This window comes from Silurus aristotelis, assembly GCF_946808225.1.
Source record: "Silurus aristotelis genome assembly, chromosome: 18".
Taxonomy (NCBI): Eukaryota; Metazoa; Chordata; class Actinopteri; order Siluriformes; family Siluridae; genus Silurus; species Silurus aristotelis.
This window is the reverse complement of record NC_139591.1, coordinates 10,092,166-10,380,523: the sequence shown is the minus strand read 5'-3', so window position 1 is coordinate 10,380,523 and position 288,358 is coordinate 10,092,166. Positions and strand designations below refer to the sequence as shown.

Sequence of the window (288,358 nt, the reverse complement as noted above, 5' to 3'; positions counted from 1 at the left end):
CATCTCAATCTCGCCTCCCTCACCTTGTCTCCAAAATGTCTCACATGCGTTGTCCTTCTAATAAACTCATTTCTAATCCTGTCCATTCTTGTCACTCCCAATAAAAATCTCAGCATCTTCGGCTCTGCTACCTCCAGCTCCGCCTCCTGTCTTTTACTCAATGCCACTGTCTCTAATCCATACAACATCGCAGGTCTTACCACAGTCCTATAAACTTGCAGATACCCTTTATCACAAATCACTCCTTTTACTCTTCTCCACCCACTCCACCTGGCCTGCAATCTTTTCTTTACTTCTCTAACACACTCTATTACTTTGCACTGTTGACCCCAGGTACCTTAACTCCTCCACCTTCTCCACCTCTTTTTCCTGCAACCGCACCACTCCACTGCCCTCCCTCTCATTCACACACATGTACTTTGTCTTACTCCTACTGACTTTCATTCCCCTTCTCTCCAGCACGTACGTCACCTCTCCAAGCTCTTCTCAACCTACTCCATACTCTCACCACAAATCACAATATCATCCGCAAACATCATAGTCCAGGTCCAACCTTCACCTTGAACCAGTCTGTCATTCCTACTGCACAATTCACTGCTGTCACACTGCCCTCATACATGTCCTGCACCAACCTGACATACATCTCCAACACACCTGACTTCCTCATACAATACCACAACTCCTCTCTCGCCACCATGTCGTACGCTTTCACTTAATTCACAAACACACAATGCAACTCCTTTTTAACTTCTCTATACTTCTCCATCAACATTCTCATAACAAATAATGCATCTGTGGTGCTCTTCCTCTGCATTAAACCATACTGTTGCTCAAAGATGGTCACCTCTTCTCTCAGCCTGGCTTCCACTACTCATTCCCATAACTTCATGGTGTGACTGATCAACTTTATTCCCCTGTAGTTACTGCAGGTCTGCACATCACCCTTATTCTTAAAGATCGGTACCAGCACACTCCTTCTCCATTCCTCAGGCATCCTCTCACCTTCCAGAATCTTGTTAAACAATCTGGGTAAAAACTCCACTGCCATCTCTCCTAAACATCTCCATGCTTCTACCGGTATTTCATCTGGTCCAACCGACTTTCTATCTTCATCCTCTTCATCGCTGCTCTCACTTCCTCCTTACTAATCCTATCCACTTTCTGCTTCACTATCTTCACACCATCCAACCTTCTCTCTTTCTCATTTTCCTCATTCAGCAGCAGCTCAAAATATTCCCTTCATCTTCTCAACACACTCTTCTCACTAGTCAACTCATTAACATCTTTATTCTTTATTGCTCTAACTTGCAGCACATTCTTCCCAGCTCGGTCCCTCTGCCTGGCCAATCGGTATAAATCCTTTTCTCCTTCCTTAGTGTCCAACTTCACATACAGCTCATCATATGCCTTTTCCTTGGCTTTCGCTACATCCCTCTTTACCTGCTGTGGCATCTCCTTGAACTCCTGCCTACTTTTCTCATCACTCTGTCAATCCCAATTCTGTTTTGCCAACCTCTTTTTCCTTATGCTTTCCTGAACTTTCTCATTTTACCACCACGTCTCTTTGTCTTCCTTTCTATTTCCAGATGTCACACCAAGTACCTTTCTAGCTGCCTTCCTTATCACTCCTGCAGTAGTTGCCCAATCATCCAGCATCTCTTCACCACCACCGAGCCCCTGTCTGACCTCTTCCCTGAATCTCACACTACAGTCCATTACTTCCTCCATCTCACAGCCGACTTGTGGAGCATAAGCACTGATGGCAATTTTCATCACCCCTTCAACTTTCAGCTTCACGTTCATCACCCTATCAGAAACTCTCTTCACCTCCACTACACTCTTACTGTACTCTTTCTTCAGAATCACCCCTACACCATTTCTCTTTCCATCCACACCATGATAGAACAGTTTAAAGCCACCTCTAATGTTCCTGGACTAACTTCCTTTCCACTTGGTCTCCTAAACACACAACATGTCTACCTTTCTCCTGTCCATCATATCAGCTACCGCTTCCCCTTTACCAGTCATAGTACCCACATTCAAAGTACCAACACTAACCTCCACTCTCCTACACTTTTGCTTTTCCTGCCATCCCTGTAGATGTCTTCCTCCTCTCCTTCTCCACCTTCGGCCAACAGTAGCCCAATTTCCACCGGTACCCTGTTGGCTAACAATACCTATGGCTGTCATTGATAACCCAGGCTTCGACCGATCTGGTATGAAATTCTTATTCATGATCTACATATTCGATTTGGCACAAGTTTTTTATGCTGGATGCCCTTTCCTAAGGGCCCATTTATCCGGGCTTGGGACCGACACTAAGAGTGCACTGGCTTGTGCAACCCAAATGGCTGGGTTTATGTTCTATTGTATCAGATTGTTTATCAGATTTCAAATCATTGCATTTTGTTTTTATTTACATACTCTCAATTCTCTTTTTAGAATTAGGGTTGTATTACATTCATGCCAATAAAGTTGAATGATAAAAAAAAAAAAAAACTAAATTAAATAGAATTGAATTTGGGGTAGCAGCGTGGTAGTTACTGTTTTTTCCGCATCATTCATTAATGTATGCGAGAACAGGAAATTACTTTTTTCTCTGATATTCCATAATTCCATCTAAACCTTTAATACGCAGCTTCGTTCATTAATAAAGGGATTAAATGTTGCATTGGCCAAATGTATAACACGGTCCGTTATCTTTCTTACATAAAACTGCCTTAAGGGAGTTTTATAGTTACATAGATATTCAAGATGTTATACATAAAAACATTAGGAGCTACTGTAAAAGAGGTTTAACACTGATTTCCGACTATAGATTTATATAGATTTTTAATGTTCAAATGTAAATGTAAATTTAGGATTAAGTTGTTTTGTATTGGAAAATGATAGGAAATTTACTTTGTATTTGTTTAGCTATTAGTGACAATCAAACTAATTATTTAAGTGATGAAGCGGTTTACTTTGTCGCTGCAAAAACCAATTAAAGTCCCGGTAGTTTGTTGAAACTTTAGAAGGTGCAGAACGCTAAGTTCTCTCTCTCTCTCTCTCTCTCTCTCTCTCTCTCTCTCTCTCTCTCTCTCTTGAGAGAGAGAGAGAGAGAGAGAGAGAGAGAAACGTTTTCTGATTGGCTGAGAGGAATTCCGGAAGTATTTTTGAAAATCCACCGGTACACAGCTGCCTGAAATGGCTGTCTTCGGGGTATGCATACTGTATTGTTTATTTATATATTTTTTAAAGGTATATGGATTTTATATATTAACCGTGATAGTAATATTTTTATTTAAAATTAAATCAGTTTTATGTCATGTAACTCGCTTTTGCAATGTTAAAAACTCCATAGCTCGTTGCAGTGTCGCTAAAAGTAACAACTGTATGTTAACTGTTTTTAGTGTTTAATCTATTTCTATTTCTTAGCGACTAGGCAGACACTTTCAAAAGCGTAGAAGAAAGAATGGCAGCAGTCGACGTTTCGCCATGAAGGCCAAGCAGTCAGCTCCAGTATCAGACAGTCAAATAAACGTGTGAGTATAGATGCCTCCCTATGAGTAATAATAGTAAAGTCAATGTAATTGGACCTCTAGTGTAATGTTGAACCTGACGTACATAGGGTTTAATTTTAGTAAAATGTAGATCTTAATAATGCACAATCACTAAATGCTAGTCATGGTTATTATTGTCATGGTTAAATGATAGAGAGGCTGCAAACCCATTTATTTCACTTCGCAACTCCCATGTATTATGCCGACCAGAGCTCTTTTTCTGGAGAGGTCTATTTCAGTGGTCATGGTTCTTTTGTCAGGGGTAAACCATTTCCGGGATAAATATTGGGTATTTCAGGAAGTCTGTCTTTTTTAATTTTCCTTCCTGTCCTTTGCTAGGCGGTTGTGTCTATTGGAGGTCGACGGATGGATCGGGCCGATTTTGGGCATTTCTTTATTAATCGGCATTGGCAGATTAATAAAGAACTGAGTTCACTAAGGGGAATCCACAGTGCAGCTTAAAAGGCTCGTTTAAAAGACATACTGTATACGGATATAGATGTTGTATGTATCTTATGGCTTCAACAAGCCAAGGGGTTGTTCGTATCATGATTCGAGAGTTTGTAAAATCTTGCACAATGACGAGTTTAATTGTGCAATAAATGCATTTAGGGTGATAATTTACCTCTAGTGTCTACTGTAGGTAAGGAAAGTCTGTGCTACATTTAGTTTTTCTGTAATGCACTATTTATAATTTAAAATGATGAACCTTGAATATATCTTTGTTTTGGGGTTGCAGGAAAGACACAATACCACTTCTTGTGCCTAATAATTTTCCAGCCACATCAGGTGTAACCAAACACATACAATTTACTGGTGGAAAAACATTTTTAGAACAGTTCCTTAATAAAGAAAAAGAAGAAAAAAGGGTGACCATGGTTAAGTCCAGTTGCACTGACTACTTCACATTTAAAATAGCACAGATCTTTCACAGATAGCTGTATATGCTTTATATGCAAATATTGGATGTACATATTGATATACTCCTTTGTCATTTATATTTATTTCTGTTTTTATTAGTAAAAGGAATCCAGTTGACAGAACACAGTTGGAGATCGTTGTAGAGGCCTGTAATAGCAACATTGATAGTTTATCCTTCTCTCAGAAAAGTGAAAGGTTTTTGAATGCAGTCAGAAAATGTATGCAGCAATGTCAACATATAACCAGCCAGGTAAGTGTCAGTAATGGTCACAGTGTAAACAAATGCCCTTAGGTTCATAGCGATTTAATAATTTCGTAAATCCAAATTATATTTTTATTATATCCTTATCTTATTTTGTTTGTTTGTTTTTTAAAGATCTGGATTGGATTTTGTGGTGCTTTAAGTTTCTGGAGGGTTTTTGACCAGAGAATGGAAATTCTTCATCAGAAGGTGGAGGAGCTTCAGAAGGAATTACACCTACTGCGTAATAATTCTCTGGTTAGTAGAACTTGTGGTTTTATATAAAAAAAAATGCCATGTTAGGACAACATGTACATGAAAAATATAGTTAAAAAGCATGCAATTCCTAACAATAATCAAGGGGAATTTTATAAAAATATTTCAAAAATATGGAGAAATATCTGCGCACAAGGGACAAGGGCAAAAATCTGTTTTAGATGTCCATGATCTTTGGGCCCTCTGGCAGCACTGCATTAAAACCAGACATGATTCTCGAATGGAAATCACTACATGGATTCAGAAACCTGAATTTTTTAAATTAATTTGTATTTTTGCGTTGTTGTGTGTGGTGGGTTTTTTTTAGTTACATCCTGAGCCAAGATGTTCTGGCTGCCATTGTACAACTTCCATGCAACACCATCAACACAGCCCTGTTGCTCAACCTACTGCTCTTCTTCCCTTCCCACCACCTCCTCCCCCACCACCACCTCCACCACCACCTAGTCAAGTGCCTCAGAGACTGCCTTTGGTACCTAAATGTAGGACCAGTCACTCAGCTTTGCAGGTACTATCCCATAAAATATTAAAAGTAATAGTTCATTGTTTGTTTTGTTTATGTAATTACAAATTATTGCCCAGCAGCAGTTTACAGAGACCTTGAAAATGGACCCTAAATCCAGTGTGGGTTTTACTGATTTTGGTCACAATGTCTTTTTAGGCAAAGGTTGATCAACGAGTTGCAATAACTCTTAAGGACCTGCAGGCTGTACAACTGAGAAAAGTAACTGCTACTAATAAAATTTTGGTAAGGAAGCATGGCTTATTTTGTCACCAAATTAGATATTTGTTAAAACAATATCATAAAAGTACAGGTTTTCTGCAGAAATCTCCGTATGGAAAAAGGGCCCCTCTGGTGACTCTCGTAGACCTTCAGAAGGTCAGTTTAAGACGTGTTCGCTGCAGCCTCCCATCACCAAAGAGGCTTAGCCCTGGCAGGTGAGTCCAATTTGACAATAATTTCATGGTTAAGAAGTCATAAACATTTTTGCACTTTAGTTCGAGTCCAGAATTTTGGTCACTTTTAGTGTTGCTGAGAGAAAGAGATGCACAGAAGAGAAAAAATAAATAAAAAAACTGAATATATTGGCAAGAATTGTAATATATTTTAGTACAGTTTTTATTTTTGCTGCTTTTTGATCGTAATTTTGTCAGGTTCAGAAACTAACATGGGCAAGGACGCATCTGCTGGCATTAAATAGATGAAGTATGTAATGATAAAAATATGCTAGTAAAAAGCCAATTTTATGCTAATGGACTTGCACCTGGGTTCAAATGTTATTTGAAAATGATCAACTATGATTTTATGTTGACATCTTTCAAAAATATTGTTATTTTTTCTTTTTCAATAGGTCACCAAGAAAAAGTCCCATAAAACTACATGTAAACCTGCAAAAACTTAAAATAAGGTGGTAATTAATTTGCATTTGAGATGAACTGTTTGTTTTTTATTACAGAGTTTCTAACATTTTCAAACCTAAACATCCTCTTTGGTAATCACTCACTCCATAAGTTACCCCTATGTCATAAAAATGGATGAATTGATTTATTATTCAATTATTATTGCACAAATATACAGGTGTACATGTGTTTCAAATAATGTAAGTTTGGTGTCCCATTTAATGTAATACCACTTGTTTTAACATGATTTTTAATTGTTTATTTTTCTCAAAATATTAAACTTTTTTAATTGTTTTTACAGATTATTGGTCAGGGGAAAAAAAAAGAAAAGATTAAGCAATTTACTATAGGATAGCTAAGATAATGCAGAATCCCAAACAATATACAGTCCGTGACAAAAGTCTTGTCGCTTGTGTACAAATTGTGCTGCTGAAATATATTTCTAATCAAGATTTTTTTTTTTTACAAGAAATTGCTCATTTTAATCCCAACAGCTTTTGTAATAATGTTTCAGTGCAAAACGAAACTGTCAAAAAGTATTCTAATATTCACAGCTTGGTAAAGCCCATTGAGTCAGTTTTTGCAAAGACATAAGTGTTGTCGCATTGTCATATGAGCTTCACCTGTGACTAATAATGGATCAATTAGGTCTCAGGTGTGTATAAAAAGAACCCCAGTACACTAGACCTTCACATCAACTGCAACTAGACCTCTGCAAACATGCCTAAGATTCAGCCTGAGACTAAAGTTTTGATTATCAAGAGGCTGATCCAGATTCTAAAAAAGATCCACTGCTGATGAGGCAGACACATTCAATGTGTCTTAGTGTCAAGTACAGATAAAAAAAAAAAGATTTGAAGAGACTGGAGAAGTTTTTGATAAGCCCAGGTCAGACAGACCCCGCAAGACAACTGCTCGAGAGGACCGTTTGTTGACTCAAAAATCCAATCCACGAGACCTGGTCACCTGAAGTCCCTGTGTCGACCAGAACAGTTTGTCTCGAAATGGCCTCCATGGTCGAATCGGTGCCCAGAAGCCAGCACTAAACAAAAGACAATTGAAAAACGTGTGGCATTTGCCAAGGCCCACAGCCTGTTAAAAGGATGGACGCTGGAAAAGTGGCAGAAGGTGGATATTTTTGGATGAATCTTGTGTTGAATTACACCACAGTTGCCGCAAATATTGCAGGAGACCTACTGGAGCCCGCATGGATCCGAGATTCACCCAGAAAACAGTGAAGTTTGCTGGCGGAAAAATCATGGTCTGAGGTTACATCCAGTATGGGGGTGTGCGAGAGATCTGCAGGGTGGAAGGCAACATCAATAGTCTAAAATACCAAGAAATCTTAGCTACCTTTTATATTCCCAACCATAAAAGAGGCCAAATTCTGCAGCAGTATGGTGCTCCATCGCATACCTCCATCTCCACATCAAAGTTCCTCAAGGCGAAGAAGATCAAGATGCTCCAGGATTGGCCAGCCCAGTCACCAGACATGAACATAATTGAGCATATGTGGGGTAGGATGAAAGAGGAAGCATGAAAGACGGAACCAAAGAATATTGATTAACTGCTTTCTTTGCTTTTCCTGATGACTTCATCAATAAATTGTATGAATCCTTGCCAAACCGCATAGATGCAGTCCTTCAAGCTCATGGAAGTCATACAAGATATTAAATTTGGATCTCACAGCACCACTATTCAATTTGCTGACACATTTTTGTATTTAAAGTAAATTTGTTTAATTTCTGTATAGGTGACAAAACTTTTGTCTTGCCAAAATTTTACCTGTCTGTCTTGATTAAATGATAAATCTTTTTTTAAGTGAAACTAATTTATTTCAGTGCATTAAACATCATTTGGGAGGGTTTTAGCTTTTCATATGAGCTATTTCTAACACCAATTGATTAATTAAAAGTCAGGTTAATAGCAGGTGTTTCTACAAAATAGATAAACGACAAGACTTTTGTCAGGGACTGTAATGTTTGCAGTTGCTGATCCAAAATGTAATCTGCATTTGACTGTAAGTTTAATTAACACACATTATATGCAATTTTTAGATGAAGTAATATTTTATTTTTCAGCACTCCAACTAATAAACCACTGTGTAATAAAGAAAATGTTGAGAGAAGTGTTCGCACATTAGTGCAATAATGAATGAAGTTCTGTAAAACAATTGACAGGTAAGGCTTTTTAAACTACAACAGATATGCACATAATAAAAGCTAATTAAATACAAAGAATAATTTTATCAAGGGCTGTTTTATTTTTATTATCACTTGTACAGGTTGCCTTTCCTGTGGGATCATAACCACTGAATGCCATCAGCTGACACAGGAACATCAAGAAATCAGATTTTTTTTTTTGTTTTTTTGTTTGTTTGTTTATTACTGTTTATTGTCTCGGTTTTTTAAGACATTTTTGCAACATTTGGGCCAATACACTATATACTAATTCACAATAGGGATTTATGTCTGAGATCAATAGCTGGAAATAAAATGATAGATCAGATTTTAATTAATGATCTTCATTTCTAAATGTGTTAAAGAATATGCACTAGCATGGTATTTTTGGTGGTACACCACATTTTTCACATCACTTTTTAGGTGAGTAAAAGTACTCAAACAGATTAGAACAGTTAATATTTGGTCACATATCACTTGCTTGCAATTGCTATCAGGCTGGCAACCCAATGGCATCACCAAGGGTATTTTCCGGGCTTTAAATTTAGCTTCTATCAGCTTCTATGTAACTATTTGTTTTTATGAGTTTGTCACTTTAGCCTTCTTTAGGGTACGGTCTGGTATGTGACTTTATTAGCGTAAAATCTTCCACTTGATTAAGTTCCTCTGTTTGGCAGTGTGATTAGTTTATTGTCTTTCTACATGATGAAGCTCCTCCCACTTTGATTAGATGCATTTCTCTGTCACAAGGTAGACAGAATATTTTTTGTTGACTTTGGAATTATTTTTGCTGCAATTATAATTAGATACAGAAGCAGCCTTGCAAGCCCAAGCCATGACCATACCTTTAACGTGCTTGACCATTCAGTTTGTTTTTGGAAAAAAAAAAGTGCATCAATGTTGTTTTGTTTACATATGGACCTAAATATGATTTTTTTTTTTTTTTTTTAAGTATATGTATGTTATTCTTAAAGTAAAGGCATTTTTTTTTAACTCTGGTCTATTTTTATCATTTCAACTGGATGTGGGAAACTAATCAAAGTGATGATAGATAACATCATCTTCATGCTTCAAGTATCATATTCAATGATAATGGTTAACCTACCTTTTGTGGTGCATGTTTGTGGCACACTTTCAACAAACTAATACCTCACAAATTTTTTTTGTCCACGTGCATTACTTTTGTCAAAAATCTTCTGTGGACAGGAGACATTCCATAATGAGTGGGTGCATCACTTCCCAATGATGCAATGATTGTTGAATCACTTCTCTACTCACCCTGACACGCTCATTACTCTATATCAGACCACATGGCCTTTAAAATCACGCCACATTCCAATCTTTCTGCTTCCCAGCTATTTGTTTTTTTTCCTCAGTTTATAAGTGGTAGTACAGGGATTAACGCTTTGGGTTACTGATTGGAAGGTTGGAGGTTCAGGCCCCAGTATAACCAGGCTGCCACTGCCATTGAGCAAGGCCCTTGACTCTCTTTGCTCCAGGGGTGCTCTTTTAAGGCTGACTGCTCTCAGATCCCTGCTTCCCAATTTCACTGTGCTGTAGAGAACATGTAAAAAGCCATTTTCTCTTTTTCTTGTGTACAGTCCCAGCCCTGTTAATTCTTGTTGCATTGTGCATTTTCTTACTTTACACAGCTCATTTCTCACTATATATATCTCCTAATCACATCAGTCAGTGTTTTTTTATTATTATTATCATCCGTATTATTGTTCTAATAACACGTAGGGCGATTCTTAATTCCAGTGATTTCAGCTTTTTTTTTTTTTCTTTTTTTTTTTTACATGCAGGTAGTTGGTTTGAAAGAGGCAGATCTAGAGGACAGGGGGTATGAAGAGTGATAATCCGCTGTGGCGACCCCTAATGGGAGCAGCCGGAGGAAGGAGAAGAAGATTTTTTTATCGCCTCTTCTGGAACACAAAACAAGACCACGTAATAGATTACCGAAATGGTAGTTTTTAGAACTCATACACTGCATCAGTTCGGTTTAAAGAATTGCTGCCAGCTAAAATATATTAATCACTGCAATAATCTTCCAATATCTTAAGTATATACTTAATTAAATACTTATTCTACTTAATCTGGCCAGGAAGTGTGCATGTTATGTGTCTGGGAGCACGAAACCCAGCGCACGTTGTTTCCGCACGGTTACTTTTATTTGACGGTAGCGGAAGTCCGCCTATTCTAGTGTATCAACCTGAGCCTGGCAGTAATGGCGCTGCCTGTGAATATCAGCGTACTTCTGCAGTCAGACGTAATAGAAGATTCTCTCTACAAAGATGAAGGCGTATGTATATTGGGCATATTTGGGAAAAGTGCCGTGCAAACAGGATGTGTCAAGGAGTCTCTTATAAACATCTTGTCAGACAAGCATGTCTTTACCCTATATGGGACAGGGCAATCGGATAATCTTGAAGAACGGAGCTTGATCAAGGCATATTATAACCAGGAGAATCGTGTATTGTATTTGGTACTGACATCCATTTTCGATAACCGCCAACTTCTCCGGGCATGTGAGTCTTTAACTTCGGCTATAGGTCACGCCGAAGCGCATGAATTTTGGAAAGGAGCAGAGAAGGATCACTGCTTTCAGCTGCTCTATCTTTTCTCATTATGCCACATTTTGCTGTTGGTTCATCCTACCTGCTCGTTCGACGTGACATATGATCGGCTGTTCCGCGCCTTGGACGCACTTCGCCAGAAAACTTTACCTTTACTTCGTGGTGCCATAAAGGATTGCCCCGTGTCAAAGGAATGGAAGTTGAACTGCCGGCCCAGTCCTCCTCGTCTTCTGTTTGTGTTCCAGATGAACGGAGCACTGAGGGTCAGTGCATCTGGACTTGCTGCAAATGGCAATGATGGCACAGGAGTAGACAAGCCTAAGAAACACTCTCCGAGGAGGCGTCTACAACATGCATTAGAAGATCAGATCTACCGAATATTCCGCAAGAGCAGAGTTCTCACCAACCAAAGCAGCAACTGTTTGTTCACCGTGCCTGCAAATCAAGCATTTGTGTATGTTGTTTCTGGACCAGAAGAAGACCTGATTGGTTCCCTGCTTGAGCAGTTGCGGGCAAACTGTGTGCTTCGTGAGTGTGACCCTGGTACAACTGCTCCTGGGCAAAGGCGATACCAACAGATGCGCTACTCGAACAGGCATCCCTCATCTAATATGGAGAATAGTGGTCTCACTTCCTCAGTAGGTCAGTTAGTGGACTGTACTCTGAAGGAGTTTCTTTGGCAGCATGTAGAACTTGTGCTGAGCAAGAAAGGTTTTGATGACAGCGTGGGCCGTAACCCACAGCCATCTCACTTCGAGTTACCCACCTACTCCAAGTGGACTTGTGTCGCATCCAAGTTGTATCAAGTATTGATAGAGAACAGCGAAGACGACTTAGCAGAACTTTTCCTTAAAGTCCAGAGTCAGCTCAAGGTTCTCGAAAGTGTCCTGGATGCAGATGCAAAATTCTCAGAAAACAGGTGTCAAAAAGCATTGCCACTAGCTCACAGTGCATATCAATCCAACCTGCCACACAACTACACCACTACAGTGCATAAGAACCAGCTAGCTCAGGCGCTGCGGGTCTACAGTCAGCATGCCAGGGGAGTAGCCTTCCAGCGCTATGCCTTACAACTCCATGAGGATTGTTACAAATTCTGGAGTAATGGACACCAACTGTGTGAGGAGCGAAGCCTCACTGATCAGCACTGTGTGCACAAGTTTCACTTATTGCCTAAACCAGGTAAACACCCCTACTGGGGTCACGATAACGGTTTAATACACTTTTAAATAAAGCTCACACATTATTTTTAAACTATAATGCTTATGTCCAGAATATCTACATGGCTATTAAAGCTATAGAATAACAAGACAATAACTAATTTCAAGTAGTAAACTTTTTATTGCCAGAAGGTGCACTTTAAATTAACTAATTATTTTATGATTCTAACTTATCCAATTTTGTATTTTGAATTAAAATTTTGTATGGCTGCAACTAACGATTATTTTTATAATCAAGTAATCAGACAATTTTTTCTATAGATTTCTTTTAGATGTTTTGCTTATTATAACTATATAAAAACCCATAATTCAAGGTATTTATTTATAAAAGTGTACTTAAAATTTTAAAAAAAAAGCCACATTGAGTTTAACTAGCTTTAATTTAGACATTTTAAGGCAGGTGAAGCAATTTGTGTAAATCAACATTTGTACAGTTTTTAATAATTGCTGATGGCAAGTTGACAACCATGCTTAAAAAACTCAGTATAAAACATAAGATTTTTTTGACCAAAAAAAAGACATTTTGTTTAGTTGTGAAGATATAATCATCTAAAATATCATTCATTTCATTTTGTATAATACCCAAATGATATATGCATAAATTAAACATGCAAACATTAATAACAAGCATTTGAACGTAGTAAAGTTGCAGTAAATCACGTATGAAAACAGAAGTTAAATGAATCCATCACTATGTTGTGAGCGAGCTGATTGCGCAACCTGAGGGTGCCGAGTCACGACAGAACAGATCCAGTTACAAACAAACTGTTTACACAATAGCACTTTGTTAATTAATACAGTGAAACCCCGTTGTACGAGCAAACTCGCTCGCAAAATTACCCTGTTTCACGAGCAAACCCACGCTGCCGGTTCCCCGTTTTCGGCGCAGGGTCGCATCAGTCGCTTAGTTGATGACGTATCACTCGGTCGCTCTCATTGTTCAGTGCAGCAAAAACGTAACTGTGGCAGCGGGGGCGTGGCCGAGCGGCGGTTTGTGAATGGAGGGCGGGTCCGGAAGCAGATAGGCAGGGGATTGCCTCACCCGAAGTTAATGTGACCTAATGATTGTTCTCTCTTTTCAAGTGATCGGAGGGTGCATTTAAGGAGGAGAGAGTGTGTGTGTGTGTGTGTGTGTGTGTGTGTGTGTGTGTGTGTGTGTGTGTCCAGAGACGTGCTGCGTGGGGCACTAAGTAGACCGACACAAAAAAACAAAACAAATAAAAGTGGCTCCCGTATTCATACGCTCTCCCACAGTAACTTTTTTTAGTTTTATATTTTTATTTCACTAGAAATCTTGAAAAATATCTCCCAAGAAAATCAGTGATGGTGCTGTGAAAACGAAAGTAAATAGAATTACCTTGGAAACCGAGGAGGTTATGAGTGTGGTGCGCGTCTCACACTCGCAATCTACCACTATCACACGAGTAAGTGTTAAATTATGTTTACATTACGGTAATTTGCGGTGTATTTGTTTTTTAAAATAGGCTACAAATACTTTTTAAGTGCAGAAATAAGCGATCGGATGAGATCTCGGAACGGATTAAATCACTTTTACATTCATTCCTATGGGGAAAATTAGTTCGAACATACGAGCAAATGGACACACGAGCAATTTTCAAGAACGAATTATGCCCGTACAACGGGGTTCCACTGTACGATTTTCACATGATGCATTCATTATCAGATTTGCTTAAAGTGCTGATGTTTCACTTTCATCCGTGACACCAGTGTGTTTCCTTTTAATGAGCTTGTGCATCACTGTGATACTTTCATGCCACACAAGCTCAGCTTTGCATAAGTTGCAGGTCTTTGTTGCCTTGGATGACTTGGGACACACTTTTTTTGTGTCGCTGGTTGATCTGTACTTTCCACTGTTATCTTGCCGTCATGCAGCCCAACTCATTGAAAACGATTCACTACAATTTTATTATTGATTTATCGATTGGTTGTTGCAGCCCCAAAATTTTGACAACTGAACAATAGTTTTTTTATTATTATTATTATCATTATATAAAATTCTGGACTCTTTCAGACTGTATAAAGAAACATCAAGCTTTGTGCACACGAGTGTTTGAACCACTTGCATCCTGAAATGACTATAAATGTCAAGTCGATGCCTTTACTGACAGAAGAAATTTAGCTTTGGTTGCAAAATGTTCCTTCAGCTGTTTCTTTTAAGTAACACTTACTTTTCCAGCCTTTTTTTTTCACCATAAATATTTTAACACATGTTGTGGCCAGCAAATTTCAAATTACCTTATCTTTTACTTAAAATTGTACATTTCCTCAGTTTAAACATTTGATATGTTTTCTATGTTTTATTCTGAATCAAATATGGGTTATGAGATTTGCAAATCATTGTTTTTATTTACATATCACACAGTGTCCCAACTTTTATGGAATTGGGTTTCAATCTTTGTTAATTGAATATATGGTTTCCATTTTAATATCTACCCAGAGCACCAGGGTTTTGTACATTTATAAATGCTATTTTTATAGTATAAAAAGACCTTAAAATACCTATAATTATAATTTGTTAATTATAAATAAGTATGCATGTATTAATTGTTTTATTAATCATCATCATTTAAATGTCTAGTAAATGTAAGTAAATTGCAAATTGGTAAAGGTAAAATGTGGCCGAAATTCTTTCATTTACAATTTATTTTTAAAATTACATGCCATAACAAAAATTGTATTGTCTTCGTGCAGGAGAGAAACCTGAGGTGGATCACAACCCCCCTATTCTTTATCACAACAGCAGAGGGCGCTCAACAAGTTCCTGTAATTGCGGCAGAAAGCAAGCACCTCGAGAAGACCCATTTGACATCCAGACTGCTAACTACGACTTCTATTTAGTCTGTAGAAATTATTTAAGAATACATTGACCATATAAATTTATTAAATATAATTAGTTTAGGTTAGTTGTGCCGACTAGTTCAGATTGTTCAATTACTTATTGATTATTTAGTAACAGCTTTTAGTAACAGAGTTTAGTGGGCTTCCTGATCTTTACATTATTGTAATCATCATTATGTTGTAGCTTTTTGTGTAAAAATCTTCATATAATATGCATGAAAGGAGTCTAAAATAAAATTTTATTGCAATTGTAAGTGTTCTTTCAGAGTAAAATCTTAGAGAGCGAAGTTTGAGGTTTTTACATTTATTTAGAACATGGGGAAAATATTTTGTTGGAAGTGAGGAAGAAAACTCTAAAATGTGCAGGATTAAAATCTGCGATCTAAACTTAGATCTAAATAACTAATGTTCCACATTAGCTGTGAATACAATTTGTTAAAACTGTGTTAACAAAATTGCTAACTTTTGCAAATTGCTGTGGTATAAAAGAGACATAACACTTAAGAGAATGCTGATATTTTGCCTCTTTGTATTTTACTTTCAGATGCTTGAGGAAAAGTGTTGTAGCAAAGTGGAGAGAATAAACTTTCCAGTATTCCAGGCAAGCACTTCAGACCCAGCACCAGCCTGTGACGATGCAACCAGACCACAAGAAGTGTCAGCATCTGATGCTGAACATATCAAGGAAAAAGAGAATGTGACACACACGCCTGGGGATAGCACAAGTCTAAGCCTTGCTCTAAGCCTTGGCCAATCCACTGACAGCCTGGGCGCTTATGCTGATGGAGCAGAAGGCCATGAGAAGAGGCAGAGTGTTGACAGGCAGGCTTCCACTGTGGAGTATCTACCTGGCATGCTCCACTCTGGGTGTCCTAAAGGGCTTCTTCCTAAATTCTCCAGTTGGTCACTGGTCAAACTTGGGCCAGCTAAGTCTTATAACACCCTTGCGGGTTTAGAGCAGCCAGGCTTCCTGCCTGGCTCAGCATTTCTGCTGCCATGGGACTTGGTGGTCAAAAGTCGCTCAGAGGATGATGCTAGCTCCACGGAACTTGATGTTGGAGCCTCGTCATGGCCAGCTCCCAATAAAGTGCCTGCAGGGAAACGTGGCTCTATAGGAATCGGACGTGGCCGAAGGCGTGACGATGTCTCGCGTGTGTATGTGGGCTTTGAGTATGAGGACAGCAGGGGTCGCCGTTTTCTCAGCTCTGGTCCAGACAAAGTAGTAAAGGTTCTTGGGCAGGGAGGGCCTAAAGAGCCAGCAACTCGAGCCCTGAACTCAGACATGCCCTTGTACATTCCATCTCCTGCCCAGGGCAGAGGAATCAAGCCTCACTATGCTCAGCTGGCTCGCCTCTTTGTTGTGGTTCCTGATGGGCCTATTGAGATTGTGCTAAACCCACAGGTAAATAGTAAAGTTTCGTGAATCCACTTATGTAATATTGGCTGTGTTAATAAAACTGCCCAGCAACCAATTTCTCTATTAGGATGAAATAGGGCTGGGTGATATGGCCTTAAAAAAAAATCCCCAATTTTTTCACAAAAAATTTGAGATTTAAATCGATTTTTTTTCCCCCTGCTTAAAATCAGTCTGCAAATGACAAAGAAAATGTAAAAAAAAAAGTATTAACTTTATTTAATAAAGTTTATTTACCCTTCTGGGATTATAACCCACTTTGGGTTAAAGTGCAATCAGAAACAACAAGCCAAAAATACAAGATGGCAGGCCCTGCCATTGCAAATTGTGAAAATAGAACGTAACTTAACATAAAATGAGCAAACCTACAAAGAAAAATGTTTTATGAGTGTTTAAATGTGGAACATGATTGAAAATGCACCTGAGGTTTTAAGTGATTTTTGCCTTTACTTTTCTCCAAAACTCCACAGTAAAATTAGATAAAATAAGTAATAGACAGGGACAATGTAAATATTGTAAATATTGGAAATTATTTGAAAGATTGAGCAAAGAACTATAAAGAAAAATGTTTTATGAGTGTTTGAATGTGGAACATGGTTAAAAATGCAGTGATGCTTGGAGTTATTTTGCCTTTACTTTTCTTAAAAACTCCACAGTAAAATGAGTTGAAATTTGAAATAAGAATATAATAGACAGGGAGATTCTAAATAAGAATTATTTGAAAGATTGAGCAAACCTCAAAAAAAATGTTGACTGTTTGATTGTGGTGATTCAAATGCTCTGATTTTTCTGTTTCTTAACGGAAACGCTGTTCTGAAGCGTCTTTACATGTATTTTGACCACTCCCACCACCCATACCGTAAGTGTATGATTAGACGCGCAACACTTAACAAAGTGTGGCTGCTTAAACGTGTATTTTCAAGATGCGGCTGGCTTAACCGCAGTCTTGTGCTGCCGCTGTAGTGAGACAGCAGGGAAAGGAGAAGTTTCGGGAAGTGGAGGTTCGGGTTGGTACTTTAAATGTTGGTATTATGACTAGTAAAGGGGTAGCTTATAAGAAGGGGTAGCTTATAAGAAAGGTAGATCTGTTGTGTGTTCATGAGACCAAGTGGAAAGGGAGTAAGGCCAGGAAATTTGGAGGGGGGTTTAAACTGTTCTTTCATGTTGTGGATAGAAGGAGAAATTGTGTATGGGTGATTCTGTAGTAAATACAGTAAGGAGGTAAAGAAAATGTCTGATAAGAGTGATCAACATGGAAGTTGTAGGGGTGATGCTCCACGAGTGGGTTGTGAGATGGAGGAGAATGAAAAAATTCTGAAGTGAGTTAGATGAATTGGTAGAAGGTATACCTATGAAAGAAAGGTTAGTGAATGAGGCAGATTTTAATGGAAATGTTGGTGAAGGAAACAGAGGTGAGAAGGAGGTGATGGGTAGGTATGGCTTTAAGGAGAGGAAGGTGGAAGGGCAGATGGTGGTAGATTTTGCTAAAAGGATGGAAATGGCAGTGGTGAACACGTATTTTAAGAAGAAGGAGGATCATAGGGTGACAAAAATGGAGGATGGTGCACACAGGTGGATTATATTTTATGCGGGAGATGCAACCTGAAAGAGATTGTAGACTGTAAGGTGATGGCAGGGGACAGTGTAGCTAGACAGTATCGAATGGTGGTCTGTATGGTAGTTTTCGAGGTGAAGAAAAAGAAGAGGAGAGTGAGGACTATAAAAAGAATAAGATGGTGGAAACTGAAGGAGGAAGACTGTAGTGTGAAATTCAGTGAAGAGGTCAGACAGTGGCTGGTGGTGGTGAGGAGGTGCTGGATGATTGGGTGATTGAACTACTTTCGAAGTGATAAGGGAGACAGCTAGAATGGTACTTGGTGTGACTTCTGAAAATAAAAAGGAAGAAAAAAGTTGTGGTGGTGGAATGAGGAAGTGTTAGCATAAGGAGGAAGAGGTTGGTGTAACAGAATTGAGATGAAGAGGGATGTGGCTAAAGCAAAGGAAAAGGCATATGAGGAGCTGTTTGAGAAGTTGGAAACTAAGAAAGGAAAAATTATTTTTCTGAGTTTGGAAGGATGTGCTGCAAGTTAAAGCAACGATGGAGATGAAAATGTATTGACTAGTGAGGAGAGTGTGTTGAGAAGATGGGGGAGAAGGATAGGATTAGTAAGGAGAAAATGAGAGCAACTATTAAAAGGAAGAAGAGTGGGAATGACATACCGGTAGGATCATGGAGATGTTCAGGAAAGATGGCAGTGGAGTTTTTAACAAGATTGTTTAACAAGATTTTGGAAGGTGAGAAGATGCCTGAGGAATGGAGAAGGAGTGTGCTGGTACCTGTTTTTAAGAATAAGGGAGATGTGCAGACCTGCAGTAACTACAGGGGAATTAAGTTGATCAGTCACACCATGAAGTTATGGGAAAGAGTAGTGGAAGCCAGGCTGAGAGAGGAGGTGACCATCTGTGAGCAACAGTATGGTTTCATGCCGAGGAAGAGCACCACAGATGCCTTATTTGCTTTGAGAATGTTGATTGAGAAGTATAGAGAAGGTCAGAATGAGTTGCATTGCGTGTTTTGATCTAGAGAAAGCATACAACAGGGTGCTGAGAGAGAAGTTGTGGTATTGTATGAGTTACGTGTGTCGTAGAAGTATTTGAGGGTGGTGCAGCATATGTATAGTACCTGGGGTCAACAGTGCAAAGTAATGAGTGTGTGTTAGAGAAGTGAAGAAAAGAGTGCAGGCAGGGTGGAGTGGGTAGAGAAGAGTGACAGGAGTGATTTGTGATAGAAGGGTATATGCAGGAGTGAAAGGGAAAGTTCATAGGACTGTGGTGAGACCTGCGATGTTGTATGGTTTAAAAACAGTGGTATTGACTAAAAGAGAGGAGGTGGAGCTGGAGGTAGCAGAGTTGAATATGTTAAGGTTTTTGTTGGGAGTGATGAGGATGGACAGAATTAGAACTGGGGGACAGCGCATGTAGAACGTTTTGAAGACAAGGTGAGGGAGGGGCGATTGAGATGGTTTGGACATGTGCAGATGAGGGACATGGCGTATATCGGTAGAAGAATGCTGAGGATGGAGCCAGCAGGAAGGAGGAAAAGAGGAAGACCAAGGAGGAGTTTTATGGATATGGTGAGGAAAGACATGCAGGCAGATTAAATGGTCTTTTTAAACCAACTGCCTGCATGTCTTCCCTCACCACATAATATGGAGACTGATAGTCTGCTGTAGCAACCCCTAATAGGAGCAGCCAAAAGAAGAAGACAGAAAGAAAGACTTAAGACTATTAATTAAGACTATGCAAGAGCATTATTTTAATGTTTCAACAGTCATATTTGGTCATAGAATGTCATGTTTGCCTACATATGAAGGGTCCTTTCTATTTGTTTGCACAAAATGTTATAAATGTAGATTTTATATTTTATTTATTTTATTTAATTCAGTAGAAATATCGAGTTAGGTTGTCAGAAAGATACTACAGCAAGCAAATTAACACTTCTGATTGCATTCTCTTTAGCTTGATATGGAGTGGTTTCCTCGTGGTGTTACTCCTCTGTCAAACTCATTCGAAAACTCAAGCGTTTTATGTATTTTACATATTGTGTTTTTTTTTTTCTTTTCGGAACAGGTTCAACCAGGCCCCCCTCCTTGTCCCATTTTCCATCCTGAACAGCCTGAGGTTGTGCTGCCCCCTGATGGACTGTGGGTGCTACGATTTCCCTATGCCTACGTGACAGACAGTGGACCATGCTATCCTCCAAAAGAGAATCAACCACTGGCTAGCTTTCGGGTCCTGAAGGGCATTTTGCGTGCTAATACTGCTTGTTCTACAGCTCAGTGATAGCGTTTAAATGTGAGATTGGTTTCATAGCAAGGCTGTAAAGCTTTTTCTTAATGTTCTGGCATTTTAAACTGCTTTTGGCACTGTCTAAGAGCTGTTTCATGCTCCGTTGTAGGAATTTGTTCATAAAAAGCAGTTTTAGAAATGTGTCTGTAATGCCAGCTGTTCAGAATAAAAGTAGTAATTGTTTCAATAAATGTAAACTCTCTTATGAACTGTTTTACACAGTGTGTGTGTGTGTGTGTGTGTGTGTGTGTGTGTATTATGCTATGCTGTAAAAAGCTGCAAACACTGGGTGGTGAGGTTTGTTTATGTAGTTTATTCGAACTCAGTGTTAGGGGCGGAAACAAAAACAGTATTTTGTTCCAAAATCTACCGTTTAATGAATTATGAATCAGGACGGTGCTATATGTAAGCCTTAATTTCCCTCCTGCATTGGCTGGCTTGCGCTCTTGATTGACCAATCAGGATATTGTTGCTAGGCCTCTTTCTTGTATTGGTTGGTTATCATGTATGCCATTCAAACTGGAGGCGGTCTGCTGAGCCAATGCGCCACCATTCTGTATGTATTTACAGTATGTTTATAGCCATGCAGGAGAATGGACGATTTAATGAAAGTTTATTTAATATACTGATAGCAACGTTTTGTTCCTGAATCAGGACTTTAATGAGGGCAGAGGCGGTGCGACTGAAACAGTTGTCCATCCTGAGGTACGCATAGTCAAATTCGTTTTAATACTTAAATAGCATTTTGTACATCATTTTTGTGAAGTCATAAAGTTTGTTTTCATTAATAAAACGGTTGTTTTTGGTCAACTAGTCATCTGATTAAAGTTTGCCAGTAGTAGACGTGTATGTCGCGAATCAGTATGAACGCAGTGTCCGTTCCAGTTACTCAAGACTGTGCTTAAAATAGCACCTGCGTCAATTAATAAAGTAGAAGGTAAAAGTAAAAAAAAAATAAAAACAGTCGGGTAAAAATGCCTGGACTTAGACGCGTTTCCCGAAGGCCACATGCAGTAGAGACCAAGAATTACGGTCACGGTGAAGTGCGCTTATACCACGTAGTTAATTTTCTCGCCTGTGAATCCACAATGAAGATACATTTAAGTGCAGTGTATTCGCTCTAATTTGTGCAAGCCAATCTGATCTGTAAACATATTAGAGTTGTTTCCGTTTCTACAATATTCTATTGCTTACAACATTGGAAATACCTGTTTCTGTTTGTAAAATACTCTTTTCTCAAAAAATAGGTTTAAAATTACAATTAAAGCATTACAAATGTTTTTACAATTTGTGCAACAAACTCCAGCAGATTGTTTTCTACAAATCTGTAAACATTGTTGTGTCAAAATATATTTGTTCTGTTCAAGTTGTAGAATTTACTCAATACTGTCAATTATAATAAAATTAAGCATACAAAATATTCATAGAAATGTAAAGTAAATTATATTTACAGTTATATGTACAAACGTGGACAAAATTATTGGTACCCTTCGGTCAATGAAAGAAAAACTCACAATGCACACAGAAAAAACTTTAATCTGACAAAAGTAATAATAAATAAAAATTCTATGAATGTTAACCAATGAAAGTCAGACATTGCTTTTCAACCATGCTTCAACGGAATTATAAAAAAAAAAAAAAATGAACTGGACAAAATGGCCTGGACAAAAATGATGGTACCCCTAACTTAATATTTTGTTGCACAACCTTTTGAGGCAATCACTGCAATCAGACAATTCCTGTAACTGTCAATGAGACTTCTGCACCTCTCAGCAGGTATTTTGGCTCCTCATGAGCAAACTGCTCCAGTTGTTTCCGGTTTGAAGGGTGTCTTTTCCAGACGGCATGTTTCAGCTCCTTCCAAAGATGCTCAATAGGATTGATGTCAGGGCTCATAGAAGGCCACTTTAGAATAGTCCAATGTTTTCCTCTTAGCCATTCTTGGGTGTTTAAGCTGTGTGTTTTGGGTCATTGTCCTGTTGCAAGACCCATGACCTGCAACTGAGACACTGGCCAGCACATTTCTCTCTAGAATCCCTTAATAGTCTTCAGATTTCATTGTACCCTGCACAGATTGTAGTCACCCTGTGCCAGATGCAGCAAAGCAGCCCCAGAACATAACAGAGCCTCCTCCATGTTTCACAGTAGGGACAGTGTTCTTTTCTTGCTTCATTTTTCCGTCTGTGAACATAGAGCTGATGTGCCTTGGCAAAAAGTTGAATTTTTGTCTCATCTGTCCATAGGACATTCTCCCAGAAGCTTTGTGGCTTGTCAACATGTAGTTTGGCATATTCCAGTCTAGCTTTTTTATGATTTGTTTTTAACAATGGTGTCCTCCTTGGTCGTCTCCCATGTAGTTCACTTTGGCTCAAACAACGACGGATGGTGCGATCTGACACTGATGTTCCTTGAGCATGAAGATCACCTTGGAACTTGAGTCCCATTGATCTTAAATTTCTGAATAATATGTGCAACTGTAGTCACAGAAACATCTAGCTGCTTGGAGATGGTCTTATAGCCTTTTTCTTTATCATGCTTGTCTATAATTTTCTTTCTAATCTCCTGATACAACTCTTTCCTTCGCTTTCTCTGGTCCATTTTGAGTGTGGTACACACCATGTCACCTGACAACACAGTGACTACCTGGAGCCCTATATATATATATATATAGGCCCACTGACTGATTACAAGATTGTAGACACCTGTGATGCGAAGGACACACCTTGAATTAACATGTCCCTTTGGTCACATTATTTTCAGTCTTTTCTAGGGGTACCATCATTTTTGTCTAGGCCTGTTTCATGAGTTTATTATTTTAAATAATTCATTTGAAGCATGGTTTAAAACCAATGTCTGACTTTCATTGGTTAACATTCATAGAATTTATATTTATTATTACTTTTGTCAGATAAAATTTTTTTCTGTGATCATTGTTGAGTTTTTCTTTAATTGACCGAAGGGTACCAACAATTTTGTCCACGTGTGTATATCTGAATTAAGAACAGTATTAAGTGTGTGTATATACACTTACCAGCCACTTTATTAGGTTTACACCTTACTAGTACTGGGTTGGACCCCCTTTTGCCTTCAGAACTGCCTTAATCCTTCGTGGCATAGATTCAACAAGGTACTGGAAACATTCCTCAGAGATTTTGGTCCATATTGACATGATAGCATCAAGCAGTTGCTGCAGATTTGTCGGCTGCACATACATTATGCGACTCTCCCGTTCCACCACATCCCAAAGGTGCTCTATTAGATTGAGATCTGGTGACTGTGGAGGCCATTTGGGTACAGTGAACTCATTGTCATGTTCAGGGAACCAGTCTGAGATGATTCGCGCTCTATTAAATGGCGCGTTATCCTGCTGGAAGTCGGGAACACTGTGGTCATAAAGGGATGGACATGGTCAGCAACAATACTCAGGTAGGCTGTGGCATTAACACGATGCTCAAATGGTACTAATGGGCCCAAAGTGTGCCAAGAAAATATCCCCCACACCATTACACCACCACCACCAGCCTGAACCGTTGATACAAGGCAGGATGGATACATGCTTCCATGTTGTTGACGCCAAATTCTGACCCTACCATCCGAATGTCGCAGCAGAAATCGAGACTCATCAGACCAGGCAACGTTTTTCCAATCTTTTATTGTCCAATTTTGGTGAGCCTGTGCGAACTGTAGCCTCAGTTTCCTGTTCTTAGCTGTCCGGTGTGGTCTTCTGCTGCTGTAGCCCATCCGCCTCAAGGTTCAACATGTTGTGCGTTCAGAGATGCTCGTCTGCATACCTTGGTTGTAACGAGTGGTTATTTGAGTTACTGTTGCCTTTCTATCAGCTCAAACCAGTCTGGCCATTCTCCTCTGACCTCTGGCATCAACAAGGCATTTGCGCCGCTCACTGGATATTTTCTCATTTTCGGACTATTCTCTGTAAACCCTAGAGATGGTTGTGCGTGAAAATCCCAGTAAATCAGCAGTTTCTGAAATACTCAGACCAGCCCGTCTGGCACCAACAACCATGCCACGTTTAAAGTCACTTAAATCACCTTTCTTTCCCATTCTGACGCTCGGTTTGAACTGCAGCAAATTGTCTTCACCATGTCTACATGCCTAAATGCATTAATTTACTGCTATGTGATTGGCTGATTAGAAATTTGCGTTAACGTGCAGTTGGACAAGTGTACCTAATAAAGTGGCCGGTGAGTGTATATACTTTAAAGTTTGTGTATGCCACACTTTATTGTTTCAGATCATCAAACTAAATATTTGTAAAAGATAACACAAGTGAACACAACATGCAGTTTTTAAATGAAGGTTTTTATTATTGTGGGAAAACACAATCCAAAACTACATGGCTCTGTGTGGAAAAAGTGCACCCTAAAACTAATAACTGGTTTGGCAACGCTTAGCAGCAACAACTGCAATCAAGCGTTTGTGATAACTTGCAATTGTTACAGCGCTGTGGAGGGATTTTGGTCCACTCATCTATGCAGAATTGTTGTAATTCAGCCACATTGGAGGGTTTTCGAATAATGAACTGCCCTTTTAAGGTCATGCCACACCATCTCAATAGGATTTAGGTCAGGACTTTGACTAGGCCACTACAAAGTCTTAATTTTGTTATTCTTCAGCCATTCAGAGGTGGACTTGCTGGTGTGTTTTGAAACATTGTACCGCTGCAGATAAGTTCGCTTTAGCTTGAGGTCACAAACAGATGGCTGGACATTCTCCTTTAGGATTTTTTTGTAAACAGCAGAATTCATGTTTCCATTTATCACAGAAAGTCTTCCAGGTCCTGAAGCAGCAAAACAGCCCCAGACCATCCCACTATCACCACCATATTTTACTGTTGGTATAATGTTTGTCTGAATTTTTTCTGCAGTTCTTCGGATGTTGTTGTAAAGTCTTTTGTCTTGGTTGAGTCGTGGCTGTGCTCTTGGGGTAATTTTGGTTGGCTGGCCACTCCTGGGTTCTCCACTGTTCCATGTTTATGCCATTTGTGAATAATGGCTCTCACTGTGGTTCGCTGGAGTCCCAAAGCTTTAAAAATGGCTTTATAACCTTTTCCAGACTGATAGATTTTGATTACTTTGTTTCTCATTTGTTTCTGAATTTCTTTGGATCTCGGCATGACGTCTAACTTTTGAGGATCTTTTGGTTTACTTCACTTTGTCAGGCAGGTCCTATTTAAGAGATGTCTTGATTGCGAAAAGGTGTGGCAGTAATCAGGCCTGGGTGTGACAAATTTAACTCAGGTGTGATAAACCACAGTTTTAACAACAGGGTAAACACTTTTTCACACATGTAGTTTTGGATGGTGTTTTTCCTCAATAATAAGAAAACCTTTATATAAAAATTGCATGTTGTGTTCACTTGTGTTATCTTTTACTAATATTTAAATTAGTTTGATGATATATATATATATATATATATATATATATATATATATATATATATATATATATATATATATATATATATATATATATATATACGGTGTATGGTATATGTTGTGTGTACAGGTAAAAAGGTCTGTGAGGAGGATTGTTGGCCAGGGAAATAACGTGAAAGCAAAATGTGAATATATTTACCTTCAAGTGTGTCAGGAAATGTTATGGATCTGAGATTTTCTAGGATGGCAATCAGTCAGCATACTTTTTTGTAAAATTGACTTTAAACTTTAATGTTTTATTCTTCATCAACAAGCTTGCACAACTCATCTTCCCTCCTAAAATATAATTAAAACATCCATATCCTATAGTGGCCACAATGAAATGGTTTTACAGGGAAGTACAAACCACTCAAACATTAAAGGCTTTTAATTAGGGGTTCAAGCACGTAGAGCTAAAACCGTATTGTAATTGTAGGGATTTTTATTAGGGGTTCAAGCACATAGAGAGGAAACGCTTTTAATTATGTAGGGATTCTCATTATTATGGGATTGAGCATGTAGTTCTGAAACCGATTGTTTTACTAGAGATTATAATAATAATAATAATAATAATAATTATTATTATTATTATTATTATTATTATTATTTGTTAATCCACCCTAAAACTGTTCATGCAGACCAAACCATAAGACCTAGAGACTTGAAACTTGGCCAGATGGTAGAGCACCAGTACAGACATGTTTGCTGGAGAGTGACTATCAATAATTTGAAAAAAAAAAAAGTTCAAACGTCCTACATGTGCAGTCCCTCTAATAAATTTGTTTCAATCTTGTCCATCCTCATCACTACCAATGAAAATCTCGACATCTTCAGCTCTGCTAGCTCCAGCTCCACCTTCTGTTTTTTAATCAAATCAAATCAAATTTTATTTGTCACATACATACAGGGTATGACATGCAGTGAAATGCTTTTTACGACGGTCCGGCATGAGGGAATAAAATGGGGTGAAAAGGAGAATAAAAATAAAAAATATAATAGCAAAATATAAAAAATATATAATAACAAGAAAAAGAAGGCAGATAAATAAGGATATATATATATATATATATATATATATATATATATATATATATATATATATATAAATAAAATAAAATTAAAATAAAATGTCACTCTCTCTAAACCATTCAACATTGCAGGTCTCACCACAGTAGTATTTCACTCTTGAACATACCCTTCTATCATAAATCCCTCCTGCCAGTCTTCTTCACCCACTCCACCCTGTCGCACTCTTTTTTTCACTTCTCTAACACACTCTCCATTACTTTGCACTGTTGACCCCAGGTACCTAAACTCATCCACATTCATAACCTTTTCTCCCTGCAACTGCACCACTCCACTGCCCTCCCTCTCATTCATACACATGTACTCTGTCTTACTCCTTCTGACTTTCATTCCCCTTCTCTCCAGCGCGTACCTCCACCTCTCCAGGCTCTTCACCACCTGCTCCCTACTCTCACCACAAATCACAATATCATCCGCAAACATCATAGTCCATGGAGATTCCTGTCTGTCCTCGTCCATCAACCTGCAAACAGGATAGGGCTCAGAGCCGATCCTTGATGCAATCCAATCTCCAACTTGAACTAGTCTGTTGTTCTAACTGCACACTTCATTGCTGTCACACTGTCCTCATACATGTCCTGCACCACCCTCACATACTTCTCTGACACACCTGACATTCACCTTCACTACACTCTTATTGTTCTCTTCCTTAAGTATCACACCTACACCATTTCTCTTACCATCCACACTGTGATAGAACAGTTTAAACCCCCCTCCAATGTTCCTGGCATTACTCCCTTTCAACTTGGTCTCCTGAACACACAACATATATACTTTTCTACACTCCATCAGCTACCTCTCTCATAGTCATAGTGCCTACATTTAAAGTATCCACCCTAACCTCCCCTTTCCTACACTTCTTCTTTCCCTACTGTCTCTGTAGACATCTTACCTCTCTCCTTCTCCTCCTTTGGCCAACAGTAGCCCAATTTCCACCGGTACCCTGTTGGCGAACAATACTTGTGGCGGTCATTGGTAACCCGGGCCACGACCAATCCGGTATGGAATAATTGTTTGTGATCTGTATATTTGAATTGGCACATGTTTTATATTGAATGCCCTTCCTAAAGCAACCTTTACAATTTATCCAGGCTTGGGGACTGACACTAACAAAGTGCACTGGCTTGTGCAACCCTAATGGCTGTGTTCCCTAAAGGTCTGTCCCAATTTTTCAAACATACACTCAATCTTGATAGATCTCCTCATGCTGGGCAACTTTGCGTCAATGACAACTGCTGTCAATCAAATCCTTCATTAATTATTAAAAACATACTTTTGTGAACTAGTCCTAGGTTTTTTCGCCCGATTGGAGCCAAACAAATACAGAAATGTTCCCTGGAGAGTCACAATCAATAATTATCAAAATTATTATTATTAAAATTATTTTTTTAAAAACCTTCGCAGGTGAGTCATTCTTAGTTAATATTTTAAGATTGTGGCGCTTGACCACTTGTACGCATTCTCAGAAACTCTTCTAACTAATCATGTTAGCCTTTCTTGATTGTTAAATTAAGTTGTTTGGGATGGAAGCTAAGTCGTGTGAGCTTAACTACCTTGCCTAGGCTTGCATTCTGCACAGCAAAATAAGAAAAAAGAATCATTTTCTGAGCACACTGCAAACTGCATGACATGAATCAGACAATGATTGTGTTGTGTAAATTAAAAACAGAATACAAAGATTAAAATAAATAAAGTTCACAGTAAACAATGACTTTCTTGGTAGGCTACTGTTTAGATAGAAGTCGTTGTAACGCGTTAAGTCAGGGTCATGGGATAGCTCGCTAACTCCAGTTGCAACAGAAATCATATAAGCACAGACAAGTTTTCAAAACTTGTGCTTTTTTATTTTTTTTGGCAATAGCGTTACGGGTTAGTCAAAGAAACTTAGAAATGAGCATCAGAAAAAATAAGGACATATTCCTCGGTCTTGCACACATGCAGTATTACCGGAAAAATCCCACTATGCTCTTAAAGGAGCCACAACATATTTCACCCGTTACACCGTGTAACAGACACTGTCTTTCGTTAAAGCCTGTGTAAAGTTCATTAGTTTCAGTGTAGACACCTGCAGCTTATAGACAGGTGCGGCTTACCGTAATTTCCAGGCTATAAAGCGCACCCATATATAAGCCGCACCCTTATATGACACACCAGCTGTTTATAAAAAACAGCTGAGAGAAAAAAAGCTATTTTGTCTCTGAACAGAATGAGAGAATCTTTCACAACAAGAATCTGAGACTATCATAGGCACAGGATCACTGAGACTAGATAGATGAGGACTAGATCTGTATTGTTTGGGTTCACCTGTCCCTCTGACAGGTGACATCCACGTCAAGGTTCAATGTTTTGTGCATGCTTTTCTTCGTAACCAGGTTGTTAATACTGATTATTTGAGTCCGCCGTGTCCTTCCTGACAGCCTGAACATATCTGGTCACTTTACTTTGACTTCTATTATCAACAACTGTTATCTGTTATCAACTGTGTGCAACTGTAGTGTCTGTTTTGTATGTAAATACCAAAGGTTTAGCAGTTCGATAATAATCAAATAAGTGTTTCTGGTACCAAGATAGCGATAATGGAAGTCACATTTTTATATTCTGATGATTAAAGTGAAACTTAACTGAAGCTCTTAGCTTGTGTCTGCTACCTCTGCTTTACAGCATACCTGTCTTCCATCAATCTTGCTTAGTCTATTGTATGCCATTGCCTCTCTCGTTGCATAATCTCTATGCAATATACCACCAAGTGTCTTCGGTTGTTATTGAGTACAAAACATTGAGAGTCATAATATGTTGTGTGTGTATGTGCTCATGAATGAGCAGTGGTGAAAAAAAGCAAGTCAGAGACACACAATCAATATGTATATTTATGCAAGTGTTTCTTGGGAAAGACTGCTAATAACTGTTATTTGGCTTGTTGTTCATTGTAATTCAAAGAGGATTAGGACTAGTCAATGGAGCTGGTGGCTAAGAGGACCTAACATGATGTCCTGGTGGCTAAAGAAGCTTCAATTTTTCTTTATGTAAGACTGAGAATGTTTGGACTACTGGGCTACTACTGACCAACCATTCCATTGCAATCTGTCCTGGGCTGAATTCCCACGGTGCTCCCGTGCTGCCTCACCTGCTACTGTTGCCATGACGCGGTCTAAGACCTTTCAGGCCTACTTACCAAACTGCCATCGCACATACAGCTGTATCCACTGCAGGGCTCATTTAGCCAACCACGACGAACTCATTTCCAAGGTCAGTACAAACCCTTTTATGATGTTTTATCCTATAAATACAGAACATAAGATTAACATTTAAGTGTGGTATGAGATATTTATTTGTATTGTAATGAACAAAACCCTGTCTATACACGTTCACAAAAAAAGCAGAGACCTCATTCATAGAGACATTTTTTGTCCACCATTATTTTTAAACAGAACAAACTCACAACACTCTTTTAAGGAGATTTTTTATGTGCAGAATGAAGCCGGCTTTATATAGCAACTATTGTCACAATTAAAAACATTTATACTTGTCAGTTTTTAATTGTGACAAAAGTTGCTATATAAAGCTGGCTTTATTCTTAGCCATTCTCAAAGAGTAGTGACCAGCAGCACTCTGCACATAAAAAATCTTCACATAACACAAGCACTTTCTTTCAGGAAAAAAGCACGATGGGCGATTTGGGGTCATTGGATTGGGGGGTCATCAGATTGTCATAGCTATTGGGCTTTTAACTTATTGTGCCAGAATGAGCTGCCTATGACCAGTATTAAAAAGCCAGACAAAAGTTTGCATGTGATTGTTCATTTAGAGGAATGTTCTTAGGAGAGATGACATACAAATGGAGAAAAAAGGTTTTCACTCTAAAGAATACCATGCCAACTCTAAAGCATGGATAGAAACAACATGAAACCATGTTGTGGTGGCGTTTTGCTAAAAAAAAAAGCAATGGTGCACTTCAGAAAACAGATGGTATGAGGACAAAGGATTGTTTAAAAATAGCACATTAAGACATTAAGCAGAAAGTTAACCAATTGGATCTTTCAGTATGGTAATCATTCTCAGCATCTCCAAAGTTAAAAGAAATGGCTTAAAGTAAAAGTACTGAAGCCCAAATGAATTGTGACCTGAACTGAAAAAAATGTTTGAGGACAAAAAATGTATGAACATGAAATGCATTGGGTAGCCAAGGCCTGCGGGCCTCAAATGAATACTTTTTAATTATTATAATCTGGATTATATAACTTTAGTTATTACATAAATCGGTTTAGTTAAACATGCTCCTGAGGTTCCAGTGACCAGCGTTCCTTGCCCATCTCCTATCCTTGGATCGACCCGCTCCGTCTCTGCCTGCCTCTGGATGGTGATCTCTTCAATTGTAGGCCACTCTGTGCAGCTGGGGATGGTTTCTCATCAACAGTCTGGAGATCCGTTAAATTACAGAGTAAGATAGGAGCTTTAAGAACCCAGCCATTAGGGAGGCACAAGCCAGTGCATTCTTAGTGCCGGTCCCAAGCCCGAATAAATGGGAAGGGTTGCGTTAGGAAGGGCATCCAGCTTAAAACGTGCCAAATAAATTATGCGGATCACGAATCATAAATTAATACCTGATTGGTCGAGGCCCGGGTTATCAACGAACGCCACAGGTAATGTCAGCCAACAGGGTACCGGTGGAAATTGGGCTACTGTTTTATATATATATATATATATATATATATATATATATATATATATATATATATATATATATAAAATCGAGATGTAAGGTAGATATGTTGTGTCATGGTGTGTGGATGGAAAGAGAAATGGTGTAGGGGTTATCCTGTAGGAAGAGTACAGTAAGAGTGTAGTGGAGGTGAAAAAAGGTGCTGATAGAGTGCCGATTGTGAAGCTGGAAGTTGAGGGGTTGATAAATGTCATCAGTGCTTATGCTCCATAAGTGGATTGGAGGGGAAGGAAAATAGGACCAGATGACATACCAGTAGAAGCATGGAGATGTTTAGGAGAGATGACAGTGGAGCTTTTATTCAGATTGTTCAGCAAAATTGTGGAAGGTGAGAGGATGTCTGAGGAATGGAGGAGGAGTGCGCTGGTACCAATTTTTTAGAATAAGGGAGATGTGCAGACCTGCAGTAACTACAGGGGAATAAAGTTGATCAGTCACACCATGAAGTTATGGGAAAGAGTAGTGGAATCCAGGCTGAGAGAAGAGGTGACCATCTGTGAGCAACAGTATGGTTTCATGCCGAAAAAGAGCACTATGGGCGCATTATTTTCTTTGAGATTGTTGATTGAGAAGGAATGAAAGTCAGTAGGAGTAAGACAGAATACATGTGTGTGAATGTGAGGGAGGGCAGTGGAGTGGTGCGGTTGCAGGGGGAAGAGGTGGTGAAGGTGGAGGAGTTCAGGTACCTGGGGTCAACTGTGCAAAGTAATAGAGAGTGTGCTAGAGAAGTGAAGAAAAGAGTGCAGGCAGAGTGGAGTGAGTGGAGAAGAGTGGCAGGAGTGATTTGTATCTGCAAGCGTGAAGAGGGTGGGTTCCCCCTTTTCCGTATGCCATCTCAGGAAGTTTTTTCTTTGCCACAGTTGCCACCAGCTCGCTCATAAGGGAACAAACTTACACATAAAGAACAATCTTATTCATTCTTTATCACTGCATTATCTGTGTAAATTTGCTTTGAGACAATGTTCATTGTTAAAAGTGCTATATAAATAAAAATGAATTGAATTGAATAAATCAACATGTAGGTAATGTATAGCTCTCCATGTTGCAACCCCAATTAGTTTAAATAAACCAATTGGGGGATATTGGGGATATTATTTATGAGCAGATCCTGAATTTTTTTAGGGTTAAAAATATTTTTTAATTCAGTGCACATGATGTGTGCATGTGTGTGTGTGTGCGCATTTGTGATGCATCAGAGCGGCTTGTGCAAAGAATGTGGGTCAGTGTGACACATTTTTAGCACAGGGAGGCATTATGGAAAGCCATAATGGGGGAGGGGGGGATTATTATGTTTTATACATTAGCACCCTTGTTAAATATGTTTACAGAACATTTTGTTTAATGTTCTGGGTTGTTTTTTTTGTTAATAAAAGTCACAAAAATACACATTTGCGCCTGATGCCATATATCCTTACAAAATGTTTAGGTCCTCTGGCAGAAAAACATCCTCACAACATAAAAAAGCCACCACCATATTTAACCATGGTCGTAAGGAAACTTTTTATATGGCTGCCTTGTTATTTGTGCGAAACCCTTTTCTTGTGTGGAAATAAAAAAAAAATAATGTCCCTATGTGAGAAAAGAAATAAAGATTTGCTGAAGCACATTTACTACTACCGTATTTTTCGGACTATAAGCCGCTACTTTTTTCCCATGTTTTGAACCCCGCGGCTTAAACAACGAAGCGGCTTATTTATGAATTTTTCCTGGGTTTTTCCCAGTTTCACAAACTTCAAGCCAAAAAACTGAGCGACATAACATTAGACCAATTAAATTTCCGAACGGAAACGAAACCTCACCTGTGTTCTGAGCTGCACGGCATCGGGAGAAAAATTATTTTTTTTAAACGCACGATGATGCCAAAAGATAAACTCCCGAGAGAAATTGTTGTGAAAGGAAGGAGGAAAACAGTGAACAATGACTTTCTTTGTAGACTACTGTTTAGATACAAGCCGTTGTAGCGTGTTGAGTCAGGGTCATGGGATAGCTCGCTAACTTCCAGTTGCAACAGAAATCATATAAGCACAGACAGGTTTCCAAAACTCGTGCTTTTTTATTTTTCTTGGCAACAGTGTACGGGTTAGTCAAAGAAACTTAGAAATAAGCATGAGAAAATAATAAGGACATATTTCTCGGTCTCCACACATGCAGTAATACCGGAAAAAATGCAGCGCCATGCTACTTCCAAAATACCGCTATGCTCCTAAAGGAAGTGCAACATATTTCACCCGTTACACCGTGTAACAGACACTGTATTTCATTAAAGCCTGTGTAAAGTTCATTAGTTTCAATGTAGACAATGCGGCTTATTTATGTTTAAAATAAAAATCTTTGTCAAATTCAGCGGCTTATATATGGGTGCGCTTTATAGTCCGGAAATTACGGTATTTCCTTTAATAAAACAGTTAACCCAGGCATTCGAATTTTTTATTTTTTTTTGCAGTCTTTCCAAGGTAGTCAAGGAAGAGCCTATCTGTTCAACTCAGTGTAAGTGTCAATCTCTGGTTTCATTTTGTAAGTCAAAGCGATTAGAGCAATTTTGAATGTAAACTAATGATTCACATGATTTATTAGCTTTATCATTGCTTCATATTTTTATGTTTTTTGTCTTTCTCTCCCATACGTTAAGGGTAAATATTGGTTGTGGGCCAGCAGAGGAGAGGGTGCTGCTGACAGGTCTCCATGCTGTGGCTGACATCTATTGTGAAAATTGCAAAACCACACTGGGTTGGAAATATGTAAGTATTTAATAATATGCTCTCTTTGAACAATTATGCACAGCAAGTCTACTTGAGACTTTTACTACTTTGTTCAGGACGCAAACCCTTTAAATACACATACTTATTTGATAATCGCCGCCTTTTCACTTACCTAAATACGGTTGCATTCGTGCAGCACTCGTGAAGAAAGCAACTTATGCTGGAGATTTGATGAAACATGTTTGAGAGTAATAATATTTTATCTGTAAGGTTTAACATCTTTATTTAGAAACCTTAACTAAAATAAATAATTTGTGTTGTTTTGTCCAAGAAACTCACAGAAAAGTGCTGAAAAACAATTAGCTTACCTGTTTACCCACCCTTATCCAACATATTGCCAGTGTAGTATTATAGCCATAATTGTAATCTATAGCATTCTAATTTGCCAGGAAAGCAAAAAAAATATATGTATATGAAAAATATTAAATAAATGTTTGTTATATCTAGTCCATACTGATGGTGACAGAAATGAGGGAACACAAAATTTAATGTGTAAGGAATAAAATACAACAGGGTCGAGCTGGCAGGGTTTCTGTAATGATAATGTAGTACATGGGAACTTTAGATGCACCACAGTAGAGGGAAGGGGAAAAACTAAAGTGTTGTGAACATGTATATATAAATTAATACTAATTACTAATACTAATTAATAATAATCAATATAGTTAATGATATTCTCCTAGAACAGAAAATCAGATTTTCCTGGGGCCCAACACAAAGCAGAATTCCTGGGCCCAACACAACGCAGAGTATTCTATCCACCTTAACTTTCTTTCGGCTTCTCCAATTAGGGATCATCCGCATGTTTGATTTGGCACATGTTTTTACGCTGGATGTCCATCCTAACGCAACCATCCCCATTTATCCGGGCTTGGGACCGGCACTAAGAGTGGCTGGGGTTGGGTCCCTGACCTGGGATCAAACCCGGGCCGCAGCGGTGAGAGCGCCGCATTCTAACCACTAGACCACCAGGGACCATTCTATTCACCTTAAGTTTTTCTATTTTGTGAAAACAACACATTCTGATGTGTTTATCTTTCTTGTATGCCAATGAAAATTGGACATTTTTTTTGACAGACATACTTTTTAGTATTTATAGTTACAGTAAATATTGTAGTGTGTCAATAAGAGAAGTTAATTAGTTAACTGCTATAGATCTTCACCAGCTTGCTCACATAAATGTTGAATATAGTACACATCTCCACGAAAAGCTTTACCATATCAACAGTTAAAATATTTTTTGTTAAATAAAACACATTTGAATCTGTTAATTATTTGTCTTAGATTTAAATGTGGTACCTCCATGTGAATAAGCTGATAGTATTAAAATGATAAGCATCAGAACAAGCGCATTTATATGAGCCTGTGGTTTGTATTACAGGCGGTTGAATTGTAATGTATGTTGGGTGGTAGGGGCCACAGGTATACAGGGAGTGAGTGAACAGAAAACAGGTGACATCCAATTATTTTTAGCATCTTTTAACTCAAACAAAGGAATCAGTGTTACCATACAAGAGACCATCAGACTTTGTCAGGCTGCTTTGGATAATTACAAGTTTATTGCTCAGCTGCTAATGTTGTTTAGGCTAAAAGTTAACTTTGTAAACACAGTGAGCCAAAACATTCCGTGCATTATAGAAATCTTCTTCTTCTTCTTTTTTCGGCTGCTGGGGTTTACCACAGCGGATCATCCGTCTCCATACTACTCTGTTCTCTACATCTGCCTCTTTCAAACCAACTACCTGCATGTCTCCTTCACCACATCCATAAAACTCCTCATTGGTCTTCCTCTTTTCCACCTTCCTGGTGGCTCCATCCTCAGCATTCTCCTATCGATTTACCCCATGTTCCTCCTCTGCACATGTCCAAACCGTCTCAATCAGGCCTCTCTCACTTTGTTTCCAAAATGTCCTACATGCACTGTCCATCTAATAAACTTGTTTCTAATACTGTCTAACCTCGTCACTCCAATGAAAACCTCAACATCTTCAGCTCTGCTACCTCCAGCTCCACCTCCTGTCTTTTAGTCAATGCCACTGTCTATAATCCATACAACATCGCAGGTCTCACCACAGTCCTATACACTTTCCCTTTCACTCTTGCAGATACCCTTCTATCACAAATCACTCCTGCCACTTTTCTAAACCCATCCACCCTTCCTGCACTCTTTTCTTCACTTCTCTAACACACTCTCCATTACTTTCACTGTTGACCCCAGGTAAACTCATCCACCTTCCCCACCTCTTCTCCCTGCAACCACACCACTCCACAGCCCTCCCTCTTATTCACACACATGTACTCTGTCTTACTCCTTCTGACTTTCATTCCCCTTCTCTCCAGCGCGTACCTCCAGCTCTCCAGGCTCTTCTCAACCTGCTCACTACTCTCACCACAAATTACAATATCATCCGCAAACATCATAGTCCACGGAGACTCCTGTCTGACCTCGTTCGTCAACCTGTCCATCACCACTGCAAACAGAAAAGGGCTCAGAGCCGATCCTTGATGCAGTCCCACCTCCACCTTAAACAGTCTGTCGTTCCTGCTGCACACTTCACTGCTGTCACACTGTCCTCATACATTTGTACATTATAGAAATAGTTAACAGAAATAAAATATTTATATACATATAAAATAATTTTAATACATTTATTGCATATGCTGCATGATATATAATGCATGCTATTTGTTTTTTTTCCTCTCATTTGTGTCCTATCTCTGTTGGGATATTAATATAGAGTCTGATTTTGTCACTGTCACCAGTATTATGCTTCACCAGAGCTACAGTATAAATTAAATGTCTAATTTGTCCAGTTTATGGCCAGGTCTAATATAAGCTTCTCTAAAGATTACACAATATTTTTTTAAGGTGTTATGATAATTTAAATCTGTACAGTCTAATGTTGCTTATCAGCAACCCTTTATTTAATTATGGGTTTATTTATTAAAGGCATAATGCAGCCAGATGACTTGATGAGCTCTCTCTTTTCCTCATTAGGAACATGCCTTTGAGAGCAGTCAGAAGTACAAAGAGGGCAAGTTCATCATTGAACTTGCTCACATGATCAAGGACAATGGGTGGGAATGACACCCTCACCATTTCATGGGATTGATGACATGAATGAATAGCTTGCTCCTGGAAATTAACCCACGTTACGTACATCTTGAGGATGTGATATATATAACCGGTGCTGTGCCTCTTCTTTGTGCACGTGTGTGTTTCTCAGCATCACACTGCGGATTTGCATTTTAACAGAGTTAATTGCAAATTAAGTTGATTGAAAGTTGATTGAGAAAATGCAGTGCATATACAGTGAGGAAAGTAAGTATTTGAACACCCTGCTATTTTGCAAGTTCTCCCACTTAGAAATCATGAAGGGGTCTGAAATCGTCATCGTAGGTGCATGTCCACTGTGAGAGACATAATCTAACAAAAAAATTCAGAAATCACTATATATGATTTTTAAACTATTTATTTGTATGATACAGCTGCAAATACGTATTTGAACACCTGTCTATCAGCTAGAATTCTGACCCTCAAAGACCTGTTAGTCTGCCTTTAAAATGTCCACCTCCACTACATTTATTATCCTAAATTAGATGCACCTGTTTGAGGTCATTAGCTGCATAAAGACACCTGTCCACCCCATACAATCAGTAAGAATCCAACTACTAACATGGCCAAGACCAAAGAGCTGTCCAAAGACACTAGAGACAAAATTGTACACCTCCACAAGGCTGGAAAGGGCTACGGGGAAATTGCCAAGCAGCTTGGTGAAAAAAGGTCCACTGTTGGAGCAATCATTAGAAAATGGAAGAAGCTAAACATGACTGTTAATCGCCCTCGGACTGGGGGTCCATGCAAGATCTCACTTGCAAGATCGTGGGGTCTCAATGATCCTAAGGAAGGTGAGAAATCAGCCCAGAACTACACGGGAGGAGCTGGTCAATGACCTGAAAAGAGCTGGGACCACCGTTTCCAAGGTTACTGTTGGTAATACACTAAGACGTCATGGTTTGAAATCATGCATGGCACGGAAGGTTCCCCTGCTTAAACCAGCACATGTCCAGGCACGTCTTAAGTTTGCCAATGACCATTTGGATGATCCAGAGGAGTCATGGGAGAAAGTCATGTGGTCAGATGAGACCAAAATAGAACTTTTGGGTCATAATTCCACTAAACGTGTTTGGAGGAAGAAGAATGATGAGTACCATCCCAAGAACACCATCCCTACTGTGAAGCATGGGGGTGGTAGCATCATGCTTTGGGGTGTTTTTCTGCACATGGGACAGGGCGACTGCACTGTATTAAGGAAAGGTTGACCGGGGCCATGTATTGCCAGATTTTGGGGAACAACCTCCTTCCCTCAGTTAGAGCATTGAAGATGGGTCGAGGCTGGGTCTTCCAACATGACAATGACCCGAAGCACACAGCCAGGATAACCAAGGAGTGGCTCTGTAAGAAGCATATCAAGGTTCTGCCGTGGCCTAGCCAGTCTCCAGACCTAAACCCAATAGAGAATCTTTGGAGGGAGCTCAAACTCCGTGTTTCTCAGTGACAGGCCAGAAACCTGACTGATCTAGAGAAGATCTGTGTGGAGGAGTGGGCCAAAATCCCTCCTGCAGTGTGTGCAAACCTGGTGAAAAACTAGAGGAAACGTTTGACCTCTGTAATTGCAAACAAAGGCTACTGTACCAAATATTAACATTGACTTTCTCAGGTGTTCAAATACTTATTTGCAGCTGTATCATACAAATAAATAGTTAAAAAATCATACATTGTGATTTCTGAATTTTTTTTTTTTTGATTATGTCTCTCACAGTGGACATGCACCTACTATGACAATTTCAGACCCCTCCATGATTTCTATGTGGGAGAACTTGCAAAATAGCAGGGTGTTCAAATACTTATTTTCCTCACTGTATATAGCACTAAATCATAAAGACAAAACAAAGTGAAAACAGGTAGCTGGATAAAATTACTTTTACAGACTAAACTTCAGTCCCATTTGCAGGCTTCCCAAATGGCTGTATCAACAGAGATAAATGTAGTGCAGCACCTTACAAATGTGATTGCTGGTCATTTTACTTAAGACAAGTAGACACTTCAAACCGACTATCAGTAGAACACTTGCTTTTTCTAGTTCCCTTTTGTTTAATGGTTTACACATGATTTATTTATACTCATATTTATTGATCTTAAATTGATTATTTGGTTCAGGGACAATTATTCTCATTTTGATCCTGTAGCAGCCCTTAGATTTTTTTAGTAGTAGTCTTTTTTTTTTAATGTTTCAAATGTTTAACCTTTTTTTCATGTATGTGGAGATTGTCATATACAGTCATGTGTAAATAAAAGTACACCTTTTTTGTATTCTGTGATTTTATATATCAGGACATAATAAAATCTTCTGGTCCCTAGCAGGTCACAAAATTTTAAAGTCGAAATATGAACAACACCACATGACCTATTACACAGTGTCGTTATATATAAAAGACAATAACACCAAAATATATGTACATTTAAGATGTAAAATAGCTGCCAAGTGCTGTTAATCAAAAGCCCTTGTCATTATCATGCATTTTGACCACATCAATTAAAGAACAAGTTTTAGTACTTTGCTGGTCAAAGGGCGAAAGACATTAGCTTTTTTGAGAAGCAATTGTTGCTGCTCATCCATCTGGAAAAGGTTTACAAGGCCATTTTCAAAATGTTATGTCTCTCATTCTACAGGGCAGAAAATTTTTCACAAGTGAAAAACAACACATTTACCAGTCGTCCCAGGAGTGGACGTCCCAGCAAATTCACCCAAGATTCAGATCATACAATGCTTAGAGAAATTGCAAAAAGTTAACTGTTACATATCAGACGCTACAGGCCTCAGTTAGCTTACTAACAGAAGTACTCATTTAGTACTTCTGTTCCACAAGACCTCTGGACCTCTTGGTTGAATAATATATATATATATATATATATATATATATATATATATATATATATATATATATATATATATATATATATATATATATAAAGTCATACCTGTACACTAATTTTAAAAGTGCTAGGACACTGTAAAATTTAAATAAAAACAGAAAACAATGATTTGCAAATCTAATAAGTCCATAATTGAATCATACTATTACAAATAAACTTTCTTTCGGCTTCTCCTGTTAGGGGTCGCCACAGCGGATCCTCCGCATGTTTGATTTGGCACATTTTTACGCTGGATGCCCTTCCTAACGCAACCCTCCCCAAATACATAACATAAATCAAATGTTTAAACTGAAGATGCCATTTTGTTGTAATACTTCACACTTTGTTGCAGCCATCACATTCAAATTACATATTCCTTTCAGTAAATGTTCTTTAAAACATTTCATATGTTTTCTATGTTCAATTATGAATAAAATATTAGGGATGCCGAAACAGTTTGTTGTGATGACGCAAACAGAAACCGCGGCCTGCACGTGCTTGTCTGAAGCAACATGTCTGCGGTGTGGACGTATTTCAGTATATCTGAGAAAGACCCACGGATAGCGATTTGCAAAACATGTAATGCCGAAATTTCAAGAGGGGGTGCGTCTGCAAAGACTTTCTCCACGTCGGGTTTAATTTATCACCTGAAATCCAAACATCCCGATCGCTATGCTGAATATGAGAGGAACGCGGCACAGAAAAGAAAAACCCCTCCGAGCACAAGCACTCCGTCTGTGGTGTTTCCCAGTGATATTGTTGTATTATTGTATCTTTAAGCAGTAGCACTTGTTCTGAATGCACTTTGTTTTTATGAAAGAACATATTTAATTTTACAACCTTTCAGCAGGCCAGAGGGCCTGTACATTATTATTTAATGTACACATGAGTGCATTTAAGTTAAACATTTAAGTTTGAATTTTAATTTATTTTATCCTGTGCATTGTTGCAATGTGCTATACATAAATATTTTCATAATTTGTAATTGATTTATTCTTTGAAACAAAAATTTAAATGCCTTGATTTTAGTAAGGTTAGTACACAGTCATAGCCATAAATGCAATAGTAATAATAATTGGCATAATTTCTTTTGGTGTTTCGGTTTTCGGCCTTGCTTTCCTCTTTTTGGTTTTCGGTTTCGGCCAAGAATTTTCATTTCAGTGCATCCCTATAAAATATGGGTTTATAAGTTTTGCTAATTATTGCATTCGGTTTTATATACAGTTTGCATTTTTCTCAACTTTTCAACTTTTTTGGAATTGAGTCGTATGAAGTCATGCTTCCAACATTGTACATGATAGCATAAATAAAGGGGAGAACCAGAAGTTATGAGTCATCAGAGCACCCTGCCACATTAAGCAGCTAGCCATTTTGCTAGGGGGTGGAGTCCAAAGATCCCAGTTCCCCCAAATACAAGATTTGCTTTTTTTTTTTTTTTTTTTTACCAAAGGAAAAAAAGAATAAAGGACTGGACTAATGGACTGGACTAAACACTGAGACTGTATGCGTGCAGAAAACTAATTGGATATTTGTTCCATGTCTGTGGTGCTTTGTATGAGAAAGCACTGCCCCCTGCCTCAGACTATATACACTGTATGGCCAAAGGTTTGTGTACACTTGACCGTCACTCACATATGTTGTACAGCAAACCTATCTGGAATGGTACATGTGTAAAAAAAAAGAATAAAATACATCGGTGTGATGGTAAAGATTGTATTATATCATTTAATATAATTTATTCAAAAAGGAGTAAATATTTCATCCTCATGTTGCCAATGACCTCAATTCAAAAAGACATAACACATTCAATTTATGGAATACTGTAAGCAGGTTTGATAACCTGTTAAAGATACCTAGAGTACATTAAAATATAAGTCAATTTCTTGTTCATTAGTACATTGTCAACACCTACATGAGTTAGAATCTCAGGCTTTTTTATGTTGGTCTAAAAAATATATGTATAATCACATAAATGTTTATGTAAATGTAAAAGTGTGCCATAGAACAATTAATGTAGTGTTAATCCCTTTTATACAGGCCACAGGTTCCTAACCCTGGTCCTGTAAGGGCTATTTTGGTGTAAGTCTAGAAAACATATCACAGGGGTTGGAATATAGTTTAAAAGGGATTATAAAAGGAACCAATCGGACTATATTATTCCAAATGAGCTAAAGGGGAAAAAAACGGTTGGACACAAACATTTTGGGCAAAAGATATATAGTTTTAATGCTCATAATTTTTACCCATTTTGTAGGTTTTCAAAATATCAGGATGATGTTTATTTAAAATGTATTTGATCTCAAGAGAAGATGTAAATTTCTATTGCATTATGTATAACTAAATTCTCAGTGGTGGGCCATTAGGGCCAGCAAGGCCTTCTCTGTTAGCCATAACTCCGAATGACAGACTTACATTTTAATAAATTATTTCAAGGAAAATGTGTTAAATTATGCCCAGTAGAGTTTTCTCTTCATTTTAAAGCTTTTCTCTCAGGTGCACTGCTTCAAGTAGTGTCTGTTTACATTAGAGTAGGGCTGCAGCTATCGATTATTTAAGTAATCGAGTATTCTACCGATTATTCCATCGATTAATTGAGTAATCAGATAAGAAATACTTTTTCTTTATTAAAGAGCAATACTAAATTACAAGAGAAAATAAGACATCTTTCAAAATGAAAAAGTAATTTGTTTTATTTTTTAGAAAGATTTACATTTTATTGCTGAAATTGTATACAAGAATATCTGTGAAAACTAAACCAATTTAGTACATTTAATTTAATTGCCATATTACATTAAAATGCAAATACATATATATATAATCAAATAATCATAAATACAAATTTAAAAATAAATGTCGGATTATTTCACATTTTAAATGATCCTAAATTTTGTAAACGTATTGTCATTTTCTTTTGCCTAAATCTATGAAAGCCCGTGGCCACCTTTGCTTCATCTGTTCTGTCTCTTTTAAAATCTGATTGTTAGACAGAGCTTTAGACAAGTCAAAATTAAAACTGGAACCATGTTTTTCGGTGGTTGCATCCTCTTTCAGACCATGCATCTTCTTGTTTATTCATGACCCTTCACAGAGGGAGCATTTAAATACTCTCACACACTCTGTTTCACCGCAACAAGAATTACTGAAATAATTATGTATGGAATAATCCACGATGGAACACAACAGTAATTTTTTTTAACGCGCGTGGTGTTATACGCATGCTTCAATCTTCTTTCCCTGCAAAGGTTCGTGGCTTCTTGGTTTTGTTCTGCCGATCGGTTTATCACCACTGAAATTATTATTATTTTTATAATCTTCTTTTTCTTCTTCTTCTTTCGGCTGCTCCCATTAGGGGTCGCCACAGCGGATCATCCGTCTCCATACCACCCTGTCCTCTATATCTGCCTCTTTTACACCAACTACCTGCATGTCTTCCCTCACCACATCCATGAACCTCCTCCTTGGCCTTCCTCTTTTCCTCCTACCTGGTGGCTCCATCTTCAGCATTTTTCTACCAATATAATTCATGTCCCTTCTCTGCACATGTCCAAACCATCTCAATCTCGCCTCCCTCACCTTGTCACCACAACATCCTACATGTGCTGTCCCTCTAATAAACTCATTTCTAATCTTGTCCATCCTCGTCACTCCCAACGAAAACCTCAACATCTTCAGCTCTGCTACCTCCAGCTCCACCTCCTGTCTTTTACTCAATGCCACTGTCTCTAATCCATACAACATCGCAGGTCTCACCACAGTCCTATAAACTTTCCCTTTCATTCTTGCAGATACTCTTCTATCACAAATCACTCCTGTCACTCTTCTCCACCCACTCCACCCTGCCTGCACTCTTTTCTTTACTTCCCTAACACACTCTCCATTACTTTGCACTGTTGACCCCAGGTACCTGAACTCCTCCACCTTCTTCACCTCTTCACCCTGCAACCGCATCACTCCACTGCCCTCCCTCTCATTCACACACATGTACTCTGTCTTACTCCTACTGACTTTCATTCCCCTTCTCTCCAGCGCATATCTCCACCTCTCCAGGCTCTTCTCAACCTGCTCTCTACTCTCACCACAAATCACAATATCATCTGCAAACATCATAGTCCAGGGAGACTCCTGTCTGACCTCGTCCGTCAACCTGTCCATCACCACTGCAAACAGGAAAGGGCTCAGGGCCGATCCTTGATGTAGTCCAACCTTCACCCTGAACCAGTCTGTCGTACCTACTGCACACTTTACTGCCGTCACACTGTCCTCATACATGTCCTGCACCACCCTCAAATACTTCTCTGACACACCTGACTTCCTCATACAATACCACAACTCCTCTCTCGGCACCCTGTCGTACGCTTTCTCTAAATCCACAAATACACAATGCAGCTCCTTCTGTCCTTCTCTATACTTCTCCATCAACATCCTCAAAGCAAATAAGGCATCTGTGGTGCTCTTCCTCGGCATGAAACCATACTGTTGCTCACAGATGGTCACCTCTTCTCTCAGCCTGGCTTCCACTACTCTTTCCCATAACTTCATGGTGTGACTGATCAACTTAATTCCCCTGTAGTTACTGCAGGTTTGCACATCTCCCTTATGCTTAAAGATCGGTACCAGCACACTCCTTCTCCATTCCTCAGGCATCCTCTCCCCTTCCAGAATCCTGTTAAACAATCTGGTTAAAAACTCCACTGCCATCTCTCCTAAACATCTCCACGCTTCTACCGGTATGTCATCTGGTCCAACCGACTTTCCATTCTTCATCCTCTTAATCGCTGCTCTCACTTCCTCCTTACTAATCCTATCTACATCCTGCTTCACCAACTCCACATCCTCCAACCTTCTCTCTCTCTGATTTTCCTCATTCATCAGCTGCTCAAAATACTCCCTCCATCTTCTCAACACACTCTCCTCACTAGTCAACACATTTCCCTCTCCATCCTTTATTGCTCTAATATGCAGTACATCCTTCCCAGCTCGGTCCCTCTGCTTGGCCAATCGGTATAAATCCTTTTCTCCTTCCTTAGTGTCCAACCTCTTATACAGTTCCTCATATGCCTTTTCCTTGGCTTTCGCCACATCCCTTTTAACCTGCTGCCGCATCTCCTTGTACTCCTGCCTACTTTTCTCATCACTCTGTCGATCCCACTTCTGTTTTGCCAATCTCTTTCCCCTAATGCTCTCCTGCACTTCCTCATTCCACCACCACGTCTCCTTGTCTTGCTTTCTATTTCCAGATGTCACACCAAGTACTTTTCTAGCTGCCTCCCTCATCACTCCTGCAGTAGTTGCCCAATCATCCGGCACCTCTTCACCACCACCAAGCCCCTGTCTGACCTCTTCCCTGAACCTCACACTACACTCTTCCTCCTTCAGTTTCCACCATCTTATTCTTCTTTCAAACCTTACTTTCCTCCTCTTCTTCTTCGCCTCCAAAACCATCCTACAGACCACCATTCGATGCTGTCTAGCTACACTGTCCCCCGCCAACACCTTACAGTCTCCAATCTCCTTCAGGTTGCATCTCCTACACAGAAGATAATCCACCTGTGTGCACCTTCCTCCACTCTTATACGTCACCCTATGATCCTCCTTCTTCTTAAAATACGTGTTCACCACTGCCATTTCCATCCTTTTAGCAAAATCTACCACCATCTGCCCTTCCACATTCCTCTCCTTAAAACCATACCTACCCATCACCTCCTCATCACCTCTGTTCCCTTCACCTACATGCCCATTAAAGTCTGCCCCAATCACCAATCGTTCTTTCCTAGGTACACCATCTACCACTTCATCTAATTCACTCCAGAATCTTTCCTTCTCCTCCATCTCACAGCCAACTTGTGGAGCATAGGCACTGATGACATTTATCATCATCCCTTCAACTTCCACCTTCACGATCATCACCCTATCAGAAACTCTCTTCACCTCCACTACACTCTTACTGTACTCTTCCTTCAGAATCACCCCTACACCATTTCTCTTCCCATCCACACCATGATAAAACAGTTTAAACCCACCTCCAATGTTCCTGGCCTTACTCCCTTTCCACTTGGTCTCCTGAACACACAACACATCTACCTTTCTCCTCTCCATCATATCAGCTATCTCTCTCCCCTTACCCGTCATAGTACCAACATTTAAAGTACCAACCCGAACCTCTACTCTCCTACACTGCTCCTTTTCCTGCCGTCTCTGTAGACGCCTTCCTCCTCTCCTTCTCCTCCTTCGGCCAACAGTAGCCCAATTTCCACCGGTACCCTGTCGGCTAACGATACCTGTGGCGGTCGTTGTTAACCCGGGCCTCGACCGATCCGGTATGAAATTCTCATTTGTGATCCGCATATTTGATTTGGCACATGTTTTACGCTGGATGCCCTTCCTAACGCAACCCTCCCCATTTACCCGGGCTTGGGACCGGCACTAAGAGTACACTGGCTTGTGCCCCCCTAATGGCTGGGTTATTATTATTTTTATAATAATAACAATAATAATTAGTTATATGTGTATGTATGTATGTACGTACGTATGTGTATGTGTCTAAATAATTTATTTGAGGGGTGCATATTTTATTACTAAATTCATGTTTATCTTTTGTTCTTGAATGGTAATTTTTATATATAAAACTACATTACCCAGAATCCACTACATACCGTCAACGGTGCATGCTAAAGGACGGAATTATGGGATATTGTCCCTTGGCGGCGCGTTACCGCCATGTTTCCTGCAGATAAACGGCGGCTAGCTTTTATCTCTGTACTCGCTATTGTCTTGTTTTTTCTAGTGTTGACTTGCATACCAACATATCTGTACGTGCTTTTCTTTTTTGCCATAACTTGTGCCGTTTGTTATTACAGAGCAGAGGGGTCTCAGCTTTTTGAGAGGTTGGGCCTAAATCCCCGCTGTGGACTGACAGATCCTACCGCGCTTCACCGCTGGTTGCCGGCCACGATTTTCACGGGCTCTCCGGCGACTAGAAGAGACAAGACTCTGAGTAATAAAAATAAAAGTGATGCTAGATATTCGTTAGCGTCTCCCAGCGATAGGAGTTTTACCAGCGGTTCCGTTTATAGGCGAGCCGCGGCGTTCAGTGACTCGTTATTCAGTCCACGGAACATCCTCATGGGCAGTTACCTCGGTAAAGCAGAAAGTTCCCCCAGCACGGGGCAGCCCGCTGGAAGCTCGGGCTCTGGCGTCAACCCCAGAGAACATCTCCGGGAGAGACTTGTCCGACCTAATTATGGAGTCCCCACTCCAAACAGAAGATTATCGTTCGGGTAACAACATTTTTTTGTCCTAACTTAAGATCGTCTTATTGCTGCTGTTGCGTGTGTTTGTTCACTGTTTTTGATTCAGAATTGCATGAAAATGTAAACACAAGTCGGATTGCTGGTCCAATTCATCATCCACTGCATGCAACAGTGTTCCGTGATCATTCTTCCCTCCAAGATTTTAAAATGTGGGAGTTCCTTCTGGCACATGGAGCACTCTGACAGCCCTCGCTTTGCTTCCTCCTCAGATAATGAAGACAGTTCTGGCATTTTAGTATTAGATTGTATGGTAGTTTTCGAAGGTATTGAGTAACAATGTTTCATTTTTAATGATAAACGTTCACGTGAATGGATTACATGGAAAAAGCAGGTCCTAAAAAAAACAACCAGCAGAGAACCCCATGACTCCAGCATATAACCCTGTACATTTAGTTAAATAGATAGAAACACCAAGCCATCGACTACTTTTAGTTTGTATAATTATGGTCAGCCTAAGGTCCTGGTGTACAGACCTATCATGTATTACCTCTGTTTCTCATTGTCATATGTATGCAGTGATCCTATAGGTGCTGCAGGGAGGTTCACCATTTCCCCTCAGAGACATTACCCGCTGCAGCAGTTAGGAACCTCTCCGGTTGGTGTACTTCCCCCAGCTCAGTGGGACGGCTTCCGCAAGAAGAACATCCTCACACAGCGCAATACATCAATACACAGTCCTGTGACGGTGAAGATTGCAAGACCAGACAACACAACACGCACATCCTTGTAAGTTACATTGTCATAATGTTGGTGTTGCTTGTTGAATACGATCTAAATGTAATATATATTTTTGCTGCAAACAGGCTTACTATGTTAAATCAAGGCTGGAATAATTCACGTCACAGATTTTTGTGTAACTAAATGTGTAATATGTTTTCCCACAGTTTGGATCAGTTGAATTCTCCTGGAGCAGTCACATCCCCAGGGTTTGAAGTTCAAGCTGACCCCTGTTCTAGAGAGACAGTACTGAATGTGCTCAGAGCGAACCGTAAACGAGATGTTTGTGATGAGGAGGAAAGAACCCATGAAGCTGGGCAGAAAAGCAAAAGGAGGTATCAGTTATAGGCTTTACACTGTTTGTGTGTGCTGGGATAATGAGCACTGACTGAAGCTCAGTGAGTATTAAGTGCATTTTCCAGTTGGCTCTATCTTGTAACTGCTGTGCATAGCTTTGCACTGAGCTGACCCAGTCAGTAATGCACAGAGACATTTTCACAGTAAAATATTTGTTGGTGGGTTGTAGCATTCTTTCCTTTGTGTCATGTAGATACAAAGAAGAATGGCATTGAAAGTGATGGGAATCTCTTCCTTTTCCTCATCAGGCGGAATGACAGCAGTGAAAGTTCTCAGTCAGTTTTCGAGAAACTGCTAGCTAATGGTGCTCCATCCCAGCTTGTACCAAAGTAGGTTTTGCTTCACTCTCTTAATGTAGACTAACATCTGAACTAGTCATCTAGTTTTAAACCAGTGTGTGGAATCTGCAACAGTTGTAAATATTAAATGTGTTCAGCAATTATATATAATTTTTCCACATTGGATTTCTTTAATAGTTTTTACAGTTAAAATAGAGATGTGTTTTCCAGGGGTTAATGGCAATTGTATAGGATAATTTACTGCAAAGCTAATCAAAGAAAAATCATAGCAAAGTACATTTTCAGTGTTTTACTTTGAGTCTGACAATGCATTGGTGCAGGGGTGCCTAATACGTCGATCGAGATCTACCGGTCGATCAGAAAGGTATTGTGAGTAGATCGCATGACATATTTAAAAAAAATTTATTTGTTTTTGCATTTTTATAGTAGGTAGATCATTTTGACTTGGTAATTTTATAAGTAGCTCGCATGCTGAAAAAGTCAGTGCACCCCTGCATTAGGGTTAAAGCAATAATAGAAATCATTACTGATCCAAAGATAATGCTGCTTTTTTTTCTTCACTAGACCTGGAGGTTTGAAGAGAGGAATGAACGTCTCTGTGTTGGAGGAGTCCGTGGTAAAGAGATCTCGGACTTCTTCCCTCAACTCCGTTAGTGGCTGTCCCATTTCCTATGGTGTGCCTGGATCAGCTCGCAACCCTATTCGGAGCTCTTACAGTTCTTCACAGGGGTACCCTCAGGTAGCCTATATCATTATGTATTTACATGACCTTTTTTAGATTTTCTTTCTCATATCAGTGTTGCTATTTCATTCATTTTATTTTCCAGTTTATTCTACATAATGCTGTCATTCCAGCTTTTAATCAATATTTAAAAAAAATACTATAATGTCCTTGAGTCTTTGTTCAGAAATTCAAAAAGATTCTATTTCTAAGATTTTTTTTTTTTTTTTATTAGCTGTTTCCATTTTTATGTGAAGTTGTAACTTTTTAATATCTTTTCTCTGTTATTTGCAAGTAAATTTTTGTGTTTTATATGTGCATCTATAGAGGAGATTAGCATCTAATCTAAATTCATCACCTCTTGTGAGCCCTGGATCATCACAATCTCAGACTCCTGAGCGGGTATCCAAAAAGCCCAGGTATGGATTGCAACAATTAAAAAAAAAAAAAAAAAAAAAAAAAAAACACATTAATAGAAATATACTGTACCAGCAAATAACTATTTTATGTCGTTTTCCATAGGAAAGATGACTCCTTTTCACCAAATTCTGATTCAGCTATTAACTCCGATAGGACATCCACTGAGGCTGCGCCTGGCTCTGGTAGGGTGGTGTTTTTTGTTTAGTGCATCAGTAGTATTTTTCCCATTGTTATTTGCACATGACAAACTCTTTAGCATTACTGTATTGTGCCTTTGTTTATGCAAATATATACTAGAGATGTGCATCTCCATAACAGGTGATTCACATCTCAATGGATAGCATGATGCAATAAGATACAAATGAAGCAGCTACCAGCATTACTTCTTTTGTTCAGACAAACAGGCCTCTGTAGTGCGAAAAAAAAATGGAATAAATAAAAAAGACGTTCTGTTCTTTTCCTTTTCTGTCTCCAGGAAGATGCAGCTGTACCTCTGCATTGTTAATTTATATTCTATGTGACATCTCAGGACATGCCTCGGTTTCTGTAGTGTTGTAATCTGTCATATTCACGGAGCTTTAGTGGTGCTGATAGAACGCGCTTGAGAATAAATTTAGTGAGGGGAAAATAATCTACATATAAAATATTGGTCACAAATTATTGCTAATTTTCTCAATAGTAAAAATAATCGCACATATTAATAAATATATATAAATTAATTATTTTTTACCAATGCAAATATGTTGACTTTTTTTTTTTTTTTTTTTATCGATGCATCACATCGTTAACTTTTATGCCGATGCACAGTTGCGAATCAGTAAATCTTACATCTCTTAAAGATGCATAGTAGGCCTATCCTAGATTTTATGTTTACTACGCTAACATTTTCAACATTTCAACGTTCTCAGCAAAGTGCTAGGCTGAATATGGTCATACTGAAAAATGCTGGTACTCTTCTTTTGATATTTTGCTTTTTGAAATTGTTAGCTGGAAGTTAATAATATTAATAATAATAATGATGATGATTTTTTGATATCCACTACTTAATAATCCACACTTAATTGTGTTTAAAAATAGTTCTCTGAGATTACTCATCAAAACTATTCTATAACTATAATTTTGTTTCTCATCCAGGTAAATGCTCCCCTAGGCCTGATCCACCTGTTACATCACAAGCAGCCTCTGGAGGAAGCAGTAGCAAACGTAAACGTAAAATCCAGCTGGTGTCCACCTACAGAGGCGACCAGATATCTTTGGTGTGGAAGGAAATGTTTTTTGTTACATTACAGTTTAAACTATAAAACACTGACTGTTGTTTAAAAATACACAAATTAACCACTGTAGATGACAATTATATTTCATTGTGCATAATTAAGATGGATATTTTATTTATTATTATTATTATTTTTTTTAAGCCCCCACCTCCTGAATTGGGTTACACAATCACTGTGAAGGACCTGGATATGGAGAAAAAAGCTACTCTTACCCAAATCCAGAAAGTCCTTCAGGAGCCAGGTAAGGCCTTGTGTTATCTTATGGGTTGAAATTTCTAGATGTTGATTCAACTCATGCAAAATTGATCATGAGTCAGTCTTGTGGTGTGAACACCCCATGAACTGGCAAAATAACCTTTTCTTGGGTAACATTTTAATCAGGTGTACACAAAAAAGTTAAATCATGTTTATTCCGAATGGAAACCATATTAATGTACAAAACAACATGTTGGTATTAATGCTGTTGTAATAGATACAGTATGCGGTTTCGCATTGTCCTGCTAAAATATGCAAGGCCTTCCCTGAAAAGATGTAACTTTTAATAGAAGCATATATTACACTAAAACCAGTGTATACTTTTCAACATTGACGGTGCTGTTAAATGTGCCAGCTACCCATCCCAAATCGAATTTCAAATTTGAATTTGTCTGAACACAACAGCTTTCCAATTTGCCTTAGTCAATTTTAAAGGCGCTTTGGCCAGAGAAGATCATGTTCATATATGGTGGCATGGCATATTATTTTAAATTTGTTCCACAATTTGAAGATTGGTAAACATCTGCCCAGCTATACTTCTGAGAGACTCTGCTTCTCTAAAATACTCTTATTATACCCAATCATGTTACTAACTGTTTGCCAATTAATCTAATTAGTTGCTAAATGTTCCTCCAGCTCTTTGTTTTTAGTAACAATTTTTTGAGATTTTGCTGTAATCTTGCTATCGATAATGTCATGTTAACAATATCTACGAAAGAGTACATCCTATGTGACTTGGTTAGCGTGTCGATGTTGCAATGTAAATGAATAATTGTCTTAGCTGCAGACAATTTGGGGATAAGCAGGATTTTTTTCAGTCAGTGAATACTCAAAAGGTAATTCATCATTAGGAACAAAAGGCACATCAATCTGAAGTATGTTCTGTAAAATTTAAGACCCCTGTATTGAGAACCTATTTAATTCAGAGTAATCATATATCATGTTTGTCTATGAAGCCCAGGAACATTAGGATTAGATGTTTGCTGAGGGTAAAATACATACGAAACATTTTGTCATGAATTAGTTGGTGGTCAGAGTTTTTTGTTACGTGTATTGGATTAGCCAACAAATATTAACCTAATGAACACGTACCACATATCTCTAGATAATAGTGTATAATGTTGGTTGTTTTCTATAGGAAGCTTCCAAAAACTAGTATAAAAATGTCATGCCCTTTGTACATCTATTTGCTGTTAGCACATCAAAATCCATATGCTTTGCAGGTCAGAGCTCAGGCTTAAATGAAAGAAAACCTGTATGCCTGGCAAATTGTTAGTGTACACTGACCCACACTGGTTAAACCAGGAGTGTCCAAACTACAGCCCACGGACCAACTGCGGCCCAAAATCAATTTTTAATTGGCCCGTATCAAAGTCTAAAAATGCTCAGGGTCACCAGAAATGGCGGAACCAAAGAGACGTGCCAGTCTGAGGCACTGAGTGAATTACCTGCCAACCTTTTTGTAAAAAATAAAATGAAAATCTACTTAAGGAGAGCTGTGATGGAGGCTTTTTTCTTCAAACGTTCAATTATTAAAAGTAATTTATCTGCATTTGATTGATGTTACTAATATAAGTACAATAAAAGTGAGGCAGTGTACCTCACGTCTAGCAAGTGGCCCAGTCCTTTGTATATTTTTTTTTATATGTGGCCCTCAGGAAAATAGTTTGGACACCCCTGGGTTAAACAAATGTGTCCGTCCCCCACATCTACTAAAACATATATTGCTCCACTCTTTCAGAACAAAAAAACAAAGGGTGATTATTTTCCTGAAGATAATTATGAATTGTAGATTAATGATAACAAAAATCCTATTTGAGGTAATTGGAAGAGAACAAAATATTATAATATATTAAATAATATATTAAATTCTGCTGACTGTCAAGAAACAAGAGATTCAGGATTAAACCATACCATGTGCGATTGCAAAATATATGCTCAATGATAAAAATGTATGATGCAGAGTCTCCATCATTCATGCTTCATGCTATGTTGTTGAAAATGTTTATAAAAGGTTTCCTATTTCATACAAACTTAGAAGCTAATACAGTGCCTATAAAAAAATAATCATACCCCTTTAAAAGTGGTGCTTTTTGTTGCACAGCTTTTCCAGTTTTTGTATGTTTTTATTTTAGGTTTTACCTTACAACATCAAATGAATGAAAGAAAAATGCAACTGAAAATTCTGAAAAAATAATTTAAAACTGAAAAACTAGAATAACAGGGTTGGGAAAAGTCATCAGTCCCTGTAATACTTTGTAGAGCCATCTTTTGCTTTAATTATAGTTATTAATCTTTTTGGATATGTCTGTACTAGCTTTGCACACTTTGGGGAGTATTTGCCCATTTGTCCTTACACAATTGCCCAAGTTTAGTCAAATTCTGTGGTGAGCAGCAGCCGTGGTATTATTTTGGCGGTATGTTTACGATCATTGTCATGTTTAAAAGTGAATGATAGGATGCAGGTTTTCCCCAAGAATTTAGGTGTACTTGGCAGCATCCATTTTCTATTCAATCCTGATGAATGGCCCACTCCCCTGAAGAGAAATATCTCCACAACATAATGCTGCCACCACCATGCTTCACATTGAGTGTGTTTTGAGTGGTGTGCTTTGTTTGCTTTTCGCCAAACATCGCACTTGTAGTTTATCTGTGTAAAGCTGCTTTGAGACAATATTAATTCTTAAAAGCGCTACACAACTAAAAAATTTTTGAATTCCGTCCAGAAAGGTTTATTTTGCCAGACAGTCTTCTAGGTGTTATTGCAAAGCCCAAACGAGATTGAGTATGACACTTTATCAGGAAAGCCTTCTTTGTTGCCAACATGCCATACAGGCCAGCTGTGTATAAGCTTGTGAGTTGTTACATGCACAGATTGATCAGTCCCAGCCAAAGTTCAAAGTTGCCTTTGGATTTTTGATAGCTTCTCTGTTCAATGTCTTCTTTGCTCTGTCATCCAATTTGGCTGGACCGCCTGGTCTAGGCAATGTGTTGGTGGTACCATATGCTTTTCCAGATGCACTGAACAGTATTCAGAGGATAAGCTAAAGCCTTAAAAATCTTTTTTGTAGCTTTCTCCTAACTTGTGATTTTCTTTATCCTGGAGGTCTTTTGAAAACAATTTTCCAACCATGGTGAATTATTTGCAGTATCCTGCACCACAAAAAGTAAAAGGTTCAAGAAACAGCCGGTTTCATTCTGAAGTAATCCAAACCAATACAGTTAAACTCAGTTGGGCAGTTAGGCTGTTGTTTGACCTTGAAGTTGATTGGTTGAACCTGAGCAAAGTTTCTAATGGTACAATCTTAGGAGCTTATCACTTTACCAAACTAGGTATTTTACTGAATAATATTTTTACAATAATATTGTCTGTTTTGTGATGAGGGTAATAATGTACATATACAGCAAAAAAAAAAAAGTAGGACATAATTTGTTCTTTTCCATCCAGGGTGAAATGTGAAAAAAAAGTATATTAATTTTTCTATTTTCTTTAATTCAACAGAGCCAGAGAAGCCAAGCAGTGTCCCCTTTTCATCTGCTCCTGCGGCTCCCTCTGTAGGCATGTTACCCCAGGTAGTTTCTTTTAGCTCGGCTTCCGCTGCCCCTGTAGGGAGTGCTACTTCACTGGCCTCTCTGTTTACCCCAGCTGCTGGTCCTCCACCTGCCTCCCATGCAGTTTCTATCCCAGGTCCGACACCAACTATTGACCTTACAGTTCCTCCAATCAGCACAGTCAGTGCTGTACCAATCCAGGCTGCGGTGTTGCCTATACCTGCCATCAGCACCACTTCAGCTACACCAGTGTCTAACCCACTTTTGGAGTCTCTTAAAAGCATGAAGAACAACTCTCTTCTAAGTGTTCCTTCTCCTGTAGCTGCTACCTCTGCAGGTATGCAGTTAAAAAAAAATTTCCCTCTTTTTTTATTTATTTTTTTATTAAGCCTAGTGAGCTATCTTATGTGGTACATTTGACAATGTGAAGGTTGCTGTGAAAGGTTACCATTAATTGAGGTTTATTCCTATGTGAAATAGTATTGAAATTATAGTCTAAAGGTCAACAGGGTGTAAAAGAGAGCACCTGAAACTCTTGACCATTATCTAGCAAAGCTTTTTTTTTGTTTTGCTTTTCTGCTATAATGTGATTTATAAGTAAGTTTAAAGTTTGTGTTTGTCTTGGAGAAAATTTAAAGGTCTTAGGGAACTGTTAGGGAGTAGGGTTGCTCTGAAGCCAATTTAAGATGGTGGAAAATGTATATAGTACTTGAAATAGAGTATGTTCATTTAAAATGTTTAAATTAATTATATTTTTTCAGTTTATTGTCTGTGGATTTATCAGTTATCTTATCTTTTTGCCTATTGTTTAAATATTCTAAAGCTATTGTCATCTTGTCGTTCATAGCCCCAGCAACATCTGTGGCAGCACAGGCTTCCTCCCCCATTTCCTCTACAACTTTAAGCTTTGGGGCTGTAAAATCTGAGCCGTCCATTGTCACTCCACAATCCACTGTGTCAACTGCACCTTCCTCAGTAGCCTCCGCTTTTGCCCAGATTCTGGCTCAGCCTTTACCATCCTCATCTGTCACACTCAACCTTGGAGGAGGCCCCTTTGTATTCACTTCTTCTGCACCAACAGCCTGTGCAACAATTGCTCCTACAGTTTCTGTGCCACCTGCTAGTAGTAGATCTAATCCAACACCATCTGAGTTCAAGCCTATTTTTGGGCCAGCCATGACGACACCAGCCTCCACAGTAGCAGACAAACCATCACAAAACACATTTAAACCCATTTTTGGCAGCGCATTTAATCAACCGGCTTCTTCGACTGTACCAGCAGCTCAGATTAACACATCTTTATTTGGAGGAGTCACAAGCACTCAACCGGTGTCTTCCTCTGTTCCCATATCAGTTCCCAATACACAGAATTCCAGTCAATCTCTGTTTGGAAGTCAGAGCAACAGCCATTCAGTGGCTCCTTCTGTCTCCATGGCCAGTACCCAGAATCCTTCTCCAGCACTGTTTGGAGGATCGACTAACAGCCAAACAATGGCTGTTTCAGTTTCATCCTCCTCCAAAAATACCCAGAATTCTACTCCATCACTGTTTGGTGGACTGCCTAACAGCCAGCCAATGGCTGCATCAGTTTTGTCATCTTCCTCCAATGCCCAGAATCCTGCTGCTTCCCTCTTTCAAGGTCTTAACAGCAGCAGCATGACTGCTTCAACCTCCTCTAGTACCCAAAATTCTTCTACTCCTCTCTTTGCTGGCTGGAATGCTGCAAAGAGCACCTTTCAGTTTGGAGGTTCATCGTCTACAGCCGCCTCCTCTGGAATTAGCACTAGTACCACGACTAACAGCACCAATACTACTTTACAGTTTGGTGCTTTAAAACCAGCACCAACTGCACCGCAGAACACATTCGCCTTTGGCCAAAGCCCAGCCACCACCTCTTTTACAGGGTTTGGTATGCCCAACAATGCTACCCCCATGACAAACACCCCATCGACCCAGGCCACGTTTGGTAGCTCAGCATTCAGCCCCTCCACGTGCTTTGCTAACCCACAATCTCAAGCTCCTACTCCAGTCAAGCCTTTTACGTTTGGAGCCAGTGCTGGAGGAGGTACTGCAGCCACACCACTTGCATTCGGCACACCCGCTAGTACAGCTGCACCAACATTTGGAAATGCTACACAGTCTGCATTTGGTGGAACGTCCACAGCCTTTGCCTTTGGGAGCACAAGTACTGTACCAGTGAGTGCTGCCTCTATGCCCGCTCCTGCCTTCAAGTTTGGAGCAGCACAAGCCGCACAGCAGAATTCAACTGCAACTTCTGGAGGGTTCAATTTTACCACACCACTTTCCGGAGCACAGTTTGGGACACCTGCACAAACAGGGCAAAATCAAGGGTTCTCATTTGCAGCAGGCAACACAGATAATGAATCTGCTTTTGGTGAGCATTTTGTTCTATGTAAAGATTTAAATTATTTTTTATTCGTGTGTGATACATTTAAAATGCTAGTGATTTTCTAATTTGTATGTATATTAAAATTATATGCAAATTTTGGTGTATTTTTTTTTATATTTAAATTTTAAATAAAATTTATATTTTTAAGTTTTAAAAAAATTATAAATATATTCAGACAATATGTTTATCATTTTAATATCAGGGTTTTGATTGTCTTACATATGATTTAAATATAGAAAACTAATAGCAATACTGTAAAATAAAATGACTCGCTTTAGTGGAACATTCTTCTTCTTTCTTCTTAACGCATCATATTTGCATACAGGAACTTCCACCTCTGGATATGGTGCTGCAAGTGGCCCCAGTCCATTTGGCAGCCCTGGGACTCCTGTAGGGGGTTTTGGTGCCTCAGCCTTTGGTATGTATAAATATTTTGTTATAGTATTGTTGAATGAAGGTCATAATATAAATTCTTACTTGTCAGATAAATTGATCCCTGGTGTCCTATGAATTGGACCATTGTTGTGGAAGATACTAATTGTACTGAATGTAAACCCATCAAGGGATAAGATGCGAGTGGACCCAATCCATGCCTTAATATTTTTGAATGTGTATATCTGATCTTGTCCATGTTAAATGAGCATGAGCAGGTTATCAGCTTTTCATGAAACAAGTCCCAAATATTCTAAATTATAGGATTAGAGAATTGTTGGCATGGTCTATCAAATCATAGAATATAAATTATGATTATAATTTAATTATGTTTCAGGCACTCCTTCAGCCACATTTTCAATTGGTGCTTGTTCAAAGCCCAGCGGTTCACGACAAAGGCTTCAGGCTCGCAGACAGCACACAAGGAAGAAGTAATGCTGACCACAAGGACTTCATTTGGACAAATGCAACCCCCTTTTTTATTGTAACACCTGCTGCTTATAGGACTTGATCAGGATTCCAATAGGACCTATAAACATTTTTTGGGTTGAAGTATAAATGGGGTATTTTATTTTTTTAAGGTTGAGATCTTGGCATACCAACAATCTTGTGTGGAGTTAGGCTGACAGCAAGTGATGAAAACAGACAGAACTACTTGTTAGATTAAAATGATGTGTATTGAAAACTTGGACACGTGAACTTCAAATCTAAAAGAAAATTCTTTTGTTTTGTTTTTTTAAGGATATTTTGGATATTCAAGATTTTTAATAGCTGTCTGTGACCTATTTTATGTGAACTATTCACATTACACTTAACCTTAAATTAATTGAATAATGTTTCAGATGCATATTAAGTATCCTTCTCATGTTTCTTACAAAGTTTGCTTGAATCACAAGATGTTTTAATTGAAATATGTCCCTCATCCAAATGCATTGAGCAGCAAAATAAAGTTGTTTAGTATTTTTCATGGCCTTTCCCTTTAAAATATTTACGTGGCTCATCTTTTGAGTAAGTACAGATCATATTTTTTAAACCAAAGCAAATGAATTAATATAAACTGTCCTTAATTTACAACCGTCTGTATTTGCTGTTTGACTACCTCGTCTATTTACTTCAGTGAATCTTAGTAGTCCTTTCATATTATCTTTTCTTTTAATGTCCCATAAAATTAATGATCACAGTTGATTACAGTTCTAATACTTGTTTGATTATTCATATTGGTAAAATCTCTTCATTCTTGTTCCACTAACTAACCTGCTTCTATGCTCTTTGTAGCCTGCTTTTCTTGCCTGTCTATTTAGTCTTTACTTTAGTGCTCACACATCACAGTTCATGTTGTGGGATTTGGGGGACGGGATTTTTCCTGTGCTATAAGTTTGCTATTTATTCATATTCTGGACTTTTTATATGTTCAGAAAATCCCAGGCTTGTTCTTGTTAACAAGTCAGACATTGCTTCATCTATTATTACTTTACAATTCTTTGTGCCTTAGTGCATCTGATTGCAGGTGAAGTGCTGTGAATGATGTTAGGTTCACGTGAAGGCTGTGAAAGCAATAGAAAGCAACTGATGGGCTTTAATATGTAATGTTTAGTTTTGTAAATACTAGTTCTTGATCTCAGGGTTTTTCTTTTTGGGAGGGGGGTTGTTAAACTGGGTTTCTGAATTCCTTCAAAGCTCAGTCCATTAGTGTGATTGGAAAAATGTGTGATGTAAGTAACAAGTATGTAAAAGCATTTGAAATGAATGCTGCAATTTATTTTAAATGCAGATTCTTTCAGTGTGGGTCCTTATTAATGCATGCACCTTGTTCTGGACTTGTGTATGTTCAATGCTATAGCTTGTGCATGTTTTGTGGAATATTACCTTTTGTTAGCAGTGTTAGGATTGAGTGAGTACTACTGTCATTCATACAGGACAGCAGTTTGAAGCCAGAATGCTCAACTAAAAGTACTTAAGTTTTATATTACAATTGTCAGTTGTTGTTAACAGTCAATTGAGCTTTTCATCCGACACAACACTAGTTTAAGACTCTCAGGTGTGTATTTTTAAGCTTTTAGCTACATTGTTACACACTGTCCAAGCCATTTTGTGAGTTGTTTATACCCTAAGCACTGTCATTTAGGACACATATGGAAGCATCTGTATTCCTGCTCCTGTTATTTATACTTGGTAAAACAGTATTTACATTTTTTTTTTGCTGTTTAAAGTTGCATGGTCACATTATTATTATAGTATTCTTTTCTGTTACTGTTCAAATAATTAAAAGGCTGTCAGTGGGAAAACTGCGGGGGACCAGATTTTACATTTGTTAAGGAGCCTGATCAAACAAACTAAACATGGCACATAAATAGACTGTTGAGCAAAAGTATAATGAGAGCTGGATTTCTCACTGTGTGCGTATGTGATTAGATACTGTATTGTGTTTTTCCAAGTGTAGCGTGTGGGTGTACATAAAGTTAATGCTTGGAAAAGTGTGCATGAGTGTGTGAGCAGCATTTTAAAATACATTTGAGTCTGTTCTGGTGTTATGTGCTGGTTTTCAATAAAAATTTAAAGTTTTTGGCTGGATTGCTGTTTAACAAGAATGATTTTAAAAGACTTGTATTTAGGATTTTGGTTAATGACCAGGATGTCAAAATCCAAAACTAATATGCCCCACAAAGACTTGAAATAAAAATTAATCTTTTAAAAACAAGGATGGTTTCATAAAACAGAACATTTTAATAGTTATCAGAACTGAATATTTGGTAATTTCTACACTTTGGGTTTTTTTCTCTTCCTTTTCTTTGCTGCAGGAGGTTGTTGTTTTTCCACAAATACCTCGGTTTGTTCCTCTTCAACAAAAAGTTCACTTACGGAAACAGGCCTGTGATGACAGTCATTAATATCAGATTCATTTGTATCATTAAACGCATTTATAATTTTAACAAATAAGTTTGCTAAATACCAAAGTGATCTGAAGCCACAGGTTTATAGTGACTTACTTTTTGTCAAAGCTTTCATTGTTCGGAGTAGCCTGCCTTTCCAGCATTGCTACAAAGAAACCATGAGTGAAGGTTTTTGTAGTACTGGCTCTGAGACACTGCATCAGTGGGTCACAACCTCGCTCAGGCCACTCAGGAAGAAGATGAACTAATCTACAACAAACATTGACATTCAGTTTAACTGTTTCCAACCATATATAATGTTTAAGCCAATTCCTAAAAAGTTAGTAAAATTCAGAATGCTTCATATTATTAGGCAATCAAAAAGTAATAAGTGATAACAGCTACCACATTTATAGCGCCCCTGGCGAGCAGTGTCACATCTGTTAGAGTTTAATGTGAAATGTGTTAAATGTTCACAGCTGAGCTGAGATTAGTGTTTCACCATACTGTAGAAAAAAAGGTTTAGTTAAATAATTACATTAACAATAACAAATACCTCAGCAGCTTCCTGATGGCTATAGTAGTTATATTTATTGTTTTGTTTTGCATGTTGTTTTGAAGCAGCAAGTGAGGGTTGGGGAATGTTGCCTCACTTTGGGCAATTTTGACATCTTTACAATTGATGACACATAGAATCATCTTCAATTGGTACTAATTATCATTCCAAATATACTGACTGACTGAAAAGCTTTATTTTGTATGTTTCGTTTACCTAAAATCTGAATTTTTCTCAAGACAAGCAGACACAACTTCCTCATTCTCCTGAGGATGGACGGAGCAGGTAGAGTAGACAAGGTGTTGAAGCTTTGGGAACTTCAGTGAATGGTTCAGGCAGCGTAGCTGAAATCCTGCTAGTGCCTTCAGACGCTCAGGGTCCTGCTCTTGCTCCTCTGGGTTACCATCATGCAAACACACCATTCCTGCAACAACATGAAAAAGTTATCTTAAAATATCTAATAATCCTTTGCAGTCCTGTCTGAAAAAAAGGACATTTTAAAATGCGTAATGTTAAAAAAAAAAAAAAAACACTTAATGTGGCTTAACAGCGTTCTTAAAAGACACATTAAAAATAAAGAATACTAAGTACAGACAAGCACAAGCCCAGAATACGAACACCACGTTAAGTGTTTATTCCCATAGAAAACTTAAGTAAAAAGCTATAATAGCGTTTTAAAAACGTTGTATTGCTTTAAGCCAATTTAAGCGTTTTCACATTAAGCATTTTAGAATGTCCCCAAAAGAAGACTGTTTTGATGGTCCAGTCAGAATCTAAACTCTTGAGAAACCTGTAGAATATCCTGAAAAATGATGCACAGAACTTTCACCTTACAATTAGATTGAACAGGATTCTGGAGTAGAATAAAAATTGTCAATTAAACAAGTGTCAAGTTTGTAGACTCTCAAACGACTGAGTGCTATGTTACAAGCAAAACATGTTTTAACAAGGGGTGCACAAAGTGATGCAACCAGCTTATTGTTTTTCCCCCCTAAACTGTTTACATTCTGCTTTTTTTTTTTTCTTAGTACAATACAAATAGCATAACTTGCTAGATTGTGTGAGCAAATTAGTGTTCATGATCTCAAATTGCAAAACTGAATCATTTATAATAGTACATGGGTGAATGTCAAATAACCTGATTTTCTGCCAAGCCTTTTCTTTTTCATAAACGCTAAACACAAAATAAAATCAATGCATATACTACAGCGCCTAAAGCTTTACCTGAACCAGTGCATGATGGATCAAGTAGGATGTGCGTTACGTCCTTGAATGCTGGGGAAAGTGGATCCACCTTAAGAAAATCCTCATTGGCCAACTGATGACATGTGACTCCAGCACGAAGTAGAAGAGTGCTCATGGTGGACAGTCTCTTTGTATCAAGGTCGAAGGCAAACAGCTTGCTAATCGTATACAGTAAATATGACCTCTTATCAGACTACAAAACATACAGTATCTCACAGCAGTGAGTACACCCTTTACATTTCAGCAGCTATTTTAGTAGATCTTCAAGGGACAATACTATAGAAATGAAATTTTTATTTTATATTTTAGAGTAGTTAATGTGCAGCTTGTATTGCTGTCCTCTGAAAATTACTCAACATACAGCCATTATTGTCTAAATAGCTGGCAACACAATGCGTACACCCTGTGTTAAAAAGGTGCATGTCGCCTAACCATGCAAATCCACATGTTCTATTCATGTTCATGTCTGCTTGAGAGGACCATACAAATTTTCTGTATCTTGTTTTAGTGAAGTTAAAATTTGGTTCTTTGTGTACAATTCTCTCCTATTGACCACTGGATATTCAACTTGGCACCTCATGGCAAAGAATTCTTTGAGGATTTGAGAATGAGAATTGTTGGAAGGGCTATTAGAAGATGGGTAACACTCTGAAACCGAGTTACAGTGCAGTGGACAGGGTCATACAAAGGTTTCCAAGATGTGTTCCACTTGGAACAGGCTTCGCAAAGGTGGTAAATTATATCTCCAGACCTGAACCCTTTTGAGCACCTGTGAGGCATCCTCAAGCAGAAGGTTAAGAAGCACCAAGGAGCAGAAGAGGATCCTAGCAACAAACTGTGCAGCTCTGGTGAATGCCATAACCAGGAGGATTAAGGCAGCGCTAGATAATAAAAATACTCACACAAAATATTGACACTTTAGACACAGTTTTGACAAATTTACTTAGGGTGTACTCAATTTTGTTGCCAGTTATTTTGACAATAATGGCTGTATAACGAGTTATTTTTAGCGGACAGTAAGTCTGAACTAAAAAAAAAAAAAAAAACTTTTTTACAAGTTTCATTTATATAATATATATTCCCTTGAGAACATAAAAAGGAAAATGAAAATGTGAGGTGAATGTTTGCTGAAGTGTGAGGGGTGTACTCATTTATATAAAGAATCAAAATATTTCATAAAATGCCGACTGAACATCTGTTACATGTAGCTATACCCTTTATTTTTCATGATGGCTGCCAGATGGCTGGTTTTATTCCCAGGTGCTGCACATGCATCAATCACATGGCCTCCAACTGGGGGGTCCAGAAGGTACGCAGGGAGACAGCTGGCCTACAATAAACAAAAATCATTTTCAAACTGCCCATTGCCATGCATCTGAAAATATTATGTTAAATCTATACATTGGCCAATAGAAACAGCCCCATTTATTATGAATATTTATTCATATCTTAAGTATATTGTGTGAGAGAAAGTATGCACTTGTTTCAGGTAAGCCACCCTCCTGGAAGCATTATTTATGCTTGTCTTCCAATGAAACAATGCTGAATTTAAAAAAAATAAATAAATAGAGATAAGGTTTAAAAATACTTGTCAGGGGAGTAATCATTCTCTGGCAGTCTGTGTGCAGCTGCATGTCTGGTACATACTGTTAAAACCTTATACACACATGTTCTAGATTTTACCCCAGCAGACTTGACCATTCTCAACATGTCCGTAAAAAGCAATAAAGCAAGCAGTGATTTAAAACACTTAATGTAAATCATCAGTATACAAAAAGTTTGATTTTCAGTAGTAACAATCAGGTAACGGCCTAAACAGAGTTGCGCAATGTTCATGTTCGTTGCCCTGTGTGAATGGGTGTGTACATATTTTGCACCATCCGTTAAGAATTCTTGCACCAGAGAGCCAGAGAGCCAGATTCTTTTGTTATGACAATGCGTACATAAAAGGCATGCCTGGAAAACCTATCCCATTTAAATTGTATTGTACTTGCCCTGCATCTATAGTGTAATTTCATTTACTGCTAACATTAGAAAATGTGAAGATGAAAGTAGATAAAATAATACATATATTTTTATTAATATTGAGATTTTCTGAGCACTTTTACCCAAGTGCCTAATACAATTCAGTGGCATTAAAACATCTCTCACCTTGTCTTGCAAGATAATGTGCCCTGCTTTATACAGGTAATGATTATGGAAGTCCATTTTTGCACTGAAAACAAGAAGATCTCTAAGGTGAAGGTCATTCATAAACGTCTTCCCAGAGAGAGAGCATAAATCACCAAGTCTTTAAAAAAATAAAATACAAAATTGAAAAATACATTTAATAACTTTACTTTTTAAACTACTTTTTTTTGTTATTTAATTTTTTATCTAATTTGTTCAATATTAGCCCAAAAGTATAAAATGTAGAGTAGGATCAGAGTAGGTTTTATTAAAAATAAAACAAGTTTAAACTTACTGGCTTGCTTTTCCTTGATATGAAAATCCCTCTCTCTTCAGGTAATCAATGACATCCTCCACCGTCGTTTTCAGTGTGTTCACTCGTACGTAACGTGGAATCTCTACACCAAGTAATAAAAAAATCTGAGTAAAACAACAAAAAACCTAACTGACTGTTTTACTAATAGCATCCATGATTTGAGCATAGCCTACCATTTTTATGCTGTGAACTGGGAGAAAGCAGGTCCTGGTTTCGACTGACTTTCCGCTTGACTTTAATTCGAGCCAAAGCAGCTTGTAGTCTGGAGCGGTGTTTTAACATCATTGCCTTCCAGCTTCCACCACATTTTATTCCCTGGCCAATGAGCAAGTCGTAAACTAGAACCTAATATTTACAATAAAATGTCAGCATTATCAGTGGGATAGAGAAAGCATCATTTCATATTCTATGCATTTTATTTATGTAGATGTAATGAATAAATTTTTTTTTTAATTAGATTGGCATTTATTTAAACAAGAACAAACGGGGTCAAGACACACGTCTGCCAAAAACATGAAAAATGCAAGTTACTTTAGGAGCATGCGTGTGCGTGTGTGTGTGTGTGTGTGTGTGTGTGTGTGTGTGTGTGTGTGTGTGTGTGTGTGTGTGTAAATTAAGATTATTCTCTTTTAGTTTGATTTAATTTCAAACAGCCAACAAAGCTAAGGTACTTCTTAGGGCCTATCAAGATGGTCAGAAATACAATATTCCCATAAAATACTTAAATAAAAACATTTTACAACAAGCAACAATTATTTTTATTAATTTTATTAGATGTTGTCAAGGGACAATACTATAGAAATAAAACCTGTAAAAAATTTTTAGTAATCAATGTGAAGCTTGTATATCAACAGATTTACTGTCCTCGGAAAAAACCTCAATATACAGCAATTATTGTCTAAAATAGCTGGCAACTAAAGTGAGTACACCCTAAGTAAACATGTCAAAACTGTGTCCAAACTGTCGATATTTTGTGTGAGCACCATTGTTAACTTCTCCCAGGCATGGAATTCACCAGAGCTGCACAGGTTGTTGCCGGGATTCTTTTTCACTCCTCCATATTGACATCACTATGCTACTGGATGTTAGACACATGCCACTTCTCCACCTTCCACTTGAGGATGCCCCACAGGTGTTCAATAGGGTTCAGGTCTGGAGCCATACAATGTGCTTTAGCAGTATCGCCAAGCTGCCACTCTTGGGCCCTTGAGCAAGGCCCTTAACCCTCTGTGCTCCAGGGGCGCCGTATCATGGCTGACCCTGCGCTCTGACCCCAACTTCTGAGCAAGCTGGGATATGCAAAGAACAAATTTCAGTGTGCTGTAATGTACAGTGAGAAAAAAATAAGTATTTGAACACCCTGCTATTTTGCAAGTTCTCTCACTTAGAAATCATGGAGGGGTCTGAAATTGTCATCGTAGGTGCATGTCCACTGTGAGACAATCTTAAAAAAAAAAAAAAAAATCCAGAAATCACAATATGATTTTTTAACTATTTATTTGTATGATACAGCTGCAAATAAGTATTTGAACACCTGTCTATCAGCTAGAATTCTGACCCTCAAAGACCTGTTAGTCTGCCTTTAAAATGTCCACCTCCACTACATTTATTATCCTAAATTAGATGCACCTGTTTGAGGTTGTTAACTGCATAAAAGACACCTGTCCACCCCATACAATCAGTAAGAATCCAACTACTAACATGGCCAAGACCAAAGAGCTGTCCAAAGACACTAGAGACAAAATTGTACACCTCCACAAGGCTGGAAAGGGCTACAGGGAAATTGCCAAGCAGCTTGGTGAAAAAAGATCCACTGTTGGAGCAATCATTAGAAAAATGGAAGAAGCTAAACATGACTGTCAATCTCCCTCGGTTTTTACTCACCCTACCCCAGCTGCAGACATAATTGCTACTCCACTTCAAATTTCTGATAATCACCTGATTTTCTTTACAATCACTCTTCCTATCCTACCTAAAAACAATTTGCAACATTGTTTGCCTCGACTTCAACTCCTTTGCCTCTCTACCCTTGGACTCTTTCACTGACACTTTCCTCTCCTCTATTTCCTCAACCATGGACATCCTCTGCCGCCAACCACTAAACCCATGAAGTTTTGCGCAGCAAATGGTGAGAAATTGGCGGAGACCTTGCATCTCACCGTGCATTTGAAGGTCCACTGTTGGAGCAATCATTAGAAAATGGAAGAAGCTAAACATGACTGTCAATCTCCCTCGGACTGGGGGTCCATGCAAGATCTCACCTCGTGGGGTCTCAAAGATCCTAAGGAAGGTGAGAAATCAGCCCAGAACTACACGGGAGGAGCTGGTCAATGACCTGAAAAGAGCTGGGACCACCGTTTCCAAGGTTACTGTTGGTAATACACTAAGACGTCATGGTTTGAAATCATGCATGGCACGGAAGGTTCCCCTGCTTAAACCAGCACATGTCCAGGCACGTCTTAAGTTTGCCAATGACCATTTGGATGATCCAGAGGAGTCATGGGAGAAAGTCATGTGGTCAGATGAGATCTTCTCTAGATCAGTCAGGTTTCTGGCCTGTCGCTGAGAAACAAGGAGTTTGAGCTCCCTCCAAAGATTCTCTATTGGGTTTAGGTCTGGAGATAAGCTAGGCCACGCCAGAACCTTGATATGCTTCTTACAGAGACACTTCTTGGTTATCCTGGCTGTGTGCTTCGGGTCATCGTCATGTTGGAAGACCCAGCCTCGACCCATCTTCAATGCTCTAACTGAGGGAAGGAGGTTGTTCCCCAAAATCTCGCAATACATGGCCCCGGTCATCCTCTCCTTAATACAGTGCAGTCGCCCTGTCCCATGTGCAGAAAAACACCCCCAAAGCATGATGCTACCACCCCCATGCTTCACAGTAGGGATGGTGTTCTTGGGATGGTACTCATCATTCTTCTTCCTCCAAACACGTTTAGTGGAATTATGACCCAAAAGTTCTATTTTGGTCTCATCTGACCACATGACTTTCTCCCATGACTCCTCTGGATCATCCAAATGGTCATTGGCAAACTTAAGGCGTGCCTGGTTTAAGCAGGGGAACCTTCCGTGCCATGCATGATTTCAAATTATGACGTCTTAGTGTATTACCAACAGTAACCTTGGAAACGGTGGTCCCAGCTCTTTTCAGGTCGTTGACCAGCTCCTCCCGTGTAGTTCTGGGCTGATTTCTCACCTTCCTTAGGATCATTGAGACCCCACGAGGTGAGATCTTGCATGGAGCCCCAGTCCGAGGGAGATTGACAGTCATGTTTAGCTTCTTCCATTTTCTAATGATTGCTCCAACAGTGGACCTTTTTTCACCAAGCTGCTTGGCAATTTCCCCGTAGCCCTTTCCAGCCTTGTGGAGGTGTACAATTTTGTCTCTAGTGTCTTTGGACAGCTCTTTGGTCTTGGCCATGTTAGTAGTTGGATTTTTACTGATTGTATGGGGTGGACAGGTGTCTTTATGCAGCTAACGACCTCAAACAGGTGCATCTAATTAAGGATAATAAATGTAGTGGAGGTGGACATTTTAAAGGCAGACTAACAGGTCTTTGAGGGTCTAGCTGATAGATAAGTAGTTCAAATACTTATTTGCAGCTGTATCATACAAAAAAAGTAAATCATATGATTTCTGGATTTTTTTTTTTAGATTATGTCTCTCACAGTGGACATGCACCTACGATGACAATTTCAGACATCTCCATGATTTCTAAGTGGGAGAACTTAGCAGGGTGTTCAAATACTCATTTTCCTCACTGTGTGTGTGTGTGTGTGTGTGTGTGTGTGTGTGTAAAATATATATATATAACAATTTGTTTATATTTTTTTTGCCAGTGCATCAATAAACACAGCAGAAAACCTCAAGTTTAGTTTCAGTAGGAACAGTGTTGTTGAACTCCTTATTTTGCCAGTTCATCAAAGTCTGGAGTAAGTTTTGTTGTGGCAATTCTCAGGATAGATCCAAGGTGTTTGTCAGAAACTGTCGCAGTTTTTAAAGAGCATCAGATTAAGCTCTCTTAAGAGAAGAAGAGAGTATTGCACCCGAACAACGTCAATGGAGCTGAAGTGCGACATCTTTAGGGGAAACGTGGGCATTACAGGGGGAAGGTAAATTGAACAATGTTTACCCGTACCTATAATCCGGCGGGCCGGATTAATAAACCCAACGGGCCGTGTGTGGCCCGCGGGCCGTAGTTTGCCCATGTCTGGCCTAGGCCATTGTGTAGAGAGCAACTATTCTAGTTCTCCAATCCTCAAAGTGTTCTTTGCCATGAGGTGCCACGTTGAGAATCCATTGGTCAGTATGAGAGAATTGTACTCAAAGCACTAAATTTTAACTGTTCTAAAACAAGCTATACAAATTTGTATGGTCCTGTCAAGCAGACAAAAACAAGAACATGATGAATAGGACACGTTTTTACAATAATGGCTGTATGTTGATTTATTTTCAAAGGACAGGAAATCTGCCAGCACACTGACTACTCTAAAATATATCTAAGTTTTATTTCTATACTTGTCCCTTTATGAACATAAAATAATTGCTGAAATGTGAGGGATGTACTGACTTTTGTGCGAAATAGACAGACAGACACAGGTGAAATGGTACACATATTCGTACCGAACCATTTTTGTACAGGGCTTTCGATTCTGTGCTAGTGTACCGAATTACTTGCTGAACATAGTTAAAATCTGAATTCCTTCACGAACTTTGAGTGTATTTTTTTAATTATTATTATTAAACTTGAACAACTCGAGTTAGCACAGTATAACAATTAAATTTGTAGTAAAATCGCTGCCACTTCCTAGTCATTACCAATGCTATCGATATAAATTCTTTAGCATTTGATGGCCTGGGCTTTAAATTTGCGTTAATGCAAATTTATTTTTACGGCACTAAATTTATAAACGCACATTTATTCACGACATTCTTTCTTTACTCAAATATAAAAAATAATAAACATTTGTTTTACTGATCTGCCAAGTCTTAAATCAAGCACCAAATTCTGCCGTAATTAAAACCGTCCGTGTGGAAACATAGCAAAAGTTCAGTTTTGTGTCCTGATTTACGTAATTTAAAACCCCATAATTACTTTTAAACATTTACAAGAATATTTTGTCTTTATGCTCTATGTTGGGTCTGGTTTCACTAATAATATACATACATTTGCATAAAGTATTCATGTTTGTTCATAGCCATGTTAATTAGAATAATAAAAACCTTAAAAGTATTAATTAAAGGTACATTATAACAGAAAAAAAGTCCAATTAAGATACGATTAATCACAATTAAATGTTTTAAACAAGATGGGAAGTAACGTCACTTTTTACTTTCACTCAATGTTTTTTACACAAATATCTGTACTTTCTACTTCTTACATTTTCAAACCAGGCTTGTTACTTTATTTTTAATCTATTTGACATGATTGGTTTTGAAATGATCAACAAACTTTGTTCTTTACTTTAACTTGAGTGAAAAAAGTGTAGTCAGTACTTCGACTTAAAGAATCTGTACTTCTTAGGATTTGTGTACTTTTGCCACCTCTGCGTAAAATATACATATATTCACACTCACACACACACACACACACACACTAAATAATACCTTTGCTAAATTCTGTCGGAGGTTGGTGTGTTTCAGAAGTCTGGTGTTGTCGATAATCTCCTGAAGCACTGGGGAATATTTCTGAGTCTCACACACGAGGGCAAATAGTTGCTTTATATTCTGAAAGACAAAAAAACAGAACCTCAAATGATAGAACAAAAACAAAGCGACAGAATACCTTTTTATCCTTCCTCACTGTATGATCACCTGGAATTTACTGTCGTACACCAGAGTTTTCACGGCTCCCTTCTTTTGCTCCACTTTACCAAGAATCTCTGCTGCTTTCATATAAAGTGCCATGCTAGAGTTTTAAATCAGTACAATAACCATGTATGTAGACCCTTATTTAAAGTGTTAATATTTGCGATACTTATCACTCATCCAAAAGTCACGCTTCTGGGTAAAATTGCAACGACTTGCTTTTTCGCAAGTCGCAAAACCGTCCAGCTTTGCGGCAATTTGTGCAATTGCTTTGACAAGCCATAAGAGGGAGAAATAGACACACGGAAATGGGCGCAATATCAGCTCGTTAAATTTAAATCTACATTCGGAAAACGTATGTTATATTTTATGTAGAATGCATAAAAAGCATACGATTTTGAAGTACCTGAACTCAAATATTTTGAGTAAGGCTGGGTTGCTCTTAGTGATTGATAATGCTGGAATCAGCATGAAGTGTTCATAAGTCACCTACCTATTTATTATAGGTACTTGAGTTAAAAGTTTCTGCTCTCACAAAGATGCGGATCTTTGAAACAGGTGTTAAGTGAATGGTCACACCTCGTCTAACGAGGGGGGTGGGCTATCACATTAGAAACAATTGCAAATGAGAGCCACACCCTCAAACAATATTCATGTCCTTGACCTGAAACAACCTGGAATAGATTTTGTTTCCGTTTTTAAAGGGAACAAACTTGTATTTTTACGCCCTTTCAGCTTTAGATAGTTTAGTAATTATTCATTCGGGTTTTCTGATTTCCTTGAGACATTTACGTAAATTAATAATGCGTGCGTTTTGGAGCCTTATAATAAGATCTGACCTGACCGAGTGGCTGTTTTCTGCAGGAAATCCCATAGAACATGGATGAGCATTGGATTCTAATCTGTAGAGAAAATGTCCAATAGAAATGCTGTTATTTTTATGCAAATAAATCAAGAAGAATGTGAGCTTTTGTATTTAACTGTACCTCTTAACTGCTACCCTAAATTGAATATAGATTTATAAAGTAACTGGAGCTGGAGGGTAAAATAGATGCCCTGGGTTGTGGACCATCCTGTTAGTGCTGATGTGTAAACTGTAGATTATGAATATATTTAGTGTAAGAACAAACTTTTCTATTATACACAGAGGTCAACATCATTTAGAAATCAAAAGATGGATGTATATTTTATAACAGAATTATCATTCTTATGTAACAGTTGGGATCACGCACCATTTTGTGTCCTGGTCTTGCTTTTGCTACAAATTTCAAACTGTCCGTAAGCATTATTTAGGATTCATATGTTTCATTGTTAGCATGTACTTGAAAAATCTGAGCAGAAGGTAACAAACTGTTGCCATCAATAGCTTCTTGTGTATTAGAGATGACTTTTCAGATTCCCCACTAGGCTCGTTTTGGATGGATCGTGTAAAAAGTCATTTTGGTTGATGTTGGTTCAAATTCTACAGTAACCCCCAGGTAATCACACACAATCACAGAAATATTTCTTCACTATTTTTATTAAGTGTTTTGTATATGTTAAACACTGGATAAATTAGGGTTTAATGGAAAGTTCCATGTCGACTAAAGGATATCATTCCTTGAACTAGTATTGCTTCATGCTGTTTGGCACAGGAAGTGATGTCACCAATAGAAGCCCCACCCATGCTTCACCTGAACAGAGGGAAGGGCCAGACAGAAGTTGTCTGAACAGAAAGAGAAAAAAACAAAACAAGGAAGCACTCAGGTGTGTGAGTCAGTGATAGTCTTTATGTAAAGAAGAACAAGAAACAAACATTTACATTGAACAGGTTTTCAAGATGGATGTCCAAGAGAGCTCCCCAGCAGTTATGGGGTTGCTGAAAACGTTTGACTCATCTGAGTTTGGGAGTTGGGAGAAGATAGGCTCCGGTGGTTTTGGACAAGTGTACAAAGTGCGGCATGTACAGTGGAAAACATGGCTGGCTATTAAGTGCCCTCCCAGTCTGCATGTGGATGAAAAGTAAGTGAAAGCATTTCAAATTTGTATTGTTTTGTGTTATTCCCTTAGTGTGTATGTGTGTAAATATGTGGGAAAAATAAATGATGGTGGCTCAGGATGTGTTTAATAGCCCCATTTTTTCTAAAGGTGAGCTGTTTGTCTGTCACAAGAATCTAACACTAGACAAGCCGGTCTCCTTGATCATATGATTATGGAAGTAAATTGACTATCTGACACACCCATATTTGTAATAATATAATATTTATACTTTGGTTTAGTTTACAGTTCCCCCTAAATTGCACCTGGATCCATGCCCCAGGGCTTTGCTTATTAATATGAAGATGTTTAATATTCTTTATATATACGTATCATCAGACATTCAGATTTGAAAGCCTTGTTCCTTGTACTTTCCGATCCTTCTTTTTGTGTCAGCTTTGATTACATACCATAGTGCCTGGGGGCACAATTATGCACCTACTGGCTCTATACACAAATGTACTCATTGTGTACTCACTACTGTCAATCACCATGTACAGTATTGCATTTTCACCATTCACCATTTATTTCACTGATGGTTTTTTCTTAGTAACCTGCTTGTGACTATATTCATACTGTGTATACACACAATACTTATTTATGTTTAAAACCGACATTAATATCTAAACAGCTAGTTATGTTTTGGCTATTATTAGGAAGTAAACTTGTAACTTTTAACAGTTACTCAGGCCTCAATTAGTTTATAGAATAAGCACCACATTAGACTGTAGTATTCTGTAGTATACGCTAAAGACTAAGCTAGATAAATACATAAACACACGCCATATTTATTATTCTTATGGTTATTTCTAGACTATTCACCTTTGGCCACATACATAGATAAGGGTTAAACATCATTTTGATGTCATACTGATGTAACTGTTTTAGGAGCATAGTTAAAATGTGTGAATGGGATACTATATTATTTGCTAACTGAGTGCTAAGTGTTGTGCATTCTATGTGATGTGTAAACACATGTATGAGTTGATAATAGATGATTGTTAACCCTGCAGCCTGGGAGAATTCAGCACAGGACAAGCATATTATCAATGCTTAATATCTGCACTTTACTTTAGTTGTTTATCTAATTTGACCAATATATAAACGCAAAAGCAAGCATTGTCCTTCATTAGATCAGGCTGGGTTGAGTTTATAGTAATAACGCGTGCAGCTGCAAAACCGGTTGCACCAGGCCTTCATTTAAGAGGAGCTTTTGTCTGATTGTAAGTGATTGAAGCAAAAGATTAGAGTAGTAGAGTACACCTCTCTCGTTTCCTCTCCCTTCTATTCACACTGTCCCCCGTCTTTCTTCACCACCCCCTTTGTCACCCACAAAGACCTGTCTTTTAGCTTCAAGAACCTAATACTGGATTGTGTCTTAAATGTTGGAATGAGATATGGTTTGGTTCATGAATGCGTCATATTTGAATTGATTAAACCCCTGCAGTTAAAATTGCATTTCAAACAACTTAGCCACAAAAATATATACTTAAATCACAACAAAAAGTGATACACTGATTCAAATTGATCATAAGACATTTGATTAAAGATTAGCTCTTGTAAGTGGTGATTCACGGTTTCCATCAGAGAGTGGTTATGCTTCAAATTGATCTGTTTTTCTTTGTACATGTCATATATCTATGTCTGGATCAGATACTGTATCGGTATGTGAGCATTTCCTGAAAATGCTACATTGCGATATAATTACAGTGCGATTGCAACATCACACTCACACTCAGATTGCAATAATGTGCTAAATTAATAATAGTTCAACTGAACTACCAGCTAAATAAGCGGTCTAGTTTTCCAAATGTTTTTGGATTTCCTTGATCCTTCTGCTTAAATGCTAAATTGCATGATGTCAGTTTTCAATGTACCAGCTTGAATATTGCTTATATATATATCTATCTACGTCCAAAAATATTAATGACTACAAGCTTAAATTCAGATTTAGATTAATTGTATAAGAGAGTAATATTAAGATAATTAATATGAAGTTTTTCCTTTTCTATTTTAAAGGGAACGTGCTGAGCTCCTTGAAGAGGCCAATAAAATGGAAGCAGCAAAGTTCCGCTACATCCTGCCTGTATATGGAATCTGCAGTGACCCATTGGGCCTGGTGATGGAGTACATGGAGACAGGTTCTCTGGAGACACTGTTGGCAGCAGAGCCTTTGCCGTGGGTGCTGCGTTTCCGTATTATCCACGAGACAGCAGTGGGCATGAACTTCCTTCACTGCATGAATCCACCACTGCTTCATCTGGACCTAAAGCCTGCCAACATACTGCTGGATGCCCACCACCATGTTAAAGTACTTTTTATGATATATAGGATATGTTAATAACCTTACAAGTATGTCTAACACATTGAACTGTTAACATGCTTCTCATAGCCATAATGCTGTTTTTTTTTAATTGTATTCTGTTTTTGCTTGACTATTATGTAACTTTTTTGAATTGGAAAATGCACAGCATGTTTTTTTGAACATGCACAGAAGGTGCAACAGAATTTAAATGGGAATAGTTTTTTGTGTTGATGTTTTTTTTTAATGGCCTTGAAGATTCCATTCCATGTGATTCCCTAAAGGCAGAAATGCTTTCCCAGCCATTATCCCATATTTGCCTGTCCTCCATATGGATGAGTAAGCGCAGAGTGGGAGGATGGGTGGGAAATCGTTGGATTGAATAGGCTAGATGTAAATACATCCATCATGGGCCAGCCTCAACAAGTCAGCTAAGCGGCCTTAATACGCAGCAGGCACACACCTGTACACCTCCACACACACTCAGACAAGAGGACCGTCCCACTTCATAGGGCAAATCATGGGCGCTACAACTTGCACACTCCTAGAAACGACAATGCCATAAACCTTCATTTATTCATAAACCTTTATTTTCTGATGTCTCCTCTGTGTATAATGTACGCTACAACACCCTCTTTTTCCCACAGCTTTCACTGGGCTGCAAGTATAATTACCTTACAATAGTCATTACAATAGCATTTTATCAAACTCATTAAGTGAAAAAAGGAACAACAAACTTTAACTAATAATTTACTATATTAAATGTTCTTTTTATTGACAAAATACCCCAAAATAAAGTAATTCTTCAAAAGAATATGTCAAGAACATGTAGCCTGTTATGTCTGCATTATTTTATGTACTTTAAAAATGTAAGATAATCAGAACACAATAGTCTTTTTGTTTAGGCTGGAGCATGCCAAATTTCATTACCATTTAGAGCAAAGTCCATTTAAAATATATAGTAGAAGATCTCATTTACTTCCCAAGTGGTTTCAAATGGATGCTGGAAAAATTACCACACAAATAGCCATAAGCTCATATACTTATATTTGCTTGTTTTACTTTTTAGATCTCAGACTTTGGCCTGGCCAGGTGGAACGGGTTTGCCAGGCATGATGACATCAGTCGTGATGGATTCTGTGGCACTATCGCCTACCTGCCTCCTGAAAGGATCATTGAGAAGGAAAGGGTCTCTGATACCAAGCATGATGTGTACAGGTCAGCTTTTTTTGCCATGGAAATGTTTGTCTGAGTGCTTTTGAATAATCAACTTTGATAACTTTTTTGTAAAAGTAGTACAAAAATGTAACACTGTAATATAGCATCAGAGTTAGTACTGTTCTTTTATAACACGTTTTTATATCAATTTATCTGTGCTCTCTTCATGCAGCTTCTCGATTGTTATCTGGGGAATTCTCACACAGAAAAAGCCATATCAAGGTAAGATGGAGAACAGTGATTCTGTTTTTTAGAGAATCAGGTTTCAGGCTTGGCCCATTTAACGAATTTGATTTTGTGGTGAAAAAGTCCATTAATTAACCTGATAATATCAGGATAATGTGACGTGAGGGATATTTTCAGTATATCTCTAAAAGGTCAATAGTATTGCGGATAGTAGAGATTATATGTTTTTATCATCCAGAATATTTTTGGTTGTTTTTTTCTTAGACAATTATACAATTTTTCAGTTTTTAGTAACTGTAATTTGACAGTAATGACTTGTAAAAATAGCTTGAGTTCAGAATAGCTGTCTATGTCTTTGTCACTGGCTGGCATAGGAGACTGTGTAAACAAATGTCTTCCGGAGAAGAAGCGACAACCTTTTTTTTTTTTTTTTTGTGTTGAGACAGGGACTTAGCAATTAAAAAATATCTTAAACCCTTCCATTATTTATTTTGCATTCTTCTGTGCCTCAATTCAGAACATTTAAACTGGTTTTTAAAATGGTTCATTTTTAGTCACCTGTATGCATTCCTTCCTCTACCCACTGTGGGGGTAAATTTGTATATGTATCACATGTAAACTGAATCCAAGATTGCCCCCATTGTTTAAGCAAAGTTAGTGCCATGTTACTGAGCAAGCCACAGCAGAGATCTGTTTATTTTGCTATAACTTATAGGGGAGAACAACATTCTGCACATCATGGTGAAGGTTGTGAAAGGGGTTCGTCCAGACCTGAGCTCTCTGCCCCGCAGTCGACCCCAGGCATGCTCAGGCTTTATAGCCCTCATGCAGAAATGCTGGAGTGGATCTCCTGATGCCAGGCCAAGCTTCCAGGGTAAATGTCTCACATATATTGTCCTAAATTTTATATGAATTGTTCCACCAGATATATGTTTACATTGCAGTATAGGAAAAACTGGTTTTCAAAATGCAGAACATAGTTACACCAAAATAGTTAATACAATGTAAAATAGTAATAACATTTGGTCTGGTATATTTTTAATAACTCAAAATAACATTACAGTCATTCATATTTAAAAATATAATTTAACAATATATTGTTGTCTACAGATATTACATCTGAGGCTGAGGAGCTGTGTCTCAAACCCCATGATGAATCCAGAGGCTCAATGTCTGAGCCAGACTCCTCACCTTGTCCAGCTCCAGCAAGCTCTGAACAGGTAACACCAAACTCAACAAACATCATAATGTTTGGCTATTTCTGACACATTTGCTGTATTTATTGCATTTGTCTCACCTTTTTATTTTTCCTTTCATTGTTCCTAAATGAGGTACTGTGTAAAGATCTTTGTCATTGTGCAACATTGACAACAAAATGAAAACAATATTGTGGAGCATTTAAGGATATTTGACTGTCACAATCGCAGCCCAGCCGTTGGGCAACTGTATGATGTGTTATTGTGTTCTTTTAGCATGCATCATGAATGCTTTTAAACATATAGTTACATTAAAACAGGTCCAGGGAATGCAACTGGGTGGCATTGTTCATGTGCAATCTTATTTCCTGTATGAACAGAATGTATTAGAACATTAGTTGAAATATTTAATTATCTTTTTGCTATATACATTACTGAATAAACTAACCGTTGTCACATAGTGATTTATTAGTAAACAAAAAAAGTTGTATTTTAAACTATACAAGTCTTAAAATGGAACTATTTCCCAAAATATTGTTTTATAAATCTGGCTATTTTGTATTTAAACAATAAACTGGCAATATATATATATATATGCATATTCTTAGTTACATTATAAGTGCAAAATCAGTTTAGTTTAGATTTATGATGGTAAATCGGTCATTGTTATATTTATAAGTTTGCTTGTTTTCTAAGATTAAAGAGCAAAAGCCAGTGAGGCCGAAGTCAGCAATGTTACCAGAGAAGGACTACAGCCTTTCTGAGCTACTCAGTCAAATCGACTCAGGGATATCTCGCAGCTTTGACCATGTTAAAGAGGACTGTCTGGAGAGCAAGGACAACACCAGTAAGAGACTGTCAGGAATCTCTTCTGTGGACTCAGCCTTCTCATCCCAAGGCTCGATCACACTCTCCTTTGAAAGGGAGAATTCAGTCAACGGTATGATGATTTATTGTACACTGATTTTCAGGCTTGTTTTATGCTGCACTATGATTATATGCTGTGTAGTTGAGATAAAAGGAGTGATTTGAATAAGACCAAACTATTTAAGAAATCAATATTCCTCCCTAGCAGTCTGTTAACTCTAATTGAAAGGCAATGTGAGATATTGTATGGCCAGAAGAGCCTTAGGTCTGTTCATAATTGTTGCTTATGGGCTTTGTTTGCAATTTCAAGTTTCCTGAAATATGTGGGGGGTTTTTTATTACTTAGATTCAAGTGAGCTACAGAAAAAGAAGCTGTGTGAAGCTATTCGCACTGAGGACACAGCAAAACTAATGAAGCTCCTGCAGCCACAGGATGTGGAACTCCGTCTAGAAGGTGGTGGTGGCCTACTTCACTATGCTGCAACATTGGGCAATGAGGAGGCTGTGAAATTTCTTCTTCTCAACAACTGCAGTGCTAATCTGGCTGACTGGCGTGGTGCCACACCTCTGCATGTGGCTGCAGAAAAACATCTTCGAGGTGTCGCTGAGATCTTGCTGAGCCGCAAAGGAACTGATGTGAATGCTAAAGATGAAGACCAGTACACAGCCCTGCATTTTGCTGCTCAGAACGGCGATGAGGCCCTGGCACGGCTGCTTCTGGAGCGACGGGCATCAGCCAGTGAGGCAGACACACAGGGACGTACAGCAGCCCACGTGGCATGTCAGCATGGGTGTGAGGGTGTTCTGCGTGTGCTCTTGAGTCGAGGTGCCGTCGATGCCCATTCCACTGCCAAGGATGGGTGGACACCATTGCATCTGGCTGCCTGGCGCGGCCATTCCACCATCTCCAAGTTGCTAGCTAAGCAGGCAGGTGCTGATGTAGACGCAGCAACTGCCGATGGGCGCACACCACTACACCTGGCAGCTCAAACAGGCCGATACAGGGTGGCACGTGTGCTGGTGGAACTGGGAGCGAATGTGCAACAGATCTCCAGCCCAGACCTGCGCTCGCCACTGCATGTTGCAGCCGAGACAGGCCACACAAGCACTGCACGCCTGCTGCTGAAGCATGGTGCTGATGTCCAAGGTCGAACAGCTCAGGGCTGCACTGCCTTGCATTTAGCAGCTCAGCGTGGTCACTTGGCGACAGTTAAAATGCTCCTGGAGGAGGGCGCTAATGTTCGAAGCACCAACCGCGCCCTGCGTACAGCATGCCATTTGGCAGCTGAAGGTGGTCATTGCCAAGTGGTCAATGAGCTGCTGGAGAGGTGGCCTGAGGTGGTCGCAATGCAGGATGAGGACGGGTTAACACCATTGCATCTAGCCTTGCGGAGTGGACACATGGACATCACACGCCTCCTGCTGAGCCATGGAAACACAGAGGCTAATATTTTGCAGCCTGAACTCAAGACTTTAAACACTAACACAGTTGAAAGGCTACACAGGAAAGTACTGATCCTAAAACTAACAGCGCCAAAGAGCAACAGTTCAACACAGGACTCAGCAGACACACAGTTGTCATCTGCACATTAGAAACACTAGCACAAAGACCTGACAGATTTAATGGTGGTAATGACTGTCATGTTGTTCTATAAATTATGGACTGTTTGGTAAAGAGACCTTTAACTATCTATTTCTGGTTTGTGTATATAATGTAATTAAGTAGTTGGGGCCCTAAATTTAATTACCTCTTGGATATTTTAATTCACGACTTTTTGGGCTCTTTCAAACTTTTCTTGCAGTTAAAAAATATATATTACTGACAAGAAAGAGAATGATGTGTATATACAACACTGTACATATAAACTGGACTGATTTTTGTTATGCCCTTTTCAGCATGAACCTATTGTCCAGTTGATATTTTTACACTTATTTGTTAATTGTTAAAGTATTGTTTTTTTCTCAATATCATGAATTTGTCTTTTAAGTTTTACAGCCATAATTAAAATAAAATTGAATTTTAAAAAAATGTATACTTAAACATAAAATCATTGTTTAAAATCATCAAATTGTGAGTACCTGCATTCTGTTACCCTAGCCCAGTGCCTAAATCCTGGCAGTGCTTCAAGCCCATTTTAAATCTACAAGGCTAATTATATCTTTTAATACCTCTGGACAGATGACAGACAGAAGAGTATTTAAAACCACTTGGCTCCCACCATGGGAACAAGGCCTGAGGGGGATCACAGGTGATGTGTGGGTAGGGAGTGTAATGGGGGCGGTAGCTTTACATTGTGAATACCACCATGTCAAGCCTGTTGGCCAATTCCTGAGACCACCTTATCTTTTCATCACTTTGTAAAAGCAAGGCACCATGCCTTACTGACGCCATGAGGAGCAGAGCTTTCACAACCAACAATTTATGCAAAAAGGAACTGCGGCATGTTACCTTCCTTGGTATTCATATCCTCTTTTTGTGGAGAACCACTGAATTTAATTACTGTTGAACTTTGTGTGATATCTGTGTGTGTGTGTGTGTGTGTGTGTGTGTGTGTGTGTGTGTGTGTGTGTGTGTGTGTGTGTGTGTGTGCACAGACATTATTTTCTCACATTCATTTGTATTAGGACAAAAACATATTTGTATACAGAATTAAATACCTAAAGTGTTTATCTTGTTTTTGTATTCTGGACAATTAAAGTATATTATGTATTACACGAAATACATTGTCCTCTGTCTGTTTTCTTTCATACTAAAGGAAACCAAACAATACTTTACCTTAACCATTAATATAAAAAAATCCAAAAATGTCAAGATGCAACAATTTAATATCATGATTAATATAAATTTAGTTGATCAGTAGCATTCCCGAAGTCTGTTGTTTTTTTTGTTTTTTTTATGTTGTGAGAGCAATAATTGATGGTGTGGTTTGGGCTTCAAAGCCAAATGGTTATGATCACAAGTCTCTATGGAGTCAGTATGAAATGTCAGCTTGGTTTTGTATGCCACTTTCTGGAAATCATGGTACTGATAATAACTATTGCCTTTTGAAAACAGATGTGGCATCCACCAGAGAACTACATAAACCACCTTGGGCTGCTTTGCCATATATAATTAGTGACTGATAATGATGGATGGCACAAGGCCAGGATGTAGTTAATAAAATGTAAACCTTGATTTAATCCATAGATCCTATATCTCACCCACTATGTAGAGATCCATTAAATACAGTGTTTTAAAGAGCAAGAAATCATTGCTGCTCTTGTCCATTTTACCAAACCTGCTATCTGGTGTTTTGTTTCAAATGTTCTAATCTGTAAAAAACTTAAATGCAAACAATATTTAAAGTATTGATTCTGCAAAATCTAGAAATTTCATATTTAAGATTTTCTTTTGCTTTAAAGTTTTAACCATGACAATGGTGACAAAAAAGATACACATTCTATATTTGAATAATAGGTAAAAACTCAAATACGAAACATTTCATCTAATACATCCTTCAATAATCTTTAAATCAGAACAGGCTGGTTTACATTATGCTTTAACACAGATCTGCCTGTAGATCCAGTTGTTTCTTTATGACTTCCTTCCTGAAAAACATTGTTCACACACCCTGCACCAAATCAGCTAAGTGTTTGATTATTTTGTGAGTGACGCAAATACTAAATGACAATATTTCCAGATTTAAGACATATCTTTTCTGAAGAATTACTTACAACAAGCATTTATTATATAGCCTACTGTAAATGTTAGTGAGTGAGTAAGTAAGTAATTTTTAAAAAGTCCCAAGCAGTTTCCTTTAAAAAAAAAAAAAAAAAAAAAAAAAAACTAAAACATGACTAAATACACGCATCATACAGGAGAAATCAGCATGTGACCTATATCTTGTCATGGGCATCTGTGTGGTAGCTTTTTCAAGACAAAGTTTAGAAGATCTTAGAGCCTCTTTGTCTTTTTATCAAAACTGGCTAAACTCGTCTCACAACCTCTGAGAAGGTACACCGGAACAAGCCAAGACATGCATGCAGACAAACACATACACACGCAATATTTAGCAATCATTCAGTTGGTGTTTAAGGAATTGTCGATGGACAATCTCAGTGATTCTAAAGCTATATTTTAAAAGTGCAAGGAAGTATACATACACAAGCATACAAGTGTGTGTTGCTGATCTCACTGAAAGTTATTCATTAACAGACCTAACAAACAATTTAATGTGGACACACTGCCCTTGGTCCTTCCTATTTTAGTCATCACTGCCTACTTCCTGCTTTACTTTTGTAATTTACACATTGATCAACAGGCTCATTTGTATAAAAAAAAAAAAAAAAACCTACATAATTCAGAATGACAGTAAATTAATACACACATAAAAATGAAATGATATTGTCTACAGTGACTCACTTTTAGTCCAGACCTAGAATGAAAAAGCAAAGTTCTAAGAATGATTGTGTCATAATAAAGGTAATTTGTTCTCAGAAGTGCACTGTTGATTTGTAAACCCCCAGCTTGTTTGTTAAACTGAACAGCTGATTTGAATATCATGAGAATTACTGGTACCATTGATACAGCCAGCTTTCCTGTAAAAAAAAATAAATAAATAGCACGTGTGATTAATAGTCTGCTAAGTTCTTCATACAGTTGTTTTCTTGAAGCAAACATGTCATGTTATGCTACCTGCATGACTAAACTTGAAGTGCATTCCTTCCATCTTAACACGTCAGTTATTGGTAAACCCCTCCATGGCGCCATCCTGTGCACAGTAAGTTAAGTTACATATTAAAAGAGATCTGATGTTTTGCATGGACTGTACTGCACTGCATCATGAACTGTCATCTTACAGTTTATCAGTGGTGGACGAAGTACACAAACCAAGTACTTGAGTGATAGTGGAGATACTGTAGGTACAATATTACTCCAGTAAAAGTGCTCTCTTTAAACTTTCACTTCAGTCAATGTACTGAAGTATTTGCCTTTTACATGCACATTATCAACTTGTGCTGTTAATATCATGAACAGCAGCTACGCTAATTCCTCTCCACTGCTTCTCTTTCTCTCCCCATCCCGAGGCATCCTGAGGTTTGGCCAGCTCCAGTCACGTCCCACCTCGTGAAGATTTTGGACCTATGGATGATCATGGAGAAGTAGATGCCGAGTGTTTAAAGGCCCTGGCATGGAGAAGCTGATGCTGGATCTATGATGATCACAAATTGTTCTGTATTGTTGAAAGATTTATGACCAAACTCTTGATGTCACACATATGAGGATGGGTTCCCCTTTGAGTCTGGTTCCTCTCAAGGTTTCTTTCTCATATCATCTAAGGGAGTTTTTCCTTGCCACTGTCGCCACGGCTTGCTCATCAGGGACAAACGCACACCATTCACCTTCACTGTTGTTTTCTGTAAAGCTGCTTTGAGACAATGTCTGTTGTGAAAAGCGCTATACAAATAAACTTGACTTGACTAAATGTACCAACGTATCCAAAGTACTATGATTTTTTAAGGCCAATATGTCCTATTGTAGCAACAACATCCGTCTGTCTGTCTGTCTGTCTCTCTTTTGCTCTCTCTTTCTCACTTCACCGACTCCCCTGTTCTCGCAGTGTTCTCTTCGGTTCTTATTTAAAGCCGCATCATCGTTTACTTAAAACTTCACTCTCTACACTATTAAAAAAATTTCTGTAGTTGAGTAAAAGTAAGATATTTGACTTGAATGTAGTAAAGTTAATGTAAAAGTCTCCTCAAAAGGAAATACGTGTAAAATGAGTAAAGTACAAATACGCGAAAAAGCTAAGTACAGTAAGGAATTACATTTACTTCATCACTGTCCACAACTGCAGTTTATAAAATATTTAAAATGAATGTAATAGTATTGATACTATTAATAACAAAATGAATGCATCATCGGCCTGATTTCAAAATGTAATACTGAATCAAATGAAGACAGAAATTCCATTACATATATTATCAATGCTGACATTTGTCAAAGCATACTGTATTCTTTTACTAATTAAACCTTTATATCTCTCACAGGTTTATGTTGAAAATCATGTGAGAGATCTTTACTTAATTTTTAAGAGGTTAGACAGTTTTCACACTTTTACATTTTTTTCAGGCCAAATTTGTTATATATTGTAGAGTAAAAAACATTTTTTTAATGTTTAAATTAACAGGAAATATTGTGTGACTTGGCGCAATTAAACAGCATGTTCGACTATTTCGTTTAACTGATTAATTAAATGTATTAACGGCAAACAGTGGTCAAACATAAACAAGGAAAAAAAGGAAATTTGTCATAATTATCCAGACATATATCCAGACAACCAGGTGGCAGTGCACACCTACTTTCAAACAGACGTTTCGTAAATTTCCAACTTTTTCATTCATTTTCCGTAACTGCTGGTCAGGTTTTTTTTTTTTTTTTTTTTTTTTTTTAAATATATTACATCAAGGTAGCGTTATTAATTTAAAAGTATGGAATTAATGGCTATAAATATCTTTACATTGTAACTTTATTAAACATGATGAACCGAGATGCTTGATATACAATATGGAAACCCCCCCTATGTCCTCTTATATCCCAAAAATGGGCCAGCTAACCAGCCTTGAACATTATATACACAGTTCAGTAGTGTACAAAAGTTTTAGGCAGTTGTGGAAAAAGCTTATAGTGAGAGTGCTTTCAAAAATGAAATTGTTATTTTTATCTTTTAAATAAATTAACAAAATGGAAAATAAATGAAATCAAATCCAAATTAAAGCATTATTTAATACATTAATTTAAACAGCATTAATTTTAGGTACACTTGCACACAGTTTTTGAAGTAACTCAGCAGGTAGACTGTTGGAGAACTAATCACAGATCTTCTGTGGATGTAGGTTGCCTCAAATTCATTATTTATTTTAATCAAGCCAAAATAGATAAGGCATGTGTGAAAAACTAAGAATACGTTTACTGCTTCTATAGGAATTAGGTGTCTAAGGAGAATCTGGTGCTCCTAATCAAATAAATAAATATTAATTAATCATCAGCAAATCTAAATCAAAATGATTTAAAAAAAAAAAGAAGAAAAGAATCAATTTACTGCAATGGCACAGTCAAAGTCCAGACTCCAACTGGATTAAAATGTTGTGGCAGGACCTGCTGTGCATGTACAAATGCCCACAAACCTCAATAAACTGAAGCGATGTTGTAAAGAAGACTGAATCAAAATTCTTCCATAATGATGCATGACTGATAAAGTTTGATTACTTTAAACATAATTACAAGTTATTGCTGCTAAAGGTGGTTCTACAAGTCATTGAATCAAAAGGTCTACTTAGTTTTTGAACATGGTGTCTCCATTCAGCTTTTTTTTCTTTTCTTTTTTTTTTTTTTCTATTAAAACAATGACACCTGAGTTTGTATTTACCTAATTGTAAGGCCCGATAAGGACAATACATTTTTTTATTATGTCCTGATACCTAAAACAATATAATTAAAAAAGGGTGTACTTTCTTATGCACATGACTGCATATACCATAACCAATTAATTTGTCTCTGAACATTGGAACCTCCCTGATAAAGTTCTAGTGGGTGCTACCTTGCAAGTTGTTTAAACTACCTATGTTGGCTCTGCTCAGTGTGAAGGAGCAGTGGTTTAAATCCAAGCCTCTACCAGACTGTAAATATACTGACTCAGTCATAAACATTAAGCCCGGCAACCCAGCTTGATTACAATTAATTTCTGCTGCGTGTTTTTAAATGAAAAAGAGCTGTTGCAGTATCAAGTCAGATGCATTACATAGCATATACAGGCTCAATAGGACACTGTTGTGAAAATTCAGCTTTTATATACCTTTTTTATATACATTTCATTCCAGCTTTTAAGCATCTCACTGCAAAACACACAGCCAATAAATAGAAAATCATTAACCACACACCAGAATATTCGATTAATCGTTACCCACTTATCATATGTGACTTCCACTCATAGATGGCTGGGTCCATATTTGTCTGGTCTTTCTTCTCATCTGATGCTGGCCTAGTACTTAGAGGAGCTGGTTTAAGGGGGAATCCTTACTCAAGGATGCCTCTTCTGGTCTATTTTTAGATGTATTGTTATTTATTGCTGTAAGACACAGCTGCACCTAGGAAACTCACAGGGTGATGTCTTGAGATGTTGCTTGAGTATTTATACACACTCCTCCTTCTTCAGGATGTCCTTTTCTACCTTTCAGACCAATTGCCTCATTCAGAAACCTTTTTGAAAACCGTTACATGTACAAATACTTTAAATCTGACACTGCTGCACATTACAACTTTATACTACTGTCATACTGCTGCTATCTGTCCTGCACCTTACAAATACCTTATACTCAGAACATCAGTATGTTTACATATACTAGGATGTATACTGCACCTTACACAACCAGATGTTTTACAAGGAATATTCACCCAGCTTATATAAACTGTGTGTATATATATATATATATATATATATATATATATATATATATATATATATATATATATATATATATATATATATATATATATATGTATATATATATATACACACCCCTCCATGGCGCCATCCTGTGCACAGTAAGTTAAGTTACATATTAAAAGAGATCTGATGTTTTGCATGGACTGTACTGCACTGCATCATGAACTGTCACCTTACAGTTTATCAGTGGTGGACGAAGTACACAAACCAAGTACTTGAGTGATAGTGGAGATACTGTAGGTACAATATTACTCCAGTAAAAGTGCTCTCTTTAAACTTTCACTTCAGTCAATGTACTGAAGTATTTGCCTTTAAATGTACCAATGTATCCAAAGTACTATGATTTATTAAGGCCAATATGTCCTATTGTAGCAACAATATCCGTCTGTCTGTCTCTCTTTTTCTCACTTCGCCGACTCCCCTGTTCTCGCAGTGTTCTCTTCGGTTCTTATTTAAAGCCCCATCATCGTTTACTTAAAACTTCACTCTCTACACTATTAAAAAAGTTTCTGTAGTTGAGTAAAAGTAAGATATTTGACTTGAATGTGGTAAAGTTAATGTAAAAGTCTCATCGAAAGGAAATACATATATATATATATATATATATATATATATATATATATATATATATATATATATATATATATATATATATATATAAAAAACAAGTACACTGCTGTTACCTCATACAAAATCTGTCTATATTGCATTGAACTGCTGATAATGACAATGTAAACACTTGATAAGAGAGAAGAGAAACGGTATTTCGATTCCTCTTTATGTCTGCACATATAGTGGCACTGAAAAATAAAAACCTTAAACCTTGAACTATATTTTCCCTGGAGAAAATCCCCATCGGGCTTTGGGCTTCCCCAGTCTTTTTGTTTTCATTTTTTATTTGTATAGCGCTTTAAACAGTGAACCTCTCAAAGCAGTCAACATCTTGTGCGCGGAAGAATAAATACACATTGAAATAATACAGTGACTGTGGGATTTTCTGTTCTGTTTTGATCACTAATGTACATCTGATTAAAAGTGACCAATTATTGTCAGCTCAAGGAACAAAATGTGGACTGTACCATAGGCAGCTTACAAAGAATAAAACACAAACATGTCTTTTGTTTACTCTTATTTTCTCTCACCTTTTATTTTATGTATAGATGTTTGATATTCATGCTACTATATTTACAAGGAACGCTAAACACAGTGAATTCAGATGGCTGTTCTTGTTTTGGTCTGAAGCCGTACCCTCCCTCGCGCGGTAATAGCTCATTCCGTACTTTCCGTAAACGGAAACTGCCTACTTTCGTCAGCAACTACGTGCAGTGTAGGTTGCCAAATCCACTGGTTTATCGAGGTTAGAGTACTGTATATCCAAACCACTGCCAAGTCTTGTCTAAAACCGTAATATAATCGCTTGAAAGTATTTTTAAGAGCCAACCAAATAACCCTACAACGATTTATCGGGTGAATAAAATCTAATTTACCATGTGCATAAGCAATTCTTACTTGGATCTATGTGTTGTGTCACAATCAAATGACCTATCGAGTACCTGTTGTTTATCAATAATATTTAATAATTCGAGATTATTTAAAAATTCTGGTAAAAGTTTAAATATGGAATCTGTGCGGTTTAAAGTGTGGTATTATTAGAAATACTGTCCGATGTTTGTAAATATTACAGTATATTTGGTAAGGTAGTCATTGTTCTAAAAGGTCGTTTGTTTGAAGTTTTGATATCGCTTTGATCACATGAACCTGGCAACCCCGATCTTTCCGCCGCTCTTCAATAACATCACTATAACTGCGCTGTTAGAGCGTGGGCTCTGAGAGATCCGCTGCTTACAGCTTTTCAGCTTCTTTTTCGAAGACTTTCCTGACAACGTCAAACAAGGTAATATCAGATGTCTTCCCTGTTCATTAGATATGTATTTGAAGAGAAATTGTTCTTGGAAATGATTTCCCTTCTATGTTCATTTCAGGTGAACTGATGATAAATAACGGTCATGAACAAGTGGCTGTCCTCGTAGCATCAGGACGGTGCTAGCAAACAAGCTAACAAGTTAGTTTAGCAATCTAGCTAGCTGTTATCCGTGGACATGTATTTTTATAGCAGGTTTCACTGCTCTCTTGATGCTTTTTTTTTTCGACAATCGAGCTTTCTAGCACGATATACTCAAGTCAGGAAATATTTGTTGAAGGATTGTTCCCGTTAGCAAAGTACAATTTACCTTAGCTTAGAGTTCATCTATTAACTACGAAAAATGACAACAGTTTCAACCAACAACGGATTTTCATCCAGGATCCGAATCGGAATCACACATACGAGAATTTTCTCATTATGTGCTGCTGCTATAAAAACACGAAAGCTATAAAAACTTAGAAAATTAGTAAAATAATTGATAAAGGTAAAAATATTGTACAGTTAGTGGAGGGTGTGTAAATATGAGGCAGTGCAAATAATAATATTCTCCAATACACACGTGTGTACAAACATACACACAAACATGCTCGCTTTTTATTTAAGTAAATGTAAATGGACCTGTGTACTGATCAGCACAAGCACTGTTTATTATTGCACAATTGCAGCAGAAATCAACTAACAAGAGTTTTAAGTCATGTTTAAAATACACTGTACTTCTGTTGTTTGCTTTGGAGTCCAAAATATCTGTTTATTCTCACATTTATCACTTTGACATCAAAACACTATGAGACAATCGATCAGAATCGTATCATTCATTTCTGGATTTTTTCGTCTGGATGTGTATAAGCACCTTCTGCTTGAACCCATTAATTTTCAAGTGATCAGAAATATTGGAACAGGTTACTAAAAGGTGGTTCTTGCTCCCATGGTCTACATTGATTGTTTAAATTCTACTGGGTTTTACCTGTGAAGATCAAGACTGGAATTTGAAATACCTTAAATTGACATGAAGACCAGGGAGCTGTTTAAGGGAGAAAGAATGAAAGAAAATCATTTTGCTAATGAAACGCTGAGGAAAAAAGCAAAATCAGGCAGAGATATTGCACAGACATTGAGCTTAGTCAATACAACAGTTTGGAAATCATTCTGACAAAGAAGGAAACCACCAGTGTGCGAACAACTAATCAGTCAAGAGAACAACAGCAGCAGTTGATGACTGAAACAGCTGTGAAGAAAATCCCAAAAACAACAGTCCTGACAGGGACATCAACACACTCTAGAGAGCAGGGGTGAAGGTATCACAGTCTCCCTTCCAAAACACAGAAATATATAGGCAATACCACAATATATTTACCCGTACACAATATGTTAAAACCAAAAGGCCAGATTGTAATTTGCAAAGAAAAACAGAGAAGTTACAAAACCAACATTAAGGACTACTAAAGTGATAGAAAGGCCAACAACTTGTGTGTTAATAATGCAAAATATACAAGCTCAATGGTCTAGCATGGTGGAAGTAGTGTCATGGCTTAGGCTTGCATCTAGAACAGGCTCATTTATCTTTACTGATGTTGTAACTCAAGACGGTAACAACAGAATTAATTAATCTACAAGACATCTACAAAAACATTCAGTCTGCAAATTTACTAAGACATTTTATTTGTTTGGGAGCAAGACAGTGACCCAAAACACTGCCAACATGACTTAGGACTTGTCACCAGTAGGAAATAAAAGGTTTTAGATTGACCAAGTGAACCAGCAGATCCAGCTGAGCAGCCATGTGCTTATTGCTTGGCACATACAAAAGTAAATATCAGGAGATGAAATAGAAAACTCTGCATTGTGTCAAACCTAAATGTTTGCATTTAATAGAAAAAACAAAGAATTAACCTTTCTGATAATGTTGTAGGGGATAAGCTATGTATAAACCTATTTTGAGCTATGTATATGTTAGGCTCTTAAATGTTTTTTGTTTTTTTTGTATTGCTTCTATACAGGGGCAATGAATGAAGAGGAGCAATTTGTGAATATAGACTTGAATGATGACAACATCTGCACTATCTGTAAGCTAGACACGGACAGAGGAACTCTGTCCTTCTGTCATGTCTGCTTTGAACTTAGCATAGAGGGTAAGTGTCTATGTTGGGGAAATGTTGTATTGAAATGGCTGTTTTGTTGATTTTAGGCTAAATATAATTGTTCCCTGTGCTTAATTTATTATGGCAGTCTGCTTAAAAGGGTCATGGAAACTGATTTTCATGCTTAACATAAAAAGAACAGTGTCAATATAGTAAATAAAGCACATTGCTTAAGGTAGAATGGTGCGTTTTGTTTGTAAATGTACCGTGAGCTCACACTTTTCATTTCAACATTTCAACATTGCCTCCATAACTGATTAAACAAAAACACCCACTGCAAATATGCATGGATATCGCACCTACATCAAGCAAACATCAGCCACATGAAGACATCGTTCAGGTATGAAAAATGACAAGCAGCAACTTGTAATTTACTGAAGTAAAGGCGATAAAACTACTCAAATATTGATAACAGTACTGTTTGTCCTGAAGCTTATCGGTAGTCCGGTATTAGCCCATTTTCACACCAGACCAAAAAAATGACCGGATCTCTAAACCCATCCTTGGTTATGAGTGAATGGTCTGAGTAAGAGTAAGTGAGATGAAGTGAATTTTAGTAGAGACACTGAGCAAAACCTGTGGTTTGGCGTGGACAAGTAAACATGAGCACAGGCCACAAATGTGCTATGAACTGCAAATGTTTTGAAAGCACACAACAATGTAATGTTGTGTGAGAGTGATTTACTTTAGGGGAGGACAGCCTATGTTACTGCTAGTGTCCAGCATGTAGTGCCATTGGTGTTAATATGCAAGTCTGCTCCTTATATTTGAACACCATATTCTAATGTGGTTTCCATGCTATGTGTAAAACCACCACAATGTGTGTGCATTGTCTCTGATTGTCGGTAGTTGAAATAACCGGCTATTTTTAATCATTTGCAGCAGTGCTGCTGTGTTTTGCACTTGATCTGTATCCTCTTGCAGATGTGATATGTGTCCTAACCAAGCACAGTGTGGTTTAACTGCCAGTTTACCTTAAAGTAAATTTGGCTCATAGCTGCTAAAACTGCAGGACTGTGCTTTTTGTGTTCAGTAGTTAACTCCGTGGAAAAGAGATTGAGAGAGATATTCCAGCAGTCTTCAACCTCACTACAGAAAAACTGGAATGTGTTGCTTAGAAGCACATCAGACTCATTGTCGGTCAAAGAGAATGTCTGCATAACAGAAATTTCCAGAGATGTGGTGTACTAAAACAATACTTAAGAGTGTGTGTGTGTGTCGGTGTGTAATTTAAACAGTTACAGAGTGGCTGATTGATAGTAGTAAAGTTTGTATTGTAACAGTATTTTTAGATAAACAAGTTATAGATAAATATTAAATGTTGGGGTAGTGTGATAGTCTAATACAAAACTGATAGTTTCCAATAAATGCACACACAAAAGTTCAATTCCCTATAGAACATAGCAATTTGTAAATAATTTTCTAAAAAGAAATTACTCTATACTTCTATACTTCTAATCCAATTATTGTTGCATTTAAGGCCATGCGACAGTACATGAAACAAGCTTAGTTCCCCTTGCCATTTTTGTTATAATAGCTATTAATTACTTATTCTCTTACCAGCTCATCTCTCTCTCAAATTTAATAAGATGGGGAAAAAAAGCAACCTCTGTCCAAAAGAATTTTATAAATGTAAAAAAGTCCTTTTAACAGAAGCAGCGTACTCCCTTAAATAACCACAACACAACACACTATCTCTTTATTGCTGTTAATCTTATTCTTCAAATGCATCATCATTTCTAAACTTATAACCATCATGTCAAAGTTTAAGGATTTCTTAATTAGAGGGCAGGACGTGGGTCCAAGTTTCTCTGCGTACCCTCACACAGGAAAAGACTAGCACCTGGTCTCAAAATGTGCTTCAAATTTCTGTTCTGGATGGTGTTTTTTCTGGTGAAAATACATTGTGTTTAAAACATCAAATGTAGTGGGGAAAAAAACTCATTCTCCTGGTTGTTTCTTGCTGTGTATCTGTTGTGATTGGTCTATAATCAGAAGGGATTTTAGGTAAATGATCACTAATGAGTCTGTTTGTATTTTGGGCTATATCAAAAGAGGGTGCCTGTGAGCACAATTTTTCAAAACTTTCGCTGAATAATTTGACTTCTCTACAGCCATGCTGATTTGGCAGACACATAAATGTTTATATAATGCTTTTATATGGGACTATTGTATTCTGAGACAGCGTTTACTTTGTGATCAAGTACTACCAAATATACATGTAATTTTCACAGTTTTACTGTGTCACAAGACTGTCAGAACTTCATTGTAGTGTTTTTGATATTGATTCTGTATAATTTCAGGATAAATATGTAATCAAGACTGTAAAGAGTGCTGTTGTATAAGAGAAAGGTCAGATGAGCAGTTCTTGTCTCTATATATATATATATATATATATATATATATATATATATATATATATATATATATATATATATATATAATGTGTAATTATTTGTGTGTGTGTGTGTGTGTGTGTGTGTGTGTGTGTGTGTGTGTGTGTGTGTATATATATATATATATATATATATATATATATATATATATATATATAATTTTTTTTTTTTTTTTTTTTTTTTTGACCAGCTGTTGACTTCACTTTATTTTTAGCAGTGAGTTGCTGTTTTTGACCATGAATGAAGACCCTGTCCCAATTATACACACATGCCTACACACACATACACACAGCATCTTCCAGGTTCAACAAAATGGGTCAAGGATCCAGTGTCCTATTTTGTATGTTAGGCTGAACTGAAAACCTCAAACTGATCCACTGGCTGTAATAAGAACACAGATGGAGTACTGGCAGGTCTATGGTTAGGATGCTGGACTTCTGATTTGAAAATTGTATAAATGAGATAAATGGTATTTAGGATACCAATCTGCCAAATGACTGAATAAAGTGAATGTAATTAAGGTCCTTATTGATCAACATAAACATTACTATAACAGGAATATTTCACTTTTTGTAAAAGATATAATGAATTTTTGACATTTCATTACATGACAGGGTTTTTGCAGGGTGGTTGGATTACTCTTGATGATGCAATAATACATGATGAGACAGAAACCTTCGACAATGATGGTGTTGATTGGCTTTGTTTTCCTCTCCTGAGTCTTCCCCATCTTGCAACATTCTAAATGAAAATTCAAACTCAATAAATAATACATTAAGGGTGTGTATGTTGAGCCTGACTGACCACATTAGAGCACTACCCTCATGCTGAACTGCACACTGACATGAGACCTAAAGTGTTCAGCATGTGTTCAGTCATTTGAGTACAATCATTAGGCTACTCGCAGTCAATCATAGTTTTGTCATATGGCCAATGATATGACCAAGAATCTAAATTCATGCTCAGGACCCGCTACTGCTCAACTGTGTTCTAAGTTGTGATTAGGACACTAATTTTGCCGATTAAAAGGCTAAGTAGCAGGTAGAGCAAATGCATTATTTTAAAGTAAATTCCAGTTCTTGCATTGGGCTGTTTGTGAATATATAAATCGGTATATATCACAGTCATAACAATGTTAATTTGTAAATCTGACAGTAGATTTGGAATATACTGTAAGTGATTAAACAAAGCATAGCTGAAGGATTTTGACAGGATATATAATGAGTTTAGATGTGTAGGCACACATGACAGATTTTTATTTAATGACCATCATAATTGTCTTTTTTGGACATTTTTTTTTTTTACCTAGCCACAAATACACTTTGTGTAATTCTTAATTTTTTGGTTTTACCTTACCCTGGTGTGCTGCACTTCACAACTTTGCACAGTAATGTTTTCACCTCCTGCACTGTGACTGTAGTAGTCATACAGGATTTTTACCCAGAACCACTAGAAGTTGAGTGATAGTTTGCTCCTTCAATGCCACACTCATGACAAACAAGTTAGCATTTTAGAATTGTGTCTTATAAAATAATGAAAAAATGCATCTCAATTAAAAATAACAATTTAGGAAAATGCTAATAATAATTTTAGTTATTAAAATTTTTAGAGTTCAAATCACCTGTGAACATATTTTAAGCGGTTAAGACGTTTGAATTTATACACTTTGGTTGTAAACGAGGTCAGGTCTTGACACCATCTCGCTTTCTTTTTTCCTGTTTGTTGCTCAATGTGGTTTATACAGCATGTAGGTACATGCACAGAAAATGGAAGCTGATTGTCAGGTTTTAAGCTCACGGCACCACTGAATTCATGTTTTAACATGTTTTAATGATGAACATTTCAAATTCTTGTATTCTGTTTTTTTTTTTTTTTTTTGGCTTATGTCTAATCTTTTGAATTTTTTTTTTGACCCATCACTGATCATATTTACTCAGTTCCTCTATTAATCTCGGTATCATTGTGTGAGATGAAACCCAAAGAATACACCAGGTTCCCTTTTTGGTTATGACAAAGAGAATTTATTTTTATAGTTTGTTAGGGAAAGTGCTTCCAAATTTTTTTCTTGTATCTTAAGACACTCGAAATAATTAGATAGTAATTAGGCTGCTTATATATTTGTTTTAAGTGTTAAAGCTATTTTGCTGTGTTTCAGTATGTGGTTGGTATTTCTGGTCTTTTTCTTCAGATCCACTTTTTTCCTTTTTTTAAATTGTAGTTTTTCAACCCAAGTAGACATAAAATGTTGTGTCCTTTGTGTAAAAACGCTAGCATGTTTTGTGTGGTTGGTTTAATTAGGACACATTGCCATGGTAAAAACAGTTCCCTTGTTGCATTCTTGATTGTCCCCTGTTCTTCCCTAGATTACGATAACAGTGATGGTATCGCAATCTGAAACAAGTTATATGGAATCTCTAATAATCCTATATCTAGGAAAAAATCTGGCTTTTGTCCATATAGATTTTGCACAAAGCTTTTAATGCAAAGCAGCAGAAACATGACATATTTGTAAGCTTGCTAACTTCCACTGGAAAAAGCTACTGAAGTAGATCACATTTTCCCTTAAATCAGCTTGCTGCAAATCTTTTTCCTCTAAAGACTGGTATATGCATGGTGCAGTAACATAATCTGTAATGAGCTGGTGTACTTATACACCATTTATATTTATTCTATGTGCATTATATCGTTGCCTTTTTCATGGGTATAACATTACTTTCAGGGATATGTTTTTTTCAGTTTTTCATATGTTTTTAACCCAGATTTGAAGAATCATTTAATCTATATTTGGCTCTTCCCTTTAATTGTGTGCCATATCTTTTTTTCTCTGGAAAACAGGACATGGACCAAATGAACTTTATACAATAGGTAATTGCCTAAAATCTCAATATTCAATAAAAAAAAAAAATGTAAGCAGGATGTACTTGTGTATTTTAGGTGTGTCTGCTGCCACTCTGCTACACTCCACATCTTTGCGTGGGCACAGGGACTGTTTTGAGAAGTACCATCTCATTGCCAACCAGAAGGTCTCACATGGCAAGACCTCACACAGTACCTATGAGGGTGTCAAACGTGCGCTGAGCCAGCAGATTAGTCGCATTGTGCAGTATGCCCAGAACAGAGACTCTGGCTCTAATCACCAGCTCCTGTTTCACACGCATCAGGTTGACAGGAAGTTGACGACCCAGTCAGGTGCCCAGGTTCCTAGATATGCCCCTCGCTGGGTGGAGGGTGCATGTCCAGGGGAAACGGAGGATCTTGAGCTTCTCCAGGACTCTGGGCAGCTGTGGAGGAATGAACAGAAGCACACACTGCAACAGCAGGGAGGCGGAGAACAGCAGGAAAGACATACAGGCTACAGCCGAGAGGGATGTGAGTACAATTTAAGTCCTTTAAAAAATATCTTGGGTGTCAACTCTTTCATTTCTGGCAGATAAAATTTGCTGTTCCTTATAATGAATTTGCTGTCGTTGTTTCAATAATGCTTATTAAGTATGAGAATGATATAAAGGACATGCATTCCACATTTAGACATGTTTTATATCTGTTTGACTCACTTATAATATATGAATGTCCAGGGATTCATTCTAAAATAATGCTTTTGCTGGTATTTAAGAGAGATAGGGTCCCGGGTCTTAACTGTTACTGAAATTTATGATTGGTCAGAAGAATGTCTCAAGGTTGCATACCGAGCTGCTGAGTTCCCCTCATACTTTTCTGAGTAAAATCAAGTTCATTTACTGCTCTTGTAATGTAACACATCAACTAAGATGTTATTTGGCAGTCCTGTGCTTTAGACCATTTATTTTCTGTTGCAGTGGTGAAAATGAGTGTGGAAGAGCTGCATCAGCTGAACTCACAACTCTTGTTGCAGATTCAAGGTAAGTTGGAGTAGAATTTGATGAAAACCCAAAACACTTAAACCTCTTTCTTTGTTCATTCTGAATTAAAATTTCTAATTTGTATAATTCTGGAAAACCTATTGTTCCTATTTAATATCTATACACACCTTAGTCTTAAGTTGATACACCTTTGTAGAAAAACTGTGTTTGTCTTAAGCATGTGCCTGGTCATTTAAAAATAATTTCCCAGAGATGGGTATTTACACACGATTTCTGTTTTGGTGTGTGGGCATAAAAAATATCAATTTCCCCAAATCAATTTTGTGGGTATTAGCAATGTTTACTTTGACCCATAATAAATATGTAACTTTTACATACCGAATGTAACTTAATGTCTTCTGATCTAAAACCACTTGTGTTTGCCAGGGTTTCCCAAACCTGTTTCCATTCCCTGTACTCTGCTGCTTTTGTACATAATGTATTCTTTGTATTCTTGTGCACCCCTACCCCGGTATCTTATCATTCTGGAGTGCTGACAGCTAGCTGGATTTAATTGAGCTTGTTAACAAGCAAGTTAAGGATACAGTAAGGCTAAAAATTCAGTCTTGTTTGATTGTACCCTTTCTTTCTTTGCCCCTCTCTCTCTTTCTCTCTTTCTCTGTCTGTCTCAGAGGTCTTTGAAGAGCTTTCACTCGCTGTGCAAGAGAAGGACTCTTTGACATCTCAGCTCCATGTTCGTCACATTGCAATTGAGCAACTCTTTAAGAACTGCGCCAAACTTCCATGGCTTCAGATTGGCAGAGCCGGGGTCAAAGCCAGCAATCCCTCAGTGGAGTGAAATGAGTTGTCCACCGTGGATTGAAGAACTTCCTTCAGTCTGAGGAGACCAGGAAAATGGTTACACTTGAGTCACATGCTCTTTACTCCTTGTGTATAATCTTGAGTAGATGTGGTCGATGTATTTGTTACCGCAGTATTTGGAACTCTTGAATGTGACCAACACAAGGAGTTTTGGACCTTCTTTAAGGTGGACCTGTGGTTATTATGCAGACTGAGGTCAGCCTGACCCATGACCTCATCAACATTAACTTGAATATTGTTTTTTAATACTTTAATGTTATGTCTGACATTTCTATTTATTGCTGTTAGTAAATATTATTTTTGTAAAATTTTCTCTTTTGAATTTAAACAGTGGGTGCTTCTATTAACTGTGCATGAAATACTGGCATATGGGTTAATTGGCGTTACTGTGGTAATGTTTGCTTAGTGTTTGCTCAGAAGGTAGTCTCTATGACTATTGCAGTGGAATTGTGGTTTCCAGCTATGATCTCCCTTTCTCTCGAGTGTGCCAGTACAACACAATATAAAGATTAGGGATGTAAATCTCAGGCTTTAACAAGATGTGATCTGATCCATAAAACAAGAAGTCAATATTAAATAACAGAACTCGATCTGTGTGATATAAATACTTAGGCCCCAATTGATATGTGGGCAACTTTTGTTCAAAGTCTGTGCGAGGCCTGCTATTAGTTTATAGAGGAGGATTATTATGTATCAGCGATATTGACCAATCAACTTGTTACAACAGTTGTTTGAACTTGTGATAGCTGATTGGTTTAATTTCAGGCCATGCTTTTTTAATCAGTCATTATCTGCTTAATAAAGAGAAAGATATATTGGTTCACTAACACAGAAGTTGGGTACAGTTTGCTTCCTTAACTTGCTTTGACGTTGCAGTATATACAGTATGTATGTCTTCTATTTTCATAAAGCCCTCCAAGACACCCCAATCCCTCCAGGTTCTTCCTATGTAGGTTACAATACTTTTTGTCATCAAATAATCAGATATTCAAGTTACTTGAGGATATAAATAGGGATTGTTTGCACCTTTAAAAGCCTTACCAAAGCCTGTTGCCTAAAGGTAACATAATTCAGTGTTTTGTTTTTGTAAGAATTGTTACAAGACTAATAGTACATTTATGTCTATTATTTAATATTTAATTGTTGTTTTTTTGTTTTGTTATTTCCAAATATTTCACTACATTAAAATTTGGAAGTCATGTTTTTCAAATCATCTCGTGTTTAGTTAGAACCTTAGAAAGATAATAGTTTAGTTTCATACACACTTTCGTGTATATATTTGGGAAGAGGGCGCCACCTGGTGGTTTTACAGAAAATCTGTTCACAATAGTATATTTGGTTCAGTTTACTGATAATGAAACTGAATTAAAATTAAGCTGTTCGAATGTGTCTTTTTAATTGTAAGAAAAAATATATTTTATTAAGAGAAAAATGCTTCTCTTTGTAAGAGACTATTATTTTACTGGACCCAACTGTGGGTTGTATGAAAAGTGTTCTGCATGTCTGGTGCTTGATATGCTGTACAAAGTTGGCATTGTTGTACGCATGTAACTTCTGCTTTTTATTTGTGTGCGTGTGTGTGTATATGTGTGTATATGTATGTATGTGTGTGTATGTATGTGTATGTATATATATGTGTGTGTGTGTGTGTGTGTGTGTGTATTAGTGCATGGTTTTTAGGTCTCAAGAAAAGCTAAAACACTACAAGAAAATTAACACACAAATTTAACAACGAATTAATTTTTATATATATATATATATATATATATATATATATATATATATATATATATATATATATATATATAAATTAATTCGTTGTTAAATTTGTGTGTTAATTTTCTTGTAGTGTTTTAGCTTTTCTTGAGACCTAAAAACCATGCACTATTTTAGAAAAATGCCACCAAAAATGTACTTTTATTTAATTAATTAATTTTTTGCAGACTGTGGATTTCAGCTGATGTTCACAGGTACAGGGTTAGATACAAACTGCATTAAATAGTTATCTTTAAAAAAAAAAAAATCACATAAAACTTATGTTTGGCATGTACAATTTGTTTCTATCAGTTAATTTTTTAAAGATTTATCTATTATTCTTGTTTAAGTGTATTATATTTTTTCCCCAACAGCTCTGCAATAATGTGTGATTGTGTAGTGGTTCGAGTGATTCTTTGTATATTGTATATTATGCCAGTAAATAAATACAGATATTTTTTTTAAACATGCATCTCCTGTTTTTATTTCTACAATTCTGTATTTTAAATGGTGTCTCTTTTTTATGCCCCAGGTTGCGGGTGACTGTGTGACAGGATTAATTATACTGTTAAGACAAGTAGATTTTATAATTTCAGCTCCACTGCTGGTGAGTCTAAGGGTATAAATCAATAAATACAATTAATCACCACATCAGGGCTGCAACAACAAATTGATCAAATCGATAATGAAATTCAATGTCAATTAATGCTGTTATTGATCATTTCGGCTCCTCAAGTTACGGCTTAAGATGACAGCAAGATAGCACAGTCGCTTGCGAAATGGCGAAGAGTACCGCGTCAACCAGCAGCAGGAAAAAAGTGTGTGTCCCAAGGATGAAGCGAAACATCAGCACAGTAAGCAAAAACTGTTTATCCTCATCTTGTGAAAATTGAATAAATTAATGAAGTGCTATTGTGTAAACTGTTTGTTTGCTAATTTTGGGACAGTCGCACTGGATCTGTTTTGTCGTGATTCGCCAGCATCTGGAATTATCATTGAAAATAATACAAATGTTGATTTACATGAATTGCTTCACTTTGCATATTTTAAAACAATTTAGCTTGAGTGAATTTGCTCAAGGAAAAATCCCCCATGCACTCAACACACTATAAGCTTTATAAAATGTCTCAATTAAAGGTAGTTAAACTCAATATGTGGCTTTTGCAATACCCTGAATTAAGTGTTTTAAAACAAAAACAAAAAAACCTATTTGTTAAATCGAAGAAAAATTAATCATCCAATTATTCGATTATCAATATAATCATCAGTTGCAGCCCTACACTATAATTCTCACCTACAGTAGACTTCTGATTTCTCTAATCTTGTATTTGATCGATATAGATTCATCTTTAAATTGTATCATTCTGCTTTCCACTACACAAAAAGAATATTTTTACATACTGATATATCAGATATAGATCTAAAGGAAGACATAACCATTCTTTTTCTAATTTTGACTAATTTTTTTTTTTGACAGCCAGCAATGTGTAATCAATTCTTTTGAACCCTCTTTATATCTACTTATGATCTTATACCTTACAGCTGACAAACTTTAAGATTTTGAAATTTAAGATATAAACCTTAAACTCTCTCTAAATCTTACATTTATAAATCTATATCGGTAGTATACATTTCAAACCCTTATTCTGGATTTTAAACATTTAATATGCTCTCCAAAGTTAATTTATAATTTTTTTATTATATTTGTTATTTGGCAGATTATTGCAGTGGGTCCAAGATTTAAACAGAAAACCTCAAAGTTTTGAAGTCATCTTCCTCTATTCACAAATGTCAAAGTATCATTTCCACTGTGTTACAATCTGGTCTTCTCAGTGATTGTGCACAATAACCGCATTGTAGTTTTTATTGTATTGTATTTTTATTGTAGTTGCCGGTTTTATCTAAAGATGTTAAAAATAAAAAAAAAATTAAAAAGTTTATTTTTGAAGGTAAGGGTTAGACTTGGGTGTAGATAAGGGATTAATTAGCTGTATAAATATTTACACTATATGGACTTACTAATGTTTTTAACCATATGATTTGTATGTGCTGTTTGAACAGCCCGTTCCACATTTAGTCCCCATTTGCTGTTATAATGACCTGCACTCTTCTGAGATGTTCCATTAAGATTTTTCAGTGTGCTTGTGCAAATTTGTGCTTTTCAGCCACAAGGACATTAGTAAGTCAGGGGCTGATGTAGGGGATGCCTCCAAATTTACAACTTGTGGTTGTAATTGCTTGCTGATAGAGAGACTTTTACTTGCCACATATAATTTTAACACAGGGAAATTCTTAAAATTTAACCACGGAATTTGGGGATGAAGAGCACAGATGATGATAGAGCACAGATACAGCATACTTGGAGCAGAGAGTTAAAGGTGCTCAGGGGCTCTCTATCTATCTATCTATCTATCTATCTATCTATCTATCTATCTATCTATCTATCTATCTATCTATCTATATATATATATATATATATATATATATATATATATATATATATATATATATATATATATATATACAGTGAGGAAAATAAGTATTTGAACACACTTCTCCCACTTAGAAATCATGGAGGGGTCTGAAATTGTCATCGTAGGTGCATGTCCACTGTGAGAGACATAATCTAAAAAATAAATCCAGAAATCACAATGTATGATTTTTTAAACTATTTATTTGTATGATACAGCTGCAAATAAGTATTTGAACACCTGAGAAAGTCAATGTTAATATTTGGTACAGTAGCCTTTGTTTGCAATTACAAAGGTCAAACGTTTCCTGTAGTTTTTCACCAGGTTTGCACACACCGCAGGAGGGATTTTGGCCCACTTTTCCACACAGATCTTCTCTAGATCAGTCAGGTTTCTGGCCTGTCGCTGAGAAACACGGAGTTTGAGCTCCCTCCAAAGATTCTCTATTGGGTTTAGGTCTGGAGACTGGCTAGGCCACGCCAGAACCTTGATATGCTTCTTACAGAGCCACTTCTTGGTTATCCTGGCTGTGTGCTTCGGGTCATTGTCATGTTGGAAGACCCAGCCTCGACCCAGCCTTATTGCTCTTACTGAGGGAAGAAGGTTGTTCCCCAAAATCTCGCAATACATGGCCCCGGTCATCCTCTCCTTAATACAGTGCATTCGCCCTGTCCCATGTGCAGAAAAACACCCCCAAAGCATGATGCTACCACCCCCATGCTTCACAGTAGGGATGGTGTTCTTGGGATGGTACTCATTATTCTTCTTCCTCCAAACACGTTTAATGGACTTATGACCCAAAAGTTCTATTTTGGTCTCATCTGACCACATGACTTTCTCCCATGACACACACACACACACACACACACACACACACACACACACACACACACACATATATATATATATATGTGTGTGTGTGTGTGTGTGTGTGTGTGTGTGTGTGTGTGTGTGTGTCATGGGAGAAAGTCATGTCACAGTCTATCTACACTATATATACATATATATATATGAGTATAAATAATGCCTTAAATAATTTAAGATTATGAAATTGTATAGGAAATTTTAGGAACAATAAATCTGAAAATAGGGAAATGCAATGAGGGAAGACCGAGAAACTCGAAACGCACACATGCTTATGCATTACGAGCGCTTCTGGAGCGCAGACACACCACGATTGTATACCAAATAGCTCTCCTGTGCTCCTAGGGAACTATATGATTACTTCTAGATGTTTAATTCGTACCATGTGAAGTCCCCTTGAGTAGGGAACAAGTTTTTTATTTGTAATCCATCCTACATTCAGAAGGGCCATTGGCCCCGCCCACTCCAGTCACCGGAAGTTTGGATTTTGTTGTTACACTGGAAGAAAATGGCTGCTATGAGTTTTTTACATTGAAGGCACTGGAGGAATATTTTTGTTCATTGCTTTGCATTTTCGAGCTGTGAAGATGCGCGTCGTTTGGCAAGTCTTTTTTTTTTTATTTGCCATGATCTAGACTTTTAGCATCAATCCTTCCGTTTGCAGTGCTCTGTTAACTTTTGCAGCTTTTTTTTAAGCCAAGCTAACGGAGCAGTTAGCAGAGAGCCCACCGTGCTCATTTAGCGAGTTAGCACTTCTAGCTAACCTGGGAGCGAGCAGATGAGTTAGCGTATAGACGCATTCTGATATAATTCCCATATTGCGAATGTATGTGTACGAAATGGACTCTTAACAATTCAGGTGTTTTTGGCTGTATGTCGTTAGCAAAGAGTTATGTTCTGCCTTTCCGCATGCAAAATGTTAGATTATTATGTGAGGAGTTAGCTGTGTAGCTAATCTAAAGGAACCACCAGTTTGTTTTAATTTCTTCTTTGCTTTTTATTCATGTTGCTGTGGATGTGCATAGGTTATGGAAACACTGATTAAAATAGGAAATCCTTCGGGTGAGCACGTTTATAAAGCTGAAAATGCCTTTTTTGTGTGCTTAGGGTTTGAATGGACTGTCAGTGGACGTGCCAGTTTTGGGGTAAGGACAGCATCGCCTCCTGTCACACACAAACTGGTGGTGGATCACAATGGTAAGTTTTATTTCCTTATTAATTAGCCTTCATATTTTTCTCAGCTGAAACCCAACCATTTACATTTTTTTGTGAAACATTTGCTTGCAAGTTGCTGTGAGAGCAGTCACAAGTCTGACTGCACTGAAAGTTTGATCTCCTTTGCAGCAACAAGACCTAGAATATGCATTGGATCGGGCTGAGGTATGATGAGTTCTAATACTTGTCTAATTATATGATTTGTGATGTAAATTTTACAGAGGCACATGATTTGTTGGTTTTTGTATTTCTTATTAATGAAGTGAGTGGAATATAGGCGTTTAAAAGTAATTTTACGTATGTATTTGGGCAGTACATTGTTGAAAGTGCTCGTCAGCGACCAGCTAGAAGGAGGGTGTCTTCCAGTGGGAGAAAATCCTTGTATCAGAAACTTTATGAATTGTACATGGAGGAGTGTGAAAAAGAGCCAGAGCTAAAGGTAAAATTTGCATTTATTATTAATATTGAAGTTCACTGAAATTGTCTGTTGGCATAGTACTTCAAAGCATTGCTTTTAATATAGCAGTTAATCAGTTTCTTTTATTCTAAAAGATTTATACCAGTTACATTTAATTTTGTGGCATGTCCATGCTCTTATTATTACTTATGGTATAGCAGCCAAAACTATTACAGTGGAACCCGCTTATGTCGCCGGCCAAGGGGACGCCAAAAAGCGTCGAGATAACCGATGGTCGAGATAAACGAAAACCAATATGGCGGCAATATATTAACGTGCTTGAAATTTCTTTATGTACATGATGTGCGTTAATAAATGAGAATGTGCATGCACGTATTTTCGGAGGTTTTTTTACACAACAGCGTTGCCGCGATTTGATTGATTGATTGATCATGCGGATCGAGAAAACCTGTATGCGGATAAGGAGACGGAAGCCGAAGTAAACGCAAACAAAGTTTATTGAGAAAACTCAGGAGATAATCCACTAATACTTGTAGCGAAGCAGTAATATCCAGTGGTGCGCAGTCCACAAAGTTCTGGGAAAGCAGAGACAGTTCGTGTAGAGAATCCAGGGATCCGCGCCATGGAAAGCGCAGCGCGGGGCAGCAACGGATAAACGTGGTGCAGACAGCGTGAACATGGAAAACAGCAGGATCGGGGTAATCCAGGGTGCCGTTGAGAGAATGCGGAGTCCGAGAAGAAGGGTACGTAGCGGGATACGTATACGCGATTACACAGACCGCCATGAACCAACACAACACATGTGGAGGTGAGGGGCTTAACTAGGAGATGGGACGAGTGAGTGAATGAGAGTCAGGTGTGTGTGATCAGCATAACTGCGACGAGCTCGCCCGCGCGGGAGAAGAAGCAGGGTGCTTCGGGGAACGCCGCCGCCGAAGGGGGCGTGGCAGGGGGATTCCTGACATAACCGACGTTAAGTGGCAAATTTGCCCCCCCCCCCTTCGTTTTCCACTTCAAAAACGTTGACTTTAAAGGGTTGGCGAGTTAACCGAGGTCGAGATAAGTGGGTTCGACTGTATTTTCTTTTAAAGTTCACAAGTGCAACATGATGTCTTGTTTTGCCTGAACATTATATAATTGTAGAACACTTAACATACAAGTCTCTGTGAATGGAATGTGAATAAATATGATGTATTAAAATGTGTACATTAATATAAACCTGTGATTGGAAATAGTTGTTTCAGGGAGTCATTGCTATGCAATTAAAGAAAATTAATTGCTTTCTAAAATATCTGATTTGAGAATTTAGCAGTGGGGTTTTGTAAGCCACAACTATTGCATTATGTAGAGACTGAACTGAGTGAATGTACTGTGTATATGTATGTGTGTATATATATATATATATATATATATATATATATATATATATATATATATATATATATATATATATATATATATATATTCATATTTGTATACCAGCAAAATCACAGAGCCACATTCTTATTTACTGACACATTTAATAGAGACAATGTAGCAAAATCAGAAAGATATGTAAATCAAACTAGATTTTAATATGCAACCAATTACTTCACCATTATGGGCACCAATTTATTACTCTAAAAGATGAACTTTATCATGTAAAAAAATACATCCAATAACATCTCTACTACCAACTATGCTACTATGATATTAATGGCAATTGTTATTCTACAGAATCTTAGAAGAAATGTGAATCTACTTGAGAAGCTGGTCTCACAGGAGTCACTGTCATGCCTGGTAGTCAATCTGTACCCTGGAAATGAAGGATACTCACTTATGCTCAGAGGCAAAAATGGATCTGGTTGGCATTTTCATATGATTTTATATTTGCTCATAATATAACAGATTTCTAAAGTGTATGGAAGGTTACTTTATATTCACTGTAGATACAGACTTTATTTTATTTCTTTTTTTACATCAGATTCAGAGACCATTCGGCTTCCGTATGAAGAAGCAGAGTTACTGGACTACCTGGATGCTGAGGAGTTGCCACCTATTCTTGTGGACCTTTTAGAAAAATCACAAGTAAGATGCAGCAATACTGTAATTGTTCTTCTTATTATCATCGTTATTATTTATACTTTTATTATTTTTATATTTTATATAATACTTTATAATTATTATAATACTTGGTGGCCACTTGCATACAAGCAGATTTTCACTCATTTTTACAGGCAGGAGAAGTTTGATATAACAGGCACAGCATTTTTTACTTAATTTGATTAATAACAAGAGAAAGAAAAAACTCCCTATTGACTTTTTCAACAAATGTAATTGCAAATATAATTGTTTTGTAGACAAAGTTTTAAAGTCCACTCATTTTTATTTCGCATATATTTGACTGCACAAATGACCTTGATGCTGTTGCACATGCTTGTCATTTTTTTAATCCCTCCACCTGTCGCTGCCTGTTCTAATGAACCTGCCATGTTTTGCACCTAAGCAGTGTTTCATGAGAGCCATTCTGACACCCAGTGCGGTGATCATTCATGTTTCTGATTACAGTGAAAGTTAAACATTATTGTATTTAAAAAAAAATGTTTTTCAGGTCAACATATTTCACTGTGGATGTGTGATCACAGAAGTTCGAGATTACAGACAGTCAGGGAACACCAAGATGCCGTCTTATCAGAGCCGCCATGTACTGCTGAGACCCACTATGCAGGTGAGCATCATGTTAAAATGACAGCTGACAGTGTGAACATGTGCATAAGATAAAACAGTGCTTGTATCTACATAGGACCTTTTGTTATATTCTTATATTGTATTTGTGATCTGGAAAATGCTTTGTGAGAAATGTAGCGTTCATGCGTTATAACCGCCAACTGTATAATTTTAAGTTTGAAGCTATGGTGACTTTGTTTTCAATGCAGACTTTTTCTTTACTTTTATATCAGACCCTGATCTGTGATGTCCATGCTATGACGAGTGATCACCACAAGTGGACGCAGGTAAAATGCAAATAAAATGACTCCTATTACTAGAATAAGAGGATTCAAACGTATGATGTATATTGAATATACAAAAATATAATATAAAAAAATATAATGATATATTTATAACATAATATATATAGCATAATATCTTTTTCTGTGTTTCATTTTCTTGTCACATGATTATGATCACTCTATTGGAGATAATAAATGTATATAAATTAATAAATCAAGTTATCTCTGACTACAGTGCTTAAGACTGATGTTTAAGTATCAGATGCTCTTATATTTAGAATACATAGGAGAAAGACATAATAAAAATATATCTATTTTATTCTTCTAGCTTAATCCATTAATATGATGTGAAATAATATTGTGGTGACCTCATTTATAAATAGTAAAGCATAATGTTAATAAGTAAATGATTTCAGTTTATTACATATTTTACTGGTGCCCTGAGATCTGGATAAAGACTTTTATGCTGCAGTTATGGATTTACAGGGAAAGTGTAATAGCATTGTATTACCATTGATCTCAGAGTGTTTTGATGTTTGTTTCTAGGATGATAAACTGCAGCTGGAAAGCCAGTTGATCCTGGCCACAGCAGAGCCTCTGTGCCTGGACCCTTCAATCACTGTCACCTGCACTGCCAACCGGCTACTATACAATAAACAGAAGATGAACACACGCTCTATGAAACGGTGACTTGTGCTTTTATTCTAAATGTGCTAATATTGTGTGTGTGTGTTAGTCACGGATGATTTATTATCTTCTTAATACATTAGGAAGATTTACTTTTGCATTTACATTAGCAGTGCTACTGTGTATTATCTTGGCCTATGTAATACAGTCCTATCGGAAAGTATTCCGACCCCTTCACTTTTCAGAAATCAGAACTATTTACCTGAAATCTATTTTCCTGAATGTGGTTAATAATTGAAGGCAGTCTTATATATTGTACACACAGGGCTATAAATGCAAGAGCTATTTAAACCAGATTTAAACTGCAGTATACAAACTACTGTAGCAGAAACAGTTTTACCTTCTTACCCAGATCTTTGTATAGATGTCAAAAGTTATTTCTGCTGGTTTATACATTTAAGAGTTAGTAACAGTGTTACTGTTTTTAATGATCTTTTGGTTGTTCGGATACTCTTACAATTGTTCAATTGGCTGACTCTTTACAAAGCCACACATTGATGGGAGAATACAGTTGAAAGGTCCATGGGCAAAGCTTGAACTCAGCCACCACTGTCTGTTTTCATTTAATGTGTTTGAATGCTACTTCAGTATTGTTTAACTCCTGTATTTAAAATCTCAGTTTAGTAGTTGCTAGTGTTGCTATCATTTTGTGCCGCAGGTATTTTAAGAGATACTCACGTGCAGCGCTGAACCGACAGCAGGAGCTGGCTAACCTCCCTACACCTCCACAACTTCGCCTGCTGGACTACCTGCACAAAAGAAAAGAAAGGAAACCACCGCCAGCTGTAGATCTTAAGATCTCCAAGGCTGGAAATGTGCGTCTGCTAATCTCTATTAATATGCATATTAGTGATATTCTTACGTTCTTTGTAAAAATTGCTACTTCATTTGGCAAAAAAGGGTGAAATATAAAAATAAAAATAAAAAATGTTGTGCTCCTACAGTGTGTAGACATGTGGAAACAAACTGGCTGCCAGCTGACTACTCCAGCTGAGATTGATGTGAGTTTTTATACATTTACACAGCTTTTTTTTCCCTTCTTATGTTATATTAGTTTGTGTTCAAAATTAAATTGTTTATATATATATATATATATATATATATATATAAAAAACAATTACTCTTGAACACAAACTAATATAACATAGTTTTTTTTTTAATTATCTTTCGTTTACAATAGTTGTTTTCAATTGTAGTTCTGACTCTTTTGACTAATGAATCTGAATAGAGCTTTGGCTTCTTGTTTTTCTGTAGGTGGAGAAATATGCAGTAGTGGAGAAATCAATTAAACTGGAGGATTCTCAGCCACCACAAGTTTGGCCTGCACAGGCAATGTGTTGTCTTATTTTAGAAATATTTTTTTCCTAAAGGTTTTGATTATTTTTGCACTATACTGGTAAGGTAAAATAATCATATTATTAAATAATATGATGTTAAATAATCATATTTTTCTTTGTGTAGGACAAGAACGATGACTACATTTTTGAGTGTGAAGTGGGTGGCCAACCTCAGAGGACAAAGGTCACCATCTTTCAGTCTATGGGTGACCCACTGGTATACGGAAAAATCTACAGCAGCAATGACCCAAAAATGGAGGAGGACGTTTCTGACGTGCACCTTATTCACCCACCGTAAGCGGCAGCATTTTAGAGTTTAGAATATTAAAAAAGCAAATAAAATGGATAATTTGCTGATTTACTGTTTAGGATATTGCTCTGCTCGTGTTTTATGTTCTTTTTTCTTTCCTTTTTACCAGATTCCTTCTCGGTTCGAAGGTAGATGCTGATCGGTAAGGAGAGCAGCTGCATCTGCATTTTATTGTCTAGCTCAGTGGTTCCTTAACCCCTGGGCCAATTGGTGGGTCAGTTGGTATCGGGCCTCACAGAAAGAATACATAACTTACATTATTTTCATTTTTATTTATTATCTGATTCTGAACGATGTTTTATTTTAGAAAATTACTGGATTCTCTCTGCCACATCCGTCTATGACTCACTTTTGATGCATGTCAAAATGCTTGCCTCGGTCACATGTCTTACCTACATCCGCTACCTTCTTAAAGGGGCTGCTCGGCTGCTAACACATAATACATTACCGCTAAATTAAAACCCAATAGCTAGCAAAATAATTAAAAAACAACACAGTGGATTCACGTTTATTATTATATTTAGAAAATACCGGTTTTTATGCCGGTCATATCATTTTATTTTGTTGTATTTATCCGTGAATATATTGACTGACATTAGACCGGTCCGTGGTGCAAAAAAGGTTGGGAACCACTAGTCTAGATCATGTTATTTTATTGTATTGTGTTTTGTGAATCAGTGCCTTGTTGAATTGTTTTCGCTCATGTCTATGGCAAATGAAAAGTCATATTTTTACTTGCTTGCCATACAGTTAAAAAAAAAATTGCAGTTTGTTATAAAATTTAATAAAGGGCAAATATTTTAATAGCCTATATTTCCAATTTTCAAATACATTACACAAAAATTATATAAAGACTGTAATATTGTTTTATAGGAAGCAAGGAAAATTAATATTAATCTGTTAAAAAAAAAAAAACAGCAGTGTCAACATTTTTCTCTAGGGCACATAAACTGTAGATTTTTTGTTAAAGGTTTAACCTTTATAATTTATTACTAAACTAATATTTAGTGTATTAAAAATAGTATAACTGTTGTTTTTGATCAAATTCTGTGCATCCATGGTGCATTTAGTCGATTGAGTCAGCTTCTGATAAACCTCAACAAAAATTTTTATTACAGTATATAATGAGCAGACTGCATTCCACAGATCCTGTGAATTTTTCTCCTGTGGGTTTTTCTTTAAAACGTTTAATGACATAAAAAAAAAAATGTAATGTTAAAATTACAAATTAAATGTTAAAATAAATTGTTCCTCCGAACATTCTGCAAATTTTACTTAAAAAATATATATTTTATAACAATATGTAAAACATTTGTTTCTCGTCTTCCTTAATAAAGCACAAATAAAGACATCTGTTTTTTTTCTGCAAAATGAATTTATTCTCTAAACAAAACTCCATACTGCTATTATTTTCACTAAATGAGTCAATTACTCAGAACAATTACTTGCAATGCTGGTATATCTCTACTACTAATACCAGTTGTTTATCTGTATGTACTTATTGTGTGCGAGTTTTATACATAAGTACTAGTGCTAAAAAAACATTTCTGTTCATCAGGTTTTTGTCTCAGTACAAGGATGTTTACGAGACGGATTTAAAGTGTGAGGTGAAGATTTTGCACAGCTCCAACAATGTGGGAGCCCAAGGCCAACTCTCTCCAACAAGGGAGACAGAGGTGAGACATTGAAACAACAGCTTTTGAGCTATTTTTAGTTCTGATGCAATTGCTTATAAACCTAAGTGAAAATGTTATAAAATATTTGCAAATGATGCTCTAGCAGTTAATGATAATGTACAGAAAAATAATTTTGATAACAAACTGTGAGGATAACACTCAGCTTTGTGACTAAATGTAAAGTGCACGAAAGCCATTCATTGTTAAAAATGTATAGACATGTTTATAAATACAGCAATTGGGACGTTTTTTCATTAAAAGGTCGGAATATAAATTGATTTCATTCACTATTCAATTGTTAATCAAAGCATCAAATGGTCAACGACTTGATTTATTAAAATAAGTGTGACTGCTGTTTAGTTGTTTAGAAAGCATGTTATGACTTGGAAAAGTTGTAAATCCCAATAAGTTGCACAATATTTGCACTTCACAATAGATGAAATAGGATTGGATTTTTGTAAGGTGTGTGGTGAGTTTGCTTGTGTTCTTTAAGGTGGATGGTTTCTCAGCAATTGTCCAGTCCTCAGTGTTGGGAAAGGGAGTTAAGCACAAACCTCCCCCGATTAAACTGCCATCTGGTTCCTCCAGCAGCTCCTCAGGTAAGCAGCCATTTATGAAGGGCATTTCCATAAATCCATTTGTGTTTGAAGATAATTGTGTGGAATGTAAGAGCCCAGTGTGTTTTTATTGGGGAGACTATTAATTTGTTAAGAATTAAAAGCTTAAGCTGCACTTCATGTTATCTCTAAGAAAACGACATGCATATTAACTCTGATTTTACCAACTTAAAATTCAAACCGCATACTCATTTTATTTATATGCAACAATGTAGATAATATAATGGTATAAAGCAGGGATGTCAAACTCATATTCACAGTGGGCCAAAAATATTTATTGAAATATTGACTGCAATTGTGCATCTTTTCCGTCTCTCCAGATGTGTAATGTTGAACCCTTTTATATGGAAACAAACTTTAGTTTAATCTGAAACAACCAAAGTTTATTATTATAAACACATGAGAAATAAAACACACATCAGTGGTATTTGTTTCTTATTATGTCTCCCTCTATCTATAGCCTTTCAAATTTTTATTTCTATCTATCTAGACGGCAGCTAAAAGCAACATTGAACATTACAAAAAAAAACAATGACCTGAAGACACATAAAAAGCATAAGTAAAAGCTCAGTTTTTGCTATTTAGAGAGTAAATAGTTGGCTGGAATGTTATCGATCATAGAATGGCATGCCCAGTCATTGCACCTAAATCCTATTGAACTGCTCTGGGATAAATTTTATTTAAGGCCAGAAAGAACTATCCAACTGGCGAAGAACACCTTTGGCAAGTTTTATACATGATAAGGGACGATTTAGAGAATGTTAATAAAGTTTAACATATATACAATCATATATACAGTGAGGAAAATAAGTATTTGAACACCCTGCTATTTTGCAAGTTCTCCCACTTAGAAATCATAGAGGGGTCTAAAATGGTCATCGTAGGTGCATGTCCACTGTGAGAGACATAATCTAAAAAAAAAGAAATCCAGAACTCACAATATATGATTTTTAAACTATTTATTTGTATAATACAGCTGCAGATAAGTATTTGAACACCTGTCTATCAGCTAGAATTCTGACCCTCAAAGACCTGTTAGTCTGCCTTTAAAATGTCCACCTCCACTACATTTATTATCCTAAATTAGATGCACCTGTTTGAGGTCGTTAGCTGCATAAAGACACCTGTCCACCCCATACAATCAGTAAGAATCCAACTACTAACATGGCCAAGACCAAAGAGCTGTCCAAAGACACTAGAGACAAAATTGTACACCTCCACAAGGCTGGAAAGGGCTACGGGGAAATTGCCAAGCAGCTTGGTGGAAAAAAAGTCCACTGTTGGAGCAATCATTAGAAAATGGAAGAAGCTAAACATGACTGTCAATCTCCCTCGGACTGGGGCTCCATGCAAGATCTCACCTCGTGGGGTCTCAATGATCCTAAGGAAGGTGAGAAATCAGCCCAGAACTACACGGGAGGAGCTGGTCAATGACCTGAAAAGAGCTGGGACCCCCTTTTCCAAGGTTACTGTTGGTAATACACTAAGACGTCATGGTTTGAAATCATGCATGGCACGGAAGGTTCCCCTGCTTAAACCAGCACATGTCCAGGCACGTCTTAAGTTTGCCAATGACCATTTGGATGATCCAGAGGAGTCATGGGAGAAAGTCATGTGGTCAGATGGAACCAAAATAGAACTTTTGGGTCATAATTCCACTAAACGTGTTTGGAGGAAGAAGAATGATGAGTACCATTCCAAGAACACCATCCCTACTGTGAAGCATGGGGGTGGTAGCATCATGCTTTGGGGGTGTTTTTCTGCACATGGGACAGGGCGACTGCACTGTATTAAGGAGAGGATGACCGGGGCCATGTATTGCGAGATTTTGGGGACCAACCTCCTTCCCTCAGTTAGAGCATTGAAGATGGGTCGAGGCTGGGTCTTCCAACATGACAATGACCCGAAGCACACAGCCAGGATAACCAAGGAGTGGCTCTGTAAGAAGCATATCAAGGTTCTGGCATGGCCTAGCAAGTCTCCAGACCTAAACCCAATAGAGAATCTTTGAAGGGAGCTCAAACTCCGTGTTTCTCAGCGACAGGCCTGAAACCTGACTGATCTAGAGAAGATCTGTGTGGAGGAGTGGGCCAAAATCCCTCCTGCAGTGTGTGCAAACCTGGTGAAAAACTACAGGAAACGTTTGACCTCTGTAATTGCAAACAAAGGCTACTGTACCAAATATTAACATTGACTTTCTCAGGTGTTCAAATACTTATTTGCAGCTGTATCATACAAATAAATAGTTTAAAAATCATACATTGTTATTTCTGGATTTTTTTTTTTAGATTATGTCTCTCACAGTGGACATGCACCTACTATGACAATTTCAGACCCCTCCATGATTTCTAAGTGGGAGAACTTGCAAAATAGCAGGGTGTTCAAATACTTATTTTCCTCACTGTGTATATATATATATATATGAATAATAATAAGTCCCAGACACACTGCTCCAACTCCGTGTCCAAGCTGCTCAAACACTCTCTATATTCAGCAGCACATATCTCTGTGAGCAACTGTTCTCTTTGATGAAGATGACCAAAACACCACTCAGGAGTCTCACTGATGAACACCTTTCACTTAATCATTAGACTTAACCACACTTATGACAGGTACCAAAGTACCATATATTCAGGTCATCGAAAAATTTCGATTGTTAAAAAAAAAAAAGAAGAATTTCACTGTAAATGGAAGAAAAACATACAGGTAAATCGGATCTAAGCAACTGCCAACTTATAGTCGGCCCTAACACATCTTTGAGGTTTAAACATTCTTACTGTAAAATCGTAAATCCATAAAATTACAGAAATCATGTACATTGGGGAAAAAAATATGATTATGCTGTTGACCTAATATTTAAACTTTTTATTTAAATTTGTTTAAACACTCCAAAGACTGTGCAGGACTAACAGGTTTAATTATTTTAAGTTTTACATATGTTTATTTAACAAGACCGTTTTTAATGAAGATAGAAGATTTTAAGCTTTGCATATGTTTTAATAGGTCTTATACACCAGCACTTTTAGATTCTTTATTTTAATTGGTCATGACGTGTTGATGAATTTTTATAATTGCAGCTCTACTAAATCACAGGTTTATATTTATGCACTCGATACATTTTCAGGTCTGTAGTAACACAGGAACTTGCATGGTAGATGTTCCATGTAAACAGATAAAAAAATATGTAATTGCTGATATTGTAAATTTTTCTGTAAAAAGAGATTTACAGGTAGTCCCCGAGTTACAATGGTTCGACTTGCGTTATTTTGATCTTGCGACGACTTTATTAATGCTACAGAATTCAAAATATTTTATAAGTTTTGCGTGGCAGGCAAACGTAGCAGCGTATATGCAGTATGATTTATTAGGATGCTGCCAGGATGTACACATCTCCCTCCTTGTGACAGGCCTTATGCTTTAAAAGGGGTTGTCAGAGTTCAACTGTTCAAGAGTTCAACTGATCTCTCTCTCCTTTTTATCGGCTTCGCTGGACATTGAAACGGAGTGTGTCCGGCTCCGCACTTCACTAGAAAACTGGCCCTTAGCCACATGCCCGCTGCCACATACATATATACTTTAGGTTTATACATTATGATACTGTAAACCTCTCTGTTTTATTAATAAAAGTACAGTAATTTGTTATGTAGTTAACAAATTAGAGTGTACTACCCCATACTGATCACCATTCTTTAAGAGTTAGGCTAGGCCATGTCTCAGATATTTTCAAGTTAAGATGGGGTTGTGAAAATGGGGTCATGGTTCTACTGCCTACAAGTAAACCATGGCATTGCAAAAAAAAAATTGTTTCAAGCATCATTAAATCAGGGTGTGATGAATGTGCTGTTTCCTCATTCACATACTTTCTGTAGGTAATCCTTACAGTACACAAGCACCCAGTGGCCATTTGAAGTGTCCAACCCCTCCTCCAAACAAGAGCCAATCTTTGTCGCGTAAGCACTCCATCGAGCTGGGCCAGGTGGGCCTGCTTTCCCCCGCTGCCCTGTCTCCCATGCAAAGTGAGTCTATGTTCCATATACTCTTATAACTCATAACAATCTTATTCATATGCTGTAACTTAAGCTTTAGTGTGCTACGTCAGTCCAGAAAGTAAATCACTTAGCTAAAGCCAGAATAGCCAAATACCGACCTATGTAGCATGAGTATAAAACATGCTAAAACGTCACATTGATCAGAGCGTTACCTCAGATGTGAGTTCCTTTTTTTGTTGTTGTTCTGCACGAGAGGGATAATGTATAAATATGTATATGTACATATAAAATATGTATATTTATTATCTAGTCCTTACAATTTAGAAGACCAGCAAAATATATTGGCAGCAGTTCAGCTTACTGATTTTATATCACTGAGCACCTTCTCAGTATGTATGAGTTTAAATGATTTCTTGTGAATTGAGATACTGTAATCTCTAACATGCTTTCACACAGTTTTCATGCATGTTAAGTGTAAATTACATGTAAACTAAACAATTTGCTTCCAGATGTGTTTAACAACCTAAAACATGACACATTTTGTTTGAATCTACCCACTTCTCGAGTGTTGAGAAACAGTGGAAGATGTGCCTAAGGGTTCTTGTTCACTACAAAAGTAGTGGCAGTCACGTTCCAATGCTTTTGGAGTGGGCTGTACAAATATGCCTTAATTTGATTATTCCTAATCCGTTTTTAGGATCTGGAACGCCCAAGCCATCTACACCCACCCCAACCAACACCCCATGCTCTACACCTCACCCAGTGGACATTCAGGGTACCACGCCCTCAGTGACACCCACCCCCCAGGACCCAACTATGCCTCAGCAGCAGACACTGCTTGCCCCCTTTTCCCAGCAACAAATGGCGCTGCCTGTCATGACTATACCACTGCCCACCTCTATCAGCACAGGCACCACTTCCTCACAGGTCATGACCAACCCTGCTGGCCTCAACTTTATCAATGTGGTTGGCTCTGTCTGGTATGACCTTTGCCCTATTACTTTAACAATCAGTTTCCATCAGTTTTTTTTGCTTTATTAGAAGTGGGGAAAAAAATGTTTTCCTCATATAACCCATCATCGTCATTTCATTTTGGCAACAACAACAGGACTAAATTTGAAAGAAACACTCACTTTTTTGTGGTGCAGAAAATATGCAGAATATCCATTTACATGTACTAAATGATTCATTTATGTATTAGCATTACATAAATGAATCATTTAGTACATGTAAATTTATATTCTGCATGTACTAAATCATTCATTTATGTAATGCTAATACATAAATGAATCATTTAGTACATGTAAATGATTCATTTACATGTACTAAATGATTTATTTATGTATTAGCATTACATTATCTATACATTGTATGATCACATATTTTTAATTTGTGTGTGTATGCTCATCTACCTGTGTGTGAGACAGCAGTCCTCAGGCTCTAATGACTGGCTCTAACTCCATGCTGGGTTGTAGTCCTGGAATAAACCTGAGTGGAATTTTGCCTCCAGGAGGCCTGATGCCCAGTGCACTTCCTGCCATGCAGCCTGCAGCTTCTGCAGGTATCCATTTCTCCACTTTTCCTAATTTGTGTTACATATATGACTTATTTGTGCTTTTCTTAGTGTACAAGCTATGTTCACAGTTTTTAATTTGTGCTCATGTTCTGCAGGTGCACCATTTGGATTAAACAATACCCAAAGCTTGAGGCCGCTCAATCTTCTTCAGGTAAGGCTGTTGGGGGCGAAATCAGAACCACGTTTTGTTTAATTTCCATTTATTCCACTCTTGGAAAACATTTCAAAGACAACTATACAATTAATAAAATAATTGTAGCATGAAAATGGCTTTGGGTTCATGCGATGCTCTTCTTCCATCTCCTCTCTCTGGCTCAGATCCCTGCAACACCATTGATTTTTAACCCTTTACAGCAACAACAGATCTCTCAGTTCTCTCCCCAACAGCAGAGCGGTCAGTCTGCTACTTCCAGTCCCCAGCAGCAGAATGATTCGGTGAGTCTAATCTAGGTCTAACCTAAAACATCTGCAGGAGCATTAAGCTGAGCCTGTAAGCATATTCTTTTAGAGGATGTTTGTAAATGTGTTTTAATAAGTACCATAACAGACCTCTTTATATTTGGGTCTTCCACAAATTACCCTTTTCTTCAGGTCAATGACGGCTCCAGGTTGATAGTGTGCACATTGTAGGTGTCATGAATACATGGTTTAACAAGGTTGAAGTGGAGGATCTTGAGTGACCTAAACTAAATTGAACAAAATTAACTAAAATGCTGACTGTGCCCCAAGCCTCCTCTTACCAGGCCTGACCCGATGCTGTTGTGGCTGAATAGGCATAGCCTAGTTTTAAACTTTAGTAGAAAGCTTTGTGAAAATAGTGGAGGTTATTAAAACAGCAAATGGGGTCTTAATCCAGTTTGGAATGTTCAAAAAGTACCTTTGCTTGTGATGGTTGGGTGTGGCCATATAGTGCACAGGTATTGGAACAGCAAGGCTATTTTTTTGTTTTTGGACTTTGAGTTTGAGAAAAAATTGAGTGAGACAAAAGATTAGATATTTGAAGTCCATATGTGCTGATATACCAAAAATATAGAAATATTTGGGCCACATCTAAACATGTTGAACAAATGTTGATCTTGTGTTCCAGTTGCATTATTATAATGAAAATAGGGACCCATTAAATGAGTGTATAAAGGTTTGTATGGGTAACAGTTCAGCACTGTAAAATCCTCTTTGAACAGACTGAACAGGGACTGACAGCTGAGCAGGGCCTTGCAGCACAACAGACCGCTGTCATCAACCTCACTGGGGTGGGGGGATTCATGCCTTCGCAGACAGGTGTGTATACATACAAAATTTGCATCCATTTACACCTAGATCTAGCGTTTTCTTTTCTCCATCCTTAATGGTCTCTGTAACTGACATATTTGCATTGAAATATTTTTCTAACCGGCACTAACTCAGACAGTAGATGCACTAATAATATGCTGATAATTTGTATCATATTCCAATGATCAATTGGGATCGAATAAATGCAATTGTTTCTTAGCTTAATTTTTTTCGGTCCAGTTGATAATTTACATAAGGAGAATTCCAATTCCCCCTTTTCTCTGCTACATTCTACCTTTTTGTTTTCTGTTGTTTCCTTTCTCCTCTTTCCTTCATTACTCCTCCTTTATCCTTTTCCTCTACTTTTCCCTGTTTTTCTTCTCTTCCCCCTCCTTCTCCTCTTCCTGGCATGGTAGTTCTGTCCCAGCTGGGTTGTGGTCTGGAGGGCTCTGGGTCCAGCCTGCCGTCCCCGAGGCTCCAGCAGCAGCACCAGCCACAGATTCAAGTAATACAGCAACTTTGACATTATCCACCCATAGACATCTTAATATCAGACTGCCAGTTTTAGACTTTCAAGTGGCACTTTTTAAAAATACAAATAATCAGTAACTGGTTAACTTACATCTATGTTGAATAAAACAACTCAATTGAGTTAATAAACCCATGTTTAATTATAATAGCTTATTATTATTATTATTATTATTTTAGCTTCTGCAATAATCTACAGTCTTGCCTAAAAAGGGCACAAGTCTTGTATGCAAGATGTCTATGTTTCCACAGTTTAGAATACATTATGCTGGACAGCTTGCAGCATCTGCTACTGTGATTCACAAAGACACCTCTTACATCTCCATATATGCTCACTTGGTTTTCTGTTTTTACAGATACAATGTAAAAATTGATTTTCTTGCTAAGTTCGATTTTGTTTTACGCTTGACTAGGCATATTTATGCACTTGTGTAATTGATTTTTAAAATTAATGCATTCAAGTAGCAATTGATTTACAGAAAGGTTTTTATTTAATTTTTATTATTATCAGTATTACAAAGCAATTATTATTTTGAGTCAACTCATTATTGAGCTTTCTCAAAGCTAATTGTTAAAAGCCAAAAGGTTTGTAGTTAAAGATGCTGACTTCCTGATGCAACACAAAAAAACCCAAACAATTTTAGTTTCACTATTTAAGCATTATAAACTTCATATCTGCACACAAATGCCTAAATAAATTTTTGTGCTGCAGACCTGCCAACAAGTACACATTATGCATGAGAGCTCTGCATTTTGCACATCATTAAAAAAAAGCAGCCTTTTTTTCCAACTAATAAAATGTCAGACGAAATGAATCTGAAATTATTGCTGTGTAGTTTCTGAATACACGGTTTCTCTCAAGATGTCTGGGCAGATGTCAGAAGTTGATTACTTTTAAATTATTACTTTTAAATGTATTTGTATTTTATTTTATTTTTTTACATACAATGGATAAAAAAAAAAATCTACACACTCCTGTGAAAAAGGTTTTTGTGGTATAAATAAATCGTCAGATCTTTTAATGTGAAATTGCAATGTACACAAATAAAGTGAAAAGCTTAATAACCTAGTTGCATAAGTACACATCCCTGAACTAATGCTTTGTTAAAGCAACTTTTACATTATTCTCATGTAATCTTTTGGGTGCTTCAGTTTGCCTTACGGATTTTTAGTTGGAGATCTTTAGCTAAGTCATACACAGTTTTTTTGTTTAAGCCATTCCTTTCACTTGGGTGTGTGCCTTGCTTCATTGTCTTGCTGAAAGGTAAAATTCCTCGTCATTTTCAACTTTCTAGCAAACACCTGAAGATTTAGCAGTACAATCTGTAGCTATTCATGACTCCCCCTATTTTGATAAAAGCACTAGTTCTCGCTGAACTAAAGCAGTCCAAATGCATGATGCTGCCACCAGATTTATCTTTGTGGACCAAAGCTGTGTTTTGAAAATTGGTCTCTCTAGAACATTTTGCCACAGGGTTTGGGGTGATGTATTTGTCCTAGGACCTTTTTGTTAGGAGAAGGGTCCATTTAACCCCCTTACCCGCTCGTGGATATGTGGCATGAGGTTATACTCTACATATGACTACAATCTCTCCTATCCAATACAGATATTGTTGCAGCTCCTTTAATGTTGTGTAAGGTCTCTTGAAGCCTCCTGTTCTTGTCCTTTTATACATTTTGGAGCGATGTGGTGCCTTGGGTGGTGTTCCATATTCTCTGCTGATTATCATTCAGTGTTCCAAGATACATGTAGTGTTTTGAAATTTCTTTTATACCCTCTCCTGGTCAGTGCATTTAACAAGTGAGATACTAAGCTTTATAAGTAGACCATGGATTCAGTAGTCGGGAAGAAACCAAGATGATATTAAGAAAATCTAGGGTTAGGGTTAGAGACACACACAATATCTGCTTTCCTGAGTGTGATTGCTATACTGAAAGTCTATTATTATAGAATCATAATTGACATATAGCATGCTGATCATTTAAGTGAGAAGTATAACGTTTTAATAAAAATAATAAATTAAATTCAAGTTAAAAAATGCAAAAAATTAAAATAGTTTCTTGTGAATTGGTTTTATCTAATCAGCTGTCTAGTTAAACCTGTCCTTCATAAATAACACATTTTTCATGCAGGGTTGGCAGGCCTGCTGCTGCTTTTAAAGTTGAAATGTACTGGTGCTGCTAATCTGCTCCTGTTCCCAAATAACCTGCCTGCACCCACACTCCTTTAGCCTTCACCCTCTGCTTCATCCCATTCTCTGCTTCTTTAAGCTTCTGCTAGTTCAGTCATTTCTGTCTTGTTTTCTGTAAATGCAGCAATGTTAACTGACGTCTTCTCTCACAGTACCTGTATAAAAAAAGACTGCTCTGCTTTCTGATCATTCAGCTGGCATGGATATGAACGTTCAGATTTGGTTAAAATTTACAGTTACAATAATGTTTATAATGTTATTTATAACAGCCTTATTCATGGTCACTATCCATCCAACTGTAACATGTTTATTAGAAATTGCCATCTGTGAGGGAAGACTAGTGTCATACTCACAAACTCAGTATGTTTTTTTTTTTTTTTTTTTATGTGCAGTTGCAATTCTTGCAACACCAAATGCAGCAGCAAATGGCTATGGCAGCGGGGGCGGGGCCTCAAGCAACGCTGCCACGGCAACATTCCGGCAACCAACCAAGAAGTAAGAGGAAGCGCAGCATGCCCCAACCTCTCCCCAAATCATGACCACTGACCTTGCCCACACCAGGACATGCACATAATGAGGAACACACTGTGCTTGGTCAGCTTTACCCCCTTATGCCCTGACTGTGACAACCTTTTTTTTTTTGACGGGGTACCCATTGCGTTTGTATCTAAGGATGTAAAAGATCCACCTATTTTCAAACAAGGATTTTTAGAGCTTAAGACTTATTGAAGATAATTTTTAAAAGAAATATATGAAATGAGAATTTTTTGGGAATTCCTCATGGCATGCTCTAAATTCTCTTCTTGCTATCATCAATTTCTATGGGATCCTTTTGTCCTATTGTGCAGAGAATCATAGAGATGTGCCTGAAAAACTCCTGCTGGTCAACTAATTTTGTCAGTCTTTTCTGCAGCTGGGCAATGGAGTGATGGCCTTGTTCTCCCAAAATGCAATTGTGTGCGTTTTTTTCTACAGCACATTATAAATGGCATTTTGTTGTAATGAAGCTGCAGTTTCTGTATATTCTTATGGGTGGAAATTCAGGATCAGGGTGTGAAAGACATTTCTGAACACTGAGGCAAAATTTTTGTAAATGGTCTTTGTCAGCAGTTTTATTGTTATAAAAAATGAAAATATATATTGACAGTGGAAAAAAAATACAACTTTTAAATAAGAAACCTGGCTCCTTGCAACTATTTTGATGACTTTATGCTCTTGGTGACTTTGTCGATTAGTTTGTTGATCTCTCTATTTCGGGTCACAGCACGACTAATGCAGTCATGCAGCTTCTCTGCTGATAATGAACTTCCCCCTAAAAATAAATTAGGACAGCCTAAGTGTAAACTTAATATTTTGAAATGTATTCAAAATCGGTGAACAAATTGTTGAAACTTGGCATAAAAATACTGCAGAAATTGAACCTGGTTTATGGAAGGCGCAGAGCTGATCATCCTCATCTGTGACTGCAGTTATTAATGCTGTAGCCAGACTTTCCTCTTCAGTTGTTGGGTCCACTATTATCACTTCACTACATGGAGAAAACAAAGCACATTCAAATGAAATGATCATTGTCCCTCTTATTTACCCCTTCGCTGTCTTTCCTACCCAGTACTTATGTTCCATTAGTGTTTGGACAGAAAATGTTATCAGAATATTGCATTAATCATTTAGTAATTAGTCCCTTCATGCACAAGCTAAAAAATAGTTGTACAAACTAATATAATATAATAATATAATAATTAATACTACTTTGCACTCAATAACTGCCATAGTTCTGGATCCTAAACATCAACTACTGTTGTTTCTTCCCTTTAATCATTTACTAAATGTTTTTAATATATATTTTTTTTTTAAACAGGCGCAAGTACAAAATAGTTTACTGTCAAATACCAATGTAAAAAAACCTTAAAATCAGTAGTATGTGCTAGCAGATTAGGTGACCTAATATAGTCACTAGTTGCTACATTGTGCTTTGGAAGTGGAACATAGTAGTGATTTAAAAAAAAAGAGAGTGCCAATTCTACAGTTAAATACATTGTGAACGAAAACAGTGGGTAAGTCCCTTTTTTACTTTAGCTCTGAGAAAATCACTGTGCATGAAGTGTAATGGTGGTGTTATTATTTTATTTATTTATTTTCTTTAAACACTCCTGCCTGATCCAAAAGGAATTCTGGCCAATTCAGTAACAGATTCAGCTAAGCAACGTCTGACAACTGGTATTTGACACATCCATCCAAGTCATGTTAAACGTCCCACAGTTTTAATATTTTGCAAATGTAGTGGAGGGATTTATTATTTAAACAGGTTTTGACTTAATTATGGAAACACTAACTATTTTTGATAGTCATCAAATACAAAATATTAAAATTATGCTTTATAAAATTACTAAACTATATAGGGGTTATTTATATCTAAATGCTAAAGATAAGTTGTATATGAGGAATATATTTGTTTTGCTATACACTGAAGACTTACTCATCAAATACTGCGAATGATGAGGAAACAGGGTGCTTGTTGATATGCAGATGTCTCTTGTGCTGCGTATCAACCTCAGGTAAATCTTTCTCTTTGTTAATTGTGACTGTAGGAAGTTGTGCTAGAAAACCAAAACAAAATCAGAATTACAATAAAAAAATGTTTAAGTTTAAGAAAGTATAATATTTTATTAACTGCTCACCATTCTTTAATGCTGCCAGCAAGGTTATGATGCAGGCATCGAGTAAATTTCCATCATAGTCTAAACACATGATGTCACAGTACAGGACCCAGCACAACTGCAATAAAAAGCCAAGTTTTCTTTCAGTTTGATTAGTCAGGTTTTTTATAAAGTACATTTTATGGTATTTGTTTCTTACCTTTGACTTCTCAATGCACAAATCTTCTTTCTTTATAATGTTAGAGCTGCAATGAGAAAAAAATATTAAATCTTTTAAGTTAAAAACAGACAAGCCAAAGAAAAAAACTGTAAATACACTGTCATAAATCTAACGTCAAACTGTTTTGGGAATAAACATTTACTTACTATTAATAAGTACATAGAAGGGAATATTACATTGAACTCAATGTGCAAAGGTTAGGTATATAATTAGGTAACGGATATGTGGTTCAGGTCAGAAAGATGTGATCTCTTTTTTTTTTTTTTAAGCATCTGTACAATCAAATTCATATTCCATTAAAGATATGCAAATTATCTGTTGCCAAATCAGTCATTGCTTGTGTGATAATTGCTTAATTAATAATAACAAATACCACTGTAACATTACTGTTATGATTACCATGTGTGTTTCTTTAGAGCGGATTTTTTCCTATTAGCTCCACCCCGTGTTCCCAGTCATATCCCATCATCCCACCTACCTTCAATGCCTGTGTTCTGCTATGTGAAGGTGCCTCTAGTTAAAACTGATGTTATAAACATTACCATATGCTTCATCATTAATAAACAAGGCCACCAGTAGGAAGCAATTGGAAATACCTTTCTGTGTATGTAGGCTTGTAATCTTTCTTTGGAAGTTTAAAAAATAAATGTATCTATTATGAATTAAGCCCTAGATTGTATCCTCTTTTTAGTTAAGGGGAAAGTAGTGTCTCTCTCTATGGTGCAGAAAACCCCCAGATTGATGCATCTTATTATTAGTTCAGGTTTTTTTTTTTTTTTTTTTTTTTTTTTACTGTTTAGCTCATTTTGTCTGCCATTTTACACTTAAGCTCAAACCACTCTATTGATGCAATTTATTCTTCTCACTCATCGATGATGTCAGCTAGGAACTGGCTGGCCGCCTGAGCCTGTTCTCCAGGGGGACCAGGCCGGAATCTGGACGAGCACAGGGGAGGCAGATCCACGTTTGGAACTGTAGCACAAACAGCACATCAAGTATTCAGCATAGCAAAACAAAAAAAAAATGCATGTAATAATAATGCACTCACTCTCACCAATATATCCCTTATCCGGAGCATCAACAGTGGGCATTGCCAGTTCCTGTGTAAAAAATATATGGAGTTAGTCATAGGTTTCGATTATTGCTCTAATTCTATCTACAGAATGCTGCTTACTGCTTTTATGCCACAAATGACTGTGGTGTTTCCAATCTTCACCAACGCTGAGCCATCTGCTGTGCTTATAGAACCTGAGAGAAACAAGATACAATAATTAAATTTTTCACTTTAAATCTGAAAATTTTTATTATTTCAACTTAAACAGCAGACAACATTGAAGAACTTTCTTTCGGCTTCTCCCGTTAGGGGTCGCCACAGCGGATCCTCCGCATGTTTGATTTAGCACATGTTTTTACGCTGGATGCCCTTCCTAACGCAACCCTCCCCATTTATCCGGGCTTGGAAACGGCACTGAAAGTGGCTGGGGTCGGTTCCCTGACCGGGGATCGAACCCGGGCTGCAGCGGTGAAAGCGCCGCATCCTAACCACTAGACCACCAGAACCAAGCAGCAGACATTGAAGAAATAAAGTTAAATTCACACATTTTTTAATTAATCATTTTTATTTAGTATTTTACCACACATGCACTTTATGCCATGCCCCAATTAGTTTTATGTAGTTCTGTGTATTGTTACTTGTTTATGTATGTTCTCACCTTGGTCCTGGGGAAAATTGTTTCTTTTCACACTGTACTGTTCTGGATTTTTTTTTAAAGCCTAGCCGATATGAAATTCTTAGCACTGAGCAAAGAAAAACATGGTGTAAAGCCTGAAAACACATCTACACTGAGAGGTGAGGTCTTCAAAAAGATGCACACATGTACAAAAAGAAACTAATGTAATTTCTCAAATACTGCAAAAGATAAGTGGGACAAAATGTATGACATTACTGCATACCAATATTGAGCGTTGTAGGTCTGAACTCTCCCAGGTCTCTCCCATCTGGCCGGCAGCTTTCTTTCTGTGCAGAGAGGTGCATTGGAAATATGCATTTTATATACCAGTAAACTGTAGCCTCCAATAGAATGATCAGAAATGTTCTGCTGCATGATTCAAAAGTACTAAACCGGCACTGCAAGCCCAGAGTTATGGGACTTACCAAAAAGCTTCTGTGGTACTCCAGTGGCTCTGCTGTCCTAAAAAGCAAAGCCAGACAGATGATTAGCTTGTTCTTGTTAAATAAATAAAGAAATCTGCCCTAAATGACCAGCATATCAATATTCTATTTACTTTTTGATAAAAAAATTTTGTTAAAGTGTCTTTCAATGACATATAGTTCCCTATAGTCAGTGGGAATACTGCTGCACACCAACCAGGAAAAAAAACACCTCTCAAGAATTCAGGACGGTTTTCTCAACTTGAGTTCCACATGACATCAAATCAACACAACTACACACTGCATCCTTGATAAACCAAATAGCACGCAAACATAATTAATTATGCTGCTGAAGTAATAACTTTTGTTCAATATATAGTAATTGTAGAATATAAAATCAATAACAGTTTAATTTACATCATTTAATAAGGTTACACTGTGTGGCTAAAGGTTTTGTGGATTACTGACTATCGCATATTTGCTCCAAAAACACACCAGTCTAAATTCAGCCCTCTTTAAAATTAATATTTCACTCTTCTGAGTAGGATTTCCACTAGATTCTGGATCAGGTGAGGAGGCCTGGAAAGAAATACCCGATCCAGTCCATATCAAAGGAGTGGTTGAGTTCAGGGCTTTGTGCAGAAACCTCACTCCAACCTTGCCAGACCATGTCTTCATAGACCTCAATATATGTACATAAACACTGTCATGCTGGAACACGTTGGGGCATCTTAGTTGAAAAAGAGGGATATCACAATTATTAACATTCTATACACTTGTGTGCTTCTAACTTAGTAGAAGCAGTTTGGAGAAGAACCACGTGTGTATGGTTGTCAGCTGTCCACAAACCATGTAGTGTATTTAGTTAGTTTGTTGCTAGAATAGGGGGAAAAAATAGGACGGCATCTGTTTCTTTTTTTTATTTATTTGTTTTATATCTCAAAAACGACTCGGCAACATTCAACACCACAAAGCAATAAAACACTGCAACAAACATCACTACAAAGCAATAACACAATGCAACAAACACCACAAAGCAATAAAACACTGCAACATACAACATGACAAAGCAATAACACAATGCAACAAACACCACAAAGCAATAAAACACTGCAAACAGCAAATTATGTCAATATAAACATATCAATATCGTGTTCCATTGAAGACGTTTTCCAACGATTCAGTGGCCCGGCTCGACTCCAAGAGCTTAATTAATTGCATTACTTAGCGGTTTAAACGTAGTTACATTGTTTATAAAATAAAAACTCCGAGCCTAACTGGCTAAACCTATTTAACCATATTCACTACCAACCGAGTAGAAGCGCATGTATGCATTCAATACGCAAAAGACATGGTTATTAGTTAGCCAGCTGAATAGTTGGCTTTATTATGATCACACTAATGTCCAAAAACGATAAAAATGACCATACGAACCAAAGAAAACGTGTACATTCTCCAGACAAATTATAATCTACTGTACTTACTTGAACCCAGCCGCCATGATGCAAAGAAATACCACGTGTCACAAGACAGTGACGTTAAGCAACGAGAACTGTTGGGTAAACTGGACACGCGCGCGCCGCCATCTTGAAAGGGGCAACACTCTTAAACTTAAAATAATAAATCTATTGTTAACATATTTAATAGATTTTAATATGTTAACAACTAAGGAGGAACTGTTTATGCTTATATTACCTATAAATCAGCTACTGTTAATTATAATTGGTTATGAAGGAGAGAAAAGGCAAAAGAATTCATAGCCAGAAATATATGGGAGTGTGGTAACTCAGTCTTTATTGCTCTGGGTTACTGATAGAAGGTTGTGGGTTCAAGCCCCAGTGTAGCCAAGATGCTACTCTTGGTTCCTAACTATGTATGCTCCATGGCGTGACTCATGGCTGACCTGCACTCCGACCGACCTCAGCTTTCTTACAGTGCTGGGATATGCAAAAAAAGAATGTCACTGTAATGTGGCTTGAATTTTGTGTTTGCTTCATCAGTTGTTGTGGTATTGATTTATATTGTTTATAGATAAATGTGCAGAATTATGGAATGCATTTGAAATAATTGCAAAACAATATAATTGGCCCAAAATTGTACTTATTTACAAAAACCTAAATCTCACAGTTTTTTGGCCGTGGCACAAAATGATTTGCTAACATTATTTCACAAATCATATCCTCAGCACCTGGGAAAGTGTAAACGAATACAGGTGAATTTGCTCTCTTATTCTGTTTGGATTATAAGAGCAGACTGATTGCCACAAACAGTGAGAAGAAGTACTCCTAATTGTGTACTTCATTGTGTTCTCGTGTTAGCAATATTCACCTCCAAAGAAAAATATGCAGGCATCAGCACTTTGCATAAAACACATACAAGGAAATTGCTGCAAAGAATATTGCACTGGAAAAGTACTATTTACCAGATGATCACAAAATTTAAGGAGAGAGGTTCAACTGCAGTAAAGGCTTCAGGAAGTCCCAGCGTATACAACAAGCATCAGGACAGTCTCATCCCGAGGAGTTAGCTCATCATCACCATTCAATCATAAGCAATCATGTCAACACCAGTGCAAAGCTTGCTCAATATTGGCAGCAGGTTCAGTTCTATTTGTATACCACTTTTTAAAATGGACCATGTCCCAAAGCAGCTTTACAAAAGTAAATAGATTACAAATTTATTAATCAGTCCCTATGAGTGTATTTCTAAAGCCAGTGGCAAATAAATACTCCCTGAGATGGTATAAGGAATAAACCTTGAGAGGAACCAAACTTAAAAGGGAATCTATTTTTATCTGTGTGGCATTAAATGCCCATTTAGTCTCTGGCAAGTCTAGTTACAACAACAAGACTAAATGAAAGTACCAGTAAGTAACACAGACATGGGTTCTCTGATATATAAGCAGGTACACATAGAGTGAGGTGAAGACATCTTGACAACAGCCTGGTGTCAAGAAGGGCAACAACCAAGGACAGACTGTAATTCTGCAGTAGAAGGATTGGACAGCAGTAGATTGGTGCAAAGTGTCTCTGATGAAGCCACCTTTTAAAAAAAAAAAACATTTTTGGGGCATCGTCAAAAATCGATTGTCTGAAGAAGAAAAGGTGAATGCTACCATGAGTCCTGTGTTAAACACAGAAGCATCCTGAGACTAACCATGTGTGGGGTTGTTTTTTATCCAATGGAGTAGGCCCTTTCACAGTTCTGCCCAAAAATAATGGCATGAATGAAGTGTCTTCTCCCAGTGATCCAGGAGCAATTTGGTGATGATCCATGCATTCTCCATAACAGAGCACCATGTCTCAAAACAAAATTTAGGGAACACCTAGTCTTTGTCATTTTGAGATACATTTCTTTCCTATATGCAACCAACTTGGTAAAAGGCAAAAACACAGAATTGTTGCTTGCCTGGATGAACATTCTGTGGACAGATGAGTCTGAATCAGGAAAACAGAAGAGAAGATGTTATTAGGCTGCCTCACACTCACAATTAATTATGGAGGGAAAGTTTCATTTTTTTGTGGTTGTTATGGATCATCAAATTTTGGAGACTTTTTCTGGGTGAAGGGAATACTGAGCCAACATGACCATACCATTATTCAATATCATGCAATTACATCTAGATAATTAATCCAACTTCACCTACAACAAGACAATGACCTGAAGCATAGATCAAAGCTCTGTACACATTATTAAGAGAGTAAATAATTGCCTGCCCAGTTACTGGACCTAAATCCTGTGGGACAGCAATGGGATAAAAAGATACAAATATTTAAGAAGAACACCTTTGGCGAGTTTTAGTTTTACAAGAGGCATAGCAAAGTATTTCAGCTGCATGTTTGGATGTCAAGTGTCAGGATGCCAACATTGTGTAAAGGGTGTTATTTATGATAAGGGAGGATTCTTCAGTGAAAATAAAATTTAACCTCTGTACATTTATATATTTTTATTTGCTGAAAGTAAATCTTCATACCGATAAATGACCTAGTCTGGTGCATATACACAAAGGGAGCATACGTTTGACTCTTATAAACAATAAAAGATAAACTTTCCAAAGTACTGTATATTGAGTGTTTTTTTGCCAATAAAAGCCTTACAAGTTTTTTCATTGTTTTCCAGCATACCCTAGTAACATAAAAAAAAAAAGATCTACAAATAGTGAAATCAGCAAAATCTTTGTCGCTGCCAGTCCTTTTGGGCGTAAATGCACACCCCTACTGATTTCTACTCATACTGTGATTCTGGAAAAGTAAAAAAAAAAAAAAAGCAAATAAAAAAAAATGGTAGTACATTATTATTAATACTCTCAATGCTTATTATACCCAATGCCTATTATAACACGTACTATATAGACCAGGGATGGGCAAACTTTTTGACTCACGGGCCACAATGGGTTCTAAAATTTGACAGAGGAGCCGGATCATTCATTCATTCATACATTTTATATATATATATATATATATATATATATATATATATATATATATATATATATATATATATATATATATATATAAACAGTACAGACCAAAAGTTTGGACACACCTTCTCATTCAAAGAGTTTTCTTTATTTTCATGACTATGAAAATTGTAGATTCACATTGAAGGCATCAAAACTATGAATTAACACATGTGGAATTATATATGGAATTATATACATAACAAAAAAGTGTGAAACAACTGAAAAATGTCATATTCTAGGTTCTTCAATATTCTAGGTTCTTCACACTTTTTGCTTTGATTACTGCTTTGCACACTCTTGGCATTCTCTTGATGAGCTTCAAGAGGTAGTCACCTGAAATGGTCTTCCAACAGTCTTGAAGGAGTTCCCCGAGAGATGCTTGGCACTTGTTGGCCCTTTTGCCTTCACTCTGTGGTCCAGCTCACCCCTAAACCATCTCGATTGTGTTCAGGTCCGGTGACTGTGGAGGCCAGGTCATCTGGTGCAGCACCCCATCACTCTCCTTCTTGGTCAAATAGCACTTGATGCCTTCAGTGTGACTCTACAATTTTCATAGTCATGAAAATAAAGAAAACTCTTTGAATGAGAAGGTGTGTCCAAACTTTTGGTCTGTACTGTATATATATATATATATATATATATATATATATATATATATATATATATATATATATATATATAAATATACACACACACACACACACACACACACACACACACTCACATACATACATACATACATACATACATATATATATATATATATATATATATATATATATATATATATATATATATATATATATATATATATATATATATAACATTAGAGATTTGGCAAATCAACAATTTGTTTATCTTTTTTTTGCCAGTGCATCAATAAACACAGCAGAAAAACTCAACTTCAGTTTCAGTAGGAACAGTGTTGTTGAACTCCTTATTTTGCCAGTTCATCAAAGTCTGGACTAAGTTTTGTTGTGGCAATTCTCAGGATAGATCCGAGGTGTTTGTCAGAAACTGTCGCAGTTTTTAGAGTATCAGATTAAGTTTTCTTAAGAGAAGAAGAGAGTATTGCACCCGAACAACGTCAATAGAGCTGAAGTGCGACATCTTTAGGGAAAACGTGGGCATTACAGGGGAAAGGTAAATTGAACAATATTTACCCGTACCTATTTTAATAGAATTTGGTCACGTTCGGCGGGCCGGATTAATAAACCCAACCCATCTCTAGTGTGTGGCCCGCGGGTCGTAGTTTGCCCATGTCTGATATAGACACTTCCAATATGGCACAGCAATTATTACGCTACGGCTGAGGGACCTCCCGGCCTGCAGGTGGCGCAGCGCCACCCGCGGCTTGTAAAAGCACGGCTGCACTGCACCCTTCTGTTGTACTGTGATGATGTGGTTTAGCAGGGTTCACTTCCGCGTAGGTGTTTAATTCTGAGTGAAAGCGAGCCTTCTCAATGGGGAGTTTAGGCGCTCCTCCTTTTTAAACCACACTCTACATAGATGTTCAATAGACCCAAACCTGAATTTCGTGTTTGAAACCTCTCGCATGTATACGATTATAAGGCAGTGCTTTGCGACCACTGACACTTCCTCTCTGTGCTCCTCACTCGGAAATGGAAATGGAGTTTGGAGTGTGTGAATTAACTTACTGTTTTCTGGCCCTGATTGCTGTTGTGTTCCTCGTGGTAAGTTTAATAAATCACTTTAGAGTTACCTGATGGTCAGTTATTTACCTGTAACATCTCTAGCTTAACCTTTTGCATTACTTTTGCGTTTCTGTCATGTATGACAAGTCAGTATATTCACTGCTAATTATTAATCTGCGATTAGAATCAGCATATTTGAAGCATCAGTGGGCACAAAGCACCTGCTCTTAACTTCTTGCACCTTGCTTTTAACTCCTAAGGAGGCGATCTATCTAGAGTAATAAATGTGAGGGCTTGAGGGCTTGAGGGCTCACATTCTAGAGGGTCATGAACAGGCCACAGCTTGGACCATAAATAAATCACATGATACTTGTGATTGTGGGTGTGGGATACTAGTGATGGGTGGGTTTTGCCAATCCGTTATTAAATTGGAAAGAACCCAGCTATTGGGAGATATTGGTAGCGGACGAGGTAATAGTTAAACAACAAAAAAGATGGGCACTACACAGGTTGCAGAAGATGGTATATAAGGATTCTGCTTTGACAGTGTTTTGGGGGGCTTCCATTGAACTGTCTGACTTTGTTTCTGCTGAATAAAGTCTTTGTTCTTTGCCACCACAAGCCTGAGGCTCTTCTCTGGCATCACTCTAAAGAAACCTTTATTTTGCACCTTTGGGGGATTGTTAGCTTATATTCGAGGTAAAAGCATTAAAAGCCCTTTAAACAACCTAAGAAAAATGTTGACTTTCATAAAAGTTCAGAGTAGAGTTCCCCAGTTCCAGTCTTGTTGGCACCGGACATCACCGCTACCAATGTCTCCCAACATCTGGGCTGTTTCCAATTTAATTGCGTGGTTCCCTTGGTGAATAGGTAAATGGACATTGGGCTGGACACTGGCTTTCCAGGGGCAGCCCTTTTTTAGGATGTTGTATTTGCGCTCTAACATGTCTGATCTACTCTGTAGCTTGTTGTCATTGCTCATGTCACTGCTGGAATGGTGGATCAGAAGTGTGATGAAAAGGAAAAGTATTTCCTCACTGCAGCAGGCCTGAAGGAGGCTTTCCCTGGTCTGTCTGAGCCTTCTTCATTGGAGCTCTCAGTTGTGGTGCCCTCCTACAATGAAGAATCCAGATGTAGGTTTAATTTTCCATGATGCAGCATAAAATTATTGTTTTTTTAACTTAAATGACTTGCTCTTGTCCTAAAACATATGCATTACAGTGTTATTGCAGTTGTACTGATGTAATGTCACATTTCCTTGTTTTTCCCAGTGCCTGTTATGATGGAAGAAACCATGGAGTACCTAGAGAAAAGATGGGTATGTTTATTTTGCATGTAGATTTGTGTATTGTGTATTTGCTAATATTTGACTTTGATTTTAATACTTTGATCTTAGATTTAATACTTACTATACTAGCTTAATACTGTACCTGAGAGCTTAATACTATATGTGAGACTTGTGATTTATAATGACTTCCCTTCTCAGGATACACACATAGACAGTGATGCATTTATTGCCAGATTCATTGGGACACCTTGGCTAATGAAACCTTTTGCTCTAGAACAGTGGTCCACAACCCCCTGTCTGTGGGTCAATTGGTACCGGGCCGCACAGAAAGAATACATAACTTACATTATTTCCGTTTTATTTATTATCTGATTCTGAACAATGCTTTATTTTGGAAAATTACCGGATTCCACCACATCTGTCTATGACTCACTCTTGATGCATGTCATGATGCCTCGGTCACATGACTTACCTACATCCGCTACCTTCTTAAAAGTTCTTCTCCGGCCAGTAACACATAATACATTACCGCTAAATTTAAACCCTCAAGCTAATAAAATGAAAAAAAAAAACAACACGGTGGATTCACGTTTATTATTATATTTAGAAAATACCAGTTTTTATGTTCGTATCATTTTTTTTGTTGTATTTATCCACCACACCTTAAAGGCCGGTCCATGAATATATTGTCCAACATTAATCCGGTCTGTGGTGCAAAGAAGGTTGGAGACCCCTGCTCTAGAACAAATAAATGGGATGACTGTAACTGCACTGTGTGATTGTTATCACTAGGTGGCAGCAATACAGAAAGTACATGATTAAAAAAGTTTGTTATTCCATGATTGTAAAATTTTGGTGACCCACAGTAATTTAAATCTCTTTTATACAGAAGAAAAATAATTCATTTACATATGAGGTCATTATAGTGGATGATGGCAGCAAAGACAAAACGACAGAGGTATGTTTTCAGATCTCTCTCTCCCCATACACACACACACACACACACACACACACACACACACACACACACACACACACACACACACACACTATTTTTTTTCACCCAAGCACATCTGATCACTGTATCAATTCAGCTGTCATGTTAATAAGCATGCTCAGTGTAGTTAGCCTATTTTATCAGTTAAACCTTCCCTATAACTGCCTGATTACACTATTCATTAATAGTGTCCTTTCTTAGCACAGTCTGCACATAAACCAACACACACTGACACAATAATAGAATGTTAGTAGAAGTGCTGGTACAAATGTATTAAACCAAGCAGCAACAGTGATGTTTTTTTAACAGGGCTGTTTAATACTGTATAATCCATGATGTACCAGTGAAGTTCTTCCCTATAATAATTTTTCATTTGTGATTTAAATTATTGTTGTAGATAATGTTTTGTGAAGTTATATGCATTTTTTTATAAAGACGATTTTTTTAGAAAGCATTTTTCTTGGAGCCAATTTAGAATCAGAAATTTTTTATTTTTTTGCATTTTCACAAGAAATATAACTTAGAAATAAAATTCACGTTCGTTTTGGGATATTGTATTATTTGATGTTGGTCAGGATTAAGATTTTCGGTTACATATTTTTTGCATTTGCACGGCACTTAAGACTGTATGCAGATGTTCCTCTTTTCGAATCCTCATTTAGAGTGCCAATCAAAAGTTAGTCAAAACATAATATATATTTGTATTTTCATTTGGATGTAATATTGCAATTAAATGCACTAAATGTGTTTAGTGTTTAGTTCAGCAAATGGTCATTTCTTCTAAATAGGAAACAAATTACTTGTTCATTTTAGTTCATTCTCTTGTATATTTAGCTTTGCTCTTTTAATAAAGAAAAAGTACTTCTTATTTGATTACTCGATTAATCAGTTGAATAATCGGTAGAATACTCGATTACTAAAATAATCGATAGCTGCAGCCCTAAAAGCTTCACACACAACAAGACAATGACCCGAAGCATACATCCAAGCTCTGTAAGATTAGATGTTTTTAACTTGATCGGTACTGTACGTCATTACTGCAATAAACACCTTGAAATATCATGATCTTGCCTGTCCCTGCTTTCAAACATCGTGTATTCTTAAATTGTATTCAGACATAAGTCTGACATTTAACAGCAGTTTTCACTAGAGAAGTAAGATATCTCAGGAAAAATTCCATCCATTCAAATACACTTATTATATTATATAAGGAAAATTTAAAATTGCAATTTTTTATGGCTTGTGGCCAATTATTAGTGCATTTATATTTTTATTGTTTTACTGTTATTAAAAGTCACTCACAGTAGATGTTTACATGCTATTACAGTAAAACCCCGTTGTACGAGCATAATTCGTTCTTAAAAATGTCTCGTAGGTCCATTTGCTCGTATGTTCGAACTGATTTCCCCCATAAGAATGAATGTAAAAGCAATTTAATCCGTTCCGAGATCTCATTCGATCGCTTATTTCTGCACTTAAAAAGTATTTGTAGCCTATTTTAACAAACAAATATACCGCAAATTGCCGTAATGTAAACATAATTTAACACTTACTCATGTGGTAGTGGTTGATTGCAAGTGGTTGCTCGTACAACGGGGTTTTACTGTACATGCCTGTAAGCAATATATGTGCTGGGAACAGATGTGTCACATCTGTAGGGGGTGCCACATAAGCGCCTTGTCCAACAGTGCCAATTGGGCCATGCTGGTAAACCTTAACCACTGAGCTTACACTTCACCTTGTGGGTTTTTTTTATTTTTTTTTTATAACTAAATGTAAAAGATTACTTTTTTTTTTGTTTGTTTGCAGAATATGCCAAAACATTTAATGGAAAAGGTGGAATTTTTCCTAGATGTGAGAACACTTTTGCATAAAAACATGAAGGATTTAAAAAATATGGTCATAATTACATGAACCCATCTTTCCATGAGAAGCTCTTCCAGTCCAAATAGGGCTTTACCACTTTTTCACACAACATTTAGTCCACTTTGTAGATCTAAGGGTAGAAAATAATTTTTTTTTTTCCACTATTCATCTCGGTAGTTAATTTCCGAACACAGGATGCTGTAGGCTGTTTGCTTTTGGGTAGGTGACCATTTCCTGGGAGTAACATTGTGATGTTTACAAATTTGCACCTTATTCACTTAAAGCAGCACCACACACACACACACACACACATACACACACACACACACACACACTTCCATGTCATTGTCACTCTGCTGGAAAGTTCTTTCACCCATCTGACGAGCGGTGGTCCCTTTCCACTAACCACAATGAACAAAAGAGCAAGTGTAAATAGCAACAGCTGGGTTGGAGTCAACTATTGTGCAGAGCTAATAAAAGGCTAAATAGATGTACATATAAAACTGGATATTGACTGTGCTTAGTATTTCAGTAAACTTCATTAATATTTGAGATTAAAATTTTTATAATTAATCAAGTTTTCATTCATTAATCTTCAGTAACAGTTTTTTCCAAGTTGAGGTTGAAGTGGTACATTAAAATCAATGCTGTTTTACTTCTGACTTATAAAGATCCTTAACAAAGGTTTTGTTAATTGTACTGTATACTATCTGCTCTGTTTCCAGGTTGGTTTAGGATACACAAAGAAGTATGGAGAGGATAAAGTGAGGGTACTGACACTAATGAAGAACCGGGGCAAAGGGGGAGCTGTGCGGATGGTAAGTCTTTATTCTAAGCAATGCTCCTAACACTGTATTCTCTCAATAATAATAATAATGGCTTTTGTTTGTCGTTATAAAATTGTAAGTATTTAAAGTAAAACACGTATATTATGATTATGGTTGTGAATGAGTGGACTTACACGGCATTTATTTTAACTCCGCTGTTTGATTGCTGTTGAAGCTTTAACGTGTGTTGTGTTAAATGATTTCAGGGCACTCTGTGCACTCGCGGACGTCTCATCCTGATGGCTGATGCAGACGGAGCCACAAAGTTTTCTGACGTTGAGAAGGTGGAGGCTGGTCTCCAGAATCTCATCCCAAAGCCGGTGAGAATAGTTTCTTATTGATTAAAATAAGCACTAATGTAGTGCATCTCTCACAAATATAAAATAAGCTGTAGGCATCTAGGCAAGATTCCAGTCTGCATAGGGTTTTGTTGTTTCATGTGATCAAGTAACAGTGTAGGAAAACTACATATGAAGCAAATGTCTCATGCTTGTCATTCATGTCTCATATGTCTCAGGAGAACATGGCTATATCCTGTGGGTCCAGGGCTCACCTGGAAAAAGAATCAGTGACTCAGGTATTTAAAACTTAAAGATACAGAACAAATTCAGGTTTTTTGTTTGTTTAAAACAACAAAAACAAAAATAATATTAATGTAAATATAAATATAAAAATGTTACCTAATTGTGTAAAATGCATATCATTATGTTCTTGTGTCAGCGCTCCTTGTTACGGACTTTCCTTATGTATGGCTTCCACTTCTTGGTGTGGTTCTTCTGCGTCAGAGGGATCAAGGACACTCAGTGTGGGTTTAAGCTCTTCACTCGTGAAGCAGCAATGAGGACATTCAGCAGTCTGCATGTGGAACGCTGGTAAAACATTCTGCATGGAAGCATATATCTCTTTCATACAATTTTACTTGTGTTGTAAGTGTGCTAATATGAAGGTAGACTATACAAATATTCTTTACACATTTTACATATTTTATGTATACTTATTACTAGGACTACAACTAATCAATATAATCGCTAATGAAATTAGTTGTTAACGAAAGCGATTAGTTGGGCTGCTCAATTTACGCTTTAGGAGAGTACAGGGTCAACTGGCAGCAGGAAAAAGTGTGCGTCCCAAGTCATCTAAGGCATGAGAGCATTTTATATTAACACAAAAAAAAGAACACTGTAACTGCACGTTTACTACGTTCAAATGCTTGTTTTCAATGTTTGTAAATTTAAGTTATGCATTTATCATTTCATTATTATACAAAATAATTTAAAAACTTTTTTTTTTTTTATAATTGTCAAATCAATGTTGTCTTATATTTTAAATTGATTTCTTATGCATGGTTGTCAACCTGCAATTATCATTAAAAGCAATACAAATGTTGATTTACACAAATTACTTTACTTTGCATATTGAAATGCAGTTTCGTTTTGTTTAAAAAAAAAAAGAAACAACAGAGAATGAGTGAATTTGTTCAAAGAGAAATCCCTCATGCACTCATAAAGCAGCTAATATACGCTTTTTTAATGGCAAAATTAAAGATAGTTAAACTCAATATCTGGCATTTTTTAAGTTTTTTTACAAATGTAGCAATTTTATAAATAAATACCCTGGATTAGGGGTTTTCTGTATTTATAATAAGTGAAACATCAAATTGAACACTTTTTTTTATTTTTTAGATGAATAAAAAAAACACAAAAAAACAAAACCAACAGCAACAAAAAATTTATTACACATTTTATATTAAACCTGCTTTGATTGATTCTTGTGATTCTTCATGTTGTGCATTTGGGAAGAATATCAAGCCAGTCTTGTACAAGTTCTGGGACTGATTTTTAAATTCTATTCATGCTAAAAGTAATATACTATAAAATATTGATTTTTATTTAGGTTTATGCATTGTAAATAAAGCAATCCGTTTAAAGGAAAATCCTAAAGACTGTCCTGAGCTTATTGTAAGAATGTTATTCACAGTTTGTTCATACTAAACATCCTTTCAACACACTCAATACTGCTTGACTTTTGCACTTGTACTCTGCACTGGTTTATAATTTTTTACAGGGTGCCATCCAGAAGAGCATGGAATTGTAGACAGCAGTGAAGCTGTTAACAGTGCTATACTATTATTATTTAAGTGAACACATTTTATCTTCACTAATAATTATGTATTCTATATATCTATGTATATATTTTCAAGTTTTTACTCCTCAGCTGAAAATGTATAAGTAAACACAATTCCATACATAAAAAACTTTTATTTCACAAATCTGGACATTTGTAATTGTTGTCCTTCTAATTAATCTGGTCTTTTGCATTATAATAGGGCATTTGATGTGGAGCTTCTGTACATCGCCCAGTGTTTTAAGATACCTATAGCTGAAGTAGCAGTTAACTGGACGGAAATAGAAGGTAAGAGGTGGAACATTTGCACTAAATTGAGACTGCTTTATTAACTTTTATTAGTTTATCATTTTTTAAAAGATGCATTTGGTATTTTCCTTAAAGTAATTGGTGTGCATCGTTTCTTTCCAGGGTCAAAGCTAGTGCCTTTCTGGAGCTGGCTACAGATGGGAAGAGATCTCATCTTCATCAGACTACGTTACATAACTGGTGCCTGGAGATTGGATTATTCAGGGAAATCCCAATAGGACACAGCTTCAGCTGGTGTGCGGATTTACATGGTTGTGCTCCAGTGTGTGTCATGTAACACTCACACAGACGATTGCTACAAATTATAATCACATACTGTTGCAGTCTTCAGTCAGTGAATGAGATTACTGCAAGCTTTGCACTAGCTGCAATCCTTTTTTATCATTGTCCAGGTGAACTGTTAATATCACAGTTGGTTTTTGTAGATTGTGGTGATTTTCATTTGTTAAGAACTTGACATGTACAGAAAAATAAAAATACAACACATTATTGAAGGTATTATTACAACCTTACAATCTTTCATCAGTTGTTTCATGAGCTGCTTTAAGGAGCCACTGTTAAGCAATATATGTGGAGTAAACAATTTATTTCATGACTTAAAAACCACAATGTGTTCCACTGGCATTGCAGAGTTATGACAGTATACACTCTAGTTAAGGGATTCCTGAGAAGTTTTTCAGGGATTCTTTATTGGTTTTAATGGAACCAAGTCAAGTCAAGTAGTCTTTAATTATCAAGCTGCCACTGTTGGGCAAGCATGAACTCTAACCCTCGAATGCTCAATTGTAAGTCGCTTTTGATAGGGGTGTCTTCCAAATGCCATAAATGTAAATATACAGTATAATATTCAGGGAAACAAAACAATAATCCATTTGGGACCACAGAGCTATATATAAAAAAACATAATGACACTGCAGCACTGATCAGTACAAAAGATGTGTAATAGCACAACAGGTTTGTCCATTAAATAATAAATACTGTATATGTAAACATTGGATATTTATTAGCAATTTTGAATTGCTTTAGTAGCAATTCAGTATGTGACTTGTGTGATTGTTAGTGTATGTGTGTGTCAGTCCAGTCCCTTAGTATTAATTAGTTGAATGGCTTGTGAAAGGAAGCTGTTACACAGTTTGGCTGTATGGCCCAACTGCTTCAGTACCTTTTTTTTTCCAGATGGCAGGAGGGTGAAGAGTGTGTGAGGGGTGTGTGTGTTCAGCTACAATGTTGGTGGCTACAGCATGTTGTGTAAATGTTGTCCAAGATGGAGGGAAAAGTGACGCCGATGATCTTTTCAGCACCACTCTAAAACTAACCCTAGATCCAAGAAGAACAAATTCTCAAATCAGAATGCAGCTGTTCAGGATGCTCACGATAGTCCCTTTGTAGTATGTGGTGAGGATCAGTGGTGGGAGCTGGGCCTTTCTTAGCTTTCTTTGGAAGTAGAGACTTTGCTGGACTTTCTTTGTTATGGAGATGATGTTAAGGCACGAGGTGATGTCCTTGACGATCTCCACAGAGAGGTTATGCTCAGTAGGTAGTGATTGGTTCATGATTTCCTGAAATCAACAACCATCTCTTGTTTTATCAACATTCAGAGACAGGTTAACTTTACACCAGGCTGTTAACCTTCTTCTCTGTATGCTGACTCGTCATTCCTGCAGATGAGACAAACCACTGTTGTGCTTTCTGCAAACTTGATGTGATTAAAACTGTAAGCGGCATAGTTGTAAGTCAGCAGTGTGAACAGCAAAGGAATGTGCACACAGTCCTTTGGGCCCCAGTGGTGATGGAGGTGCTGTTCCTGATCCGTACTGCATGAGGCTTCTGTGTCTAAAAGTCGAGGTTCCATTTGAAGAGGGAGGATTTCAGGCCCAAAAGACTCAGCTTTCCAATTAGATACTGGGGAATGATGGTGTTTGATGATAATATCCTCCTTGTTAGACTAAAAAGTGTTGGAATAAAGGGAACAGCTCTCTCCTGTCTTAGGTCTTATTTGACTGATCACTATCAGTTTGTTGATTCAAGTGGTTAGTTCTCAACACTCTCTGAGGTAGAGTTTGGTGTTCCACAAGGATCTGTCTTAGGCCCACTGCTTTTCTCTTTATATATGCTGTCATTGGGTATAATTATACATAAACATGGGATTAGATTCCATTACTATGCTGATGATACACAGTTGTATATTTCAGCAAAGACAGATGAGCGAGATCAGCTTAACAATGTTGAGGAGTGTGTAAAGGACATTATGCTTGATAACTTCCTTCTGCTTAACTCGGATAAGATGGAAGTACTTTTACTAGGACCACATGCAGAAAGAACTTTCCGATTACGTAGCATCTCTGGATGGTCTTTCCATCTCATTGTGTACAGCAGTCAAAGACCTTGGTGTGATTATTGACCCTAGTCTGTACTTTGAGACTCAAGTAAATAACATTACCGTTCACCTTAGAAATATTGCTTAAATATGAAATATGATGTTACAGGATGCAAAAAAACTAGTTCATGCTTTTTTTGTTACAGCTAGATTAGACTACTGTAAAGCTTTACTGTCTGGGTGTTCAAGTAAATGCATAAAGAAACTTCAGTTAGTCCAGAATGCAGCAGCATGAGTCCCGAATATATGTGATATGACCACATCATCCCTGTTTTAATCAGTCTACACTGGCACCCAATTAAATCACGCATTAATTATAAAATACTACTACTGATGTATAAAGCCCTTAATGGTCTTGCACTGCAGTATCTGAGTGAGCTTCTAATATACTACCAATATGATCCCCTACACCTTCATGGATAAAAAAGGTGCAGGCTATTTGTTGTTAGCTCAAATAATGGAGACTACAGCAGGGGGTGGATCTTTCTCTTATAAAGCCCACATTTATGGAACAGCCTTCCAATTATTTTTTGGGACTCAGACACAGACTCAGTGTTCAAGTCAAGGCTAAAAAAAATATATATTTTAGTCAAGGAGCAGATCTGGAGGGATAATGGATATAGAGTTTTCGGTGAACTGGGATATTTGAATGCTGTCGTCCCCTCACTCTCACACGTTCACTCAGGTTTGTTGAAGTTGGGGTGGTGTGTCATCTCTTATCCCATAGATCCTTCATGTCTGTGTTACCTGTCTCTCTCTCTCTCTCTCTCTCTCTCTCTCGGTCGATTTAAACATGCTCCTGAGGTACAGTACCAGTGACCACTGTTTCTGCCCCTCTCCTCTCCTCTCCTTGGATCTGCCTGCGTCATCCTGGCCTGCCTCCGGAAATTATCGAGTAACACAGGAGCTTTGAGGATGGATTTGGACTGTACTTAATGTCAAGTCGGCTACTCTGACTCAGGACTACAGTTTGCATTTGATCATCAGTGCACACTTCAACATTGTTTAGCTGTAATAAATAAAAATTCAGTGCCACTCAGATGAGGATGGGTTTCCTCTTGAATCTGGTTCCTCTCAAGGTTTCTTCCTTATGCCATCTCGGGGAGTTTTTCCTTGCCATAGTCGCCACCGGCTTGCTCATTAGGTACAAACTTACACAAAAGCTGCTGTAAGACAATATTAATTGTTAAAAGCACTATACAATTAAAAATTAATAAAACTTTAATTGAATTGTTGAATGCTGAACTGAAGTCAAACATACGTGCAAAATGCAGTTCATTATTTAGTATTATTTAGGTTTTTCATGGTGTCTAAAGAGGCACGACTTGTAAAACACACAGACTTAATCTTGAGTTTATTTACAGCATATACTGTGGTGAAAATAATTATTTAATGCCCTGCTGATTTTGTGAGGTTACCCCCTAACGAAGAAATGAACAGTCTAGATTTTTATGGTAGGTTTATTTTAACAGAGAAAGACAGTATAAAAAATCTATTTTTTCCAAATCCAAAAAACTTTAAAGAAAGGTTATAAATTAATATGTATTTGATTGAGTGAAATAAGTATTCGATCCCCTTCCAACCAGCAATAATTCTGACTCCCACACACCCAAATTAGTCCTGTCTTTTTAGGAAAATACTCCTAATATCAACTCATGGCGTATAAAATACACCGTCACAGAATTAACCTCTTCCATTCAAACCTCTCCACCACTATGGGCAAGACCAAAGAGCTGTCCAAGGATGTCAGGGACAAGATTGTAGAGCTGCACAAGGCTGGAATGGGATACAAGACAATCAGCAAGAAGCTTGGTAGGAAAGAGACCACTGTTGGTGTGGTAATTTGAGAATTGAACAAATACAAGATGTCAATTGCCCTCTCTCTGAATCTCCATGCAAAATCTTACCTCATGGGTTAAGGATGATTGAAGAAAAGAGAAATGAAGAAAGGTAAAAGATCATCCTAGTACTACACGGGAAGAGCGTGTTAATGATCTTAAGGGAGCTGGGACCACAGTCACCAAGAAAACCATTGGTAACACCCTAAGGTCTTTCTGTTCAAGAATGCATGTGAACAGGCCTGTCTAAAGTTTGGCAATAAACACCTGGATAATTCAGAGAAGGCTTGGGAGAATGTGATGTGGTCCTATGAGACCAAAATTGAGCTCATTGGCATCAACTTGACTCTGTGTGAGGTAGAGAAATGCTGAATATGACCCCAAAAACACCATCCCCACTGTCAAACATGGAGGAGGACCCATTCTGCTTTAGGGCTGTTTCTCAGCTGAGGGTACAGGAAGACTTCACCACATGAATGGGGCCATGCATTGTAGAATCTTGGATGAGAACCTCCTGGCCTTAGCCAGAACACTGAAGATGGGTCATGGATGGGTCTTCCAGCATGACGGTGACCCAAAACATATGGCCAAGGCAAAAACCTTATGGTCTTGTAGCCCATTCATGCCTTTTGAAGGTCTACAATCTTGTCCCTGACGTCCTTTGACAGCTCTTTGGTCTTTCACATGGTGGTGGAGAGGTTTGAATGGAACAGGTTGGTTGGAATGGAAGTCAGAATTCTAGCTAGTTGGTAGGGGATTAAAGACTTATTTTACTTGATCACATACAAAATCATTTCTAACCATTCTTTAAAGTTTTTTTTATGGATTTTTTTGTATATTTCTCTCTTTGTTCAAATAAACCTAACATAAAATTCTAGACTGTTATTTTCTTTGTAAGGGGTAGACTCACAAAATCAGCAGGGGATCAAATAATTATTTTTCCCGCTGTACACTACATGTTCACACTTGCACTCTAGGCATTTCCACAGGTGTATTTTCGTGACATTTCGGACACCCTGCACATGAAGGGTTTTTCAGACGGGACAAAGCATGGAGTGCATTCAGTCTTCTAGGAAAGTGCATTATATCATTTTCTATTCCCCATATTCTTCTTATCTATGTCAGTAAAAACAAGACCGTTATTAAATTACACAGTAAGTGTATGCATTAATAATAAAAACCCTAAGTTCAAAACATCCAAATGTCAGCTGTCAGCTCTTCAATGTGCCGCATTTAATCTTTTCGTTTTGCTTTTCCCGAGCGCTTGTTCGGCTGAGTGTCCTGTATCACCTTTCACTGTCTCCATCCTGAGTGTGTGTAAGTGGAAAGTAGCGCGGCTGAGCACAGGGCAGGCTGAGTATGGGCGCTGTCATTATTGGGAGTATTGTTTCGTTCCCCTGCAGTTGCTGTAAACTGTGAAAATGTCAAACTTGTAGACTCTCTGTCGCCATCCACGCTTGCGTCATTAACTAGAACAGACGGCGCGCGTGCACCAAATCGAAACGTATCCATCCGCAAAAGAAATAGAGTCATCGATTAAACCTTCTGGCACGCAGCCAAAAACTTAAGTGGCGACCTGGAGTAGGACCACGAACGTAGTTGGTACAATATCTGCGCAAGATCTTTTTGGTCATTATAAAATCGTTATAGTAAAATAGCATGGAATAGAGTTCTAGGTAACGGGGTTGCGTTGCCCTGTAATGTGAGATGACTTTGACAAGTGCAGCCTAGAGGAGCTGTCATATCCCATCTTGGCGCTGGTTGTTGTATAAAGCCTTCGCTTCAATTTGCGCCTCCAAATAATGCAGACATTGCTCACTTCATTCTGCTGCAAGTTAATGCGCTTCTGCAAGCTTTGTTAGTTCAGTGAGCGCTCGTGTAGAACGCGCAAACACGAGTCTCCGCTGCGCTAGGAAAGTTCCGGTGGCGCGGATGAATCCGGCACACAGGCACTGCGGCTCCAGTCTGGCTGACGCCGGGATGTGCAGCCGGAGCCGCGGCTCCATCCAGACACACGTGCTACACCTCCAGTCTCTCTCTCTCTCTCTCTCTCTCTCTCTCTCTCTCTCTCTCTCTCTCTCTCTCTCTCTCTCTCTCACACACACACACACACACACACACACACACACACACACACACACACACACACACACACACACACACACACAACCTGACTGAGGCTGCTGTAGCGGGAATAGGCTGCAGAGCGCAGAGGTTCTACAAAGCGTTAATAAGCAGGTAAGAAATGGACTGTGCTTTTTTCTGTTATTGTGATTTTAGATGGACATTGTAATGAGTCTATTGGGGAAAAATATAAAGATGTTATTTAGGTATACAAGGTATTTTTCAGTATATACATTGTATATCTTGCTAGAAGACGATAAAGGGATGTTTTACACATCGCTTTCCTCCTGTAGGTGCGTTAAACCCACAAGATGCTACACTGAGATACCCTGTGACCGTAACTTTTATTATTGGAGTTTTACTTTGAACTCGAACATAACAACTCTAATTAGAGTATAAAGGCACATGCGCGCGCGCGTGTGTGTGTGTGTAAGGGAGAGGGGAATGTGCAGATCAGAGGCAGCGTGATGATAGGAAAAGCCTGTGAGGTGATTAAGTGTATCTGAGCTCTCAGACTGGCTGACGCCGTTTCACAACCACACACCAGTCGTCAGGGCACTTACTACTTTTATTCGGTTTTTTTTTTTTTACATTTTTTTTTTTTTTTTACATTTTTTTTTTTTTTTTTTTTTGCCACTTTGACTGTTTCCATCCTCTCTTTCCGCATTTGTTGCCTTCTTTAGTTTTATTTAGTGAAGCCCGGCTAGTTGCTGTACAACAGTAATCACACAGGGAGAAAACTCCAGGACCACTTCACTTTAACCTTCACAAAAATATAACCACATAATTTGTTGTACATTTCAGAGGGGCCCAATAGGCTTTGGTATATGGCAAAAGATTAAAGAAAGTGTGTGTGATGGTCTGAGGATGTCACCTGTTGACAGCAGTATTGTTGGTCCATAGACAACTACCTGGCAGTCTAATGAGGAAAGGAGAATATTTTTACAAAGAGAGATTTGTGAAGTGTTCTGCAACTCTCTGAAATGCTTGCAGTTCTAACATGTTACTTTTATATAAATTATTTTGTTTTTCAGTCACTTTTGGATTCCTCAAGAAACCGTCCCCATGGGGGGGATTCATGCTCAACTTTCACTGGATTTTGGACAAGACAAAAAAAATCAAAGCTCCTGAACTTTTTCCTTTTAACTAGCATTAATTTCAGCTAATCCTTCCTTTATTTCTTTTAGAAGTTTTGCTGCACTTTGTGACAATGCACTCCACTACATCCATCACATCACTGTTTTCATTTACAAGTCCAGCTGTGAAGCGACTGCTGGGCTGGAAACAAGGTGATGAGGAGGAGAAATGGGCAGAGAAGGCTGTAGACTCACTAGTAAAGAAGCTGAAGAAAAAAAAGGGTGCAATGGAGGAGCTAGAGAAGGCACTAAGCTGTCCAGGTCAACCAAGCAAGTGCGTGACCATCCCGCGCTCCCTGGACGGACGGCTGCAGGTGTCGCATCGGAAAGGCCTGCCACATGTCATCTACTGCCGTGTGTGGCGCTGGCCTGACCTCCAGTCACACCATGAGCTTAAGGCACTGGACTGTTGTGAGTTTCCATTCGGCTCCAAACAAAAAGACATCTGTGTCAACCCCTACCACTACCGCCGTGTGGAGACACCAGGTACCTTTCTTTCTTTTTCTTTCACACCAGGTACCTGTGTTCTTATAACATATTTGTGCTCTCTGTTCATAAAGTACATGAAGAAAACAGTATTTTACGTTATTTCATTTATATAAATTCAGCAATCTTCACTGGGGTCTGGTCTTCAACTGTGCTGAATTGCAATAAATAACCAAAAACATCAACAGTTAAACAGCCACCTTGGATTATAATAAAATTTTGAAAAAAGATCAGGTTTATTCCAAAATGCGTGGAGCTTTGAAGCAGACATGCAATACATCAGAAACATCATATCGCAATACTTGCTATTTTTCATGAAACATGATATATATCACTATTTATAGGTTTGCCAACAAACCTGCATCAAAAACAAATAAAATAATATGTTCTTTAACAGAAAAAGAGGAAGATTATATATTTATGATAACTGATCACAACATTGCTATTATATAAGCAGAAAACATTATGAAATTCAGATGTATTAGTGCAACTGGACATTGAAAATATATTGCTTTACGAGTTAATTAATTTTGCTTTAAAATTTTAAATGGGTTTCAGTAAGTGACCCTACAACAAATAATATTCCCTTTTAGCAAGACATTATCAAGCACACATATATGTATACACAAACATACATACATTTACATGATTATACTGTATATACACTGCATATACACTATGTGGAAAAGTTTATGGGACACCTGACCAGCACACTCACAAGTTGTTTTACCCACAATGTTGGAAGCTTACAATTGTATTCAGTGCCTTTTTATATTTAGTATTACAATAAACTTCTTTGGAACTAAAGGGTCCAAGCATCTTCCAGCATGACAATTCCCCCATGTCCATTCAGCCCCAGGAGCAAAGATCCCTCCATAAACAGTTGATCTGGATAAACTTGTGTCCTGCACAGAGCCCTGAATTTAATCCCTTTAAACCTTTGTTGAATTGGAACATTAAATATGCGCTGGCCTCCTCACATATACAGAAGCAAAACAAAAATAGATGAAATACTACAGAGTACTAAAATTACTCTGAAGTTAATTCTTTTCTATTTACAGTCAGTCCCCAAGTGTTTATTTATTACATATCATAGCCAGTAAACAGTTACCTTTTTAAAACGAATGGCATATCATGTTTTATTTGTTTACAGTTACATTTATGGAACAATACAAACAGAAATATTTGAGGAACAGCAATTCGAGCCTACTGTCCTGACCTCAGAAATCATAAGGTTTTACGTCTGTACATATAACTATTGTGCACCAGTACTGCAGTGCTGACATTGGAGACTCCATTTAAATTAACATCACCCTCACAGAAAAGGTTATTGTACCAATTATTATTATATATATATTTTTTGTTTTCTATTCATTTATTCTTTCCTTTGTCTCTCTCTTTTATTCTGCAGTGTTGCCTCCTGTCCTGGTACCTCGCCACAGCGAGTTTAACCCTCAGCACAGTCTGCTAGCTAAATTCCGCCATGCTTCCCTCCAGAGTGAGCCACTCATGCCCCAGAATGCCACTTTCCCAGACTCATTTCCTCCACTGCCTTGCAGCTCTTTCTCCTCTTCTCCATCCAGTTCTCTTCAGTCCCCAAATACACACAGCCACCCAAACTCCCCAAGCAGTACGTCTGACCCTGCAAGTCCCTATCACATCACAGGTCTGTTTATTTTTTTCTAAATATATTAATAACTATTAAATATATTTTAATGGAAAATAAGCTATGCACGTCTGTTTATGAAATATATATTAACGTTTTTTTTTTTTTACCACTTTTTAATATTACTTTAATTATTACTAACATACAGTGGTCTCATTTGTTGGTCTTTCTGTACATAAAAAATTGAATAATATCATTTTAACCCATTAAACAGCAGAGACTCCACCACCACCATACAGCATGATGGAAACAAGCCCTCCACAGGATGTGAAGCCAGGAGAGTCATCCAACACGACTAAACTCACTCTATCTGCTCCACACAGAGGTGCAAGACACAAACAACATCATTTTGAATAAATTCACAAATAACAATGAACATAAATAAGATGCTGCAAAATGTATAATTTTTGCTGTTAGATAGTAAACTGTGTGTATTTGTGTGTAGACTTGAGGCCAGTGTGTTATGAAGAACCAGAGCACTGGTGTTCTGTGGCATACTATGAACTAAACAACAGAGTTGGAGAGACCTTTCATGCATTATCACGGAGCATTCTGGTGGACGGCTTCACAGACCCATCTAACAACCAGACTAGGTTCTGCTTAGGGCTGCTGTCTAATGTCAACCGCAACTCCACCATTGAACACACCCGCCGGCATATAGGCAAAGGTGGTTTTATTCTCTAATCTTCAGTTGTGACAGTTGTTTTTACTGAAATTAACCAGTGTTGGGCCAGGGTCATGCTTAAGGGACCAATACAAATTATATTCTAATAATTATATTCTATCTATTAATTACTTATTGGAAGGATTTTTAAAGGATTTTTTTAAACACATGCTACGTTTTATAATATTAACTGAGTAAAAAATGCCTTTTGTGTGTTAATGTCGTGCTTCGACTTTGTAAAAAGTAAAGTTCCAAATATTGGTGCTTTTCATTCTCTTTGATCATTATTGCTTTGTCCCAGAAACAGTAAATGTAAATCTAGTTTAGCCGTACACACACACACACACACACACACACACACACACACACACACACACACACACACAAACACACACACACACACACACACACACACACACACACACACACACACACACACACACACACACACACACACACACATACACACAATCACTAGCTGGATGTTTGCCATTTGTGTGTCCTGTTTGAAGATACATTGTGAAGAGAGACATAAACCAGAGCAAGATGCTTAAAAAATGAAGGGTAGTAAGGTTTCTGTTTTGATTTGAAGGTGATGAAAAAAGTTTTCTAAGCATTATGGTCTCATTTGGTTTTAGAATGACCTGGTTTTAGAATGAGAAGTTGTTTTATATTTTTTTCTAACAAATTTTAAAGTGAATGTGTTTTGTTGTACACAGTTAAACCAAGACTTATGTTAATATATTAAAGTGAACAATTATTTAAGGCTAATATTTTTACATGACGGTAATTACCTTACATTGCATTAGGCATTTGAAATTGGGAAAATATAATTTTTTGGAAAATTGTAGTTTCCATTAAATAACACTTACTATTTTCCATTTCATGGACAACCTTTCAGTGTTCCAACCTTTTCAGTGTTCCTGGAGTGAATCGTGGCTAGAAACACAAAATATATATTCTTATTACAGAAATAATCTCTCTAATAAATTATTGCTTTATATTCAAACTGAACCTTGTATAATGTTTGCAGGTGTGCACCTCTATTATGTAGGGGGTGAGGTGTACGCTGAGTGCCTGAGTGACAGCAGCATTTTCGTACAAAGTCGCAACTGCAACTACCAGCATGGCTTCCATGCCACCACTGTGTGCAAAATCCCCAGCGGCTGCAGCCTCAAGATTTTCAACAACCAGTTGTTTGCCCAGCTGCTGTCACAATCAGTCAACCATGGCTTTGAGGTGGTGTATGAGCTCACTAAGATGTGCACCATCAGAATGAGCTTTGTTAAGGTAATTTTCCTACATATACTAGGACTTTCATAGACTAATTGAATAATAGAGAAATTAGTCATGGCTATGGGAAAAGAAACAGTAACAGATAGTAAAAGGAAGCAGAATGAATATATATTATTATTATGAATTATGTAAACCTCTACACAGATTTATTATAGTGCACTGATGCATTTTTATAACACTAACCTGAAAAGCAATGAAATTCTAAATGTCATTTTTAGCATGTGCACAGCTGTGATTGATAAAGAGGGTGCCACCCCTTCCAAGGTCAGTTTTACTCTTGTGGTTTTCAGGATGGCTGAAGCATCAAAAGACTTCAAGCTTGGAATCTCTGGACAATTGTGCAATTGTTTACCTGTTCTGCCAAAGGGGGGGGTTTAAAAAACAAAAAACAAATTGCTGTCCACTATTTGCCTATTCTTGAGTTTTGACTTATTAACTGAATAGCACACACCCAGTTGTATATTTACAGTGACACTCTAATTTCATCAGATTATTGTGTTTATTTAATTATACCAAGTAAATGAGCCCAGTTATCAAACGTTCTTTAACCTGACCCATTCCTAGTCATAATAACTGTATGTAAAAGTTGTAAAATGTGTTTGGCTTCTTTACCTAATTTGACACAAGTTATTAAACTAAAAATCTGTTTGTAACTTAAATTTTGATTCACAAACTAGGTTGTGAATTTAAACTGTATTGATAATTATTGTCTTTTAATATTATCAAATGTTAACATATGGATAGTGATCCAAAATGCATTTTATAGTAATTAATGTATTATTTTATTTGTATTGTTTTAATTAATTAATTAATTAATTAAATAGATTGTCCATTGTCAGTCTAAGATTTTAATATGGGGTGGTTTATGATGTTTTGTTTGAGTATCAGTTGCAGTTAGTTTCTTCTGGGCATGATTTATTCTAAATCACTTAATTTGATCCTCATGATAACAATAAAGCATTTGTTAATACCTTTTTATACTAATATCATGCCCTTTATTTTCAAATTTCTTCCATCCCTAATAGATATATTAGGCTTTTATGAATACGTTCTCGTGTTCATTATATACAGCGTACCACAGTGTCTTATTTTATTCCACAGGGCTGGGGTGCAGAATATCACCGCCAGGATGTCACGAGCACCCCCTGCTGGATAGAGATCCACCTGCACGGACCTCTGCAATGGCTTGATAAAGTTCTGACCCAAATGGGTTCTCCACACAACCCTATCTCATCTGTTTCCTAACACTGTTATATACACTCTGTAACTCACAGACTCCACAGCCTGAGGATCAGCACAGAACTAAGCAGTGTCCAAACTGCCATCTCAGTGTTCACTAGAGGATCATGGTACCAGTAGTCTATTACAGACTAAAGACTTTTAAAGCATCTTGTGCATCTAATTGTTGAAGAAAGTTTTACAATTGTTTCTGTGTACTTTGATTTTTTTTTTATCAGAATCACTTTTCCATAATCTGATTTCTGTACAGTCCATACAGCAAAACAGTGATTGAAGATTGAGGAACAAGGAAAGGCAAAGCATCAGTACTAGCAATGTTAGCTTGATGTTTGTTTTTGTGTTGAAAATATGAGTAAATATTGAACCCTATTACATGCTTGATTTTTTTTTTTTAATACAGAATTTCACTCTCGTCTTATTTTTACACGTAATTTGCGTGAGATTCAAATAATATTGCAAATAAAACAAACCCTGATACAAATACAAAACTAAAATCAAATCAACTTAAAATATCAAAATATCAATTATTCTAATATATTTGATGCTTAGATTCATAAAACCTCAAAAAGGGTTTCCAGTAGTTTTTTTACCTGTAAATCATACTTGCCTAATCACATACTTACAATAAGGATGCATGTACACTGCTTTATATACAGGCATTTATCATATCACAATAATTAAATGGTTAAAATAAATACATATCTATGAGCACACAAATCACTAGTGTTAAAAATCACCTGCTGGTATGTTGCTGCTTTCACACAATTCTTTTAAATTTAAAATGCATAGTGGTGCATAAAAAACCCAGCATATGATAAAAACCCAAGTAGTTTAAAAATGATTTTATATACAGTAGAACTGCTACTGAAAATGATCCAGGTTGTGATGACATGTGTGATGTCACCACAGTGGAGACTTGTGGTGTTTTGCAGTGTAACATCAGAGTCCAAATTGTTTATGCTTTCTTAGGCTTAAGGAGCTCTTCCTGAAGTACTTGTATGGTATGTTAAATCCGCAGTGACATAACGGTACACGCAGTGCTCAGTAGCTTTGCTGGTCATGTCTTTGAGATCGTGTCTGCATGGTGAGGAGATGCTGCTGCTGCTGGAGGAAACTGATGACCTCTGGGCTCCGCAAGAGAGACTGCAAAGGAAAAGTATAGTTTTAATTTATTTTGGTTAAAGTTTCTTATGTATTGTTCTTTTTTGTTTCTTATTTGTGTATTTTTCCTATAATTTAATTATTTATGCATTGCTTGGTCAATTATTTCCACTATTTATTTAATTAGATATGTTTCTGTATGCTTATTGCTTGATATATTCATTTCTGTATTTATTTACATCTTTAAGAGTGTGTCCAGAAAAGAAGAAGAATAATAAAAAAAGACATTATATGCTTTGTATCATGTGGGTGAAGTGTCTGAGACTGATAGTTGGTGCTATAAGTGTGTACTGCAGTGCAGTGGAACTTAATCCACAGCTTTAATCATTATATATAAAAATGTATCGACAAGAACATTGCTGCAGTTTTTTACCAAATTAAATTGCAAAACTGGGAATGAATGCACTGCATATGGCTTTAGTCACAATTGGAAATTATTCAGATGTGTATATGTCTATATATGTAAAATAGGTATATCTGGCCTTTTTTTTTTTTTTTTATAGGGTAAAACAGCTATTGCTTACTATTCAACACATAGAGTATTAGGACACCCCAAGAATAAGGAACTCACCAGCCTCTTTTGGTTTAACACTTGCTCTATGAGTGAAGGTCTTGTGGGTCTCTCTCCGACAGCGCCAAGTCGTTGCTTAGTCACAGACACCGGCCTCTCCTCTGAGCCCTCCTATTAAAGTTTATATAAATTCATTCATTCTATAAGGTACAGGAACTTTATCTCATGAGTATATGAAAATATCTTACCTTGACATTTTATATTACTACCTGCCTGAGGGAAATGCCATTGCCTCTATATAATCATATGCCATCTGATATAATTCAAAAAGATTAAGTCTCCTTTTTTCTTGAGTTGTTGTTATGATCCAGTGTTTACTGGAACCAAGAGCACAATTAATATGATTAGCTATGTTTTTACACAATCAAGCAAACAAAGAGCCTTAAAAATAGCTTTAAAATATGGGAACCACTTTGTTGCATTATACTTCCTTCACGTATTCTGCAGAACATTTTATTAGTGAAAATATTATTAACCCAAATTAGAGAAGACAACATTTTTGTCAGATTGTCAGGAGATTATGAGGTCAATATAATATAATTCAGTAGGAAGGATAACAGTACTCTTTCATTACTAAGTGATGCTGTGGTCTGAAACTAAGTAGTGACAAAAGACGAGATGATTAACACACTGTGAATGTGCTAAAGTCTCTTTTGCTGCACATATAACAGGATACAGTTGATATACTTGTACCAGAGCCCCACACCAAAGTGCCTTGTTGGTGTCACTGCTGTGACGTGAACAGATCACCACCTAAATAATATCTCATCAGCACTGTTTTAGCAAACGTTCCTTTTGAGCTGGCTTTAGACGTTCTGTTTCATATAAAAATAGTAGTCATGTTTTTGTGCCATAAAGCACATAAAATCAGAGAGAATACGCACTACTCTCTCTCTCTCTCTCTCTCTCTCTCTCTGTAGAGATAAACCTGCTCCTGAGGTTCCAGTGACCATGTCTCTCTCTTCTTTTTTTTAGATCAGTCTGATTCATCCTGATGCCATACCTTTGGATGGACGTCTCTTCAAATAGAAACCACTCTTTGCAGCTGAGGATGGTTCTACATGAACAGCTTAGACATTCATGAAGTTACTGAGCAATTCTTAGCCATTGAAGCAGTCTGCTTCAATGGCTAAGGACTGCAATTTGAATTACAGTAGTGAATTTAAAAACTCATCTCTAAACAGCACACTTCAATAATAATGGAACTATAATGAATGGACTGTCGGTGCCACCCAGATGAGGATGGGTTTCCTTTTGAGCCTGGTTCCTCTCAAGATTTCTTCTTCAGAACAGCTCAGGGAGTTTATCCTTGCAATGGCTTTCTCATTATGGATAAACTCTTAAGAGTTAAACTTATAGGCACTAGCATAAATTTTATTACCTATTTATCTCTGTAAAGCTGCTTGGGACAATGTCTATTGTTAAAAGTGCTATACAAATAAAAGTAAATAAAATTGAACATATAATTCTGAATTCTGAAAAGAACAATTTGGGTATTGCCTTTGCCATTATAACCACATTCTTAAAGCTTCCCATACACTTGACATCTGCATGCAACACACTACAGAACAATAGAGAAACACATTTTACTCTGGGATTTTTAATTATGACTTTGTAATTTGATTGGGGGATTGCATTTCGTTGCCTTGTACTTGTACATGTGTAATGACAATAAAGTTGAATCTAATCTAATCTTCTTCTTTCTTCTTTTTCTTTCGGCTGCTCCCATTAGGGGTCGCCACAGCGGATCATCCGTCTCCATACCACCCTGTCCTCTATATCTGCCTCTTTTACACCAACTACCTGCATGTCTTCCCTCACCACATCCATGAACCTCCTCCTTGGCCTTCCTCTTTTCCTCCTACCTGGTGGCTCCATCTTCAGCATTTTTCTACCAATATAATTCATGTCCCTTCTCTGCACATGTCCAAACCATCTCAATCTCGCCTCCCTCACCTTGTCACCACAACATCCTACATGTGCTGTCCCTCTAATAAACTCATTTCTAATCTTGTCCATCCTCGTCACTCCCAACGAAAACCTCAACATCTTCAGCTCTGCTACCTCCAGCTCCACCTCCTGTCTTTTACTCAATGCCACTGTCTCTAATCCATACAACATCGCAGGTCTCACCACAGTCCTATAAACTTTCCCTTTCATTCTTGCAGATACTCTTCTATCACAAATCACTCCTGTCACTCTTCTCCACCCACTCCACCCTGCCTGCACTCTTTTCTTTACTTCCCTAACACACTCTCCATTACTTTGCACTGTTGACCCCAGGTACCTGAACTCCTCCACCTTCTTCACCTCTTCACCCTGCAACCGCATCACTCCACTGCCCTCCCTCTCATTCACACACATGTACTCTGTCTTACTCCTACTGACTTTCATTCCCCTTCTCTCAAGCGCATATCTCCACCTCTCCAGGCTCTTCTCAACCTGCTCTCTACTCTCACCACAAATCACAATATCATCTGCAAACATCATAGTCCAGGGAGACTCCTGTCTGACCTCGTCCGTCAACCTGTCCATCACCACTGCAAACAGGAAAGGGCTCAGGGCCGATCCTTGATGTAGTCCAACCTTCACCCTGAACCAGTCTGTCGTACCTACTGCACACTTTACTGCCGTCACACTGTCCTCATACATGTCCTGCACCACCCTCAAATACTTCTCTGACACACCTGACTTCCTCATACAATACCACAACTCCTCTCTCGGCACCCTGTCGTACGCTTTCTCTAAATCCACAAATACACAATGCAGCTCCTTCTGTCCTTCTCTATACTTCTCCATCAACATCCTCAAAGCAAATAAGGCATCTGTGGTGCTCTTCCTCGGCATGAAACCATACTGTTGCTCACAGATGGTCACCTCTTCTCTCAGCCTGGCTTCCACTACTCTTTCCCATAACTTCATGGTGTGACTGATCAACTTAATTCCCCTGTAGTTACTGCAGGTTTGCACATCTCCCTTATGCTTAAAGATCGGTACCAGCACACTCCTTCTCCATTCCTCAGGCATCCTCTCCCCTTCCAGAATCCTGTTAAACAATCTGGTTAAAAACTCCACTGCCATCTCTCCTAAACATCTCCACGCTTCTACCGGTATGTCATCTGGTCCAACCGACTTTCCATTCTTCATCCTCTTAATCGCTGCTCTCACTTCCTCCTTACTAATCCTATCTACATCCTGCTTCACCAACTCCACATCCTCCAACCTTCTCTCTCTCTGATTTTCCTCATTCATCAGCTGCTCAAAATACTCCCTCCATCTTCTCAACACACTCTCCTCACTAGTCAACACATTTCCCTCTCCATCCTTTATTGCTCTAACTTGCAGTACATCCTTCCCAGCTCGGTCCCTCTGCTTGGCCAATCGGTATAAATCCTTTTCTCCTTCCTTAGTGTCCAACCTCTTATACAGTTCCTCATATGCCTTTTCCTTGGCTTTCGCCACATCCCTTTTAACCTGCTGTCGCATCTCCTTGTACTCCTGCCTACTTTTCTCATCACTCTGTCGATCCCACTTCTGTTTTGCCAATCTCTTTCCCCTAATGCTCTCCTGCACTTCCTCATTCCACCACCACGTCTCCTTGTCTTGCTTTCTATTTCCAGATGTCACACCAAGTACTTTTCTAGCTGCCTCCCTCATCACTCCTGCGGTAGTTGCCCAATCATCCGGCACCTCTTCACCACCACCAAGCCCCTGTCTGACCTCTTCCCTGAACCTCACACTACACTCTTCCTCCTTCAGTTTCCACCATCTTATTCTTCTTTCAAACCTTACTTTCCTCCTCTTCTTCTTCGCCTCCAAAACCATCCTACAGACCACCATTCGATGCTGTCTAGCTACACTGTCCCCCGCCAACACCTTACAGTCTCCAATCTCCTTCAGGTTGCATCTCCTACACAGAAGATAATCCACCTGTGTGCACCTTCCTCCGCTCTTATACGTCACCCTATGATCCTCCTTCTTCTTAAAATACGTGTTCACCACTGCCATTTCCATCCTTTTAGCAAAATCTACCACCATCTGCCCTTCCACATTCCTCTCCTTAAAACCATACCTACCCATCACCTCCTCATCACCTCTGTTCCCTTCACCTACATGCCCATTAAAGTCTGCCCCAATCACCAATCGTTCTTTCCTAGGTACACCATCTACCACTTCATCTAATTCACTCCAGAATCTTTCCTTCTCCTCCATCTCACAGCCAACTTGTGGAGCATAGGCACTGATGACATTTATCATCATCCCTTCAACTTCCACCTTCACGATCATCACCCTATCAGAAACTCTCTTCACCTCCACTACACTCTTACTGTACTCTTCCTTCAGAATCACCCCTACACCATTTCTCTTCCCATCCACACCATGATAAAACAGTTTAAACCCACCTCCAATGTTCCTGGCCTTACTCCCTTTCCACTTGGTCTCCTGAACACACAACACATCTACCTTTCTCCTCTCCATCATATCAGCTATCTCTCTCCCTTTACCCGTCATAGTACCAACATTTAAAGTACCAACCCGAACCTCTACTCTCCTACACTGCTCCTTTTCCTGCCGTCTCTGTAGACGCCTTCCTCCTCTCCTTCTCCTCCTTCGGCCAACAGTAGCCCAATTTCCACCGGTACCCTGTCGGCTAACGATACCTGTGGCGGTCGTTGTTAACCCGGGCCTCGACCGATCCGGTATGAAATTCTCATTTGTGATCCGCATATTTGATTTGGCACATGTTTTACGCTGGATGCCCTTCCTAACGCAACCCTCCCCATTTACCCGGGCTTGGGACCGGCACTAAGAGTACACTGGCTTGTGCCCCCCTAATGGCTGGGTTTGAATCTAATCTAATCTAATCTAATCTAAAAACTGCCTTAAACTAAAAAAAACCTTTCTCAGCCTTGGAGGATTAATCTGACCAGGAAAGAGAGTTTAATTATTGGGATATTTTCTTCCCTTAAATGATACATCATGTTCTATAAAGATAAACATATACACATTATGAGTTTGTGCTGTCAATTAATTTTATAGGGCCATTATGAGAATTAAAGAGCTGAATTTATTCTTTTTATTCCCCTTTTCCCCTCCATAGTGTGTTACATTTGATGTCATGTGTATGAAGCAGCAGGTGAGTAGGATGTAAGAGGCTGCAGTCAGTGACTGGACACTGCACACCAGTGAACTCTATGGTGTTCACCTCCACAGCATGCTTACTTCTAATTTCCCCGACGCAATGGCCTGGTCGCTCTTCTTCTTCTTGTACTTGTCCTTGTACATTTTGTTGCGGTGTTTTTTACACATCCATGGCTTTCTTTGCTTGGAACCCAGCGCGCTGGTTTCGGAGCATCCGTCATACACGCAGCGCTTCGGCGCGCTCTCGTCGCACGGCTCTGCCGGGCTCGGTGCGCTCTCTCTCGCCTCGGCTGAGTCCAGCGCGTCGCTCTCCTCTTCCTCATCCTGGTCGTCCATGTCAAACACAGTGTCTCCCTCCGGAGGGGAACTGTTTACACTCCCGCTTTTGTTCCCGGAGATTGACATGTGCATTTCTTTCCTAGCGGTGGCCTCAGATTGTACGCAGTCGCTCTCATTCATGCTACTTTATGATTTATAAATAACCTTAACATTCAGAAAGAGCCCTGACAGCTAGCGGCTAGCATGAAGCTCAGCTGGCTAACGGAACATAACGCATCGCCTAATGTTTCCGGAAACGCTCAGTTATTATATTATATATAAATGTACACATTTCTATTAAACACGCATTGTATACGGATTTTTAAAGGACGTGTATAATCAGAGTTGGTTCCGTTTACATGGAGGAGGCTTACAGCGACCACACGCAGACTGGCCGCTCGTATTCCGGATGTAGATGACATTTTGTCAAAATGAAAGTCACCAATTTATTTCAATTTCGCTATTGTATCATTGTAATGCATCTTGTTTAACCATTGCATAAAAATCTACATAAATATCATGCAGTGTAATTTAGGCACTACACTGAATGTACAGATTAGTATTCAAAACATCTTTGGGGTCTGTGATGAACACATTTTTGGAAAACAAAAGTCTGATAGGGTTTTTCACTTGTGGAATAAGATTCTTGGCCTTACTGCCACCACATTTAGCAATATATATTCTGTTCTTTTCTTCTCTTTGGATCTGCCTAATTCATCCCGGCCCCCTACCTCTGGATAGAGTTCTCTTCAACTGGAAACCACCCTGAATAGCCTAAATACCCATTAAGTTTCCCTTTGAGTCTGGCTCCTCTCAAGTTTTCTACCTCATAGCATCTCAGGAACATTTTTTCTTGCCACAGTTGACACTGGCTTGCTCATTAGGGATAAACTACTGCACTTAGGAAACAGCAGTTTGTTTCATCCCACTGTAACTATATGCTACCTTAAAATACAACCCTTAAAATAAAAATTATTGTGTTAATGTTAGTACATGTAATGCCTAAACATTTCCGTAGATAATACGGAATTAAATATGCAACAAACCATTTACCTAAAAACATTCATCTATTTGAAATGATTTGGAAGATTCTACAGCAGTAAATAAAGAAGTCACTGTGAAAGTGAAATAGTCATTTAAAATCAAAGCAAATGTTCTAATGGTCCTCAAGTCATTCACATGCGTGCTGGTTTCCAAAAATTTGTTTCATTTGCTAATACTGTGATTAACTTATTGCAACTTATTTAACATCTGGAGAGGGGTTAGCACATTTTTTCATAGTCAGCTGTTTTCTATGATGAAAAAGAATACTTAAAATTTTTTGTCACCTGAAAAATAAATACCACAAGCCAGTTTTTTGGACCAAAGTTTGTATCTCAATGCAAACAATTTCTCAATTTTGTGTAATATATAAAACTATTTTTTTGGTATGAATTCTGTCCATAATATATGTCTATATTAACGGTTTGTACAAGCTGAGTCAGGCCATATACATTTGTGTTGAAAGAGAGTATTTTTCTGTTTTACTGAATAATGTTTGTTCAAATGACAAAAATACTTTTTTAAATAAAATCTTTTCCATTCCATAAAGCTTAATCTTTCTATCCTTTGTTTTGTTTAATAGCAGGGCAGGGTTTGTGTTTTCATGAAATAGTTATTACACTGAGGACTGTAAAAGAAAGAAAAATTTAATTTCTGTGCTGCATATATTGTTTAATTAAAATTGAAATATGTTTTTTTCCCCCCCTGCATACAGTGAGGAAAATAAGTATTTGAACACCCTGCTATTTTGCAAGTTCTCCCACTTAGAAATTATGGAGGGGTCTGAAATTGTCATCGTAGGTGCATGTCCACTGTGAGAGACATAATCTAAAAAAAAAAATCCATAAATCACAATGTATGATTTTTTAACTATTTATTTGTATGATACAGCGACAAATAAGTATTTGAACACCTGAGAAAGTCAATGTTAATATTTGTTTGTTTGCAATTACAAAGGTCAAACGTTTCCTGTAGTTTTTTACCAGGTTTGCACACACTGCAGGAGGGATTTTGGCCCACTCCTCCACACAGATCTTCTCTAGATCAGTCAGGTTTCTGGCCTGTCGCTGAGAAACACGGAGTTTGAGCTCCCTCCAAAGATTCTCTATTGGGTTTAGGTCTGGAGACTGGCTAGGCCACGCCAGAACCTTGATATGCTTCTTACAGAGCCACTCCTTGGTTATCCTGGCTGTGTGCTTCGGGTCATTGTCATGTTGGAAGACCCAGCCTCGACCCATCTTCAATGCTGTAACTGAGGGAAGGAGGTTGTTCTTCAAAATCTCACAATACATGGCCCCGGTCATCCTCTCCTTAATACAGTGCAGTCGCCCTGTCCCATGTGCAGAAAAACACCCCCAAAGCATGATGCTACCACCTCCATGCTTCACAGTAGGGATGGTGTTCTTGGGATGGTACTCATCCTTTTTCTTCCTCCAAACACGTTTAGTGGAATTATGACCCAAAAGTTCTATTTTGGTCTCATCTAACCACATGACTTTCTCCCATGACTCCTCTGGATCATCCAAATGGTCATTGGCAAACTTAAGACGTGCCTGGACATGTGCTGGTTTAAGCAGGGGAACCTTCCGTGCCATGCATGATTTCAAACCATGACGTCTTAGTGTATTACCAACAGTAACCTTGGAAACGGTGGTCCCAGCTCTTTTCAGGTCATTGACCAGCTCCTCCCGTGTAGTTCTGGGCTGATTTCTCACCTTCCTTAGGATCATTGAGACCCCACGAGGTGAGATCTTGCATGGAGCCCCAGTCCGAGGGAGATTGACAGTCATGTTTAGCTTCTTCCATTTTCTAACGATTGCTCCAACAGTGGACCTTTTTTTCACCAAGCTGCTTGGCAATTTCCCCGTAGCCCTTTCCAGCCTTGTGGAGGTGTACAATTTTGTCTCTAGTGTCTTTGAACAGCTCTTTGGTCTTGGCCATGTTAGTAGTTGGATTCTTACTGATTGTATGGGGTGGACAGGTGTCTTTATGCAGCTAACGACCTCAAACAGGTGCATCTAATTTAGGATAATAAATGTAGTGGTGGTGGATATTTTAAGGGCAGACTAACAGGTCTTTGAGGGTCAGAATTCTAGCTGATAGACAGGTGTTCAAATACTTATTTGCAGCTGTATCATACAAATAAATAGTTTAAAAATCATATATTGTGATTTCTGGATTTTTTTTTTTAGATTATGTCTCTCACAGTGGACATGCACCTACGATGACAATTTCAGACCCCTCCATGATTTCTAAGTGGGAGAACTTGCAAAATAGCAGGGTGTTCAAATACTTATTTTCCTCACTGTAGATCTTACCAAACTCTCAATAATTTTTTTACCATCTTCTTCTTTTTTTGGGATTAATGTTATCCATATCAGAGAAAATCCCGTCCCCCATCTCATTGTTTTGCTAGAATAGTCATGGTCGAAAATATATATATAAGTAAGTATAAATAGGAGTATAAATAAATAGATGTTTATAATTAGTTTAAACCCTAGAGATGTATATTATTGTTAATTGTTAGAAATAACAGATATTTTCAAATATCTCTTAAACTCACACCATTCCCTGCAGTCTCCATATCTTTCCTTAACAGCAAACTTAGTACTGTAAGGTGTTTGAGAGAAATCAGCAAATTGAATTTCTGGATTCTTAAATTTCATTTCGCCATTTAACCATTTTCCATTTTCATTTACTAATTTGTTCATCCACACTATGCACTATATGCTATTCATAGTTGTGGATGGTCTGTCAGCCATACTGGATCTACTGGATAGCCTCTACATGAGGTTTACATTATAATTATAACTACTAACACCCTGGATAATCATATAATAAAACAATATATACTTTTTCATTATTTTCAGTTGACACTTAGCTACAGTTGAAACATTTTCATTCTTTAACATTCATCATCATACACAAATTGCCAAAACAACTGTACTTGGCAAATATCTAGACACACTAGATTAAGTATGTATGTATGTATGTATGTATTTTTTTTTAAATTATTATTATTATTATTTAATTATTTTTGAATAAAGGCTGAAATCTGTTTCTAAGACATATGCAAATAGTAAAGCCAATACAGTAGTTTCAGAATAAACAAAATAAATAAATATTATTGTGTGTATGAAATCTTTAATAAGTAGTTTTTCATAAAACAATGAGTTATTGTATATGGCAGTGTAAATAATTATTAACAAACAAATGTGATAGATTGGATATTACAGACAATTAAAGATGGGCATTTTATCTTACCTTATAACGAATATACATTTTTTTAAATTACTGTCATAATTTTGTTTATAATTGTTGTTTATACTATAAGAATAAGTCATAAAAAATAGTATTATAAAACAGTTGCATTTGCTATAGCCTTAAGTCAGATTGTTTATTACCATCATGTGTGTTACTAGCAGGACAGTGAAGACACTGCTGATCTCTGTGAAGACAGGCTACAGATCTCCATGTTGGTAAAAGAACTGCCTGCCTCACTGCTGCACTCTGGATAGGATGAACTAGACGAGATGATGTTTTTCAGCCTGTGCAGGGTGATGATAAGGAGCGTAAGAAGGAAGAGCAGCAAGCTAAGGAAAATAGAAAGATAGACATAGACACTTTCAGTACGGCTGGACGAAGCTGCAGCAGCCCCAGTGGAAAGAGTTGTTGGGTTGAAGTGCAGAAAGCTTTGTCCCTCCAGCTCAGTCCCATTAAGCTCCTCCACATGGCTATCCATCCCAGGCAGATGCTCACAGACACCTGCAGAGGACACTTTATTTGTTAATTTTCCTCTTTGCAGGCTATATACCTAGGTATATATGACCTGAATTCCAAAAATGTTGGGATACTGTGAAAAACAAATATTAATAAAATCTGAATAAAAATAGAAAACATACATTTAAACTGAGGAAATGTATCATTTTATGGAAAAAATAAGATACATTTGAAGAATAACATGTCTCAAAAAAGTTGGGACAAGGACATGTTTATTACTGTGCAGCATCCCCTAGTGTTTTAAGAACAAGTTGTATATGTCTGGCTATTGAGGAGACTAACATATACAACAACATAAACATTGGTGAAATATCTGGACTGCAGGCAGACCAGTTCAGTTGTTGTAATAGATGCAGTGTCTAGTTTAGCATTATCTTGCTAAAATATGCAAGGCTATGCAAGGCTTCTCTTAAAAAATATGTCTGTATGGAAGCAAATGCTACTTTATATACCTTTTATGTTTTACAAAACTGATGGATGGAGAACTGTGGCAAGGAGAACTATGGTCACAAACATTTATTTCTGTGGGTGTTTTTTGAGTAATTTCCATTTCAAAATCTACTACTATCTACTGATTGTTTGTTCTATTTTGGTCCCTTGTGCACAGAGATTTCTCCAGATTATCATTTGATAATATGGTGTATTGTAGATGATGAGATATTCAAAGTCTTCACAATTTTATTTTGAGGCAGATTATTCTGAAATTGTTTCACATTTTGTAGATATAGGTTTTTTTCAGTTCGATGAAACTCTGACCATTTTTAATAATGAAGGACTCTCTAAGATACTCTTTTTATACCCTGTCATGTTACAGACCTGTTGCCAGTTAACCTGAACGGATGCAAAATGTCCCTCCAGCTGTTTCTTTTAGGTAACACTTAATCTTCTATTTGTTTGTTGTTCTGTCCCAACCGTTGTAAAAAAATTTTCCAGCCATCAAATTAAAAATTACTTTATTTTATCCTTAAAATTATACATTTCCTCAGTTCAAACATTTCACATTTATTGTGAATAAAATATGGGTTTATTACAAATCACAGTGTCACAGCTGTTTTGGATTTGGGTTGAAGTAAACTATGTCAAGTATTTAACCCACCCATCATTCCACAATGTCACCAATTAATTACATATTATTTTGCCTTTCCCATTGCCATTTTAATACAGTCACATCTACAGATATTTAGGAAAGATTATTCTAGGCATTAGAGTTCTTACAACTCAGTCTATTCCATCCTTTATTAATATGTCTGTAGCTGTTATTGTTTGGCAAGACAGTTTATGTGCTCCAGATACAGTTAAAAGAGGTCACTAATAGTGTTTAATCATGCTTTTTGTATCCTGGCAACATGCATATTTGTGTGATTGTTTGCCAGTGAGTGATTTGGTGTGTCAGAGAGCTGGTGCATTAGAAGTCCTGGGTGACCACAAAGGGTCAGTCCCTTTCTATCTCCCCTCGCTCTCTTGTTCTCGCTCTCAAACACACACACATCTAAGGAGAGAAGGTTACTTGTTTTTTTTCCCCTGTCCATGAGCTACTAACACGCTATCAATAATAGATTGTGAAGCACCTGAGTGGGGAAATGTCATGGCTTTCTGGGCTTTGTGAGAAAACTGTTAGGAGAGGTGTTTATTGAAAAAGCTTATATATTTGAAAAAAAAAAAAAAAAAATAGTTCAATACATCCTTTATTCCAAAATAATTAATAATGGAATGACTAACTTTTGCAATTAAGTGCATGAAATAGAGATTTCTTCTTATATACTACTTACATAATACTACCTACATAAATACTTCTTATGTAGGCTTTTTATAAACTCTTGGTTAGAGGCTGCACAAATTATTTCTTCACTAGAAGAAAGAACCCCAAACTTGTTCCTGCATGACAAGGCTCCTGTGCAACAAAGCAAGTTCCATGGTTTGCCAAGGTTGGAGTGGAAATACTCAAGTGACCTGCATGGAGCTCTGACCTTACCCTCACTGAACTCAATTGGAATTGAACACTGACTGCACCCCAGGCCTCCTCACCTAACATCAGTTCCTGACTTTATTAATGCAATTACAGGAAGCAAATCCCCACAGCCAATCCCCAGAACCAATTTCTGCTGCAAATTGCAGTGGAAAGCCTTCCCAGAAGAGAGGAGGTTATTGAGGTGATGTTATTATAACAAATTATAACCAGAGTTTGAAGTGCAGAAAGGCATAAAGACAGAAGATATATGCATGTGTATATATATATATATATATATATATATATATATATATATATATATATATATATATATATATATATATATATATATATATGTATATGTATATATGTATATGTATATATATGTATATATGTATGAGATTGTATATATATATATATATATATATATATATATATATATATATATATATATATATATATATATATATATATATATGTATGAGATTACACATTTGACATCAGGGGTTCATTCTGCTGCTCTGAATATGATTCCGTCATCATGGGCCAGGAGCTGTGTGCTCTCCAGCATGAGAATTAGAATAAGCATCTCCTTTGTCTAATTGATCTTCACAATGGGTACCTCATAATGTCCACACAAAGTAGACACATCTGGCTTTTAATGGAAAAACAGAGATTTGATAGTAATATTTCTCACACACATGCACACGAACACAAGCACGCACACACATATTTCAAAAGGGTTTACTGCAAAGGTAGATTGACTGACGCAATCAAATATAACTGGTCCATTCATTCACTAGTTGTTTCTTTCCATTTTATGCGTAGGCTTGTTCAAATTTGTTGACCATTAGACTGTTGCTTGGAACAATTGATTGCAGATGCCATAGGAAACATTCTGTCAATGTTTTTTACTTTTGAGATATCAATATTGCATTATATTAAATTCTTCCCGTTGTCAGTGTTTTTTCTTTTTAGATGGAAGAAAAAATAGCATGTATTCTCTTCAAATTCCCTCATAGGTAATTTGGAGTGAGGATTTATTTATGTGACCTGGTTGTCATTTTGGCACCTGTCATTTTGTTTTGTGAGGTAGTCTCTGTTCTCCAGGGTGCATCCTGCAAGCTTCTTTATCAAAAAATCAATTGATTCCTCTCAAACATTGTAAACCCCTGAGATTCTTTTCAATTTGTAAGTAAGAAGCAGGTCTAGCTTATCCCTCAAGAAAAATGAATAAATCAAATCAAATTAAAACTGATTGTTTTAATTTGGTTGTGAATTTGTATTGTTAAAAAGTTTAATGTTCGATTACTTTATGTCCAATGTAGCCATAAACCCTTTTTAAAAAACGTAAACCCCATTTGCACATTTGGGCTCTTGTTCTTGATTTTGCAACACTGGGGTATTATTTGTGAAGCACAGCTTGACAACACTGGAATTTGATAAAAATTTTAAACACAATATCAAGATCTAAACTACACTCTGCAAAACGATCAGTGCTCAGATCGGCAGAGATGCATTCCTGGACTCCACATCATTAAGGGCCTTGAGTAAACACAGCATAGCTAAACTTTAATGAGTAGGGCTGACCATCCCCTTTTTCTGCATGATGCAAACAAAGCTCATCCATGTCTACACGTGAAACATGACATCCTTGCAGCCTGCATGACTTCTTAGTAGGGCAACTACTGTGGTTAGGCTGTTATCCTATTTCACATCTGATAGAAAGTACAGCACTACCAGCACTGAGACTGCAAGAGGTTAGAGTTTTAACCACTAACCTGCTGAGCATTCATTATCCTTACATTATTGTGCTTTTTAATGAAGATTTCCCCATGTATCCGTTATTTGTTACTTTAAGAATGGTAATGAAATATAATTAATTATACATTTATAGTTTGTTCTGTATTGTTAAGGTGTACACATAGGGAGTTAAATCATGGTACACTAAGTTTAAAGATTTAGCTGCAAGCAATTCACTGAAAGACATTTTGTAACATCAGCACCCTACAGTGTGAATTAAAAGCTGATGGATTTGAGCATCAATCTTATCTTAAACAGTTCAGATAATATTTGAAAGGCTTTCCAATGACAGCTCACAGTAGCACAATGAGACTGTGTTTAATTATATTATATACATTCATGTTATTACTTCAATAATTTTACTAAAATACCTAAAAATTTTTGTCATCTATCGATGCATAATAATGTTGTTTCAAATGTGATGCAATGGCTTCATACAGTGTTTGCTTTTATAGACAAACTAATTGGGTAATTTGTATCAGATTTCAGTTTTTGTCTCTGTAATGTTGACCAGATGCTGGTGTTTTACATGCATATTATACTGCATTCACTGTAGTAAGATACTCAGAAAATGATGCTGTGGTAATTACTGTTTAAGTCTGTGGATGAAACAAATTGCAAGTTTTATTTTTATCTAAATATATTGAACTAAAAAAAAAAACCCAAGGGGGTTAATTGACTGTTTAATTGAAATGGAATGAGAGATATATATGCAGTTGCTCATTGTGTGTTGTTGCAATTCTCATATAAGCTGACAAGTGGAGCAATCAAATTACTCCATATATACCCCATAAATAATCTGCTAATTTGTTTAATATAACAATTCATCTGCAACAGTAAAGATTTTGGACAAATTATATGCAGCACATATATTGTTACACATACAAGAACACTACTGTGTAGTGATAGCAAATGACAGAGACTGACCTTTTGTTTAGCAGATGACAATCGTTTCCTCTACTGCACACAGAAGTCCATTATCTTGGAGTCACTGCTATAGATGAGAATTCTTCCTATCCTGGGGGAATGAGAAACAGGAGACAGATGACACTCTTGGATTTGTGGATATAGAAAAAGATAGCTCTGTTGCACCGATTCTCAGCTGTGAGCTGGATTCTGACTATCCAGCTGTTCTACTCTGAATTTCTCCCCTCCCTTTCTGTCTCATCGCTCCCTCTCCTGTTTTTTCCCCTTCATACATTCATTTTCGTCTGTACTCCTTGGCTGTTCAACTCATAATGTTTATTTGCTCAGGTCTTTCAAACAATGTATTCAGTCATCCAAAAACACATTTTCTGATTTAAATCCAATATGTTTTCAATACAAATAAATTAGAATGATTGCCCACATTTTATAATTCAAAAAGCTTTTGAAAACCAGAAATGTGTGTTTGTTTGTTGCTCAGTCTTTCATATATGACTTTTGTAATAGTGATAGCGGATGGACCTCAATCTGACTCCACTGATTTTTTTACAAATGAAATGTTATATTTAACAACAGTTGAAGAATTAAGCTGGGAAAAACAGTCCTGTATGCTCTGAATCCTGATACTCTTCATAACTCTGCTTTTAAGTTGTTTTTGGTAGTACTCTTTGATTAATGTGTTGAATTAAAAAATACATTGACATTATTTGTCTGGCCAATGAATTAATTGAAACTCAATGTTGCTTGGCCTATTTGATTCCCGTTGCGAGCAAAACAGTCCTAGTCTAAATTAATAAATGATTACATTTAATAGCATACATTTCAAGCAGGGATGGTAGTATTTATGATACATGTATTTCAAATACGTATTTTAAATATAAAATAAGATTTTGCAATTTTATTTGATAGACTTGATGAAAATTGCTTTATATTTTGTATCAAATACTTTAGTGTTTTGTAGTTTTAAAATACTGTAAAATACTTTGTAAGTAGTCTACATGATGACCATCAAAATGTGGCCTCTAATTGGTGCCCAGAATTGTTGGGATTGGAACAGAGAATTTATCCATATGAAAGAAGGTGTTCAAGGTAAGAAATGTGCAGGCTGCCAGCTTTCAAATAGGTGGCCAAAGATTGATAAATATAATAATATTTTGTTTGTCAAACAGTCATTCAAGCAATTTTATGGAAACATTATGATACTAAACAGCTTCTTCAACAATATTCAATATAATCATTTGTTTTGTTTTGTAAATATAATAAATTATAATAATAATATTTGATTGCAGAATATAACAATATTCTTCAATCAAATATTTATTTATTAATGACAATCAAATTGTTAATTAGTTAGAAACTAATTGCTATGCTTATGAATAACTTATTTGTCATTTAGTCAGTGTTGCTGATGTAAAGTAGCTCTTCATTACCAAAAAAGTAACTAAATTAGGATGCAATTATGATTAATTTGCCAACTGTTAAACATTAAAGTGTTGGTTACTTTAAAACTAACCTTCATCTGGGAGATCACTGGGATATGAATGTGAATATTTAATCTGTTAACTGGTTGCATATGTCAGATTAATTGCATGACTTGGCCAGAGAATTTGAGTTTATATAAATGCTGTCTGCCATTTTTTTTTATTTTTTTTTTTTTTATAAAAAAGAACATGATTGGAAGGCAGGAAGACATGCCTCCTTATTCTGCTATTTTATTGACTAGATGTTGTATAAAACGCTACAAAGTATTTTAATGGGGATATTGGTAGCTCAGTAGTTAAGGAATTGGATTTTGGATCAGAAGGTCACAAGTTCAAATCCAAGCACCATTAAACTACCACTGAGCAAGGCCCCTTAACTCTCAACTGCTCTGTTGTAAATTGCTTTGGATAAGGGTGTCTACCATAATGTAAATAGTTTTTCTGAATTCAAATGGCTGATGCTACATTTAATGGAATTCCCATCACCTGACAGAGTGCAGATATTCCTGCTGGTTTAGATGGGCTTTGTTGCGAATAAAGGAAGAGAAATGTGCATTTGAATGTTGCTGACATGCCCTGACTCTGCCTTCCAGGAAGCCATTTTTTTGTTTCTTGTCAGCCTTGCCCCCTGCCAATTCACACGAACACACCTTCCCCACACTTCGAAGGCGGTGAGGAAAATTTTTTTTTTTTTCTCATTGTTATACATGAACTCTGCAGTATTACACAAACCAGCCACATTATATACACAGTATCTCAATGGAAGGACTGTTTGCATAGTAAAAATAGCAAAAAAAGAATGACATGCCCTCAAGGCACATCTGCAATATTTCATACCTGTTCCTGGAAAAACTGGCATCAAAATTCATCCCCATTATTCTCAGCATTGAAATTCATGGCCCAAGTTACTGCTGTTTTTGTGTTTGGGTTACATTCAATATCTAGCTTTTTTTTGAGCAGTTTTTGTAGGTAAAGCTAAGGGGAGTTTGAAAAGAACTTTGTAAGAGCGACCCAACCTTTATCACAGAGCTCATCTTTCTGAAAACCTTTGCAGGCAAGTGATGCACTTGATCATCACATTATCATCACATGTATCATATTACTATGATATATAATTTTAATTGTAACCAACATATTCGATCATTAGTAATAGAAATACAATAAAAATATTAACTACAGCCACTTTAACTGGATGTTTGTTTTTGACCAACTTTCACATGAATGCATTATTTGAAGAGAATTTTCCCACAGAAGATGGCATCATATTAATCAAGAATATAAACTGCTTATGTTGAGAAGTGACACAGTGGATCATGTTGGCAGAGTACACCATATGAACAGATCCTCCTCACCCCACCCACTCCCGCCTTTCTTCTGTGTTTCTCTAAAGCCCTCTTTTCTCTTCCTCCAGCTGCCATGTTTCTGCGCTGTTGCTCCCTGCATGGCAATCGGAAGCTTAGAGATTGCAGGATGTCTCTGGTAGCACAGGCACAATTATCTTCTCACAGATGCCTGGCAGCACACTCAACAGCTGAATCTCAATTACACATTTCTGTCATAAAACATATATGCAAATGCAGTTTTCTACAACATTTATAGTGCAGAAATCAGAAACCATTTAAATGCAAGTTTATCCCAGGTGGCTAATAGGTACAGTAAGGGACATACAATAGGCACATTTCATCACAACATTTCTCTGTACAGAGACCTGTGACAATGCAACGATAATTAGATAAAAGAAACCCAATTTCTTTTAGGGCCTTTTAATATCTTTTTATGTATTTATATCTCTATTCAGATATACATGAAATAGCCTCATGTTTTTTTATTTTATTTTATTTAATTAATTTAATTAATCTTTCAGTCATGCACCAATAATTCATGTAAATACAATTTAAGTAAATGAATCAACTAATTAAGTAAATTAAGGGATCAATTTTAAACAAGGGCTATTTTCACACTGACTAATTTTGGAAGAAGCCTACAAACCTTGCTAGAACACATGACAATAATTAATTGTATCTGGAAAATGGTCAAATTCAATCCTCCCAGAAAAAATGTGGTCAGAATAATAAGATACCACAAAAACTAAATATAGTTGAGCTGTATTTACTATATAATGGGCTTTCACAAAGATTTTTATGTCTTCTGAAAAACTTCTAGATCCTTTCAAGGGCTTTTTTAAAGACTCATCAAGCTAACTCATCTAAGAAGTATAATACTCTCTTAAATAAATATGCCCTTGTCCACAAATTGCCCTAACTATTGATTAGTATCGCTGTGATTGCCAGGGAAGAGAGAATATTTCATCCCTCTGACACACATAGCATGGCCAATTTTGCTTGCTTTGGCAACTGTCCTTGACTGAGTTGGGATTCTCTTATTCTCCCAAAAAATACTGTAAGAGCGTTTTTGATGCCTTATAATAAAGCATGTAGTTTGAAAAAAAAAAAAGTAATTATTCTTACATAAAATCCACTTGGGCTTACAATGAGGTTGAAAAAGACAGAGGTTGGAGTGTAGTGCCAGCAGAGGAGCTGGTGTGTGTGTGTGTGTGTGTGTGTGTGTGCGCGCAGCCTTAGCAGGGACACCATGACTAAGGCTGCTGTTCCGTTAAACCAGTAATTGAAAGGTTCCACTTTGAGGTCTAGTCAAAATGCCCCCTTAGTGGAGAAACCTTGCTTGGCTAACTTGATCCACACATCCAGAGTCCAATGACTTCTGCTAAATAGTTCAGCTGAAAATCAGCAGGACATGTTTGACTTGACTTGAAACACAAATTCTTGAGTTTTACTTGTGGTTTTTTTAAAATATATTTTTTGATAACTTTTTTAATATGTTTGTTTGTATTTATTTCCGTTTCTTATACTGGTTTTATTTTTGCGTTGGTTTTTATTAATGACATTTTTTATTAATCCCCACAAGCACAAGTCTCTGTTGCATGATGCCTGTGTTTTAATTATATTCTCCTCACATGCAGTACATGTGGTTTTATTTTTCAAATGTATATGTAGTGAGTGTGCACGTGCGTGTGTGTTTCTTTAAATTATTTTTCAATTATTAATTTATTTTGCATATATGACATCTGGTTTGATTTATTCGAAAATGATCACATATTCACGGTTTCCAAGCTGGAGATTTTATTTTTCTCTGTAAGGACTGTGGGTTTATTTAGTTTGTTTCTTCAACATGTCATTATTGGGAAACATTCTGAAATACTGCTTCATATATGATCATGTTTCACACATGTGTAATCATATAAAAAAATATGATTGTGTGTATGATTTTTCTGTTAACGATCGGACGTAAAACTTTATGTAAACATATTTATTCTATGCTGCGATTCGGGCGGAATTAACGAGGAAGTGTTTATTTCTATGGTTACGTTGCCATGTGACATGTCTTTAGCCAGTCAGCTTCCGGCGTTTTTAATTAATCAGCACCTTATAAATGAGCAGGCACTTAATTCACTTCCTGAGGCTTATTATTTACAGGTGCGCTCTTATTGGTCGAGTTACTGACCTAAATGACGACCAGCAAATATAAAGTGTCAGAAAAGCAGCTGTAGATGGTCGACTAGTGTTTTTTTTTTTAAAAATAGTCTGGTTAGTTTGCGTGAACTCGAGGGGACACAGGTTTGTTTATTGTGATTTTGATTAGTTTCAGGCATATAATTTGCTGACGATTTTAATTTCTATTTGCACTACCTAATCTGTGAACGATTTATTTAAAGGTTGAGCTTGCAACTTAAACCCGAGTGGCTTCTTGTCTTGTAATTTGAACCGATTATTTTGGAAAATGAGCTTCAGTGGCCTTGCACCATTTGCCAGCCAAGAGAACATCTCTGCTCAGGGAAGGGTGGATGGTCCTTGTGTAAAGGCTGGCCAAAGGGTTGTGCTGGGTGTTTTGACTGAAAATGATCATCATAGAAGAAGTAATCACGTAAGGATCTAAGATCTGCTCTGTCTCAACACTCGTGTCTCTAGTGTTCTTTAAATGCTTTTACTTAATATCCTGTTCTTCTCAAGGGCGTTCCAGCTAAACATGGATCAGTGCTACACAATGTGTCTGGCCATGACAATGATTCCTATTGGTCCTCTTCTGCCTTTGGTATTCGGGTCGCTGAGCCGATTGTGGAACGAGCTGTTAAACCTATTGGAGCTCATTTGATTTCTCTTAACCCTTCAGAGCTTCAGATTTTGACTGCTGTTAATGATCTTACCTCAGGTCAGCTATAGTTGCTAAAAAAAAAAAGGCTAATTCAGATTAGACCCTGTCAGTTTCAGCTGTATCTTTGCAGGATCGAGTTTGGATGCTTCTATGCAGTCGTTGTCTGAGGAGGGAGCAGCCACTTCAGAAGAAATCTTGTCTGCTGCTGAATATGCAGATGATATCCATAATCACCTGCGAGAATGTGAGGTCAGCATTTGCTGCCTTAATTGCTGCTCTAGTATTTAGCCTATGCTTTCTTGATCTCTATTTAAACCCCCCCCCCCCCCCCCCTAGTTGAGATATAGGCCAAAGCCTGGTTACATGAGCAAGCAGCCAGATATCACAAACTGCATGAGGGTCATCCTTGTTGATTGGCTGGTTGAAGTTTCTGAGGAATACAAGCTTTGCTCAGAGACTGTCTATCTGGCAGTGAACTACTTGGACCGCTTTCTCTCCTGCATGTCTGTTCTCAGAGGAAAACTACAGCTTGTGGGAACTGCTGCAATCCTTCTAGCTGCGTAAGTGGACCTGTAAGGATTGTACGAGTTTTTTTTTTTTTTTTTTCCCAATTAAAATTGTTGTTTTTTCCTTTTTATATAAAGGAAATATGAAGAGATCTATCCTCCAGAGGTTGATGAGTTTGTCTACATCACTGATGATACCTACACCAAAAAGCAGCTCCTCCGTATGGAGCACCTCATGTTGAAAGTGCTGTCCTTTGACATGACTGCACCAACCAGTCACCAGTTTTTGCTGCAGTACATTTTGGAGGGAGATGTCTGTGTTAAAACTGCAAATCTTGCTTTGGTGAAAAACTAATCTTTTAATGTGTACTTAATACATTTAGGTTGAACTATATTTAAATCTCTGCAGAATTTGATCCATGGTTGGTTGCCTCCCCCTTGCCCCCTATTTATTTATTTATTTATTTTTTTTTTAGTACATTTCAGAACTGTGCTTACTTGAAGTGGACCCCTTTCTGCAGTTTCTTCCATCAATGATTGCTGCTGCAGCTTATTGTTTGGCAAACTATACTCTCAACAAAGCACTATGGGTAATGTTTTCTAATTTAGTATAATAAAGCAAATTGGAGCTGTTTAATATTGCAGGTTGTTATAACTTATGAAACTTAAACAGTTGCCTGTAGGGTATTTGTGCCTCATGGAAGTGTACCCTGAGTAAATAACCTGTGGCCCTTTCTTTGGCAGCCTGATTCTCTGTATGCTTTTACTGGCTACACTCTGGCTAAGATTACACCATGTCTGCTTCAGCTTCATCAGCTTCACTTGACTGCAGGAAGCTTGCCTCAGCAGGCCATCTGTGAAAAGTACAGGAGCACAAAGTGAGTTAAGATTATCCCCAAGAAACTTTTTCAGAATGCAAATTTATTTTTTAAAATTACTTTAAGCATGTGGTTCTTAAGTCTTATGCAGGTTTACGCACAAGTTTAAATGTCCTCTTTCCAGGTACTGCAGTGTATCCCTGATTAAACCAGTGGATTGTTTGCCACTGCACTGATGTCCAGTGACTCTGAAGCTAAATGAACTGCAGCACTTACTCTTCTATATGTAAATAGTGCATGGACTTTTTTTTTTTATTTTTTTTTTTACATTGATTTTAAATTTGTGATTTTTATCATAGTTCATAATGCAACTTGTGAAATCTGCAATAAAATTAGTCGTGTGCCTGGATTCCTTGTTCAGGCAATGGGTATGATCTTGTTTGGGTATGTGAATTACCACCGCAGGAGTGTCATGCAGAATCATGGACTGCTCGCTCCCTCCATCTACCCCCCCCACCCCAAATAAAAAAACAAGTTGCCATATTTGTGTCACTTTTTTTCATTTAGAAAGGTGTGATCGATAGAAATATCTCAAAACTGGTAGCTTTCAAATAAAATTAAACAAGTTAGTGGTGTCGGCTACTAAACAATCTACTGGACAGTATTTGAGACTTATTTGAGCTTTGTAACTATATATTAATTGGCCACTTTTTTCATCAATCTCTCTTTTTCCCTTTTCTTTAACTGTAACAAGCTTCCAAGTCTAAAAAGTCTTTTGGCAAGGAAAATAAACTTGACTTAAGTCATTACTCTTAGTCAATAGGTCAGTTAAAATGTTCCTATTTTTGAATTTAAGTGATTGAAAATCAAATTGTTCCTTGCTTTATTCCTGAGAGGTTGTGAATGACGGTCCACATAGGTGTCTGTGTGATTTGACACAGACAGGGTCCTGGTTTATTCTTGCTTTTGCAGAAGTGGTCACCTATGTGCCACTATATATCTAGAGGATTAAATGTTCTATCGGTCACATCATTGCCATTTGCTTTCTAAGTTTAACTATAAAATTAGTGCTTTTCATCCTCAGTGACTCACAATGCTAGTTTCATTTCTGAACTTTAAGTGGTATTTCTAAAAAGAGAATTTTTGAAAATGGCCATTTGGCTGGATTTAGAGGCTAGGTGCCTGTTTAAGTCCAAACATTACCTCTACAAATCCCAGTTACTGTTTAGTTTGACTAAAACATAATTTTGTAGTTTTGGATGGACTCAGTTTGTTTAGCAGAGGGAGAAGGATGAGCAAATTGAGATTTTTGATAAATGAATAGAACACAAGAGGAGGCTCCTAAAATTAACATTATTTGTTTGAATTTAGTTATATGCCGACTTGTACTAGTTTATAGAAACTACTGTTCATTTTACTTATACAAAGGTCTGAGAAACTAAACGTAATGGCGCCCTCTATCGGCGGTTAGTTAATTTCTGTTCAGCACACTGTCGTTTTATAAGCATTAAACAGGGCCCCGGTCGTCAGTATGCAAATATAAGAGGATTAGCCGCCTGACTAAGTGCTGCTTTTACTGGTCTGTTAATCTTGTTTTTGCTTATACCTTTACTTATATAATTACAAGTAAGATTTGGTTTTACTAATTTACACACTTATTTTTAGGATTAAGATTGAGATTAAGTTTTCATACTAGTCTTCAATATTTGATTTGATATTTTGATTTTGATATTTTGATATGTACTTGTTATTAACTTGTCTGGAACAGCAAGTTAACACTTGTTGCTGTAGTGGAACCTTTTTTATTATAAATCTTTTCCCTAGAAAAGGGCCTGTGGTGTTCCTTAAACACATTACACATTACAAGATAACCATGGTCCAATTATACACATTCGAACCGATCTAAAGGTAGACTATATCCATGATTCCAAATAAAAGGGAGAAAGCTGTTAAAGATAGTTTAGTTAACAACCTTTTAAATTAAAATACTACTTTGACCACTACTACTACTACTACTACTAATTATTAGTAGTAGTGTTAGTAGTAGTCTGTAAAGTGGAGAGTTGCAGAGTGCTAAATAAGGAAGCTTTTATATGTTCACAGTAACCTGTGCAGAGAACTAAGACACGTCTTTCAGGTAGAAAAAGCTGCCATGAATTGTTAAAGTGTAGTTTAGTAAGCAGTACATTTAAACCTGTTCATCCAAATTGAAATTTTATAAGAATGGCATTTATTGCATTTGCTAAAGGTTTCTGAAATATGCAACGCAAATATCCTTAGGTTTTCAACATAATGCACTTCTACAAATGTTCTAGCTAAGAATGTTTACAAGATTGTTTAAACAGGGTGCATTTCCTTATATTCAGTGCCAGATTTTTTTTTTCTCAATATTTACTTGATCTACATGACACTCCTGAGGACAGTCAAGTCTTAAAATATGGAAACTCCTGAGCCTGTCAACAATCGGATTATAAGGAAGCTCTATGACAAAGCATTGGAATGCCTAAAAGCAGGAATTCTGGAGGACAATATGGGAAATAAAGACAGAGCGATTGCCCTGTACCGACTAGGAAGACTTCATCTCCTAAAGGGCCTGGAAATGGCCTCAGGCCAAAATGATGCTCAACAGGTTCTAGTGAAGATGAATAAAATGCTGAGCAGCGTCACTACTAGACTGGCTGTGCTGGAATCTGCTTCAGCCACACAACCCTCTGGTATCCAAAATTGTTACCCGATCCTAAATCAATCAGGAGGTAATGCCAGCACCCATACTAACAGAGCGCGTGCTTTAATGCACGTAGGTAGAGATCCCTGTCTGCCAAAATCACCTAGCATGTCCTCTGATGTGCCCTTGGATCGGCCACCAGCCTACACCCCACAACCCACAGACAGGCTTACTTGTACTCTGCAGAGCAAGGGGAGGACCTTTCCTTCACTGCCAACACCGGATGCGGTTTCCCACCATCAAGATGTTCTATTTTTCTTACCCCATGGGGTACAGATATTCTTTGTTCCACCAAATGGGCAAGTCAGTGCACCATCCTATCCAGGGTACCTGTGCATCACCCTAAACACCAGCCAGTATAATAATGATTGCAATGACACCAGACATCCTCTAGCTTACCTGCAGGTGAGCAAAACATTTTTGGATTTGATTGTACCTAAGACATTAAGGCCATTAAGAGGTTTAATGATTACATTAAATTCAGCATATAATCAACTAAGGTAACCCATAAAGATTAATTTGAGTATAAATAGTATTTAAGTATTGCTGTCTGGTAGAATCAGAATTATGTTGACATTTTGTCATATCACTGATGTTTAATTGTTGTTTAAGACATATTTACACATTAAATGCCTACATTGTCTGTGAATGGATATTGTGAAAACTGTATATGAATAGAAGTTATCAGTAATTAATTGGACAAACACATAGGGAAAAGGCAAAGAGCAAAACCAACATTCTTTCGGTGAGTGCTACTGAAATTTAAATTCCTCGTTGTGCAACCCATTACACGCAGTTTCATATTTTTTATGGTTTCCAAATCTGTGGTTTTTCAGTAACATTTTTTTAACATTTAAGAAAAGTGCAGGCCAGTTAGTGTTGTTTTATTACTGTTTTGCTGGTGGCCAGGGTTTTGGCATTGTGCTGTATTAGCACTTTTCTCCTTTGAAAGCCAGCTGTCCATTGCCACTGGCCAATTCTAGAACACACACTACAATACCACATACTCAAATGGACATCTGCAGTCTCTAACCTTTTTTGTTTAACTTACACTAGCATACACACAAAATACTCACCCAACACCCAATGTCACCCAACTCAGCTTTGTTGATTGTGGGCCCTTTTGGATAAAGTGCATTTAGCTTGATATTTTATTTCATCATCATTTTGAGATGCAGCATCATTTTTATTTTAGATTGTAATCATTTGAAATGTTTTAGATTGAAGACTGGGTTATTGTTATTAAACATGAAGTGGCTTATAATGTTTCGAATGAACTTGTGAGTGACAGCTAGGGAAACATCATAACTGAGTTATGTTTGCAGGTATGTTATGTTTGCCCACTGTTTCCAGACCTGCCAGTCCTGCTTAGTGACACTGGTGTGTTTACATTTCCTGACACGATGGCTGCAGTGCCTGGCTCATGTGTTGGTGTTGTGTTGTCCTCTGAGATTTCTGCAGTGGACAGAAGTCTTTTTCAAGAGCACCTGTCCATATTTACACAACTCAGCATTCAGGTAACTCAGCACTACAACCCAATCTAGGCCATGTACTTTAATCTTCTCCATATGAAATGTACAAAACAATAACCATGATAAACTTTGTTGTTAATATTGTAACTAAATGGTGCTCAGTAGTGAATATTCTAGTGCTTCTTTTGATTTTGGTGGGCCATTAATATTTTATAGAAGGAGTTCTGAACATTTTAAAATAGTTCCACTGACTACTTTTTTCAATAATCTTTATTAAATTTATTAAATTTTTATTGTTGAAATTGCATACAAGAATATCTGTGAAAACTAAACCCATTTAGTGCATTTAATTGCCATAATTACATGAAAATGCAAATACATATATAATATTACTACAAATATCAAATTACTCTTAAAAAGGTAAACACATTGTACAGTGTTTTCTTTGTTTTAGTTTGAAATTATCCCAAACTTTGGAATCTTCTCCACGCATCTCGCTGTTTTCATCCCGTTCCTCCGTTTTTCATTCTTCTGTGTTTACCTGTTCAGAGCAGTCCAGAGTTTAGTGGGTGGTGCATCAGTAATAATTGTCACTGTGAAAACACAATGCTCCGTGTGTAGTTAAATGGACTAAACAAAGCATTGATATTATTTTGTATCCGCATTACCTGAGTTGTTGAGGGATCGTTTTAACCCTACACAGTGTACCTGTCAGATGTCAGTTTTTATGACTATTAATGTAGTACGACATCAAGTACGACATCAAACTTATGCTTCTTGGAAAATGTTATAAGCAGATATTTTGATATGTTGAAAACTGTGGTTAATAGGTATATATTTCATTAGCATTGCCTTTTACTGCACACCAAAACAAATATAACAGAGTAGAGTACATATCCATAATCTAGCAAGGGATTTTAAACATACATGACTGACCCTTACACAACAATTATGTTCCATTGGCATATTTTGGCATACTGCTGACAAATAAACTGATTTTTAACCCAAATGAAGTCTGCAGAGTATAATGGAGCAGATGAAGCTACAGGCAGAAACATTAACCAGAATACGCAGACTCTCATCAGTCCTTCAAATGACACAGCTTCGGGAAAAGAGAAGAATTTACCTTAATGGAGTGAGAAGATGTCACAAAGCATCACATCAGGTTTGTATTAAAGTAAACAAACAAAAAGAAAAAACACTTTCAAAATGGTGTATGAGTGTTTATTGCCCAGACTAGTGATTTATATTGTGTAATTACAGCTGCTACCATTTCTAAATTGAGACTGCTGATATACAGTAGATCACAACCAACAGCAGCAAACAGCATTATTAGATTATTAAATTATGATTCTGTTATGAATTATACTAAGTTAACTGCAATAGAAGAGCAGGCATCATATTTGAAGTCCTTGTGAAAAATAGATGTGTTGGAGAAAGTGAATGTTCAAGGTGTTTTCGTCAACAGGGGGCAATGCGTGTTTAAGTTATATTTATTTACTAGTCCACTGGGAGACACTCTTTATAACTGGACACATTTTGATAAGCAGAGTTTTTTTTTGTTTTTTGATAAGCAGTCTTTGTTTTTTAACAAAGAAGATGATAAATTGTTAATATAACTAACAATTACAAATTATCTCCACAATTTTAGTTGAAGTATGAGCAACCAATTATATTTCTGCACTCCTCTACATGTTTAGGGGCTTCATGGCTCAGTCAGGGCCTTCTGCAGGGAGGTGATGCCACAGGTCAGCCCCAGAGTCATCACAGGCCTGCATGTAGCCCAGCAGGCTACAGGGGGAGCTGTCAAAGTCAGTAATTTTCTGGGTAAGTACTTTGGTGACAGGAAATGAAGAAAATCTATCAAAGATGGATTAAGAACCTCTGTCCACAGATTATGTATTACAACCTTTGCAGGTGTTTAGAGATTAGTGATTAATTACTGACTAACTACTAACAGCTTTAACAGCACTTCAATAGTTTAAGCTTAATACTAAACAGCATTTGGAACTACATCAGATGTAATACTATACACTGGCGATCAAAATTAGATAACAATTTATAAACAATTGAACAATTCTGAAATAATGTCATCTTCACTGCTCAACAGTTGAGGGAGTTTTTGTCCTGTCTATACCATGCTACCAGAACACCTTTTCCACAAAAAGGCATTTCCAAAAAAAACATTATTTTGCAGAAAACACACTGATCAAAATTAGAGAACACTTTCAGATACCTCCCAGTTATTGGTGTTAATCTGGTACCTGGGGCTAATTTCCTTGATTATCTGTAAACCCCTATTTAACTGGCAGCCTAACTTCCAGTTTCACTGACTCTGCAAGATGGTGGGCCGTTCTAAAGTGACTGAAAGCCTCCGGCAGCAGGTTGTCCAGATGAAGGCCAAAGGGATGACCCTATCAGCCATAGCAAGACAAGTTGGTTGTTCCAAATCTGTGATTTCAAGAATATTAAATCTTTACAACATCACAAACTCATTCAAGTCCGCCAAGAAGGCTGGTCGTCCACGGAAGACAAATACAAGAGAGGACAGGATACTGTGGAGGATCTCAATGGGCAATCGTTTCCACACTGCAGCTGGAATTGCTCACCAGTTCAGCGCTGGACAGGTTAAGGATCTGTCTCGTCATACAGTGTCTCGACGTTTAAGAGCATTTGGACTGAAAGCCCACTCTGCAGTGACCAAACCTCTCATTAGCAGAAAGAATCAAAAGGCTATACTAAGCCCTGCTGAGGAACATGTTGTGTGGACAGAGGAGAACTGGTCCAAAGTTCACTTCAGTGATAAAAGCAAGTTTAATTTATTTGGGTCCGATAATATTTAATACTTACTGTCAGAGTAGCCAAATATTAATAATTTTAGCACTGTTATTGTTACTTTTGATGATGTAATGACGATGATTATTATTATAATAATATTTTCCTTTCTTTCTTCAACTTCTTCTTTGCTAGTAAACATAGGCATGCACACACAAAACAACCTGAATTTTATATATTCAGGATATAGACCTGTTAGTCTTTAACTATTTCAGAAGAAACTTATAGTCAGATTAGTAAGATAATAAACATAATTAATAATTAAAATAATTAATTTGTACTAATAAATTAATAAATATAAATATAAAAACTTAATAATAATTTTTTTTTGCATGTTTGTCACACTTTAATGTATCAGATCATCAAACTAATTTAAATATTAGTAAAAGATAACACAAGTAAACACAACATGCAGTTTTTTAATTTGCGTTTGCGATAACTTGCAATGAGTCTGTGGAGGAATTTTTGTCGAGAATTGTTGTAATTCAGCCTCATTGGAGGGTTTTTGAGCATGAACTGCCTTTTTTAAGTTCATGCCACAGCATCTTAATAGGATTCAGGACTTTGACTAGGCCATTACAAAGTTTTCAATTTTGGTTTTCTTCAGCCATTCAGAGGTGGACTTGCTGGTGTTTTTTGGATTATTGTCCTGTTGCAAAACCCAAGTTTGCTTCAGCTTGAGGTCACGAACAGATGGCCAGACATTCTCCTTCAGGATTTTTTGGAAACAGCAAAATTCATGGTTCCATTTATCACAGCAAGTCTTTCAGGTTCTGAAGCAGCAAAACTGCCCCAGACATCATTACTGTTGGTATGATGTTCTTTCTCTAAAATGCAGTGTTACTTTTACGCCAGACTCAATGGGACACACATCTTCCAAAAAGTTCAATTTTTGTCTCATCAGTCCACAGCGTATTTTCCCAAAAGTCTTCACGATGTCTTTAAACATCAAGATGTTGTCTGGCAAAACTAAGACGAGCCTTTATGTTCTTTTTGCTCAGCATCGCTTTTCATCTTTAAACTCGGCCATGCAGACCATTTTTGACCAGTCTCTTTCTTATGGTGGAGTCATAAACACTGACCTTAACTGAGGCAAGTGAGGTCTGCAGTTCTTTGGATATTGTTGTGTGGTCTTTTGGGACCTCTTGGATGAATCGTTGCTCTTGTTCTCGTTGCATTGCTCTTGGGGTAATTTTGATCAGCCGGCCACTCCTGGGAAGGTTCTCCACTGTTCCATGTTTTTGCCATTTGTGAATAATGGCTCTTACTGTGGTTCGCTTGAAAGCTTTAGAAATAGCTTAATAGATCTACCTTTTTTAGACTGATAGATCTCAATTACTTTCTATCTCATTTGTTTCTGAATTTATTTGGATCTCGGCATGATGTCTAGCTTTTAAGGATCTTTTGGTCTACTTCACTTTGTCAGGCAGGTCCTATTGAAGAGATGTCTGGCTTGCGAACAGGTGTGGCAGTATTTAGGCCTGGGTGCGGCAAGAGAAATTTAACTCGGGCGTAATAAACAAACGTTTTAACAGAAGGGCAAACACTTTTTCACACAGGGCCATGTAGTTTTGGGTGGTGTTTTCCCTCAATAATAAAAACCTTCATTTAAAAACTGCAAGTTAGTTGCACATTTTTTTGCATCCAAAAGGTGTTCAATAGCTTTCAAAATATGTTAGCAATAATATGTATTTTTCAATTGGATCCACAAAAATGAGGGAAGCTAAGGGATTGTATAAAAATTACAGGCCTTGTTTTACTTTGCGTATTTTTGTGTCCTTACAGTAGTCAACTAATGAATTCGATTATACATGTATCACAATGTAACTACTAATGTCTAAATCTTTTAGTTTTTGTTTTAAATTAATATAAAAGGTGGATAATTAGAATATATTGTATGTTCATCTATTTCAACATCATATATGTATTACTACTCTGATGTATTAAATAAAATAGCTTCAGTAAGTTTTTTTTTTTATTTAAAATGTAATTTGGAAAAATGTAATAGTATTGAAATGGTCCAGACTACTGTTTCCCAACAAGTTGCACCAGGCTTCCATCTTCTGTAAAATATGACACTTCTCACTTTAACAAATTGAACTGTTACCATATTTGTCTGAATTTATATTTTTGAAAAATATTATTCGATATCAAAGTAATAACTTATTAATAGTTGGACATATTTATCTTAATCCACCTTCTCTATACTATACCATTCACATTGTCAAGTTTAAGTGTTAATTAAAGTAATTATTTTTGTAGTTCTATATTTTATAGGGTTAAGGTTAGACTAATCCTAACTTCACTGATGTTTTTAACCTTATAAATTAAGCAGTTCTTTTATTTAAAATCCGACTATATCTGAATTATATTTGGTACAATAACTATTTCTAAACATATTGTACAATATTCTACACCTACTTTAGTATATAAATATAGAATATGTTATACTCTATTATAATAACTTTTACTGTTATATTTTTTTTATATAGTGATAAGACTTAAAGGCACCAAACTTATAAGCACAACCATATGAACTCTTTTACGTTTTAACGCTTTTATAATCTATTTATCTCTGTAAAGCTGCTTTAGGACAGTTTGTAACAGTTTCCATTTGTAAATGACCTATACACATAAAACTGAATTGAAATTAAATTGAATGATTCAATTCAATTCATTTTTATGTGTATAGGTCATTTACAAATGGTCTCAAAGCAGCTTTACACAGATAATGTGGTGATTAAAAGTGAATATGTTCTTTATAAGTAAGTTTGTCCCTGATGAGCAAGTCGGTGGCGACTGTGGCAAGGAAAAACTCCCCGAGATGGCATAAGGAAGAAACCTTGAGAAGAACCAGACTCAAGAGGGAACCCACCTCATCTGAGTTGCAACGAAAGTCCATTTATAGCAGATATATGATGTTGCGGGGTACAGTGATGATGATCAGAAGCGAAAAGTAGTCCTAAGTCAATGTAGCAGACTGTTGACATTAACTACAGTCCAATCCATCCTAAAAGCTCCCGTTCTTACTCCGGAATTTCATGGAAACACCCAAGGCGTTGATGAGAAACCGTCCCAAGCTGCACAGAGTGACCTCCAATTGAAGAGAACACTATCCAGAGGCAGGCCTGGACGAAGTGGGAAGATCCACGAAGCGGGGAGGGGCAGGAACAGTGGTCACTGGAACCTAAGGAGCAGGTTTAACTCGACCGAGAGAGAGAGAGAGAGAGCGAGAGAGAAGAGGGGTGACAGGAGGAGAAGGATATGGGTTATTATGTGTCTTTATTGTTGTATGAAAGTTAATGTTACTGTGCAGTTTGGACTCCGGCAAGAATCGCTATGGCAGCATAGCTAAAAGGGAGAACTAGAAGGTAACACAGACATGAGGGATCTCTGGGATAAGAGACGACCCACCACATCACCGTCAACAAACCTGAGTGAACGTGTGAAATATCCCAGTTCACCAAACACTCTATATCCATATTCCCTCCAGATCTGTGCCTTTACCTAAGAAAAAAAATCTACTGATAAAAGGCTTAACTAAATAAACATTTTCAACCTCAACTTGAACACTGAGACTGTGTCTGAGTCCCGAACACTGATTGGAAGGCTGTTCTATAACTGTGGGGCTTTATAAGAGAAAGATCTGTCCCCTGCTGTAGTTTTTATTATTTGAGGTACCAACAAATAGCCTGCACCTTTTGATCTAAGTAGGCGTGGAGGATCATACTGGTACAGAAGTTCACTCATATACTGCGGTGCAAGACCGTTAAGTGCTTTATACGTCAGTAGTAGTATTTTATAATCAATGCGAGATTAGATTGGGAGCCAGTGTAGACTGATTAAAACAGGGGTGATGTGGTCATATTTTCTAGATCTAGTGAGGACTCTTGCTGCTGCATTCTGAACTAACTGAAGCTTATTTATGCACTATTATTCACGTGAGCCTCAAAGGAAAAACTAGGGTCAATAAGAACACCAAGGTCTTTGACAGTTGTACACGCTGAAACAGAAACACCATCCAGAGATGCTACGTAATCGGAAAGGTTGCTTCTAGCTGCATGTGGTCCTAGCAAAAGTACTTCCGTCTTATCTGAGTTGAGCAGAAGAAAGTTATTAAGCATCCACTGTCTAATGTCCTTTACACACTCCTCAACATTGTTAAGCTGATCTCTCTCATCTGGCTTTGCTGAAATATACAGCTGTGTATCATCAGCATAGCAATGGAATCTAATACCATGTTTATGTATAATTTCCCCCAGAGGCAGCATATATAAAGAGAAAAGCAGTGGGCCTAAAACAGATCCTTGCGGAACACCAAACTTTACCTCAGAGAGTGTGGAGAACTCACCATTTACATCAACAAACTGATAGCGATCAGTCAAATAAGACCTGAGCCAAGAGAGCTGTTCCCTTTATTCCAACAACGTTCTCAAGTCTAGCAAGCAGTATAGTGTAATTAATGGTGTCAAAAACTGCACTAAGGTCGAGCAAAACAAGTAAAGAGACAAAACCCTAATCAGAGGTCAATGATACATTTCTATTTGGAAAAATTTTTTATTTTTTTTTTATTTTTACACACCTTACTTTGACCTTACTTCAATGTCACCAAAGTTTACTTTAATTAAATGAATCATAGTTTAATTTGTGCATGAAAACATTTGGCATCTGACATAAAATTTGACATGTCACCAAACAACTGAAATAAAGTGTTGCAGAAATACTGTAATCAGTACTAGAAAGCTTTACATGAATAATGGATGTATATTTATTATTATATTCTTTAATATTCATAAATATACATCCATCATTGATGTTGAGGATAATTTCCTGATTTTATTGTCATTATTTGTAGAATACCTACTGTATCAGGAGAGTTTTTACAAGTTGTATACTTTCAATAAATAAATAAATATATTTAGCATTTTTTAATGCAAGCTGTCCACGAGTGACTGGTTTTGTAATATTTACTATGGCAACAATGGGATTATCTTCATTACTTATAACTACTGCCCCTGTCTAATCTGGTTACTTTTAAAAAATTATAAATTTTAATTATTATTTTAAAAAAAGCCAAGCATGTTTATAACAAATTAGCAGTAAACTAGATTTTTAATTCTAAACCTTTCTGAATACAAAATTAATTTAGACAGTTTTTCAATGGGAGCTGTAGTTCATTGGAGTAGTTTTATTATCGCCGGTGCTACTTTCTTTACGTGCCCAATCAATCCAGTCTGGCTGCCACTCATAGCTCTGGCACTATAGCTACATAGCGCCACACACGTGCCACGAAATATTGTGTTCTTTAAAAAAGTCATCTTGGCACCTGTATTTCGCCCTGGCAGCGGTTTGCAAAAGAGAAATTCCTCGCACATCTCACCATTATCCTCATATCGCACAAATGCCAAAAGTTGCGCGTCATTTGTTATATCTGTCGTCTCGTCTAAATGAATGGAAAATCTAGGGTTAACGCCTGCGCGTGCTTTTCTAAAACAACATGTCTGCGGTGTGGACGTATTTCAGTATATCTGAGAAAGACCCACGGATAGCGATTTGCAAAACATGTAATGCCGAAATTTCGTCTGCAAAGACTTTCTCCACGTCGGGTTTAATTTATCACCTGAAATCCAAACATTCCGATCGCTATGCTGAATATGAGAGAAACGCGGCACAGAAAAGCAAAACCCTTCCGAGCACGCGCACTTCGTCTGTGACGGACGTTTTTGAAAAGGCAGGAAGTTTCCCAGTGATAGTGTTGTATTGTATCTTTAAGCAGTTGCACTTGTTCTGAATGCACTTTGTTTTTATGAAAGTACATATTTAATGTTACAACCTTTCAGCAGGCCAGAGGGCCTGTACATTATTATTTAATGTACACATGAGTTCATTTAAGTTAAACATTTAAGTTTGAATTGTTTATTTTATCCTGTGCATTGTTGCAATGTGCTATAAATGAATATTTTCATAATTTGTAATTGATTTATTCTTTGAAACGTTAATATTAATTTATGCAATTGAAATGCCTTGATTTTAATAAGGTTAGTACACAGTCATAGACATAAATGCAATGGTAATAATAATTGGCATAATTTCTTTCGGTGTTTCGGTTTTCGGTTTTCGGCCTTGCTTTCCTCTTTTTTCGGTTTTCGGTTTCGGCCCAGAATTTTCATTTCGGTGCATCCCTAGTTTTTAATTTATTAGCACATTCTTCGTTCATCATGGTTTTACACATGTCTATAGCTGCTGGCAAAATCAGCTGCTCTGCAATTGTATGTGGCTTTTGCACTCTTTCTCATAAGCGTCTGCTGTCCTTTGAAATCACGCCACATCTGTTGCATATACGCAATAGGCTTGGCCTTCAAGAAGCTGTGATGTGTCTCCATATGACGAGAAAGTTTCGACGGTTTCATCGTTTCATTTGAAAGCACCGTTGAACATACGAAACACAGTGGTACCTCCTCTACTGTTTTGTCAGTCGTTACTGTAAATCCATATTTAACATAATCTTCACTGTATTTTCTTTTTCGTTTCCCACTACGTTTACCTGTTTCCTCCGAAATTGTAGCTTTGTCTGCAAAGCATGCAGCAGAAGCCTGTCCATCTGTCCTGCTATCTGTCACTTTCCTTACTAAAAAGCGATCCATGCTGGTGCTGACTAGCAAACTTCACCTTAGTTAGAAACGTTAGCTAACAGCTCCACTCCAAATTTCAATTCACCAAAACTATTAAGCGTCTATTCAATAAAACCTAAATAATGTGTTTTCTTAACTCCGAGATGCTGGTCTATTTCGCATGCAAGATGAATGTGTACGTATATGACGCAAAACACAACGTTAGCAAAGCATAGGCCTGATAGGTGCAAAGCTAGCCTATCCTGTGTCAGTTTGAATATTTTGGATATTTTCATTAAATTCAGTTTTCCCACTAATGTGCAAATATTCTGGAAATGTTTGAAAAAATTAATTATGGAAAAAAAGTGATTTTAATAGTGAAATTATGTAGGCTGTCACGGACCACATGCAATGCCGCCGCTGGCCACCGACCACCGGTTGAAAACCCCTGCTTTATTTGAAAGTGAGGAAAGTGTGGTGAAAAAGTCAAGAACTAGTGAAAGCGAAGACTGTGACAAAAATTAAGATAAGCGAAGAAAAAATAACAATTGTGAAGTAACAATTAAGTTTAGGGATAAGTAGTGTACAGTAGTGATAGCAAAAAATGAGTCTTCCATCCTCCTCCGCCTATCTCCTCTACCCTCCACCTCTGCCAATGTCTTCGTTAGCTCAAGTTGTCTCATCTCCAAGGTAAGTACACTGTAGAAAACCTTATTATATTTTTACATACTCTTTCTATTATGTTTTTATTATATTATTTAGATATGTATTTTCCTTATTAATTAACATGAAATAAAAATGGCGTGGCATTTTTCAGGTTTGGAACGGATTAAGGGCATTTTAAGTATTTTCAATGTGGAAAATTGATTTGTTGTGCGAGCAAATTGAGCTACAAGCTCGGCCACGGAACGAATTAAACTTGTAGGTCAAGGTACAACTGTATTCACCACTGCCATTTCCATTCTTTCAGTAAAATCTACTACCATCTGCCATCCACATTCCTCTCCTTAAGACCATACCTACCCATCACCTCTGTTCCCTTCACCTACATGCCCATTCAAGTCTGCCCCAATCACCAATCTTTCATTCCTAGGTACACCTTCTACCACTTCATTTAAATCACTCCAAAATTTCTCTTTTTCCTTCATCTCAGACCCCACTTGTGGAGCATAAGCACTGATGACATTTATCATCACCCCTTCAACTTCCAGCTTCATGTTCATCACCCTATCAGAAACTCTCTTCACCTCCACTACACTCTTACTGTACTCTTCCTTCAGAATCACCCCTACACCATTTCTCTTTCCATTCACACCATGATAGAACCGTTTTAAGCCACCAACAATGTTCCTGGCCTTACTCCCTTTCCACTTGGTCTTCTGAACACACAACATATCTACCTTTCTCCTTTCCATCATATCAGCTACCTCTCTCCCTTTACCAGCCATAGTACCAACATTTAAAGTACCAACACTAACCTCCACTCTCCTACACTTCTTTTCCTACAGATTTGGCACAAGTTTTCCACTGGATGCCCTTCCTAACGCAACCTTCCCCATTTATCCGGGCTTGGGACCGGCACTAAGAGTGCACTGGCTTGTGCAACCCTAATGGCAGGGTTTTGTTTACTATGACTTACAAACATTTTTTTTTTTTACTTACTTGTAGTTAAAACATTCTTCTCACACAAATGTAAATGTAAGTGTGCTAAGCCTTAGTTTTCTGTGTTTTGTTTGAACTTAAATTATACCTGAACACATTGATGAAATTGATGAAACAATGCAGTCAGCTGCTTTACGAAAATACCCAAACTTACAGGTTATGTCAAGCCTGCAGGTATTATTACCTGCTCTGCTTCAAATGATGTTAACCAGCCTTTAGAGGATCACAGCCAAAGCAACGTGCTGGATCTAAAATGTGCCCTGTATACAATCAAGACAGCGGTAATAAACAACAAAACCTTCTGAACTTCACTGCTCAATTGATAATGACTGCAGTGCACCTGAAACGCACATGGAGGACGCGTCTGCCCCAACCAGCCTGCTGGTGGAACCGGTGGACGAACTTTTACATTTTATAGCATTCATCCAGAATGAAACAGCACCACTGCAACAACGTTTAAGATAATAAAACAACGGAACTTTCTCTCTGTGGTCCCATAGCGCTCATTCTCAAAACTGGCCTTGTTAAAAAATAAAAAAAATAAAAAAATAATAATAAAAAATAATTAATTAATTAAATAATTAATAAAATATAATAATAATAATAATAATAATAATAATAATTCAGGGGCGTGTGGCATCTCACTCTATGTCTCTTGGGAGCAACGTTCTCCAGAACAGGCGCCCCTGTTACAATCCTTAACACCACGACGCCACACACTCAGAGTGGTACACTCCGTTTCTATAGTTACGACTTAACAGTCAGCGCGCGTCTTTGCAGCTGTTTCTTTCACTTTGAGTTTTGGTTTGATTTAATGATGGCAGACGCTGAAATAATCAAATATGATTTTGCGCGATTACATTCCGAACTCGAGCATGAGAGAGAGATCAGGTAAGCATGGTTCTTCTTAGCTTCTGTATGCTATTTAGATCAGTAGTCAGTGTCGTAAGCAGCAGTGCTTTGTGCTTAGCTCGTGCACTTGTTTTTCAACCTTCAACCCAGAGAGATGCTGAAAGAATCTGTGTGTGACCTAAAACGCACCTTGTCTGACTTGGAAGATCGAGTGAATAGTGTGGACAAAGAAGGTGTGTAAACGGATCTGTGTAAATCCTGTCTTCTCTATCATGACATTTTACAAAAGGCGATTTGTGGGGAGTTGGATGTGTTTAGTTCTAGAGCCTCCCTGAAATGGGAGAGTATGCATAAAACACAGTTGAAGTATTGTGCTGATCCAAACGTGTTTAATTTAAGGTTGCAATGTGGATTTTGGTCAATTGTAAGAGTGAAAAGCTTTTTGTGTGCTTAGGGAACGAATGGAAAACCAGATTCGAGACCCAACTGGAGCTTAACAGGCAGCTGGAGAGGCAAATTGGATTTGTGCAAGAGAGGTTGGAGAGTCTACGTGGAAATCCTATTGGTACAAAAGGTTTTCTACCTCTAATAAGAGACATAATATTAGACAAACTTATGTAAAGTCTAACACTGAGCTTTTTCTTCCATGTTTCTGTCATTAAATCACTTTTTTCTAACAACACAACAAGGCTCTATGTGGTGCTGCTGGGCCCTTACCCTGACATAAACTAAGTATGAGTTATTTGTCTATCTGCTGGAGGCTACAACTCTCTCTACCTCATCCAAAAACATAAATGTAATATTGATCAATTTGCAAAAAATAACAGAAAATCATGATTAAATCAGTAGCAACACAAGTAATATATAATAAGTATAATGTTAGTAGCAACCACTAAGTAACTGCTACATATAATGTTCACAGTATGATATGTTTAACTAGTAAAACTAGTAACAGTACTTGTATAATGAATCTTTTGAGAAAAATTTATTAAAAACCACAAACTGAAATGTTCAGGCCATTTTAGCAAATCTTTGTAGAAGCAATGACAGCTACAATCTAAGAAATACATGATTTGCACACATAGATTTAGGCAGTTTTGGGGTAGCCCATGGCAGATCTTCTCCAGCTCTGTCAGATAAGATGCCAAGCACCTGATCTTCATCTGATCTCTTCACATATGTTGGACTGGACTTTGGATGTGCTATTCAAATGGACATTCAAAGATTTGCCCTGAATTTCCTGCAGTGTTGTTTTTGGTTTATGATTAACGATATTGTTGTGTTGGAAGGTGAACAGTTTTGGCGTTGTAATAGTCTTTGTGTGGGCTCATGAGAACAATGTTTTGATGATATTACGAGTTGATATATTCAGTCTTCACATTTTTATGTTGAGGAATATTATACACGTTATTTTTTGCTGATTGGTGAATGTCTACTCTTTTTATACCCACCATCTTCTTGACCTGTTGCCAGGTAAAATAATAATTTGCAAAATGTTCTTCCAACTGTTTCTTTTCAGGAACACTTACATTTTCAGCCTTTTGTTGCCTCGTTTTTTGAGATGTGCTGTGGTCATCAAATTCAAAGTTAATGCAAATTAAAATTTTTTTTTTTTTTTATAAAATAGTACATTTTCTCAGTTTCAACATTTCATATGTTTTCTATATTCTATTGTAAATAAAAGTTAACCTTTTTAAAAATTAATTTACCAAGCTAATTATTCGGTCTTTGTGGTCCTGGGAACACTTAGAGAATTATAATTATTTTTATATCCTTGCCTTGCCACAACTTGAATGCAGAGATCCACAGAGAGATCCTTGGACTTATTTCAATGGATTGTTTTTTTCCCTGACAATGCTGTGTAAAATGTGGGTCTTGACCATTGTGTATGCCTTTCCAAACAATGTTAAATTCAAATTGCAACATATGGACATTATTTGAGTCCTAGCCACAACAAATCTTTTATTAATCTTTCTGAAATTTCTAAAACTTGGTTTCACCTAAACATAATGTATGATTAAGAGTGGCTTGATTAAATTGTAAAAAAAAAAAAATAGCCATTCAAAATTCATTATATACATTCAAATTACAATCTACACAATAAAATAATTAATACATTCTGAATTCAATGTACATTAATTTCAGGCAGATTTGAACATACTTATCTTTGTATAGATTATTGGATACTTATTCACTTTCAGAAACCACTTTATTCTGGTCAGGGTTGTAGTGAATCCAGAGCTCCATCAATGAAACACAAGCTATGAGGCAGAAATACATAATGAATGTCAAAGGCAGTGCAACATGCAGTTCACACACTCACTCAAATATACAGGTACACTTGTAAGGAATGCTGTATATAAGGGCTGAATTTATATATAAATGTTTCTTTTTTTTTCCAGATCGACTGGCTTCAATTCGCTTATATGATGAAATGCCAGAGGTTTGTTAATGTTTAAACAATGTTGACTTTCAAGTGGGATATGGAAAATATCTCATACATTCATAAAGTCCCCCGGCCTATTATATTCTTGCATAACAATGTAATTGCATTATGTGTCAATTTTAATTTCCTTTTTCCTGACCCTGGTGTTGATTTCATTCAGATTAAAGCCTGTGGCAACTGTGTTAACCCACAGTACCAAGGCCTTCTAAAAATGTATTATGCAGTGAATAACAATTGGATCATTTGTGAATAGAGCATGCTGTCTCATGGCTTTTTGAGTGTAATTGAATCACGATCACATTAACACTATGTAAAATTATTACATTCACTTTCCATAATAAAAAAAAAAAGTAATTAGAAATTTTTTGGATCTCTTTCAATATATTTTGGGGTTAGTTAAGACGGAAATTGAGAGAAATAAGGATTTTCCACTCAGAGTCTTTCTCTGCCCTATGTTAATTGGTAGATTGCTGCTACTGCATTTATTAGTCAGTGGAACACCTGACATTTGAAATCCCAAGCCAGATCACCTGCATCTGTAAATTTGTCAAATTTCTTATTCTTAAGTCATTGAAAATAAGGTTCATGATACTTTATTAGATATCAATCAATGTTTAACTCATTGAATGTAGGGCGAGGCCGAGGGAAACAAGCGGTAAAAAATACAGACAGAGACCTGTGTGTGTGTGTGTGTGTGTGTGTGTGTGTGTGTGTGTGTGTGTGTGTGTGTGTGTGTGTGTGTGTGTGTGTGCTAAATTTGTCAAATTTGTCAGAATGTTCTGCTTACTGAAGATTGTCACCAAGTCAAGGAAAACAGCTCATTCTTGCACACAGGCCTTCACTGCCCTTATGTGAGAGCTTTTCTGTAGAAAATCTCTGGGTAACAAAGTAATCCCAAACTTTTTAAAAGGGGCAATGAAGGTCCATTCTCACTGTCCCAAGGTCATCAGCAGTGTTGTGCTAGTTACTAAAAAAATAGTAACTAGATACAGTTACTAGTTACTTCATTCAACAAGTAACTGAATATATCTGAAATAAAAAACAAAACAAGCTGAATAATATATTCAAAATCAAAAACTAAAGTGGCTTCTGCTGTTGTGTTGAGCTCTTAAAAATGTTCCTTTCACAGCTTAAGTATGAAAACTATCAACAATGTAGAACATAACACTGGGTTAGCTTCTAGCTTCATCGAGGCATGGAGTTTCTCGAGGTGCTGCTATCGCAGTAGATACGACCTTCAAACCAAAAAGACACAACTTACATTTGACTAAAAAGTTTTTGTCTTTATACTCAACTAAAATGATATAATGAGCATATTTCCACTTTGAGAAACTCGTCTTGCTCTCGCCTCGCCTCGCCATTACTGCCGCACATACCTGAATAAACGGAGACACGCCCACAGTGCGTCTTCTTCGTGTTTACAGTGGTTCATCCACCAATCCTACAATGCGTCTCTGCTGTAAGCAGGTTAGACTGTAGGCTACACTTCAGCCGAAATTCATTCATTTAAAAAGTAACGTGTAATGCACCATACGGTGACGGTAACGGAGTTACTTTATTTAAAAAAGTAACGCGTTACAGTATTAGTTACTGTCAAAAGTAACCTCGTTACATTAACCCATTACTGCCCAACACTGGTCATCAGTATGACAATCTTCTCAGAACATTGTCCCAGTGTCACTTAGTCTTAAAGTGTGTAGGTTCCACCCAGATCAGGCATGAACTGTTGAGAAATTGCAAAAGGATTCTATAGAATTTGTATAAGTCGTTAAGTCGTTAAATACAAATACCCTTTGACTCTGATAAAAGTCATGCTTTTGCACATGAATAGGAAGGTCTCCAGGTGTGGTCATAGTGAACACACTTTCCACAGGAATTTATCAAAATGTGGTTAACGGTAATACTGCTTTTGTGGAAATGTCTTGGTGCTAAATCAATGTAAAAAATATTTTAAACTGAATTCTCCCTGCAACTTGCAATGATCAAGGGCTCATATAACCACAGTTGCATACAAAACTAGCATTAGCAAAACTAGCATCTTGCTTTATAATTCATCTTCATTTAATTTCTTAGGACACTTTAAGACATCAACATAATCTTTTGAGCACCAAAAGAAGTAGCCTTCAAAGTCATTTGCTGGAATGCCGTCTGAGAATTAAAGAAGAAGGAAAGGTCTCTTTTTATTTTCTCCAATAATAACTGTATGATAAATGTGGACATTTGAATGTGATGGTTACTTACATAATGTATATATTATAAATGTGTGTATGAAATGAATGTGATTTGAGACTTCCTGAAGCCCTATAACTTATATTGTTCAGTGTAACATTAAAGAAAAATTGTTTACAAATACATTAAAATACGTTTTTATTTTTGTCTTTATAAGGCATACCAAAAGGCCTATGATGAAAGGCGAGCTTATCTTACAGAGATTGCAAAGGTGACCTCAGATGTTATATTTACGAAATATGTGTTTTTTTATTAAAATATTTTTTTATTTTGATGAATTTTGTGTAGTTTATTGTGTCTCTATTTTTATTATATATAAATCCAATATAGAGGGACTTGATCTATAAGCTACAAGGTGTGGCACTGATATGCTGTAGAATCATCTGTATCATTTAAAAATTCAATATATTTTTGTTACTTTTATGTCATCAGGTCTCTTCTGCTTTTGAATGGACCAAAAAGCAACAGTTGCCCCAGTCTAAAAAAAACACTCATAGTCCAGTAAAAGGGTAAAGTATAACAAATGCCTTACTTTGGCCCTTTGGGTTATAAATTCAAAGCTAGTTTGATGTTTATCAGAACACCTTTAAAATGTTTATAGTTTTGAAATATGCATTCATTTCATAATAGAAATAACTTTGTTTAATATCAGACACAAAGTCACAAACTGTTCCAGCAATGTCCTGTAATAATGCCTAGCTAAAAAAATAAATAAATAAACACTTTTTCATTGGATTCAACTAATGCAACTCCAGATCAGTATACTGCCCCCACAGGCTCTAGGCATAATGGGTGATGCCCCTGGAACAGGGAAATTTAGACTTATCAGACTACATAACTTTTGTTTTCCATTGCTCCAGAGTCCAATGTATAAGATCCCTAACAAATTGATTTTTTCGATTTAGTCTCATGTCCTATGAGTAAACTAAGCAGCTGTTTAGTCCCAATCCCTTTGAGTGAAAACGCTCTTGCTTTTATTAAATATAGCAGGGAGTTCTACTGTTGTTTTTGTACTATTCCATTTCACCAAATGTTGAATTGATCTCCACATTTCTTATTGATTATGGATCCTGATCGTTAACCCTATTCTTACAGATTTTAAAACTGTGTTGGACACTTCTTAAATCAATTAATGGTAGTAGTAGTTTCAGCAATTTCCTTAGTTTTCTCCGTTTTCCTTAGTTTTTCTTAGTTTTAATTTTCTCCGCTTGATGCAATCTAATAATTTTCCATGACCTCAAGATATCTCTAACCACACCTTTGTTTAAGAAATAAGACATTACTCACTTAATCAGTTAGGGCCAAAAAACTAGTTTACAGCTAAATCATATTAATCACTTTAGTAATTATGCAATGGACTGGTTACCTATTCGCTTCGTTAAAACCAGGTGATGACTTTTTTTAGCCAGGCAGTGTATATTGAAACAATAACTATAAAGAAAATTAAAAGGTTAATTTATTGCATTTTATTAAAAACTTTATTTAGAAATGTTATTATATACATATTTTTAGGAAGACATTTTTGGGACTTTTGTGTCTTCATTTAACCCATTTTTAAGTGTGTGTGCAAATGAAAGCAAGTTTTTGTGCAGTCTTGTATTTTTAATTGACATTTCTTTAGTTCAGTTATGAAAGGATGTTCATGATTTATTATTCTTGAAATACATAGAACATAGACCAATATACTGCCTAAATAAAAATTCAAAGTAACAGAGAATAAGAAAAAATAAAGACAAGATTGTGTATCATGCAATTTACCTGTCCGGAGAAAACATCACTTTGTTTTTCTACTCTTTTATTTTAGGTTTTCTCCTTTGAGATCCATCTGTATGCGTATAAGCTGTGTTTGTGTTATCAATTGTAGATTAACGCTATCATAGCATTCTGCCATATCTTTATAGAGCTCCATTGATGTTGATGCATGACTTAAAGGGAAAGAAAGGTGTAGCCAGTACAGTCACCGAGACTCGACTGCCAAGATTAAAGCGCTGACAAAAGATGCCTTCACAAATGCCAAAAAAAAGAAGAAATAAACAAGAAGGAAGCATTTAACATTATAACAACACAGAGAATTGAAATTTTTTTTGCAGAATGCTTTTGATGGTAATGACTCAATAGGTTGAGCTTGACATATGAAGGTCAAATGAACTCACAAAAACATAAACTGAAAACAATAAGGAAAAAAAGCTTTTATTGTTTGTGTCTCTAAAACATCATAGTAATCATAGACTAAATGAGGACTTTATGCAATTTGATATAGTGTTCAGTGTTTCTGCTAAGCCTTTATACAGTGTATCATGTTAGCTTTTTTTTGCGTACAACAATATTTACCTGGATACATAACTTCACAACAGTCCTTTTATTGAATGTATTTAGGTTAGGTAGATAAGTGATTTACTCTGTTAGTAAGAGTTAGGTTTTCTCTGTTTACTATTAACTAAGTAATAATACTACTACTACTAATAATAATTATAATAGAAAGGTATGACAATTTTATTTGCAGTGTATGTTGTACTCTGCTAGCTAGGAACATAATCTCCATAATGTTGTTTTACATTGTTTTTATAATCACTAAATAATTTTTTTCACAAAGGTCATGCTGTTGGGTACATTTCTGTAAGTTTTAATGCAATCTCAAATAACCGATTGAAAATAATTAATGTATGTATTATAACATCAGTGCATTTTTTCATTTTATGGTTTTTGTAAATGTACTAGGAGATGCACATATGCATGCTTGTACATTTGGTCTTCTCTTCTGTTTGCTCTTAATCTGTTTGAGTATGTTTTATGCACATTTTTTATAAAATAAAAGATAATGATTTAAAGGTTTTTTGTGAAAGTTTTTGTTTGGTTTGCCTCTTTTCAGTGACTTTTCATTAAATGTAATTCGTTACAGATTGTACTAAATAGGTCCCTGTTGAAAAATTCTTTTCAAAGATAAAACTAATCTATGGGGAGACTTTGGGTCATGGCGTGGTTCACACAGGGGGCGTCATTCAAGCTAAAACTGACTTTGCCGCTTAGTGGTACCTACTTAGCATGAACACATTGTTCAGTGTCACTTCAACATCAAGCAGAACATTTTGAGAGGAATAAATGATGAAAGATTTTCCTGATTCTAACTTGCCACAGCACCTGTGGCCTTATTTACGTGGGTTTTTTTTAAATCGTTAAAAGAAGGTTTTGGGTTCATGATATTTTATTAGATATCAATCAGTGTTTAACTCATTAATATCATTCTATTAATAGATTGATGCGCGTGGGCCGAGCGCTGGTTTGTAAATTTAGGGCCGAGGGAAACAAGCGGTAAAAACCGCACACCTGCTGGGAATGTATCTAGTTCTCTTTTGCAGTAAGTGGGAAAAAGGATAAGAGGAGTGAGAGAAGAACGCTGGAGAGAGACGTGTGTGTATGTGTGTGTGTGCGTGTTGCTGAAAGTGTAAAAAGCCAATAAAGTAAAAAATGGCTTTCCAATGTTCTTCCTTCCCCCAAACTGTTCGCGCTTCTACAGTGTGCTATGATTAACATTAGAGTCTTTTCACCTTAACTGAGTTGATTAAGCAAATATTTTTTATGATAAAAGTGATAAGACAATATAGCCATAATAAATCAAAGTACTTGGGTATCCATCTTTGTACTTTTACTTAAGTGATTTAAAGGAAGCACTTTTACCTTACTGGAGTAATATTTTCCCTACGGTATCTCTACTTTTACTCAAGTACATGCTTTATGTACTTCGTTCACCACTGCTCTTTTAGTGCCACAGACTTACAGTCCATACAGTGGAATATATAAACCGATTATTATATTTTCGAAAATGTCCTTTATTAATCTCCAAATGCTTGTGAATAGCCAGGACCAGTGAAAAAGATTTTACTTATTTTTTGTTGGAAATCTTCATAATCACACAACTATTCATAATTAACTAAATATTTAATATTAATTAATTAAAATAATAATAATCCGCTTGTATGAAGTAGCCTTATATCAGTTGTAGGTGTGGTATAATATAAAGTAATTTTTTACTTTACTTATAAAGTTACTAATATTAAGTATTGAGCTTGTGTTATGTCAGGGGCTGGATTTATTTTAAAACTCCAGGTTCCACAACACCCTGCATCTTATCTGCTATGGTTTACATTTCCCAACACTCACCCACACTGGCACATTCACAGTAAAAATATTACTGATTACACACACCTGAACTCAATCACCACTCCCCGCTGGATGTCAAACTAATGTAGCTCAACAACTTGCTTCTACCAACATTCCCAGTCCAGTATTGAGAGCCAGGCCAGTGCAAGCGCATCATGCTCCCTCTACTTTTATGGCCAGAAGAGCATCTCAGAGCAACTATCTACTAATAAAACATAAAACATAACCAATAGCTTACTGGAGACAGGTGCAAAAAAAAATGTCTAGCATCACTTCAAAGCAGCACCTTTCCATTACATAAGTGCAATTGAACATGCACTAAAATTATGTACACTTTCAATGAACAAGCTTGCTGTGATGATCCCATGTAGCTAGAGAGAAAAGAGCATTATACCTGGAGAATAAGCAAATTTCCTTTTACCCACACTATAGCATCGAGATTTAACGCAGGATAAGCGAATTTAAAAATAAATTTTTGCAGAAAAAACTAATAGAACATGCTAATAGAGTCTAAAGTTTGGTAAAGTTAACAACCCTCCCTCTAATACACTGTGAATACTGAACTATATACATGTTGTGTACATTTGCTATTTGAGAACTACAAGTATAATAACTGCCTTTAATATTTTTTCTCACTGTTTATCACAATTTACATATTAAAAGAAGCCCTGCTTTTGTTATAAAGGTATACAATTGCAAACATTTGATTTCTTAATTTGCTATTACTTAGTTGTGCAATATGATAAGGCAGGATTTCTTTTCCATGCTCTGTGCATGGATAGCTCAAGTCATATATTAACACATTTTAGCACATTATATATTTTGCATTATGTTGTTACATTGTTCTGTTATGGAGTTTCGGATTTATTAGCAATTGTAAAGCTTCTTAATTTGGAAATGTTTTTATATCTTCTCTATGGTCTCTGTTCATGGATTATCACGGGGTGGTGTTTTCTTTTCTTTCTTTCTTTCTTTCTTTCTTTCTTTCTTTCTTTCTTTCTTTCTTTCTTTCTTTTTGTTAGTTTGTTTGTTTTCTTGTTGTTGTTTTTTTTTCTCTTCTCTCAAGGGGTGGAAAGGTGTTTTTCACATCGTGTTCATCTTGCATTATTAAATCAAACTTAGCAATTGTTATATTACAATTAATGTCCAGAAGCAGTATTTTCCTTTTTTCCTTTTCATTATTTTGTAAATATATAGAATACATGACCACTCAGCATATTTTTATGTATTATAAATGTCAGACCAGTTGAACTGTATTTCACTAAATGTTTAGGGAAATCAATTCCCCAATTAAGAGAAAGTCCTAACATATTTAAAGAGGCAATCCGCTGATATTACATTTATTCAAGAGACCCATCTCACTGACCTTGAACATATGGTGCTACGAAATGACTGGGTGGAATTTTTTTCTTCTTCATTTTAATCCAAAGCGAGAGCAGTAGCATTGCTTATTAAAAAGAACCTGAGATTTAAATGAAACTACATTGAAAAAGATGAGTGTGGTAGATTTTTTTCCTTGTAGATTGTGTTATAAACTTAAATAAAATAACACTGGTATCTCTGTATGGCCTGTATATAGATGATCTAGCATTTTTCATTAACTTAACTATGAAGCTCACCGCAATTAAAGGGTGGTATATTGTAGGACGTGACCTTAATTTGGTTTTGAATCCATCAATGGACCGTTCCCAAATCACATTCACCGACAAGATCAGCAGTAGCCCTTAAACAAGTAATGATAGAATTAGGGTTATATGATGTATGGTGATCAATCCATTCAAATAAAAAAGTTTACTCTTTTTTTTCTTCTGTCCATAAAACCTACTCTGACAGCCTAGATAACTTTATCAAGAATAACAGCTTGCTCCTATTTAGCTACTCTCTTTGACCACAATCTCATAAAGATGATAATGAAGTTGGGTTTTACCCAAGGCTGTTTCCTACAGAGGGAGATTCAGGGGTTACCTATTAAAAGAATGAGATTACGAATTTATTACTTTTTATGAACAACCACATTGATGCATACCACAAAACTAACTCAAATTCCTCATCTCATTCTAACATATGGGAAGCCCTCAAGGTTTATATGAGAGGGCAGGTCATGTGGCATATAAAAATAAGGTAAGGAGAGAAACATTGTCACAGTTTGAAAATGACAAATATTGAAACGGGATCACTCTGTGACAAATAAATCATAATCCCTTGGCACTTCTACAAAAAAAACAAAAAACTTATTTTACAATAATCTATCCATCACTAAGGCTGAAGCAGCATTGGCTAGAACAGATTATCTTGATTATGAATTTGGCAAAACAAGAAAATTACTTGCATGGCAAATTAAAACGGAAGATTTTAAGAAACATCCATTTTATTAAAGTGGAAGATGGTGGTTGTTTAGAAGACTCAAAAGACATTCATTTAAAATAAAAAAATATTATTAAGCTTTATATAAAAATGACTTTGATACTGAAAATACTGACAGTTGACACTGAAAGTTTCTGGATAGAATGCCTCTTCCCAGGATTGACACAGTAGACAAAGATCTTCTTGATGCTGGAATATCTGAGGAGAAGGTACTAATCTTTACAGGATAATAAGGTGCCTGGACCAGATTCCCAATTTCAATATTTTAATGCATTTGGTAGAAAACTACTGACCCCTCTCACTAACATGATTAAGGAAGCACTAGATAGCCAAGTGTTACTGTACTCACTGGAGATGGTGACAATGATATTGCTAGTTAAGCCAGGAAAATATAAACAAAAATGTGGTTGTTATAGGCCTCTTAGTTTGCTGAATTCTGACTATAACTTTTTTAATAAACAAAATTATCCACGCAGACCGAACTGGATTTGTCAAAACCAAAAATAATGTTAGACGATTGTTTCATGTAATAAATGCCACACAAAGCCATGTTTTCTGTTATCCATTTTGAGAGCTATGAACTTTGTAGACACCCATATTCAATACATCAAAACATTCTTTATTGCACCTAAATCTCAGATTTTGTTTAATGAAGTATTATCAGATGCCTTTCAGGTAGCCAGATAAGCTATTGTTTTACAGTCATGGCCATTCGTATTGATGACCGGCCATTCCAATCCCAACAACACACACACACACACACACACACACACACACACACACACACACACACACACACACACACACACACACACACACACACTTTTTTTTTCTAAAATCCTAAATTAAACTGTGAAGGGAGATGTATTGTAACTTACAGATGAAAAATTCAGATTTTCCATCCCCATGCAGATCTCCAAGTCTTTGTTGTTACTTCTTCCTATTTTCCTCTTCACTGCTTTGTGCAAATCTCTGATAAAACAATTGACAATTAATTTGACTGTGTTTTTTTTTATTGTTTTTTCTTTTTTTTTGTAAATAAAGTTAGCACGAGCTGGAAACAGCTGTTTGTGCAGAACCAAGAACTGCATTCACTTTCTGGTGCATCATTATGTACATGCTGCTTTGACCACTAAGAGTTTGTAAAAAATAATAAAAATAAAAACTCATGCACTTGGGGAATAAAATCCTCCCATAAATCGTTTGAATCCTGCACTCTTTGGCTACATTTTCCATCAATCATTTTGTTTCCATAATGCTACTGGATGGAAATAAAAGGTTTAAAATAGGTGATGCAGAGCAGATTGTCACGACACCTGCCTATAGAGTGGAGGCTTAAGCCCAAGATTCTGCCTCTTTTACTGTGTTTTTATTTTTATTATTTATTTGTTTTGTGTGCCTCATTTGTTTTGTAACACTATATTCTACCAGCCATATTAGTTTTTTTACCAGCAAGATTTTTTATGCAAAAGTTATTCCGAAACATATACAAACAATACACCATTCGAAGTGCTGTGACGTAAACAAAAGAATGACCATCTAAATACAACACTATTGTTTGGTTGGAGCTTATATTTCCTAATAAACTGAGATTAGCAGCAGTGGATGTGTTTGTGACTCGTTATTACAATAATAATGTAAGCATTTTTAATTCATGTTGTTGGTGTGTATTCGTTATACATTTTCTATTGAAAAACAGTGATCTAAGATTGCTGCTTGAGGCTTAGACCTTTAGAATAATGTATAGTTAGTCATGGTTAATTTTTTCCATTTTTATTTAATCTATTGCTAAACATGAACACATCCGAACAATGGGATATCGGTCGCGCTGGCATGGCGCTGAAGGCTAAGAGGTTAAAATAAATGTAAAATGAGAATTTTATTTTACTTGTGTCCCCCCCCTACAGCTCAGACTGATCAGAGTATAACATCTGCGGTGCAGGAGCAATTCAGGTGCATTTAAAATCTCAGACGCTGATGTCATTCACTAATCTCCAGTGTAGTGCCGTTTGAAGTAGAACACACCTACTCACTATCTGGTTCTCTGCCAATTATTTCCTGTATATCTACGATGCCATCGGATTAGAGTGGTGTCAATTACATGATGCTCAACACCATCGGATAAGAGTGCTGTCAGTTTCACAGCTCAAACAGGAGAATCACGATTTTACAGGTTGCAGACCACGTCTTTGTTCATAGTAAGTATTAAATTACAATTATAGGCCTATGTATAAAAAGTGATTGTGTCTTTAAAAAAACAGCAAGAAACTTAACACAACTGAGCACAAACTCTAAGGAGCTTTTAACGTACATTAGCGTATATATATATATATATATATATATATATATATATATATATATATATATATATATATATATATATATATATATATATATATACAGTGAGGAAAATAAGTATTTGAACACCCTGCTATTTTGCAAGTTCTCCCACTTAGAAATCATGGAGGGGTCTAAAATTGTCATCGTAGGTGCATGTCCACTGTGAGAGACATAATCTAAAAAAAAAAATCCAGAAATGGCAATATATGATTTTTAAACTATTTATTTGTATGATACAGCTGCAAATAAGTATTTGAAAACCTGTCTATCAGCTAGAATTCTGACCCTCAAAGACCTGTTAGTCTGCCTTTAAAATGTCCACCTTCACTACATTTATTATCCTAAATTAGATGCACCTGTTTGAGGTCATTAGCTGCATAAAGACACCTGTCCACCCCATACAATCAGTAAGAATCCAACTACTAACATGGCCAAGACCGAAGAGCTGTCCAAAGACACTAGATACAAAATTGTACACCTCCACAAGGCTGGAAAGGGCTACAGGGAAATTGCCAAGCAGCTTGGTGAAAAAAGGTCCACTGTTGGAGCAATCATTAGAAAATGGAAGAAGCTAAACATGACTGTCAATCTCCCTCGGACTGGGGCTCCATGCAAGATTTTACTTCGTGGAGTCTCAATGATCCTAAGGAAGGTGAGAAATCAGCCCAGAACTACACAGGAGGAGCTGGTCAATGACCTGAAAAGAGCTGGAACCACTGTTTCCAAGGTTACTGTTGGTAATACACTAAGACGTCATGGTTTGAAATCATGCATGGCACGGAAGGTTCCCCTGCTTAAACCAGCACATGTCCAGGCACATCTTAAGTTTGCCAATGACCATTTGGATGATCCAGAGGAGACATGGGAAAAAGTCATGTGGTCAGATGAGACCAAAATAGAACTTTTGGGTCATAATTCCACTAAACGTGTTTGGAGGAAGAAGAATGATGAGTACCATCCCAAGAACACCATCCCTACTGTGAAGCATGGGGGTGGTAGCATCATGCAGGGACAGGACGACTGGTTGCAATCGAGGGAAAGATGAATGCGGCCAAGTACAGGGATATCCTGGACAAAAACCTTCTCCAGAGTGCTCTGGACCTCAGACTGGGCCGAAGGTTTACCTTCCAACAAGACAATGACCCTAAGCACACAGCTAAAATAATGAAGGAGTGGCTTCACAACAACTCCGTGACTGTTCTTGAATGGCCCAGCCAGAGCCCTGACTTAAACCCAATTGAGCATCTCTGAAGAGACCTAAAATTGGCTGTCCACCAACGTTTACCATCCAACCTGACAGAACTGGAGAGGACCTGCAAGGAGGAATGGCAGAGGATCCCCAAATCCAGGTGTGAAAGACTTGTTGCATCTTTCCCAAAAAGACTCCTGGCTGTATTAGATCAAAAGAGGGCTTCTACTAAATACTGAGCAAAGGGTCTGAATACTTAGGACCATGTGATATTTCAGTTTTTTTTTTTTAATAAATCTGCAACAATGTCAAGAATTCTGTGTTTTTCTGTCAGTATGGGGAGCTGTGTGTACATTCATGAGGAAGAAGAATGAACCTAAATGATTTTAGCAAATGGCTGCACTATAACAAAGAGTGAAAAATTTAAGGGGGTCTGAATACTTTCCGTACCCGAAGATGTATATATCCACAAACTTCTGTATTGCAAGGTTTTTGCTCACGGCACCACAATTGCACGCTCGCTCGCCAGGTAAACTGACCCTGTACACTAGTTTGGGGCACCCTTTTAAAGTCCAAGCCCCACCCCCTTGGATTAAACCAGTGTGACAAAAAAGGTGAGTATTAAGGTATGTAGATTTTTACAGTAAAACAAATATCGCATACCCGAACCATATACAGTGAGGAAAATAAGTATTTGAACACCCTGCTATTTTGCAAATTCTCCCATTTAGAAATCATGGAGGGGTCTGAAATTGTCATCGTAGGTGCATGTCCACTGTGAGAGACATAATCTAAAAAAAAAAAAATCCAGAAATCACAATGTATGATTTTTTAACTATTTATTTGTATGATACAGCTGCAAATAAGTATTTGAACACCCGAGAAAGTCAATGTTAATATTTGGTACAGTAGCCTTTGTTTGCAATTACAGAGGTCAAACGTTTCCTGTAGTTTTTCACCAGGTTTGCACACACTGCAGGAGGGATTTTGGCCTCTCCTCCACACAGATCTTTCCTAGATCAGTCAGGTTTCTGGCCTGTCGCTGAGAAACACAGAGTTTAAGCTCCCTCCAAAGATTCTCTATTGGGTTTAGGTCTGGAGACTGGCTAGGCCACGCCAGAACCTTGATATGCTTCTTACAGAGCCACTCCTTGGTTATCCTGGCTGTGTGCTTTGGGTCATTGTCATGTTGGAAGTCCCAGCCTCGACCCATCTTCAATGCTCTAACTGAGGGAAGGAGGTTGTTCCCCAAAATCTCGCAATACATGGCCCCGGTCATCCCCTCCTTAATACAGTGCAGTCGCCCTGTCCAATGTGCAGAAAAACACCCCCAAAGCATGATGCTACCACCCCCATGCTTCACAGTAGGGATAGTGTTCTTGGGATGGTTCTCATCATTCTTCCTCCTCCAAACACGTTTAGTGGAATTATGACCCAAAAGTTCTATTTTGGTCTCATCTGACCACATGACTTTCTCCCATGACTCCTCTGGATCATCCAAATGGTCATTGACAAACTTAAGACGTGCCTGGACATGTGCTGGTTTAAGCAGGGGAACCTTCCGTGCCATGCATGATTTCAAACCATGACGTCTTAGTGTATTACCAACAGTAACCTTGGAAACGGTGGTCCCAGCTCTTTTCAGGTCATTGACCAGCTCCTCCCGTGTAGTTCTGGGCTGATTTCTCACCTTCCTTAGGATCATTGAGACCCCACGAGGTGAGATCTTGCATGGAGCCCCAGTCCGAGGGAGATTGACAGTCATGTTTAGCTTCTTCCATTTTCTAATGATTGCTCCAACAGTGGACCTTTTTTCACCAAGCTGCTTGGCAATTTCCCGGTAGCCCTTTCCAGCCTTGTGAAGGTGTACAATTTTGTCTCTAGTGTCTTTGGACAGCTCTTTGGTCTTGGCCATGTTAGTAGTTGGATTCTTACTGATTGTATGGGGTGGACAGGTGTCTTTATGCAGCTAACGACCTCAAACAAATGCATCTAATTTAGGATAATAAATGTAGTGGAGGTGGACATTTTAAAGGCAGACTAACAGGTCTTTGAGAGTCAGAATTCTAGCTGATAGACAGGTGTTCAAATACTTATTTGCAGCTGTATCATACAAATAAATAGTTTAAAAATCATACATTGTTATTTCTGGATTTTTTTTTTTAGATTATGTCTCTCACAGTGGACATGCACCTACGATGACATTTTCAGACCCCTCCATGATTTCTAAGTGGGAGAACTTGCAAAATAGCAGGGTGTTCAAATACTTATTTTCCTCACTGTATATATATATATATATATATATATATATATATATATATATATATATATATATATATATATATATATATATACAGAGATAACATTTATAAGCTTGTTACTTTTGTTGCTACATGCACATATTATTTTTATGTTTTAGTCATTGTTATTTCACCCATTTTATCTTTGTTGGTTTCCTTTTATTCAGTTCCATCTCGCAGATGTACTGGGACATCTATTAGGAGCAGTCTCCGCAGACAGTATCGTCAGTTTTAACTCTTTTCCCTCACCACTAAGGTTGCCTGTTTTATTGAACACCTCTCTACCCCAACTATTCCAGAGAACCTGTCTGCTTCCTCGCATCGTGCAGCTTACCTTTTCGCGTGATATGGGTACACAGACCTCTTCTGACCTCCCTGCTGTTTATCATCAGAAAACAAACCGATAATGAAAACTTTGATGACAACTCCCACATTTCTGCAACAAACCAACCATCTCCTCCTTACCCTTCATGTTGGTCTCCTACTGATTATCCTCCTACTTTCCCTGTTTCTTCACCTGATTATTATTATCCTCCCATAACTTCACCTGAGTCTGACCCCGATTGCTCATCTATGTCTTCTGCAGTGGCTGAGGCCCACAAGCTTTTTTTTTTTTTCTTAATAAACATGCTTAAGTCTGCCTTGTATGTTGTTTTTCTGTCTCTACAACACACTCATAACACCAGTCAGACCCTACTCTACTCTATTTATTAGTGTCTACCGTAAAACTGAATTTTACAAAGATTTTTATTTTGAACATAAATAAGCCGCACCTGTTTATAAGCCGCAGGTGTCTACACTGAAACTAATTAACTTTACACAGGCTTTAACGAAAAACAGTGTCTGTTACACGGTGTAACGGGTGAAATATGTTGTGGCTCCTTTAAGAGCAGAGCTGCATTTTGGGAATAGGCTGCCGCCGCATTTTTCCGGTATTACTGCATGTGTGCAAGACCGAGGAATATGTCCTTATTATTTTCTGATGCTCATTTCTAAGTTTCTTTGACTAACTTGAACGCTGTTGCTAAGAAAAAAAAAACACAAGAGTTTTGGAAACCTGTCTGTGCTTATATGATTTCTGTTGCAACTGGAGTTAGCGAGCTATCCCTTGACCCTGACTCAAAGCGTTACAACGGCTTGTATCTAAACAGTAGTCTACCAAGAAAGTCATTGTTCACTGTCTTCCTCCTTCCATTCACATCTATTTCTCTCGGGCATTTTTTGGCATCTTCGTGCGTTTAAAAAAAAGTTTTTTCTCTCCTCAGAACACAGGTGAGGTGCGTTTTTTTGTTTCCGTTCGGAAATTTCATTGGTCTAATGTTATGGTGCTCAGTTTTTTGGCATGAAGTTTGTGAAACCAGGAAAAACCCAGGAAAAATCCATAAATAAGCCGCTTCGTTGTTTAAGCCGCGGGGTTCAAAACGTGGGAATAAAGTAGCGGCTTATAGTCCGAAAAATACAGTAATTATTATTATTTTAAATATACTTGGAGTAAATAGGTTACATGAGTGTAATTAACATATAGGCTAAATAGGTTTAATTAAGCTACTTCTATTGTATCTAATAGTGGTGTTAATATAATATACTAATTATTAGGTTAATTTGTTCGAATAATATTATTTTGATTAAAACACACGCTAGATAGGGTTGATTAGAATATTTTTCTCGACAGTCACACCAAGTACCTTTCTAGCTGTCCCTTATCACTTCTGCAGTAGTTGCCCAATCATCCAGCATCTCTTCACCACCACCGAGCCCCTGTCTGACCTCTGCCCTGAATCTCATACTACAGTCTTCCTCCTTCAGTTTCCACAATTTTATTCTTCTTTCAGACCTCACTCTCCTCCTCTTTTTCACCTCCAAAACCATCTTACAAACCATCTTACAGACCACCATTCGATGCTGTCTAGCTACACTGTCCCCTACCAACACCTTACAGTCTACAATCTCTTTCAGGTTGCATCTCCTGCATAGAACATAGTCCACCTGTGTGCACCTTCCTCCACTCTTATATGTCACCCAATGGTCCTCCTTCTTCTTAAAATACGTGTTCACCACTGCCATTTCCACCCTTTTAGCAAAATCTACCTCCATCAGCCCTTACACATTCCTCTCCTTAAGACCATACCTACCCATCACATTTCCCCTCCTTATCACCTCTGTTCCCTTTAACTACATGCCCATTAAAGTCTGCTTCAATCACCAATCGTACATTCCGAGATACACCTTCTACCACTCCATCTAACTCACTCCAGAATTTTTCCTTCTCCTCCATCTCACAACCCACTTGTGGAGCATAAGCACTGATGACATTTATCATCACCCCTTCAACGTCCAGCTTCATGTTCATTACCCTATCAAAAACTCTCTTCACCTCCACTACACTCTTACTGTACTCTTCTTTCAGAATCACCCCTACACCATTTCTCTTTCCATCTACACCATGATAGAACAGTTTAAACCCCCCTCCAATGCTCATGGCCTTACTCCCTTTCTGCTTGGTCTCCTGAACACAAAACATTTCCAGTTCAGAGTTGAAGTGACAGTCCAGAGTTAAGGTGCCATATAATAGTGCAAAAAAGTCATGCAGAAATAGTGAAGATGGAGAGAGAGGTCCAGTCCTAGTTCCTGGGTGTTTCATGCTTTAAACTACAAATGGCCTGCAGGAAGAAGCTCCTCCTCATTTTCTGTGTTTGCTTTTAAGGAGTGGAAGTACTTCCCTGAACGCAACTAAGAAAAGAGTCCATTGTTGGGATGGTCGAGGTCCTTCACAATCTTCCTGGCCTTGGTCCGGCACAACCTGGTGCAAACAGTGCAAAAAGACAACAAAAGACAGTGCAAGACAACACAAGACAGTGCAAGACAACACAGGACAGTGCAAGACAACACAGGGCAGTGCAAGACAGTACACAATACACAAAACACAAAATAGCTCCGCCAGTAAACCTGTCGTAACAAAATAAGGTGAACAGTGGCAAAAAAATGTGGACAGAATATTGTGCAAAAGAACAAATAGCAGCAATCCCGGAAGATGTGCAAAAACGGCATGTAAACATTTTGCGGTAATGATTAGTGTGAGTGGTACTGAATCATGGGTGTGCGAAGAGTATGATGTACAGTATGTTAAGTCCGGTTTGTACAGATCAGTCACACAAAGTGAATATGAGTGTGTGTTGAGTCCGGTTTGTACTGATCAGTCACACAGTTGTGTGTGTGTGTGTGTGTGTGTGTGTGTGTGTGTGTGTGTGTATGTGTGTGTGTGTGTGTGTGTGTGTGTGTGTGAGAGAGAGTTCAGTTCAGTTGTTTGTTGAGTAACCTGATGGCTTGAGTGAAGAAACTTGAGTGTGACCGGTGTGTGTGGTCGTCCACAATGCTGTTTGCTTTGCGGATGCAGCGTGTGGTGTAAATGTCCATGATAGAGGGGAGAGAGACTCCGATTATCTTTTCAACTGTCCTTTAAAGTCCTTTCAGCGTCTCAGATGGTACAGATCCTGCCAGGCCTTCTTCATGTGACTTGTTGATGTGACAGGACCAAGACAGGTCCTGTGTGATGCTGGCTGTGCTGGTTCTTTTACCTTTAGTTCTGGCTGCTCGTCCTCCTGTTCCTCTTCTACTTTACGAATCAGCATTGATGTCTCAGGTTTGCTGGGTGGCTCTTTCCACTCCTTCAGCAGGTTAACATGGTAGGTTTGTGTAGCCTTGCCTTTATCAGGATAATGAATCTCATATGTCACTGGTGCCATCTTGCAAACCACCGAGTAGGGTCCCTGCCACTTAATTAGCTGTTTGTTTAGGCAGCAGTAGCAGTTCGTTTTGTCCTGGTTGAAACATTCTGGCATGTTGGTTATACCATGTTTTTTTGTGCTTTTTGGGCCTGTCTGAGGTTCTCTTGGGCCATTTCCCTGTAGTGCTCCAGGTGGTCTCTTAATGACAAATTGGACAATCTCAGACATCACCTCAGCCGATGAAGGGGCTTCCCAACTCCTTCAAAAGAGATCCAATTGACCGTGGACCTGCCACCCATACAGGAGCTAAAATGAAGAAAAACCTGTTGATACTTGATCCCATTCCCTTCCAGTGTTCCAGTGAAATTAGTCCCTTGATCGATGAGCATTTCATCTGGTATCCCCACTCTGGAGAACAGCTGGACAAGGGCATTGATAATAGTGATGGAACGGAGAGGGAATGCCTCAGGATACCTTGTAGCATAATTGCTGATGGCTAGGTTTTCCAGGGGACCAATAATGTCCATGGCGATGCGCTGAAAAGGGACAGATATCAAAGGTAGAGGTAGTAGAGGTGCTCTATCCTGTTAGCGCACAGCACTGGTTTTCTGGCATGTGGGGCATGTGGTGCAATAAGTCTGTACATCAGTGTACATAGATGGACAAGTAAATCGTGAGCTTATGCAAATGTACGTTTTCTGATGGGCCATATGTCCTGCCCATGGAATATTTTGTGCTAGGTACAAAACGATGGAATGACAACATGGACAACCAACCGGGTACATTCAGGGGTATGCATGTACAATGCATCATGGATAATAATATATTTACTCCCACATAAGTCAGCTTATTTTCTCCTAAACACTTTCCCAAACAGTGGTTTTAATGTCTCGTCCGCTTTCTGTAGTGCTGAAATATTTTCTGGGTCCTTTCAGCAATTTAACCTCAAGACCCTCAATTTGGATCTCAGGGGCTGGGGTACCAAGACCCTTTTCAAGTCATCGTTGACAATGTGTTTCATGACCCATACTCTGATTTTATAAGGAAGAACTTGAAGTTACTGTTCCAGGACTATTTTCTCACCGACCAGAAAAAAAGAAACCAAAAGACAGCTACATGTTTTCTTTTTAAGCACAGCACGGATTATTGTCAGGGGATGAAAGTGGAGTGGATGTGTTTGCATGTGTGAAAGACAAGTATGTTAATAGCGTGTGTGAGCACCCACATCGCCTCAGCAGGGGGCTTATAGAGGATGAAAGAAGTAAGTTGCGGTGTTTGTATGTACGTGTTTGTGCTGTGCTAACCAACAGAAACAGGTCACTTTGTCAAAATCCACAAAGTCTTTTATTATTACGAGTTCTTCTCTGGTGATATTCTCTTACCACTTAATAGCTTAATAGCTAACCACTTAATAGCGCCGTTGCTATCCATGTTGACCTTAGGTTCAACTTTAATGCCACTTTTTCAGAGTCCGATAGTTCTGGGCCAGCTATGTGAATTAGGCTTTTTTATGTCATGGTAGTGACATAAAACTTGATAAGTATGTCTGTCAAAGCAGGGAAAAATCTTTACTTGACATCTCTAAGTGTAAGACAAAGATCAGTGGTTCTTGGAGGGTCAAGTACAAGGAGCATGGAAGCAGTTAATTTCACTAGAAATTGACTAACAAAAGAAATTCACTAACATGGATTGGATTTTTTTCAATACTTAAGGTGAGAAGCTGATGCAGGCTAGCCAATGCTAGAGAGTAGAAGCTGCTATATTGTTAATAATTAAAACCTGTCCTCTATATCAGTGGTCCACAACCACCGGGCCATGGGTCAACTGGTACCGGACCGCACAGAAAGAATACATAACTTACATTATTTCCGTTTTATTTATTATCTGATTCTGAACGATGTTTTATTTTGGAAAATTACTGGATTCTCTCTGCCACATCCGTCTATGACTCACTCTTGATGCATGTCAAAATGCTTGCCTCGGTCACAAGTCTTACCTACATCTGCTACCTTCTTAAAAGGGCTGCTCCGGCCAGTAACACATGATACATTACCGCTTAATTGAAACCCCCAAGCTGGCGAAATAAACAAAAAAAACAAAACAGTGGATACACATTTATTATTATATTTAGAAAATACCAATTTTTATGCCGGTCGTACCATTTTATTTTGTTGTATTTATCCGCCACACCTTAATGGCCGGTCTGTAAAAATATTGTCTGACATTAAACCGGTCCGTGGCGCAAAACATTTTTGGGGAGCGCTGCTCTATATGACATGTTGGAAAGTAGATTCTTCCATTTATTCAGATGCCCCACTATTTTTTCCTCTGTTACTTCACAATTTTTATTCACATTCATATCATTCCTAAGATGTACCCCTAAGTTTTAAACCCATCTCTTCTCTAATTTAATCCTGTAGAAAGAGAGTTTTCCCATCTGTACACCTTCCAATTAAAGGTGTTACCTCTTACCTCTTAGAACTTTAAAGGGGGAGCATAAGTCACCATTGACTTTCAGTAGCTTAACTTATCAGTAAAATTTTGACCGAGGCTGAAAGCTTCTGGCACATACCAAAGATGTTCGACTGTGTCAAATGCTTTTTCTCGATCAATTGAGATTTGACCAATATCAATGTCTAAGAGTTTGCCAATATCGGAAATGTCTCCAATGAACGATATATTGTCAACGATGTGCCTACCTGGCCCACAGTATATCTGATCAGGGTGGATGATTTCCTCCAATACCTTGCCCAATCTATTTGCTAGTGCTTTAGAAATTAATTATAATCAGTAATTCTGCCAGTAATAAACACTGTTGGATATATTATTTTTAAAACTATCTTTCTGCTTCGAGACCTGTGTAACACAAGTAAAAAGACAGAGATAGAAAGATAGAAAATAGATAAGTTTTTTTGGCACGGCGGCCACAAAGGCTTCACCCGCTCACTCACGCAGCAGACGTTCACGCATGCGCACAAAGAGAGAGAGAGAGAGAGAGAGAGAGAGAGCGAGAGAGAGAGAGAGAGAGAGAGACAGCTGGTGAGCGAGCTGATCCTCTTCTTCTTACACAGGACAACACATTCACTCTCAGGACAGCACATGAAGCGCTGTAGATCTGTACCGACAACCACACGACTCATATTTGCGACCTGGATTTTAACTGTCAGAGGACATTCGCGTATTCACTGGACCGTGTACATCCCAGTAAGTAAGCATGCTTTGTTATTTGGAATAGAAACACATAATTAAATTCAATGCATTTTAGACTATAGGACTGCTGCTCCGTGACCGTTAGTCTCTGCGCTTCTGAGTTATAGCTCTAATAGCAGTATCTGAATGCTCAGTGTTACATCTCTGACTATGTGATGCATACAGGCTACTGCTGGACTGCTTTCTAAACTCATCATTCTTAGACAAATTGCTTTATTCGATGTTTGACCGGAACCGAGGCAAGCAGGTAAATTGCTGCCAGTGTAGAATGCGATACAATAAACATTCGTAGGTTTGTCGAAAGGAGGAATTTTGACCAGTTGTTTTTCCTGTGTGCATATTATATAGAAACGTGTAGATTAATACGTTATATCAGTAATGTCTGATACAGAAGTCGTGGTTCGATGAGGCTTAAATCTATTAGGCGGTCCGACTTGCAGCCTGGAAGACAGTTGTGAAAAAAGTTATTTTCCGCCCGAGAGAGATCGATTTCCGTTAAACAAGCGCGGTGTTCCGCTTACATCAATTCATTCTCGTTTTTCTCTTCTCTTTCAGCTCTTGCCGGCGGAAATGGACGAGCACTTCGACGCGCGAGATAAAGTCGAGAGGAAGGACCGGTGCGGCTCGCGAGCCAACGGCGTCCCAAGCCCCGCCCACAGCGCGCACTGCAGCCTGTACCGCACTCGCACTCTGAAGGCGCTCAGCTCGGAGAAGCGGGCCCGGAAGGTTCGCTTTTACCGGAATGGAGACCGGTACTTCCCCGGCCTGCTGTGCGCCGTGTCCGCCGAGCGCTTCCGCACGCTGGACACGCTGCTGGCCGAGCTGACGCGCGCGCTCACCGACAACGTGCACCTGCCACAGGGCGTGCGCGTCATCTACAGCGTCGATGGCTCGAGGAAGATAACCAGCATCGATCAGCTGCTGGAAGGTGAGGGAGGTGACTGTGATAAACTATCTCTCACTATCGGTCAACATCTTTCCCGATTATTATCCTTTTAAAACTTATGTTGCCATTTATATGGGTACACCACATTTGTATTAACAGGTAAACAAGAGCTTTTCATATCGTAATGTTTTTCAAAAATTTCTGCTTCCTTCTACCACAACCCTCAGTGAATAGGGGACTCCAAAAAGCTAACCCTGGCTAGTTAATAAAGAAATGGTTTATTCATACAACTTTCATTTTTTTCACCTGTTTAAGTATATCTAATAAAATGCCACTGGAAATAAGATTAAACCTGATCTACTGTACATAATAAACGGTGTAAGTATGGATAACAGCCCACCTTTAGTCTGCTCTCCAAGACATATTTTATAACATCTCCATTCACAAGTGCATACATTTGAAATTACCTTGACTGACATTTACAATTATATTAATTCTAATACAAAATATTTCCCAATTAAATGTATCTTAAAATAATTTGTCTTAATGTGTCTTCCTCTTTCCCATACTTTAATTAGGGAATTTGTTTGGTTTCAGGGAATTTTTTTGGTTTTTGTGCTGAACCATTTCTAAAACTTAACACCCCTTGTTTATAATCTGACCTAGATAAAGAGATTTCAACTCAGTTGAACATTTATTGGAGATTTAAGATCCATGTTAAACAGCGTTCTTGTCTACAGCCATTAAACAACAATAGAATATTTTGAGAGCATGGTATTTATTCCTCCACTTTGATTTTAGAAAATAAGTCCATATATAAGTAAATCAACCACAAATAAGTCAATTGTAAAATCAGTAGAATGGCACAGTGAAAGTACTTTAGGGGCTCATGGTGACACTCTAGTCACTAAGGTTTTTCCTGTAATTTAGCATAAATTTGACGATAAAATAGTAAACTGCTAGACTAAGGTCAGTGGCACTCTGTGTCGACCCTTGCAACATTGGGTAATAGTTTAACACCAATATTCAGATTTATACCAGTGATATATTTGATTAGTTCCACCGAATTCGACCCACCAAAAATTAGTTTTGACATACTGATTTTTATCGCAGCTCTTTTTCTCTTGAAGCCTTTTTTGAAGTACATAATTTATATTTCATGTCACCTTCTATGTTACCTTAAATTAAAAACGTTTTTTTATTTATGTTTTCAGGAGAGAGTTATGTATGTGGCTCTATTGAAGCTTTCAAAAAGTTTGATTACATGAAAAACATCAACCCCAACTGGTCTGTGAATGTGAAAGCCTCTGCATCCACCAAATGCCTCCCCTCCCTCTCCAGCTCTAAACTGGGGCCCCTTGAATCCAAAGAGAGCAAAGACTTCATCAGGCCCAAGCTGGTCACCATCATACGCAGTGGTGTGAAGCCCCGCAAGGCTGTTCGGATTCTGCTTAACAAAAAGACAGCCCATTCATTTGAGCATGTCCTCAATGATATCACAGACACCATCAAGCTTGATTCTGGTTTTGTCAAGAGGATTTACACAGTTAAAGGAAAACAGGTATGACAAGCTCCCCCATTCTGTAATTGCTTTTGACTAAACATATCTCTCTCTCTGATAGCTTGGATATTTCTTGCATCAGTGTGCACAAATCGATGTCTAAAGTGGTATAAACAAAGTTAACATCAAATCAAAGTTCTACATAATATCATCAGTGGAAATAATGACACAGTGGAAAGAATTGCTGCCCCACAGCTCTAGTGTCCCTGTTTTGATTTTCAGGTCAGGTCACTGTATGTGGAATTTTGTTTGTTCTCTCTGTGTTTCGGAGGCTTTCCTTTAGCTTATCCTCTTCTTTCCCACCTCCTAAAAATGGTAGGTGGATTGGCAATTAATAGGTAGATTGGCTTTTAGTAGCTTGATTGGCTGTTGGTGGGTGGATTGGTGATTAATAGTTAGATTGGCGTTTAGTAGCTCGATTGGCTTTGGTAGGTGGATTAAATGTTAGTAGGTGTATTGGCTATTGGTAGGTGGATTGTATGCTATTAGGTGTATTGGCTATTGGTAGGTGGATTGAATGCTAGTAGGTGTATTGGCTATTGGTAGGTGGATTGAATGCTAGTAGGTGTATTGGCTGACTTAAAATTACTCATAGGAGTGATTTTGTACGTGTCCAGTTTTCTCTTCTGGATCCACTGCAGCCTGATGATGATAAGCCATTTAAATAGCAAATAATAATAAATATATGAAAGGACCAGCCAAGTGGGTGGAACAAAGCAGGTGGTAAGCCTTTTAACTTACCTCAAGTAGGAGACATGAATGAAAAGCTTTGCTTGAGCCCACACAAAACTCCAAATACGCCATCCACTTGCTCCAAACAGACAGAAATAGCTCCAAATTTATGCTTCTTTTAAATTCCACCCACCGCTTTTAACCTTCACACATCTGTGAACACACACAAACACTGTCTCATTTCTACACTCATGTATTCTCAATTTTTTTCTCACTGTCTCTAACTGTCTGTTTCCACTCCCTCACTGTCAGCATGTACATCTTAGATTCAGTAAATGTGCAAGAGAACTCGCACAATCTGGCAAATGTTCCTCAAACACCAATTAGTTTGTTAACAGATGTGATCTGTCTGTTGTTTTTGCTACTAATTGATGCTGCTCTAACAACATCTGTGAAATTGATATATATATATATATTTTTATCAGAGAGAAAACATACTTAAAAATGCTTCTTGACTTACACATTCTTAGACATACAGTATACAATTAATAGTGTATTAAAATATTGGCTTAGATTAGAAATTCCCTGATAGAAGTGGAACTTGATGACATTGCTTTTGCTGTTTTAACATATCTGCCTGAAGGTTTAAAATACATGTACATTCTGAAATGTTTTCCTGCTTTCCATGGTTGTATAGTGTGATTTAAGATTATTGGATTGTGTTTAATATGGTATTGTCCAGTTGGGAAGCCTGAACAAATTAAAACTGTTCTGAAATGGTTTGAGCTGCCAGAAAGTTACTTACTCACATAATAACTCTGTACAAATGCGGTAAGCATAAAAGCATCTCAGCGCAGTATGTCAAACCATGAGGCAGATCGGCAACAACAGCAGAAGACCAATTCATGTTCCACTTCTGTCAGCCAAGAACAGAAAATTGGGGCTGCAGTGACCAAAACTGGACACTGAAAAACATAACATAGTCTGATGAATCTGAATTTCTGCTGAGGTGCACAGATTCTAGGCACACAGAGTCTATAAGGAAAGCTTTCTTGGCATGCTTTGGGCCCTTTAATACCAATTAATCATCGCTTGACAGTCACAGCTTGTTTAAGTATTATTGCTGATTATTTGGCCATGGCCACAATCTTCTAATGGCTTCTTCCTGCATGATTATGCACAGTGGCTCAAAGCAAAAGTCAGCTCAAATGTTTTTTTTTATGTACAGTGAGTGCAATGTTCTTCAGTGGCCTACCTAGTCACTGGATTTGATTCCAAAATAGAATAGATCCTGTGGGATATGGTAGAAAAGGAGATTTGCAACATGAATGTGCACCTGAAAAGTCGGTAGGAAAGTGTGAAGTCATTAAATCAACATGGAATTTTTTTTAGCTCTTGTGGACTTCATGCATTAAGGAATCGGTGTGTTTTGATAGCAACTACTTAGTATTACTATAGTGTTCCTAATAAAGTGTTTGGTAAGTGTCAGAAAACATTATTGATTTCAAAACAGTTATAAAAGCATTATATGTAAATGTATGTATATATCTTTTCTTATTGTTCACTGGTTTTGCTTCCTAATATAAATTGTTAATAGTCAATGCTTTGATGCCCAAATTCATCTTGATGATACAAAGTGGTAATAGTGATAAAGGTTTGTGGACACATGATCATTAGAGAAATATGTGATTCTTCCCCAAATAGTTGCTACATATGTTCTCTGGCCCCTTTATAAGTCTGGCTATCATCACACTGCTGCCATGTGATTGGGTAATAGCATGAATGCACAAGGGTGCAGGTATGTGGCAGATTAGTGCATATAATTGATTCAAATAAAAATATCAATAAAATAAATCAAAATGTGCTGGAATGTCACTGGAATATTAATGCTTAATATAAGATAGAGGATAGATACTATGTATGCATACTACCATTCCTTTTAAGATTAGAATTCAAATTATTCAGGAAATGTCTTTGGGGATTTGAGACAAACAGTGAAATCTGTCTACAGTAGTAAGCTCTGTTTCTGACTGAATATATTTTATGCACTACTGTGTTGTGTTTAAGAGGTTTTGCAAATAAACAGAATGAACAAAACTGTACTATCCCCAGGAATACCTTTCATGCTGTTATCTATATTTGAATTTCTGTATGTGTGACATGTCTGACATTGTGTGGGATGACAGTATGTCCCTACCTCAAATCTTGTCAATCAGAGGCAGAACTGGGTTTCTGGGTCTTACAGTAGATCTCAGTCTCTTGTGGTGTCATGTTGTTGCATAATAAGGTGTTTGAAGAGTAGACCACGGGAATATTCTGATTCCTGTTGCATTCTCAAACAATTAACAAAATCTTTTGGTGTTTAGTAACACTAACTTTTAATAAGTTTCTTTACTTGGGTACTCAAATTTATTAGTGCAGAGAAACTAGGGCCCAGGGGGCAAACCTGGCCCACTGAGACCTTTAATTTGGCCTGCCATGTCATATGTGAGAAAAAGAAAAAAGTAATAGGAAATAAAGAAAAATGCCATTGACACAGTTCTTTATTTAAAAAAAAAAAAACATTTTCTGTTTCATTTTTAAATAAAAAAACTTTTTCAATACCCCCCTTTGTGAGCAGACTTTTAGTCTGATGAACTTGAACGTTTGAAAAAATAAGCAGCATCCTCCTATATCTTGTTAAAGGTCACTGAAATTACAAGCAAATGGCTGTATTGCTGATAGCTTGAAAATGTGTATTAGGCATTTACCTATATTTAACTATAAATGGGATTGTTTCTAGGTTTTCATTATGCTATATAATATAAGGTTAATTGAACTAGAACTTTAAAAACAAAACTTTATTAGTTAAGCAGATTACTGAGTAATATTTTCTATTTATTTGTTTGTTTGTTTGTTTACTTATGTATAAATGTTCATCATAAATGAGGGAAACCATGTCAACTTTAATTTTAATATATTACAGTTTGGTATAAATTGTTTGGGCACCTCTGCATTAGTGTAACATTGGTTATTATGCCTTTGTAGAATCAGAATTGTTACTTGGAATACAAATCAACCATCTGTAAAAGAGCTTTGAAAGATAAAGGCAAATAATGAAATTACATTCATAAGCACTACTAATGATTAGTTACAAACTACTGATTTATTAATGCATGCAATTTACCTTTATGATTTTTACTTTATAAAAATTACTTCTACAAATGCTTTATTACAAACTTGTATGGACTCATGCTGCTGTTGTGTTATATTTATACTACTGTATATATAAGATTATACATGCATGGATGTTGTTTTGGTGGTGTTTGGTGGTGGTGTCTCAGGGATAGTATTTACCCGCTGTGTTAGCTTGTATACAGATGGTGACCACTGATTATACAACAAAGTGGTTCAAGATCAGATTTAAATTGACAGTTGAAATACATTGTGTAATAAGAAGAGTTTGTATAAATTATTTTATGTGAGGGATGCCAAATGTTTTATAATTGGTTATTTGTCAACATGCCGGACTTCCACTGGTCAAGCCATTGTAAGAATTCAAAATATGTTACAATGGCTTGACCAGTGGAAGTCTGGCATGTTGACAAATTTTACTATTTTTTAGTTCTGCTCACACATAGTCTTGTGCAGTGTTGTGCTAGTTACTTAAAAATAGTAACTAGTTACAGTTACTAGTTACTTCATTCAAAAAGTAACTCAGTTACTGGTGAAAGTAACTTTTTAGTTACTTTTTTAAAGAACGTTCTTTAATGTCCCCAATAATGCTCTTTTATGTGTTATGGTCTATACAAACACAAAACTTAAACACAAAGTAATTTATAAACACTATGTTATTTAAGTCAGACCAGCACAAACTGAATATATCACAAGGATTTCTGAAATAAATAACAAAACAAGCTGAATAATATATTCACAATCAAAAACTAAAGTGGCTGCTGCATCATAAAAGCTGTTGTGTTGAGCTCTTAAAAATTTTCCTTTCACAGCTTAAGTATGAAAACTATCAACATTGTAGAACATAACACCGGGTAGCTTTTAGCTTCATCGAGGCATGGAGTTTCTGGAGGTGCTGCTATCGCTGTAGATACGACCTTCGAACCAGAAAGACACAGTTTACCTTTGACTAAAATTTTTGTCTTTATGCTCAACCAAAGTGAAATAATGAGCATATTTCCACTTTGAGAAACTCGTCTTGCTCTCGCCTCGATTTGCCATTACTGCCACACAGACCTGAATTAACGGAGACACGCCCACAGTGCGTCTTCTTCGTGTTTACAGTGGTTCATCCACCAATCCTACAATGCGTCTCTGCTGTAAGCAGGTTAGACTGTAGGCTGTCAGCCGAAATTCATTCATTTAAAAAAGTAACGGGAAACGCACCATACGGTAACGGAGTTACTTTATTTTAAAAAGTAACGCGTTACTGCCCAACACTGGTCTTGTGTCTATTTTTTTAAAAGAACCATTTTTTGTATACAAATTAATTGTGGTGTCAACAGTTATAAAACAACATTGCAAAATATAGGCAGGCAGCATACTTTCCTGTATGCTGTAAAATTGTTTGATTCACACTAAGCAAATTCAGAAATCTTGGATGTTTTTTTATTTTTTTTTTAAACAGAAATTATATTTTCTCTTTACACTACTTTACTTTACACTTTTCACAACTATTTGTAGTTAAATATGGGTTGTAAGGTACTCCGAATGCTTGTGATGTTGTTCAGATTGTTAAGTGGCACAGTGATGTCAGAGCAGACTGAGCAGATGGATTCAGTGACCCTTCTCCTGTTTCAGACAGGGAGAGAAAGAGAACAGTGCTCAAATGAATAATGAAAATCTGTCAGCTCGGTTAAAGCCCAATAAACCATTCTAGTGGAACAGCTATGCCACAAGTGTTGAAATACCCCCCCTCTCACTTACTCACAATAACACTACTGACACATATCAAGTGCTTGACCTAGTGGACACACATTTTTCTGAAAACTCAAGGCTCATCTAACTGGCAGGCTGAGAATAAGTACAATCAGTCTGCTCACAGTGAGGCTTCTCTAATTAAGTTTTTTCATATGCTATTTTTAGCACTCTATACTGTTCCCTTATGATCTCTAAAATTGATACACCACCTCCTACAGGCTCTGTGACCGTGTGGTACAGTTGCTTAGGAACAGAGCGGAGCTTTGATGACATCACTAGCGGTTTGTGTATGGCTGTAGAGGGCTGTGTCAACCTGGGCTGAGATAGAAATGGGGCAAATGGCTTAGAACACAGCTCTGGATCATCTATTCTTATCCCATAAGCTTCTGTTTAGGTACAGGAAAATGGCTTTAGATAAACAAAACAGACACACACACACACACACACAAACAAACAAACACAGTTTCGCTAATAAGCCTTTAGAGGAAATGTTGATTGATGGTCTTCACTAAATTGTATTGTAATTAGTTAGGTTCTTACAGTATGTATAACACATCTTTCCCTCAGTATGGCACCCAGTGGCCTGCTGTGTCAATCCCTCCTTCTTCAGCCTTCGATTAATATTATCCTTTGTTTAATTGGTGTTCTGGAAAAGCTCTCACTTAACTCTACTCTGGGTGAGAAAGACAAACATAGCAGCTCATTCTTCTTAGAAGTTCTTTTTGGTAAGCAGATATGTTTATATCCTGGTTTTCATCCTTAGGTTAAGATAAAAAAAGAAAACTTAATAGTTCACCCTTTTATCAAACTAAATGTTTTCTGCAATTCAATTATCAAAAAGAAATGAAATTCTACAAATTAACTGCACTAAGAAAAAATTTACATTTTTTTTTAACATACAAATTAAAATTCAAAACGAGAACTATAAACCGTGTTAATGTGTTTATGTTGTAAGACATAAGCACACATTTTTCCTTTTAAAAACACAGAACTCATTGTTCTGTGGAAAGAGGCCACTGCTATTAGGGAATATCATTACCATGAAGAGGTGTACTTGGTCTGCAGCTATGTTTAGGTAGGTGATTGGCAAGAGCATCACACTGGCTCTGCCGGCTTGTCTTCTTCCCATAATGCATCCACGTGATTTGATTTTCCCAGTTTATCACATGGCTATCCACATGATGCAAATGGAATCATATTTCATCAGGTCATGCCACATTCTGCTATTGCTTCATGGCACAATTCTGATGCTTATGTGTACTTCTGTTTTTGGAGAAGGACAGGGGTCAGCATGGGCATCCTGACTGCTCTGTGGCTACACAGCCCCGTACACAGCATTTAGTGGGGTAGGTAAAAAAATATATTTTGTTCAGGTAATGGCTTATAAAAAGAGCAGGGAAAATATCTTAATAAACAATTTGGTAGCTGTGGCAGTGGGGGCATGGCCGAGCGCCGGTTTGTGAATGGAGGGCGAGGCCGGGAGCAGGTAGACACAGGAATGCCTCACCTGAAGCAAATAATGTTTAATGAGTGTTCTCTCTCCTTCAGTGATCGGAGGGGGCATTTAAAGAGGAGCGCGAGGATGTGTGTGTGTGTGTGTGTGTGTGTGTGTGTGTATGTGTGTGTGTGTGTGTGCGTGACAGAGACGTGTGATTGAGGCACTGAGCACCAGAACATAAAAGGAGAATTCTAAATAAAGAAACTTCATTGCCTTATAACCTGTTCTGTCGTGGCGTTCCTTTCCCGAACTCATACGCTCTCCCACAGTGGCTATGCAACATTTACTGAAAATATTTTTTAAAAAGCTAAAAAGAAATACAAAAAATAGTTTTTTCTTGTATAGTGTTTCAAAATGCAGTCTGAGTAAGGATGCACAATGAGTAAGAATATTTTCCACAGACTGCCTGAGTCTAAGCAAGCTATGAACAACCTGTTACAATTGTTTTGCTGAGTCATTGCTGCCAGGTGGGGGCCTGCTAGCCAGTGACTTTCTCTCTTACATTCTCTATAAATAATGTGTTTGAATTTGTGTGTTTCTCCTCATGGATGCATTAGAAATTGCTAGCAAATCTAGTAACTGAAAACAGAACATACTCAAATTTAAGGATTGAATTACTATGTAAACAAATGTAACACAACAAGCTGTCACTTTGACTATGTCTGGGTTTTCTGACATATGTGTAGAGCCACTATCATAAACTAAAAAAGTATAATAAGTATAAATAGTCTTAAATTAGTGTTAGATTAGATGAATGGAAAGGGGCTAAACCTTTATTTTCAGAGGTTGGTGGACATGCGACCCCAGATGTTCTGATCCAAAATGAATGAATGCAATAAGTTATTGATGATTCAAAATGTCTAATGTACTGTATATTTACTTAGAAAGTAAGAGGGGGGGTTGTGGGTTGTGTCAAATGGGTCACACATCACCCCGGCCCTCGCTCGCTCCACTGGCTTCCGGTGCGGTATAGGGTGGAGTATAAGGTTTTGTTGTTCGTTTTCAAGGCCATCAATGGTCTTGCCTACCTCACCGAATTAATAACAGTTTACCAACCAGCCAGAACTCTCCGTTCCTCTGGACTTACCTCTCTGGTCATTCCTAAATTCTGATATAAAAAGTTTAGTGGTCGGTCATTTTCCGTCCAGGGACCAAAGCTGTGGAACGCACTCCCTGCTCACATCCGATCCATCACTGTGCTGAGTGTTTTTAAATCACAGTTGAAAACTTTTTTTATTCATACAAGCTTTTAACATGTAGCCCTGCTTCACTGCTATTTTACTTATATTTTGTGTTCTCATATTTTTACATTTTTATATTTCTTATATTTTTATTGATTGTGTTGTTTTTACTGGAAAGTGCCTTGTGCTCCTTTTGGTTGCTGTAAGGTGCTATACAAATAAAGCTTGATTGATTGATTGATTGAGTAAGCTTCCTCAGTATAGAGTCAGTATGGCATATAGCATAATACTGGATATAAAGATCTTATATCAGTAACTGTATAAAAAGACAGAAACGACAGATGGGTACATCACTTAGAGGAGCGGCACACTTTGTGTGTGTGTGTGTGTGTGTGTGTGTGTGTGTGTGTGTGTGTGTGTGTGTGTGTGTGTGTGTGTATATGAGTGTTCATATGTAGAAGAAGTTATTTTCATACACTTATGTGTTTACTTTATACAATGTTTATCATTTAGACAATGTGCTTTTAAGAGGTATTTAATCTGATTCGATTTACGGTATGTTTTCATTAATGTGTGGATTTCATGCCCCCACTGCCACAGCTACCAAATTGTTTATGTAAGTGTGTGTGGATTTCATATTGAAAAGTTAAAAGTGGGCAGAAGTGCAATCTGCTTATTCCCATTTGCCTATGAAGAATTCACATGCATGTATGATGCTTACGCAGTCTTTGTTCATATGACTTTGTTTTTCCTCTCCACTCTACACATTCACACAAACACAAACACGCACACTTTCAGACAAACGAGCACATTTTATTTGGCACAATATGTAACCCACTTACGTCAATGCAGTCCCCACACCTACACATGTGCCTCCATACATACAAAGCTGCTAGTGGGACTCCACATGGCCGTGGGCTGGTGGATGAGTGTTTGTCTTGGCATGAATCTGCTTAGTGTGACTGCTTTACCTCTCTTCATCATGCTAATTACATCTCGCTTCTCCCACAATGGCTAACCCGTGACGGTTTACCTGGGCTTTAACCAGTATATAACATAGCCTTGAAATTTAAGATGTGCTGAACAGAAGCCCAATGGGAAAAATTATATGTGATGATTGTGCTCTTGAATTCCATACTACTCAGCTCTGGACTGGGGGATACCATGAAATCAAGTCATTTCTATATCAAATTAACCAATGGTTATCAATGCAGCACTGCCTAGAATGATGAAAAATACAGCTCTAGTTCATCAAATAGTATAAAGAAACAGAAGTGTCTTGTTACCAGTTTAATGCACACATCACTGTTACTTTAAGGTCATTGACTGGTTTATATTCTTTGTAAATTTAATGCAGCAACTTGATGCCATTCCTGCTTGTTCTTAAGACTTTGTATACCTCAAATTATAAGCAGTCTGTTAAGCCCTCAGTGAGTGATCTGTTAAAGTACCTCTACCAATTCGAGTGTTCATTAGTTGATTGTAGTTATCTCAAGTGTCATAAAAGATTAGTATTTAACAAGTATTAGTACTAATAATGACAGGAAGTAATAAGAAGCACATCAAGCACAATCAAGAAGCATATCCTGTTTATGTAATTAATATGCAGCAGGTTCAAATCATAATCATCAAATTTTTGGGTACTGGGTACCATTTTCACATTCAAAGTGGTGTGATGGTGCTTTTGTTCAGTCTGAAATTCAGCACCATGGAGAGTTCAGTTTTAAACCCAGAGTTTAAGCCAAAGACAGTAAATGTACTAAGTGTATTTTGAAAAAAGCTTTCGCATCCAAATAATTTGTATTGCTTCTAACCACATGTATATCTTGCTTTTTACTATAAATTGTGTCTGCATGACTGTAAATGTTTATAAATGACAATCAGTTCTACTTTTTAGTTGTTTTAGTATTTTCCATTGGATTTCTACTCTATGTACTCTCTGTTAGTCTCTCCATAAAACAGCCATAATTTTTCACTTTTTTAGTTCTTCTAAATTGTCAGGTATCTGTACATCTGACACATCTGTTAATTTTGCATGATATGCATTCTGCTTTCATTTACCTATTTTCTTATAAGTTGTGATTGTTGTTTGGCTATTTTAAGATACTGAAGTAACAATTGGGAATGGAGGGAATAATGTCCATATTAGTTTTTTCTTCTTGGAACCTATTGTAAGTTTGCAGTTTGTTGTTTATTCAATTTTATGCACCAGTCTGGAGCATCCAGTTTCCCTGCAGTGGATACTGAACAAAGGATGTATAACAATGTGTTTCTAAGTGTATGCCATTTTTTTCCTAAGGTAATATACTATTATATATTGAGGGGGCTGAAAGCTAAAATCAATTTTTTTTGGCATTTATGAATATGCTAACTTGTCCCTCATGATATTTATAGACTTTTTAATACTTTTTTGTCATTGTGCATGTAATCAGTTCTTCATTGCATTCAATTACAATGTTCATGTAATTGATTTTTTAAAGGCATTTTTTGCTGCAAGTGTATTCTGTGTCACAAGCACTTATATTGAGCTGATATGAATAGTCAGCTCTACACTGATAGGTATTTTAGAACATTCACTGCATAGCAGTATCAATCATTTTTAAATCACCTCAGAAACATCTATGTTTAAAAACAGGTACATTAATGAAAACATACCGTAAATCGAATCAGATTAAATACCTCTTAAAAGCACATTGTCTAAATGATAAACATTGTATAAAGTAAACACATAAGTGTATGAAAATAACTTCTTCTTTTGGCTGCTTCCAATAGGGGTTGCCACAGCAGATCATCTGTCTCTGTACCCCCCTATCCTCTATATCGACGACAACTTCTTCTTTCGGCTTTTCCCATTAGGGGTCGCCACAGCGGATCATTCTCTCCATCCCCCCCTGTCTTCTACATCTGGCTCTTTTAAACCAACTACCTGCATGTCTTCCATTACCACATCCATAAACCTCCTCCTTGGCCTTCCTTTTTTCTCCTTCCTGGTGGCTCCATCCTCAGCATTCTCCTACTGGTAAACCCCATGTCCCTCTTCTGCACATGTCCAAACCATCTCAATTGAGCCTCCCTCATCTTGTCTCCAAAATGTCCTACATGCACTGTCCCTCTAATAAACCTATTTCTAATCCTGTATATCCTCGTCACTCCCAACGAAAACCTCAACATTTTCAGCTCTGCTACCTCCAGCTCCACCTCCTGTTTTATAGTTAATACCACTGTCTCTAAACCATACACCATCGCAGGTCTCACCACAGTCTCAAAAACTTTCCCTTTCACTCTTGCAGATACCCTTCTATCACAAAGCACTCCTGCCACTCTTCTTCACCCACTCCACCCTGCCTGCACACTTTTCTTCACTTCACTAACACACACTTCATTACTTTGCACTGTTGACCCCAGGTACCTAAACTCCTCCACCTTCTCCACCTCTTCTGCCTGCAACCGCACCACTCCACTGCCTTTCCTTTAATTCACACACATGTACTCTGTCTTACTCCTACTGACTTTCATTCCCCTTCTCTCCAGAGCTCTCCAGGTTCTTCTCAACCGGCTCCTTACTCTCACCACAAATCACAATATCATCTGCAAACATCATAGTCCATGGAGACTCCTGTCTGACCTCGTCTGTCAACCTGTTCATCATCACTGCAAACAGAAAAGGGCTCAGAGCTGATCCTTGATGCAGTCCAACCTCCCCCTTGAACCAGTCTGTTGTTCCAACTGCACACTTCACTGCTGTCACACTGTCCTCATACATGTCCTGCACCACCCTCACATACTTCTCTGACACACCTGACTTCCTCATATAATACCACAACTCCTCTCTCTGCACCCTGTCATACGCTTTCTCTAAATCCACAAACACACAATGCAACTCCTTCTGACCTTCTCTATACTTCTCTATTAACATTCTCAAAGCAAATAATGCGTCTGTGGTGCTCTTTCTCTGCATGAAACCATACTGTTGCTCACAGATGGCCACCTCTTTTCTCAGCCTGGCTTCTACTACTCTTTCCCATAAGTTCATGGTGTGACTGATCAACTTAATTCCCCTGTTGTTACTGCAGGTCTGCACATCTTCCTTATTCATAAAGATAAGTACCAGCACACTCCTTCTACATTCCTCAGGCATCCTCTCACCTTCTAAAAAAAACTCCACCGCCATCTCTCCTAAACATCTCTATGCTTCTACCAGTACGTCATCTGGTTCAACCGACTTTCCACTCTTCATCCTCTTAATTACTGCTCTCACTTCCTCCTTATCAATCCTATCCAATTCCAGCTTCACCATCTCCACACCATCCAACCTTCTTTCTCTCTCATTTTCCTCATTCATCAGCTGCTCAAAATACTCTCTCCATCTTCTCAACACATCTATATAAATCTGTTTCTCTTTCCTTAGTGTCCAACTTCTCATACAGATCCTCATATGCCTTTTCCTTACTTTTTGCCACATCCCTTACTTTTTGCCACATCCCTCTTTACCTGCTGCCACATCTCCTTGTACTCCTGCCTACTTTTCTCATCTCTTTGTCAATCCCAATTCTGTTTTGCCAACCTCTTTCTCTTTATGCTTTCTTGCAGTTCCTCATTCCACCACCATGTCTTTGTCTTCCTTTTTATTTCCAGATGTCACACCAAGTACCTTTCTAGCAGTCCCCCTTATTATTTCTGCAGTAGTTGCCCAATCATCCAGCATCTCTTCACCACCACCACGCCCCTGTCTGACCTCTTCTCTGAATCTCACAATACAGTCTTCCGCCTTCAGTTTTTACCATCTTATTCTTCTTTCAGTCCTCACTCTCCTCCTCTTATTCTTCACTTCCAAAACCATCCTACAGACCACCATCCGATGCTGTCTAGCTACACTGCCCCCTGCCAACATCCTACAGTCTCCAATCTCTTTCAGGTTGCATCTCCTACATAGAACATAGTCCACCTGTGTGCACCCTATGATCCTCCTTCTTCTTAAAATAAGTGTTCACCACTGCCATTTTCATCTACTCTTCCATATTCCTCTCCTTAAAGCCATACCTACCACACCACGAAAAAACAGTTTAGACCCACATCCAATTTTCCTGGTCTTACTCCCTTCCCACACAACATATCTACGTTTCTCCGCTCCATCATATCAACTACTTCTCTTCCTTTACCAGTCATAGTACCAACATTTAAGTCAAGTCAAGTCAAGTTTATTTGTATAGCGCTTTTCACAACAGACATTGTCTCAAAGCAGCTTTACAGAAATCAACAGTTAAGGTAAATGGTGTGCATTTATCCCTGATGAGTAAGCCGTGGCAACTGTGGCAAGGAAAAACTCCCCTAGATGTTATGAGGAAGAAACCTTGAGAGGAACCAGACTCAAAAGGGGAACCCATCCTCATTTGGGTGACATCAAGTGTGTGATCATAAGTCTTTCAACAGTACAGAACACTGGAGAGTGAGAACTAACATGAGTACTGGAGTATAAGATTATAAGTGATGTTCTTTCTGCAGTCTTATACAGTCTTTATGGTTAGTAGCTCCTAGTTTTATGAGCTCAGCATTTGTGATCATCACAGATCCAGCATCAGCTTCTCCATGCCAGAGCCTTTAAACACTTCAGGAGGTCCAATTTCAAAACTCCACACATGTAGTGGGATCCAGTTGGCACTGGTACGTCTCAAGATGGTTTAAAGGACCAACCCTAACATCCACTGTCCTACACTTATTTCCCTGCTGTCTCTGTAGTCGTCTTTCTCCTCTCCTTCTACTCCTTCAGCCAACAGTAGCCCAATTTTCCACTGGTACCCTTTTGGCACTCTTAGTGCCGGTCCCAAGCCCGGATAAATAGGAAGGGTTGCGTTAGGAAGGGGCATCAAGCGTAAAACGTGCCAAATCAAATATGATTTAATATATCAGAAATTCATACCCGATTGGTCGAGGCCCGGGTTACCAACGACCACCACAGGTATTGTTAGCCAACAGGGTACCAGTGGAAATTGGGCTACTGTTTCTTCCTTCTTTCAGCTCCATCCTCAGCATTCTTCTACTGATAAACCCTATGTCCCTCCTCTCTACATGTCTAAACCATCTCAATATTGCCTCCCTTACTTTGTCTCCAAAACTTCCTATGTGCGGTTCATCTAATTAACTCATTTCCAATCTTGTCCATCCCCATTGCTCCAATGAAAATCTCAACATCTTAAACTCTGCCACCTCCAGCTCCACCTCCTGTCTTTTACATGTCTTGTCTATGTAAAAGTCAGTTTGTTCTAAGAAGCATCTTGCTGCTACCTACTGGCTCCAAGTGGTATATCATTATTGTTATATAGGACACAAGAGGCAATTGTCATTTGGCAACCCTGGCATTGGAAATATTAGTCCTTTTTTAATTTTGTATAAAAATGCAAAAAAAAGTTCTGTTGAATAGTTGTGTATATAGTCAGGGTAAATCAGCTCTTATTTAGCATATTGTAAATAGTAGATTCTAGGACGTATGTGAGTCTACCAACTGCGTTATTGTGTAGTCTCTTTTCTTCTTGCATATTTTAAAATGAGCCTTCCTAGTATAGACAGAGAAAGATTACAAGATGCTAACCTACCATCAAAAAGTAGCATTGTTCAAATGAACAGGGCAGTTAAATTATAAAGTATATTGCCCCTCTTAAGTTCAGGTTAAAACACAAGACTAGTTCTAGATTCGTATATATATATATATATGAATGGTTGTATAAACAGTTAATTTCTCCTTGGTGTTAATGATTGTGTGTGTGTGTGTGTGTGTGTGTGTGAATGTCCCTCTTTGATTAGAAGTGATCTATCTATCTATCTATCTATCTATCTATCTATCTATCTATCTATCTATCTATCTATCTATCTATCTATCTATCTATCTATCTATCTATCTATCTATCTATCTATCTATCTATCTATCTATCTATCTATCTATCTATCCATCCATCCATCCATCCATCCATCCATCCATCCATCCATCCATCCATCCATCCATCCATCCATCCATCCATCCATCCATCCATCCATCCATCCATCCATCCATCCATCCATCCATCCATCCATCCACGTTTTTACACTCTGTATTCACCATAACCACAACAAAGTGGTTAATAAAGATGGATTAACAAGCCAAAAGATCATGTCCGAACCAGTATAGACTCAGACTCAGTATATGGCAGGAATTGTGCTCTAGATGGCATAGTTGCTGCATCTACTGAATGTTTATTATTAAGAAAAAGCACCTAACTACCAAAAGACATTTTTATTACCAGAGTCATGCATAAAAAATATATTTTATTGTATATATGCTTACACAAAGTCAAATGTATCTTTGCAGACTTCTGAGTCAGGATTATATATATTTATTTATATATATATATATATATATATATATATATATATATATATATATATATATATATATTCATTCATTCATTCATTCATTCATTCTCTCCCGCTTATCCGTAATTCGGGTCGCGGGGGCAGCAGTCTAAGCAGACCCCCGCCTTCGACTGCTGCCCAATCCTCACAGCACCGTCCCTTACGGTCCCTCCTGCAGGTGGTGAGCCCACGGGAAGGTATATATATATATATATATATATATTTTTTTTTTTTTTTTTTTTTTTTATAAATATATTTTTATATATTTTTTATACTAATATATATATATATATATATATATATATATATATATATATATATATATATATATATATATATATATATATACAGTGAGGAAAATAAGTATTTGAACACCCTGCTATTTTGCAAGTTCTCCCACTTAGAAATCATGGAAGGGTCTGAAATTGTCATCGTAGGTGCATGTCCACTGTGAGAGACATAATCTAAAAATAAAATATCCAGAAATCACCATGTATGATTTTTTAACTATTTATTTGTATGATACAGCTGCAAATAAGTATTTGAACACCTGAGAAAGTTAATGTTAATATTTGGTACAGTAGCCTTTGTTTGCAATTACAGAGGTCAAACGTTTCCTGTAGTTTTTCACCAGGTTTGCACACACTGCAGGGGGGATTTTGGCCCACTCCTCCACACAGATCTTCTCTAGATCAGTCAGGTTTCTGGCCTGTCGCTGAGAAACATGGAGTTTGAGCTCCCTCCAAAGATTCTCTATTAGGTTTAGGTCTGGAGACTGGCTAGGCCATGCCAGAACCTTGATATGCTTCTTACAGAGCCACGCCTTGATTATCCTAGCTGTGTGCTTTGGGTCATTGTCATGTTGGAAGACCCAACCTCGACCCATCTTCAATGCTCTAACTGAGGGAAGGAGGTTGTTCCCCAAAATCTCGCAATACATGGCCCCGGTCATCCTCTCCTTAATACAGTGCAGTCGCCCTGTGCCATGTGCAGAAAAACACCCCCAAAGCATGATGCTACCACCCCCATGCTTCACAGTAGGGATGGTGTTCTTGGGATGGTACTCATCATTCTTCTTCCTCCAAACACGTTTAGTGAAATTATGACCCAAAAGTTCTATTTTGGTCTCATCTGACCACATGACTTTCTCCCATGACTCCTCTGGATCATCCAAATGGTCATTGGCAAACTTAAGACGTGCCTGGACATGTGCTGGTTTAAGCAGGGGAACCTTCCGTGCCATGCATGATTTCAAACCATGACGTCTTAGTGTATTACCAACAGTAACCTTGGAAACGGTGGTCCCAGCTCTTTTCAGGTCATTGACCAGCTCCTCCCGTGTAGTTCTGGGCTGATTTCTCACCTTCCTTAGGATCATTGAGACCCCACGAGGTGAGTTCTTGCATGGAGCCCCAGTCCGAGGGAGATTGACAGTCATGTTTAGCTTCTTCCATTTTCTAATAATTGCTCCAACAGTGGACCTTTTTTCACCAAGCTGCTTGGCAATTTCCCTGTAGCCCTTTCCAGCCTTGTGGAGGTGTACAATTTTGTCTCTAGTGTCTTTGGACAGCTCTTTGGTCTTGGCCATGTTAGTAGTTGGATTCTTACTGATTGTATGGGGTGGACAGGTGTCTTTATGCAGCTAACGACCTCAAACAGGTGCATCTAATTAAGGATAATAAATGTAGTGGAGGTGGACATTTTAAAGGCAGACTAACAGGTCTTTGAGGGTCAGAATTCTAGCTGATAGACAGGTGTTGAAATACTTATTTGCAGCTGTATCATACAAATAAATAGTTTAAAAATCATATATTGTGATTTCTGGATTTTTTTTTTTTTAGATTATGTCTCTCACAGTGGACATGCACCTACGATGACAATTTCAGACCCCTCCATGATTTCTAAGTGGGAGAACTTGCAAAATAGCAGGGTGTTCAAATACTTATTTTCCTCACTGTATATATATATATATATATATATATATATATATATATATATATATATATATATATATATATATATATATATGAGTTTAAGTACCTGGGGCAACAGTGCAAAGTAATGGAGAGTGTGTTAGAGAAGTGAAGAAAAGTGTGCAGGCAGGGTGGAGTGGGTGGAGAAGAGTGGCAGGAGTGATTTGTGATAGAAGAGTATCTGCAAGAGTGAAAGGGAAAGTTTATAGGACTGTGGTAAAACCTGCGATGTTTTATGGTTTAGAGACAGTGGTGTTGACTAAAAGACAGGAGCGTGGAGTTCGAGGTGGCAGAGTTGAGGATGCTGAGATTTTCATTGGGAGTGACAAGGATGGACAGGATTAAAATGAGTTTATTAGAGGGACCGCACATGTGCTGTAGGTCGTTTTGGAGACAAGTTGAGGGAGACGCGATTGAGATGGTTTGGTCATGTTCAGAGAAGGAACATCGGGTATATTGGTAGAAGAGTGCTGAGGATGGAGCTGCCAGGCAGATGGAGAGATTTTAGGATGTGGGTCATTTGAAAGAGGCAGATGTAGAGGACTATTTAGAATTAAATTAATTTGTAGAAATGCTAATTTTCTGCACACCAGTTTCGATGTGTTCATGCATAGTTGATTCAGTTAGCCTTTTTTTTTTATTGCTTTTTGGCCACAATTCTTCCAGGAAACCACTTCTGGCCTGGGAGAGACCTTAATGATGCAGTATAGCTAGCTTTTGTCTTGTTGCTATGTGCTATGTTGTCTTGCCATGACTTCTTTCTTTCACAAACTCACCTTAGTAGCAGAGTTTTGTTGTTTCTCACCCAGGTTTATGCCTCCTTCAAGAGAAGTGTAAAAAGTAAGAATTAAAAACCAACGGTGGTCACCCCAAATACTCTTTTTAATTTGGATTTATTTTCTGTTCATTTACTTTTCATTTTATTTATTATTAAAAATAAATTAAGACTTATTTTAAAGCATAAACACATGAATACCTTTATGAATATAAATCCAGAGAGTTTAGCTGAAGATGCAAACCAGATCGGACTGCTTGAAAGCAAGCAGTTAAGCCTGACTAGAACGATGAGAAGGGAAGATTATGGAGAAGGAAAGGAAGGACCTATAATCCAAATCATACCACAACAAATATATAGGCAGTGTTATGGCATATTCATGTATGGCTGCCAGTCTAACTGGGTCACTGGTGTTTTTTGATGATGTAACTGATACAGTATTAGCAGAATGAATTCTGATGTGTTTAGATTCAGTCAAATGCTGCAAAACAGATTTAATAGAGCTTCACATGGACAATTATCTAAAATACATACAGCAAAAGCAAATCAAGGGCTTCTTAAGGCAAAGAAATGAAATGTTCTTACTTTAAATGGTGGAGTCAGTCACCTGAAGACAAAACTGTTGGCAAAAATAACTGATAAGCATGCAGCAATTGAAGCCAGCTGTAGTAAAGTGATGTTTTATATATACACAATAAATTATTTATTTAGCTATTTTATTTTTTCTGATTACATTGCCCCCATTTTCTCTGTTCTATTTAGAAAACCATTGAAAGGTTTTGTTGTGTAACTGTATTTTGTTGCATAAATTTGGACATCAAATCTTGTTTTCTGTATCTGGGAAGCTAAGTGATTTCCAAACTTTTAACTAATTGTTTTTAGGCCTCATTTCTGTAGTCCCAAAGTCTAAATTGCTTTCTGTAAATGTAGCATGACATTTGATGTTTTAAAGCCAGTGATCTGTGTTATTTAAGATGAATGTTTTCTGCAGTTTCTACTGCAGGGCCTCCACACGTCCCCAGCCCTGTTTTATTCATTAAATGACATATAACCCAGTTTTATACCACATTATTTAAACACAAATAAATAAACTTCTCTTTCGTCTGCATGTTAGCAATTTTGCCTGCAAAAATTGCTGCATCTCTTGTACCATTGCATACATTTCTTTATCAAGTCTTTATATCAAGTCTTTATTAGAAACTTTAGTTTATATTCAAAATGTTTTGTGCCAACATGAAATTCTTTTGATGATTGATCTGAATTTAAATAATTTTGAAATTTTTTTTTTTTTACTATTTCCCATGGTGTATTTTTAAACCCATTATTAAAGAAAATGTCACTTTGCCTAGAGGAGACCAGATAAGGAGAGCATTATTTAAAAGTTACCAAAGAGATGCACATCTTAGAACCTGATCGCATCACAAGTGGGGAGAATCTGTTACTTAAAATGTATAATGAAATTTGAAGTTTGTGAAAGATTTTTTTATAAAATGTGGAGAAGCTCTGGCCCACAGTGAACCATGGTGGTGGTAACATAATGGCATGGGCATAGTCTCCATTGGCAGCAGCTGAAAAACTGTTCATTGCAAGATGGAGGCAGGCATAAATGTCCAACATACAACAATTGAAGTTTTACTTGAGTGCTTTAAAAAGAAACATGTATATGTGTCAAAATGCTTGTCAACTCAGCTCAGAGCTTGATTGGTTTGATTGAGTATCTTTGACAAAATTGCTCTTGATTCCATTCCAGTGGTTTTCTTCCAATCAGACTTGAACAATTTTGCCAAGCAAAAATATCATCATACAGATGCAAAGTTTATAGAAGCACATGCAAGATGACTTGCAGCTGCAGTTAATCTTGAGAATCTATCAAGTATTGACAAGTAGGGTGAATAATTATGCAATTAACAGATTGCTGCTTTTTTTGATTAGTTAGCCATAATTAAATTCAATCCAAGTTACTGTGAGACTGTGTTATGAGGTTTCCTACATTTTTCTCACAATTATAATTAGTTAATTATAATCATACCAAAGCACAAACCTATCATTTAAAAAAAACACTATCTCTACACAGTAACCCAAAAATCAAAGTGTTGTCAAACAGCCTAGCTTCCAGGTTGGGTAATGGTGCAATCATTGGTATGTAATGCAATTTTACCTGGTTAGCTGACAGCACATTGAAGAGTACCTGTGCCAAACCTGTTACTGGCACTCACATATTGTATTTGATTGCTTTACAAAAGGTTGAAATGTATGTTTCTGAATTATGTGGCACTGCTTAGTATTGAATAAAGAACTACAATCTTTGGTACATGATGCTTTTAGGAATCTTTAAGATGCCTAGAGACCAATTGTGTGATTTGACTGGTGCCATCAGTTTCCTGCACACACACGAACCAAAATGTGCTTCATAAAGTTCAGTCACTAACTGTATTCTGGTTAGGAGCAGAGGTTATTTGTAATACAATTTTATAAGAAAGAAATAATTAGTTTGTAAAATAGGTTAGTAAAATTAATTTGTAAAAATTAGTGTTCAAAAGATGTTAATAAACTATTACTAGTTAATAAATGTTTGGTTTGCTGATTGTTATTTATGTAGGATTAAAGCAATCTTTATGCTGATCATTGATAAATGATAAATCAGTTTCTGCATTGAAATGCAGTGAAATGCATTTCACACTCTGAGTGTGTCAGAAAACTCTCTTTTCTGGCACTCATTATAGTCGTATTGCTAAAACTGTTATAAGTAGTTTTCTCTATTCCTTTCAGAAATGTACTGTTTCCTTAGATGATCTCCCCATGCAGAACCCGTTAACCACTCTTATTATAGCTGATAATTAGTGAGCTGTAGAGCTTGCACAGTGAAGACAACTGCATGACTACAATGATGAGTATCTAAACTTGTGTCAAGAAGGATGCTGTGCTGTGGATGTCTTCAAGAACACATTAAAGTAGGACTTCATTAAAGCAGTGTCTACATCATTTTGGCAGATCTCCCCTTCGCATTCTCATTAGTTCAGGCATCAAGCTGTGAGGACAATGTGCCTCCTCCATATAATGTATCATTAAGTTTCCTGTTTAAAATTGACCTTAAGCCCTATTCCAATGAGCCAAATCAGATCAACTGTGCCCTTACAGGATCATTTACATTCATTATAAACATTTACCCAAGTTTCAGAAAGCTGCTTAACTAAAACTTAAGACTTTGTTAGTTTTATATTATAAGGAATAGTAGTCTATTATAAATATCTGCACCTACACCAAACAAATTAATGCCATTGGATTATAGAATTCTATCTATATTGTATTCTAAATAATATTCTATATAAAATTGGGAAAAATAAAATAATGTTATAAATATGATATTTACACACTGCAAAATGGATGCAATAGTTTAAAATAACATACTGTTAAAAATATAAAAAATATATTTTTTTAGGTTTAAATGTTTTAAACAAAATTGACAGAAAACTGACAGTTATACCATTGAACCATGTTTATACACATATAAAGTGTTTACATTTTGTCTATTGTCTATTATGAGTGGAGTCATTATATGTTGTATCCATGCCATGCTCTTATGTATTTCATGCTTGTCTAATTTTTGTTTGTGGTACATAGTCCTAGTCCTAGAAAACAATTATAAAGAAAATAATTAATTCATAAGTGCTCATAACCTGCATCTGTAGCAAACTGCACAAGCTCAAATATATTAGTGTGGATGTAATAACGTTAAAAATAATGTTTTTTATTTAATAATGGCTGACAGAGGAGAATAAATTTATTTGGTCATAAAAACGCTTACAAGAACATTTACAAGATGAACTTTTCAAGAAAAGCTGGACAATTTGAGGAAAGGTCAGCCAAAAAAGTTCAAAACATTGTTAAACAGGAACAGTTTATATGTTCGCATTTTCTTTTCTGTAGAATTTAAACAAAAACACAATTTGCCTTGATTTCAAATAACATGGAAAACTGTAATGCATGGAAAAAATACTCTGATTTACTCTGAAAAATGCTCTTAATTATTGATGCTGCTGATGAATTCTGTTCATTGGGTTTCCTGCTTTAGTAATGCATTCATTCTCACTACATGAGAGACCTGTCTGTGATGCATATACTTCTGGTATACTTAGTGTTTGACATTACAAAGTAAATGTAATTCATTACTATACTTAAGTAGCTTTATTGCGTATCTTTTCCTTACTGAAGTATTTCCATTTGGGGAGACTTTTACTTTAATGTCACTATGTTTCATAATCAAATATATTATTTCTTTTTATTCAACTAAATTTTGCAAAATCAGTTGTTCCTAGTTTTTATAAGTGGATAAAAACTTTTATTTATGAGTGGATAAAAATCAATCATGGTATTGCGAGTGCTCTTTTTTTTTACTTGTTTTGATTGTGACTTGATGGTATCTACTTAGCAATTAGTTTTAGATTTTTTTAAAAAGTAGTTGAAAAGAAGGTTTTTGGCTCATGATTATTTTAAAAGGTATCAATCGGTGTTCAATTAGTCAATTATGACTAATTAATGTCCTTCTATGATCCTTAATAGATTGTTGTGCTAAGCGCAATGTTTCATTCTATTCTATTACTTTTTTTCAACACAACAAATCCTGGTTAACAAACAGCTTGTGTCTCATCTAATTCAGTGTGTGATGCAACAACAACGATTACAGCATCCTTTCTTTTTTATTTTTTAATTTTTTCAAATTAAATTACAACATAAATGACAAATAAAAACTCAGAACGGCCTATATAGAAACCTGATTCCAAAAAAGTTGGGACACTGTACAAATTGTGAATAAAAACAGAATGCAATGATGTGGAAGTTTCAAATTTCAATATTTTATTCAGAATACAACATAGATGATATATTTTAGTACCCGGATCCTTCTTCTACGCAGCCATGATGTTGTAATTGATGCAGTATGTGGTCTGGCATTGTCATGTTGGAAAATGCAAGGTCTTCCCTGAAAGAGACGAAGTCTGGATGGGAGTTGTTCTAAAACTAGGATATATCTTTCAGCATTGATGGTGCCTATCCAGATGTGTAAGCTGCCTATGCCACACACACTCATGCAACCCCATACCATCAGAGATGCAGGCTTCTGAACTGAGCGTTGATAACAACTTGGGTTGTCCTTATCTTCTTTAGTCTGGATGACATGGCGTACCAGTTTTCCAAAGAACTTCACATTTTGATTCATCTGACCACAGAACAGTTTTCCACTTGCCAGTCCATTTTAAATGAGCCTTGGCCCAGAGAAAACGCCTGCGCTTCTGGATCATGTTTAGATATGGCTTCTTTTTTTTTACCTATAGAGTTTTAGCCAGCAACGGCGAATGGCACGGTGGATTGTGTTCACCGACAATGTTTTCTGGAAGTATTCCTGAGCCCATGTTGTGATTTCCATTACAGTAGCATTCCTGTATTTGATGCAGTGCCGTCTAAGGGACCGAAGATAACTGGCATCCAGAATGGTTTTCCGGCCTTGACCCTTACGCACAAAGATTGTTCCAGATTCTCTGAATCTTTGGATGATATTATGCACTGTAGATGATGGTAACTTCAAACTCTTTGCAATTTTTCTCTGAGAAACTCCTTTATAAAATTGCTCCACTATTTTTCGCTGCAGCATTGGGGGATTCGTTGATCCTCTGCCCATCTTGACTTCTGAGAGACACTGTCACACTGAGAGGCTCTTTTTATACCCAATCATGTTGCCAATTTCAACATTTCAAAATGTCTCACTTTCAACATTTAATATGTTAACTATATTCTATTGTGAATAAAATATAAATTTATGAGATTTGTAAATTATTGCATTCCTTTTTTTTTACAATTTGTACAGTGTCCCAACTTTATTGGAATCGGGTTTGTACATCCAGATATACCGTGTAGTAACTTAAAATACCACAATACAAGTTCTTACTAACTTAACATTTATTGCAATGTCAGTTGGTATACATTGTAAATTCAAGTGAACAAATATACCAATTAACACCTTTTTCCTGTTATTTTTCTAGGTGTATGGCAGCGAAGAGGTTTTAGATCATTTGTTCATGTCTCTAATGTTACACATTAACATGTTAGGATATCCTCATAGTTTTCATCATCTGACTTCGTAACAGTGTGCAGTGTCTTTCCTTTCTGCATTTCAGTTCTACATACTGTAGCAAAATGATTATTTTTTACAGTTCTTGCCCTTTTTTCATATGCAGGAAATTTGCTGTTGTTTCTTTTGTGAAGTTTCCCGCAAAACTTGCAGTTTACAGTGCCCTTGCCATATTCTTGTCTCACTGTATGTTTTACTGCAATCACGTCCTCCAAAACTCACCTTTAAATAGTTTAGTTGTTCTCTCTCGAAAACTCTGATGCTCTGCAGATCCTGCTCTCTCAGAAGTCTTCCTCTCAAAACAGAGCTGTAAATACTGCAAACAATTCTATCATGAATCAAAGAGTCTTTAATCTGGCCGAAATTGCATGTGCTGGCAACCCTTCTCAAGTCTTTTACATATTTGTCAGTGTTTTCATGTGAACCCTGAATTCTGACAGAAAACAGTACCTTTCAACTGTCTTTCACTTTTGGACTACAATGATCAGCCTAGGCACTTATTAATCTGTTTACTTTCCGATCAGTTGATGAGGCAGGGATCAGGGTTTTGGACAGCTCTCTTCCTGTCTCTCAATAATAGCTGAAAACTTTCAGTTTTCATGTCTTTGCCAGCATCGGCTAAAATAAGATCTATGTACAGTGTGAACTCTTCTTTCCACGTTCCATGATTTTCCAGATTAGTTGAGTCTAGGCAAAGGGTTGTTGGTGGTCTCAGTCTTAGTGAATGTTCCATTCGCACTGCGCTTGAACGGTCCAAATTACTCAGCCAGTGTCTTGCATTATGTCTGCTAAAGCTCGATGCTTATGTTCATAAAAGCTCCGCTCCCACCATGTTTCATTCTATTCTATCATACTGTTCCAGTTGTTTACATTACTTTTAACGCAACAAATCCTGTCTCATGAATTAGAACAACTCATGTTCTTAATCAGTCCATAATGCAACAACAACTATCCCAAAAAGTAACATTAGAGTCTTTTTACATATACTGAGTTAAATAAGCTAAAGTCTTGTAACAAAATGATAATAGGACATTATAGCCATAATAAATCATAGTATTTTGGTTACCTAAGTACATTTAAATGCAAATGTAAAAAATTTACTCAAGTGAAAGTTTAAAGGGAGCATTTTTACCTTTCCTAGAGTAATATTTTACCTAGTGGATCTATATTTTAACTCAAGTACATGGTTTGTGTACTTCGTCCACCACTGGTTATACTGCGTTTCTGTTTATTATTGGTTGTTTCTATAGCTGAGGAATCATGATGGTAGATCACTCGGGTAGAACACTACTGAAGGCCTGGAATGCACTGGTTTATAGTAATTTGTTGTACATTATACTAGCGTATTTTAATTTGTTGTTCATTGTGCTGTGTTTTTTGTGTATTTAAATTTGTCTCTTATCACAGGTAACATGTCTTCAGGACTTCTTTAGTGATGAAGATATCTTTATTGCATGTGGACCTGAGAAGTTTCGCTACCGTGATGACTTCCTGTTGGATGAGAGTGGTGAGGAACATTTACATAATTTTTTATGGGTTTTTCTCTGATTGAGGATGTTCTTTTTGAATAAAAGTACACAAGAGCTTTTCTCATGACATTCTCATTGGCTTCATATTAAAAAGCTTCAAGCACACTTGCATAAAGAGCATGTGTGGGTTAAAGCTTCCATCTCCTCTATGTCAGATCTCTTTGTCCTCTTTTATCTTTTCCTCTTATTCTGCCCTCTCCTGCACCTACACCATCACTTTCAGAGACATAATGAAAGCCTGTTTCTAATTTGTTCCCAACCCTAAGTTGTGTAGGTCCATTAACCAGCCTTTATCCCAAGTGTGTTCTCCCTCATTATATTCCTCATCAACAGTTTTTACTGCCACTTTCCCCTCTCATCTATCCTATCCCCATGTCTTCTTATTTATTCTCCTTTACCCTCTTCTGCTTTCTCCCAGCCCCTGCTGGATGTTAGACACATGGCGCTTCTCCACCTTCCGCTTGAGGATGCCCCAAAGGTGCTTCATAGTGTTTAGGTCTGGAGACATACTTGTGTGATGGCCACCTAATCACTTTTACCTTCAGCAAGTCATATTAGCGATGTGTTTGTGGTGATTATGTTGGAAAACTGCCGTTCGGCCCAGTTTCTGAAAGGAGGGCATCATGTTCTGCTTCAGAATATCACAGTAAATGTTGGAATTAATGTTTCAATGAATGAACCACAGCTCCGCATTGCCACACATGCTGGACACCATCTGAGCCAAACAAGTTTATCTTAGTTTTATCAGACCAGAGGACATGGTTCCAGTAATTCATGCTCTTGGACAGGTTGTCTTTAGAAAACCATTTGCGGGTTTTTTTGTGAGCCAGCTTCAGAAGAGGCTTCCTTCTGGGACGGCGGCCATGAAATCTGACAGCACTGATGAGCAGACCTTCTGCTTCTACAACCTCTAAAGCAATGCTGAACAAGAACTCAATTTCTTTGATCGACCCTTGCGAGGCCTGTTCCGAGTGGAACCTGTTCTTGGACCACCTCTGTATGACCCTGGACATTGTACTGTAACTCAGTTTCAGGGTGTTACCTATTTTTTTTAGAGCCTAGGCCATTTTTGTGGAGAGCAACAATTCAAATTCTCAGATCCTCAGAGTTCTTTTCCATGAGGTGCAATGTTGAACATCCAGTGTTCAGTATGAGACCAATACAAGATACACAAATTTGTATGGTCCTGTGAAGCAGACAAAAACATGAACATGATGAATAGGACATGTGGCTTTGTATGGTTACACAATGTAAGCTTGTAACAGCTGTTATCACTTAGGATGTACTCACTTTTGTTGCCAATTGTTTAGACAATAATGGCTGTATGTTGAGTTATTTTCAGAGGACAGTAAATCAATACTGCTATACAAGCTGCACATTGACTACTCTAAAATATATCCAAGTTTAATTTCTATCATATTAGCTTCTGAAAAGATACAGTGAGAAACAGTATTTGAACACCCTGCTATTTTGCAAGTTCTCCTCCCTTAGAAATCATGGAGGGGTCTGAAATTGTCATCGTAGGTGCATGTCCACTGTGAGAGACATAATCTAAAAAAAAAAAAATCCAGAAATCACAATATATGATTTTTAAACTATTTATTTGTATGATACAGCTGCAAATAAGTATTTCAACACCTGTCTATCAGCTAGAATTCTGACCCTCAAAGACCTGTTAGTCAGCCTTTAAAATGTCCACCTCCACTACATTTATTATCCTAAATTAGATGCACCTGTTTGAGGTCGTTAGCTGCGTAAAGACACCTGTCCACCCCATACAATCAGTAAGAATCCAACTACTAACATGGCCAAGACCAAAGAGCTGTCCAAAGACACTAGAGACAAAATTGTACACCTCCACAAGGCTGGAAAGGGCTACGGGAAAATTGCCAAGCAGCTTGGTGAAAAAAGGTCCACTGCTGGAGCAATCATTAGAAAATGGAAGAAGCTAAACATGACTGTCAGTCTCCCTCGGACTGGGGCTCCATGAAAGATCTCACCTCGTGGGGTCTCAATGATCCTAAGGAACGTGAGAAATCAGCCCAGAACTACACGGGAGGAGCTGGTCAATGACCTGAAAAGAGCTGGGACCACCGTTTCCAAGGTTACTGTTGGTAATACACTAAGACGTCATGATTTGAAATCATGCATGGCACGGAAGGTTCCCCTGCTTAAACCAACACGTGTCCAGGCATGTCTTAAGTTTGCCAATGACCATTTGGATGATCCAGAGGAGTTATGGGAGAAAGTCATGTGGTCAGATGAGACCAAAATAAAACTTTTGGGTCATAATTCCACTAAACGTGTTTGGAGGAAGAAAAATTATGAGTACCATCCCAAGAACACCATCCTTACTGTGAAGCATGGGGGTGGTAGCATCATGCTTTGGGGGTGTTTTTCTGCACATGGGACAGGGCGACTGCACTGTATTAAGGAGAGGATGACCGGGGCCATGTATTGCGAGATTTTTGGGAACAACCTCCTTCCCTCAGTTAGAGCATTGAAGATGGGTCAAGGCTGGGTCTTCCAAGATGACAATGACTCGAAGGACACAGCCAGGATAACCAAGGAGTGGCTCTGTAAGAAGCATATCAAGGTTCTGGCATGGCCTAGCCAGTCTCCAGACCTAAACCCAATAGAGAATCTTTGGAGGGAGCTCAAACTCTGTGTTTCTCAGCGACAGGCCAGATACCTGACTGATCTAGAGAAGATCTGTGTGGAGGAGTGGGCCAAAATCCCTCCTGCAGTGTGTGCAAACCTGGTGAAAAACTACAGGAAACGTTTGACCTCTGTAATTGCAAACAAAGGCTACTGTACCAAATATTAACATTGACTTTCTCAGGTGTTCAAATACTTATTTGCAGCTGTATCATACAAATAAATAGTTTAAAAAAATCATACATAGTGTTTTCTGGATTTTTTTTTTTAGATTATGTCTCTCACAGTGGACATGCACCTACGATGACAATTTCAGACCCCTCTATGATTTCTAAGTGGGAGAACTTGCAAAATAGCAGGGTGTTCAAATACTTATTTTCCTAACTGATGATGTTCATGCACATAAGTGTAACAGTTTAAATGCAGGTTTTAAAATGAATAGCAACTTCATTGAAGAGTTAAATCAGAAGTCTGGAATGACTCAATGCTATCTTAATTGACTGTGACATTTTCTGTCTTACACAGTGTTGCAAACTTAATGCATGCTCATCTGAATTCATCACTTTTTGCTGAAAATGCCAAGTGGGAAAAACAAATCAATTGCAATAAACAAAGCTAAAATTGGTATAAAGTGGAATGATATTTGAAAAAAAAATATGAACCATAATGTAATAAAATTCTAATTGTATATATTGTACTGTATGTAGATTTGCTCTTTGGAATTTAAACACAAACCCAAAGATGCAGTTCACATCAACAACGTTAACAACAACATCAACAACATTAACAGCGCTAATAATATTAACAGCTCGGATACCCTGGATAGGGTTATGTGATCAAACTTTTTTTGGCCACTGTATTGCATAAACAGCAGAATAATGTGGCATTTATATAATTCCTCTAAATATATACAGTGAGGAAAATAAGTATTTGAACACCCTGCGATTTTGCAAGTTCTCCCACTTAGAAATCATGGAGGGGTCTGAAATTGTCATTGTAGGTGCATGTCCACTGTGAGAGACATAATCTAAAAAAAAAAATTCAGAAATCACAATGTATGATTTTTTAACTATTTATTTGTATGATACAGCTGCAAATAAGTATTTGAACACCTGAGAAAGTCAATGTTAATATTTGGTACAGTAGCCTTTGTTTGCAATTACAGTGGTCAAACGTTTCCTGTAGTTTTTCACCAGGTTTGCACACACTGCAGGAGGGATTTTGCCCACTCCTCCACACAGATCTTCTCTAGATCAGTCAGGTTTCTGGCCTGTCGCTTAGAAACACGGAGTTTGAGCTCCCTTTAAAGATTCTCTATTAAGTTTAGGTCTGGAGACTGGCTAGGCCATGCCAGAATCTTGATATGCTTCTTACAGAGCCACTCCTTGGTTATCCTGGCTGTGTGCTTCGGGTTATTGTCATGTTGGAAGACCCAGCCTCGACCCATTTTCAATGCTATATCTGAGGGAAAGAGGTTGTTCCCCAAAATCTCGCAATACATGGCCCGGTCATCCTCTCCTTAATACAGTGCAGTCGCCCTGTCCCATGTGCAGAAAAACACCCCCAAAGCATGATGCTACCACCCCCATGCTTCACAGTAGGGATGGTGTTCTTGGGATGGTACTCATCATTCTTCTTCCTCCAAACACGTTTAGTGGAATTATGACCCAAAAGTTCTATTTTGGTCTCATCTGACCACATGACTTTCTCCCATGACTCCTCTGGATCATCCAAATGATCATTGGCAAACTTAAGAGTTGCCTGGACATGTGCTGGTTTAAGCAGGGGAACCTTCCATGCCATGCATGACTTCAAACCATGACGTCTTAGTGTTTTACCAACAGTAACCTTGGAAACGGTGGTCCCAGCTCTTTTAAGGTCATTGACCAGCTCCTCCCGTGTCGTTCTGGGCTGATTTCTCACCTTCCGTAGGATCATTGAGACCCCACGAGGTGAGATCTTGCATTGAGGCCCAGTCCGAGGGAGATTGACAGTCACGTTTAGCTTCTTCCATTTTCTAATGATTGCTCCAACAGTGGACCTTTTTTCACCAAGCTGCTTGGGAATTTCCCTGTAGCCCTTTCCAGCCTTGTGGAGGTGTACAATTTTGTCTCTAGTGTCTTTGGACAGCTCTTTGGTCTTGGCCATGTTAGTAGTTGGATTCTTACTGATTGTATGGGGTGGACAGGTGTCTTTATGCAGCTAACGACCTCAAACAGGTGCATCTAATTTAGGATAATAAAGGTGGACAATTTAAAGGCAGACTAACAGGTCTTTGAGGGTCAGAATTCTAGCTGATAGACAGGTGTTCAAATACTTATTTGCAGCTGTATCATACAAATAAATAGTTTAAAAATCATATATTGTGATTTCTGGATTTTTTTTTTTAGATTATGTCTCTCACAGTGGACATGCACCTACGATGACAATTTCAGACCCCTCCATGATTTCTAAGTGGGAGAACTTGCAAAATAGCAGGGTGTTCAAATACTTATTTTCCTCACTGTATGATTTGAAGTTGAAAATATTGAAATACAAATATTAGAATTTTGGAAATATTAAATAGTAAAATATTGCCTAAAAATGAGAAAAATACACAATAACAAAATAACATGTATGCATATATGTTAATATTCACAAACACACACACACACACGGCTCAGCACATCGACACATTTTTATTAGTCTAAAGATGTAATAGTCTGTGTATTTGAAATAAGGAGCTGAAAATGATGGAAATGGAAAAGAGGCAAAAGCAGAGATTGATGGCACCCTTTATAATGAGTATGGAATATTCTAAAAACAAATATTTTTTAATTGATTCATTTATTCTTTTATCTTCAGTAGTTTATTTAAGTCAGGGTCATCATGAATCCAGATCCTATTCCAGGACCACTAAGCGTGAAGTGGGAATACACCGCAGCCGATTACAGGACACCATGCACATGCACATTTATACACTTATTCACACAAATAGGAGCAATTTATAGCCAACTACCAGCTCCCTTCTGTACTAGCATGCTGCCATGGTCATTGCAAATCATCTGGTGATGAAACCTTTCTCTCCTGATAGAAGTAGTTTTCTCCACAGATCATGATAAATCACTGAATATTGGTATTGGTGAGTAAAAAATATTTAAATAATATTCTATGTCTTGAACACTTATATGTTCACACGTGACTTCAGTGTAGTTATATAGCTATAAAATTTGAATGTATGTTAAGCAGCACTCTGAACCACTTTAATCAGTAGATCAACCGAGGGCATATAATGACATGAGTTTCAATCCTCCACTACAATTGTATAAGACTTATATGTGTGTAGGTGCTGTGTCTTGTTCACTGTCATTAACCTAATAATTGTGTCCTTTTATTTGTTTTTCTCAAATAACAGAATGCAGACTGATAAAATCATCATCTTGTGGAAAGAGTCTTGTAAGTAGAGTATCTCCCAGGAATGTGACACCCTCCAGATGCGGCAAGTCACCCTCAGGTAATATACACGCATATGCAATGCCAAACCCCAGTTCATTATATACAATGGATATAAAACTCAACACATCTTGTTAAAACGGCAGATTTTGTTTTGTAATAAATTTAATTATAATAAAATTAAAAAAATCATGTCCAGTCTCCCCACCCAAAAATTCTATATTATAACCTGTAAAAAATTATAACCTGAACTCTAAAATATTTTTGTATGCTTTCCTTCACATTTGCTCACTTTTATCTGACAAATCACATGCCTCTCCAAAATTGACTAAAAGACAAGTAGACAGTCAGGGAGGCTATCAAAGAGACATTTAGTTTGGAAAAAGATGACATAAATTCCATTGTTTTCAATTTACAAACACTTGCAAATATAATAAGGGTTTGTTTAGACAATATTATTCTATCTAAAATAAAAGCTCAGCTTTCAGGCTTAAATGATTCTTTCCAATTATGTTTTTTTTTGCTCAAAACTTGAAATGCAGTTATATTTTTGACTTTTTTGAATTTTCATACAAGTCTGGAAAACATGTTATGTTAAAGTAGTATTTATGTATATGTAAATAATTTTTGAGAGTAAAAAAGTGTACATATGGTCTTGCTCACTGCATGGGACAGGTGTTTTTGATCTTTTTTCTGTTGATCAGAGTAATGCTTACCCAACATGGATGTCTGTGAGCATAAGTATATGGACGGGGGCGTGTAAGTGTGGCTATGCACATCCTGCTGCTCACTAAATTTACATGAGCAGTATTATGTGTTCGCCTTTGGTCTCCCTTTTTGATAGCTGTTTTGCAAAAGAGGATAATTAGCTACTATTAGCAATTGAAAGGAAATCTACATTAACACAGTTCATTTACTCTCTGTGGAGTATCACATATTTTTCTTCTGTAGGTTTCTTCTGGGTTCTCAAGAACACATAGGTAACATGGGTAGGTGGTTGCTAAAGCTAAAGTAGGTATAAATGTGTGTGTATGGTGCTCCACAATGTACTGAGGGTTTATTTCTTACTAGTACACAGTGTTTCAATGTAAAGGCTCCGGATCTGCAACACTGACTACTATAAAGCAGTTACTGAAGATGAGTGAATAAACTCAGAGCAAGTTTAGATTAAAATCCCCCCAGCTATCTGAGAAAACTTGGAATTGATTTTCTGCTAAGATGGTGATTCATATCGTTACCCTCACATACACCTTACGCTCATTACTAATGCACAAATATTGCAGCAAATAAGAAGCTGTCGGCGTCTGGCAACTCAGGCAGCATGGCTGCAGATGTCTCTGGGCAGGATTGCAGGATTGCATCAGTTTATGACTTTGTTATTCACAAGAATTGTAGGGGAGGAAGAAGGTGATGTTGAAAAAAACTAGAGTGAAGAAAAGGATTGAAGACTGTGAACACATGATGATAAGGGACAGATGAGGGACAGTAAACAGAGGTAGACAGTGAGTCAGACAGACAAACACAGGGGAAAAGAGAGAGAGAGAGAGAGAGAGAGAGAGAGAGAGAGAGAGAGAGAGAGAGAGAGAGAGAGAAAGTAAAGGGGTGGGGCAGTGACTCAATCTTGCAGAGAACTTTTGCACTAAATAGAGTAATAATCTCTTTGTATAATATATATGTGTGTGTCTGTCTGTGTGCTTATGAGAACTTTAATAAAGTGGTGGGTCTGTTATGCAGTGGAGGGCATTTTGCTGGGGTTTGGGTCCATTGGCCCCTTTTAAATAAAAGGTCACTGAAAATCAATAAAACGCATACTGACAAATCCCCTTTATACTCTACTGGAATCTACCTACCTACCTACCTACCTACCTACCTACCTACCTACCTGTTTGTCTGTCTGTCTGTCTGTCTGTCTGTCTGTCTGTCTGTCTGTCTGTCTGTCTGTCTGTCTGTCTGTCTGTCTATCTATCTATCTATCTATCTATCTATCTATCTATCTATCTATCTATCTATCTATCTATCTATCTATCTATCTATCTATCTATCTATCTATCTATCTATCTATCTATCTATCTTTCTATCTATCTTTCTATCTATCTATCTATCTCTATCTAATCATCTGGTGTGTGTTTGTGTGTGTGTCTATGATCATGTGTGTGATCGTGTGTGAAACAGAGAGATCTAGAAGGAAGGTGTGTTTTATTTATTTGCTCTCCACTGCTGGAAATGACTTTGATATGATTGGTTTAAACTATGCCAGCTGAAGAGGCTTAGTCTGGTCAGAGGGGTTGTCATGGTGATACAGTCCAAGGAAGCTGCTGCCTTGGAGACAATGGTGATGCCCATATAAGGACACAACTTCCTGTTTGGCAGGGGAGCTTCCGGCTCAGTTTACTGAGCTCCGCTCATCGCATGCTTATCAGATTGGTTTGTCCCACCAGACAAATCATTAGTTTACAGACACTCAGCGTGAGTGAAGTACAAGCTTGGTGTTGTGCTGAAAGCCTCAGCGTACCAAAAGCACATTTTCAGAATGTTAATGTGGGGGAAAAAACAAGAGGAAAATGTTCCTAAAGCAACACGCTTCTGTGAAGGCAAGAGTGCTTGTGGAAATAACATCCCAGTGCATGCATTTTGCACTAAAAAGATATATATTTTTTTGTCAATATGCATCACTATCTATAGAATCAGGTGGCGATAGAGATATACAATACATATGTGTTTATACTCCTTTAAAAAGCCAAAATACATAGACTGTTAGAAGAACAGCGCCTCACACGCAGTTTATATAACCAACTCCGTCAGTGATGTTTCTATAATCAGGCTAAGTTTAGCAGTCTGGTGTACGAAGGAGAGCAGCCAGCTCCCCCTCCCTCCCCAAGTACAACATAAAAACATACTTTGCTGATGATTTCTAAAAATTCCACATCTGTTTGCAGACACTCATAAGTGCTCTCTGGGAATAAATGATTGCTATTTGTCTATTTTTCATCTGCAGCTTTCACCCCTTCACCTCTTTCATTAAATTTCATCTCAGAAGCAGGTGTTACATCCACTCAGATGCGCTAACATCAGCTCCTTATATAAAATCCACAGTTTCTTTCTCTTAAAACACTGTGTGGACTGCCATTATAATAAAACAGCTGAGACCAACTCAAGGATCCACATATTTATTTTAATCAACTTACAGACTCGACTTCTTACAGCAACTTACAGTGGTGACAACATAAAATCCTATCACAGGATTAAGTCATTAGGATAATTAAAAATTCATAAAACAATAGTAGTTTTCTGTCCATCTTGTGATTTTAACTCATTTTCTGATCATTGGCTGAGAAACTTAGTCAATGAGCTGTCAGTGATATAAGTTCACCTTGGTCAAATTAACTTTTTTATGACCCAGAGTAATTGTTAGAATGTTACGCTTTAATTAGTGCACCAAATTCTACTTGGGATTTGCTTGTGCTGAGCTCTCGGTGAAAATTATTATGGAGCGACTCTGCCACACAGGTGAGCCGGGAGCTTCAATCATTATAATCCACTGCTAAATCACATCTTATTACACACTGGAGAAGACAAACAGTTTACTCATGTCTCAAAAGAGATATGTGCATACAGCATCCCTTTACCCAATCTTAAATATACATAGTCCTTGGCTTTGGATATGTGGTGGTTTGAATTTCTTGGTAAAATAATTATTTGTTTTTTTTATTCTGGTCCTGCTATTTTTGTCATGCTTGTCTTCTAATGTTGGCTAGTCACATGGTTGCATAGTCTTACTTAAATAGAGGCAATCTGAATATGCAGAATATGAATGCTATAGAGTATGACTATATTTAAGCCTATTTAAAAATAAAATAGTGACATAGGAACTCTGCTTTAAACCCTGTGTCTTTATTTTATTTCTGTTGTTGTGTTCCGATAAATTAAAATAAATCTTATAAAAATCAAATAGTATTTTAGAATTCCATTAAAAGACACACAGTCTTTCTATTTTTTTTATTTCTCACAACAGTTCTGTCTTTTGTTTCTGCAGAATCCACTTGGTAACAGTGTGTTGGTCTGTGCACTTTTCTCTGGAGCTCTGTTGTAGGTCATACAGTTGCTCCCCAAATAGAAATTTCATTAGATCCAAAATTCACCATGGCATAGAACAGCTGTTGAAGAATCTCACTCCCCTGTCTGATTTTATATGTTTTATTGCAGCTTATTATGGCAGGACAGGAAATTCCTTAAATATCCATTACACATATAAAATATAGGCAACTACATAATTATTGCATTTACTTTAAGGCAATGTGTAAAACAGCCATTAAATACAATTATATATATATATATATATATATATATATATATATATATATATATATATATATATATATATATATAAATTATGATGGTGTTAAAAATTAGGGTGCACAACAATCCATCACCATCACCATGAAGGTAGGAAAAAAAGCATGATGGATGACTGATGGATGAATTGCAGACAGATAATGGATATAAAAAAAGCACCATAATAGAGGTAGAGAGCCTACTACCTGCCCTCACAGTGTGGAGCCTGGTGATTGGGGCAATTAAAACTCAGAATTTTTTTTTTTTATGAATTACAGTACGAGTTCTTAATTAAACAAATTATGACATCGTGATGCTTGCTAAGTACTTCTAATTCAGAGATATGAAGGGACTTGACTTGGCTGGATAGGAAACTTTCAACAAGGTGTGCGCACACAGCAAAATACTAAAGCAAAATTAACAGATATCTTCAGTGGGTTGCATATATGTGCACTATATTGACAGAAGTATTGAGACACACCTCTTAATTTTTGAATTCAGGTGTTTCAGTCAGACCCATTGCCACAGGCATACTGTAATTCATGCTCCTAGCCTGGGTCATTTTGAAGAGCTCAGTGGATTCAGGTGAAACTGTAATAGGATGCCAGCTTTGCAATAATTCAGTTCAGCTTTGCAATAAAATTACATCAAAGCTAGATATTCCACAGCCAAATGTAGGTGGTATTATTGGAAAGAGTAAGCGTTTAGGAACAGCATCAACTTAGCCACAAAACGACAGACCTCATAAAGTCTGACATCACATATGTTCCAAATGGCCGAAGAATTCCAAAAGAAACAAATATAAATTGTTGTGGAAAGCTTATTAGAGTAAATAAAAGCTGTTATAGCAGAAAAGGGGGATTAACTCCATATTAGCATTATGTATTTAGATGTAATGTCATTACAGTGCCTGTTGGTGTAATGGTCGGGTGTCCTAATACTTTTGTTTATATATACACACAGAACCAATCAAAGGATTAGACACCCTTTTTTTATTTTTATTATTTTTAACATTGTACATTCATACTGAAGAATACTAAAAAAAAAAAAAAATTATGAAATCATGTACAAAACAGAAAGAATGTTTTATAGGTTTGATTGTTGATGACAGCTTTGCCATTCACTCATTTACATAATCCTAAATCCCAAAAAGTTGACATGCTGTCTAAAATGTAATTAAAAATAGACTGCAATTGGTAAATTGATTTGCAAATCTCATGAAACCTTATTTTGTACACAAAAGAAACATAACATATTTAAACTTAGGAAATTTAGCATTCTAATAAAACATTTTTAAAAACTTAATTTTGAATTTGTTATCTCCAACATGTTTAAAAAATAATTAGGACAGGGCCATGTTTGGCACTGATCTTATCTTTAGAAAAAATATTTACCCATTAATACAAAAAGTCTTTGCGTACAGTAAACAGCTCACAATAGATACTTCTAAGGTTTTGCCTTAACCAAAAGAAACATTTGTTCAGACTTGCTGATCAAAGATTGGTCTTCAGCCAGCTCTCCAAATCTGACTGGCTGAAGCACAAATCTGGCTTTCTCATGAACAATTCAATTGGCAAAATGTTTGAAGTTGTTAAATGTTGTTAAACATTATCCACTTTTTAGATGTTTGTTAACCAATTAACTTTTCAACCTAATTGAGGCTTAGCCCATCCTGGAAGACACTCCAGATGGCCATGCAGTTCTACAAGACTCATTCTGTGGGGGGAAAGGGGGTGACAGGGATTAGCTCTTTTATAGGCTTTCATTGCAAGCTGCTTTGAGAAAGTGCTGAAGCAATGAACCAAAATAACATAGTGCAGTCTGACTACGAATGCATCACTTGCATCACATTAACATGGTGCCACAGATGGTGCCCATGAGTGTATTTCACCCCCTGTTTCTCTTTGCGTTGCCATTCACACACTTACACATACATGCAGTTCTCTATTTGAAATTAGCACCTCAATGAAGGCTGAAAACCACATTATAACCTTATCTCAAAAGTCATATTTTCTGATTGATTACAAATTCAAGTCTTAAACATTGACCAGCATTCAATAAATAAATAAATAAAAATAGAGCCCATGCTGCATCATAAACTGACAAAAATGCGCAGTAAAAACAAGGTTTAAAATACATTATGCAGTTTAAAGTAAAACAAATTATAAATAAAGATCAAGGCTTATTGAGGCACTGGACAGACTAGATTTACTCACACAAGTTTGAAGAAATTAAATGATTAAATTCTCATTAACTTGGTTTGATTAGGCAAGGCTATTATTCATATTTAATATTGCATTCGTTACGCACATTCAGTATAGCCTAGATGAGACATGATTTACTCCATGGATTTAGCTGTTTTTAGTGTAGTCTGTGAATAGGATTTAAGTCTGATTTTCATTATCACTTGGTAGAAATATATCTGATTAAATTTTCAGAAAAATCTTTTAACAGCTCTTGATGCAAATATTGTTTGGATGTTAAATCATTCAAAAATGAAAATATACATTGCATACTATTGCCTTTATTTATAAATGAAACCCATATGCCTATCCTTCTGGACAATGGCATCTATTAATATATTGTAAAAATAGAAGTTGTAATTGTAAAGCAAATATTTGTAAGGTTTTCATGCCAACTGTAAATTTTGTTAGAGATAGACACCAGTAGGAGGAATGGGAGAGTCATCAGTACTTGGGCTCTCACATGCCCTGATCATTGCGGCAGGGGTAATGGCTGCCTTTTTTTGCTATTTTTTATTTTTTATTTTTTTTTAGTTTAGTTTTATCGATAGCAACAAGACTAAATATCTTTCACACATCACACCTTTTGTGCTTTACTTACTTAATCTCAGCCGAACTCTGCAATTTTGACAATAAAAACGATCAGAATCTTAGAGAATTAATATTTATAACGGAGATCAGAAAGAAAATGTTTAGTTTAAAAAAAAATTAGTTACATTTAATTACATGTAATTTATTTTGGAATATAACAGGTGAGCTGTAGGCCTCTCGTGCCAACTGCCCCTTACATTTCCCCTAATAATTATCTGGATCTGTTTACTTTTTAAGCCTTTCAAAAGGTGCATGAGTCAAAAGAACACAGTAGAACCCCAGCATTGTCCTGTTCACTAACAGCAGTACTTGTATTAGTCGCCTAGTTTTCACGTGGCTCATGTTACCGTATGAGAGAAACGTTGACGTGTAGCCTGATACACACTGCTTATTTCATACTTCCATCCTGACGTGAATTATAGTTACTCGTGTGTTCGTAATCTGTTTACCACTTCAAGGAAAAAATATGGTGTACACACCAAACGCCTGCGTATGTTTAATTACGGCGTTTGTTTGTGAGTTTTTTTGCTTCTCTCCTAATCGCTTCACCACCGCAGACCGTCTGTCAGTGACAAAATTCAGATCTCCTCTACAACGATCCACGCCCGCGCCACCCACTACGGTGGGGTGTCTTGCGCATGCGCGCGGCTTCTCGTCAGCGACTACGCTCGCAGACCGCCCGCCTACAGTCGACCGCTAGCGCTCGCGCTGGCGCTCCGCCCCTTTCGTTCATTCATTCTAATTGCAGCCGAAGCGCTCGAGCGCTCAGAAAGTGTGCGCCGCTTCCTCCTGCCTTTCGGATTAACCTGCACTGTGTCTGACTCCGGTATGCTGCAATACGAAGGTAGGAGATCACCTGCGCTGCATGGATTTTCTTGTCGAAGAATGCTTTTTTGGGCTCTCCAGTGTTTGAACGGTTTATTGAAGCGTTGGTCAGGTATTCAATATAGGCAGTAGGAATTAACGACTGTACTGGTAATCGTTTAAGACAATCTATACAATTTGTAAGTGTCATTTCCCAACTGCTTTCTTTTAGCTGTCAGATGTGATCCTCTGCTGCATATGGTTGATCTTTCATATTTTAGTGCTTAATTTGAAATCCGGATTTTTAAAAGTGTTTCAAATATAAAAACGGATGCATGAATGATGAATTACATCATGAGATGTCCCTGTACTTAGATGTTGCCCCTACCTTCATGTTTTGTTAGATTTTTTGCTCATTGTAATTTTCTTTTTGCCTGTAAAAAAAATTGCACAAGAGCTTGTGTGCTGTGAAACCCGACACTACTCTGATACTCACATCCTCTTGATAACCCAGTCTACTCTCAGTAAGATTCTGTTGCCAAGTCATGTGCATTAATTTGTGTTTGGAATTCATGTGCAAGATCCGACAGTCAGCATTATATTGTCATATCCTTTAGTATAATCTCTGCTAATCGATTGGCTATTGTTTTTGCATTCTTGTTTGTTGTGACCAGTGGGTCAAAAGGTAAAATCATCTGTCCCAGTGTAGCAGTGATTAATCTAAATGCTAATAGATAATTTTGCAAGCTGTGTATGAAATAAAATGTGGAAGCATGTTTTACTTTATAGTTTTCCTGCTTCTGTGTTTAGCAGGGAATGTTTAGTGGGAGGGATGGATTGATGTCCAAGTGTGGGAGGAAGATGTGTGGGCAAAACTGTGTGGGTGATGTCTTCTTATCCCACAGCTCCTTATACATGCAGCTGCTTTCCTGGAGCCAGGTTCAGGCCTAGAGCACTATATTATTGGAAGGATTTAGTGTAAGGCTACAGTGTCATATTATAGAAAAGTTGTCCATAAGAGTGCATTAGAAATAAAGATGTATACTGGCTATTCTATGTGTTTCTACACTGTAACATTGTGTTTGCTTCACCTCCTCCAAATCCAGGATATGTTTGTTTATGTTGCTTTAATTCAGTGGCCATTGTTTGTATTGTACTATTAATGTTTCAGTGTCAACAAGTCAGATTTCCTGAATCTTATTTATTGGCTGATAAAACCAACTGTGTTTCTTATTTGCTCGTAGTGAATGGGACTCCAGCCAGCCAGCTGTCTACAGTAAACTGTATGAAATCACCCAGTCCAACTCCAGCCAGTCAGGGAAGCCTTAAAAAGGTAAATACATTATTTTGCATACACTTATGCACCATCATACAACTCATGCTTAGTTAAATCTGCCTCGATCCTATTTTATTTTATGTTCATTTTTATTTCCATGTTGGATTATTTTTTTGTGGATTATTAATTCCTTTAGACAGCCTTCCCTGTTCCAGCCATTGGTAACGCACTCCTTATGTGTTCTCAGGAGAAGGACAGGGCAGGCACCAAACATGCAGCCTAACTCCACACACTCGCTCAGAGGGAAAATAGCAATGGGATATCTAACAATGGGGAATCACCTGAACGTTGTCACACACTCATACTTATTTGGCCACCAGAGCCATGTGTGAAAGCCCAGTAGATTTGTTTATGGAAAGCAACCTCTGCCTTTTAGTAGTTTTGTAATGATGAGTAGACACACTGTCTACTGTTGGAAATAGAGTGTACATTTTGGTCATTGAATGAGCATGCAACTCAGTGGGAGTTCGGGTTTTACTGTCCACATTTATTTTCTTTGGTTTGTGTTGTAAGGGGCTAAAGATGTGTGTAACCACATTGAAGTGTTCCAAATCCTGCTGCATCAGTTAATGAGGAGGTAGGGATAGTGTGCCCATGGTCAATCAAGACCTGTCACCAACCATGTAATTATGTAATTAACAAAAATCTCTCTCTCTCTCTCTCGCTCTCTCTCTCTTGCTCTCTCTCTCTCGCTCTTTCGCTCTTTCGCTCTCTCTCTCTCTCTCTCTCTCTCTCTCTCTCTCTCTCTCTCTCTCTCTCTCTTTATCGCTCCCTCTTCACTTTATCCAAAACAGTAAAACTGTGCCCTTGTTGCGTGTGTGTGTGTGTGTGTGTGTGTGTGTGTGTGTGTGTATAGATTTTTGATTTCTGGCTCATCCTGGCAATGTTTCGCTTTTTTCATGTGGTGCCAGTATGTGGTAGTGTAAAAAAGTTGTCATTTAGATTGGAGGGTGAGTAAAAGACTGACATTTTGTACTGTAGCCAGAAGTATTTCATGGAGTGTCTGGAACTTAGTCTTTTCATGAGCTGCGTGTATACGGTAGGAAACTTAGACAGGAGAATTTGTGGCACAGCTGCTGCTGAATGATAAAACAACTAACATCGGATTATCCTAAAACTGAGTCATTCCCCGAGATAAAAAAATTACTCTCTGAGTTCATCCCACCCTGTTTCATATTCACTGCACATATCCGCACCAGTCAGTTATCACTGGAAGAGCGCTCGAAGCAGGATGATCTCAGTGTACTTTAATCTGAGGAGGAATGCTTTACACAGTTCTCCACATCTCCAGAGGACAGATTTAAGCAGTCTGATGATCGACTCTAAGAAAGACAGAATCTTGATGGCTTCACAGCTGTCTGCCATATAAGTAGGTCACAGTATGAAAAAAAGCTCACATTTTGTGAATGGGGTAAGGAAGATGAAAAGCGTTCCTGCATTAATGCGTTGACTTCAGTACTGAATGTTCCTGTTTTGTTATTTGAGAGTCAGACACTGAGCTGAGCCTTAAATTTTGCATGGCCTCTGGCATTTATGCTTAGTTTTAATACTCCTACTTTTTAAAAAAAATCTTTGTTCCTTTACTTAAACTGTGGTTCTATGCTAATGGTATTTAGTGATTCTTTTGTTGTTGAATACATTATGCATAATACTGATTCTCCACATCTGCTCATTTGCTATACACATCAGTTTATTTGATCTGAACCAACACTGAATTTATGCTCAGCACTGAACTATTTATACACATGTATTAATCATGCTTATGCTAATATAAGTGAAGGAAGAATGCAAAAGACATATTGATTTTATACATTTAACATTACATTTAACATTTTAATTGATAATAGTAATTTAAGTGGAATTCTCACAAATTAACTATTAACTGTTTGAAGTGGAAACTGTTACAGCAACATCTGATGAATGAAAAAATAGATATGTAAGGAAGAGTAGAGGGCAATAGTGCAAGTAATGTAGGATGGAGTGAGGCAAAGTTCTTTTAATCATTTCACCAACAATATGCAAATTATGTATAAAAGCAGGTTCTGTTTCAGTTTGGTACGCATTCCGGAGCGGTTATTTACAGTTCAGATTTTATTTCCCATTCACTTTATTTGTAATCAGTTATAATGATGGCACATCTTTGGTTATCCCTTCTAATGTATTCTGTTAATTCGATCAGTGAAATAAACCACATTACTGTCTGTTGAGTTGCATGCTCCTCTCATTTGTGTGTAAGTTTCTTGTCATTCATTTTACAGTAATTGATTTTAAAAATTGTCATTTTATTTGTGTGTGTGTGTGTGTGTGTGTGTGTTTTTTCAAAAAAATACATGTGCATCTGCCATCTGTGTATAAAGAAAAGGTAATTTCATGCATGTTTTTATGGTTTTGTTAGTTTTTACAGTATCATGAGAAACATCACACTGCACATGTGAGATAAGTGGTCATTGACATTTTTTTTTGCCCTTTTTTTTCTCACACAACTTAGTTACATGTGATAGCTGTATTTGTTTTGTGCATTTACTTCTGTATATTAATTTGTCTTCATTTGTTTTCATGAAGTAATTTGGATTGTGTGCTGTTTTATCACATCATTTATTCCTGTTTTTATTCCTAACAATTCTGTCTTTTTGCTTTTGTGTTGTATATCTTATTATATTGGTGTGGTATATTTCATGTGTATGCAAGTTTCTCTAGTCCAATGTTTGCTTTCTCTATGTGCTTTTTTCAAAGAAGACTGGAAAATTACTCGTTATTGTAGCAAATATTGTGGTTTATCCTAAAAACGGAAATCCCAACAATCACAGTATTGGTCATATCCAATAATAAAATCAAGTAAAGGTTTCTCTTTTAATTGTTGTTACGCTAAAGTCATGAAGTTTGAGTGAAATTCTGACAAAATCTTTTGAGGCTTATTACAAACAGTACATGATGCAAATCATGGTTTAGTGGATTACTGGATGTTCTGACTGGATTAAAATAAATAATCTCTGGGCTCGGGAGAGAAATGAAGAAACAAAGATGAGCAATAAGGTTTGTGAAGTGAATTGTAAAGTCTGAACTTTAAAATGAAGGTGATATGAAGTAAGGAATTGTGTTTTGTGAAATAAACTTCAGGGTGACAGGAATTATAATTTTTTATAATGTTTATTTATTTATTTATTTATTTATTTATTTATTTATTTATTTATTTATAAACATGGATTTCTAAAACACCTAAATCATAATTGAGAATTCAGCCATGCTGTGGTACAACCGATATCAGATTCTTTATGAGCTATACTGTTTATCAAAATACAAGTAAAGGTAATATCACATAGAATGAGCTCAGTGGTTCTTTCATAACTGTCTACAGAGGCACAGGAAATAATCATATTTGGCAAACAGAGAGACAGGAAACAGGACATTGTTTTGTATGGGCATGTACTCGCTTTCACACACAGATTACAGTTGCTCACTCTGACAGACCTGCAGTTTCCATAGCAACAAAGTTGTATTGCTGTTACTATGGCTTGTGTTCTCAATGAAATGTTACAGAATGCAATACTAATAGTAACTCTCTCTCTCTCTCTCTCTCTCTCTCTCTCTCTCTCTCTCTCTCTCTCTCTATTTCTCTCTCTCTATTTCTCTCCTTTTCTCTGACCCTCTCATGCTCTTCCTCTCTCTCTCTCTGTCTATCTCATGCTCTTCCTCTCTCTCTCTCTCTCTCTCTCTCTCTCTCTCTCTCTCTCTCTCTCTCTCTCTCTCTCTCTCTCTCTCTCTCTCTTTCTCCCTCCCTTTCTGACCCTCTCTCTGTGTCCATCTCCCTCTTTCTTTCTCTCTCTTTTTTTCACTCTCTTGTTCTCACACACACACACACACACACACACACACACATACACTCAAACAGACTTCACATATAACCACAATTCCAAAAAAGTTGGGATGCCGTGTAACATGTAAAAAAAAAAACAAGTTAATGATTTGCAAATGATTTTTTATGGCCTTCCATAAAAATAAGACAATGTCTGGATAGGAGCATATGTTGATCTAAATCCTGTTTATACCCTTGAGCACTGATGGGTTCTTTTCAGATATGTATCCATAGTTTCCAAAGGAAATAATTAATTTTGATTCGTTTGACAGTTTTTGTCTCAGTCTATTTAAAATGAGCACCGTTTCTGGATCATGTTTTAATGTGGACTCTTTTTTGAATAACAGAGCTTTAACCTGCATTTGTGGTGGATCTACGAACTCAATGATTTCTGGAGGTGTTTCTGAGCCCATGCACTGATTTCCATTAAAATTAATTTCAGTTTATTTTATATAGAAATTCTAACAATTGACATTGTCCTAAAGAAGGTTTAGAGAAATAAATAGAATACATAATCAAATTTTATTTTATTTTATACAGTGTCTCAAAGTTTTTTGGAATTGATGTTCTCTGGGCTCATCCTGTTTGCTAAAGCAGTCACATGACCGATAACAGATCATGGTACATTTCTAATAATTTTCATCACTGACCCCGAGGGTCCAAAACTTGGAGTTAAAAAGCCATTTTGCATCCTCTTTGCCTGTTCTTAGTCTCTCTCCAGCTCCCTCACTGCTGTCATGACAACCAGCCAGTGAGCCACCCAAGGGTTTTGCCTCAGCACAGTGTTGAGTCTTAGATTTAAAGGTGAGAATAGCTGTGGTGACATGGATGTAGGAAGAACAGCCACAGAATAGTAGTTGTAGAAGTAAATGCAAAGATATTGAGGTGAACCAACTGCCTGCAAAGTGCTTTAGAAATTTACATTTGCCACATAGATGTCATGTCATTTTTCCATTTTCCAACACCCATTGTAATTATGTGCAAATAGATGATCTTCACTGCTCTGCTTCTCTCAGGGCTCTGAAGAGAGCTGCTCTTCCACCTCGCTGACAAAGGTCTGCATCCTGGATGAAGGGGACAATGCTGTCAGTGATGGTATGAGGCTTTGACTACTTGTGCCATTTCTACACATTACTGTTCAAAAACTATGTTTAAACCATTTAGAATTCTGAGATAAAAAAAAGGCAGTGAATTATTTAACAAATTATAGCTTGATCCATCTTATAATAAACATCATTTATTACATCATATTTTCTTTTGGTTCTTATGTACAGTCTCAGTGGTGCAATGACAGTATGCTTTAAAGGCAGACATGTCAGCATTTGCAAGCTGTTGATATGCAGTGAGATCACCTGTCTGCCATGAAGTGTGCTTATGATTTAGATGTAATGCCTCTTTTCCATGTAAAAGTCTTTATGTATCTTGTTATATTCTGATTAGCTGAGCCTGTGGAGGAGATCACAGCTCCTGCAGTCCCAGCCTCCATTTCTGACCGCTACTCAGTGGGCCGAATAATCGGCGATGGCAACTTTGCAGTAGTGCACGAGTGTGTGGAGCGCTCTAATGGCCGGGCCTATGCTCTGAAAATCATCAATAAAGGCAAATGCAGAGGAAAAGTGAGTAGGACACAGTAAAAAAAAAAAAATCACTATTTGCTGGTTTTACTGTACTAATCATGTTTTTTTATGTATAATATTCAAAATATTCTTGCCATCATGATGCCTTGACAGAAATATCTTCTCAGATTTATAAAGACATATTCCACTAATCTCAAAGTTTTTTCAGAGTTTAGGTTAAGGTTTTATTTCCGAATTGCTTTTCTTTCTTAGGAGCAAATGATTCAGAACGAGGTGGCTATTCTGCGGAGAGTTAAACATCCCAACATCGTGCTGCTGATTGAGGAGATGGACACATACAGTGAGCTCTACCTTGTCATGGAACTTGTCAAGGTGTGTATGTTGCACTATGCATAAACTGATCAAGTGTAACATTATGACATTATAACATTGAGACAGGTAAAGTGAATAACACTGATTATCTCCTCATCATGGGACCTAGTAGTGGGTGGGATAAGGTGGCATAAGGATTTTAGCAAATTTGACGAGGTTGTTGTTAAAGCTAGACGACTGGGTCAGAGCATATCCAAAACTGCAGCTCTTGCAGGGTCTGCAGTGGTCAGTATCTATCTAAAGTGGTCCAAGGAAGGAAAAGTGATGAACTGGGCAGACACAGCTCATTGATGCATGTGGGGAGAGAAGGCTGGTCTGTGTGGTCAGATTAACAGGCAAGCTACTGTAGCTCAAATTGCTAAAGAAGTTAATGCTGGTTCTTATAAAAAGGTCTCAGAGTACACAATCCATCACAGTTTGTTTCGTATTGAGCTGCATAGCCACAGACCAGTCAATATTATTCAGGTGATCATAATGTAATGCCTAAATTGTGTATCTTTCAGTTTTACTGTAGGTAAGAACCAACTGAAAAGTAACATCCAAGATGTAATATTACGTTTATAATAATTAAATTAGTTGTGTGAAATATTAACACTTTTTGTCCCTTTTCCATAATTTATTTCTAAACATATACACTTTATGATTAGCATTTCAGGGCAACATATAGGCTTTACCCAATCTATATGCTAGTCTCTGCAAATTTAGAGAAACAGGACAGAAAGGAGCACACAGATTTTCGAGGGCCTTTTTGTTTAATGTCTCCTTTTGTTGGTCCTTACAGTACAGCTGGCTTGTCCAGCACTGCTCTATATAAAGCTCCTGCTCCACTTAGCGCTCTCTGTGAAGGGATTTTCACAATTTAGGCCACAGTAACATATTACTTATTAATGTTATTTATCAACAGCAAGTTAATGTTAATGTGAGGTACAAACTAATAAACTTATTATCTTGTGCCTGCTAAATAAGCTTTGTTATAAAATATGAATGGTTAAAAAAAAAAACATGGACTGTTTTCTGTTGGTTTGAAACTTTGCAGGTGCTAATTGTGTGATTGTCTGGCTTGTCCACAGGGGGGCGACCTCTTCGATGCTATTACCTCTGCAACCAGATACACAGAGAGAGATGCGAGTGGCATGCTGTATAATCTGGCCAACGCTATTAAATATCTACACAGCCTTAACATCGTTCATAGAGATATTAAACCAGAGAACCTTTTGGTAAGAGGACTGTTTAATTAATCTGAAAGCTATTTGAACATGTGCACTTTAAACAAATAATTGAAATAATAAATAAATTAGAGGGAATTAATTGGAAAAGTAATAATTAAATAGAAAAAAATCAGGTGGACAACTCACTGACTGTCAGCTCTGTCCTTCCTGCCTCTTTTTTCCTGGAGCCTAGTGTGTGATCTCACTGTCAGAGGGGAGGAAGTGACACATGACTCACAAACTGACAGTCATACTGCACCCTGTGCAAAGACTAAATCGCTTCAAACACATGTCACTCTCAGTGTGTGAGTGTGTGTACCCTGGCTTTAGGACCATGGGTTAATGATTAAGAGAGAAAGAGAGAGTGGTCATAAATGATGCAATTCAGCTAGAACATTATTCACAGAGAACTGTATGTGGGTATATTAGGCTCAAATTTTTTACCAAAATTAATAGCATGGCTTAGCTTTTATGACATAAAGATTTGAATTATGGTCAATGATCTTAACTATTCACTAGTTCCATAGCTTTTATGATTGTCGGCACATCTCCACTGTGGCTGTAAAATTTAATTAGCACAAAGTGAATTGGCCACTGAGTCACTGGCACTCACCTTATGTTGGTAGTAATTACATGTATTACTAACTTTGATACCATTGGTTCCCTGGTGGTCTAGTGGCTAGGATTCGGCGCTCTCACCACCGCGGCCCGGGTTCAGCCATTAGGGTTGCACAAGCCGGTTTACTCTTAGTGCCGGTCCCAAGCCCGGATAAATGGGGAGGGTTGCGTTAGGAAGGGCATCCAGCGTAAAACATGTGCCAAATCGAATATGCGAATCACTAATACGGATGATCCGCTGTGGCGACCCCTAATGGGAGAAGTCGAAAGAAAGAAAGAAAGAAAGAAACAAACAAACAAACAAACAAACAAACTTTGATACCATTCTTAATCCAAATGCCCCCCACCCCATGTCTCCTTTCAGACATTACCCAACAGAGTAATGAACGTGAGATGTGTTTATGACAGCAGCCTGTCTTTCTTCTTTAGCATAAGTCAAACCCTCAGGTTTAAGCAAAAAGACAAACTAGTTCACTAAACAAAAAAACACAAAAGGGGTTTACTGCTTAAAGGGCAGAATTGTTTCAGATATTTACAAGAATATTTAAATATCACTTAGGCTTTGGTTTTGAAGTCACATTCCTGTTTGAAGTGTAAAACCTGTCCTCTTTAAACTGATTCAGGTGTACGAGCACCAGGACGGCAGTAAGTCTTTAAAGCTGGGAGACTTTGGCTTGGCCACAGTGGTGGATGGGCCACTCTACACTGTCTGTGGGACTCCCACTTATGTAGCACCTGAGATTATTGCAGAGACCGGGTAAGACTTTTCTCACTGATAACGCTTCTCAAGTCTGTGTAGGTGTGATGATATAGTGTATTTAGCAGTACAGCATCATTATATCCTTTCAGACTAATGACTTCTTCTTTTTCTGTCTAGCTATGGCCTTAAGGTAGATATTTGGGCAGCTGGAGTTATTACATACATACTACTGTGTGGCTTCCCACCGTTCCGAGGGTGAGATTATTGTGTTCTGTTTTATTTGGAAGAAATTAGGAAGTGTTCATTATATTATTTTATACTGAGATTTTAATTATTTATCAGACTTATTGTATCTTTCAAAAAGCTCAATATTAACTCCTATTATACAAACTGATTGAAATGTGTGAATGTGGACAGACTGGTGTGTCCAAGCTGAGAATTTGCACTCAATGTGGCGCATTGCTGGTTATCTGAATTATTTTGGATGTTGTTTTGTAGGCCTTCTGTTTCACAGAATTATGATGTGTGATGTGTGCTAGCCAGTGTAGGAAGTGTAATTGACATGAGTTAGTAAGGCAGCAGGAGCAGCACAGCCCCCTTATGTTTTCTGGATGTATTACAATTCATTAGTTCTTAATTTTTAACTGTGATTTTCTGCAATTTGTCTCTCTTTTGACAGGAGTGCAGATGACCAGGAAGCACTGTTTGACCAGATTCTGCTGGGTCAGTTAGAATTCCCTCTCCCATACTGGGACAATGTGTCAGACTCAGCCAAGGTGTGTGATTTTCTTTTTTTTTAAACCACTTACATCATTCAATAATTTTTTAGGGCATCTAAATGCACAGTATATATCACTTTTAAGAGTTATTGCATAAAAGAAATTCCATCAGATGCAGATGCATAAAACTAACTATAATATATATGCTTATGTTTAAAGAATTTAATAATTAAAATCTTGTAGGAACACCTCGGCAATCTGTTTTAGATGCACACTGATAATCCCCACCCCCTCTCTTCTTTGTGTGTGTGTTTGTGTGTGTGTGTGTGTGTGTGTGTGGGTGTGGGTGTGGGTGTGGGTGTAAAGGAGCTGATTATATCCATGCTGCAGGTGGAAGTGGATCAGAGATATACAGCTCTACAGGTGCTGGAACATCCCTGGGTGACTGTAAGTACCTTATGATGATACTGCTCTGTAGCAAAATACAACCAAAAAAAACTGTTGTTTTTTTTACATATATCATTTCAATTCAGTTTAATTCAATTTCATTTGTATAGTGCTTTTAACAGTTGACATTGTGTCAAAGAAGCCTAGAAATACAACCCCAATTTAAAAAAAAGTGTGAAAACAAAATGCAATGATCTGCAAATCTCATAAAAACATGTTATTCATAATAAAACTTGGGTAACAAGTCAAGTGTGTAAACATAATTTAAAAAAGTTATAATAATTAAATAATTTTAACTAATTATTAAAAAGAAGGTAATTTTTAATTTGCAAGAAAAGGCAAAAGAACATTTTGCAACTAATTGTTAGTTAATAGGTTAATTGACTAAATGTCTGTAACATGATTGGGTATAAAAAGAGTATCTTGGAGAGACAGAGCCTCTAAAAATTAAACATGGACATATTTTCACCAATCTGCAAAAAACTGCAACTACAAATTGTGAAACAATTTCTGAATATGTTCCTCAAAATCAAATTGTGAAAACTTTGATTAGAAGCATTATTTGCAGTGAATATTATCATCAAAAGATTAGGAGAATCTGGAGGAATCTCTGTGTGCATGGGACAAGGGCAAAAATCTATAAGGGGTGTCTGGGAGCTTTGGGCCCTCAGGCAGCACTGCTCCAAAAACAAGTATGATTCATTAATGGAAACCTTTATGCTTCCATACAGATATGTCTTTAAGGGACAATATTGGATATTTCATCACGACAATGCTAAACCGCATACTGCATATGTTGTACCAGCATGGCTATGTAGTAGAAAAGCCTGAGTGCTGAACTAGCCTGCGTACAGTCCTTTTACTAACTTAAAACATTTGGCACATCATGAAACAAAATATATGACAAAGAAGATTCAGGACTGTTGAGCAGCTTGAATTTTGTATCAAACATGAATGGGAAAACGTACCTCTCCTAAAACTCTCAGTCATTGGTAAAAGAATGGAAGATGCTACACAGTGATAGATATGACCCTGCCCCAACTTTTTGAGCCCTTGAGCAGCCATCAAATTCAATATGACTTTAAATTTTTATGTAAAATCTTTCATCAATGCAAAATGTTCCATAAAATGCTACATTTCCTTAGTTTAAACATATGATTTGTTTCTATGTCCCGTTGTAAATAAAATGCAAATTGCAAATCACTGCATTCTGTTTTTAATTAAAAAATATAATTACAGTACACAGAATCCCAACTTTTTGGACCCGGGGTTATTTACACATCATTCAGTAAATAGCAGACATTAGATTTGACATTATACTTTGTGTGACAAATGTGAGCTTAAAATAAAAAACACCGACTTGTTCATTAATTTTTATTCATAACTCACCCACATTAGTAAAATATCAGGTATCTTTCATTTGCACTATATAAGATTGCACATTACATTCACAGGATGAGGGTTTGTCAGAGAATGAGCATCAGCTGTCAGTGGCAGGAAAGATCAAGAAGCACTTTAACACAAGCCCCAAGCCCAGCAACCCCATGTCAGAAATGGATGTTTTCACGGTGAGACCTGCTCTCGCAACAGCTCTGTGACTTGAAAGAATTAAATGATTACATCACATTATGTCTTACAAGTAATTACACCACTGTGCTCTTCATGATTCTCAGAAGAGGGATAATTCATTTTCTATAACATCAATTCAGGCAGTAGTTTCTGCTATAAATCAAATCACAGGCTCATTGCTCATATTTTCATGTTTATGCTAATACTTTTTGTGCCATATAATCTTAGATTTCTTATAAATATATTCAAACCGAATATAATCATTAATTCGGCAAAGTTTCTGTTAAGAGATTTATATTTGTAAAAACAAAATAAGGAAAATGTCAACACCAACCTGCACACTGCACATAGTTTTTGTGACGTGTTGAATGCTGTCAATAATTAAATCTGCACTGCCTTAGTATTGGATGTGGTTTAATGTTTAAAAATAAATGCAGTAAAGGTGCATAACAGGAATCAAAAAGAGGAGGTGTAATACATTGTACTAGTTGTAAATGATATATTGTACATCTCAATTTCAGTGGCCTGAGCATGTCCTAAAACTATTTTCAACTGACTTGGGGTGTTATGTGTGAGAACTTGTTTTTTCTCTTTATAGCTCAACCACGACTTTGGCATCCAGAGATCAGGGTCACTGGACTTCTATCAGCACCCAGGGATGTTCTGGATAAGGTACATAATGTTTGAGAACAGATTCCTTCTTACCTGTTTTGTTGTATTACTGCACTGCTTTGTCCCTGTGATGCTGCGTCACTGTGCAAATGAACCCTGTGTACTGTGCCATATTTTTAATACACAACTCTCTGGATGTTTTATCATCTGCTTATTAATTAATTTATTTCAAATTAGATTTTTGCTTGATGCTGTAAACCTTTTCCTTTGTTTGCAGGTTTACATATAAATTTAAAGGTTTTTTTTAGCTCTTTTGGGAAAACCCTTAAAGATTCTTTGTAAAACTATAAACAGAAGGTTCCCAAATTACCGAATTTAAAATTGTAAAATTTTGAATTGCCTTTAATCATTTATATGAATGAATGTATATGCATGTAATAATAATAAAATAATAATCAGGGAAATTGTTGTTTGCTTTGAAGACTGTGCACAGCTCTAAGCTCAATTGGTTTAAATTACAAAATGCTTTTAATTACACATCATCTCATATTTAGCAACACAAAATTATGAAATACAATCTTATGATATTATGGCATAATTAATTAAGCCGTGCCTATAACAATTCAAATGCTTTCTCTGTCCCTCATCTAGGCCACCACTTCTTATAAGGAGAGGCAGATTCTCAGATGAGGATGCCACCAGAATGTAAGCACAGAGCCTTGCACCACCCAGCCGTTCTGTAGCCTCCACTTTCCACTCTGGTCCTTTATCTATCTCTCCAAAAAAATGGCCCTATTAGCCCACCATACCCACCTCCTTCACATCTAAACCTGAGTCTGAAGACTTTTCTGGCTGTTCCAGTGAGACTGTCTGCTCCCACAACTCCCCCTTCTAGGGTCTGAGTGAAGATGGTGAGCGCAGAAAGAGAAGAAGGGTTTATAAGGATTCAGAGTGTGGAGTGTGGAATTCATCTGAACCATTTTGGAAAGTGTGGACTTTGTTGCCCAACTAAGAATTGCGAGTAGTTTGTCAGAACTGACAATGAATTCTTTGAATTGAATCACTTCATTAATTTATTTGTTTTGTTTTTGAGTTTTTTTAGTTAAAAGAAGTCAGCCTTACACTTTCATCCGCTGATTTCATGTATCTTTGGTCCAGTCTTGCTGAATGTTCCTGGTGGTTTTGTGGATGGAGCAGCTAACTAACAGTTCAGTAACAGTAAATTGGTCATTTTTAATGAGAGATTATATGAAGCTGCAGAGCCGCAGGGACCTGATTGCTGCAGTCTGGAATCCAAGCAGATGTCTTTTGTGTAAACAACACTTTCCTCCCCATCATAATAATACTCCCTCAGTTTTACAGCACTTTGCTCTCCTCCTCGCTGAAATTGCAGCTGAAGGTGCTGTCTGGAACAGAGATCAGGCTCTTACATGAGATGGGGACCGCTTTTTTGTAATCTGTGTAAATAATATGATTTTAATTATTTTGATATTGACAGTATATATTTCTTTAACTGCACTAGCAAGTATAGCAATTGCATATGTCATCATTTCACTGTACATAACTGAACCAAGCGTAAGCACAAACGCAGTGAGCGTGTGGAAGAGACTAACTTTCTTTGGAACAACTTGCGTCCATTATATTCAGCATCTCACGGTTTCTATGTTGGAAATCTATAACTAAAATCAATATAGAGATGGTGGAATGTGAAAGGGAACTTGTCTTAAGGGGCAGAAGTTTTGGGTTTTAGTGGCAAATTTGATTTGAAATATAACTGATAATGTGTACTGGGAAAAATCTAGTGAAGGTCAGACCATTATTCCATTCCATATCTACTATCACCTTTTTTTTTGTTAATGAATACTTAGTATTTGGTGAGAAAGTAAAAAGGAATCGAGAAAGATTTAAACACCAATCTGTGTGTCAAATCAACAAAGATGCACCCAACCTGCACCAGCATCAGTGCCATGGCTTTGAGGACTCTAACTGCTTCTGTTTATTACTCATAATGAGAAAAATGATTAATACAAAAGGAAATTCCCTAGTTTTGGGTACGTCTACAGCCACTGCTAGACTAATTTTACTTGTGTTTACATTATTTGCACCCTTGTCTGACATGAAGGAATCAGCTATACTGTGTGCCCGGTTCACACCCAAAAAACAATAAAGGTATAAAATAATGCTAAATAAAATGTGTGATTTTGTATACTTTTTGTATTCAATCTTTTATCATTTGCCTGTTTTTCTTTACAACTAAAAGGATTCAGGATACACTGTATGTATGCAGACTGATATCATATTTATTTATTTTTTATCCTGATGGGAGTGATTTCTTTTATGATGACTCCACCCCCATCCAAAAGATTCATCAAATCATTTGTGTGTAAATCCTGGTACCGCCAAAATATGTATTCAAGACCAGTATATCTAAGGATGAGAAAAGTGTATGTAAAATAAATTTTTATACAACACCTGTATGTTCTAAATATTATAATATATATTTATACTATACCATAAATCTTTTTAAAGGGGGTGAATAATTAAGTTGACTGTAAATAAAGTCATTCATTTATTTAAGTGAAAAAAAAAGCTTGTTCCAGAAATATTCATTATGAATTACATTTTCAAATATATATAAAATGTTTTTGTTTTAAAAGCAAAAAGCAAACATTTGACATTACTTTTTTTTTTTTTTTACTTTACAGTACTTCTACTGAACTTTACATAATTTTGCACTTATGACACTGAATTGTTTAGATGTAGGTAGAATATTCTGCACAGAATAAATCACAACAGTTTCTCACACTTAAAAAAAAAAAAGTCATGTTTGGTGTAGTGTCTTAAAGCTTGCTGGTACAGAGCCTTAGCATGTCACAAAAATGGACACACACCTGGCATGTTTTGTTTGGTTTTATTGAAAATACGACAAAAAGAAAAACAATTGTATTTTACAGTTATTGATCTTTATGTTTTGGCATTAATGAATTTGGAAATTCTTAATAGATGCCTCCTGTTAGTTTCTGCTTTATTCACTTTGCTGTGAATGCATGAATCAGCAGATGGGGCTGGAGTTCATAAGTTAAATTAAAATTCCTTTATTTTTCACCAATAACTGTGCCTTTCCTCTCTACAAACAATCAACATAACAATAAATTATGAACATATGCAATAATCAAGCCACCATAAAAAAAAATTAAAGAAAGAAAAGGTACAAATTGTATCAAATGTACAGTACTAACCATCATCTAAACCCATCCAGCTGTGCTCATTAACTCATGTACCTCTGTGTCAGTCATATACATGTCCATGGCCAATAACAAGGCGAAATCCACAAACTCTTTGCATAATTTATTGTTCTTTTGTTCGAGTTTTTTTGTTATTATTTACACCTTTGCAAGGAAACAAGGTTATATTAGAATTCGGTATTACACTGTAGATCCAAAAATATTCTTCTTACTCTTAAGAGGCTAAGGGGGAAATAATGAAACTGCTGCATATTGAAGTTTTTACATATTTTAATACTCATATAAACCAAGCTTTCCTCCTCAAAAGCTTTATGATTTCTATTTCTCTCCTAGCTACGAAGTTATGATATTGCTTACTGCGGTGGCACAACAGAATCATTACACGTTTTTAATATTTAACAAATACAACGAACATCGATGCACAAATCATACAACTGGTGGTTTCTAACCAAAAAAATAAAACCATTCCGCTAATAAATTATGTTATTGGTGCAAAGTGCCAATACAAAAATCTTCAACATTTATTTTATTTTTTTTTTTTATCATAAATAATCAGAAAATGTGTGAGAGTGAAAGGGTTACATTGGATTTTTCAATTGCGTTTTCTTGTTGTTTTTTCCTCCTCTTACATGCCTGTCTGCCCACGCTGTTGAGTTATGTACATATATGACAAAACAATTACCAAATATACAAAGAGGAAAACGAAGCACGTTTTCAAATAGGACATGACCCCCAGGGTGTACCTGGCTGTATCTCTGTGTATCTCAGGCCACCATCATCTCATCAAAAGCATCAACATTTTATTAATAATACACAATAATTTACATACAGCAAGTCATTAAAGATTTTTAAGGTGGTGGAGCCGTCAATATGGGAAAACTGAAGGACGTAAACTCCGGCCCTAGAGCAAAGTGTGTGTGTGTGTGTGTGTGTGTGTGTGTGTGTGCGCGTGTGCGTGTGTGCGTGTGCGTGCGTGTCCCAGGCCTGGTTCTTTAGCCCACCTGCTCAAATTAGAGTAAAAGCATTCGTTAATTTTATTATTTAGCAGTTTGCCTTTGAGGTTGAGATACTGCCTCGAGTCCACAGCAGTTGTGGCTTCTGATTCATGTTCACAGTTTGCAAACAAGAGGGCTTTAATGTGACCTAGTGTCATATGTGGGGTGTGAAAAAACAATCCTAAAGATTCTAGCTTACAACAACAAAGTCTTATGTTTGTAATCTTTTCACAAAGTCTGACGGTCCAGTCTGTCTCAGAACAGAGACATGTTTGGTGTTTTCAGAAACCTCGAACAGGTCATGGGTTAGTAGGAGTTCTCCCAGCTAAAGTTTTGGCAGCAGCCTGCAGTCAGCCATCTCGATCTTCACACTATTTTGTACTGTTCACTCTTAGTATCTGTTCTGATGCTCGTAGTGCCAGCGGTTGAAATCAATGTTGAATGCCACGATGCTGCCTGATGCCATGCCGGTAATTAAAGTTCTGTAAACACAGGGGTTCAGAATATAAAACATTAAGAAAAGTTAACAATAACAAAAACTATTATTTATATATATTATATAACAATAGTCTCCCTTAAGCCCCAATTACACTGACGGATGTGGATGATCTTACTGAGAAAGACAGAAAACTATGACAATTCCTGAAAAGAGTTTACACTTTTATTCATTATTCTATAATTCCGTAGCTTGAATTCCAGCAGCATTTAGGGTTAAATTATTTGTCATAGATCATAACTGTCATAGAATCAAATTCCATATGACCAGGCATAACTTAATAGCCATCGATCAAGCAATACATTATGACCACTTGCCTAATATTATGACCACCTGCCTTTGCTCCAACCAGCAAGTCATGACCCTGTCACCGGTTCACCACTGTTCCCTTCTTGGGCCACTTTTTATAGACACTGAACACTGCAGATTGGAAACAGCCCACAAGAGCTGCAGTTTTGGAGATGCTCCGACCCAGTGATCTAGCCAACACAACTTGGCCCTCGTCAAACTAAAATCCTTAAGCTTTCCTATTTTTCCTGCTTCCTCCACTAACAGGTGCCATGATGAAGAGATAACCAGTGTAATTTATTCAATTTACATAAAGTTATAATGTCATAATTTTATGCCTGGATGGTGTATACCTCTTTATTAATTAACACCCCCCCCCCCTCCCCATTATAATTAATATGAAGAAATCTAGAATCCTAGAGTGTCATCAAAACACATAAATCTTGTATAACCACACAGATTAGGAGTGTGCTCACCTCTGGTCATGAGAGAGATCCATGGCCCGGATGCCTGCGTCACAGCCTGGGTAAATGTAAAGCTGCTTAAAGTCGCAGGCCTGCCACACCTCCACCACTCCATTATCTCCTCCAGTCACCAGATTCTGTCCATCACTGCTCAGCAGCACAGCCTGACATGCAAAGTTATCACTGTTAAGTTTTCCAATTATTAGAGGCATGAGTGTGAGTAATTGATTTATGGTGCAAGATTTTACCCGGGTGGAGTCGTTGAGCTCCATCTGAGCGAGCAGCTTGCCGTTGATGCTAAAGTTGCAGAAGCGGCCTCGCTCATAGTATATGATGCAGTGGCCCTCACTAGACACAGAGATGAGCCGTGGCTGCTGACAGTTCTCTGGACCCTCCAGAGCCCGTAGCAGATCCCCTGTAATGGTGTGTACCAAGCATGGACCCTCTGAGCACAACACACACACACACACACACACACACACACACACACACACACACACACACACACACACACACACACACACACACAAACTTTTTCAAGACTAAAAATAAAAACAGCAGACATTAAGGTTTACATGGGTTGGAGTGGAAGATCTTGATTTGAAGCATCTTGAACACATTTAGGATGTATTAGAATGTTGACTGCACCAAAGGTCTACTCTACAGGTCACTCTACATCAAAACCTTATTTTATTAACACCCCAGTGGTTACATGGTTAAATCTCTTAAAACACACTCCAAAATCAGCTGGAACATCTTCCCAGGAGAGTGGAGGTTATTATAAAAGTTCAAAAAGAATATACAAATCTTATCACCGAATAAGGCTTAGTCTTGTCAGGTTCACTCAGTCTAATTAGCTGACTAACAGCGAGATAATAATTATTTAGAAAAATAAGTTTAGAAATCCTGTCGCATTAGCTAGTTGAACAGATTTGTAATGAAATTAATTTAAATATAGCTTAGAATTCAAAACACACGTGTAAGAGAGTATAAATGCCTTCTTCCTACATTAGGACTTCCCAAATACCCATCTATAGTAATAAACAATATGGTTATATACAGTGAGGAAAATAAGTATTTGAACACCCTGCTATTTTGCAAGGGTTCTCCCACTTAGAAATCATGGAGGGGTCTGAAATTGTCATCGTAGGTGAATGTCCACTGTGAGAGACATAATCTTAAAAAAAAAAATCCAGAAATCACAATATATGATTTTTAAACTATTTATTTGTATGATACAGCTGCAAATAAGTATTTGAACACCTGTCTATCAGCTAGAATTCTGACCCTCAAAGACCTGTTAGTCTGCCTTTAAAATGTCCACCTCCACTACATTTATTATCCTAAATTAGATGCACCTGTTTGAGGTCGTTAGCTGCATAAAGACACCTGTCCACCCCATACAATCAGTAAGAATCCAACTATTAACATGGCCAAGACCAAAGAGCTGTCCAAAGACACTTGAGACAAAACTGTACACCTCCACAAGGCTGGAAAGGGCTACGGGGAAATTGCCAAGCAGCTTGGTGAAAAAAAGGTCCACTGTTGGAGCAATCATTAGAAAATGGAAGAAGCTAAACATGACTGTCAATCTCCCTCGGACTGGGGCTCCATGCAAGATCTCACCTCGTGGGGTCTCAGTGATCCTAAGGAAGGTGAGAAATCAGCCCAGAACTACACGGGAGGAGCTGGTCAATGACCTGAAAAGAACTGGGACCACCGTTTCCAAGGTTACTGTTGATAAAACACTAGGACGTCATGGTTTGAAATCATGCATGGCACGGAAGGTTCCCCTGCTTAAACCAGCACGTGTCCAAGCACGTCTTAAGTTTGCCAATTACCATTTGGATGATCCAGAGGAGTCATGGGAGAAAGTCATGTGGTCAGATGAGACCAAAATAGAACTTTTGGATCATAATTCCACTAAACGTGTTTGGAGGAAGAAGAATGATGAGTACCATCCCAAGAACACTATCCCTACTGTGATGCATGGGGGTGGTAGCATCATGCTTTGGGGGTGTTTTTCTGCACATGGGACAGGGCGACTGCACTGTATTAAGGAGAGGATGACCGGGGCCATGTATTGCGAGATTTTGGGGAACAACCTTCTTCCCTCAGTTAGAGCATTGAAGATGGGTAGAGTCTTCCAACATGACAATGACCCGAAGCACACAGCCAGGATAACCAAGGAGTGGCTCTGTAAGAAGCATATCAAGGTTCTGGCGTGGCCTAGCCAGTCTCCAGACCTAAACCCAATAGAGAATCTTTGGAGGGAGCTCCAACTCCGTGTTTCTCAGCGACAGACCAGATACCTGACTGATCTAGAGAAGATCTGTGTGGAGGAGTGGGCCAAAATCCCTCCTGCAGTGTGTGCAAACCTGGTGAAAAACTACAGGAAACATTTGACCTCTGTAATTGCAAACAAAGGCTACTGTACCAAATATTAACATTGACTTTCTCAGGTGTTCAAATACTTATTTGCAGCTGTATTATACAAATAAATAGTTACAAAATCATACATTGTGATTTCTGGATTTTTTTTTTTAGATTATGTCTCTCACAGTGGACATGCACCTACGATGACAATTTCAGACCCCTCCATGATTTCTAAGTGGGAGAACTTGCAAAATAGCAGGGTGTTCAAATACTTATTTTCCTCACTGTATACCATAGTTAGACATGACCTCAGTAATGTAATAACCAAAGCTGGAAATGGAAACTGTTATGCGCAATCCTGTTACCATGCCGTGCAAGTTCTCCTACATATATTAAACAAATAATCAGCACTAAAATGTACATTTATTTATGCATTTAATTGATTACATTGTAAGGAAATGGTGCATGTACTGACCTTTGGCTCCACTGATGACCAGTCCCAACTCAGCACACACAGACACACAAACCACCTCATGATCATGACCTGTGAGAACGGCCCTGGGTGCAGGATAATCGCCTACAACACACCACAAACCACACACTCAGATGAGGATCCAGCAAGCAGCAGTTTTATCACTTAACGCTGTGGTATTATGTACTTTTTAGAAAGAACCAAAATAAGAACCAAAATGCTTATTACTCATATCTTGTTGATGGTGTGTTTGCTGGGAGTTTTTTAATTCACAGCACTTTCACTTCGACCGGCAAAGTGAGTGTCTGTATTTTTGGTATTTGTTTATAACATTTATGATAAATATTTATTTGATTATTCATTAAGAGGGATACCAACTTGGTGAAATATGCATTCAAGTATGGACAAATCACAAATTATTAGCTATTCCACATAGCAAGTCAAAGCTCTAATGTACTTCCCTTACTCAGTTTGTGGTTGCACACAAACCAAATTCACTTAGCTATAAAGTGCTGGCTAAAATAATGTAAGATCCAAGTCATGAGGCCAATGTATGACAGGATTGTTTGGTAGTTTAGTCCATTTTATTGACTTTCACAGTCTGCAGGCAATCAGGTTTCCAGCACCTGTTTCAGTTTTTTGTCTCTGCACCAATGAATGAAATTAATTTTAATTATATGTAATAAGTAAATGAATAATTAATAATATAATGTTTAGTTGTGTGTGTGGGGCGTTCACACACACAACCCATGCTGGCCCGTGGGTAAATAAACAAGCATATCATTTACAAGTTTCCATGTGTAGCCACTGTTTTTGTGCCCTCAAATAAAGAGCTAACTGACAGTTTTGTGTTGGATTTTATTGATCTTTATTTACAGAAAAGAAAAGTGTTTAATCTGAGCACAATAATTAATCCCCCCAACAGCAATAAGATAACTCGCAAATAATTTGCTTTGTGAAATACAATAAGGAGCTTGGTTCTATTATTTTTGTTGAAGTGTTTATTTACAGTATGAGGCCCTTTTACTAAATACAGCATTGTGAGAAACTCACTATTGTTAGGATTGTCTCCGATGATGTGATGTCTTCCACTCCAGTACCACAGCAGCAGCGTGGCGTCTCGTGAGCCTGAGACGATGTAGCAGTCTCCACCAATGTAGGACTCGGAGCGAGCCAAACATGTCACCACATCCCAGTGACCAAACACAATCTGAGTCAGTTTACCTGAGGACACAGAGAATTACAAAGTTAACATTGGGACATGTATATTCGAACCCAGACCACTATACAGAGCTTCATGTCTTTAAATAGGATTCTTAAAGCAAAAGAAGGAAGACACAAAATAGAGGTCAGTCTATAAATACAGAACACACATTAATAAGTGCATGCACATAGACACACCTGTTTCTGTGGAGTAGACTCGGAAACTCTTGTCCCAGAAGCCGCACACCAGGATGTAGCGATTGTCAGCAGTGACCACAAAACAGTGTGTGTTGATCTGAATGCTTTGGTCAACCAGGTCAGTGATCTGCCGTTTATTCACTCCAGAGTTATTGGCTGTGATGATTAGAAGAAGAGGAAAGTTAAATATGTATTTACAGACAACAACAAGTGAACACAATGCAAAAAGACTTGCACTTTAGAACAAAAATATTTAGCAAGAATGTGTTTTTACTGAAATGCGTTCATATGTTTTATGTTTGCCATTTTATTTAATCATAACTGTGGAAGTAATTGTTATGTAACTGTAAGTGTTGTTAAATTTTCACCTATCAGTGGATCCATCTCTATTGGGAGGTGATGAGCCTGTTCCAGCGAGTAGCCTGGGGCTCCCCTGAGACCTGCAAGAGGCACAGACATTTATTCATATCTAAAAGTTAAATAAAGAGCTAACGCAGTTGTACTTTAGGAGAAATTAAGATACACTACATAACAAAAATTTTTGGACACCAGACCAATGCACCCATGTGTGCTTCTTGGATATTCCATTCCAGATGTAGTTCCTATGATGTTATAATTAACCCTTCACTCTTTTGGGAAGGCTTTCCACTAGACTTTGAAAAAAGGGCGGAGAGGATTTGTGTTCATTCAGCTACAAGCGATTTACTGCTGTTTGGCACTGATATCAGATGAGAAGGCCTGAGATGCAGTCAGTGTTCAATGAATCCCAAAAGGTGTTCAGTAGGGTTGATGTCAGCACTCTGTCCTGGACACTCAAGTTCTTCCGCTCTAACCGTACCTTCATGTATGTGCTTCCTTGTATCAGTGAAGAGAAACTATATATCATACAAATAGTGAGTAATGGTCAGATGTCCACATAAAATCATATTATCACAGTTCAGGACAATGTAATTATCACAATGCACATGATCTGACATAAATTAGGCGGATGTTATAAAGGCAGGTGTTATAAAGTCACAGACTAAAAACTTTATATTTAGTGAATATAAAAACAACAACAAACAGGAATTAAAATGGCAGCTGTTTGTTATAATGTACTAATACAGTATATATACTGATATGTTTGTACTAATATGTACTAATGTATGTGATATAGTTTTTGTCACTTTAAGCTTGCTGTGCTGCAGTGTTGTACTGTTTACATCTCATGTGTAAAAGAAAGGACAAATACATGTCTCATACTTGAAATATATTTAAAGACAATCATCAAAATCATATTTCATCTACTAATGTAAAAGAGGTATGAATGAAAACAGTAAAATTTGCAAAAAAGTCCTTATTAATTTAACTGAACAGTAACAGAACTGGACACAGGCTCCTACTGATACTGATATATAGCTGTATAAACTCATCTGAGTAAAATGCTGATACAGCTGGGTGTGTAAAATGGGTGATGAGGCAGGCAGCATGCTAGTGCTCACCGACGGTGTTGTGCCAGCGGTTGACAGCAAACAGGCGGCTGCAGGTGACCGTTACAGCCGCGGGCATGCTCAGGTGGGGCAGTGTGTTGGCCGCCACGTGAGTCACTGGAGAGTTGGAGGGAAATTTCAGCACCATTATCACATCCTGCTGCATCTGATCCTTAAACATGAGTGGACTCTGAGGAAGGAAACACTAATAAAGAGAAAGATAGCAAGAAAAACAGAAACGGCCATAGCCAGAGCAGAAAAGGAGAACAAATAGAGATGGGAAGGAAAGAAAAATGAAGGAAAGATGAAGGTAAAAGAGGAAAAGAGGTATTTTAGAGTGGAACCATAAGGATTGCAAAAGGAACTGTAAGAAGGGTCAAAAGGCACTGGAGTGATGCAGAGGATGAAATATAAGGTCTGTTTCAGCTCACAGGACTGGCTTTTCTAATCTACACTGTGTTCTTAAGACAAAATCTCTATCTAAACAAGAAATATATCTGGGCTCTGTTTCCTGAATAAAAACTTTCTTACGGCTTCTCCCATCAGAGGTCGCCACAGCGGATGATCCGCATGTTTGATTTGGCACATGTTTTTACGCTGGATGCCCTTCCTAACGCAACCCTCCCTATTTATCCAAGCTTGGGACCGACACTAAGGGTGGCTGGGGTTGGTTCCCTGACCATGGATCGAACCCGGGCCGCAGCGGTGAGAGCGCCGCATCCTAACCACTAGACCACCAGGGGACCTTGTTTCCTGAATGAATTGTACATTTACAATTATCTTTCCTGAGACAGTGTTCAAGTTGATGCTTTCTAGAAAATTTGCTATATCATAATAACCTGTTGGGAACTCTCTAAGAGTGGTCTCTATCAAATTGTGGAGATTAACATTATCTTATTAATAAAGGCTAATAAAGAGAATCTCATTTTTAAAATTTTATGAAGTATTAATGCATAAAGTTTTAGCTTGAATTCAAAATACCACTTTTAAACCTCTACAGAATCAGGTGTTAGATTTCTAAGTGTTAATCTTAAACAGTAATTTTAAGGTAACTAATGAGTACCTATAAACAGACAGAAACTAGATATAATTTTTTAATTAATAAAAAAAAAAAAAAACAATAGCCAGCAAAAGTGTGTGCATAAGACAAGTCAAACCGATTACAATCTACTAAAAAACTCAGGGTATCAAATCATCTCCTTTTCCCCCTACATGAGAGCATTATGACCTGTCCTGTAGCAATATGACTCATGATTTCTTTTATTTCATTTGTAAGCATAAACATTTGATTAAAATCAGTTTCTATGAAACCAGAATTAAGTAAGTTTCAGCAGTGTTCTGTTGTGTGTAAGCTATAAAGAATGAATGCTGAGGTGTCATAGTCTCACCAGATGCATAGCCGAGCTGCGAGGAGGATGAGGCTCAATTAAAAGTTGTGAAGGAACTTGACCAAATGTCTGGATCTGAGCCTCTATGGACTAGAGAAAGAAAGAATCAGAATCACAAATAGCTTTATTACCAAGTATGTTTACACACAGGAATTTGACTTGACAACAGGAGCTTCCAGTGCAGTAGAAGTAGACATAATGTAACAAAATATAAGTAAAACAGACAAGTAAATAATGCACTATAAACAGAAATAGAAATATTGTTTGAATGAATGTACATATGTTATTTACAAGTGTGCAGTTTACAAATTGACCATTGGATTCTATGTATAAATATAGAGTAAAAGGGATACTTAGAGAAAAAGAGAGAAAGAAAGAAAGAAAGAAAGAAAGAAAGAAAGAAAGAAAGAAAGAAAGAAAGAAAGAAAGAAAGAAAGAAAGGAAGAAAGAAAGGAATAAAGAGAGGGAGGGGAAGAGAAAAGGAGAGACAATGAGCTGTCTAAGCCAACACTTCAAATTAACACTGCAGCTGAAGTGCAGAACAGTTCACATATGTTTTTTCAGTTTTGTCTGCCTATCGAGATGAACACACAAAGCTCTCACTTGAGCCCAGACAGAAAGTGTGAGAGGCTTCTGGCACTGCTTAGAGCTGGCCATATATGGGCAAAAAGAAAATAGCAACAGGAAGCAAAAATAATAATAGGCAATGTTTAGAGGTAAACTCAGGAGCACATTTTGTACAGTGCTTAATGGCCTGAGAGGCTGAATGAGTGAAGGCCATGGAAAAGGACAGACTGAAACCAGACAGTTGAGATGTTATTCAGCTGGACTAAAAATCACACTGCCACTCTTTCTTAAAGAGAGAGCACAGCTATTCAGAACCAAAACATTTTGTTTATGCGGAAGAATAATAAATGTTCTTAAATCTTTCAGTGAAAAAGAAAGTGTGTAGTGGGTGACTAACCTCTCTAAGCGGCAAGTCTGTGACTGTGTCCAGATTGATGGAGCCTTCATAGGACATGTAGTGGAACACATTAAGAGCTCTCACTGCCTCGGGCCCTCGCTGCTTGTAGCCGAAGATCAGATCGATCCACTGGTGCAGCTGGCATGATACAAACTCGCTCTCCAAAGCCTGCCATATGGGATTGCCAGTGATGTTAGCAATAACATGTGTAGGAGCTTTGAGTTACAGGTGCATATGATTCATTGGTGTCATCATCATGACTCGCATCATGACTGAGATTCATTCACATCATAAAGAAGGATGGACCACGTACGTTAAAGCATGTTCTTTTGTGTAGTTTGTGAGAATTGTGCAACAGTAAATAACAAAATACCTAAATATCTACATACCTGTGAAGACTGTACTTAAAAAGAATAAACCAGCATGAGACATAAAGTTGAGAAAAAACAGTACAGTACTACTGGTAAAGTGACAACAGTAGTAAAATGCTGTAAGCATACTGTTCTATAGCTTACCATTCTATTAATGCGAACAAAGTCCTCTGGTTTCTTGGCCCAGGCAGGCAGCTCCACATCACAGACTGGCACATGGTCTTCCCTCAAACCCAGATCATAATCATTACTGTTCACAAACATCTCAGGTAGGTAATAGAACTCTGGGATCAGCTCCTGTTCCACAAAAGGAAGCATGTTTTGAACAGAATGGTTTGAACAAAATACCGTTTTTTGAATTTTTAAACATATAAGTTATCTGTCTCTGTTCATCACTCCATCAATCTACAGTATCTCACCTTGACATCAGATGTGTCCCTCTGGCAGCTCCTCCAGGAGCGCATGATGCCGGAGAATGTTCGATCTGGATGGTCAAACTTATTGTCATTTCCATTAAGGTAAAATGATGTGAAGGGTTCCTAGTGTAATAAAAAACACAAAGGAATTAGAAGATTCACATAACAAAGCCTGTACTGTTGAAATGTAAAGCTCTGTTACAATTTTCATACCGATTCATTCAGATAACTATTGCACCTACCTATCTAGTTAAGACAAAACTCAAAAAATGGATGCATTAATATGATTTTAAGCACAATTACTCATTTTTATTCCAAATTACTTTGGATACTTACTTATTTTTCTAATCCCACTGAGATATGGTTTTCAGAATCTGGGGTAGGCCTGCTTTTATTTTATAAATGATGATGTAGAGCTTTTCACCATGCTTTTTAATGGTATAAATGTGCTTGAGTACATTTATGGCATGTAATTTCATGGAGTGTAGAATACAGTATGCAGTGTACAGTGAAAATGCTCACTATTCTGTGGAGCCAGAGAAGAATAGAAGCAGCAGTGGAGTAGAGGGATGTGTAGTGACGTGGTGGGGTTCCATCCTCCTCCCATGTCTCATAACGCTCTGCATAAAAGGCTGCACGCTTTGGATTCAGTGCCCCAATTGGCTAAGAGAAAAAAACAAGACTATGCATTAGAAAACTTGCAAAGTAATGATTTTCAAATATAAATAAAAGACCATTATAGCCAGCCTGCTTTGCAATACTGAATGATGTTGATCTCTATGTAGAATG

General features: G+C 37.4%; 18 protein-coding genes and 2 long non-coding RNA genes across 53 annotated transcripts in view; 13 read left to right on the top strand and 7 right to left on the bottom strand.

Annotated features, from left to right (window-relative positions):
* The first annotated feature begins 3,091 nt into the window (after window positions 1-3,091).
* prr11 (proline rich 11) lies at window positions 3,092-9,548 on the top strand. 3 transcript variants are annotated; one of them, XR_014537930.1, is made up of 10 exons: window positions 3,092-3,201; window positions 3,418-3,524; window positions 4,563-4,713; window positions 4,840-4,962; window positions 5,288-5,488; window positions 5,642-5,728; window positions 5,807-5,919; window positions 6,333-6,768; window positions 8,352-8,561; window positions 8,666-9,548. XR_014537930.1 is itself a non-coding variant. In XM_083569176.1 (10 exons), the coding sequence occupies exons 1-9, from the start codon at window positions 3,187-3,189 to the stop codon at window positions 8,530-8,532; spliced, it is 924 nt and encodes a 307-aa protein (XP_083425302.1). In that variant the 5' UTR covers window positions 3,092-3,186; the 3' UTR covers window positions 8,533-8,561; window positions 8,666-9,548. The 3 variants fall into 3 exon arrangements, 2 of the variants coding, with proteins under 2 accessions (XP_083425302.1, XP_083425303.1); XM_083569176.1 differs by having other exon boundaries at window positions 6,333-6,389; window positions 8,463-8,561; XM_083569177.1 differs by lacking the exon at window positions 6,333-6,768 and having other exon boundaries at window positions 8,463-8,561.
* Window positions 9,549-10,463: 915 nt separating this feature from the next.
* Window positions 10,464-20,684, top strand: smg8 (SMG8 nonsense mediated mRNA decay factor). Its single transcript, XM_083569064.1, has 4 exons — window positions 10,464-12,319; window positions 15,070-15,215; window positions 15,761-16,618; window positions 20,261-20,684. Exons 1-4 carry the CDS (start codon window positions 10,789-10,791, stop codon window positions 20,471-20,473), a joined length of 2,748 nt encoding a protein of 915 aa, XP_083425190.1. The 5' UTR covers window positions 10,464-10,788; the 3' UTR covers window positions 20,474-20,684.
* Window positions 20,685-30,074: 9,390 nt separating this feature from the next.
* Window positions 30,075-37,885, top strand: ypel2a (yippee-like 2a). 3 transcript variants are annotated; one of them, XM_083569209.1, is made up of 5 exons: window positions 30,075-30,245; window positions 34,163-34,206; window positions 34,349-34,457; window positions 36,819-37,009; window positions 37,477-37,882. In XM_083569209.1, exons 1-5 carry the CDS (start codon window positions 30,138-30,140, stop codon window positions 37,541-37,543), a joined length of 519 nt encoding a protein of 172 aa, XP_083425335.1. In that variant the 5' UTR covers window positions 30,075-30,137; the 3' UTR covers window positions 37,544-37,882. The 3 variants fall into 3 exon arrangements, with proteins under 3 accessions (XP_083425335.1, XP_083425336.1, XP_083425337.1); XM_083569210.1 differs by having other exon boundaries at window positions 36,819-37,885; XM_083569211.1 differs by lacking the exon at window positions 36,819-37,009 and having other exon boundaries at window positions 37,477-37,877.
* A 9,226-nt stretch (window positions 37,886-47,111) lies between these two features.
* pom121 (POM121 transmembrane nucleoporin) lies at window positions 47,112-60,759 on the top strand. 5 transcript variants are annotated; one of them, XM_083569038.1, is made up of 14 exons: window positions 47,112-47,211; window positions 47,313-47,732; window positions 48,282-48,491; window positions 48,650-48,817; window positions 49,088-49,168; window positions 49,703-49,877; window positions 50,187-50,278; window positions 50,382-50,461; window positions 51,414-51,535; window positions 51,695-51,794; window positions 55,308-55,697; window positions 56,208-57,755; window positions 58,096-58,188; window positions 58,540-60,759. In XM_083569038.1, the coding sequence occupies exons 2-14, from the start codon at window positions 47,578-47,580 to the stop codon at window positions 58,635-58,637; spliced, it is 3,312 nt and encodes a 1,103-aa protein (XP_083425164.1). In that variant the 5' UTR covers window positions 47,112-47,211; window positions 47,313-47,577; the 3' UTR covers window positions 58,638-60,759. The 5 variants fall into 5 exon arrangements, with proteins under 5 accessions (XP_083425164.1, XP_083425163.1, XP_083425162.1 ...); XM_083569040.1 differs by having other exon boundaries at window positions 47,139-47,449; window positions 47,529-47,732; window positions 55,311-55,697; XM_083569039.1 differs by lacking the exon at window positions 47,112-47,211 and having other exon boundaries at window positions 47,247-47,449; window positions 47,529-47,732.
* Window positions 52,898-55,290, bottom strand: LOC310741440. The gene is made up of 2 exons (XR_014537960.1): window positions 53,956-55,290; window positions 52,898-53,897 (listed from the first exon to the last, which is right to left on the bottom strand). It is a non-coding gene; the product is annotated as an uncharacterized lncRNA (long non-coding RNA).
* Window positions 58,767-71,788, bottom strand: nsun5 (NOP2/Sun RNA methyltransferase 5). 3 transcript variants are annotated; one of them, XM_083569130.1, is made up of 10 exons: window positions 71,664-71,788; window positions 70,970-71,089; window positions 65,532-65,703; window positions 65,338-65,440; window positions 65,025-65,163; window positions 64,088-64,203; window positions 62,853-63,031; window positions 61,845-62,052; window positions 61,190-61,342; window positions 58,767-61,071 (listed from the first exon to the last, which is right to left on the bottom strand). In XM_083569130.1, exons 3-10 carry the CDS (start codon window positions 65,641-65,643, stop codon window positions 60,960-60,962), a joined length of 1,122 nt encoding a protein of 373 aa, XP_083425256.1. In that variant the 5' UTR covers window positions 65,644-65,703; window positions 70,970-71,089; window positions 71,664-71,788; the 3' UTR covers window positions 58,767-60,959. The 3 variants fall into 3 exon arrangements, with proteins under 3 accessions (XP_083425256.1, XP_083425255.1, XP_083425254.1); XM_083569129.1 differs by lacking the exon at window positions 71,664-71,788 and adding an exon at window positions 71,177-71,599 and having other exon boundaries at window positions 65,025-65,088; XM_083569128.1 differs by lacking the exon at window positions 71,664-71,788 and adding an exon at window positions 71,177-71,596.
* Window positions 71,789-72,834: 1,046 nt separating this feature from the next.
* On the top strand, window positions 72,835-80,968 carry ripk4 (receptor-interacting serine-threonine kinase 4). The gene is made up of 8 exons (XM_083569074.1): window positions 72,835-73,171; window positions 75,206-75,497; window positions 76,558-76,706; window positions 76,879-76,928; window positions 77,608-77,766; window positions 78,003-78,112; window positions 78,785-79,028; window positions 79,302-80,968. The coding sequence occupies exons 1-8, from the start codon at window positions 72,990-72,992 to the stop codon at window positions 80,546-80,548; spliced, it is 2,433 nt and encodes an 810-aa protein (XP_083425200.1). The 5' UTR covers window positions 72,835-72,989; the 3' UTR covers window positions 80,549-80,968.
* Window positions 80,969-82,759: 1,791 nt separating this feature from the next.
* LOC310741418 lies at window positions 82,760-87,139 on the bottom strand. Its single transcript, XR_014537933.1, has 3 exons — window positions 86,903-87,139; window positions 83,631-83,706; window positions 82,760-83,533 (listed from the first exon to the last, which is right to left on the bottom strand). It is a non-coding gene; the product is annotated as an uncharacterized lncRNA (long non-coding RNA).
* Window positions 87,140-89,177: 2,038 nt separating this feature from the next.
* On the top strand, window positions 89,178-100,820 carry cUnh21orf91 (chromosome Un C21orf91 homolog). Of its 3 annotated transcripts, XM_083569185.1 has the most exons (8): window positions 89,178-89,335; window positions 89,424-90,660; window positions 91,363-91,494; window positions 96,735-96,764; window positions 96,834-97,268; window positions 97,715-97,777; window positions 98,410-100,234; window positions 100,457-100,820. In XM_083569185.1, exons 3-7 carry the CDS (start codon window positions 91,368-91,370, stop codon window positions 98,574-98,576), a joined length of 822 nt encoding a protein of 273 aa, XP_083425311.1. In that variant the 5' UTR covers window positions 89,178-89,335; window positions 89,424-90,660; window positions 91,363-91,367; the 3' UTR covers window positions 98,577-100,234; window positions 100,457-100,820. The 3 variants fall into 3 exon arrangements, with proteins under 3 accessions (XP_083425311.1, XP_083425310.1, XP_083425312.1); XM_083569184.1 differs by lacking the exon at window positions 89,424-90,660 and having other exon boundaries at window positions 89,183-89,335; XM_083569186.1 differs by lacking the exon at window positions 96,735-96,764 and having other exon boundaries at window positions 89,219-89,335.
* Window positions 100,821-104,141: 3,321 nt separating this feature from the next.
* On the top strand, window positions 104,142-123,671 carry supt20 (SPT20 homolog, SAGA complex component). 2 transcript variants are annotated; one of them, XM_083569068.1, is made up of 24 exons: window positions 104,142-104,290; window positions 104,797-104,886; window positions 105,034-105,069; window positions 105,218-105,343; window positions 107,039-107,165; window positions 107,286-107,389; window positions 107,913-108,029; window positions 108,262-108,315; window positions 108,859-108,998; window positions 109,658-109,814; window positions 109,944-110,000; window positions 110,254-110,328; window positions 110,461-110,630; window positions 110,756-110,788; window positions 112,205-112,322; window positions 112,816-112,921; window positions 116,809-116,955; window positions 117,626-117,908; window positions 118,356-118,489; window positions 118,600-118,655; window positions 118,823-118,939; window positions 119,686-119,782; window positions 120,190-120,278; window positions 122,886-123,671. In XM_083569068.1, the coding sequence occupies exons 2-24, from the start codon at window positions 104,884-104,886 to the stop codon at window positions 123,030-123,032; spliced, it is 2,493 nt and encodes an 830-aa protein (XP_083425194.1). In that variant the 5' UTR covers window positions 104,142-104,290; window positions 104,797-104,883; the 3' UTR covers window positions 123,033-123,671. The 2 variants fall into 2 exon arrangements, with proteins under 2 accessions (XP_083425194.1, XP_083425195.1); XM_083569069.1 differs by lacking the exon at window positions 120,190-120,278.
* Window positions 123,578-129,120, bottom strand: exosc8 (exosome component 8). The gene is made up of 11 exons (XM_083569183.1): window positions 129,007-129,120; window positions 127,526-127,562; window positions 127,324-127,387; window positions 126,545-126,618; window positions 126,425-126,470; window positions 126,237-126,342; window positions 125,350-125,395; window positions 125,172-125,268; window positions 124,970-125,090; window positions 123,915-124,021; window positions 123,578-123,805 (listed from the first exon to the last, which is right to left on the bottom strand). The coding sequence occupies exons 1-11, from the start codon at window positions 129,021-129,023 to the stop codon at window positions 123,687-123,689; spliced, it is 834 nt and encodes a 277-aa protein (XP_083425309.1). The 5' UTR covers window positions 129,024-129,120; the 3' UTR covers window positions 123,578-123,686.
* A 4,239-nt stretch (window positions 129,121-133,359) lies between these two features.
* Window positions 133,360-141,539, top strand: alg5 (ALG5 dolichyl-phosphate beta-glucosyltransferase). The gene is made up of 10 exons (XM_083569173.1): window positions 133,360-133,678; window positions 134,604-134,772; window positions 134,911-134,957; window positions 135,817-135,885; window positions 138,516-138,608; window positions 138,824-138,937; window positions 139,135-139,194; window positions 139,338-139,489; window positions 140,944-141,029; window positions 141,153-141,539. The coding sequence occupies exons 1-10, from the start codon at window positions 133,607-133,609 to the stop codon at window positions 141,266-141,268; spliced, it is 978 nt and encodes a 325-aa protein (XP_083425299.1). The 5' UTR covers window positions 133,360-133,606; the 3' UTR covers window positions 141,269-141,539.
* Window positions 141,540-147,242: 5,703 nt separating this feature from the next.
* Window positions 147,243-154,245, top strand: smad9 (SMAD family member 9). Of its 2 annotated transcripts, none has more exons than XM_083569125.1 (7): window positions 147,243-147,503; window positions 148,424-149,011; window positions 150,423-150,677; window positions 150,895-151,002; window positions 151,123-151,344; window positions 152,375-152,631; window positions 153,739-154,245. In XM_083569125.1, exons 2-7 carry the CDS (start codon window positions 148,600-148,602, stop codon window positions 153,880-153,882), a joined length of 1,398 nt encoding a protein of 465 aa, XP_083425251.1. In that variant the 5' UTR covers window positions 147,243-147,503; window positions 148,424-148,599; the 3' UTR covers window positions 153,883-154,245. The 2 variants fall into 2 exon arrangements, with proteins under 2 accessions (XP_083425251.1, XP_083425250.1); XM_083569124.1 differs by having other exon boundaries at window positions 147,246-147,503; window positions 150,892-151,002.
* A 262-nt stretch (window positions 154,246-154,507) lies between these two features.
* On the bottom strand, window positions 154,508-161,492 carry rfxap (regulatory factor X-associated protein). The gene is made up of 3 exons (XM_083569205.1): window positions 160,832-161,492; window positions 155,609-155,719; window positions 154,508-155,019 (listed from the first exon to the last, which is right to left on the bottom strand). Exons 1-3 carry the CDS (start codon window positions 161,207-161,209, stop codon window positions 154,918-154,920), a joined length of 591 nt encoding a protein of 196 aa, XP_083425331.1. The 5' UTR covers window positions 161,210-161,492; the 3' UTR covers window positions 154,508-154,917.
* A 3,778-nt stretch (window positions 161,493-165,270) lies between these two features.
* On the bottom strand, window positions 165,271-174,614 carry sertm1 (serine rich and transmembrane domain containing 1). Of its 2 annotated transcripts, none has more exons than XM_083569219.1 (3): window positions 174,514-174,614; window positions 170,568-170,658; window positions 165,271-165,874 (listed from the first exon to the last, which is right to left on the bottom strand). In XM_083569219.1, the coding sequence occupies exon 3, from the start codon at window positions 165,849-165,851 to the stop codon at window positions 165,528-165,530; it is 324 nt and encodes a 107-aa protein (XP_083425345.1). In that variant the 5' UTR covers window positions 165,852-165,874; window positions 170,568-170,658; window positions 174,514-174,614; the 3' UTR covers window positions 165,271-165,527. The 2 variants fall into 2 exon arrangements, with proteins under 2 accessions (XP_083425345.1, XP_083425346.1); XM_083569220.1 differs by having other exon boundaries at window positions 174,535-174,610.
* Window positions 174,615-175,521: 907 nt separating this feature from the next.
* On the top strand, window positions 175,522-177,970 carry ccna1 (cyclin A1). Its single transcript, XM_083569146.1, has 9 exons — window positions 175,522-175,680; window positions 175,779-175,987; window positions 176,074-176,272; window positions 176,346-176,464; window positions 176,552-176,775; window positions 176,860-177,064; window positions 177,198-177,311; window positions 177,466-177,599; window positions 177,724-177,970. Exons 2-9 carry the CDS (start codon window positions 175,844-175,846, stop codon window positions 177,773-177,775), a joined length of 1,191 nt encoding a protein of 396 aa, XP_083425272.1. The 5' UTR covers window positions 175,522-175,680; window positions 175,779-175,843; the 3' UTR covers window positions 177,776-177,970.
* A 1,182-nt stretch (window positions 177,971-179,152) lies between these two features.
* Window positions 179,153-183,567, top strand: sparta (spartin a). The gene is made up of 4 exons (XM_083567682.1): window positions 179,153-180,669; window positions 181,590-181,781; window positions 182,751-182,901; window positions 183,437-183,567. The coding sequence occupies exons 1-3, from the start codon at window positions 179,977-179,979 to the stop codon at window positions 182,865-182,867; spliced, it is 1,002 nt and encodes a 333-aa protein (XP_083423808.1). The 5' UTR covers window positions 179,153-179,976; the 3' UTR covers window positions 182,868-182,901; window positions 183,437-183,567.
* A 9,917-nt stretch (window positions 183,568-193,484) lies between these two features.
* On the top strand, window positions 193,485-201,199 carry ccdc169 (coiled-coil domain containing 169). The gene is made up of 8 exons (XM_083569200.1): window positions 193,485-193,735; window positions 193,847-193,929; window positions 194,151-194,261; window positions 196,099-196,139; window positions 198,216-198,314; window positions 198,529-198,582; window positions 198,804-198,880; window positions 200,273-201,199. The coding sequence occupies exons 1-8, from the start codon at window positions 193,659-193,661 to the stop codon at window positions 200,361-200,363; spliced, it is 633 nt and encodes a 210-aa protein (XP_083425326.1). The 5' UTR covers window positions 193,485-193,658; the 3' UTR covers window positions 200,364-201,199.
* A 16,243-nt stretch (window positions 201,200-217,442) lies between these two features.
* Window positions 217,443-275,416, top strand: dclk1a (doublecortin-like kinase 1a). Of its 2 annotated transcripts, XM_083569084.1 has the most exons (17): window positions 217,443-217,651; window positions 218,213-218,585; window positions 219,758-220,104; window positions 246,032-246,131; window positions 252,206-252,304; window positions 261,458-261,546; window positions 266,419-266,497; window positions 266,843-267,018; window positions 267,232-267,351; window positions 268,422-268,568; window positions 269,801-269,934; window positions 270,055-270,132; window positions 270,557-270,653; window positions 270,963-271,043; window positions 272,498-272,611; window positions 273,211-273,284; window positions 273,876-275,416. In XM_083569084.1, exons 1-17 carry the CDS (start codon window positions 217,547-217,549, stop codon window positions 273,931-273,933), a joined length of 2,271 nt encoding a protein of 756 aa, XP_083425210.1. In that variant the 5' UTR covers window positions 217,443-217,546; the 3' UTR covers window positions 273,934-275,416. The 2 variants fall into 2 exon arrangements, with proteins under 2 accessions (XP_083425210.1, XP_083425211.1); XM_083569085.1 differs by lacking the exons at window positions 217,443-217,651; window positions 218,213-218,585; window positions 219,758-220,104; window positions 246,032-246,131; window positions 252,206-252,304 and adding an exon at window positions 259,280-260,253.
* Window positions 275,417-276,121: 705 nt separating this feature from the next.
* Window positions 276,122-288,358, bottom strand: part of nbeaa (neurobeachin a) — a 162,560-nt gene continuing 150,323 nt past the window's right edge. For 13 of the 18 annotated variants that reach the window (XM_083568985.1, XM_083568986.1, XM_083568996.1 and 10 more), the window contains 13 exons: window positions 288,092-288,232; window positions 287,573-287,692; window positions 287,298-287,450; window positions 286,783-286,950; window positions 285,819-285,908; window positions 284,443-284,635; window positions 283,330-283,401; window positions 282,962-283,117; window positions 282,614-282,784; window positions 281,564-281,665; window positions 278,961-279,157; window positions 278,725-278,876; window positions 276,122-277,946 (listed from right to left, as the gene is read on the bottom strand). In XM_083568985.1, coding sequence (XP_083425111.1) covers window positions 277,856-277,946; window positions 278,725-278,876; window positions 278,961-279,157; window positions 281,564-281,665; window positions 282,614-282,784; window positions 282,962-283,117; window positions 283,330-283,401; window positions 284,443-284,635; window positions 285,819-285,908; window positions 286,783-286,950; window positions 287,298-287,450; window positions 287,573-287,692; window positions 288,092-288,232 — 1,806 coding nt within the window. In that variant the 3' untranslated portion in view covers window positions 276,122-277,855. The remainder of the gene's footprint in view (window positions 277,947-278,724; window positions 278,877-278,960; window positions 279,158-281,563; window positions 281,666-282,613; window positions 282,785-282,961; window positions 283,118-283,329; window positions 283,402-284,442; window positions 284,636-285,818; window positions 285,909-286,782; window positions 286,951-287,297; window positions 287,451-287,572; window positions 287,693-288,091; window positions 288,233-288,358) is intronic. The other 5 variants (XM_083568998.1, XM_083568988.1, XM_083568994.1 and 2 more) reach the window with 1 other exon arrangement.

Excerpts from the sequence above, each read along its gene's own strand:
- prr11 (XM_083569176.1), top strand. Across the intron at positions 3,525-4,562 it reads TCAGACAGTCAAATAAACGT|TAAAAGGAATCCAGTTGACA; the intron begins GTGAGTATAGAT and ends TGTTTTTATTAG. Across the intron at positions 4,963-5,287 it reads TACTGCGTAATAATTCTCTG|TTACATCCTGAGCCAAGATG; the intron begins GTTAGTAGAACT and ends GGTTTTTTTTAG.
- smg8 (XM_083569064.1), top strand. The coding sequence starts at position 10,789 with ATGGCGCTGCCTGTGAATATCAGCGTACTTCTGCAGTCAGACGTAATA. Across the intron at positions 12,320-15,069 it reads TCACTTATTGCCTAAACCAG|GAGAGAAACCTGAGGTGGAT; the intron begins GTAAACACCCCT and ends GTCTTCGTGCAG. Across the intron at positions 16,619-20,260 it reads AGATTGTGCTAAACCCACAG|GTTCAACCAGGCCCCCCTCC; the intron begins GTAAATAGTAAA and ends TTTTCGGAACAG.
- ypel2a (XM_083569209.1), top strand. The coding sequence starts at position 30,138 with ATGACGCGGTCTAAGACCTTTCAGGCCTACTTACCAAACTGCCATCGC. Across the intron at positions 34,207-34,348 it reads GCCTATCTGTTCAACTCAGT|GGTAAATATTGGTTGTGGGC; the intron begins GTAAGTGTCAAT and ends CCATACGTTAAG. Across the intron at positions 37,010-37,476 it reads TCCCACCTCCACCTTAAACA|GAACATGCCTTTGAGAGCAG; the intron begins GTCTGTCGTTCC and ends TTTCCTCATTAG.
- pom121 (XM_083569036.1), top strand. The coding sequence starts at position 47,173 with ATGTTTCCTGCAGATAAACGGCGGCTAGCTTTTATCTCTGTACTCGCT. Across the intron at positions 47,733-48,281 it reads AACAGAAGATTATCGTTCGG|TGATCCTATAGGTGCTGCAG; the intron begins GTAACAACATTT and ends ATATGTATGCAG. Across the intron at positions 58,189-58,539 it reads TTTTGGTGCCTCAGCCTTTG|GCACTCCTTCAGCCACATTT; the intron begins GTATGTATAAAT and ends ATTATGTTTCAG.
- nsun5 (XM_083569128.1), bottom strand. The coding sequence starts at position 71,269 with ATGGCACTTTATATGAAAGCAGCAGAGATTCTTGGTAAAGTGGAGCAA. Across the intron at positions 63,032-64,087 it reads GCCATCATGAAAAATAAAGG|CAAGCTGTTTGCCTTCGACC; the intron begins GTATAGCTACAT and ends GTATACGATTAG. Across the intron at positions 62,053-62,852 it reads TCCATCATGCACTGGTTCAG|GAATGGTGTGTTTGCATGAT; the intron begins GTAAAGCTTTAG and ends ATGTTGTTGCAG.
- ripk4 (XM_083569074.1), top strand. The coding sequence starts at position 72,990 with ATGGATGTCCAAGAGAGCTCCCCAGCAGTTATGGGGTTGCTGAAAACG. Across the intron at positions 76,707-76,878 it reads ACCAAGCATGATGTGTACAG|CTTCTCGATTGTTATCTGGG; the intron begins GTCAGCTTTTTT and ends CTCTTCATGCAG. Across the intron at positions 76,929-77,607 it reads ACAGAAAAAGCCATATCAAG|GGGAGAACAACATTCTGCAC; the intron begins GTAAGATGGAGA and ends TATAACTTATAG.
- cUnh21orf91 (XM_083569185.1), top strand. The coding sequence starts at position 91,368 with ATGAATGAAGAGGAGCAATTTGTGAATATAGACTTGAATGATGACAAC. Across the intron at positions 96,765-96,833 it reads AAATGAACTTTATACAATAG|GTGTGTCTGCTGCCACTCTG; the intron begins GTAATTGCCTAA and ends TGTGTATTTTAG. Across the intron at positions 97,778-98,409 it reads ACTCTTGTTGCAGATTCAAG|AGGTCTTTGAAGAGCTTTCA; the intron begins GTAAGTTGGAGT and ends TGTCTGTCTCAG.
- supt20 (XM_083569068.1), top strand. Across the intron at positions 118,490-118,599 it reads GCAGCCTGCAGCTTCTGCAG|GTGCACCATTTGGATTAAAC; the intron begins GTATCCATTTCT and ends CATGTTCTGCAG. Across the intron at positions 118,940-119,685 it reads CCCAGCAGCAGAATGATTCG|ACTGAACAGGGACTGACAGC; the intron begins GTGAGTCTAATC and ends CTCTTTGAACAG.
- exosc8 (XM_083569183.1), bottom strand. Across the intron at positions 125,269-125,349 it reads TGTGCATTGAGAAGTCAAAG|TTGTGCTGGGTCCTGTACTG; the intron begins GTAAGAAACAAA and ends TTTTTATTGCAG. Across the intron at positions 125,091-125,171 it reads GCTGGCAGCATTAAAGAATG|CACAACTTCCTACAGTCACA; the intron begins GTGAGCAGTTAA and ends TTGGTTTTCTAG.
- alg5 (XM_083569173.1), top strand. The coding sequence starts at position 133,607 with ATGGAAATGGAGTTTGGAGTGTGTGAATTAACTTACTGTTTTCTGGCC. Across the intron at positions 139,195-139,337 it reads AAAAAGAATCAGTGACTCAG|CGCTCCTTGTTACGGACTTT; the intron begins GTATTTAAAACT and ends TTCTTGTGTCAG. Across the intron at positions 139,490-140,943 it reads AGTCTGCATGTGGAACGCTG|GGCATTTGATGTGGAGCTTC; the intron begins GTAAAACATTCT and ends GCATTATAATAG.
- smad9 (XM_083569124.1), top strand. The coding sequence starts at position 148,600 with ATGCACTCCACTACATCCATCACATCACTGTTTTCATTTACAAGTCCA. Across the intron at positions 151,345-152,374 it reads CCGCCGGCATATAGGCAAAG|GTGTGCACCTCTATTATGTA; the intron begins GTGGTTTTATTC and ends TAATGTTTGCAG. Across the intron at positions 152,632-153,738 it reads TCAGAATGAGCTTTGTTAAG|GGCTGGGGTGCAGAATATCA; the intron begins GTAATTTTCCTA and ends TTTATTCCACAG.
- rfxap (XM_083569205.1), bottom strand. The coding sequence starts at position 161,209 with ATGAATGAGAGCGACTGCGTACAATCTGAGGCCACCGCTAGGAAAGAA. Across the intron at positions 155,720-160,831 it reads TTGCGTCGGGGAAATTAGAA|GAGGGCTCAGAGGAGAGGCC; the intron begins GTAAGCATGCTG and ends AAACTTTAATAG. Across the intron at positions 155,020-155,608 it reads TGTTAAACCAAAAGAGGCTG|TCTCTCTTGCGGAGCCCAGA; the intron begins GTGAGTTCCTTA and ends TTTCCTTTGCAG.
- sertm1 (XM_083569219.1), bottom strand. The coding sequence starts at position 165,851 with ATGGATAGCCATGTGGAGGAGCTTAATGGGACTGAGCTGGAGGGACAA.
- ccna1 (XM_083569146.1), top strand. The coding sequence starts at position 175,844 with ATGAGCTTCAGTGGCCTTGCACCATTTGCCAGCCAAGAGAACATCTCT. Across the intron at positions 176,273-176,345 it reads TGTTAATGATCTTACCTCAG|GATCGAGTTTGGATGCTTCT; the intron begins GTCAGCTATAGT and ends GTATCTTTGCAG. Across the intron at positions 176,776-176,859 it reads GCTGCAATCCTTCTAGCTGC|GAAATATGAAGAGATCTATC; the intron begins GTAAGTGGACCT and ends TTTTATATAAAG.
- sparta (XM_083567682.1), top strand. The coding sequence starts at position 179,977 with ATGGAAACTCCTGAGCCTGTCAACAATCGGATTATAAGGAAGCTCTAT. Across the intron at positions 180,670-181,589 it reads ATCCTCTAGCTTACCTGCAG|GTATGTTATGTTTGCCCACT; the intron begins GTGAGCAAAACA and ends TTATGTTTGCAG. Across the intron at positions 181,782-182,750 it reads TTACACAACTCAGCATTCAG|TCTGCAGAGTATAATGGAGC; the intron begins GTAACTCAGCAC and ends ACCCAAATGAAG.
- ccdc169 (XM_083569200.1), top strand. The coding sequence starts at position 193,659 with ATGATGGCAGACGCTGAAATAATCAAATATGATTTTGCGCGATTACAT. Across the intron at positions 198,583-198,803 it reads ATCTTACAGAGATTGCAAAG|GTCTCTTCTGCTTTTGAATG; the intron begins GTGACCTCAGAT and ends TTATGTCATCAG. Across the intron at positions 198,881-200,272 it reads ACTCATAGTCCAGTAAAAGG|AGCTCCATTGATGTTGATGC; the intron begins GTAAAGTATAAC and ends ATATCTTTATAG.
- dclk1a (XM_083569084.1), top strand. The coding sequence starts at position 217,547 with ATGAAGCGCTGTAGATCTGTACCGACAACCACACGACTCATATTTGCG. Across the intron at positions 220,105-246,031 it reads ACACAGTTAAAGGAAAACAG|GTAACATGTCTTCAGGACTT; the intron begins GTATGACAAGCT and ends CTCTTATCACAG. Across the intron at positions 269,935-270,054 it reads GAGATTATTGCAGAGACCGG|CTATGGCCTTAAGGTAGATA; the intron begins GTAAGACTTTTC and ends TTTTCTGTCTAG.